General features: G+C 53.1%; 14 protein-coding genes across 43 annotated transcripts; 6 read left to right on the plus strand and 8 right to left on the minus strand.

Annotated features, from left to right (window-relative positions):
- Positions 1–12,472: 12,472 nt before the first annotated feature.
- On the minus strand, positions 12,473–13,259 carry PPY (pancreatic polypeptide). The gene is made up of 3 exons (XM_004772581.2): positions 13,069–13,259; positions 12,775–12,846; positions 12,473–12,621 (listed from the first exon to the last, which is right to left on the minus strand). The coding sequence occupies exons 1-3, from the start codon at positions 13,257–13,259 to the stop codon at positions 12,597–12,599; spliced, it is 288 nt and encodes a 95-aa protein (XP_004772638.1). The 3' UTR covers positions 12,473–12,596.
- Positions 13,260–20,907: 7,648 nt separating this feature from the next.
- Positions 20,908–26,594, minus strand: PYY (peptide YY). 2 transcript variants are annotated; one of them, XM_004772579.3, is made up of 5 exons: positions 26,459–26,594; positions 22,037–22,164; positions 21,492–21,679; positions 21,318–21,398; positions 20,908–21,152 (listed from the first exon to the last, which is right to left on the minus strand). In XM_004772579.3, the coding sequence occupies exons 1-5, from the start codon at positions 26,547–26,549 to the stop codon at positions 21,128–21,130; spliced, it is 513 nt and encodes a 170-aa protein (XP_004772636.1). In that variant the 5' UTR covers positions 26,550–26,594; the 3' UTR covers positions 20,908–21,127. The 2 variants fall into 2 exon arrangements, with proteins under 2 accessions (XP_004772636.1, XP_012901350.1); XM_013045896.2 differs by lacking the exon at positions 20,908–21,152 and having other exon boundaries at positions 21,314–21,398; positions 26,459–26,562.
- Positions 26,595–58,523: 31,929 nt separating this feature from the next.
- Positions 58,524–63,760, plus strand: NAGS (N-acetylglutamate synthase). Of its 3 annotated transcripts, none has more exons than XM_045080756.1 (7): positions 58,526–59,112; positions 59,695–59,969; positions 60,085–60,298; positions 60,551–60,731; positions 61,085–61,256; positions 61,355–61,537; positions 61,887–62,146. In XM_045080756.1, exons 1-7 carry the CDS (start codon positions 58,543–58,545, stop codon positions 61,906–61,908), a joined length of 1,617 nt encoding a protein of 538 aa, XP_044936691.1. In that variant the 5' UTR covers positions 58,526–58,542; the 3' UTR covers positions 61,909–62,146. The 3 variants fall into 3 exon arrangements, with proteins under 3 accessions (XP_044936692.1, XP_044936691.1, XP_004772634.1); XM_004772577.3 differs by lacking the exon at positions 61,887–62,146 and adding an exon at positions 62,155–63,760 and having other exon boundaries at positions 58,533–59,112; XM_045080757.1 differs by lacking the exons at positions 61,355–61,537; positions 61,887–62,146 and adding an exon at positions 62,155–63,760 and having other exon boundaries at positions 58,524–59,112.
- TMEM101 (transmembrane protein 101) lies at positions 63,734–67,202 on the minus strand. The gene is made up of 4 exons (XM_004772578.3): positions 67,017–67,202; positions 66,534–66,714; positions 65,531–65,677; positions 63,734–64,753 (listed from the first exon to the last, which is right to left on the minus strand). The coding sequence occupies exons 1-4, from the start codon at positions 67,151–67,153 to the stop codon at positions 64,445–64,447; spliced, it is 774 nt and encodes a 257-aa protein (XP_004772635.1). The 5' UTR covers positions 67,154–67,202; the 3' UTR covers positions 63,734–64,444.
- A 12,290-nt stretch (positions 67,203–79,492) lies between these two features.
- Positions 79,493–100,855, minus strand: LSM12 (LSM12 homolog). The gene is made up of 5 exons (XM_004772576.3): positions 100,642–100,855; positions 98,689–98,822; positions 83,378–83,487; positions 81,863–81,989; positions 79,493–81,069 (listed from the first exon to the last, which is right to left on the minus strand). Exons 1-5 carry the CDS (start codon positions 100,763–100,765, stop codon positions 80,977–80,979), a joined length of 588 nt encoding a protein of 195 aa, XP_004772633.1. The 5' UTR covers positions 100,766–100,855; the 3' UTR covers positions 79,493–80,976.
- Positions 100,856–103,409: 2,554 nt separating this feature from the next.
- Positions 103,410–107,943, plus strand: G6PC3 (glucose-6-phosphatase catalytic subunit 3). 3 transcript variants are annotated; one of them, XM_013045953.2, is made up of 7 exons: positions 103,410–103,529; positions 103,705–103,956; positions 105,791–105,897; positions 106,322–106,412; positions 106,596–106,714; positions 106,904–107,045; positions 107,275–107,943. In XM_013045953.2, the coding sequence occupies exons 2-7, from the start codon at positions 103,739–103,741 to the stop codon at positions 107,636–107,638; spliced, it is 1,041 nt and encodes a 346-aa protein (XP_012901407.1). In that variant the 5' UTR covers positions 103,410–103,529; positions 103,705–103,738; the 3' UTR covers positions 107,639–107,943. The 3 variants fall into 3 exon arrangements, with proteins under 3 accessions (XP_012901407.1, XP_044936703.1, XP_044936702.1); XM_045080767.1 differs by lacking the exon at positions 103,410–103,529 and adding an exon at positions 104,439–104,596 and having other exon boundaries at positions 103,821–103,956; XM_045080768.1 differs by lacking the exons at positions 103,410–103,529; positions 106,596–106,714 and having other exon boundaries at positions 103,562–103,956; positions 107,275–107,452.
- A 1,935-nt stretch (positions 107,944–109,878) lies between these two features.
- On the minus strand, positions 109,879–146,419 carry HDAC5 (histone deacetylase 5). 9 transcript variants are annotated; one of them, XM_045080763.1, is made up of 28 exons: positions 146,251–146,418; positions 140,592–140,801; positions 134,732–134,891; positions 133,438–133,509; positions 121,901–122,157; positions 121,641–121,785; positions 121,443–121,557; positions 121,029–121,159; positions 120,781–120,927; positions 120,568–120,680; positions 120,122–120,253; positions 119,687–119,909; positions 117,467–117,678; positions 116,896–117,192; positions 115,994–116,162; positions 115,260–115,393; positions 114,776–114,896; positions 114,303–114,352; positions 114,032–114,139; positions 113,584–113,639; positions 113,346–113,433; positions 112,065–112,184; positions 111,709–111,806; positions 111,414–111,532; positions 110,751–110,884; positions 110,383–110,467; positions 110,093–110,258; positions 109,879–110,000 (listed from the first exon to the last, which is right to left on the minus strand). In XM_045080763.1, exons 4-28 carry the CDS (start codon positions 133,502–133,504, stop codon positions 109,961–109,963), a joined length of 3,327 nt encoding a protein of 1,108 aa, XP_044936698.1. In that variant the 5' UTR covers positions 133,505–133,509; positions 134,732–134,891; positions 140,592–140,801; positions 146,251–146,418; the 3' UTR covers positions 109,879–109,960. The 9 variants fall into 9 exon arrangements, with proteins under 9 accessions (XP_044936698.1, XP_044936697.1, XP_044936696.1 ...); XM_045080762.1 differs by lacking the exon at positions 134,732–134,891 and having other exon boundaries at positions 115,994–116,159; positions 146,251–146,419; XM_045080761.1 differs by lacking the exon at positions 134,732–134,891 and having other exon boundaries at positions 121,641–121,782; positions 133,438–133,512; positions 146,251–146,419.
- A 17,881-nt stretch (positions 146,420–164,300) lies between these two features.
- On the plus strand, positions 164,301–179,877 carry HROB (homologous recombination factor with OB-fold). Of its 2 annotated transcripts, XM_045080766.1 has the most exons (11): positions 164,301–164,550; positions 165,703–165,753; positions 167,179–167,243; positions 168,991–170,127; positions 171,274–171,357; positions 172,439–172,579; positions 173,374–173,482; positions 173,670–173,755; positions 174,047–174,172; positions 176,375–176,492; positions 179,248–179,877. In XM_045080766.1, exons 4-11 carry the CDS (start codon positions 169,192–169,194, stop codon positions 179,337–179,339), a joined length of 1,692 nt encoding a protein of 563 aa, XP_044936701.1. In that variant the 5' UTR covers positions 164,301–164,550; positions 165,703–165,753; positions 167,179–167,243; positions 168,991–169,191; the 3' UTR covers positions 179,340–179,877. The 2 variants fall into 2 exon arrangements, with proteins under 2 accessions (XP_044936701.1, XP_012901478.1); XM_013046024.2 differs by lacking the exon at positions 167,179–167,243.
- A 3,840-nt stretch (positions 179,878–183,717) lies between these two features.
- ASB16 (ankyrin repeat and SOCS box containing 16) lies at positions 183,718–191,873 on the plus strand. The gene is made up of 5 exons (XM_004772559.3): positions 183,718–184,144; positions 185,944–186,211; positions 189,123–189,615; positions 190,002–190,115; positions 190,579–191,873. The coding sequence occupies exons 1-5, from the start codon at positions 183,844–183,846 to the stop codon at positions 190,762–190,764; spliced, it is 1,362 nt and encodes a 453-aa protein (XP_004772616.1). The 5' UTR covers positions 183,718–183,843; the 3' UTR covers positions 190,765–191,873.
- Positions 191,874–197,959: 6,086 nt separating this feature from the next.
- On the plus strand, positions 197,960–202,169 carry TMUB2 (transmembrane and ubiquitin like domain containing 2). 7 transcript variants are annotated; one of them, XM_013045969.2, is made up of 5 exons: positions 197,996–198,127; positions 198,685–198,743; positions 199,382–199,548; positions 200,063–200,629; positions 200,881–202,169. In XM_013045969.2, the coding sequence occupies exons 3-5, from the start codon at positions 199,544–199,546 to the stop codon at positions 201,245–201,247; spliced, it is 939 nt and encodes a 312-aa protein (XP_012901423.1). In that variant the 5' UTR covers positions 197,996–198,127; positions 198,685–198,743; positions 199,382–199,543; the 3' UTR covers positions 201,248–202,169. The 7 variants fall into 7 exon arrangements, with proteins under 7 accessions (XP_004772610.1, XP_004772608.1, XP_044936708.1 ...); XM_004772551.3 differs by lacking the exon at positions 198,685–198,743 and having other exon boundaries at positions 197,978–198,073; XM_045080773.1 differs by having other exon boundaries at positions 197,995–198,743.
- Positions 202,170–202,242: 73 nt separating this feature from the next.
- Positions 202,243–210,334, minus strand: ATXN7L3 (ataxin 7 like 3). 5 transcript variants are annotated; one of them, XM_045080769.1, is made up of 13 exons: positions 209,688–210,334; positions 208,225–208,335; positions 207,795–207,927; positions 207,408–207,579; positions 207,141–207,238; positions 206,921–206,943; positions 206,547–206,613; positions 206,310–206,395; positions 205,912–205,980; positions 205,597–205,640; positions 205,251–205,322; positions 205,000–205,157; positions 202,243–204,888 (listed from the first exon to the last, which is right to left on the minus strand). In XM_045080769.1, the coding sequence occupies exons 2-13, from the start codon at positions 208,273–208,275 to the stop codon at positions 204,740–204,742; spliced, it is 1,122 nt and encodes a 373-aa protein (XP_044936704.1). In that variant the 5' UTR covers positions 208,276–208,335; positions 209,688–210,334; the 3' UTR covers positions 202,243–204,739. The 5 variants fall into 5 exon arrangements, with proteins under 5 accessions (XP_044936704.1, XP_044936705.1, XP_044936706.1 ...); XM_045080770.1 differs by having other exon boundaries at positions 206,547–206,592; positions 209,688–210,085; XM_045080771.1 differs by having other exon boundaries at positions 206,310–206,338; positions 209,688–210,081.
- A 7,160-nt stretch (positions 210,335–217,494) lies between these two features.
- On the minus strand, positions 217,495–231,942 carry UBTF (upstream binding transcription factor). 5 transcript variants are annotated; one of them, XM_045080778.1, is made up of 21 exons: positions 231,638–231,942; positions 228,530–228,668; positions 226,936–227,111; positions 226,308–226,391; positions 226,055–226,210; positions 223,537–223,601; positions 223,133–223,253; positions 222,664–222,774; positions 222,186–222,319; positions 221,873–222,014; positions 221,579–221,620; positions 221,319–221,432; positions 221,066–221,221; positions 220,579–220,734; positions 220,366–220,476; positions 219,873–219,961; positions 219,581–219,770; positions 218,755–218,802; positions 218,577–218,648; positions 218,338–218,481; positions 217,495–218,261 (listed from the first exon to the last, which is right to left on the minus strand). In XM_045080778.1, the coding sequence occupies exons 2-21, from the start codon at positions 228,585–228,587 to the stop codon at positions 218,136–218,138; spliced, it is 2,295 nt and encodes a 764-aa protein (XP_044936713.1). In that variant the 5' UTR covers positions 228,588–228,668; positions 231,638–231,942; the 3' UTR covers positions 217,495–218,135. The 5 variants fall into 5 exon arrangements, with proteins under 5 accessions (XP_044936713.1, XP_044936710.1, XP_044936711.1 ...); XM_045080775.1 differs by lacking the exon at positions 231,638–231,942 and adding an exon at positions 231,174–231,360; XM_045080776.1 differs by lacking the exon at positions 231,638–231,942 and adding an exon at positions 229,820–229,955.
- On the plus strand, positions 229,001–230,236 carry LOC123392263 (basic salivary proline-rich protein 3-like). The gene has a single exon (XM_045080649.1). The coding sequence runs from the start codon at positions 229,001–229,003 to the stop codon at positions 230,234–230,236; it is 1,236 nt and encodes a 411-aa protein (XP_044936584.1).
- A 14,766-nt stretch (positions 231,943–246,708) lies between the features above and the next one.
- Positions 246,709–262,154, minus strand: SLC4A1 (solute carrier family 4 member 1 (Diego blood group)). Of its 2 annotated transcripts, XM_004772543.3 has the most exons (20): positions 262,031–262,154; positions 258,456–258,538; positions 258,244–258,334; positions 257,169–257,248; positions 256,114–256,294; positions 255,872–256,007; positions 255,286–255,409; positions 255,085–255,169; positions 254,748–254,929; positions 254,104–254,314; positions 253,665–253,877; positions 253,338–253,486; positions 253,031–253,225; positions 251,981–252,154; positions 251,424–251,513; positions 250,770–250,936; positions 249,977–250,230; positions 249,164–249,333; positions 248,894–249,070; positions 246,709–248,426 (listed from the first exon to the last, which is right to left on the minus strand). In XM_004772543.3, exons 2-20 carry the CDS (start codon positions 258,468–258,470, stop codon positions 248,346–248,348), a joined length of 2,775 nt encoding a protein of 924 aa, XP_004772600.1. In that variant the 5' UTR covers positions 258,471–258,538; positions 262,031–262,154; the 3' UTR covers positions 246,709–248,345. The 2 variants fall into 2 exon arrangements, with proteins under 2 accessions (XP_004772600.1, XP_012901469.1); XM_013046015.2 differs by lacking the exons at positions 258,244–258,334; positions 258,456–258,538; positions 262,031–262,154 and adding an exon at positions 257,592–257,694.
- Between the last annotated feature and the right edge of the window lie 195 nt (positions 262,155–262,349).

The following is a 262,349-nucleotide window of genomic DNA, read 5'->3' on the forward strand; positions in this document are numbered from 1 at the left end:
TGAGTTTGAGTCCCACTTCAGGTGTAGAGATTACTTAAAAACAAATTTGTTGTTGTTGTTGTCGTTGTTACCTGGGCTCCAACTCCATCATGAGGGCTTGAACACACGACCCTGAGACCAAGAGTAGCATGCTCTACAGCCAGGCACCCCCAAAATAAAATCTTTTTTAAAAAAGAAATAAAAGAAAGGAAGGGAGGGAGGAAGGGAGGAAGTGGACTGCGACCTGGAAACTTGCTTGGAAATCTCAGAAATGGGTTTGACTTAGGAATCCATCCTGGAAGTGGAGGACTGGTCCCCGGGACCCCAAGAGACTCAGTTCACCCCTGAGCTCTAGAGGGCATAAACTTGGGTATACAGATATAGGGAAAAGCCATGAAAAAAAAAAAAAAAAAGCCATAAAACCTTTCTGCTGAAAGGCCTGGCGCTTCCTCGCTCTTCCCGCCTTACTGAAGGAGAAGCGACCCCAGATGGTGGAAATTGGAATTGCAGGTTCTGTTTCCAACCCGAGGCTTGCGGGAGCGCACTGTTTCCAACCCTCTCCCCAGCCCTCAGACCAGAAGATCCACCTAATTCACCTCAGGAAACAAGCCCTCTTCCCATTATGAAGGCCACTCTCCAGTGTCACCTGTCCACCTCTGGGCAGAGAGAGAATCACTCAGCTAATTACGTTTGATTGGGAAGTGGGAGGATCTTGAATCCCTCTGAAATACTAATTACTTCTTCTCAATCAGGCAACTCTTTAAGCCACAGCAATCCACATCAAACCTTCAATTTCATCCAGTATCCCCAAGACAAGGTGGAATCCCAGATTCTGGACCACTAAGGAGGTGTAATCCAATTTTATTCTTACAAACTGCCTTCCCCACCCACACTCCCAGTAACTGTCAGTCAACAAGTATCAAGTATCTCTCTAAAAGAGCCTTACGGAATGCTAGCACCTCACATCTTTTCAGGACCCTTCCAGCTGATAAATTGTTTGATTCTCTCATCAGCCCAGTGAGACTCCGGTGTGAAAGAAGGATTTATTCGTGCAGAGTACCATGTTCCCTGTTTCAGACAAGGTGACAGCTTCAGTAATACTAAGTCAAGATACCAGCTTTGGTGCCAGGCTCAGTGGCTCCCGATCTCCTGGAGCTCCCCTCTAGGGTGGAGGTCCGGGCTCAGGGGCGCCGTCAAAACAAAAAGCACTTTCTGGTGGTGTAGTTGACTGTCATACTGGAAGAGCAGTAAATGAGCCCCAAGGAATGAGAGTGCTACTGGTGGGAAACAGAGTAGCTGAGAAGGGAAGCAGGTTGGAAGGGCCCAAAACGCATCCCATGGCAGTTAGTGGCAACCCAGGGGGGCGGGGGGCGGGGGTGCAGGAGAGTGGGGGAAGCGAGAGGGATAGCATCCTTTCCCTTTCCCTCTCTGGTCTGTAATTAGCTCAGTCGTCCTCCCTGCCACCAGAGATCACAAGGGTGCAGTCAGCGTCTCTGCTTCCCCTAAAATCAAGGTTTGGTGGATGTTCATCTCAGGGCTTTGAGAGTCAGGACACGAAGAGAAATAAAATTCAAAGCGGCTGTTGTGAATTTCTGGCAGATCTGGCGCTGTTGAGAATGATGGTGCACCTACGATAATGGCCAGCAGGGGCCGCCACAGCTATCCCAAGTCTACACGCTCTCGTTTGCCGTGACCCATGCAACTCTCCAGTCTTGCTCTAGAAACATTTTCTCTTGGCTGGACCTCTCAATAGGAAAAAAGGTTTGAAACTCTCACTGCATATAGATAGATAGAGATAGAGATAATCTCTTAGGTCATTTGCATTACCTCTCTGAGCCTCAATTTTCTCATCTCTACAATTGGGATAACCCCCAATGGAGAGGACCCATGTAGAGTGACTGCTACAATAGAAGGTACACAGAAGGTGTGTATAATAAATGCGGCTTCCCTTTGGGGCTGGGTTGAACAGGCTCTAGCTAGGTACCTTCTGGGCAGTGGGTGTTGAGTCTCTCTCTGGATATCTGGTGTGCCCATCACTGACCTCAGGTCTTACTCGGGCAGACAGAGGTCCACCCCAGGGCTGCTGGCTCCCCAGGTATCAGGTTGGATAGTACGTCCTCTTCCCACTGCCCACACAACCATTAGTGGCATCTTGCCCAGCCCTATCTGTGCTACCCACTGTTACCTCTTCTTCCTCCACTGCCCCCACCAAGTTGCCAAGGGCTCTGCTCTGGACACCATATAAAGGGGCCAGGAATAGGTAGCCCATCAAAAGAGTGGAGATGAGCTTGTAAAAGACAGAGCAGAACCTAAGAGTGGGAGGGAGTCTTGCTAGCACCCCCGCCCCATAACCCAATCTCCATTGCTGGAGACCCTCACAAGCCAGTGATGCCTCAGAGTGCTCTTGTGGACCAAAGGGAAGAGAGTGGAGGGAGGCTCTAGACCGTGGGAATACGTGCCCTGAGGACCGTGTGAGGCACTCGGGTTGTTGTTTGGAGACAGAAAGGAGAAGGGAGTGTCCCCACTTGGACTGGTGACCTGGAAGAGGGCTGCATGTGCGAGAATGGACGCACGTACGCCCACACACCCACAAGCGCTGTGCTGCTTCCCACCCCCAGAGCCCTGGGCCACGGGAGCTCTTGTAGAGTGGGTTGAGGCAGAGACAGAAGGGACAGGGAAAGGGGCTATGGAGAGCTTTAAGACAGCTTGCTGGGTGACTTCAGGCAAATCGTTTGGCTGGAGCTGGGTAATATCCGCCTCACAGCCTCTGCATACCCATATAAAAGTGCTCTGTGAGCCACAGCAGGGGAGCTGGGTTACCCAGGACCATGCCCCCTTCCCAGGAATGCCGGGAGGTCCCAGTCCCAGAGCCATTCTCTGCCCATGCCCTGCCGCACACAACAAAAGCTCTCCCTCCCCACTGCAGCCCTGCTTGGTGCCAGCTGCTCAGCTCCAAGCCTCCCCACCAGAATCTTCTCCCACCCTCTGCACTGAGGTTTAACCACCCTGGGCCCACCCCGAGCGCAGGGCAGAGTAGGGGGACCTCCTGCCCATCCCACAGGGAAGAGGGAGGACGGTGTGGAGGTAGGAGAAATGGGGAAGATCTTTTCTTCCCACTGTGTCTGGGGGATTTGCTCAGTCAGTTCACCCCGTTGCTTAATTTGCATTCTTTGACTTTCAAAAAGCTTATTCATAATTCAAAATCTTCTCCTGCCATGTGGGCTGCCACTCCGCTCTAACCGTCACCCACACCAGCGCTGCCACGTGTGAGCTCTGCCATGCACAGGTCCAGTCTCTTCCCCTTTATACATTGCTCTGATCCTCATAACAACTGGCAAGGCAGGGAGTACTATAGTCCCATTTTACAGATGAGGAGACTGGAGTACAGAGAGATTAAGCAGTTTGCCCACCGGCATGACGCTGTTGGTGGTGGAGCTGGGATTTGTCCCCAGGTTGTGTGGCCTTGCTCCATAGGTAGTATTTTTAGCTTTCATTTCTTCAAAGAAGAACAAAAATGAAAGGACAGAGGAGTTCAATGACTTGCCCAGGATCACACAACAAGCAAATGGCAGAGCTTGGCTTAGCAGGTTTTGTTAGTAAAGAAACTTGCTTCATTTTCCATAATTATTCTCCAATCTACAAAAATATGAGAACTCACAAAAACTGCTGAACTTAAATAACATTTAAATTTGACTTAATTTGAGACAATGCATAAAATTATCAGTACTAAAAGAAATAAACATCTAGAAACAATTTGCCATCTTTGTAGCAGATTCTTTGCTGTTATCCACCATGGCTTAATGTAATCTTGAATTTATCTAGACTTGATTAAAATACTGTTACTAATGTGTCCTGAATCTTTTATTAACTTGGTATCAGACACCAGGGTTGAGAACAGCTCAGCAGCTCTCAAGAGCAGCCGGCCTGGATGCCCTTATGGGAAAGTCTTCTGGCTTTCAGAGACTACCTTTCTCCTCCAGGGGAGAAAACCTGGCTACTTGGCCTTGACCTTCTCATCTATAAAATGGGTGGTTTGGAAGTTGGAACTAGCTTCCTGAATTCCCTTCCAAATCCATCAAAATGTGTATCCAAGGAGACAACTTCCCACTCTGCTCATGAAGGAGATAAAAACCTTCTTTTCAGGGTGCCTGGGTGGCTCAGTGGGTTAAGCCTCTGGCTTTGGCTCAGGTCATGGTCTCAGGGTCCTGGGATGGAGCCCCGCATCGGGCTCTCTGCTCAGCAGGGAGCCTGCTTCCCCCTCTCTCTGTCTGCCTCTGTGTCTACTTGTGATCTCTGTCAAATGAAAAAATAACATCTTTAAAAAAAAAAAAAAACAACCTTCTTTCCAACAGGGATTTCCAAGAAGTGGTATCCTTGGTAGGTATTTCTTGGAGTATTAATTAGTCCATTCAGTAAATACCTATTCCCACTACTGTGAAGTTCCCTGGAGATAGTGACTATATCTTTTTTTTTAAGATTTTTTTAAAAGATTTTATTTATTTGACAAACAGAGATCACAAGTATCAGAGAGGCAGGCAGAGAGAAAGGAGGAAGCAGGCTCCCTGCTGAGCAGAGAGCCCGATGCAGGGCTCGATCCCAGGACCCTGAGATCATGACCTGAGGCTTTAACCCACTGAGGCTTTAACCCACTGAGCCACCCAGACCCCCTGATAGTGACTATATCTTATTGACTTCTGGAACTCCAGCACCTGACACACTGCCTGCCACCAAGCCTCTGCACTGGCAGGCTCTTGGGGGGAGAGCCACACAACAGTGGCTGGAAAGTTCTCCAGATGATTGCAGCGCACAGTCAAGGAAGAGAATAGGTAAGTTGTCGTCATCAGATGATCGGCCTGGTGCGTAGGCAGGTGAGGACCGGCAGGCAACTGGCTGTAGAGAGGATCCAAGGAACCCAAGGCAACGTAAGGAGGGGACCTGGGAGGCTTCGCAGAAGAGAAATTGCCAGAACCGAGTCCTATGATCTTGCCAAGTGGAGGAGTACAAGACACTCATCCCCAAGAGAAGGAAGAGCCCAGGCAAAGGCTGGGGGTATGAAAGAATGGTTTGGGAAGCCGCTGGAGTCTAGCAGGTAGAGGGTCAGACAGGTACGTTGAGGGAGGAACCGATCCAGGAGCAGGAGACGTGGCTGAAGAGAGTGGGCGGCAATGCCAACATCCAGAACAGGGGCATGGTATACAGACTGTGGTCCATTCTCCTCAAGGAACAGTACTACGCACCAATAAAAAGGAACACATGGTGGATACACCTCACAATACGGAGGGATGTCCAAAGCCTTATGCTGAGTGAAAGAAGCCGGACAGAAAGAACACACTGACACCATTTGCATGAAGTCTGAGACGGGCACATATAATCTACAGAGATCTGCTCAGCTGTCTGAGGCCAGGTGAACTGGAGAGGGGCGGGAGGGCACTAACTGAGGGGATGGTAATGTTCTGGGTCTTGACTGTGGGGGCGGTGACACAGGTCAGAACTCCACTGGCGCACTTCAAATGGGCGAGTTTTATTGTGTTTAAATGCTACTTCTCCAAAGTTGTTTCTGAAGGTTTGTTTGGTTTTTAAGTGGGCTGAGGTCAAATTGTGAAGGACCTCAAATGTCACGCTAAGAAGTTTGGACTTAATCCAGGAAGTCATGGAAGGCTTATTAGTCAAAGGTTTTTCAGTTTGCCTTCGTTTGTCTTGGTAGCAAGTAAAAACCCAAATTGAAGTCAGATCAAGTAAAACAGAGAATTTCTCTGAAGGGTCTTGGGGTGAATCACAAAATTCAAGGAAGACGTGGGGCCGGAAGCCTGAAGATCCTTCTCTCAGCTTTGTCTCCCAATAGCCCCATACCTAGCTCTAGTGTTTCCCCTCGTAGCTGAGAACACCGTGCTCAGAGAAGCAAAGCGACCCGTCCAAGACACGCAACCAACAAGCAGCTATGTCCAGCTTGGAAGCCATGTCCGTCTGATGCCAATGCCTCGGTCTTAACCATCAGACCTGGAGCAAAACAGGGAAGAGTTGACTCAAAAAAGCCCCCTGGGGAAAACAGAGCCAAGCAGAGGGAGGGAGAAAGGGAGTGGGGAGGGGACTTAGAGCATGCGCGAGCAACCCCACTCGAGTGGGGAGTAGCTGACAGGCCAAGGAACTGGGAGGTGATCAAGGGGAGACTCTGGACTGCAGATGGCCTGAATCCCAAGAGACAGAAAAGTGTGTAACTGACAGGGGGTATATTTCCAAGAAGATGGGACTGCTTCTCCAGATCTGAGTCAGTCCTGAGCTTGAATCTCAGCCCCACTGGCCTTGGATTGTCTCCTAACTTCTCTGAGCCTGTTTCTTCAAATGCAAAAGAGCTAATGCCTGCAGGTGTCATTAAAACTAGAGACAGTGGGGGCACCTGGGTGGCTCAGTGGGTTAAGCCACTGCCTTCAGCTCGGGTCATGATCTCGGGGTCCTGAGATCGAGTCCCGAATGGGCTCTCTGCTCAGTGGGGAGCCTGCTTCCCCCTCCCTCTCTGCCTGCCTCTGCATCTACTTGTGATCTCTCTCTTTCAAATAAATAAATAAAATTTAAAAAAAAAAAAAACTAGAGACAGTGCAATGCTGGGAGAGTGCTTCTCCCAGCACCTGGCACTAAGCAATGGCAGTGATTATCAGTTATTGGTATATAACTCTATGCTCCACGGGGCTATTATGATTGTGATAGTCCTTTGTGATTGTCATTTTATTGTGATAATAATATTGAGTGCTTCATGCCTCCTTCCCCAACCTGCTCAACCCATCAAGTTTTTTCTCTTCTTCTAGGCCAGAAAGGTGGGTAGATGCACATCTCTCAGAACTTGACCATTCTTGGAACATGTGCGTGAATCCAGAAGGGTGAGGGACTGAGAGCCTTCAGTGCCTTGTGGGAAAGCCCCGGGGTTTATAAGGGCAGCTTGGGTCCTCACAGGCTACAAGAGGACACATCGTTGGAGCTCTTTCAGAAATGGGGTCATCAATGCTGGGCTTGTGCCTAAGTGAAATAAAAAATAGCCCATTTGTTGGGATCTGGGGTAAACTGACACCTAGTTCTCGCCTCCCAACTTCTATGATGGAATTTTAGCGTGGGAATCTCATTTCTCTTTCTTGAGAGTCTTGGCTCCTTGGGAATGCAGTACTGTCTTACAGGGCTGCTGAGCCATCCCGTAAACTTCGGTGACATTGACAATGAGCTTCTCACCCCTTCTCCTAAGGGAGAAGTGTGAATGGGGGGAAAGGGTGCATCTTGAGTGGAGGGGCTCACCTATGTCAATTACCTTGTGGCAGGAGCTGTCCAAGGGCTTCAGCAACAGCATCCCACTGGATCCTCAGGACAGTCCTAAGGCTATAGATGGGATCAGCTCCATTTCACAGATGCGGATGAGGAGGCTCAGGGAAGATAAGTTCCCTTAATCAAGGTCACACAAGGTCACACAGCCAGGAAGTGATAAAGTCAGGAATCCTATCCAGAAGCCCCTGCTCTTCCTACTGTGTCCCTTCTGGGGATGTGGGCATTGGCGTGAAAAGCATCAGTCCACATTTTACAGCGCTGCCACAGGGAAGCAGCAATGTCCAGCAGGTAGAGTGGGGCCGTAACGGCCACACAGAGCCAAGGCGCTGTAACCTGAAGCAGCCCAAGCTCTGAGTTCATCATTCAGGCACATGAGACCCACCACACTTGAGAAAGCTCTGCACGTCTCCCATCAGGGTCTCCAAAGTAGCTAGGCAGGTGGCAAAAATCTCCAGAATGAGCAGTAGGGCCTGCAGTCCTAAGGCAGAAAGCTTAGCCTCACCCATGCCCCTGTCAGCAGGCCTGGAAGCCAGGAGTAGGGGTGCTGAGCCCCCAGCTAGGAGGGAAGGGGTACCTCATCTCTCAGCCTAGCCCCCTCCCTACCCCAAAAACAGTCCCTGGGCAAACCAGAGTCCCCTCTCAACCCCAGAGACTGTTCCTCCCTGGGAATCTGTAGACTTGAGGCAAAAGGTGACCCTGACTCCCCAGGGCTTCCTGCCTCTGCCACCCACACCTCTGGGCCCCCAGCACGAACTGTGCCCAGATCAGGACAGCTGGCAGCCCGTGTGCTTCCACCCCCACTTTCTCCCTGTTCCCAACTCCCAGGTGATGACACAGGGGCAGGAGGTGGCCAAGCTGGGCGTGGACCCTTTGTGGGAAAGGGGGCATGGAGCTGAAGGTTTATAAAGGGCCTCTGCGGTCCATGTAGGATACCCTTCTGCTGTGCTGCTCTGCGCCCACCCAGCACCATGGTAATGTCTCATGGCTGAGTTTGGGACCCCTGTTAGTTCTGCTTTCCAGGAGCTTGGGAATGGAGGCTGCCACCGAGGTCCCCTTCCCCGGGGCATTAAGGGCACGAATGAGTGAGACCAGGGTCGCTCCCTCTGCCAATCTGATGGCGGACAGTGCGGGGGTTTCCTATCCCTGCTTTGGGTGGTGGGGGTGAGGGGCTTTCCTGGTCAAGAAAGAGTTGAGGGTCCCAGGAGCTCTGGAGGGTGTGGATCACATGTACAGGCATCAGAGTATGTGACTCACGGGATGCGCCTGCGTAAAATCAACATAAAATTCTCCGTGCGCAGCTGGGTGCGCATATGGGGATCCCTGGGCTGGCATGCCCCTATGCAGCTGTGTTAGTCCTTCATTTAAAATGGAATGGAGCACCTGCGAAGTGTCGGGCACTGCTCCAGATGTTTGTGCACATCAGTGAGCAAAATAGGCAGAGTCCAGCTGTGATGGTGCTCACAAATGGGGGAAGAGGAACGTGCCTCTTGGGAGAGATGACAATTTTTAACAAGCATAGAATATATTAGTTAGAAGGTGACACATAAGGGGAAGGCACCAGATCAAGGGCTGGGCTGCAATTCTAAGTAGGGGTCAGGGTAGGACCCATTTAGGAAGTGGCGTTTGAGCTGATGCCTGGAGGAGGTGAGGAAGGTGGTCCTGGAGGATATCTGGATATCTGGAGGAAGTCTTCCAGGCAAGAGAACAGCAGGAGCAACAGCGAGGAGGCGGGCGAGGCTGGAGTGGGGTGAGCAAGGAGTAGCGGAAGAGGTCGATGAGGTGAGGAAGCTGACCGGTGGCTCCACGCAGCCCGGGTGGGTCCAACCGAGAGTGTGTCTCCCGGTCCATTCCCACCACGCCTATACCCCGGGCTTCGTGCGTGGGTGCGTCACGGCGCACGGCCAGGGGCGCATCTTTCGGCCTGGGCACCGGGATGTCCCGTCCGGCCTCGCGCACCTGCGTGCGTCCCGCAGGTAGACGCTTCGCTGAGTCCATTCAGCCCCGGGTCCGCGGCGGGCCGTCACGTGACACCCGGCGGCTCCGTCTGCTTCCCCACCCCCTCCCCAGGCGCCGGCTCTGCGCTGCGCGTGCGCACTGGCCCTGGTGTGCCTAGTGCTGCTGCTGGCACCGCCCCGGGGAGCCCTGGGGGAGGAGCTGCAAGAGCCGGAGACCCCAGCGCCCCGCGCGGCCGACTGGATGGCCAACTTCGCCCACTTCAACAAGTACCTAGAGAAGCTCTTCAACAGCAGGTGGGCGGGTGGGGGGAGCGAGAGGGAGGGAGGGAGAGAGGGAGAACGCGCAGGGGGATGGGGGAGGAAGGGGACATCACCGGGCACCCCACCCACCGCCCTCCCTGCCCCATGATCTGTGCAAAGACGTGTTCCCCAGCTTGAAGTCTAAGGACACCAAGAAATCGAAAAATGTTAAAAACCCCAAGAAAGCCGCGAACGCCACAAAAACCCCACCAGCAAACACCGGGAAACCCCCCCAACAGAGCACGGGGAAACCACAACCGCCGCCCTCCTCCCAGGGCCCCAGGTAGGAGAGCCTGGGCAGGCAGTCACTGATCCAGAGCCACAGAACGGGGGGCACTTTGAGCTGGACGGAGAGGAACTAGAGGAAGCCCCCCCCCCCGGAGGGTGGGCGCTCCCAGGGACTTCCTTCTCCAGGCAGGGCCCTGACCTCAGATGCCTGACTCAAGTCTCCTGGCCCAGCGACCCCCTTTGTATTCTGAGAGGAGCCTTAACTCCTACCTACCCACCTCCTTCATCGCCCCCCCCCCCGCCCAACAATAAAGAGAAACAGCTCTACTGCTTGGTGACTTCCGTGGGCCCTAGGCAGGAGGCGTCACGTCCTTCAAGGGGAGAGAGGGCCCTGCAGTTCTTACTGCGAGAGAAGAAGACAACCCCTGCAGGTCTGTCCTACTTCCTCCCTGCAGCCCATCCACCGGCGCCCTACTTCCCCACGATCACCCCTGGGGAGGGGTGGCTCTAACTAGGGGGCCAGCAGAGGGGAGAGGAGCAGGTCCCAGCAACCTCAAAGGAGGGGCTTCAGCCAGGATGCCCTCCGGCTCAAGTGTCTCCACAGAGCAGAGCAGCTCTGAGTCTAGCCCGGATGTCCCCCGTGTGGGCCCCAGGAACGAGCAGGAGGGCCTCTGCCTGCCCCTCAGGGTAAAGAAGTCCTGCCTTGACCCGAGGACCCTCTCGGCCCATCTGGCAATGAGCCCCACTGAGGCCTGTCCCTGAGAAGCTGGGTGTGAGGGGGCCCCTCTCAGAGGGGCAGAGGGGCTGGTGACCCTCAGAAGGTGGGCAGGGGGGGCAGGGAGACAGGCACCTCTTGAGAGCCACCTCTCACACACGAGTATGTCCTGAGCAGGACCCTAACTCTTGCCCTGGGAAGTGTCTACCTCTCTCCCTACTCAGAGCCTATCCCCTTAGCGGCCAGAGAAAATTCTGGGACTTCCACCTCCATCATCCAAACTCAAACTTTGTTCTGCTGAAACAGGACCCCCCGCCCAGCCACTCCCTTGGGTTTGAGAATTGCCCTGAGCCCGTGCATTTGCCTGGTAAGGTTGCATCCTCTCTAGCCCTGTGCCTTTTAGGGCCTGGTTCCACTCTCCCTGCCTGCAGCTCCTACCCCCCAGGCCTCCAGTACCTCTCAGGAGCCGTTCTCTCTAAGTTCTTGGTTCTTCAAAGATGCTTCCTTGTAGTCCTGGAAAGTCTGCCTTCCAGAGCCCCATCCTGGAGCCCCTTGGCTGCTCTTTCTAGCAGGCGTCATGGCCACAGCTGGTTGGGGGGGGGGGGGCTCCAGTCTGCCCCTGAGAAATTCCCATTTCCTGGGCCTTCACGTGGGTCAATGGACCATGCTCAGTGTTTCTTTCCTTGTTTCTTTTTAAAAGTAATTGCATCGATTTGACTGAAATTCGGATTTCCAGCAAATCGATGCTAGAGGATATCGGCCCACACAGAGATCATAATAGGACATCCATGGGTTCACTTGTGAAAGAAGAATTGTTCAAGGGATTCTCAGAGCTTTTGCTTCCTCCAGCTGCGAACACCGGGTTGTTTGGTTTTGTTTTGTTTTTGTTTTTTAAATTTGTACAAGTTTATTGTAGAGAGAGTGTGTGTGATTGGTGGGGAGGAGCAGAGAGAGAGAATGTCAACCAGACTCTCGCCCTGAGTGTGGAGCCAGACACCCCACATGGCGCTGGGTCCCAGGACCCTGCCATCACCACCTGAGCTAAAATCAGGAGTCGGAGGCTTAACCAACCAGGCCACCAGACGCCCCACACGCTCAGTGTTTCATGCGTGTTATTTCTTGTCTCGCTCACTGCAACCCTATCATCCTTCCCTCTTTACAGATGAGGAATGTGAGTCTCGGAGAGGTGGTAGTGCACAGACAGACACACAGACAGAGCGGGGCAGACCCTGGGCTCAGAGCTGAGTTCCTCCAATTCTACAGCGGGTGCTGTGGGCCTAGACTCGCTTGCTGCCTGTGCCAGGCCTGGGACAAGCTGTGGCTCCTCCCCGAGCCTCGGCCTCTGCATACAGAAGAACACAGTATCTCCCTCACTGGGTGGTTGGGAGGGTTGCCCGCTCCTGGCACACAGTAGGCTCCTTTTCCCAACAGTCTGCACAGGACCCCGGCCCCAGGCCCAGCCCCGTCACAGTTACCCTGCGCTCGCCGTGCTTCTACTGAACGTGCGCAATGAGCCATCTCTGATCTGCCCGGAGGAAGGCAGCTGGTGATTTGGGGCCACCAGTCATTCCTCCGGGCTGCGCCGTTGCCCCTGGCTCCATGCCAAGGACACTTCAGTATACATTCTTACTTGGCCTGGTGCCTAGGTGTCGGAAAGCATTGCTGGGGGTGCCTTTGGGGCAGGGCTGTCCTCAAGCTGTTGATCAGAAAGATCTAGAAGTGCTGAAATAGGAAGAGTCAAACCTCACTGACCCGCTGAATGGCCGTGGAGGAGCCCCTACCTCCCTCTGGGCCTGCCCCTCTGTGGAGCCCGAGAGCTTGAGCTGAATGGCCCTGCTGATCCTACATACCCCGAAGGCCTTCTGGATGCCTGACAGTACCCTCCTTTCCCTCCTGTGCCTCCCTCCTCTCCCCCATCTCTCTGTCTCTCCAAAGCCTGTGGCCCACGCCTGCCCCCACCAGGGGTCCACAGAGACACGCAGAGAAGCTCTGACTTTGATTTGCTTTATTTAGTCTGTGTGGGGGCAGGGAGCAAGCTTTGGCCATTGCCAAGGTTGCCAAGAGGGGAGAGGGGCCAGCATTGCTCTTGGAGTCAAAGAAAGCAGGAGGTGGCATCACAAGTCCATCGGGCTGAGGTCCCTGTGAGGAGAGGGCAGAACATGGCAGCGGGAGGGGACAGTCCTCGCACCCTCTGGAGACCCCAGGGCAGCCCTGGGACCTCTGTTCTCCCCTCCCCACACACCCATTTCAGCCCCAGGGATCTAGGCACACAGAGCAGGGGAGCAAACCCACCTGGGGCCAGCAGCATGGGGGGGGCCCCACTCCAGGATGTCCAGGGTTTCTTCTCTGTCTCTTTTCCCATACCTGGGAGGGGAGAGGCAGCTGGGGCAAGTCCCATGCCCACACGCCAGCTCACCTGCCTCATACCCACCCTTGCACACCCCCTGCCTCTCCCCCAAGGCTCCTGGGGCTCCAGGCCTAGTCAGTAGAGGAGCTCTGCTTTCCCAGGAGCATGGAAGGGGCTGGGGTCATGGCCCACAGCTGCAGGGACTGGGATCTCTCCCTCCCACCCACCCTCACACGCACCTGGGCCTGGTCAGCATGTTGATGTATCTGCGGAGCTCAGCTGCGTACTGGGCCATCTGCTCTGGTGTGGCATTGTCCCCGGGGTACACTGGCTCCAGCGGGGCTGCCCGGGCTCCAAGCCGCGGCCGCAGCAACAGAGCCGCACAGGCAGACAGGAGCAGCAGGGAGAGGCAGCGGCGGGCAGCAGGCATCTGAGGAGTGGGGAGAGGGAAGGTAGAGGCAGAACGGAGCCCATCTGTCCAACCCCTTCGCCCATCACCCATTTCTCCAAGCCTGGGAACGAAGGGGCTGAGCAAAGGGCTACTTGATCCTCAGTGCCAAACCTCCCAGACGTGCCCTGGAGAGCGCGGACAGCCCAGGTCATGAGCCTGAGCCGCTCGGCAGCCGAGTCTGCACCCAGGCCTTCGGCAAAGTCAGAAACATAGCAGAGAAGGTGGGGATCTGGGACAGGAGAGCCAGGACTCATGATGTCCAGGGCCTGGTGGCCCTGAGGACTCGGATTCGGGGTGGGGTGAAGACGTGCTCCAGCTCACCAACGGGGTGGGAGTGCACAGGATGAACTTGTGAATCAAAGGACAGAAAACCAGGACCTGCGGGTCTGCCCCCCTGCAACTGCCGCCGGGATCCAGGGACAGGTCCTGGAGAAGACACTGTTGCCTGCATTGCCCTCAGCCGATAGGCACAGGCGCACCCTCGGACCCTGCCCCTCACAAGGCCACGGTCACATTTGTGTGAACGGCCACCACGCACTTCCCCACACACGTCTTCAGTCTTCTAGTCCACAGACTGCTCTGCCAGGGTCATCCGTCTGTCCAGACGTAGAGCCGGACCCAAGCAGGACCCCAGACCTCCCAATACCACCTCCCTGCTTTGCAAAGCTCCTTCCCCCACCCCAGACTCCTAGTCCCAAGGACTCCCCAGAGCCTGGCCTCCCAGTGCCCTCCAGACTAGGACCATTTACCTTGAGTCCTGAGGGCCAGATGGGTGTCCCTGCCTTCCCCCGTGCCCCTTTATAGTCCTCAGCCCCCCAGCCCCCAGAGTCCCCGCCTCCTGTCAGCCTCTCTCACTCCGCAGCCTCACCACCCCCCCCTCCTTCCACCCTCTCCCTGGTGTCCGCAGCACCAGCCCTGGGCCAGGGCCAGGAGGGGGACAGGGATGCAGTATAACAGGTAAAAGGACCACAGAAGGTCTCCTGTGGGCCCCCAACCACCTTTGGGCACCAAAGGAGGCTTGGTTCAAGAAGAATGGGGGTGTAGGACCTCAGGATGACTGAAAAGGCCTCAGAAAAGCCCCTCCTGCCTCCCAGGGATTAACGGGAATCATAAGATCAAGGCTGGGGCTCCAGACTCCAGGATGGAGAGTCAGGACTTCCTTTCCAGGTTGTGACTAGAACGAAGTGGGAACAGGGAAGCTGGGGGGTGGGGGGGGAGATGCCTTAGGTAACTAGGCAATGGAGGAAGGAGTGGGGACCCAGGCACAGAGACACCTGGCTAGTGTGTGGGGTGCAGAATGAGAACTCACATGCCTGGAATCAGGGGAACTGGAGTGGCGGGAGTGGGTGCGAGAGACATTTCCCAGAGCTCCTTTCCAAAGCGGTGATAAACCAGCATCATAAAGCCTTGAACTTTCCAGTGTGCCCCTCAATCATCTCACTGGGTCCCTGCAATGACCCATCTTACAGATTCAGAAACTGACTCAGAGACTTTACGGAACTAGCCCCAGGCCACATAACTAGTCAGTGGGAAATCCAGAGTTTAACACAAAGTCTAATTCCAAAATCTGGACTCTCCAAAATCTGGACTCCTCACTTCCTAAGTGAGGCTGTCAAAGTATTGCTATAATTTCCCATTTTTTGGCTGAGCAAGGTGGGGCTCACAGAGGCGAAGAGACTTGCCCAAGACCACACAGATACCTAGGACTTAAATTCTGGCTTGGAATCCCAAGCCCACCATCCCAACCGTGCTGCCTCGCCTCCACCCCCAAGAGCCTGTGAGTCTGCCCAGCTCAGCGTCCCTTCTTCAACCTCCAACCCCTCTCCAGCTCAGGCCAAGCAGCAGTAACTGGCTGTGTCTAAATGATACACTGAAGCCTGAGTAGGGAGCACAGGACCTCTTACCCCTGAGGTCCTGCTGTCCCAGATCAAGACACCAAAAGTGTGTGTGTTACAGGGGGAGTCGTAGAGGGTGTGACAGCCAGAGGTGTTACCCCAGGGATCTGGCATAGCGAGCTTAGTGTCCAAATCCTGGCTTTGCCCTTGGCTCTGTGGGACCCTGGAAAATAATTCCATTAGCCTCTCTGAGCTTTGATTTTCCTCCAAATAGTGAGGATAAAGAAAGTGTTAGTAAATGTCTATTCTTCTCAATTCTGGTTTCTGGTAACAAGAAGAACAATAATGCTCCACCAGACAACAGCTTAAAAACAAATACAGAGAAATGCCTGTGTGGCTCAGTCGGTGAAGCGTCTGCCTTGGGCTCAGATCATGATCCCAGGGTCCTGGGATGGAGTCCCACATTGGGCTCACTGCTCAGCGGGGAATCTGCTTGTCCTCTCTTTCTCTCAAATACATAAATAATTGGTCTGTCCCGGCAAACCCTGGACTTGGTGCCCACTTTGCGAAACAGAGGTGATGAGGCCGCAGCAGCTGCATTGTGCCACTAGGGGGCGCAAGGGCTCAATCCTAGTTAAGAAGGTCTGGCCGCCTACAAGATTACAGCCTGCTGGGACCTGTTCTGGCCACTACCTATGCTGGAATGGAGCCCCTGCAGACAGATGGCAGATCTGCGGACTGACTAGAGTGCTGGGGCCAGGTATAGTTTTGTCTTGTGCCTAAGAAATGACTTGTATTCCACGATGTCAACTGAACCTATAGCTTTCATTTTTCTCCTTTGCAAACAACAGATTGCCCTTCCAAGTCGTCTCAGGGATGTTAGGACAAAGGAAGAGGGAAAGATAGTGGGTGTGTTTTCTGAACTGTATGGCCAGATCCAGAAAAGGGTGATGTTTCTCACTCATCTGCATATGTTCTGAGGGCTTGCCCTGGAGCCTCGTTTAGAGAAGGCACCAAGCACTTACCTGCAGGCAGACCAAATGAAATGGAAAAGGTCCCTTCTCACCCACCCAGCCCCATGCCTTCTAAGACAAGGAAGATGGCCAATGGGCCACATTAGGGATGGAGTGAGGGCTTCAGTGAAACCAGGAGGAAACCTGGGATCACAGGGAGAGGCCGAGTGTGCTCTAGCAAGTGGAGTGGGGTCCCATATATGGAACTGCAGGGCAGGGATTTGGCCAGCATCGCATCCTCTGTACCCCCCTCTCCCAAGAGTGCCTCCAGAGCAGCCTGGCCCAGTTCTTAGGACCATGTCTTATTCCTGCAATGGGTGGCAGCAACAAAGGTGGGGACAGGTTGCTGCGCCTGGATGTCAGGAACCCAGGGGGTCCCCTATTTGCTGGAGAAACCCTTAGGCTGAGGACAGTTGTCACACACACACACACGCACACACACACACGAGTTAAGCCCCCCATCCCACTCCCTCAAAATCAATGCAGGCCTGACTGGGGACTCAGGTCACTCGTTTGGAGATTGGACTCTGTCCCTGCTTCTCCCTCTCTGGGAGACTCCCTCTGCACCCGGGAGCCCTGCAGGCATCACAGTGTTCAGTAATTTTCCCTCCCTGCCCACAGCGCCTGCAAAAGCAAATCGTATCATGATCAGCCCAGATTTTTCCTAAAAAATCTGGGTGTGGAAGGAGGAGAATTTTTCCCTAAGGATATTGGAAGGGAGAGTAGCCAGAGCAGTTTTGAGAAGGGTTACAAATGAGTAGGAGAGTAAAGGAAAAGAGGAGGTGCTAATAAGCATATGCCAAGGCCGCCTGGGCAGCTCAGTCAGTTTAAACATCTGCCCTGGGCTCAGGTCAGGATCCCAGGGTCCTGGGATTGAGTCTCACACAGGGCTCCCTGCTCAGCAAGGAGTCTGCCCCTCCGCCTACCTGTGCTCTCTCTTGCTCACTCTCTCTCTCTCAAATAAATAAATAATATTTTAAAAAAATAAGCATGGGTCAGGCTCTAGAGTCAGCTGTTTTCCTCACTAGTTCTACCACTCCCCAGCTGTGTGACCTTCATCAGAGGACATAAGCTCTCTAAGCCTAAGCAGTGAACTCTTATCATTATTATTTAAGGTATAAACTTCCATGCGTAACCAGTGATGACATACAGGCAGCAAAATGGATTGACTTGGCCAGAATCACATGGCTGACTATCGGCAGACAGGACTGGAATCCAGATCTTTCGTATCTGAGGTCACACCGCCCCCCCACCACTGCCCACCACCGGACTCCTGGGCATAGGCCTGCGTGAGAGCTCAGATTCAGGCTGTGCAACGGAGATCGTGTTTGTAATGGACACCGCGTGTTGTCCCAGTACCCTCTCTCTCCTCCCTCCATCACAAAAGAAGAGCCTGAGAATAGCCCTTGCACACTCAGCTAAAGGCAGCTCCCGGGTTGTTCTGGCCACGAGTTAGAGCCACGTGACTAAGTACTAGCCAATGAAGGGGGGCCACGTGACTAAGTTCTAGCCAAAGAGATGAGTGTTTAAGTGCCTTGGCACCTCTCTGGTTCTAGTAATGGTGGTGCGGTCCTGAGGCCGGTGGTCGCAAAGATGACCACAAAAGAGTTGCCAGAGCAACTCCTCTCCCAAGTGTAGTTCTACAACGGGGCCCGTGTCCCTTCTTCTCAAATGCAGGTGGACCTGTGACTGCTTGACCAATAGAGTGTGTTGGAAGGGGACTTGTTAGCTTGTGAGGCCAGGTCATAGAAGGGAGCCGTTAGGAGTTGAATGGTATCCGGCCCGGCCCCCCGCCCCGCCAAATTCGTGTGTTGAAATCCTAACCCCCAGTTCCTCAGGACCCAGCCTTATCTGGCAATAGGGTCATTGCAGATGTCGCTAATTAAAATGAGGTCACACTGAAGGAGAGTAGACCCCTCACACAATATGACGGCTGTGTTTAAGTGAACGTGATATTTGGACACAGAAACAGTCATGCTGAGAGGGAAGCTGTCTGCGAGTCGAGGAGACAGGCCTGGAACAGCCCCTTCCCTCATAGCCCTCAGAAGGCAGCAACCCCGAGGACCCCTGGACTTCAGGCTTTGGCCGCCAGAATTGCTGTTAAACCTCTGGGCTTGTGATGCTCTATTACAGTAGCACCAGAAAGCCAAGGGCACCCTGCTTCCTCCTGCTTCTCCCAGAACCCTCACTCTGGGGGGGATGGGGGGAAGCCAGGTACCCTGTGTGTCCAGTTACCCCAAGAATATGGCGTGGGAGGGACCCCCACATGGAGTTGTAGTGGAGCTCCCCGCAGCACCCATCAGACAACGTGAGTGAGCCTTCTTTGGCATCAACCCAGGGATGCTCTCTGACGATCCCAGCCCCAGCCAACCTGTCACTGCATGAACGACTCCAAGGGACAGGGGCCTAGTTGAGCCCTTCTCAATCCTGACCCACAAAGTCATGAGTGATATGAAGTGGTTGGTGGACGCTGCTAAGTCTTCGGGTAGATGCGAATCAGCATAGTATCCAGCGCACCTGCCCTTCTCCGGTCCCTCCCTTCCCTGGGACTGGAACACGAAGGTGGTGATGGTGGGCCATCTTCGGTCATGCAGAGGAGGACATGGAGATGCCACAAAATAGGACCTGGGCTTTTGGATGTCCTCCTGGAACAGCGCTGCTGACTCCCCCAGATGCCACTTGAATTTTAAATAAAAGGGAAATAAATTGTCTTGTTTAAGCCACCGCTAATTCTGCCTCTATTTTAAAAGCCAAATCAATATTCTAGCAATAAGGTGTGTGTAAAACAAATAGCTCGGTGTCTAGCACGTAAGTAAGTGCTTTTTTCAAAAGGTACCTGTTGTCATCATTAATATCCCATCTAAGGCTCCTGCGGGGGCAAGGCAGGTTGAGTCCTGTTGTCCGTGAATAAACCACTGGCTCAGCCCTCCTCCAAGTGAATGGGAGGTGAACCCAGGTCAGTGATGGCCAACCAGACAGGCCAAACTGAAATTGGCTGTGGTCATCCATAATTCATACCGGGGATCTCTTCCATCAGCTTCAAACTGACCAAAGTCCTCCCAGGCAGACCGCCAGACAGGGGGCCAGGGACACGAGCACTGGCACATGCAGTCCCACTCCTCTGACCATAAAATGAGCCAAAGCTCATGGCAGCCACTATAGGTTCCCACCCCTCCTCCCCTGGTGCAGAGGGAGTGGGATTGGAGGAGAGAAGGGGCAGAATGACACAGCGGGTAGATCTCAGATAACGACAATAGAGAAGGGAGAACCAGAGAAACTAACTCTACCCTGAGAAATCAGGAGAGGCTTCTGGGAAGAGGGGAACACTATCCTGGAGATGTTTTTCAGACTGCAATGGAGCGAAAGGGCTCCGCAGGCAGGGGAGTGGTCTGGACAAAGACGTCGAGTGTCAGAGTCCACATAGTTTGTGATGTGTGCCAGGCCCCGGACCTGCCTCCCTTCCACCCATTCCTGCCCTACCTTCAAAGACAGGCAGCACAGGAAAGGATAGGAGTCGGAGCCCCAGGCCCCCTAGGGCAGATGGTGTCAGAGCAGCTATGACAGAGCCGGCTTTAGGATCTTCTCTTCCTCCATAGCCATGTAACTGCAAACAGTCCTAAGAGACTCCTACTCTCTGATGTGCCACACCCGCCTCCCTGACTGGCCGACCCGCTCTGGATCTCTGCCTTTGGCTTCAGCCTGATTCTCCTTCTCATTGCCCAGCTCCCCACCGTGTGCTTGTGCCTGTCCTATGACCTAGAGGCCTGGGCAAGAGCCTACAGACTGAGGAGGCTGTGTCTGAGTGGGGAGACGTGGGCCCCTCCTTTAGGGGTTCCTCAGACTTAGAAGGGAGACCAGGCAGAGCAACCTGGACACAACAGAGCAGTGGCCATGAGAGCCGGGCTGCCACAGAGGTCAGGAAGAGTGCAGAGCAGGGACAATCAAGGCAGGCTTCCTGGAGGAAAGGGGTTGGGAAGGAAGGGTATCAGGGAAGATCAGCCTGCAGGAGGGCTCTGGGATTCCTCCGTCACAGAGTGGTAAGAAATTTGGATCAGACTCCAGTTTAAACATCCACAGCGCCATCAGCCTTCAGCGTCTAGTCAAGGAAATCATGGTAGGGGTGCACGGGGCGGGGGGGGTGTCCCTTGTCACCAGGAAGGCACAATGAGTGCCTTATCCATGGAGTCGGAATTCAGCGATGTGGGGGAGGGCAGTTGCTAAGGGAAAGGGCAGCCTCTACACTCCCATGGCACCTCCTGTCCAGGGAAGAGGGGACATTAGAAATGACCCCTCCCCCAGCACACGTACACCCACCTCACCCCCCTCCCAAAGGACTTCCTCCACAGTCCCATCTTGGATCCCATCTCTACACAACAGCCCTGGAGGCTAGGGTAACTGCTCTGAGAGACTGATGCCTAGCCCACACCTCCAGCCACCTGCACCTCTGTCTCCATCTGCTCTCCTAGGCTGCCTAGCAAGCTCCTTTCCACCCTCCCCATTCTCTCGCAATTATTTTTCCTGCTCCTCCCTGCCCCTTGTCAAGAATTTTCATCCTGCCCCACTGGCAGGTGCCACAGAAGTCCCTTGCTTGGGCTCCATCCTCCTCGCCCCTGCTGGCGGGGCAGAGAGCACGCCCCACTCTGCCCCAGCCTTGTCCTGGGGAGGCTTTTGTCTGCGGTGCCCTGTCTTCTCCTGACTGGTGTCTCTACTACCCTCGCTCCCTCCGGATGCCACCTCCAAGAGGGAGAAGGGAAAGGAAATACAAAGGCACACATTCTGTTTCAGTGAAATTTGCTCTTTATTTGGGGAGCAGGAAAAGACCACACACAGCCCTCCAGCCCAGGGGCTGAGGACACGGAGAAATGGAACGAAGACCCCCATCCCGCACCCACCCCCCAGGCGCAGCAGGCAGGGAGAGGAACCCAGGTTCCGGGATCAGGAGCAGCCATGCAGATGAGGTCGGTGTAGTTAGCATATCTCCCAGGAGCCCCTGAGGTCGTCACCACATGTACGGGTCTTCTGGCCTGTAGGAAGGAACGGAAAGGAATCGCTCAGAGACCGACCTCGGATCTGGGGAGGCTAGATTGGGGGAACGCGCTAGGTGTTTCCGTGGGGCCGCGCAGCCCAGACCAAGCACTGGGGGACGGGATGTGTGTCGGGGGGGTGGGGTGGCAGGGAGACACTTTTACCGTGTCTTGACCCGGCGGTCCTCGTCGTCGGGGAAGAGCAGTTTCGCGAGGACTGCTTCGGGGCTGTCGCGTTTCCCATACCTGGGGGCGGGTCCAGAGGGGGCGGGGTCAGACACGGGCACGCCCCTGGGCGGAGGGCTGGAGCCCCGGGGACCCCGCGCCCCGCCGACTCACCGCTGCCGAGTGACCAGGTTGAGGTAGTGGCGCAGCGACGCGTAGTAGCGGCTCAGCTCCTCGGGCGAGGCGTCTTCGCCGGGAGCCTCGGGTTTGGAGGGGTAAGCCTGGACCAGCGCCCCCAGGCAGGCGAGCAGGGCCAGCAGCACTGTAGCCACGGCGGGCCACGGCCTGCGCACCGTCACCATCTGGAGCAGGGGCAGGGATCGTGGGTCATCCCCGGCCTTGACACCCGACTGCAGGAGGCTGAGGCTGCCGTCGGGCCCACGCTCCCCAGCCTGTGCAGGGCCACTGCCGGACCAAGGCTCAGCCACGGGCTCACTGTGTGTTCTCGGGCACTGCACTGTCTCTGCCTCGATTTCCCTGTATTTCAGAGAGGCAGAAGCCCTGCCGGTCTCCCCAATTCCCATTCGCACTGCCCAGAACGGTAGCTGGAAGCGGAGGGCTATGCTGGCCTCTCAGCCCCAATGTTCACCATCCCAGCCTCAGTTTCTCCACCAAATAGCCCGGGATCCCCCGCACCAGACCATTCCCGGGCCACTCACGGCGACAGCTCCAGAAGCAGGGATGAGCAAGTGGCCGGCGAAAGGCGTCCCAAGGGCTGGACTGCTGCAGGTCGGGCTGTGGCCTCTTCCTCTGCTCAGCGCCTTCCCTGCGGGGCTTATATCTCGGCCTGGAAAAGGAGGGGGAGTTGGAGGGGGAGGGGGAGCTGGAGAGGTGGGGAGGGCCCTTCCTCTTCCTTGCCTCCACCCCCACCAGATCGCTGAGTGTACACGCAGACAGTGCGTGATGTCTCCTGGAGATCAGACTCAGACTCAGACCCTGGACAACTCCTGAACCCCATCTTCCCCCCACAGCCCCCCAACAGCAGGGTGTAGCCTCCCCAGGAAGTGGAATGTTGGCATGTAGACTCCTGGGGCAGCCCCTGGGACCAGGGATAAGACTCCATCTTCCCTAGTCTACCCATGGGTGGGAAGGACGGGCATAGGCTTGACACTGCCTCCCCCCATGAGACCGGTGACTGGTCCACGGAAAAGTCAACCTTTTCAGCCCTCCCTCTGCAATTCCTTGGAGAGGGGCTGAGGGAGGCACAACCCACGGGGAAAGCAGGGAAAGCCTCTTTCTACTGGAGGTGTGGTAGGAGCTATGGTTTGGGCTCTTGACACGCTGTTTATGATGTCCTAGGGGACAGGTCTGTCTGGACACCCCACTATGTCCCTTCTCTGATAAAGATCTGGGGAGAGGGCCAAAAGGAGGCAGAGGCCAGTCCCCTCTCCCAGAAGCACCTGAGTCGGCCACCTGCGCATCCAGCCTGACACGCACAGACCCAGGCCCACTGTCCCCAGGCCATTTCAGTCTCCACTGGGTTCTGGGGCAAAGATCCTCCCCCAGGACCTTTGAAAGAAAGAGGAAGGGACTCTGTTTATTAGGCACCTACTGTGCACGAGCCATACAGGATCGAAGCACAACCCAATGATCTGAGTTTATACCCATTTTACAGATGAGGTAATCGAAGGTCTGAGAGAGGAGGGAACCGAGGATTTGAACAAGAGGAAAGCGCTGGGGTAGACCCCAGGAAGAGGCCCTCTCCACTGAGGGGCAGAATGGCTCACTACCAGGAATCACCAGGGAGCTCAGAAGTTGGGCGTGGGAGCAGGAGAGGGGAATCTAATTTGGGGGCCTGCTACCCAATCTGAGAGGCCAACCACATCAGGCCCACTTGCTCCCACTGGGAAAAGAGGGCTGTTAGGGAGTATCCCCATAAAGCCCTTTCCATCTCCCTTTCTCCCAGCCTAGCCAGAGCCTCCAGGGCTTCCCTGTGTCCCATCAGCCCCTGAGGGCAAGAGGCGCCATCTTGTTTCTGGGCCAGCCCCTCCACCCCCCAGGACAGATGGCCGTGTTATTTTTAGAGCTCTCTCAAGGTGGAGAATCTAGGGCTCCCTCAATCACCTTTTTATAGGTTCAATCACCTGCACTCTCCGGAAAGGCGCCTTATCAACCAGTCGGGCCCATGGGCCCTGCATATCCCAGGAAAGGCCAGGGCAGCACGCTGAGCAAGGAGGCAGAAGAGGGGACATGGACTCTATACCCAGAGGGAGAAGAAAAATCATTCACCTGAGGGCAGGTGCACAGCCCTGTTCTCCAGGACCCTCAGTCTCAGAGGACAGTCATGGCCATGCCCTTGGGGATCCCCATACCCTTGGGGAGGGGCAAAGCCGTATCACCAGGGAGCCCCATCCTAAGGGAGGAGGCCCAGCACTCTCCTTGCAGAGCCCCAGTCTGGAGAGTTGCCAGGACACAGAGATAGAGAGGAAAACAGAGGGACAAGTCTGGGTCCAGTTGGGGGAGCAGACGGCAAGGCAATAGCCAGGGAGCTGGTTGGAACAGCTGTAATCCCAGGGGTCGGAGTCTAGATAAGGACCCCTGCAGGCTAACGGGGACAAGGATGTGGAGAGTGGGAGCCATTTGCTCTTCTGCAGCCCTGGCTGGGGTCATGACAGAGGTTTCTGGTGTACTGATCCCAGGCAGAGAGAGAGGACAGTGATGGCGAAGTGCCCAAAGGGAATTGGCGGCCTCTCCTTCCTCGGGGAGTTGGGGGGGGGCGGTTCTGAGGACAGACGGGAGCAGAGGAGAAACTGTAGAGAAGCCAGAAGGTATGGCAGAAGGCCTGGGTTCAAGGTACAACCCCTAAAGTAGTCGCTTCCCTCTTTGCCTTTAGAGTGACTGTGAGAGAGAGAGAGACAGCAGCCGGCCCACCACAGCCTACAGACCTCCCACGGGCCCACCCCGCCCTTCAGCTCCACTTCCCAATTACAGGGCAAGCTGATTGGTTCATTAATCACCACCTCCTCAGTGAAGACTTTATTAACATGTTCATTAGTGGGGATGACATCTCGGCCCTCGATCAATGCACTCAGTTACCCCCCACCCACGTACGCGCCACCAGCATTGACCCATGACTCAGTTGCTATTAGACGTGTTTGGGACGTGGGGGGCTGATAGCTGTGAAAGCAGAAACTTCAAATTAATTGTTGTTGTAGACTTGGGACCAGCACCTGCCTCCAACTTGTCCTCAAAGAGCAAGGGGGACAGAATCACGGGGGCGCCCTTGCCCTTGATCCCCATGCTCAGAACACCTAGTAACTGGAGGCCAGGAAAGGCCAGAGGTCAGGGAGGCCAGGAACTGGGACCCCAGCTGAGCATTCCCCTTGCCCAGGGGGGCTCCAGGGCCACTCCTCAAGATAGGATGATCCATGGCACACATCTCCAGCGGCTTAGCATTCTCTCCCCCATCCCACTGCCTGCCCACTGTCCCCACTTCCCACACACAAGGGCTCTCTTTGATCTACCATGTGCTGGGCAGGGCTAGGCCACTGCCTTCCACCCTCAACAAGGCCTCATGCCCAAGGTTCTGTGGACAGCAGGTTGCCACGTGGCAATTATTAAGCCCCTTCTCTCCTAGGCACTATGTTAAGCACAGAGCCGTGAACAAAGGGGCAAAATCCTTGCCTTCGTGAAACTTACATTCTAATGGCAAGAAATAGAAAATCAATCAAGAAAGCATGTAGCATGTCTGATTATGATAAGTACTATGGAGAAAAGTCAGGGTAAGGCAGAAAGAGTACTGCGGTGTGCGGGACTTATTTTATGTTGGGTGGTTGCGGAAGGCCTCACTTCTGAGAGGGCATTTGAAGGAAGTGAGGAAGCAAACCATGAGGCTATGTTGGGAAGAATGTTCCAGGCAGGGGAAAGAGCAAGTGCAAAGGCCCTGAGGTAGGAGTGGGCTTCACAGTTTGAGGATGGCGAGGAGGTCCATGTGGTTGGAGTGGAGTGACCAGTGGGGTCAGTGAGAAGGAGAGGATTAGGGAGGCATCAGGGGACTGGACCATGTCGGGCCTCGTAGGTTGCTATGAGGACTTTGGCTTTTGCTCAGAATGACACGAGAGCTTCGGTCCAAGGAGTGACATGATTGGATCTAGGTGGTTTTTTTTTTTATTTATTTTTAAAGATTTTATTTTTTTAAGTAATCTCAACACCCAATGTGCAGCTCAAACCCACAACCCTGAGACCAAGAGTCACCTGCTCCACCCACTGAGCCAGCCAGGGGCCCCCTGACTTGGGTTTTAAAGGCAGCATCCCAGCTGCTATGTTGAGAGCAGACTGTAGGAGGGCAAGGTCAGAACCAGAGAAGCCAGTTAGGAACCCACTGCAGTAATCCAGCCAAAACGTGATGGTGGCCCAGACACACACACACACACACACACACATACACTCTTCACGGGTGCAGATATCCCACACACGTGTCACCTAAGGACAATGCCTAGTTATATCCAGACAGTACTGAGTCTTGCATCTAGCTAGGAAAAAAATCCCCTGGAGGAGACAGTGGAAAATGGATGGATGTCAATGGTGGTTAGGCAGCAGATCGGTCTGCTCTGCTCTCCGATGGTTAAGGCTACGCATTTATTAGCCCATGTGAAATTCTCTATGCCACCTTGATTTCCCAGCCATAGCCCTGGAAAATATTGGCTACCACGACGGCACATCTCAAAATGCAAGTGGGTCCATTCTGTCATGAATACAAATGTCCTGTTGCCTAAAAACACTGGCCATTTGCACGGAGTGAAGCAGAGAATGAGGAATAACCCGTTGACACTGCGGAGCAATGGCGCCTGTCTGAAAAGATATCAGCTGCATTCAAGGAAGCTTTGTCATCTGCTTAGATTAATGGCAGGGGAACAGACAGGGGCCACCCTCTCCTTCTCGTGATCTGTCACTGTGTACAAAGCCCTGTGACGGACAACGGGGACCGTGGGTGACTAAGTGAGGTCAATAAGAAATGGTTCAAACTGTCACACCATGGATCCTGGTTTTACCAAGGGGGCGGCTTTGGGAGGCAGGAATGCCAAGAGAGAAAGGATTTTCGCTTCGGATGGCCGGAATTGCCCTAGAGAAGCTTCCCTTACCGCAAGTCCTCGGTCCTTCTGGAAATCGCGGTGACAGATACCTGTGGCCTGGTGCAATCCCAAGATTCAGGCTTCTCTCTAGAATAGGCATCAGCCAAACCTTTCTGTAAAGGACCAAACAGTAAATATTTTAGTCTCTGTTCCGCCATTCACCTTGGCTACTGTCGCACAGAAGCCTCCTAAGAACTATGCAAACAAACAAACAAAGAAGGGGCGGGGCTGCACCCCAGTGAGACTTTACTGGTGGATATCAAAGATTGAATTCCACATCCGTTTCAGGCCATAAAATATTCTCCTTTTGATTTTTTCCAACCATTTAAAGATATAAAACCATCCGTCGTAAAACCATTTGTACTCAGGATGTACAAAAACAGGTTTGGGGAACAACAGCGTTCTGACCCCAGGTCTCAAAGAGCAGGTACTTCAGGTTCCCCCCCATCCGCCCCCCCATCCAGGGTGTCAGGTGTCCGGTGTCGGGGCTGCCTGTTTACCAAGAGTCAGCTGGATCTCTCGCCTTGTTTCAGCCAGGTATACTTGTCTTTGTAATCCTATAATCCCATAATCCTATTATCACATAATTCAATTAAATAGTACACAAACTGATGAAATGTGAGTGCACAGAATCACTTCCTTGAAAACTAAGTTGGCTGCTTTGAACCGACCAGAGAATTGCAGAAATGTTGAATGAGGTGTGAAGGGTAACTAGAAATTCTTTGGAGAAATTTCTAAAAAAAAACAACAAAAAAAATCTAGGTGGCTTCTACACCAGATATTTTCACTTGTGTCCTTACCTTCTCACCCCATTTAAGGAAACTGGAAATAACAGGTGATGGGTTGTGGGAGTGATTAATGCAAGGAAGACAAGGACACCTCGAGTCAAGAGCTCAAAGACAGCCTGAGGCTTAAATGTGCATTTATAGGTTTGAAGTCAAAATGATTTAACAAAGTCATATATGTTTCTTTTTTTTTTTTAAGATTTTATTTATTTATTTGACAGAGATCACAAGTAGGCAGAGAGGCAGGCAGAGAGGGAGGAAGGGAAGCAGGCTCCCCGTTGAGCAGAGAGCCCGATATGGGGCTCGATCCCAGGACTCTGGGATCATGACCCGAGCCAAAGGCAGAGGCTTTAACCCACTGAGCCACCCAGGCGCCCCTCTGTTTCTATTTTATGATTGCCCACTTGGGCCAGCTTTTTCTGAAGACCGGCCAGTGACCCAGTCCTGCTTCTATCTAAGCAAGAACTTCTCCAGCAGTTTACCTACTTTCTGTATAGTTTGAATTTGAATGTTTTTATAGATTGTATATATCACTTAAATAGTTTAAAGAACTAATAAAGGGGCGCCTGAGTGGCTCATTTGGTTAACTATCCAACTCTTTTTTTTGTTTAAGCTTTTATTTATTTATTCGACAGAGAGAGACACTGCGAGAGAGGGAACACAAGCAGGGGGAGTGGGAGAGGGACAAGCAGGCTCCCTGCTGAGCAGGGAGAACAATGTGGGGCTCGATGCCAGGGCTCTGAGATTATGACCTGAGCTGAAGACAGACACCTAACAACTGAGCCACCCAGGAGCTCCCAGGGTCATGATCTCAGGGTCATGAGTTGAAGGCCCGCATTGCATTTCATGCCCAGCGTAGAGAAGAGAGAGAGAGAGAGAGAAAAAAAAGAGGGAGAGAGAAAGGAAGAGACCAAAGGAAAAAGAAGGAGGAAGGGAGGGAGGAAGGAAGGGAAAGAAAGAGAAAGAGAAAGAGAAGAAAGAAACAAAGAAACAAAGGAAGAAAGAAAGAGGAAATGAGGAAGGAAGGAAGGAAAAGGGAGAGGAGGGGAGGGGAGGGAGGGGAGGAGGAAGCAGGAGGTTGGCTTCTCTCTCCTACAAAGGTCCGAGCTGGCAGATGGTCCAGAGGTGGGGGCTCTGGTAGTGGCTCTGACCCCCAAGGAGCCCAGCCCCTTCTATCTTGTTACCCCGAGATAGCTGCATTCATCTGTATGGCAGAAGAGGGATCACCTCCCCACATTCACTGCCAGTTCCTGGGAATGAGTAAAGAAGAAGTAGAGGGTGAGCATTTTCCTTTTAAAAATCTAATAGGGGTGGGTGGGGGCGCCGGGGTGGCTCAGTCCTTCAGCGGCTGCCTTCGGGAACCTGGGATCAAGCCCCGCATCAGGCGCTCTGCTCGGCCCGGAGCCTGCTTCTAACCTCTCCCATTTTCGTTGCTTGAGTTCCCTCTCCCGCTGCGTCTCTCCCTGTCAAGTAAATAAATAAAATCTTTTTAAAAAAGAAAAAATCTAATATGGGGGGGAGGGCCCTGGGTGTCTCAGTTGGTTAAATGACTGCCTTCGGCTCAGGTCATGGTCCCAGTGTCCCTGAATCAAGTACCATATTGGGCTCCCAGCTCTGTTGGGAGTCTGCTTCTCCCTCTTCTTCCCTCTCATGCTCTTTCTCACTCTCTCTCTCAAATAAATAAAATCTTTTTAAAATTGAAAATCTAATGGGGGAAGCTGCACACATGACTTCTCCTACCCCAGTGTCCAGAACTTGGTCACGTGGACACTCCTTACTAGGAGGGAGCCTAGGAAACATGGTCCCCACCACGAGGATCCCACCTTCCCCCACAGTTTTAGCCAACTCAGTGGTGTTTTCCTGCCTCAACCACCGTCTCTGATTCTCCCGACACCGAGCAGGCCCTCAGCAGTTTGATCCAATTCCGACACTACCTACCTAAGGTGAGCACAGCTGGCGCCACTCATGGGCCCAGTCCCACAGTCCTGCCCCCCACTCCAGATGCTGTCGAAACCCCTGGACCTCCTGTGCTTCTGGCCAAGAGGCTATAAATCCGGGACTTCTGTAACCCCGTCCTTGGGTTGGATAGTCTGCTAGAACATTTCCAAGAACTCAGGAATACACTTTATTTACACTTACTGGTTTACTATAAAACACGTTAGAAGGGATACAGATGAGCAGCCAGATAGAGAGGCATACGGGGCAAGGCGCGGAAGGGTCCCGAGGGCAGGAGCTCCTGTCCTGCAGGGCTGTGGTTCACCGCCCTCCTTGGAGATGGGGGACCAGAGCTGAAAGTTCCAGGCTTCCCATCAAGGCTTGGTCTTTCTGATGACCAGTCCCCCTCCTGAAGGTATCTAGGGGCCCACTCACCAAGAGTCCCCTCGTTAAAACTAAAAGATGCTCCTCTTACCCAGAAAATGCCAAGGGCTTTTAGGAGCTCTGCGTCGGGAACTGGGGACAAAGACCAAATGTATATTCTTCTTATGCCACAGCCCCCTCTGCGAATAGCCCCAGATCCCGGTCACTTGCTCCTCTGCTGAGCTCCTGACCTATATCATCTCTGGTCCCAGACATACCCATTTGGATGTCTGCCAGTCAACCAAAACTCCGTGCCACCCACAGAACCAAAATAATGAATCAATATTTCTCTAGTGCTGTCAAGACACCAGGCCTTTTCACATATTCGCTTAGTCTTCACTGCAAACACGACTCGCCCCATTCGTGCAGAAGATGGAATGGAAGCACCGGGAGGGCAAGTCAGTATCTGACCCTTGTCTTGATCCCCAAATCTCCAGGGATCTCCGGCTCCTTGAAGAGAATTTCCAACTCACAGGCAGCTGAGTGGGAAATCTTGGCTTCCTAGCACAAGTGACTTGCATCGCTCTCTGGAAGTCTGGAGACAGAGCAGTGCAGATCTACGAACGGGCAGCAGGTCTCGGAATTGGGGAGTAACCACAGAGGAATCCGTCAGAGAGGGCTTGACTTTACTGTGTGCTCCCGGGAATAGAGGGGACCACATGGAAGGTACAGGTGAGGGGGCATCCTCCTCCTATAGGCTTGTAGAACACATTTTGATCCGTAAATTTTAAAAATGGGATATGCAGTATAGAAGGCATTTTGGCTTTTATCTGTCATTCGAGGATACATCGCAGGGGTCCTTCTTTGTCAATAAACAGACACCCAACCCTCTGCCCCAGCGCTCCTGATGCTCCTTTCCTGTCCTGTTTTCTCCCACAGCACTTCCCACTTTCTATCACACCACACAATAACTTATTTATTATGTGTATTGTCTGCCTACTTGCGACAGACCGACTGTGGCATGTGGAAATCCTAACACACACACACACACACACACACACACACACACACACCCAGGTGGTGCTCTCAGCAGGTGGGGTCTTTGGTACATGATGAGGTGATGAGGGCCGGCGAATGGGGTACCAGCGAGCTCCCTTAGCCCTTCCGCCAGGGTGAGGACGTAGCAGGAACCGTCTCCATGAATCAGGAAGGGGTTCTCCCCAGACCCTGAATCTACTGGTGCCTTAATCTTGGATTTCCCAGTTTCCAGAATTGTGGGAAATAAATTTTGCTTTTTAAGCGCTACCAAGTTTATGGTAATTGGTTGTAGTGCCTGAAGAGATGGAGACACTCCTAGAATACAGGGGTCTTTGCTTTCTTCATGATGTATCCCCAGGGGTGGGGGATGCTATGGGGCGGGTTTGGGGGTGGGGATCAATACTTCTACTAAGCGAATGAATCCACCCCCTCACAGGCATGGGCTGCACGATTTAGCAAGCACATATACAAGCGTGCATACACACGAACGTGTACAATTCCTCAGTGCATTCTTGTCCCATTGCACTTTGCGCCCTCCCTTTGCCCGCCCTGCAGGCTGGGCGGTGGCGGATATGGGGCCCCGCCCACCATTAGGGGGACCAGACCTCGCTCTGCTCCACAGGGACAGCGTGCACCTGCCTCTGAGGCTGCAGAACTCGGGACTGAAGACACGCACTCCCAGGGCCAGGAGGATGGGGTTGGCCACTTACAAGCTGTGTGACCTTGGACAAATTACTCACCCTCCGTGAACCTCAGTCTCATCATCTATCAGATGTAGATGACAACAGTATCTACTTCGTACAGTTGTGACCGTTTTAATTCTTTAAAAATTTTTTATTTAAGATAGAGAGCAAGCAAGGTAGGGGAGAGAGCAGAAGTGGGGGAAGGGGCAGAGGCAGAGGGAGAAGCAGACTCCCCGCTGAGCAGGGAGCCTGAGAGACACACACATGGGGCTGGATCCCAGGACCCTGGGATCATGACCCAAGCCAAAGGCATGACCCAAAGCCAAAGATGCCCAACTGACGGAGCCAACCCAGCGCCCCCAGTTGTGACAATTTTTTTTTAAGATTTTATTTTATTTATTTAACAGACAGAGATCACAAGTAGGCAGAGAGGCAGGCAGAGAGAGAGGGGGAAGCAGGCTCCCTGCTGAGCAGAGAGCCCAATGCGGGGCTCGATCCTAGGACCCTGAGATCACGACCTGAGCCGAAGGCAGAGGCTTAACCCACTGAGTCACCCAGGGGCCCTCAGTTGTGACAATTTTTTAAAAGCGATTATGTTCCAGATGAGACGGAGTAAGGCCAGGCTGCCCCGTCTCTCCCACTGAGTGGAGATATAAAACTTGAACGTCGAGGCATGGAGCAGCCATGTGGGGAGTCAGAGAAGCCAAGCACACTGGGCACACTGAGGAAGAAAGCCAGAGTTCGGAGCACTGCTGAACAGGTGGTGACATCCCCATTTCCTCTGGTGGCCCCCAGCCGGGACATAAGACCACCCAGAAGCCAGAACGAGGACGGCAATGAAAAGAGAGGTCGCCAGCAGAACTGCCCTGGTTCTGCCTGGAGACCGGGAGAAGGGGGGCCTAACACTCAGAAAGAGTAGTGCAGCCCTTGGGTTTCTCTTCTGCACTCGCTCCTGCCCTGGCCCCCAGAATTTTACGGCAGTGGTAGTGGTAAAAGTAAGTCCCCCCCCCATGCATACCTTAAACTCTAAGGGAAGGGAACATCCCCCTCTGATCAAAGAGCTGTGTTCACGAGAGGCTGGGGTGAGCCTGAACACGGTCACGGTCACAGGGAGTGTGCAGCAGGGCAGGGTAAATCAAGCCCTAGTTTTCTTGCTGGAGAACAAAGCAGGGAAGCCCCAGGGCATGAGGGACATGAAGGAAATCATGGCCAGGGAAGAGCAAGTTCACCAAATTCACAAGTTCCTGAGTTTACCCCTCAGTAACTTAATTTATTTCCCACAATTCTGGAAACTGGGAAATCCAAGATTAAGGCACCAGTAGATTCAGGGTCTGGGGAGAACCCCTTCCTGATTCATGGAGACGGTTCCTGCACTCAAATGGATCCGGTCTCCAGCAGTGAGCCTAAGGTTTTGAGACTGGACTCAAGGACAAACCACCGCCCAGGTCCCAGACTAGCCACTGGACACTTCACACAAGACACCGAGCTGAACCCCAGTGCAAAAGCTTTGACGTTGAAATGACCTTGAAACTATCACTCATGGGGGCGCCTGAGTGGCTCAGTGGGTTAAGCCGCTGCCTTCGGCTCAGGTCATGATCTCAGGGTCCTGAGATCGAGTCCCACATCGGGCTCTCTGCTCAGCGGGGAGCCTGCTTCCTCCTCTCTCTCTGCCTGCCTCTCTGCCTACTTGTGATTTCTCTCTGTCAAATAAATAAATAAAATCTTTAAAAAATAAAATAAAATAAAATCTTAAAGGGCACCTGGGTGACTCAGTTGGTTAAGCGACTGCCTTCAACTCAGGTCATGATCCCAGAGTCCTAGGATCAAGTCCTGCATCGGGCTCCCAGCTCCACGGGGAGTCTGCTTCTCCGTCTGACCTTCTCCCCTCTCATGCTGTCTCTCTCTCTCTCTCAAATAAATAAATAAAATTTAAAATAAAATAATAAAGTCTTTTAAAAAAAGCAAAAAGAAGAGAAATTCTCAGTGAAAGGAAGAACTAAGGGAATTTGCTACCAGCAGATCTGCACTAAAAGAATTGTGAAGGAAGAGTCAGACGGATGTCTAAAGACATTGTCATTTTCTTCTTCAGTTCAACCAGAAACCCTTTAGACCCTATATGACCCAGAAATCCCACTCCAAGGCAGCTATCCTAAAGAAATGAACACATATGTCCACACAAAAACCTGTCCATGGGGCGCCTGGCTGGCTCAGTGGGTTAAAATCTCTGCCTTCGGCTCAGGTCATGATCTCAGGGACCTGGGTTCGACCCCTGCATGGAGCTCTCTGCTTGGCAAGGAGCCTGCTTCCTTCTCTCTCTCTGCCTGCTGTTCTGCCTACTTGTGACCTCTGTCTGTCAAATAAATAAATAAAATCTTAAAAAAAAAAAAAACCTGTCCATGAGTGTTTATAGCAGCTCTATTCATAACTGCCCTAAGTTGAAAACAATCTGAGTATCCCTCAGTGAGGGACTGGGTGAAAAGCTATGGTGCATTCATATATTGGGATATTTACTACTTAGCAGTGAAGAGAAATGAACCATTGAGATGCAGAATAAATTAGATTAATGTCAAAGGCGTCGGGCTGAATGCAGAAAGCATGTCTCAAAAGGTCACACACTGTAGAATTCTATTTACGGACATTCTCAAAAAGATAAAACTATGGTGATAAAGAGCACATTAGTAGTTGCTGAAGATAGGGGTAGGAGGAGGAATGATCACACGGGGATAGTGCCTGGGAGTCCTGCAGAGTGACGTAACTCTTGCAAACCCTGACCTGTGGTGGTGACCACAGGAATCTACACACATGTTAAAAGTCAGAACTGTTGGGGCACCTGGGTGGCTCAGTGGGTTAAAGCCTCTGCCTTAGGCTCGGGTCATGATCCCAGAGTCCTGGCATCGAGCCCCACATGGGGCTCTTGGCTCAGTGGGGAGCCTGCTTCCTCCTCTCTCTGCCTGCCTTTCTGCCTACTTGTGATCTCTGTCAAATTAAAAAGAAGAAAAGGTCAGAATTGTTCCCCAACCAAAAAAGTCAATTTTAGTGTATGTTACTTTTCAGAATCATTTTTTAAAGTTATTATCTCTAAAGAGCTTGACACAGTTCCTGATAAAATAGTAAGATTTCAAAAAGGGTTAAAAATTGGGGTGTCTGGGTGACTCAGTCAGTTAAGCTTCTGCCTTCAGCTCAGGTCATGATTCTAGGGTCCTGGGATCGAGCCCTGCATCAACAGAGAGCTTGCTTCTCTCTCTCTCTTTCTGCCTGCTCCTCTTCTTACTTGTGCTCTCTCTCTGTCAAATAAATAAATAAAATCTTTTTGTTCAAGTGTTAAAAATAAAATAAATTCCTCGCTTTTTGAACTGAGACATCTGTCTGTATAAGGAACATATGAGAAATGCCCACTGGAGATGTCTGCATAAAGGCCGTGAGAATATCCTGTTCCACTGGGGTCTGCTCCTTCTGGGAGGTCCACCTCGAGGACGTACAGGCAGAAGGGAAGCAGCATGAAGATTCATGACCACCGGGCACAAGCAGCCCCCTGGAGGAGGTGAGGTGGGAAGGGGAGAACTGTCGGGGAGCAGGTCCAGGTGCTTTTAGAGAGCATAGGGTCTCCTAGAAGCTCAGAATTCCACTCCAAAGCCAGAAAAATCCTGGTACAAACTCGCTTCATCTTCCCCAGCCTCTGTGGCCAAGCTACGTCATCTCTGAGCCTCGGCGTTGTCATCTGTGGAAAGTAGATCATAAAAGTGCCCATAAAGGGAGATGTGGATATTTAATGACACGGTGCCCATAAGATGCTCAGCACCATGGCCAGCTCTTGTAAATGCCCAATAAAATGCTAGAGTTTATGGCCATTATTTGCAATAAAGCGATTGGCAGGATACACCCTAAATGTGAACAGTGGGTTACCTGCGCCCGAACTCACAACCCTGAGATCGAGAGTCCCACGCTCTACAGACCAAGCCAGCCCAGCGTCCCTTGTGGAGGGCTTGTTGTTGTTGTTGAAGGTTTTTTTTTATCTCCAACATTTCATTCCAAAAATGTTGAAACTTACAGCAAGTTGAAAAGACTATTTGGCGAACGTTCTTAGTAAGATCCAGGATGCTTTTTCTTTTTTTTTTCTTATTTCTTTTTTTTAGATTTTATTTATTTATTTGACAGACAGAGATCACAAGTAGGCAGAGAGGCAGGCAGAGAGAGGGGGGGAAGCAGACTCCCAGCTGAGCAGAGAGCCCGATGCGGGGTTCGATCCCAGGACCTTGGGATCATGACCTGAGCCTAAGGCAGAGGCTTAACCCACTGAGCCACCCAGGTGCCCCTCAGGATGCCTTTTCTTCCTTTTTGCTTATCCATAGTTTACATTTGTCTACAATAGACATTTGCTACTTGGATAATGGAATATAGTTACAAGGGAAGGAAAAAGGAAAAAAAAAAGGTGAAGGAGAACAGGACCAAGAACAGAGTCACTGCCTCGGCTCTGCCATCAACTGCCTTTAGAATCGGCCCCACATCCAATTAGAAATTCTTCCAGCCATTGAGCCCTTTGCCCATATGTCACCCCTGTGTCCACAGGATGTCAGGAGAGATTTTGCCAAGCGCCTTGCTAAAGTCCAGACGCAAGGAGCCTGTGGCACCTCCACCCCCGATCCAGTAATTCCATTAATGAGGCAAATTAGATCAACCCAGAGTAATCTGTTCTTAGCGGTTTCCCATCATGTCTTCTCTTCCACATACCTGCAAAACCGAGGGAAGTGGGAAAGGCATGGATTCCAGAATCAGACAGCTCTGGGTTTGAAGCTCACTAGCATTTCTCAGCTGTGTGACTTTGGGCAAGTTGCCTGACCTCTCTGAGCCTCTCTGCAAAAAGGGAACAAAAAAGCCCAGGTCACAGGTTTCTTTTGATAAATAAAGTCATGGATATATTTGTCTCCCTCCCCATCCAAGCTGTGGTCTCCTCTCCTCAAGGCCAAAGCCTGGCCTTCCTATCTTTGCCTCCCTGAGGGAGGCACCTGGGCGGACCCTCACCTCACCCCCGACCCCACCCCAATACCCCTCGCGCTCCCCTCTCTACTTCTCTGCCCTCTGCATCTCCCATCCCTCTCCACAGCTCTCACTAACTCCCTTTCCACACGTTGCCCTCTCCTCCCCTACCCAGAACCTCTTGCTTCTCCCTCTCCCCACCCCCTGCCTTCCCTCCCTCGCCCAAGCAACAGGCTTCACCCCTACTCCATTCCATGCCCCCTGTGCAGCCCCGGCCTGCTCCGTAGGCCCCCGTGGAGGGATAAGTAGTACGACTCATTTGCTCCCTCACTTGTTAACAGCTTCATTGGTTCCGAGGGCTCCACGGAAAGCCATTAGTGTGACTCAGTCTGTGCCATCCATGCAGGCAGCAGGGAGGTGACAGCAGAGAGAGGAGAAAACAGAACACAACCCACCATCCGTCCTGCTGGCGCCTCCCGGAGAGACGGAGACCCAGGCCAGCTGCATGGAAACTAGGGTTTGGCAAGGGGGTGGGGGGGTGTGCCTCTCCTTGACACCACCTTGCACCTAACAGGACGCGGGTGCGGGGGTAGTACTGCCTCCGCCAGAGGATGCTGGCCTGAGGCCCATTCTAGGCCTACCTACCCCCAACACAGGCACCACAGACCTGCCCGTTCTTTGGCATGACATTCATGGCCCTCCCCGCCTCCCTCCTCCTTCGCCCCTCTGGCCACTTTCTCTCGCCTCACCTCCCCCTGCTCTCCACTCTCCTCTGCCCAGCTCTGAGGTCCCCAGAAACCACAGTCCAGTCTCTGAGCCATTCCCGCCCCTGCCACAGGGATTTTCCTGCTGGTGGTCCCCGCTCCAGAATGTTCAGGAAAACCTCTTGAAACTGCTGTCCCAGAACCTCAGGCTCTTAAAAACCACCACTAGCTGAGATTTTCTCTACAATAAGAGTTTTGGGGATTTCTTTGGTTTTTTGTTTGTTTGTTTGCTTGTTTTTCGGGGGTTTTGTTGTTGTTGTTATTTTTTACTTATTTGAGAGAGAGAGAGAGCACGCACATGAGTGGGGGGAGAAGCAGAGGGAAAGAGAGAATCTCAAGCGATTTCCCACTGAATGGGGAGCCTGCCATGGGGCTCGATCTCATGACCCTGATCATGACCTGAGCCAAAACTAAGAATCAGACGCTTAACTGATGGCACCACCCAGCTGTCCCCTACAGTAAGTTCTTAACCAGGGTCCTTTGATGGGATTCAGGAATCTGTGAACCCCTTGAAGTTGTGTGACAAAATCTGTGTGAAGAATGGTCTTTCTGAGGAATACTGTCCATGGCCTCCACGAATATTTGAAGCCCCCACCACGCTCTCCCCCAGGTTACCCCCCTCTGCTCCTGGTGAGCCGTGGCAGCATTGAGAGTTACTGCCCAGACACTCTGTTTAGGTCTGTCCCTCAGAAAGAAAAGCCACACATTCTCCAAAGTACTTAGCTATTTGTAAGTCACACACTCACGATGTTTATCTGTTCCTGCAACAGTAAAGGTAGGAGGAAACGTTATTCATAGAGGTCACCCACTCCCACTCTGTGGCTGGGCTCCCCAAAGCATATCCCCCAACACCCTGCTTCAGAAGGGCAGAGCTGTTTATCCATTGGCCCTCTGGACTGTGGGCACCTCGCAGACAGTGCCCTTGACTTATCTCTCTCCGTTGTGGCCCCCATCCCGGTGGCGGGGGCGGGGCGGGAAGAGCCTCAGTAAATGTGAGTTGCAATGTAGATATGAGTAAGTCTCTATTTCATAGACATGAGATATGAGACACAAAGAGGTAAAGTGACTTGCCTTATGTGAGGTCATCTAATCTTAACCAGCTGGGCCTGGGCCTCTGGCCCTGGCCCTGGGCGGATAGGGTGGCTTGGGATATGTTCTCTGACTCTTGCTGGTTGTCCCCAAATCTATTCTTCTCTCTTCATTAGTCAGAGAACCTCAGACTTAGCTGAAACCTGATTTGAAAGAAAGAAAGAAAGAAAGAAAGACATAGTCCCAACCTCTCTCGCAATTAGTTATGTAGATATGACTAAGTTCTGGCCAATGGATTGCCAATGAAAGCTATGCTTATAATTTCTAGAAAGTGTCATTCGAGGCATTTTAAGGCACCATAATGGTGTGTGTTTTGTTCTTGTTTTTATTTTCTGCTTCATCCTCCCTTCTATTTGCTGGAGGAAGACCTAATGGCTGGAGCTCAGGCAGCCACGTTGGACCATAAGGCAAAGGACACATCTCAGACAGCCAGAGGGAAAGCCTGACAAGCCCTGGCTCCCTGACAACTCACCACCACATCAACCCGGGGTTGCCAACTTCTGGGCTTTTTATAGAAGAGAATACGACCTTGTATGTTTCTGGCAACCACTCTCAAAGTGTGGTTTCACATTAGGAGCAACAACATCACCTCACAACTTGTTAGAAAGACACAGTCTCCAGCTCCATCCTGACAACTACTGAATCAGAATCTGGGGGTGGGGACTGGGCTTTAATAAGGCTGCTGCTGTTCTGACACCACTCAAGTTTGAGAGCCACCAGGTTGAGACTTTATAAATTCGAGTCTTTCTTCATGCACAGCTGGACTTAATAATCCCCAACGACAACACACTGAAGGGGAAACAAGATGTCTGGACAAGGACTGCACTTACCTATACAGCATGTTTGTGAAAAAAATAAAACCTTTTAAAGCACTCCCTTCTCTAATAACAGTAACAAGAAAAACTGTAGGTGTATCTGCGTACAATCCCACAATTTGAGCAACTAGCCAACCAAAGGGAAAATGAAGACCTGGCCATCCAGACGAGACCCAGGGATGGAAGGGGGGAGACAGGAAGGAGAGGAAGAAACAGGCCAGAGAGAGCTTAGTCCGTGGCAGAGAGTTTACTTTTATCCAAATGGTGGTTCTATAAATGCTTTTTTCTAAAGATTATTTATTTGAGGGTGAGAGAGCACATGATGGTGGAGAGGGGCGGAGGGTGAGGGAGAGAGAGAATCTTAAGCAGGCTCCATGCCCAACCCAGAGTCTGACTCCGAGCCTGACCCCCGGGTCAGATCATGACCCTGAGATCTCAGGCCCTGGGATCTTGACCCGATCCGAAACCAAGAGTCAGACACTTAACCTACTGCGCCATCCAGGCGCCCCATCTATAAATGTTTTAAACTTTTCAACATTTTTTTAAATAGGAGAATAGCCCCCATTTGTTATTGCACACAAACTGTAAATGTTCAGCTCAGTGGGTTTCCACAAACTAAACACACCCGTGTAACTAGCACCCGGTATAAGAGACAGAGCATGTTACCATCCCCCAGAAGTCCTTCTCTTGCCCCCCCTTCCCGTCACTGCCCTGCTGAGGGTAATCACGTACCCTTATCTCAAACATATCAATGGAATCACGTGGCAAGTGTTCGTGTCCAGCTCCTCACCCTCCACAGTAGGTTTGTGAAGTTCATCCTGTTGTTATACGTGTTTGGATCTTGTTCATTCGCATCTTCCATAATATTCCATTGTGTGAATGTCATTTTTTTTTAAAGATTTTATTTTTAAGTGGTCTCCACGCCCAACGTGGAGCTTGAACTCACAACTCTGAGAGATCAAAAGTCACAGGCTCCATGGACTGAGCCAACCGGGTGTACTGCCTGCTTAATTCTCCTATCATAAGGCCCCGGGTGCCTGTGTGGTATTTCAAAGAAGGGGGATCCCTTACTGACCAAACATTTGATGGCAAGATCACTGCATGCTCATATACACTACTCCGTGTCTACAAATTGAACGGTGCCCCTGAGATTCAATACTCTATTGCAGTGTACAACCTGTATGCTAGTACTTGGTCTGACTTTGGGGCAGGAGTCAGGCAAAAAAAAAAAAAAAAAAACAAACAAAGAAAAGAAAAGAAAAAGAAGAAGAAGAAGAAGATGATGATGATGATGATGATGATTTAACCAAGCTTCTGGCAAAAGCAGGAAATAAAGCAGATTTGGGCACGTGGCAGAAACAGGCATGGCAGAACTGGACAGTCTTCCAAGCTAATGAGATGTCAGTAAGACATGCTTGAAGCTGGATGCTGGGCTCAACTTGGATGCCTCTAACCAGTGGGTTGAGTAGGCTTCCCTGCACTGAGGGCAGCTGTTCATTTTGTCCTAGATAAGATGGTCTGTCCCTCAGACAACCTTGGCATGGGGTAACCTTAGAAGGAAAAGAGTGGTGAAGGCACCAAGCCCGTGGCGCCATGTTGAACAGCATGTTGAGGTCCTCAAAGCAGCTGGGAGTGGAAAACAGGGATCTAAGGAGAGTTCGGGGGCAGAGCTGACAGCCCTGGGATGAAGGAGGCAGCCAGAGGGTGTGGTCACTTTCCAGGGCCTCTCCCAGGGAAGCCCCTGCAAGCTTAGCTCCCAGCTCCGGAATCTGATCAGTGGCCCCGCAGACCTAGCCCTGCCAGGACACAGGTGGCCTGAGCGCGTCCCCCCCCCCCCCCGATTCTGGGACCCTCGGGGTCTCCGTGCCTGTCCCCATGGGCAGGAGGGCAACACCTGGTAGGGAGTACTGCATAGATCCCTGAGGCCCGGCTGGAGGCGACACCGCTGGGTGTGAGGGCCGTTAACCCAGGGGCTCACGCATCACAAGAAGACCCCTTCGGATACACACCTGCACCCACCGCCCACCGTGCCTCGCGGACACGCACGCAGCTCTCACCCTCAGGGACCCAGAGGCTGCAGGGGAATCCCGGCGCGCAGGTCTGCCCACTCCACACCCTTTCCCACCGCTCACCCCACACGCTGGCGGCTGGCAGGTGACCGCCACCGTCGCACGCGGCCCCACCCTCCCGGGGGTCCTGCGCCGGCTGCCAGCCCGAGGCGAGCGGCAGGTGTTTGCACAGCTAAGTGGCGTCTGTGTACAGAGCCTGCCGCGCTTATCTCCCGCAAACACATTATCTCCCGCAACGCCAGCGGCGAGCAGTGCCGGAACCCCTCGCCCCGCCGCGCTCATCCGGCCGGCGCTGATAAGAGCCGGAGGCAGCGGAGAGCACCGCCACTTCCCGGCATCCTGCCCGCCTCCGATGGCCCCGCGGATCCGGAGATATGATGGGGTCGCGGTTAGGAGGGCCCCAACCGGGGGAGGCCGGAGACTCCCCAGCACACTGCATCAGCGTGCTACCTGCCCCCGCCCCCGCCCATCGCCCCCTGTCCCTCCTCTCCAGGGCCCGGCCTCAGCCACCAGCCCTGGCTGCTCCGAGCTCATCTGTCTGCCCCGGCCTCCTTCCCCTGGTGGCGGCGACACAGGCAGGGACCCACGTTTTGACCTCGATTCCCAATGGGTGGGAGCAGGAGACTGGTCAGGAATTCCTTAACACTACCAGTACTGGTACTACTCGTATCTCATTCGACCGAGGCTTAGCTGGGGCTCAGGGCTGCCTGAGAATCATCTGATTCCATTTTCGTCACAATTTTCCAACCACTGGGTGGGGGAGGCACCGTGACTACCCCATTTCGCAGAGGTGGAAACGGCTTACTTAGGTGGAAACCTCAGCATGTGAATTTGAACCTGGCGCCGGTCCGAACCCAGAGCCTGCAGGGACCTCCTCCTGAGAAGCCAGCAGATTAGTCCAGCCTCCTCAGGTTCCAGAAGAGGACACTGAGCACAGCGGAGGAAACAGCTGGCATCTGGCTGTCAGGCACCGAGTCCGCGCTGAGGTCACTGAAATCGATTACTGAAGTCTAGACCCGGACTTGGTCAGATCATTAAATCTCGATTTTGCTCTTAATTAAATCCACTCTGGTTGCATGAGGTCCCGTGATGCTGGGCATGACTTTGTTCCTCCTCCAAACTTGTAGGAAAGTGGTGATAGAACATTTTTTTTTTTTAAGATTTTATTTATCTGTTTTTCAGAAAGAGAGAGCACAAGCAGGCAAAGTGGCAGGCAGAGGCAGAGAAAGAAGCGGGCTCCCCACCGAGCAAGGAGCTCAATGTGGAACTCGATCCCAGGACCCCAGGATCATGACCGGAGCGGAAGGCCCAACCGACTTGAGCCACCCAGACATCCCGGTGATAGGACTTTTACGATGAAAAAAGAAAAGGCCCTTCTAAGTACAAAAACAAACAAAATGAATATATTAAAAATTGTATAAGTTGGTCGACATTAAAACATAACATTTCTCTATATAATTAAAAAAAACTAAAGTAAGGGGTGCCTGGGTGGCTCAGTGGGTTAAGCCGCTGCCTTCGGCTCGGGTCATGATCTCAGGGTCCTGGGATCGAGTCCCGCATCGGGCTCTCTGCTCAGCAGGGAGCCTGCTTCTCTCTCTCTCTCTGCCTGCCTCTCCATCTACTTGTGATCTCTGTCTGTCAAATAAATAAAATCTTTAAAAAAAAAAAAAAAACTAAAGTAAAAGGCAGGACTCAAACTCAAGAAAACATATTTATCACACATAGGACCAAAGAAGCATTAAGGTCTGGAATATGTGAGGAGTACCTACAAATCAATTAAAAAAAAAAAAATGACCCAGACCCCCATTTCAAAAAGCGAGCAAGGATAATACACAAGTAACTAATCAATGTGAAAAATATGTATTCTATCTCACTATTAATCAAAGAAATACAAATTAATTAAAAGAAAGAGATACTTTTTTTTTCCAATTAAAAAATTGGGGAATGGGACGAAGTTTTTTGTTTTTTGCTTTTTTCAGTGCTAACACCCACAGCTGTCCAGGCTGTGATCAGCGCCATGTTGAACACTAGAGAGGAGACTGTAGGAGAATTTTCAGAAGGCTGGCTTAGAGTGAGAGGGAGGGGTGTCTACCTTTTTTTTTTAAAAAAAGGATTTTATTTACTTATTCGACAGAGAGAGAGAGAGAGATCACAAGCAGGCAGAAAGGCAGGCAGAGAGAGACAGAGAAGGAAGCAGGCTCCCCACCGAGCAGAGAGCCCAACACAGGGCTCAATTCCAGGACTCCAGGATCATGACCTGAGCCGAAGGCAGAGGCTTTAACCCACTGAGCCACCCAGGCGCCCCAGGTGTCTACCTTTTATCCAGGTTCCCATTTCTGTGCAGGTAATTTAGGGTGTCTGCAGGGGAGGCTAGGTGGCCCCATTGCTCCACATGGTTCCCCTCAAGACTGGGTTTCTTGCAGCCTAAAGGAAACGATCCTTTGAGGACTGTGGCCCCAGATAGGCTTAAACTGGAATCCCAGTTCTACAGCCCATTGATTTTGTCTTTCTGAGCCTCAGTTTCCCTCATCTGTGAATGGGACTAATACCATTCCCATGGCAAGGCCATAGCAAGGACCACAGAAACTGGAGAAAAACCACTGAGAAGGGGTCCGTTAAACCATACCTGGGGCTGATATGCCTGCCCCGGGACTCAGAGCCATGGGCCGCTGTCAGGGGAGCCTACACATCCCTGCCCCTCCACCAAATTGTGGATGGATTCTTGTGCCCAACTGCCACCAACTCTTTCTGGAATCCCAGCTCCACATGTGTCCATGCATGCCAGGCCTCCCATTGAGCATGTGCTCAACTGGTGCCCCATCGCAATCCTGTAAGGTCCGTGTTATTAGCTCCATTTTACTGATAAACTGAGGCTCAGAGAGGTTAAGCAACTTGCCCCAGGTCCCACAGCGGTTAAATGGACACTGGGGCAAAAGCACGGGCCAATGGGACCCTGATCCGCACTCTTTCCTTTATCTCAGGCTGCTCTCGTGGACCCGGACAGCGACACTTGCCTCGGGCCTCTGTGTCCACTCCTTTGGTGTTCAGCACATACGTGGGTGACTCCAGCCCTGAAGCCACGGCTCTATCACCAATATTCCCAGACTGGGCAGAGTCCTTCCTTCCTCTGCCCTTATTAATTTTACCAGGAGCCTCCTGAGAAAACCAGGCCTCCCTCTCCCCCACCCCTCTGCTCTCTGGCTTAATTACTTCTCCTCCTGGCAGTAATGAATGTCTCTGAGCCCCTGAGACAGGAAACTTCATCAGGAACCGCTGCTTTCATGACTCAGCCTTGCCTCCCCCAGCCCTGTCCCTCTGGACCCAGACGGAGGCCCAGTCTCTGCCTCATCTCCAGCCCAGCCCCAGCTTCAGCTAAGAGGGCATCCGTGGGTTGAAGACTCCCCGGCCCCGCAGTCTCCCTGCCCCCCATAGAATGCAGGAACGCAGACCCCAAAAACCAGACCATAAGGGATCTGCCCCAGATTGGGAGGATCCCGATCCTCCCTCGTCCAGCAATCCGCACGCAGGCATTGGACCAGACGGCTCAGAACGCAGCTCTTCCTGGCTTCCTGCGCGCCCACAGCCCCCGGGGGTCAGCACAAAGAGGCCATTCTTTCCTCTTATTCACTCACCCATACTCCAGGAGCACCTGCTCCAGGCACAGGCAGCGAGATCTGCCTTCCAGGGATCTATGGTCCAGCAAGAACACACCCCGAAACAAGTAGATAAATAAAAAGCAGATAAATAAAATGACCCATGACTCTTGAAGAACACGGGTTTGAACTACGGGGATTCACCTACACGCAAGTTTTTTCGGTAAATACAATACAGTGCTGTAAATATATTTGCTCTCCTTTATGATTTTCTTTTATCTTTTTTTTAAATATGTTTATTTTATATATTTTTATTTTATTTTATTTAAGATTTATTTATTTGACAGACAAAGATCACAAGTAGGCAGCAAGGCAGGCAGAGAAAGAGAGAGAGGAAGGGAAGCAGGCTCCTTGCTGAGCAGAGAGCCTGATGTGGGGCTGGATCCCAGGACCCTGGGACCATGACCCGAACTGAGGGTAGAGGCTTTAACCCACTGAGCCGCCCAGGTGCCCCATCCTTTATGATTTTCTTAATAACATGTTCTCTCTAGCTTACTTTATCGTAAGAACACAGCATCCAGGACATCTAACAGAAAATACGTTTATTTTTATCGGCTGTTCGTGTTCTCTATAAGGCTTCTGGTCAACAGTAGGGTATTGGAAGTTAAGTTGTGGGAGAGTCAAAAGCTCCACACAGATTTTTGACATCCTTAACCCCTATATGGTACAAGGGTCGACTGTATTTATAAGGAAGGCGAAAGCGGGAGCTGAGAGTGATAGCTTGAGGAGCAGCCATGGCATATACAATTCCATCCTGTCCTAGTCAGTCTCTATATTGGAAGTCCTTACAGCAGTCTGCCCTGCATCCTCATGCGTCAAGTTCAGCAGGGTCTTACTGGATCATCGCCTCCCATCACCCAGGGCTTCTGCTATATACCTCCTCACCCATCACCTCAAACAACCAGGGAGGAAAGAGGGTCCACAACCAGCACGCAGGAGGGAGAACAGCAGAATGAATACAGTATCCGCGGCAGCCGCCCGACATCCCCTTCCTGCCTCTCCGCCCTCCCATTGGGGTCCCCTCCAGTGTCCTCCTCCCCTCCAACCCCAGAACCCCGCACCCATCCCCGAAGTCATGTCTTTTTTTTTTTTATTTTATTTATTTATTTGACAGATCACAAGTAGGCAGAGAGGCTGGCAGAGAGAGAGGAAGGGAAGCATGCTCCCTGCTGAGCAGAGAGCCCGATGTGGGGCTTGATTCCAGGACCCTGGATCACGACCTGAGCCAAAGGCAGAGGCTTTAACCCACTGAGCCACCCAGCCCCCCCCCTTCCACCGGAGTTACATGTAAAAATACATTGAACTGGGGCGCCTGGGTGGCTCAGTGGGTTAAGCCTCTGCCTTCAGCTCAGGTCATGGTCTCAGGGTCCTGGGATCGAGCCCTGACGTCCCCGAGTCCCCGATCCCCACATCGGGCTCTCTGCTCAGCAGGGAGCCTGCTTCCCTCTCTCTCTCTCTGCCTGCCTCTTTGCCTTCTTGTGATCTCTGTCTGTCAAATAAATAAATAAATCTTTAAAAAATATACATTGAACCATAGAAAATCTGGAAGGCGGCACAACCAGACCTGTTGAGGGAAGAGGCCTTTGTGAGTAGAAAGGACTGGACGAGAACACAGGAGAAAGGTCAACAGCTTTGCCCACAGAAGCGTTAAACACAGGTACGTGTCATAAAAGCAGAACTGAAATGACGCATGAACCCCTCTTTTTTGCCTGGCTCGAGCCTAATCTGTCCTAGACGGAGCCCGCCAGGAACCTTCCTTCCCTTCACCCCCCACCCCACCTTCCCTGGTTGGGGTTGGCTGTCACCCCTAAATGCTCCCTGGCCCCCCGCTGCTCCATCCTACAGCAAAACACAGATGAGACTGTGTGTGAATGTCACTTTGGATCCTCGTGGTGCATGGGCACCTTGACATCTTATTGTTTTTATAATCTCCGTGCCCAGCACACAGACATACTTTACACAGGATAAAACCCATTACGTTTTTTAGTGGCTATCTGTTCTATTTTCTCCTTCCCTCCCTGGTTTTTTTTTTTTTAATTGCAGTAAAATATACATAACATAAAACCCCCCAAAAAATACATGTAACATAAAATCTACCCTCCTAACTTTTTAAAAAAGATTTTATTTATTTGACAGAGAGAAAGAGAGAGCGCAGGCAGGCAGAGAAAGAGGGGGAAGCAGGCTCCCCGCTGAGCAGAGAGCCCGATGTGGGGCTCGATTCCAGGACCCTGAGATCATGACCCAAGCCAAAGGCAGAGGCTTATCCCACTGAGCCACCCAGGCACCCCATACCCTCCTAACTTTTTGAGGAAATGCCATACTGTTTCCATAGCAGCTACACCATTTGGCATTCCTGCCAACAGCTCACAGGGATTCCAATTTCTCTGCCTCCTCGCGAGTCCTTGTTACTTTCTGGTGTTTTTGACAGTGTGTGAGGTGGCATCTTACTGTTGTGGGGATTTGTTTGTTTGTTTGTTTGTTTTTAATAATCTCTACATCCAACGTGGGGCTCGAACTCACGACCCCAGGATCAAGAGTCGCTCACTCCACCAACTGAGCCAGTGAGGTGCCCCCTACTGTTGTTTTAGCTTGCATTTCCCAATAACTAGTTTTATTTTTTTATTATTTTTTAAAAGATTTTTATTTATTTATTTGTCAGAGAGAGAGAAAGGGGGGAGGGAGAACACAAGCAGACAGAGCAGCAGGCAGAGGCAGAGAGAGAAGCAGGCTCCCGCTGAGCAAGGAGCCCGATGTGGAACTTGATCCCAGGACCCTGGGATCATGACCTGAGCCGAGGGCAGCAGCTTAACCAACTGAGGCACCCAGGCATCCCTCCCAATAACTAGTTTTAAATGAGTCAATAGACTAAAAAAAAAAAAAAAAATCCATACGACAGATATGACAAAAGGTAATATTTTTTTAAAGATTTTATTTATGTATTTGACAGACAGACAGAGATCACAAGTAGGCAGAGAGGCAAGCATAGAGAAGGGGAAGCAGGCTCCCCGCTGAGCAGAGAGGCGCCCCCAAAGGTAATATCTTTTATATGTAAAATGAAATTACAGATCTCTATGTCTCTATGTAAAACATTAGGTTCCAAAAAGACAAAGGGACATGAAGAGACAACTTCTGAAAGAGGGAAGGTAACATAAGAACAAGATGGGATTGGGAGGGAGACAAACCATAAGTGACTCTTAATCTCACAAAACAAACTGAGGGTTGCTGGGGGGAGGGGGGGTTGGGAGAAGGGGGGTGGGGTTATGGACATTGGGGAGGGTAAGTGCTTTGGTGCGTGCTGTGAACTGTGTAAACCTGGCGATTCACAGACCTATACCCCGGGGGATAAAAATATATGTTTATAAAAAATTAAAAATTAAAAAAAAAAACCATAAGAACAAATGGCATCACTGGTCACCAAAAAAGACAAAACAGAACACCCTGTTTTGCCTGGGAAGATTTCAAAACTTAAAAAATATATAAATAAAATGATAACACTACTGCTGGCAAGAGTGCTGGCAAATAGACATACGCGTCCATTCTCGGCTAATGAGTGGGCATTGGTACAGCCCTTTTGAAAAGCAACTTCCAAAGACTCGGGAGCATTTATGCACTTTAATCTAGGAGTTCAGTTTCTGGGTACCCACTGAAATAAAGTCATTTCAGCAATATATGCATAAAATGTGTACCAAGACTTATTTATAATAGTGAAAACTTCGAAGTAGCATAAATATCTGATAATAGCATATTCAGTAATAAATTTTAAAGTATCCCCATATGTAACATTATGAAGTCACCCCAAAGTTGATCATGAGGTTGCTGCGATAAGAAGCTGTTTGGAACTTTAAGTGGGAAAAGCAGAATACAAAATGTTACCTGCCCTAACATCTCAACCCAGAAAAAACAAGGGTAAGAAGTATATATAAAAATATACAGCAGGGGGCGCCTGTCTGGTTCAGTTGGTGGAGCCCTCCCAGTCTTGATCTCCCGCTTTTGAGTTTCAGCTCCACCTTGGGTATGGAGATTACTTAAAAATAAAATCTTAAGGGGCACCTGGGTGGCTCAGTGGGTTAAAGCCTCTACCTTTGGCTCAGATCATGATCCCAGGGTCCTGGGATGGAGCCCCAAGAGCCTGCTTCCCTCTCTCTCTGCCTGCCTCTCTGCCTACTTGTGATCTCTGCTTATCAAATAAATAAACAAAACCTTTAAAAACAAAGAAATAAATAAAATCTTTAAAAAAAAAAAACAGCAGGCTCATAGAAGCTTCCTCTGGCGGATGAGCCTGTGGGTAATTCTTTTCTGCCTTGTGCTTCGTCTCCTCACATCCTGTACTCTCCCCAAACTGAAAATATAATCATAACCTCCCGTAAACCTTAATCAGATATTCCCTCTTCTGAATATTTATCCTTAAAAAAAGTCATTTGACAGTATGAAGGAACATGCTATGCATGAAATGCTAAATATATTTATAATCATATATAAGTTGGATGCAAATCGAATGTTTAATAATAGAAATTAATTAAGTAAATGAGGGAATTTTACGCTTGTTGAAATCTTAGTCAATAAAAGCCACAGTTAGGAAGTGTGACGGGTTGAATTGTGTCCCCCAAAATGATATGCTGAAGTCCTAACCCCCAGTACCTCAGGATAGGACTTTATTTGGAAGGAAGATGTTGTGGTCTTAATTCATGAAGATGAGGTCATACCGGAGTAGGCGACACTTAATCCAATATGTCTTGTGTGTCCTTCTAAGAAGAGGAGACACGCACAGGGAGAAGGTAGCCATGTGACCCCAAAGACAGAGATTGGAGTGGGGCATCTTCAAGGCAAAGAAAGCCAAGGACTGCCAGCAAACACCAGAAGCTACAAGAGCCAAGGAAGGATTCTCCCCTACAGGTTTCTGGTGGCCCTGCTGGTGCCTTGATACTGGCTAATCTCCCCACCTGTGAGACCATATATTCCTGCTATTTTCAGCCACCCAGTCTGTGGTCTTTTGTTAGGGCAACCCTAGGAAACGAATATAGGGACCTAATATGAAAAATGTTCCTGACATCCTAAGTGAAGCTCAGGGAAATATTTACAGGCACACCATAATACAGCCATCCTTGTTTGTTTCATGTATAAGAAAGAGCTTGGGGGCGCCTGGGTGGCTCAGTGGGTTAAGCCGCTGCCTTCAGCTCAGGTCATGATCTCAGGGTCCTGAGATCGAGTCCCGCATCGGGCTCTCTGCTCAGCAGGGAGCCTGCTTCCTCCTCTCTCTCTCTCTGCCTGCCTCTCTGCCTACTTGTGATCTCTGTCAAAAAAAAAAAAAAAAAAAAAAAAAAGAAAAAGAAAGAGCTTGGAAAGAAAGACCAAATGCAACTGTCTTAGTAGGCTAGACAGGTTTATTTATCTAGTTTTCAGTAATTCTCCTGAATTACTTTTATAATGAAGAGAAAAAAAAAAGGTGTTTGGTGTTTTGAGGTTTGTGCTGTTGTTCTTTTATTAACTACGCCCTAAAGGGAACCACCAGCTGCTCCTTCCACTCCCACTGTCAGACCCCTGGTCTCTGCCTGGGCTCCACCACCTCCCCCCCACCCCCACCACCAACCCTTAACTTCTAGGAGCCCAGCAGACACTGGGCCACTCCTCAAAATCTTACAGGGGCTCCCCGGTCTCCTTTAGCTGCACCCACACCACTGGCCTCACTACGCTGGGCTTTGCCCTTCCCCGCCCCTGCCCTTGCCCTGGCACACTAACACTGGTACCTTCCCCGGGGTTTCTCAACGACCTGCAACGACCAGTGAGTCGGTAAATCGGGAGGGAAGCCAGCTTCCTCCCCACCGAGAAGACGAAAAGGAAAGTTCCCGCAGTCGGAGGGAAAGTCCTGCTCAAAGCCATTCCGAGGCCACTCTGTGAGGCTGGGACTCGAAACCACGACTCCAGATCAAGGCAAGGGCTGAGCCCTGTGTCCCCGGATCCACTCGTCCAGCACCCTTGTCGGGCCACCGTGGGCGCTCCCTTCATGCGCACCGACTGAGGACGCCTGAGCCCCACCTTCCCAACTTTGGGAACCTTTCACTCCCCTCAACGCCTTTGGTCCTGACTCCCCCTTGGCTCACTCTCTCCCCACCCCAGGGCTGGTCGACTTGCAGGAAGGTTGGGGGTGTCAGGATGGAAGAGCGGCGTCCGAAGATGGGGTGACTCTGGAAGAGCATTGGCTGGGGTGAAGGTTAGTCAGAGCCCGGGGGAGGGGCGGCAAGCCTGGGCCCCAAGGCCAAGAGTCGGCCCCCAGACTCGCTGCCGGGGACCGGTTCTCACTCGGCTCCTGGAGCGAACCGCTATAACTTCGCTGGGAGCTCACCCGGTCTTCGAATCGCCGGGCCGAGCCGACACCGCCCTCTCGTGGCAATAGTATGTAATTACAGTCTGCAGGGTTTCTTCTCCCTGGAGGACAGGTCGGGTGGGGCCGTGAGTTCCCTAAGTCCAGCAGGCGGACTGTTCAACCTTAGGACAGTTTCCTAAGCCCTGAACTCCACAATTCTCTGCCTACACATCACCTTCTCCTTGGGACACGCACGTATTAGGATGGACCCTATGAAACTTCCATTTGTTGGCTTCTAACTTATAAAAGCACAAAAACACACAAAAGATATATATGAGCTCTGCTCCCCAACTCACCCTTCATACATGCCAGAACCCTCAAACACACACACACACACTCACTCACCTCTGCACATTCTTCTTTCCTCTCTGGAACACACAGATGAGTAACCCCCTCAGCCATGGGTCAGAGAAGTACCACCCAGCGCTGCGCCCCCTAACCTTACCCATGAGTCCCACACAACACCCCGCGAAACCATAAACACAACAGCCCCAAGTTCAGCTCCACGCCAGGGCCTTCACCTCTCCCTCCATCTCCTCCTTGACCTCAAACTCTCGAGGGACACCCCCATATTGAATGCCACCTCTCTTGACTTCCTGAGACCCGCCCACACCTCTGCCCCAGTTTATTTATTCCAGTTTATTATTCCAGATTTTGACACCCCCAAAGAATCCCCTAGGGGCCTCATTAAAGTGCAGATGTTAATTCGGTAGGCCTAGAGCAGGGCCCTCAGATTCCACATTTTCAACTAGCCCCCAGTTGATGTAAAGAACCATGTTTTGAATAAGGAGGCTCTGCTTCTGGGGCTGCCTGGGTGGCTCAGTTGGTTAAGCGAGTGCCTTGGGCTCGGGTCATGGTCCTGGGATCGAGTCCCACATCAGACTCAGATCCATGGGGAGTCTGCTTCTCCCTCTGACCTTCTCCCCTCTCATTCTCTCTCCCACTTTCTCTCTCTCAAATAAATAAATAAATAAAATCTTTAAAAAAAAAAAAAAAAAAGGAGGCTCTGCTTCTTTCTCTGGCCAGGAGTTCCCAGAGTTCCAGTGGGCTCATCCCAGTCACCTCCCCAACTGTCTACTACCTGGCTTTCCTACCCTACAGCCCCCTACCCCCCGCCCCAACATACACACACTGAAATGGGAAAGTCACTGATAAGTGAAACCAGCAGCCTGTTCTCAGGCTTTGAGGCATCTATGGTGCGGGCTGCCCCTTTCTTCTTGAACCATCTCCACCTGTGGATTCCGGGTGACTCCTGGTGGAACCCCTTCTACCTCTCCACTGTGCTCTCCGCTTTCTCCAGAATCTTATCTCAAGAATCTTTCTTCTTTTTTTAAGATTTTTTTTTATTTTTATTTATTTGATGGACAGAGATCCCAAGTAGACAGAGAGGCAGGCAGAGAAAGAGAAAGAGGGAGAGAAGCAGGCTCCCTGCTGAGCAGAGAGCCTGCTTGATCCCAGGACCCTGGAATCATGACCTGAGCCGAAGAAAGAGGCCTTAACCCACTGAGCCACCCAGGTGCCCTTGCCTCAAGAATTTTATCTCTACTTGTCTATCATCTGTCTCCGAGCATCTCTGTAATAATCATCACACCGACTTCGTGTGCTTAGAACCTATCGGACCAAGAGTCTGCCATCATGATCTTCAAGACAGTAGCCTTTTGGGTGCCTGGGTGGCTCAGTGGGTTAAAGCCTCTGCTTTCAGCTCAGGTCGTGATTTCAGGGTCTTGGGATCAAGCTTTGCAACACGCTCTGTGCTCAGCAGGGAGCCTGCTTCCCACTCTCTCTCTGCCTACTTGTGATCTCTCTCTCTGTGTCAAATAAATTAATTTAATTAAATAAAAAAGACAGTAGCCTTTTCCTAAATACCCCCAGTCCCCAGAGATTGTAGACTGTAGGAAGACTCTAACCATCATAGGGTTATGGACGGATTCTTCCGTGTGTGTGTGTGTGTGTTTTCTTCTCTCATCTCCAAGAGAAGTTCTCTGGCCAACGCTAACAGGCCTCCAACATCTCCCTTACACCGGGGATAGCTTCCTCCTTTTCACACACCCCCAGGACAGCAGCCAGAAGAGGCGGAGAGTAGGGAGCCCCCTGCTGGACAAGAGGCTCATGGCACACTTGGAACCGAAATTCTTCAATCCATAAATTATATATTTGTGGAGTTATATAATATTTCACATTTTTGTGCCTTGAAGGAAAAGTACTCATGGAAGAAGAAAGCTTGCTTTTATGGGGAGTTTACGTGTCAGGCTGCTAACTTGCACCTATGGGGATTCCCTGAATTTTCTCTTTTGTCCAATCATACACAGCGGAGGGTAGTGTAATGAATCCTCTGCCCACTGTCCAGCTTCGACACATACCACCTCCCGACTTGGAGTGAGCCTTACTGTCTCTGTTCTCCCACCCCGCCCTGTCCCTTCCAGGGTTTTGGTTTTTGTTTCTTGTCTTCACTTTTTTCCTCTCTTACCTTTTGATCCTCTGCCTTGTGTCTTTTTCCTCCCCACTCCAGGGCTATTTTGAAGCAAATGCCAGACATCTTATCCTTTCATCTATAAATATTCAGGATGTACACTAAAGCATATGGAGTAGTTTTAAAAACATAACACACGGGGTGCCTGAGTGGCTGAGTGGGTTAAGCCTCTGCCTTTGGCTCAGGCCATGATCCCAGGGTCCTGGGATTGAGCCCCACATCCGGCTCCCTGCTCAGTAGGGAGCCTGCTTCCTCTTCTCTTTCTGCCTGCCGCTCTGCCTATTTCTGATCTCTCTCTCTCTCAAATAAATAAATAAAATCTTTTAAAATAAATTAAAAAGGGCACCTGGGTGGCTCAGTGGGTTAAAGCCTCTGCCTTCAGCTCAGGTCATGATCCCAGGGTCCTGGGATCGAGCCCCGCATTGGGCTCTCTGTTTGGCAGGGAGCCTGCTTCCCTTCCTCTCTCTCTCTACCTATCTCTCTCTCTCTCTGTCAAATAAATAAATAAAAATATTTAAATAAATTAATTAATTTAAAAAATAAAAAAAATAAATCTTTTGGGGGGGCACCTGGCTGGTTCAGTCAGTTAAGCTGTCAACTCTTTTTTTTTTTTTTTTTTTTTTTTGAGAGAGAGAGAGAAAGAGAGAGATCATGAGCAGTAGGGAGGAATAAAAGGAGAAGCAGAATCTCTGCTGAGTAGGGAGCTCAATGCTGGAGTCAATCCCAGGAGCCTAGAATCATAACCTGAGCCTCAGGCAGATGCTTAACCAACTGAGCCACCCAGGCACCCAAACCACCAACTCTTGATTTCGGCTCAGGTCATGATCAGGGTTGTGGGATTGAGCCCCATAACAGGCTCCAAGTCTGCTTGAGATTCTCTCTCTCCCTCTCCCCCTCCCCCAGCTTGCACTCACTCTTTCTAAAATCAATCAATCAATCAATCAATCAGTCTTTTCTAGGGAGAGCCCTGGCTGTCTCAGGCAGTAGAGCATATGATTCTTGATCTCAGAGTTGTGTAGAAATTACTTAAAATAGAATCCATAAAACACACACACACACACACACACACACACACACACCCCTTTTCATCTACTCCGCCCTCCTCTCTCTTATTCTTTTCCTTGTAATTTACCTGTTGAGGAAACCAGGTTGTCTGTCCTATGGTTTCCCACAGTGTGGATTTGGCTGACTGCGCGCCCATGGAGAGCTTTCCGTCTTCACTACTGCGCATGAGATTAAGTTTTATTCTCTTTCCCCCCCTTTTACAGGGGAGACAACGGGGGCCCAGAGAAGTTAAGTGCCTTGGCCAAACCCTGGCAACCAAGGAAGTGGCAGCACCAGGCCTGCTGGTCTCCAGCCAGGGAAACAGGACTGCGTCCTCAGAGCACCCCGTTCACGACCAGGCACATAATACGTGCTCACAAAACTGTGGTTGACCAAGGCCTCTGTTCTCTCCCGCTGGGCTCTCCCTCCTCACGGACGGAGAGGGCCACCTTGGGGCTGTCGGGTGGTCCTCGAGCCAGTCCCACAGCACAGGGTCCACAGAGCCAGGCTTCCCTTTCCAACTCTTTCCTTCCTTCCTTCAATGTTTCCTGGCCACTTCACCCATGCCAGACCCCATCACGGTGTGTGAATGAGTACAGCTCTGTGCCTCTGTCTGCACATCTAGTGTGTGAACTCGGGCCGGGGGGGGGTGTCCGCCTCTAACTCTGTATGTAGTGTGTGTGTGAGTGTGCGCGTGCCCACACACACACAAAAGTCCACATACATTCATGTCTCCAGATCTAAGTGTCCCCATAGTTGTCACTGATAACAGCTGGTATGTCTTTGTGTGTTCTCAGCCCCTGCCCACATGTACATGTCTGTGTTCCTATAAATGACCCAGTGGCCGCGCGTGTAAATTGGCATAATTCTGCACATGAATGCGTGTCTGGGTGGACCCATGTCTCTCTGTTCACCTGTTGTGCCTGTACATGTGCATCTCGCCATGTGTACACCTGTGTGACAACGAGTGGTGTGGGTCTCCACTGTTCTGTGGATCTCCGTACACTTGTGTGTCTAGACATCTGTGTTTCTGCGTGCAGCCTAGTGGATGGTGTGGGATGTTACATTTGTGTACTCTGTGTGTGTGTGTGTATCTCCCCTCAGGTGCTTTGATTGGAACCGTCAGCTGTCATCCCCGCCCCTAGACTGGCTGAATTCCTGTCACTTCCACGCCTACCTGTCCTGAGGGGCAGCCAAGGAAGGCTCTAGTAGGAGGGACAGCCTGGCCCTTCAAACCCGCTCCCGTGCTCAAGGCTGCAGCCTGTGCTGAGGGAAGTGTCTGGAGGAGTTGGCGGATTGTGTCTGTTCCCAGCATCTCCATGACCCAGGGCCTGGTGAGAAGACAGGAGCCTGATTCTGGGCACAATGACAACAAGCTTTGCTCTGAAAAACAAAATGACGGCCTGCTTTAGGGGGAATGAGGAAAATTCTCTCTGGAACCCAGACCCCCAGGGATCCTGGCAGCCTTCAATTCGGAGGGGTGGGGTCGGGTAGGGGTGTTGACCTCTTACACCCACACTCATCTCCTCCACAAAGCAGGGCCAGTTCTCCAACCAGAGGCTGGCCTTCCCCCAGAGAGAGGCAGTGAGGACACAGTGGCCCCAGGGTCACTGGGCCTAGAGTTAATCATCTACTCAGGGTATCCCTGGGCCCATTGGCTGCCTGGGGACACGGCCCTCTGGGCTAAAGCCCAAGGCAGTGGGGCAGTAGGAAGCAGTTCCCCAGCCCCTGTCTGCCCCACCAGCCTATGGGAAATGGGGCTGAAATGGGTGGGCCCCTGGTCGGAGGGAGACATCCACTCTGCCCCCAGGGAGCTCCCGTCTGAAGTGAGAAGTCAGCCTTGCTCTCATGGAGGCCCTGAGTTGGGAGGAGGGGGAAAGGGCCTGGAAGAGGCATACGTTTGGGAGAGGCGTGAAGAGAGGACAGAGCTGGGGCAGAGAGACAGGAAAGGAGGAATCCTGAGTGGGGCAGGGCCAGGGAGGGTGGGAGCACCGATGAGAGGCTTGGAAAGTGATTAGTGCCCCCAGGAGCTAGGACCACCTCCCCTGGGGGATTCTGGGAAGTATAGGGAAGTAGGGGGTGGGCAGGAGTAAATTGCAAAGAGACAGAAGGCCCTAGAGGTGCCCCCACAGAGTAGGGGGTACAGACCTTCCATGCTCTAAGGGAACCCAGGATTTCTAAGTAGGAAAATGGAAAAGTCATTGGACAAGGTCACAAAGGTCAGCTCCACCCTCCCCCTGCCAGGAGTCTCCTGCCCAGGATAGCACCTGTGTGTGTTGTGTGTGCGCACGTGTGGGTGCAGGCATGAGTGTGTTGGCGGGGGATCCTGGGACAGGGTGGGCGTGTTCCCCCAGCATCCTCTGAGATACTCAGGAGAGAAGCAGCTCAAGCCACCACTGGCGGTTCAGGCAGAGCCCCCAGAGTCCTGACCCCCAGCCCAGGGAACACAGAACTGCATAGAAGGAAGAAGTGAGCAGTAGCGAGAACTTAGGTTGCCCAACATCTGGCAGTGACGCTAACAGCAGTGTGACCTTGGCCAAGTCACTGCTCCTTCACACTTGCTTTCCTCCTCTACAAGGACAGCGTGTGGGGTATCCAGCACCCAGTACAGTACGGAAGTGCAGGATGTGTACAACGGATAGTGTGGGGGGTGCTTCTGGCAGCAGGCGGATACAGTATCAAGTCACAGTGAATCACATCCTGTGAAAGTTTTCAGGTCCTTTTCAAATCTTGTTTAGGAGCATGCAGCTGGAGCAGAATTGCTTTGCTTCAAAGAACAGCCCCACTGTTGATGAGAGGAACAACCTTGGCCTTCCCATTGTTCTGTGCCTTGATTTCCTCACCTGTAAAGTGGGCGTCATCGTGAGGACGAAATGAATTATTATATGTGAAATGCTTTGCACAGTGCCTGGCATTCCACATGTCAGCAGAAAGCCTCCCAGGCTGCAGGGTGCTTCTGACACTGGGCACTCGCCGGCCTTCTGTGTTACCAAGAGAGCTGGCAACACTAGCTGGCTGGAACTGATTAAGATTTCGTTCTGGCTTTATTCTTAAGGCTTTCTTCTGATGATAGCAAGGGGATACTGGTTTTCTAGTTACAATCTTGACAGGGATAAATTTTGATAAATTTTAAATTTAAAAAGTTTCCTAAGGGGCACCTGGGTGGCTCAGTGGGTGAAGGCCTCTGGCTCAAGTCATGATCCCCAGGGTCCTGGAATTGAGCACCGCATGGGGCTCTCTGCTCAGCAGGGAGCCTGCTTCCTATCACCACCCCCTCCGCCTGCCTCTCTGCCTACTTGTGATCTCTGGTCTCTGTCAAATAAATAAATAAAATCTTTAAAAAAATAATAAAATTAAATTTAAAATTTCATACTAATAAGGGGTGACTCCCCTTTCGGTTCCCTTTCCCATCAGATCTGGACGCTTGTCTTGGTGGAAAAGGGCTTATGTTTGGGAAAAGGAGGGAAAAGAACACTGAAGCTGGCTTCCCAGTGCTTACAGTCTCGAGCATATAGCTGATGGCCTGGTTTCAAACAAGGTAATGAAATAAAATAAAAATAAAAAGTAAACTAAAATAAATAAGAAGGGGTGATTTAAGAATATGACAAAATTCTTCCAAGTGGTACCCACTGTCTGGAGCCTGCAAACCCTGGTAACCTCATGACTCCAATCTTCTTTGATCTCCGATGATAGGACAGAGGCATCCCCGCCCTCAGCAGAGCTGGCACACCTGCACCTTCCTTCCACTCCTCCCTGCCTCTCCTTGCGGTCTCCTCCCTCAGTCCCGTGGCAACAGCGGCAGCGGCCACTTGCTCTCCCCTCCTGCCCTCCTCACACTCCCGTTTAAGCATCCAGAACCCGCAAACCGCCAAAGCCACCCTGGGTCTCCTAAGCCCTTCCTGGAACCGGCCTTGGCAGCAGATGAAAGACACCTCGCCACCCCTTATCTCTGCCGCGTGACCGGCGCTAGTGGGTTCCGCTCCCCCCCCCAGGGGCGGGGGATACTGGTGGCCCCGCCCTCTGACCCATGCCCTGCCTGACCCTCCTCAAATGCACCCAGAGAAGACTCTGCGCCCCCAGTCCGCGCCCCGCCCGGGCTGGTCCAGCCCCGCCTTGCAGCAGGTTAAGAGCCCCCCAGAGCCGGGAGCTGTGGACAGAAGCGCACTCGTGGGGGGACCAGCCAGTCTGGTTGTCATGGCGACGGCGCGGTTGGCCTGGGCCCTACGGACCACCTCCGTGGGAGGAAGGCTGCGCGGTCCCCGAGGCCCTGGGGGTGCCCGGAGACTGAGCGGCAGCGCACGACGGCGGACGGCCAGGAGCGCCAGCCCAGGTCGCCGGCTCAGCACCGCCTGGGCGCCGGCCCAGCCCGCACGGGAAGGGCCCGAGGGCGCCGAGGACGACCTCCGCTCGCCTGCCCCGGAAGAGCAGGAGTGGACACCGCCCCCGGCGCCCCCGGGCCCTCCCGACCCCCCGGGGCCCCCGGCCGGCCGCTCGCTGGTGCAACGAGACATCCAGGCCTTTCTGAACCAGTGCGGAGCCAGCCCCGGGGAGGCGCGCCACTGGCTCACGCAGTTCCAGACCTGCTACCACTCCGCAGACAAGCCCTTCGCAGTCATCGAGGTGAGCGGAGGCCGGCGCCGGCCGTGCCACAGCGACGGGATGTATGGGGGCTGTCCGGCGACGTGTCGCCAGGCATGGCGGGACCCGCTGCGACTCTGCACAGCGGAAGCTGAAAGGGTGAGACGGTGCCGGGACGAGTGCCCGGCGCCGGGTGAAGCTGCGCGCTGCTCCCATAGTCTCACGCCCAGCCCAGGCGAGGAGACTGGGGGACCGTAATCCCCCAAGTGTGATGCGCTGGAGAAGTCTCCCCACCACGCACACACACCGTGGGCGCGATTATGGGTTCAGATGGGAACCCAAGTAGGGAACTTGGACAGGAGCTGCCTGGGTTACCCCTCCCCCCAAGAACTCATAGAGTCCAAGGTCGCAGGGAGGCACAGAGGGAGGAACACCAATGCGAGATAAGGGGATGGCAAGACCCAACGGGGCAAAGGGCGGAGCAGGTGGGCGCCGGTAGCCAGGAATGGGGCCTGACTGCTCCTGGGCAGGGCAGGGGACACCGACAGGGCTGGGGGTGGGGGGTGGTCAGGCTGCGGGAGTCAGGGCCAGTGTTGCCCCTTCTGAACGCTCCCTCCCCCACAGGTGGACGAGGAGGTACTCAAGTGCAGTAGCGCCGTATCCAGCTTGGCCTTCGCTCTGGCATTCCTGCAGCGCATGGACATGAAGCCCCTGGTTGTCCTAGGGCTGCCCGCTCCCACGGCGCCCTCCGGCTGCCTTTCCTTCTGGGAGGCTAAGGCACAGCTGGCCCAGAACTGCAAGGTGCTGGTGGATGAGCTGCGGCACAACGCTGCCCCTGCCGTGCCTTTTTTCGGCGGCGGCTCGGTGCTGAGCGCGGCTGAGCCCGCCCCTCACGCCAGGTTAGTGCGGGTCCCGCGTGCGCCCGGCGTCCTTAGACCTCGCCCGGCCGCCCGCCCCGCCCCAGCCCCGCAGGCCTGGAGGGGGCCCTCTTGAGCACAGCGTCTGGCCCCACAGCTACGGCGGCATCGTCTCCGTGGAGACCGACCTGCTACAGTGGTGCCTGGAGTCTGGCAGCATCCCCATACTGTGCCCCATCGGGGAGACGACGGCGCGCCGCTCCGTCCTCCTCGACTCGCTGGAGGTGACCGCGGCTCTGGCCAAGGCGCTACAGCCCACCAAAATCATCTTCCTCAATAACACAGGAGGCCTGCGCGACAGCAGTCAGAAGGTGTATCCCCTCCGTTCGGGCGCCGCTCGCGGGACCCCGGTCCCGGCTGAGTCCTTCTTGGGCTCCCTGCTCGCCTCCCTGACGGGCCCCAGAGTCAAGCCGGGTGGCTAGGGAATGGCTTGGTGCCCAGTTCCGAACCCTCCTCAGCCGAGGACTCCGGGAGGGTGCGAGGGTAAAGGGGTCCGTGGGGGTTAGGGGCGCCGTCCGCGGCCGGCTGCGGGCCAGAGGCTCACCCCCTGGGCCTGGACGCAGGTCCTGAGTAACGTGAACCTGCCGGCCGACCTGGACGTGGTGAGCAACGCCGAGTGGGTGAGCACCAAGGAACGGCAGCAGATGCGGCTCATCGTGGACGTGCTCAGCCGCCTGCCGCACCACTCCTCGGCCGTCATCGCCGCCGCCGCCACGCTGCTCACCGAGCTCTTCAGCAACAAGGGTGCGGGCCGCGCCGGGGGGCGGGGCGGGGGCGGAGACCAGGCAAGACAGGGTTTTGGGGGAGGCAGGCGGGTCTAGGGGAAGTAGGTGGGACTCCGCACGATGGACCGAAGTTGAGGGACAAACTGCCAGGAGAGAGCTTCTCCCCGTATGAAAATCCTGCACGTATCTCTGCTGACCGCAGAGATCACTTCATCGTGGAGATCTTCCCAAGAGGGCCACTGTCCCACTGGCCCCTGTCATATCCGGACACCCCTCCCCCCTCCGACGACCAGGCAGAGCACAGGCAGGAGCTGATGGGCCCTGGCTCTCGGGCTAAACTAACCAACCCCTCGCGCTCTGCGCCACCCCCAGGGTCTGGGACCCTGTTCAAGAACGCAGAGCGGATGCTGCGGGTGCGCAGCCTGGACAGCCTGGACCAGCGCCGCCTGGTGAACCTGGTCAACGCCAGCTTCGGCAAGAAGCTCCGGGACGACTACTTGGCCTCGCTGCGCCCACGGCTGCACTCTGTCTACGTTTCTGAGGGGTGAGCCTGCGGGACCCAGGGGACAGGGACCGAGGGACAGAGCTGGGCAGCTTGTGGCCTAAGAGAGGTCCCAGCCTGCCTCTCCCCTGCTGCGCCAGGTACAACGCGGCCGCCATTCTAACCACGGAGCCAGTACTGGGAGGCACCCCATATCTAGACAAGTTTGTGGTGAGCTCCAGCCGCCAGGGACAAGGCTCGGGCCAGATGCTCTGGGAGTGCCTGCGGCGGGACTTGCAGACGCTTTTCTGGCGCTCCCGCGTCACCAACCCCATCAATCCCTGGTAGGTCCCGCCCCCCGCCCCCGCCCCAGCTCTCCACAGCCACGCCCCCCGAAGGCTGGGCCTCCCCCAAGGAAAAGGCTCCACTCCATGTGATCCCACATTCCCCAAGGAGCAGACCACACACGGAATCTGAGATTTCCCCAGAAGCAGAGCACACTTAAACACGCTCTGTCCCACTGCAGTGGATTCCTTGAAGACACTCCCTGACTCTCCCAGCGTCCTTAGAAGAGTCCTGATCCTCCAGTCTCTATTCCCGGCCTAATGGCCAAGCGCTGACCCCAGGCCTACTGCAGCTCCAGCATAATGGTCTCTCCTTTCTCTTTCCTTCTACAACTATGCCCTCATCCAGCTGTGTGGGGACCAAGAGGTGAACAAGAACCCCTCCCCTGGAGGCACAGAGCAAAGGACGTCCTCAGTCTAAGCTTCCTAGCTTTGGGACTCTGGCAGGTCAACTAGTTTCTCCGGGCCTTAGCTGCTTCTCTGTGCAAAGAGCATACCACACCACCAGGCTCTTGGCGGCTGCTGTAAGGATGAAACCGGATAACAGCAGGGTGCCTAGCATGTAGATGGCATGCCTAAAAGCTTGCCCTAAAAGCTGCCTCCTTCCCCCCAACCAGGTACTTCAAACACAGTGATGGCAGCTTCTCCAACAAGCAGTGGATCTTCTTCTGGTTTGGCCTGGCCGATATCCGGGACTCTTATGAGCTGGTCAACCATGCCAAGGGGCTGCCGGACTCCTTCTGCAAGCCAGCTTCTGACCCAGGCAGCTGACCCTCACTGCCTGCCCTTCAGGCCCTGGGACAACCAGGGTGAACCAAAGTCATGCCTGCTGGAGGTGATGATCCCAGGCAGCCACAGGCTGGACCAGGCTTGATGGCTAAGTGATCTGCAGAGAAGGAAGCGGCTCCTACTCTACTCTGTCCAGAGGGGGGCGCCCAAGAGGGCACAAGCCCAGGAAGAAGGGTGTGTCCAAGACAACCCCGGACCCTCACCACTGGCTCCATAACTATAACCAGATGGCCTCCCTTTTTCAGTCTAGAGATTTGGGAAGCCAGGGTCGAGGGCTTGCCGGTTTGCCTTCAGGGCGAACCTTAAAGGTGGGCCAGTCTCTGTGGCCTCCGTTCTGTTTCGAGACCCCCTTATCCAAAATATCACCCCCATTTGCTTGATAGTCCACCACTTACTTTAATCCCTTTGGGTCTTACAACTTTTCAGGAGGCCTTGATTAAAACACAAATACTTGTCTGAGAGTCAGCTCACACTTGAAAGGAAATGAGCAGTGACCTTCTGGGAGCAAGATCTTGAGGGCTGGAGAACCAGGGGGCTCCCAGAGGGAAGAGAGGAGCTAAATGAGATGGAGTGCCTCCAAGATGAATGCTGTCACCGTCTCCCTCACCTGGATGTCAGCAGCCCCCAGTGGGGCTCCCCTCCACCCCACAGACCAGACCAACAGCAGCCCCAGCTCTCTTTCCAAGCAAGGCCCAGACTTGGATGTTTTCCCCTAGACCCACTGGAGGCTGTGTCCATCTGCTGAGAACACCTCAGCCAGCAGGAGCCCAAAGCCAGAGGTCTCATTCCACATTTTTGACCCCCGCGATGTGACAGGCCCCATGCTGGTCGCCAGGCTACTTTCAATCAGGAGGTGCATGGACAAGCAGGGAGAGGACCATCATGGCACAGCAGGGCCATGACAGAACCAAACCCCAGGAGCAGCTTCTGCCTTCCCTCAGAAGAGGGGTGACAGAGCGCACAGCTGTGTGTGGGCATTAAGACAGGCCCGACCTGGAATCCAGCTGTGGCTGCATTTGCTCTGTGGCTTGAGGGAAGCTGCTCACCTTCTCTGAGCTTCCATTTGCCCCATCTGTAAGATGTAAAATCCTCAGAGTGGACACTCAATGCTAGCCCCCCTGCCCCCTGCCAGCTGCCCTCACCAAAGATTTCTTCAAAAGAAACCAGGAGGAAAAAAGGGTAGGCAGAGACAAGCTACGACACAGGGACCGAGGCGATGGATCAAAGGCAGAATACAGGGAGGATCTTGACTAGACGGCCAAAGGCCTGTGGGAACCCTCAGAACAGGGCAGAGATCACGGGGGAACCAAAGTGGGGCTTAACCAGATGCGGTCTCTCAAAAAACCCAAGATCAATCCCAGCCAATGGCAATGTGCCCTGCGGGGAGAACAGAGAAGCAAAGCCAAATGTCTATATAAAATGTTTATTTTTGGAGGACTGTGTGGTCTGGTCTTTGGGAGGGTACTCACCCCAACCAGGCCAACCATAGAGCTGGAAACAGCAGGCAGGAGGCAGGAAGCTAGCCACCGCCTGCCCTACCCCCCACACACCCCGGGCAGCGGCCTGCTCTGCTTTCAAGGTGGGGCAACAGCAAGTGCTGTTTCTGCCTCCAGCACACCCTGAGAACGCACTCCGCGGCACCTGGCCCCTGGCTCCTCCCAGCCCCGAACACGTGTCAACACACACAGTCTCAGTCTCAGTCTCAGTCTCCAGAAAGCACTGTAGAGCCTAGCTGCGCTTGGCCAGGTTCAAAAAGGAATTTTTCACATCTGCTCACTTCTGGTTCATGGTCTTCCTCTGTCTTCCATTCTCAGTAGCCCCCCCCAAGCCCTGCCTTACTCCCTTCTCTGAGACAGGAGACCCAGGGAGCAGCTGGCCTCAGGTCTCCCACCACCGAACAGGAAAAAGCCCTGTAAGGCATCGTGAGCGGGGCTCCCACCCACCCAGGGCCGAGCCCAGGTACCAGGGAAGAGACTTGCCTCTTACCAACACATACACACACAGCAAAGAACCAAACCAACAGAGTGGAAAGCAGAAGGAAACAACGGGGCCAGCAAGCAGGAAGGCGGGTGGCCCTGGGTGGCTTGCTGCGCCCATCTCGGCCTCTCCCCGTGCCACTCAGCCATCGGTGGCCAGGATGACGGCAGCCCCAAAGATGCCCACACTCTCTCCAAGGAGCTTCATCTGGTTCCAGAACTCAACGCGCCGTGTGTTGTGCCAGTAGGCGACATTGCCATCAATGAGCAGCATGACGGGGGGCAGCAGAATGGCCAGGATCTGGGCAGCCAGGGTCACGTAGTAGCCCGAAAGGAAGGCCAGGGCCAGGACGCCGTACAGCACGAAGAAGAGCTGGATCATCAGCTCCCCTCCCGGGAGATGGTTCAGATAGGCCAGCCGGTCCTCCTTGCTGTGCTGCAGCGAGTAGGCCTAAAGACACACCATCCTATAAGTCTCTCCTGCAGGCTGAGGAGCCTGTCTGGGGACAGCTGGCCCTGAGATGCCAACTGCAAGTCAGCCTCTGCCAGCGGGGCCCCTGACTCCTGGCTCAGACCTGGGGCTCTCTAAAAGGAGGGCCTGCATCTCCCCCCACACAGGCTAGGGAACTCCAGAGGTTAGGGCCTGTCTCTCCTCACCTTTGGGGCTCAGGAGGGCAGAAGCGTGTCTCCGCTGCCAGACTGGGGCTCTCACCTCTGAGTACAGAGCTCTGCACATGGGATATGGTGCCCAGGAACCAAGATGAAGCCAAGTGACCTGGAGCCTGTCCAGGTCCCCAGCCACACTGGCTCCCCCTAGGTCGTCTACTAGGGAGTACCATAACTCACTACTCCAACCAACTCTAAGCAACAGAGCCCCATCTGGTGTCTGAATCCCACCAAACCTCTCCTTTGCTCCCTCTCCCAGTCCTCTGCAGGCTGAAGCCACGAGAGGACCAGTCCACCCTGTTCTGCTGACTCTCAGGCTTGGGACTGGACAGTCAATCCAACCTCTTCTCTCCCTGGTGGCAATAATGCTGGAAGAAGGGACCCTCAGCCAGGTCTCAGGCACTTGAATGGTTCCTGAGCCCAATAGCTGGCTGGGGCAGTGTCCAGGAGGCAGACCATCAGGAACTATATATGCAGGGCCTTATTCTGCCCACCTCCCTGGGTTCTGCCTCACTCCCAGGCAAGCACTTCCAGCCAACCTACCAGCAACCCCCCAACCTACCACGCAGATGAGGTAGATGCCCAGGAACACCTGGCCGGTGGACTGGAGGGAGCGGCTGCGGGGTTTCCGGCGGTACAGCTCCCCAGCGCCGCTGGCCAACACAAGAAAGCCGCCGATGATAGCAACTGTGCGCGAGTACATCCGGACCTGGACCGAGGCGAGGGGACCCCAGTCAGGAACTGCAGCCACCACCTTTCTCCTGGCTGTCTAGAGCACAGCACTGCCCATCTCTATACATCCCATTCCATCCGATGAACCCTCTTACCGTTTCCAAGTGTGGTGGGCAGGTGCAGCAGAGATAGAACTCTTTTTATCAGAAGTGGAAACTGAGGCCCAGGGGATTACTAAAATTGTCCAAGGTCCTACAGAAAGTGTCCAGATACCAAGAGTTGCCCCCTCTACACCTCCAGGTGTACAGACTCGAATCCCAATGTTCTTTCTGCTATAGAGTATAGTCTATCCCATAAAAAAAAAAAATCAGGGATCCCACTGTCCGGTAGTTGTTCGCACATCTGCCACCCCCACTGGACTGACAGTCCCTGCCTCTGTCCAGGATTATCTACACACCTGCAGCACCTGGTACAGGTTCTGGCACTTCAGATTTACATGCCGCCCTAAATTAATTAAATTTCATGAAATCAGATGGCTGGAACCAGTACTCTCCAAGGTCCCTTTTGCCCTATATTCTGACATTACTAACTAATGGCATAAAGGGTTCTGGCCTCACCTGCAATGCTAACTGTCGTGTAACTTTGGGGAAGTCTGTTTCTCATCTTTGCACCTCAGTTTTCACGCCCTGAAAGACAGTCTTATGTGGTCTCTGAGGGCCTTTCATCTTTGCAGTCTGTAACAATCTCCACAAGCCTAGGGGTTCTGCCTTCCCAGGCTTCACACTATGCAACTGGCTAGCACCATGCATTACCCGCTGCCCCGGGGTCACTGGGCACTGGCCTCCGGCTCCCCAGCCCCCTAGCGAAGTCCCGCCTTGGGCCGAGGTGCTCACCTTCAGCCAGTCCCCGTAGTGGACGTAGCCCCCGATGTAGGCGGCGTAGGTGCTAATGGCCAGCTGGAGGGCGGCCCCCAGCGCGAACCAGCGCCGCTTCACTCCAAAGGACATGAAGCTGGCGCACAGCACGGCCGCCCCCAAGTCGAAGTACAAGTAGGGCACTGGGATGTCGGGCTTCCTGCGAGCCGGAGAGGGGAAGAAGCAACGAGGACAGAATGAAGCGGGAGAAGAGCCTTACGACCCCCTAAGTTCCCACAAGCTCCCCTGCGCCCCTGAACCGGAGGCCCTTCTCACGGCCAGGACCCCTGCGCTACGCTCAATGCCCACCTTGCCCCAGACCAGGGCCCCTACCAAGCCCGAGATCCCAATTCTTCCCCAGCCCAAGGGTCCCAACTTCTTCCCCACCTCACTGCACCCCCGTTCTTCGGACGGGCCGTACCGCCACCCCACCGCGCTCGGCGGCCGCGTGGGCCCGCTCACCGGCGCGCCTCGGCCCTCTCAGCGTACAGCATGAGCTGGCTGAAGCACCCCCAGAATGGGCAGCGTGTGAGCAACACCGAACCCAGCTGCATGATCAGCTGCAGCATCCACCGTCGCGAACCCATCTTCGACGCCATCTTGGGAAAGGGCAGTCCGCTGCGGCGTCACCCCCGACGGGGAGGCTGGCGCCGGGATGCGACACGCAACTTCCGGATCTCGCGAGGCGGCGGGGGCGGGGCTGAGGGCAGCATTTTTCCCCTTCCGACGGGAAATAGTGCTCTCGCTCTCTAGTTCCGGACAGAAGGATGTGTTCCAGCTGCGGAGTTCATCCTTTCTCCCTGCTCTGGGGCTTAAGGACCCCTCCTCGTGGATGCAAAATTGAAAACTAGACCAGAGGAAGGAACAGTGGGTGCAGGATATCAGCGCCGTGGACGAACTGGTGTTTGCTGCTAAATCTGGGCTCCAATCCTAACTCCAACCCTAACGGACTTGGGGCATATCCCCTGCACTTTCTAAGACCCATCTGTAAAATGAGGAGGCCAGGGGCACCTGGGTGGCTCAGTGGGTTAAAGCCCCGCCTTCAGCTCAGGTCATGATCCTAGAGTCCTGGGATGGAGCCCCGCATCAGGCTCTCTGCTCTGCGGGGAGCCTGCTTCCCCCTCTCTCTCTTCCTGCCTCTCTGCAAACTTGTGATCTCTGTCAAATAAATAAATAAAATCTTTAAAAAAAAAAAAATGAGGAGGACATCCACTTCCCAGCGTAGTTCAGTGCTTTCAGTGTGGCAGTGATGGTACCAGCTCATAGCAGGGGGTAGGTAGATGGTGTAAACATACACAAAATCTCTCTTCTTCTATTTAATTTTAGAGTAAGGTGTTCCCTTGGCTAAGTCACTCGTGGAGAAGTTTGGTCTCTGTCTGTCTTCCCTCTATCCCCTGAGAGAAAAAGCAAGATCCGATGTGGACACAGGGGACATCTCAGATCAGTCTGTTCTCTCCAGCTCCAGTGCTCCTGCTAACTTTTATTGGTTTAACAGCAGCAGGCTTCCAGCTGGCCTCCCCAGCTTCTCCTTTGGCCTCCTTGTTAATTCTTAGTCCCCTATTTTAAGTTTTCCTGACATCAGATACCCTTCCTTTGAATCCCTCAGCACAATGGCAATTATATATTTTAGATTCTTTGTTAATGACCAGATTAACCCTAGATTGTGAGCTTCGTGGGGCCAAGGACAGTCTTGGATTCCTGCTTACTATGTCCTCGCAGCCTAGTAGATGAGCTGCATTCAGGAAATACATGTTAAATAGATAAATGAACAGAAGATGTGGCCAGTAGGTCTCATTCATGGTAGGTAGTCAGTAAGTAATTCCTTCAGTAAGTGGGCGAAAGTTCTGGGCACTCCAGGATTGCCACCACAAAGCCACCCCCACCTATCTTCCTGCACCCCCTACCACCACCCTGCCACACACAAATTCATCTTCCAGTATTGAAGTTAAGACTACAAGCACTCCCACCAGGCTGTTTAATTCGGGTCTGTTTGCTTCCAATTGCCTGAGATGGGGAGAGGAGCCTCATGTGAATTAAAAATTCCCACTCAGCCAGTAAAGCTACATACAACACCTCTCATATCTTATTTTTTAGTCCCTGGAATAAAGCCTGGGCATAACAGAAACATGAGGGAGAGACAGATATATCCATCTAGGATATAACATCTAGGAAATGGGATTATTGTGTACCTATATGCTGGGGTGGGGGTGGGAAAGAGGAATGTCCAGACGAAGGGAATGAGAAAAAACTTGGATTAAAGGCCATTTTGTTTACCTCCCCCCATGCACCAGTGACAACCACGTGAGGTGAGTTTTCCACAAGTACATAGTACAGAATCAAATTTTCCCTTGGCTTTATTTTTCCATCTCTTCACCCATTCCCAATTCAAATGTGACAAGAATGCAGAGCCCTCAAGAGGAAGCTAAGGTGTTGAAGACTGGAACTGGGACACTGTACGCCCACAAAATAGTTGTAGGAGCCTGACTGGGTTGTCCCCACGGGAACAATACCCCTACCCCATCCCACCACCTTCATGACTTTATCAACAGCAGTGGCCAGGGACATGTGTGGGGAGGGGCAGGAGACGGATTCATGAAGCTTCCCTGGGTACCCCTCCCACCTTAATTCCCTCTGGTCTCCAGTCTCTGCCTTCTACTGCCCTAGTCCCTAGAAGGTTGCTGAGAAGTACTAAGGGTCAAATCCCTTTCTAGGCTTGGGAAAGATGCTAGCATTGTGCTAAGGCAGAGACCAGGTGAGTGGGAGGAATGCCTGCGAGAGGAACACAGCCATTTGTTGCCCCCTGCCGCCCACCCCCTCATTCTTCCCACTCCTGTCCAGGACGACAATTCAGCTGGAAAGACTTCTGAAGAACAGCCTTTTTTGTCGTCTACATCTCTACCTGATGTCCACCTCTCTATCTGCTTTCCCTCCTCCTGCTGCCTTCACTTCCCTTTGCAGCAGCCCCTCCCTCTCCAGAAGGCTCTCCCACTCCCCAGCTCCCCTGGAGCCCCACCTGGGCTTGTGCACTGCCATGCCCAGAGCCACAGTGACCAGCATGGTGCCCAGGGTATCCAGCACAATAGCTGTCTCAGGCAGGCAGAGCCGGGCCTCCGCACCGCTCAGCACCACCCCCAACTGGTGAGGGCCAGGAGAAGTCAGGTTGCCCAGGTTGACCACCCACAAGTGCCACAGGTGGTCCAGGTTTCCCAAAGGCCTACTGCAGGTCAGTCTTGCACCCAGGGGTTACTAGCCAGCAGCAGCCACATGCCTGCCATCTAGGTGTTTGCAGTCACCTTGAAACTAAGGTGTGGCAAGCAGTCGTCTACTGGAGAGAGGCTGCCTGGCGCAAATGAGGCTGCAGAGACCTCAGCTTCCAGCACACTGATGTTACTCCTAGCCACAGGGGACCTCCAGGCCTGCATGGTGGCCAGGCCACTCATAGCAGTTTCCAGCCAGCAAGAGCTAGTGTAGACAGAAGAGGCCCCCAAGCCTGGCTCTGCCCAGCTCGGTCAGCCATTTGGGACTTAGCTTGAACTGCTCAGGTTCCCCAGGCCCCACAGGCTGCAGGGGTCCAGGATGATAAACAGGTTGTGAGAGAGAGCCAGGAGGAGCAGAGAGTCTGGGGTGGTGAAGACGTCCAGGGGCAGGCAGGCCAGCTGGTTGTGGCTGAGGTGCAACCACTCCGGGAGACCCAGGCACCCCAGGGCTCCACAGCCAGATCCCACAGCAACACCCAAAGTCCCCACTCAGATTATCGTGGCTCAGCTCCAAGAGTCACTCTGCCAGAGAGCCTGAGAGGGAGGCTGAGTCGGGGGAGAACTCTCATACCCCGCACTTCCTGTGACTGGACAGGTGCACGGTGCTGGGCTCACTGCCACCAGATTCCTGAGTAAGGCCATAGCCACCATATGGAAGGAGTAGCCACACCTCCCCCATCCTTGCCCCATGAGGGGCTGGGAGGATGATAGCCTCAGGCCTGCATCAGGCTCATGGATATATAGACCTTGGTGCCTCACTCCTCCAGCCAGGACTCTGGGGAGTGTGGGTATGCTAGGGAGAGGAAAAGCAGATACTACTCAGGGGTCTCACCGTTTGCCATGTCCCCCAACATGGTCTTATGGACACCTCCCTCCATCTCCCATAATTTAACCTGCTACCAAGGCTCTGGCAAGTGCCATTGCAGCCTGAGACACCAGCATTCTGATCCCCTACCCCCGCCACCTGTCATTCCCTTATGCCTACTAGGATGAAAAACAATCAGGGAAGATGGCCTTTTTAAAGTCTGGCACCCCTTCTTTCCTCTCACTCCATACCCACCCCCACTTATTTCCCACAGCCCAGGAGCACCTCTGCCTTTTCCTGGCCCTAAACACTCCCTGCGTCACTCAACCAGCCAACATTTGCAGAGTCCCTGTTCTGCAAGAAGACACAGCCTTGACTGGACCCTGGCTTAATCTGGCCGCTGAGGTCAGAAGTGCAAGGCACTCCCTTGTATTCCTGGCACCACCTGCCAAGTGCAGCCCCAGCCCAGGAATAGCAGTGAAAAGAATCTCAGCTCTGGTTACCTGCCCTCCTGGCCTCCTGCCAGAACCCCAGCCCGAAGCAGCAGAGACCCGATCTTAAGGAAGCCACAGCGCTGAGGGTGGGGATGGGGCAGGGGGCAGGTTGAGGACATCTCCAAGGCCTTGTGGCCTTATAACCAGGGGAGTAGGATCCTGCCCTGCCTAAGACCACCACTCCTTTTGAGCCCCACATCTTTTGAGCCCCACATCCTGGCCTATCACTTGTCAGGATGGCAGCCTAAGGCCCCTAGGAGGCCTCCACTCAGCACATCTCACATCCACAAGTCAAAAAGGGCCAGGCATCTTCTTTTCATTCTATACTGCCTGCCTAAGAAATATGCCATCATCTATAATCTGCATATATATATATATGCACATATATATATACATATATATATGTATATATATATATGCACATATATATTCACCCATCTATAATCCATCTTCTCTGGACACAAAGGAAAGAAATACTCTCTCCTCACTGGGCCAAAGGTCAAAATACTCTGTTCTGGCCTTTGAAGAGTGTCCAGCATTGTCTCCTGAAAACAGACTGGTCTGGGGACAGGGTGTCTGTACCCACCACTTCTGCCTTCCCCTAGGAGGCCAACCAAACAAGTTTCTTTCTGGGTTCCCTAGTGTGCTCACCAGCCTCACGCAGCAGGTCTTAAGAGAATCCTAATGGCCATATGGAAGACATGGTTACCAAGCGCCAGGCATCTCATTAAAGGCTTGATTTAATCCTCAACTGAGACACTCATTTTACAGAGGAAACTAACACTCGGCAAAGATACATAGGCTGCCAAGTCACACTGTTGATCAGCGGCTGCGGTGAAATCTGACTTGACCTAGACCTGTCTGAATCCGGCCATGCGCCTAACCACCAAACCACAGTGACCAAGACTGGGCCACTGTCTCACTTGCCAAACACCCCTCAAAAAATTAAGGTCTACGGGTGAATAACACAGATTATCACCAGAATGGGAAAAGCAGCTGAGCCACCATCAACTTAGAATATGAATCTGACCCTCTGACCCTTTGATTGATCAGATCTGGGCCCCTTTGAATTAGTTCAAGGGATCTGGTTCAAGGAAATTAAAATGAAAAATTTGAAAAATCACTGTCAATAATCTTTAAGGGGTACCTGGCAAGCTGTCGCTGGAGTGTGTGACTCATGATTGTGGGGTTGTTGAGTTCAAGCCCCACCTTGGGTATTGAGATTACTTAAAAAAATAGAACCTTATTTAAAAATTATAATAATCTTTTTTTAAAAAGATTTTATTTATTTATTTCACAGACAGAGAGTAGGTAGAGAGGCAGGCAGAGAGAGAGGGGGAAGCAGGCTCCCTGTTGAGCAGAGCCCGATGCAGGCCTCGATCCCAGGACCCTGAGATTATGACCTGAGCCAAAGGCAGAGGCTTTAATCCACTGAGTCACCCAGGTGCCCCCCAAATTATAATAATCTTCATTGGATGCCTGGGTGGCTCAGTGGGCTAAGCGTCTGCCTTCAGCTCAGGTCATGATCCCAGGGTCCTGGGATTGAGTCCTACATGGGGCTCCTTGCTCAGCAGGGAGTCTGCTTCTCCCTCTCCCCCTGCCCCCTGCTCATGAGCTAGCTCTCTTTCAAATAATAAATAATAATAAGATCTTTTATTTAAAAATTTTTCAAAATTAAAAATTATAATATCTGAGAAAATATTACAAACTGAAGGTTACCAGAGACGAGCTCGCTCATCAAAAGTTCCAACTTTCATTAAGTCAGACAAGTGTAACAACAGTTAACAAAATTCAAAAAGGTTCATTGAGCATGATGTGTGAGCAGTTACCTAGGACACAGCGACTACCAGGTGCCCGCATGAGGGCACCAAAAGTAAGTTATACTCAAACAACTTCGATTCCTTTTTTGATAGGCTAACTAGATGACTATCTCAGACAAACATCTGGATCTTATTAAAGTCTCTCATCACATTCCTTGCGATAATGAAAACACAGAAGACAGTTTATACAAACTGGAATTAATACAACACTGGGATGGATAACCGCTATATTATAGAATCAAGATTTTTTAAAAGCTCTTAACAGGCTGGAATAGTTGGCTGAAAAAAGCCATTTCACGCTCCCAGTCACATCTGTGTGCCCCTCGGCCGGGGCCTATGAGGAAAGGAAATATCCTGAAGAGCAGGGCCAGCTTGCTGGACACCTGAGCTCTAGCCATGGCTCTAGAAAGGAGTTGCTGCTTACAGGACAAAAGGACACAGTTTCACAAAGCAGTGAGCTCCCCATCAATGAAAGAGGTCAAGTAGAGACAGACAGTCTATTGAGGATGCTGGAGAGAGGATATTTAAACTGGAAGATGCGGCGCCTGGGTGGCTCAGTCGGAATCACCCTTGGGTGATTCCGGGGTCCTGGGATTGGAGCCCTGGGTTGGGCCCCCTGCTCAGCAGGGAGTCTGCTTCCTCCTCTGCTCTTCCCCCTCCCATGCTCTCTCTGTCCCACTCATTCTCTCTCTCAAATAGATAAATCTTTTTTTTCTCTTTTTTTCCCAAAGATTTTATTTATTTATTTGACAGACAGAGATTACAAGTAGACAGGCAGAAAGAGAGAGAGGGAGAAGCAGGCTCCCTGCGGAGCAGAGAACCCGATGTGGGGCTCGATCCCAGGACCCTGGGATCATGACCTGAGTCGAAGGCAGAGGATTTAACCCACTGAGCCACCCAGGTGCCTCAAAATCTTTTTTTTTTTTTTTAAGATTTTATTTATTTGACAGAGAGAGAGCAAGAGAGAGCACAAGCGTGGGAGCGGCGGGCAAGAGGGAGGGAGAAGCAGGCTCCCCATTGAGCAGAGAGCCTGATGTGGGACTTGATCCCAGGACCCTGGGATCATGACCTGAGCTGAAGGCAGACGCTCAACCGAGCAACCCAGGTGCCCCTCAGATAAAATCTTAAAAAAAAAAAAATTATAGGGGCGCCTGTGTGGCTCAGTCATTAAGTGTCTACCTTCAGCTCAGGTCGTGATCCTGGGGTCCTGGGATTGAGCCCCACATCAGGCTCCCTGCTTAGCGGGAAGCCTGCTTCTCCCTCTCCCACTTTCCCTGCTTGTGTTCCCTCTCTCACTGTCTCTCCCTGTCAAATAAATAAATAAAATCTTTAAAAAAAATTATAAACTGGAAGGCTGGACTATTCCCTATGAGCTGCAAAACCCGTGACATTTCTAAGTCAGGGTATCTGTGCTGAGCTTCTTATACCGCCTGGGCCATCCCGGCCCCAGAAGCCTCCTCTTTCTGCACACTGTTCACATACTGACTTCTGGCTTCTCCTTCCCATAGCCAGGACACAAGGAGGACAGTGGGACACTTTCAGAAAGAGTAATCTGAACAAAAGCCAAAATGTATCTGAGAACAGCTTCCATCTGCAGGGGTGAAGAGTCCATTACTGGATCCCAGCCAAACTGCCCCTCCCCCTACAGTGCCCACCTGATGAACACCCTTGGTTGTGCCCAGCTCTCCACCTTCTGTGTCCGCACCTCGGCCACTTGGCGGGACAACCTCAAGGTCACACAATGGGCATCTGGTTACACGCTAAATGCATGAGTTTGGACCTCAGCAACCATGCCATTTCTCCCGTGTCTACTGAACCAGTGGACATGCCCTCCTTTGCCCTCACCTCCCCGTTAAATCTACAAACACCAGCAACTGTACAGTCTTCTCCTTCCTTCCTCTTTATAGTGGAAGGAGAGCCTCTTCCCATCAGAAGCCAAAACATCTGTGGCCATGGATCTTGTCTACGACCTTCTGGAGTTCACGATGAGGTAATGACTCTGAAACACCCCAGCTGCAGCCCAGTCCCTGCTGAATGCCAGGCTTGTCACCCACCTGTCCGGCTGCCATCTGCTCTTCAGGGTTTTATGGGTAAGACAAATATGGCAGAACAAGACTCTTGATTTTTCCACAAAACTCTTCCTCTCTCATTGTTTGCCATCTACCCGGTAGCTGCTCTCATTCCTTTCCGCCCACCACCTCAGCCTCAAACCTTCTTCATCAGCAAGCCCTGTTCCTCTGTCACCACCATGTCGTGCCTGGATGACCGGAATGCAGCGATGTGATTCCACCTTTGCCCCTTGACAGACTAAAGCCCTCGACAGCTTCCAACCCTCGAACAGCTCCCCACTGTGCCAAGAACAGATTCCAGTCCCTACGATGGCAACGAGGCCCTGCCTGATCCGGCTCTTGCTCACGGGGCTTCAGCCACCTGTCTTCTAGTCATTCCTAAACACCCCAAGTTCCTAGCACCCTCACTTAGCACCTGCTGCTGCCCCTATCCAAGCACTCTTGGCTGGCACCTCGTTCAGATTTCAGCTTATATGACATCTCAAGGGGCCATTCCAGAATGTTGTCTTCAGAGCAGTACCTGTACCTCCCCACAATGACCAGGAGCAGCTACCTGAAACCAGGACAGAGACCAGAACAAAGGGGGCCGGATCCAAAAAGAAGCCACCACTTACGAATTCCTCCACTAAAACTAACTGCAGAGTCAGCATCAAAAGGGTTGATGGGACAGGTTATTTGAGAAGTCACTAGAAATATGCCTCACCCTCGCTTCACTTAACCAGTCAGGAAGCGAGTTAGTTCCCTGTTAAACTTTTCAACAAAATTGAAAATGACAGGAAAATGGGACGGGGAGGCCACAGCCCGCCCAGGGTTGGTCCCAGCCGCCGAAGCATGCACTCAAGAAACCTGAGGGAGAGCCCCGCTGCTCCCACCTTGCCCTTCATCTCCCATGTCCTTTGCTGATCCCTTGTCCTCTTTTCAAGCTGGACCTCCAGCCTTCCTCAAATCCCACTGCATCCTGGATGGCTTTACGTCTCCTCCACTCAGGCAACTCATCTAGTTATTAAACTGGTAACTTTCGAACTTCTACCTTCAATTATATTCAACAGCCGGGTGCTAGGGAATACTACAAAAATGAGGAAGTCATTATCCTTGCCTTGGAGCCTCAAAATTCCCCCATCAGACCACGCAAGGCAAACCTAAACAAATAACGTATAATGCACATCATACATGCCCCATGACGTGAGTAATACAAAAAAATTCTAGGAATCGCCTTCTACCTTAATTGTCGAGGATGGCTTCCGAGGTGGCTCTGAAGCAAGGCATGGTAGGATAAGACAGACAAGATAAAATAAGACAGGCTGGGAGTAATCGGAGAGATCATCTATCCCCGTGTTTCTTCGATTGTAACAAGTCTAAGATGCTAAGATTAGCATGCCCTTCGTGAGCTGGGGATGAGGCAACCACAGCCGGCAAGTTTCATCCGACATGAAGCACACTGCAGTGTAGAAGTGCAAGGGGTAGGGATAAAGAAATGTTTTAGAATCTGGAAGTTTCGAAAGATGTTAGCCATCAGGGGTGGGAGTGGGAAAACGTTCGCCTTATTTTCCAGCTTTCTCTAGTGAGCCATGTAAGTCTTTTAAAATAAAAAAGAACAAACTTGTTTTGAAACTCTAGCCCCAGTAGTCTATGACCAGTGGACGGCAGCCAAACAGCATCCTTTTCTCCCCTTAAGGTCCCCTGTGCTCTTAAGCCGAACCCCTTAAGTTTAGGCTGTACATGCTGATGATTCCTTTTTTTTTTTTTTTTTTAAGATTTTATTTATTTGACAGACAGAGATCACAAGTAGGCAGAGGGGCAGACAGAGAGAGAGAGGAGGAAGCAGGCTCCCTGGATCATGACCTGAGCCGAGGGCAGAGGCTTTAATCCTCTGAGCCACCCAGGCGACGCCATGCTGATGATTCTTAAAGGAGAAATCTCTGGCATGAGCAGCCTCTTCCAGCAGTGATAAGAAAGCAAACGCACCATGTAAACAATGACCATCCTCCAATCCCAATTCCCAGACCTGCCCCGGCCTCTCTCCCCACCGCTGCTCACCCTGCACGTTGCAGGTCCTAGCCTCATTCGTTCTCACCACCGTGTCCCTCGTGTCAAGAAGACAGGCAGTTCTATCCCTGCGTAGGACTAAAAGATCTCAGTATCTTCCTTTACTCACTAGTAGGTCTTGTGGAAGAACAGATTGCAACACACACACATTCTTAACTTCAAAAATGTAAAGGGGCCTTTATCCTTCATCACGAGTTCCAGGCTGGAGCTCCTGACCTAAGACCACAGTGCCTGAGCAATTTTCAAAGCAGCAAGAAACTGCTCGGCCTCTTCACAGGACAGACTCAGCATCGGCTCCCTGTGCGCATGCTACCTAGAACGTCCTGACTACAGCTTTGCCACAGTAGTAAACCCGAAGGCATGCAGCCACGGGGAGGGGAAGTCATTGAGCGCTGGGGTAGGGAGGTCGGTGTGTCCTGCGGAGCTACCTGCACACGGGTCATCAGAGACGTGAGCCCTCCACACCATACTCTTCAACAGTTCAGTGCTCGTCCAATCTAGCCGGCCTTTTCTGCCACTCTGCCCTGTCTGTGCCCCATCCTACACCTGGCAAGCAAGTGAGCAGGGGACATGCCATCAGTTTGGAAAGTCAGAGCGCGGCAGTAGGAGCCCACATGTGGATGTAAGCCTGAGGTTTTGTTTCAGCTCTGTCAGCACAGGTAGCAGTGGTTCTCAGGACAAGTCACTTAGCCCTTGGAACCCACTCTCCTTCTGTAAAAGGAGTGGTTTTCATATTATAATCAAAGGAATTCCCCTCGACTGCAGGGCAGAGGTAGAGGTGAAATCGGTTTGAAAAAAGGCAGGACTGAGACAACCCCCTCCCTTGCCCAACTGCTTTACCTTATCAACCTCATTTAAAATGCCATATAAGGGGCCCCTGGGAGGCTCAGTTGGTTAAGCCACTGCCTTTGGCTCAGGTCATGATCCCAGAGTCCTAGGATTAAGTCCCACATCGGGCTTCCCCTGCTCTGCAAGGAACCTGCTTCTCCCTCTCCCTCTGCCTACCACTTCCCCTGCTTGTGCTGTGAAATAAATAAAATCATTTAAAATAAATAAAATGCCACATAAAGGGGCGCCTGGGTGGCTCAGTCGTTAAGTGTCTGTCTGCCTTCAGCTCAGATCATGATTCTAGGGTTCTGGGATTCACCCCCACATTGGGCACCCTACTCAGCAGGAAGCCTGCTTCTCCCTCTCTCACTCCCCCTGCCTATGTTCCCTCTCTTGCTGTGTCTCTGTCAAATATATAAATAAAATCTTAAATAAAATAAAAAATAAAAATAAATAAAATGCCATGTAAAGCCAGGCTTCCAAAACAAAGCCAGAGCCTCTGATCTCCGTCTATCAAATAAATAAATAAAATCTTAAAAAAAAAAAAAAAGGAATCATCAGCATGTACAGTCTAAACTTAAGGGGTTCGACATAAGAGCACGAGGGACCTTAAGGGGAGAAAAGGCTGCAGTTTGGCCTCTGACCAGCTAACATTTACAGAGCACCTTCCGGTAGCAAGCATTTTAAAGATCTTTAGCCTTCCACACCAACAGTAGGGAACAGGTATGAGTTCCACGTTGACAGTGGGGAACCAAAGGCTCAGACTGGTGAAATGATTTACCCACAATCTCAAAGTGAGGAAAGGGAGGGTGGGGATTCCAGCCCAATTAGTTATGCTTCCAAAGTCCTTGTTCTTTCTTCTTTACCTCACTGCCTTTTACAGTCTTAACTCCACATTTGAAGTGCTTCAGGTTCCCCATCATTTCATAAACTAAAACTGAAGAGTCAAAAAAGTACTGTCTACCAGAAACAGTTGGTACCCACAGTCTTCCATTCACACCTACAGACTAATGGGGAGGAAGTGATGGTGTGGATACATGACACAGACCTTCCTCCCAGGCTTCTATTTTCCATTAATCACATTCAATCCTTTAATGGCATCTCTTACGGTTTCTAGAGCTTACAAGGCCTCCCTTCTGCCTCCCTCTTTCACCTTTTCCAGAAGCTTACACTTCCATGCAGACTAAATTGAAGGCCTGGTACTTTAAATCTACAAGTACCAGGCAGATGAAAGTACCCTTCTCAGGCTTCTCGTTTTTCTTCCAAACAGCCCATAACAAATGGCCTCATGTATGTGTCCAGCTCTGTGTGCCCCTACCCCACTCACACACACCTCCCAACCCTGGATCCCCTTCTCAAATTATACACTTTGCACTGTATCTCTGGGTGAGCTCCATGGAGTGGAAAGAGACAAGGTAAAGAGCAGAAAGCAGAGAATCTAAAGGGAAAGATTACCAAACACCCCCCCTTATGCCCCCACCCTCTGGGGTCTCTAAAGCACGTACAAACCTGAGACATGAGTGATGGTTAAAAAAATTTGGGTTTTATTGTTTTTGCTAAACAATACTAAAAAAAAAATTTCATTTTGAAGGCAGGGCTTGAATTATTTAATTTTGATCCATTTATTTAATTAAAAAAAAAAAGGAAGGGGAAAGAGATCATGGCCAAAAAGATAGTAGTTAACCCCCACCCCACCCCCAAAGCTCTAGCCAGTCACATGAGCATCACCCACTTCCCACTAGGTGCCTGATATTCAGCTGGTGGCACACTCGGCCCCACTGGACTGCCCTGAAGGCACAGGGGCACCGCGTGCCAGTTTTTGCGCTCAGCAGGTTAGTCAAACCAGACAAACTGGTGGGCTAAAGTCCAGAAGTTCTCTCCAGGTTTTCTGCCCATCGGCTGAGCACATACAAACTATCATAAGCTTGTAAAATTTAAGGGGGTGGGGAAGGGCATAAAAGCAGGAGGTTGGTGGGAGAAGAGAAACTACAGGTCACCCAAGCTTTCTCCTGGGCTAGTGGCTCTGGATACAGACTTCGAGAGACCGGGAGAGGTGGGCTCCAGGTTTCTTATGGAAGAAAATCATCCTTCGAGGAGGAGCTGAGACGTGCCATGCAAAAGTTTTCTTCCTGCAGAGGGCACAGGAGACAGGGCAGCGGACTCTCCCATCTAGGAGACAGGAGAGTGGTGAGGAAGTTCTTCTAGTACCATGAAGTAAGACAAAAGGCAGAGGGAGAATCCTGAGGTTCTGGCCCAATGTGAGACTGGTACACACACACGGTTAAAGACTAAAAAGCCATCAGGAACCCTCACAGCCGAATCCCACCTGCAAACACTGGCTCTAGAAAGTGCTGCAGAAGATTCTTGCTGTGAACCAAGTCAAGTTAGTTGCCTGGCTATAAGTGGTGGGGAGGGTAATACATTTTTATTTTCGAAGGGATGAGGTGGGAAGAGCGGCCATGATCTAGTAAAAAGAGACCTGCAAGAAGCAGAAAATATTTAGAGAACATTTTAATATATATTTTCATATATATATTTAAAGTTAAGAAAAATAAAACTAATTCAAGCCATGCCCTGTGCAAAAAAAGGAAAAAAAAAAAAAGAAAGAAAAAAAAAGACAAATTTAAAGTGAGACCTCTGTCTGCTGCTCTAGTCTCAACTTAAGTATCACAGTCAGCTTGTTACTTTTATTTTGGAAGAGAAGATGTAAAAGTTTCTTTCAATCACTCAGAAGGCAAGTGTAGCCACTTATAAAAACAGAATGGCAGGGACAGACTAGGAAAGTCAGAGGTGAAAGGGCAGAGCAGGAAAGGAATTTTCAAAAATAAAATTAACAAGGTGACTGTTCCAGAAGGGGGCTGTGAAAAGGACATGGTGGACCGAAGTCTGTTAGTCAAGTAATGATTCAACTTTTAAATTATTCTCTTGTTCTTTTTTGTTGGGTGTTTTGTTTGTTCAAGTCTAAGATTTGGAAATGCCGACCCTTTGTTAACAAGAGCCAACGGAAATATAGGATCCCTTCCCTCCCCCGGCCTGCCTCCGCCGAAGCCACCACCATCGCCTTGTCGGCTGGATGCTGGAAGAGTCCTCCGTGTGTGCGGACTCAGGATGACAGGGCAGCCTCCTTCTGTGGTTGCTGGGCTTGTGAACGCTGCAGTATCTTTTGGCTTTCCACGTCTCTAAAATGTTTTTCAACCTGAAAGAGACCAGTTCAGCCTAGGTCAGAACAGGAGATGGGCACCAAGGCCTCCCAAACAGTTCATGCCAGGCCTCCACAGCCTGTCCTGGCTGTCCAGCTCAGGGACCATTCAGGCCCCTCTGCCCTCGCTATCTGCGGGCCTTCTTGGCCAGGGAGAGGTGGCGGCCTCTTTGTTTCAGCCGCATGTGCTGCACCTTCAGCTCAGACTGTCTAAAAGAAAGTGAACCGGTAAGCTCAAACGCAGTATGAAAAGAGATTATTTTGACCCCAACTCCCTCTCCCCTCTTCATGTAAGTGCAGAAAAGCTGACAGGGAATTCACAGTATTAGACTTTTTACACCCACAATGTTGGTCTCTTGATGCTCAGAGTGTTTTTACAAATGCTGCAACTCAGTCGAGACAGTCACATGACATATGCAGGGTCACAGACGCCAAAAGCAACTGATTGATACCAACCAGCCCATCCTGAGAAGAACCCAGCCTGGGATGAGAGGAACTGCTCAGGCGCAGTCCCATGGAATGGTCTGGCTAATTCTGAAAAGCCACACTGCCGAGGACATGGGGCTGAGCGCTCACTTTATCACACTGCCCAGTGGGTTCCCTCCCCACACAAGTGGCCCAGGCACAGCAGTGGAGCACTGCAGCACAGGGGACAGGGGACTAGGCAGGGCTGCTCTCGGGCTGGCATGTCAGAGCAGGCAGAGACTGCAGCACAAGGGCCTGCCCTGAGGCCGGAGGGGTGAAGGCCAAGGAATCCCTCTCTCTAAAGGTTCCCGGCTCCTTTACTTACTATTTTGCGTACATGGCTCAGTGCACTCCCCTCTTTGCCTTTACAGTTTTCCACTTGATATGGGGGTGTAATAACAACTTCTTCCATGACTACGATGTTTTTTTCTTGCCATTTACAGTCTTTAATGCTGGAAGGAGAAGAAAGCAGGTGAAAGTTGCCTCTTGGAGGCATCCCACACCTCCTGCCTGATGAATAAGTAACTCGGGAAAACTGACCCCAACTTCTCAGCTCACAGCTCACACAGTAACCAGAGGCCAGCAGCCCGTAGGGTGCCGTAGCCAAGAAAGCCCCTGGGCATCACTGGCTAGGAAAAGCAATGACATGATGCACATTCATTCCAAGGAGAGCCCAGAAGAATTACTCAGAAGCAATGGGGACCTAGAAAACCAGAGAAACCTTGGTGGCAGCCTCAGAAGTCTAATCCAAATTGAATTCAAATGAACAGCGAGGCTCAGGCCACTAGATTCAACTAAAGTAGCAGCCTAGGGCAGGGGCTGGCAACCTTTTTCTACAGAGTCAGACAGTAAGTATTTGAGGCTGTGAGCGCCATCCAATTTCTGTCATAACCACTGAATTCTGCTGCTGTGCCTACTACAAAAGCAGCCACAGATGATACATAAAGAAAGGAGTTGATCTGCCTGCAGTTTGCCAACCTTTGACCTAGGGGGAAATAGCACCTTTAGAAAGATGGGAAAAGAAATTCCCCCAACTTGCTATGATCTGCACACTGTCCCCTACCTCCCGAAACGGAAACCGCTCCTCAAACCAGCCCCTCTCAATTATCAGACAGCTGGGCACTTGCCAGACTGGGAAAACCCATTCCAGTTCACACTTGGGGAAACGCAGGGCAGCTGATATTCCTCAGAGTTCCCTCACATACCTGTAAATGTTCAGACACTCATACCACGGCCTCAGACAGCTCTGATGCCAGCTGCCATCTGTGCACCAGACCCAGGTGGTTAAATAGGGTAACAGAAGGCAGCAGGGGGGAGGGGGGAGTGTCAAATGTTTCAGTTTTTCAGCAGCTAGGGAAGCTAGTGGAGAGTCAAATGACTTCTGCTGTGACAAAATGTCTTTTAGGAGGTGGTAATAAGGTGGCCTTCTGCTTTCCCTAAACCCTATATACACCCCGATGTACAATTAATTAGAAAGAAACAGACACGTAACTCTCCCTTAGTAAAACTGCATCAGCTTCTGGAGAAAGTTACAAGATCAAAATAATAAAGAGAAAGAAGCCACGAGTTCTAAATTATTGAATATCAGTTCTGAAAGGGATCTTCAGGAAAATCCAATCCCAAACGAAGTTTTGCACTTGAAGGCACGAAGGCCAGGGAAGACAACCTGCCCGCGATTCCACCGTTCTCCTGGATGGGAAAACCCACGTCCCTGGACACCGAGGTGCTGCCGACACACTACCCAGCACCTCTGCTGACCTTCAGGAACACGACTACCACACAGCGCGGCCAGGCAGCATCGCCCCCGGGGACAAGGGACCCCTATGCTCCCCCGACTCACGTCTTGTGTATGGTCTGGAAGAGCTGCTGGCCCTCTAGGGAAACACCAGCGCTGATTGCATAGGCCTGGCTCAGCTTCTCCTCCTTCTCTGTCCGTGCTTTGCTGGCAAGCTAGGGTGGGGGAGAGGAAAGAGACTCAGAAAAGCATTCACCTTCATTCTTCCCAACAGTCAGGACCTGTTGAGGAAAGGAGGCTAGGAAAGACTGGTTTGGTAGCTTCAGTTTTCTCAGAGTCCAAAAGTGAAACAAAGTGCACCCCAAGATGCCTGAATAGTTACCGCTACAGTGGCAAACATTCCTTCCATCCACTTACTGAGCGCCCACCAGGTACCCATGCGCTGTGCTAGGCTAGAGATACAGCACGGAGGCGGGGAATGGACAGAGACCACGAACAAAAACAGAGTAACTTCAGACGGTGCTAAAAGGAGCTAGGCAGAAAATAAAGCACAGCAATGTTACACAGTGGGACTGGGAAGTGACAGTCGGAAAAAAAGGTAACGCACACATATCTATGAAAGGAGAAAATTAAGAATTTTTATCAGTCACTGCTAGAGTCTCAGGTTTAGAAATTAATGCCTATGACACCTTCAGAGACGAGAATTTTAGATTCTAAAGACGACCTTTCTGGTACCACTATCTGTGCTCACATGGGGAGCCAAAACTCAAGTAAACCTAACCCATGGATACTGTCGACCTTCAACTTAAAAGACCGATATCCTACTCTTTAGAATATGGAATGGTTTGCATTCTACTTTATGTTCATTCCTTATCTGCCCTCTAGTGGAATGCTCACAAACTGATCAAAAGAAATTCTAACAAACTCTAGTACAGTAGTTCCCCGCGCCTCCCCTCCTCTTATCCAGGGTCAACCTTGGTCTGGAAACAGCTGACGCTCCTCCTGGACTTATCATCAGGTCAGGTCAACAATAACCTAATGCTACATCACAGTGCCTACATCATTCACCTCATTTCATCACATCACAGAGGCATCTTATCACCTCCCATCAGCACAAGGGTGAGTAAAAACAATACAATGAGGTATTTTGAGACAGAGAGAGAGACCATATTCACGTAACTGTTATTACAGCATATTGTTATACTTTTTCTGTTATTAATAATTATTGTTGTTAGTCTTTACTGTGACTAATTATAAGTTAAACTTTATCATAGTTATGTGTGTACAGGAAGGAAAAAAAACAACTAATACATATAGGGCTCAGTACTATTTCCGGTTTCAGGCATCCTCCAGGGTCTTGGGACTACAAACCCTGCAGATAAGGGGAGACTACTGTAGTCTACTAAAATCTAGTAAATCCCTTCCAACAGGGGTGGGTTGCCCTGTCAACCCCTACTGTCCCTCTAATACACTTCTAGTCCCCACTCTACTGTACTCGTTGCTAGAGACTCCAGAAGTACAAATTCGTTTCAGTGTAGAGCAAAACAAATGTGCTGGACAAGATGGTTAAAATGAAAGGCAGAAAATACATCTGAAAGTCAAACAAATGATTTGGAGATTTTTCAGGCCCACAAACATGAGCACGATGCTGCAGCTAGTACACTAAAGACATACAGACACACACATGAGAACAAACAGTTTGTCCCCAAATACCAGCTCCTTATAATAGAGAGTCACACCTCATACACATCCCCAAGTACCTGGATATTTGGAATTCCTAAACATTTCTATTCCATTTTAACAGTGACCCCTCAAACCATAGACCAAATACAGTTTGTTTATTTAGGCAAAGTATCTAATTGTTAGCAAAATGAAGCACTTTATTAAGGTGTGGGTTTGACCATGAAGAAGAGAAAAGGAGACCTTTGGGTTATGGGGAGCACTGCCTCTGAGTTTCAAAAATCATCTGAGGGGTGAGGGGTATGAACACAGAAGAGAGAGGTCATGCATGCTGTCATTTCAGTGTCCCCAGGGAAAAGAGGAAAGAAAGGCCAGAACTCTGCAGTGATCTGAAGCCTGAGCTCCCTTTTCACATAGTCCCCAGCACGTGGAGAGAGGCAAGTACAGCAGCACTAAATAAATAATCTTTCAAGCCTGGTCCTGCCATTCTGGCCCTACCAGGCTAGAACTCCACAGAGAAAGAAATGCACAGGGCTGACAGTATTCCCCAGAGCCTCAGCAATCCCAACTGCAGCAAGAAAGCTCCCGGTCTCTATAGAAAAAGAACCACTGATGGCCTATTTTAAGCAGCAAAAAGCAAAACTTAGTCACCCAGAAAACCCTGATAATAAGGAGTTTCCCTGAGTCTCACTTGCCAAACAACCCTGTACAAAACCTGAAGTCTTCAAGGAAAGAAGGGAAAACCAGGGGGCAACAGTGCTCCCCTGGATTAACCACACTCTCCCAGGGCTCCTATGGAGCGCAAGTGACCAGGCAGCTATTTACCTTACCCTGTGAACAGGCAGGAAGGTCTCACTTGCAGGTCTTTTTAAAAATGTTTATCCCGGGGCGCCTGGGTGGCTCGGTGGGTTAAGCCGCTGCCTTCGGCTCAGGTCATGATCTCAGGGTCCTGGGATCGAGTCCCGCATCGGGCTCTCTGCTCAGCAGGGAGCCTGCTTCCCTCTCTCTCTCTCTCTGCCTGCCTCTCCATCTACTTGTGATTTCTCTCTGTCAAATGAATGAATAAAATCTTTAAAAAAAAAAAAAAAAAAAAAATGTTTATCCCACGCGCTTGGGTGGCTCAGTGGGTTAAGCCTCTGCCTTCGGCTCAGGTCATGGTCTCAGGGTCCTGGGATGGAGCCCACATCAGGCTCTCTGCTCAGCAGGGAGCCTGTTTCCCTTCCTCTCTCTCTCTGCCTGCCTCTCTGCCTACTTTTGATCTCTGTCAAATAAATAAATATAATCTTTAAAAAAAAAAACGTTTATCCCTGGGGCGCCTGGGTGGCTCAGTGAGTTAAAGCCTCTGACTTCAGCTCAGGTCATGATCCCAGGGACCTGGGATCAAGCCCCACATTGGGCTCTCTGCTCAGCAGGGAGCCTGCTTTCTCCTCTCTCTGCCTGCCTCTCTGCTTACTTGTGATCTCTGTCAAATAAATAAATAAAATCTTTTTAAAAAATAAATAAATAAATAAAATCTTAAAAAAATAAAGTTTATCCCTGGGGCACTGGGTGGCTCAGTGGGTTAAAGCCTCTGCCTTCAGCTCAGGTCATGATCCCAGGGTCCTGGGATAGAGCTCTACATTGGGCTCTCTGCTCAGCGGGGAGTCTGCTTCCCTTCCTCTCTCTCTGCCTACTTGTGATCTCTGTCAAATAAATAAATAAACTTTTAAAAAAATAAAAAAAAAAGTGTTTATCCCTGGAACGCCTGGGTGGCTCAGCATCTGTCTTCAACTCAGGTCAGGATCTCAGGATCCTGGGATCAAGTCCCACATAAGGCTCCCTGTTCTGCAGGGAGCCTGCTTCCCTCCACCACCCAACGTAGGCCTCTCTGCCTACTTGTGATCTTTCTCTTTCTGTCAAATAAATAAATAAAATCTTTTAAAAAAACGTGGGTGCCTGGGTGGCTCTGCTGGATAAGCAACTGCCTTTGGCTCGGGTCATGATCCTGGAGTCCCAGGATCTGAGTCTCGCGTTCCCTGCTTAGCGGGGAGTCTGCTTCTCCCTCTGACCCTTCCCCCTCTCATGCTCTCTCTCTCTCTCTCCCTCTCTCTCTCTCTCAAATAAATAAAATCTTTAAAAAAAAAAAAAACAAAGTTTATCCCTGAAAACCAAAATCATCTCCCTGTGTTGGATCAGACAAAGCTGCTTCTATAAAGCTTGTGTTGACTAGACAAGAGAGGATACCCCCAGCAAAATATCCTTGTCACCTACATAGCAAATTAAAAACTAACCTCACCCATTCAGTAAGAGAGGAAATGGCTCAGGAAACCAGGCACCTATGCTGAATGTTTAAGAACAGAACTGACAAATTTAGGCTAGAAGAAGAAGGAAAAAGGCTAGGAAAGGAGTCACTTTCGAATTCTTGCCAGAGGCAGAATAAAACGTATATAAATCTCAGCCAGAAGTGATTCCTTTGGACAGCCTGAGTAACAGCAACAGTTAGAAAACAAGGATTTCAAAATACGCTTCCAGCCCCCCAAAATACCAGGTGTATAATCTCCTCTAAAGGCTCTGAGAGCAAAGGAGAATAGACTAGATGATTCTCTATTTCAACTCATAGTGCAAACAGGTCCCAAATGCTAAATGATAAAGTGCCTTAGAGGGGTACCTGTGTGGCTCAACTGGTTAAGTGTCCAACTCCTGTTTCAGCTCTTGGTTTCAGCTCAGGTCGTGATCTCAGAATCGTGAGATCAATCCCTGCAGCAGGCTCCGCACTCAGTGCGAAGTCAGGTTGTCCCTCTCCCTGCCCTTCATCGCCCTTTCTTGCTTTCCAATAAATAAAATCTTTACCAAAAAAAAAAAAAAAAGAGCCTTAGAAAAATCAACAGAGGGGCGCCTGGGTGGCTCAGTGAGTTAAGCCTCTGCCTTCGGCTCAGTTCATGGTCTCAGTATCCTGGGATCAAGCCGCGATTTGGTCTCTGCTCAGCAGGAAGCCTGCTTCCCCCTCTCTCTGCCTGCCTCTCTGCCTCTCTCTCTCTCTAATAAATAAATAAATCTTTTTAAAAAAAAAGAAAGAAAAGTCAACAGAAATCAGAGTAAACTGACTGTATTTCAATTTGCCCCAATATTCTCAATTACTCTACTTGTACCTGCAATTGTGCTCTGGGGGATCTGGATGCAATGCAACCTTTGAAACCTCCTGCTGTCTGTTTATGAATTGTATTTTCATGGCAATCTGAAAAATGTTTTTATCTGATTCAGCTACATAGATCTTCTTTCACCTGGAACTTATACAAAGGGGTAAATTTCTCCCTCAGAGGAGCCTAACAAACAGGAATAAGGATGGTTACCCTCACAAAAGGAATCCAGAAGTCTCTCAAAACTGGGGGTGAGATTACCTTGCTCTTTTTAGGCATGTTCCTGAAAATTCATGAAAACCGTAGATAAGACTCCTTTTGTAAAGCAAATGACTATCACTCTACCCTCAAGTTAGCAGTTACTTAGGTTTGAATCCCCTCACATCACTCATGCATATGTATAAATGGTCCAGTTACTCCTAGATAGTAAGTTTACATTTACTGTCAAACCACTAGAAGGAACCAATAAAAGCTGCCCTCAGTAGAGGTGTAGGGTGTATAGGGTGTACCTTTTAAACCTGGGAAGACTGCACCTGGGTGGCTCAGTGGGTTTAAGCCTTTGCCTTTGGCGCAGGTCATGATCTCAAGTTCCTGGGATGGAGCCTCACATCCGGCTCCATGCTCATCAGGGAGCCTGTTTGCCCCCACCGCCCGACTGTCTGTCTGCCTACTTGTGATCTCTCTCTGTCAAATAAGTAAATAAAATCTTAATAAATAAACAAACTTGGGAAGATAACCAGGATGGCAATTTTTAAAAATTCAATGACTACCACCATACTACATCTATTTTCAGTGAAGCATGCTAGCTGCTGGCCTCTCTTCCAATCAAAACTGAAGTACTGGGGCACCTGGGTGGCTCAGTGGGTTAAGCCGCTGCCTTCGGCTCGGGTCATGATCTCAGGGTCCTGGGATCAAATCCCACAGTGGGCTCTCTGCTCAGCAGTGAGCCTGCTTCCCTCTCTCTCTCTCTCTGCCTGCCTCTCTGCTACTCGTGATCTCTCTCTGTCAAATAAACAAAAATCTTAAAAAAAAAAAAATGAAGTACTAACTGTTGAGAATCTCCAAGACTATTAAAGGTAGCACTTTACAAACTGAGTTCAGGCAAAGTGAGAAGCACAAACCTATGAGTACTTATTACTAATGTGCATGTGGCTTCATTGAAATGACTGCACAAGACAACCTGTGCTTACCTGCCTCTCCTTTTATTTTGTATGAAACTCAGTGGAAACAACTATTCCTGGTCTACTAACCAGTGCTTCCTCCCGTGGCCGTTCTGGATATAGCAACTTGATGTGGGCAACAGAGAAAAGTATGTGAACTTGATACCAAAGCACATCAATATTAAAAGGCATCTAGTCATGCCTGCTGTGGGGTAACCCTTGAATGAGTGAACTAATGCACAAACCTCTCCTCCTACACTTAGTGACATGGAGAAAAGGAAGCAGCCACAATGACAAAATCTAAGCGATACGCACTTCATCTTGTTACTGAGTCACCAGCTGGGCCAGCTTAGCCCCACACACCCAGACTGGGGAAGCACAGGCGCTGTGGGGAACCCAGACAGGTTCCTACCGCAAGTATTTAACAGGCTGCGACAGCTGAGACAACAAGGGAAGCAGAGTCCAAAGAGGAACACACTGGATGTGACCTACTGACTCCAATGAGCCACTCTGAGTTTGTCTCATGTGTGCACGCAGGCCGTCCAGCCAGCTGCCCTCACACGGAGGCAAGGAAGCACTGCAGCTGCCACCCGGGACCTGCCGGCACTGGCTATCATGCCTGTGGAGGCGGACGGATGACAGCCCATGGCGGCTGAGAACCGTGGCGGCCAAGAACCACCAGCATCCTAGGGCCTGCGCTTGCCTCTGCGGTCCCCATCCTGGGGTGCGCCCTCAGAAAGCCCTCCTTCCTAGCTAGCAACAAGCAGGCTCTCAAAAATATTTGTTCCAGCCTCCAATCAGTTTCCCCAAGTCTTCCTGTTCCCTCGCTGAAAGCTCCTATCTGACAGTTTCAGTAAAATACTGTTCTTTACAACTTTGGATAGTTGGGAACTCCAAAAATAGAGTACCCCACTTGTCTTAATATCTTAGAATATATAATAATGTATAAAAACACTGAATCAAATAGGAACTATAGAGCCTAAGAGGCTTGATAGTTAATATTAAAATTCTAAGAGCCAACCTGCTGAGTGAAAGCCTACTCCATCCTAGGCACCAAGCTACACACCTCACGTGTATTAAAACATTTAATCTGCACAATGGGGTGCTGAGTGGCTCAGTAGGTTAAGCATCTGCCTTCGGCTCAGGTCATGATCTCGGGGTCCTGGGGTCAAGTCCCATGTTGGGCTTCCTGTGGGGAGTCTGCTTGTCTCTCTCCCCCTCCCCCTTCCCCCCACCCCACTTGTGCTCACTCTCTAACAAAATCGTAAAAAAAAAAAAAAAATCTGTACAAGCCTACAGAATAGGGACTAAAATTCCTCCTACTTAATAGATGGAGAAACTTAGTGACTTGGCCAAGTTTACCAAGCCACAAGTGGGAATCTGAATTTCAACCCAGTCTGACTCCAGAGCTTACATTCTTTTTTTTTTTTTAAAGATTTTATTTATTTATTTGACAGGCAGAGATCACAAGTAGGCAGAAAGGCAGGCAGAGAGAGAGGGAGGAGGAAGCAGGCTCCCCGCTGAGCAGAGAGTGCGATGCGCGGTCTCGATCCCACGCGATGCGCGGCTCGATCCCAGGACCCTGGGATCATGACCCGAGCTGAAGGCAGAGGCTTTAACCCACTGAGCCACCCAGACACCCCCAGAGCTTACTTACATTCTTAATCCTTTGCTACAAACAGCTTCACCTAAGTAAGTCTAAATTATTGTTGAAAATATAAATTTGAATGCAAAAGAAAATACTTTCAGAAAGGAAAAACATTTTTTTTTTCCAGAAAGGAAAAACTTTTAAAATTCAGCTGCCACCTTCTCTTTTTGTCAACGTATTCTGGCATTTCCACCAATGTCTCCAGTTCAGAACAAAGCTATCTGCCTTCTAGAGAAGGACTGCTCTTACCTGAAAAGGGCCCCAGTCTCACCCTAAACGTCAAGAACATTATTTTTGTTTTGTTTTAAAGATTCATTTATTTGACAGACAGAGATCACTAGTAGGCTGAGAGCCAGGCCAGGGGGGTGGGGGAGAGCAGGCTCCCCGTCGAGCAGAGAGCCCTATGCGATGCATGGCTTGATCCCAGGACCCTGGGATCATGACCTGAGCCGAAGGCAGAGGCTTTAACCTACTGAGACACCTAGGCACCCCTTTATTTCTTTTGTTAAAGGTAAATCATAAAACTGTTTTTCAGAAAACACATCTTGTGTGACAAAGAATTTCAGGCCAATAATTGTAAGTACTCCCTGGACCCTCATTTTCTATTTTTTTTTTTAAATATTTATCTAGGGGCACCTGGGTGGGGGGAGTGGGGTTGAGTATTCTCTCCATCTGCCCCTCCCCTGGCTCATGCTACCACTTTGAAATAAATAAATCTTAAAAAAAAAAAAAAGAAAGAAAGAAAGTGGAGTACCTGGGTAGCTCAGGGGGTTGAGCCTCTGCCTTCGGCTCTGGTCATGATCTCAGGGTCCTGGGATCACGCCCCACATCGGGCTCTCTGCTCAGCAGGGAGCCAGCTTCACCCCCTCTCTGCCTGCCTCTCTGCCTACTTGTGATCTTTATGTCAAATAAATAAATAAACAATCCCAGCACGTAACAAGTCTATTCCCTCCCTCTGAGAACTAATAACCTCCAGGTTAGCTTCCCGACAGAAGAGCAAAAGCTTCTAAACTGTAGACGGACAAACTGAGCACCTTCCAAATTAGCTTGATTCCATTTAAGTTCCTTCCTTTTATTATTTGCTCTTCAAGACCCTACTCCACTATTACAACAGAAAAGCCTTCCCTAAAATGTTTACCACTCTGCGCCAAGGGTTGGCAAACCAGAGCCTCTGGGCCAAATTCAGCCAACCACCTGTTTTAGTTATGCCATATTGGAAAGACCACACCCACCTGTTTCTGTATCATCTATGGCTGCTTTTGCTACAAAGACAAAGTGGAGTAGTTGTGACAGAGAATGGATATCCCACAAACCTAAAATATTTACTATCTGGCCCTTCACAGAGAAAGTTCGCTGGCCCCTGTTCTATGCGCCTACAACACCTTGCTCACACCTCTCGTAACACGGACCCCACCGTACTGTCAGCAGCAGCTAAATGCTGCTCTCCCTCGCCACCACCAACACACATGGGATTCTTGAGGGCAAAAGGCGGTCTTAATCATCTTAACATTCCCAGTGCCTGGAAGGGAAGGGGAATGAGAGGAAAAGAGGATAAAAGGAAAAGAAACCTCAACTATCAGAATTTCACAGAACAGTTCGCAGTTTTAATAAGTGACTAACACATGGTCACACAATTTAGCTGCTGGAAGAACTCCGCTCTTCAAACTCCCCACATTCGACCACACACACAGTTGGCTTTTGACACAGTGTGCAGATCCTTTCATTTTCCACTTCAGGTACAATTTGCTGAACTCTCCAGGGTAGTTTCTGATATTTACCTAAGTTAGTCTCAAAATTCCAGGGCTAGAACTTGACTGCATCACCCTTTTCTCCACAAGCCTGTTCTGCAGCTGTAAGACCAAAGAGTTAGGATGCCCTTAACAGCAGAAGCGATACCCCCACTGACCCAGCAGTACAGCCCTCAGTTTAAACCACCTCCATGTCAGAGTGCAGAGGTGGCTTCAGTCACACACAGGTGGCGCACTCTGCCAGTAACTTGGGCCTAGCAACTGTCTCCACACCCCGCGATGTCAAGAAAGCCCCCTTTGCAACTAAACCCTTAACAACCTAATGAAGGCTCACAGGACTGGCTGCCATGCGCTATAGCTAACTGAGCCACAAGCCCCAGCCCAGAGCACTGCATCCCCCGCTATGGCTCTGTCATTTGGACGCTAAAGTTTGAATGCCACTAAATGTGACACACTTCAGAAGGCCAGTGATTGTTTAGACAGGCTTCCTGCTGAACCACGGACCCCAAGGCAGAGTTTGAACTCAAGACACTGAGATCAAGACCTAAGCCAAGGGGCACCTGGGTGGCTCAGTTGCTTAAGCGTCTGCCTTTGGCTCAGGTCATGAACCCAGGGTGCTGGGATCAAGCCCTTTGTCAGGCTTCCCACTCAGCGGGAGTCTGCTTGAGATTCTCTCTCCCTCTCCTTCTGCCCACCCCATGTGCTCTCCCTCTTTCTAAAATAAATAAATAAATCTAAATTAAAATAAACTTGCTAACTTCATCTGATACCACTCACTATTTAACACGTCCTGTCACACAGCAGTAATGGGCTCTTCCTTTTCACCCCCAACCTAAACCATGACACTTTCATAAGGAAACAGCTGTGTCTGCTCACAGCCATGGGCAAAACACTGGTGGACTCTAACCTGGTACTGGGGCCTTGACATTACACTTAATCAAGTGAGCCAATAGGTTATATACAGCTTCTAAAAGCTAGAAAAATTTTTATCTGACAAAAAAGACTTGCTTTCTCTAGAAACATAATTGTTTCCATCGGTGCTAACTCCGTATCTCCACACATTAGGGTCACGATATGGTCAAGGGCCCACCTGACAAGACAGATCCACGAACAAAGGCCGTAAGGCAGCAGCTATTAACCACTCCAGAAGTGTACTTGTACTTGGGAATTAACCCTCAAATCACTGGAAAGTCTATGGCTATGCTAAACCTTACCTTATTTTTTTTTTTATTTTATTTATTTATTTGACAGAGAGAGACAGAGCAAGAGAAGGAACACAAGAAGGGGGAGTGGGAGAGGGAGAAGCAGGCTTCCTGACAAGCAGGGAGCCCGATGCGGGGCACGACCAGGGATCATGACCTGAACTAAAGGCAGATAGATGCTTAACGACTGAGTCACCCAGGTGCCCCTAACCTAAACCTTAGCTTTGAAATCGGGAGAACTCAAAACAAAGAGTAAGCCAGCTCTTCCCTGAATACGACAACTACCTAAAGGTAAACAATTTTTTTTTTAAAGTGAACTCTGTGACTCTTTTGTTTTCTCAGCCGTTCCAGAACTACCTCCCTGCTACCGCACCCAATCTCCAAATACCCTTTTTTATCCAAAGGCACCCAACTCCTTCTTCATTACCAGGGGCTAATGATAAGCTTTTGAATCTCTTCTTCCTGGGTGCATCTGGTAACTCAATGCTTGTTAGCAAGATCTAAAGAGGTAATAAATGGATAAAAGAGGCTGACAAATTAGTCAGTGGTTTGGTAAGGGAGGTGGATACCTTATCTGCGGATTTCAATTTCTATGCTTTGTCAGTTTTCCTGCCTCCCCCCACAACTCACAAATATCTCTTCAAGAAAGTCTTCTCCGACTCAGCAAAGTGAGAAGATGACTTACATCTCATTCAATGCACTGGATGCATTTATCTTAATACATACATACACTTGCCTTGGCTATGTCCATGAGTTCTTTCCTAAGGGTCTCAGAGGTTGAAAGCACAGCCTCCTAGGTTCTGTGACTACTCACTCTAAACTCCAGTACCCAGTCAAGTGTTAACTACACCACCTGGTAACACTGCTCTCGAAGTTCAAGTTAATTCTGGTCACCAAGAAGAGATCTCTTAAAAATATTTAACTCTGTTACATATTAATGGCATTCAATACAATTTTGATTTTCCCCAATCTTGGGTTGGCAAGTTCGGATAACTGAACAAATGTCGATCCAAAGCCAGGAAAGACTGACAGAGTAATAGCATTCATGTTCTTGGCTGCCTTCCCTTAGTCACAATGCCCCCCCATCCTCCCATCGTGCCCCTATGCCTATTCAAGGAACATCAGTTGGCTACAAATAGCTAAGCAGAAGAACAGAACTAACACCTGCCAATTCTAATCAATTGATCTAATCCCCGCAGCAACTCTGTGAGATAGGTTCTAACATTATCCCATTTTTACAGTCAGGAAATTCATGCTTAGTACAGTTAAGAGGCAGAGAAGTAACTTTAAAGACTTACCTGCTTGGTTCCTGCTTTTTCTACTAGACCACAATGCTCCTGACCACACACACAGGTTTCTCTACGTAGAAACATTACTAACATGGGACTTGGCAGTCAAAACATCAGACCTGAGTTCAAATTCCAGCTCTGTTACTTAGTAGGTAGATGATCTTGAGCTAGTGACTCGTTCTCTCTGAGCCTCAGTTTACTCTCTTATGAGATGCTGATGGTACCCATACCATAAGAACTGTTAGAATTAAATGAGATGTCTACCAGTTGCTAGCTTAGAGTGGCACATAAAAACATTAGTTTCCATGCTACCAGCCACGTAACCCAGAACAAGTCACTTAAACTAATAAGCCTGTCTTCTCATCTGTTAAATGAAAAGAATACACTCTAAAGATCACACGGTGTGACTGAGATAATGGAATGAGAGGTGTCCAAGTTCTTTGCAAGTTGTGGTCCCCAGCAGAGCTTACCACAGCGCCTTGCACAAAATAGATTTCAGGAAATGTTTTATAATGCTACACAAGAGCAACCTTGTTAATGTTGACATGTCCCAAATCGTCTCCTGAGAACACTACTAACCCACGGGTAATCTCCATCCCCAGAGAGCAAGAAGCAGAGTCAGTTCAAAGGAACTTGTTCAGAAACATCATACTTCATCCTGCCACGTGGACACTACAGTTCTTCTTGTCCTAAAGAAACATTAAACCTTCCCCATGACAGAATAAACTAATAAGCCACAGGGTGAGTAATCTAAACCTCACTTATGACTGGCTTTGATGTGCTTTTGTACTTCTATTGAAATGCTTCTGTCTTAGAGTCAGGAAATTCAGAACACTTTAACAGGGTACCACAGTACTATGGAGAAGATCAAATGATACCTGTAACTTCCACCTTCAGCAACCCTACTGTCTCTCACATCCCACATCTGTGGACAGACACAGGACTTCTTAGCCAGCAGTGAACTGTCAATGGAAAGCAAAACAGACTCATCTCTTAAAAACTGCTAGTTCGTACCTTCTCTAGTTGGACTGGAATTAAGTATTTTCTTTAAAAGTCCTTTCTCCCCCCCCCCCCAAAAGTCCTTCTCTTCCATTTCCTGCTGGGTCAGAGTAAACAAATATCCAATTTATATCAACGGGATTGATTAAACGGAGCTCTTACTAGATCAGCAACATGAGCCAACATGTGATGGTATCTTCCTACTGGAAGTGGAGCACATAAGTGGTGTTCCCTAAGACTGTGAAAGCAACAGCTTCCTTCCAGGGATCTCTGAACACTTTAGTTCCCTCCTAACATGCTTAAACAACTCTCCATCTTAAAAAATCCCCAAGTCCATGTTCTTCAATGGGATGAACTTCTCAGGCCATTCAAGCAATACGCAAACAACTGCCCAGATTTAAGTTTTCAGTAATAGTACAGCAGGCTCTTCTAAGTCTAATTGAATCCAGGGAATCACAAAGCCTCCTCAAACGATAGTTTCAAGGGAAAGCCAATATAGCTGACTCCTCAACACGTCTGGGAAGGGAAGAGTGAATAAATGAAGTCCAAAGATAGCCCTCCAACCTAATTTTAGTTTTTAGTTTCTGACTCCTCTTCCCAGCAAACCTTTTTCAAGACCTGGCAAGCATGCCACAAAATAAGAAAAGTAAGAACTTCTGTCTTCCCTAACCTATTGATTCATGCTGCTTTCTTGAAAGAGTGGGTAAACAACTAGTTTACAACAATACTAATAATCTAAAACTGACCAGCACAAAGCAAAACCCTAAAGACAAACTCCATAACCGAGAACTATTTATATTTGAGGTCAAGCATAAGAAAATTACCTCTTAACAGTCCCCCCCATAATACTCCAAGCCCTCTAAATGGGGGCACATACTGGTCCCAAGAACAGAAACTTAGTCCTTTACATTTGAGAAAATCATCCCCCTTCCAGATAATCTTTCCTCTAATACTCACTAAACATCCAGTTATTTAGTAACAAACTTCTCATACCTTATAGACACCAAAAGTAACTACTTTCTCTTCAATATACTAGGAATAAACAACTTCACCTGAATCTTTCTAATCTCTTCAGTCAAAAAAAAAGACAACCACTCAAGGAGCTCCTACATTCTAGTAGAAGGTACCTAAGGCAGGATTTAAAAAAATCTATAGATTTCTAAGAATGGGACATTCTATATGCAACAGCCTTTAACATGAAACCCAAGACCCTCCCAAATCTGTCTTCAGCCATAACTAAAAAAACAAGTGGCATTTCCCTGGAATCTGAAAAAAAGGGAGCTCCAGATCACAGGTAACTATATTCCACCAGCCTCAGTTACCCTCTATTGTTTCAGCTGCCTGAGTGTTTCCTTGCTTTGCTGAATTGTAGCCAACATACCACATTCCCGAGAGAGAAGCAAGAGAATATACGTTATTACAAGACTCCTCCAGAGGGAAAAACTTCCACCACACTAACTCAAGAGACTTAAGGAAAAGCAGCTGCTACTAAAATCGAATGTCTAATAAGGTTTAATATTCATTCAAAAATATTAAGCACTTATTCTGTGCAAGGCTCTGTATATTCAGCCATATACAAAACAGGGATGGTTCCCAACCTCTGAACAAAGTTTGGTGAGATAGAAAAGCAAAGAAACAATACACAATTATACTTATAAAAAGGCTACAAATAGGGTTATCTTAAATTTCAATTTGCCCAGGACACACTGGTCTATACTTGCCCCACTGTCCCAGCGTAAAACAAAAGCACTAATGCTTTACTCTCAAAAATGTCCCAAGTTGGACTATAAATGCTGCCACCTTAACTCTAAACGATAAAGTACTGTAAGAGAGAATAATGGGAGCAAATTACTTTAGCCTGGGTGATCAGAGAAGACTTCTTGGAAGAGGTGCTGAAGGATGCGGCTCCAAATTCCGGAAGAAAGAGTGTTCCAAGTACAGGACAGCAAAGACTACAGGGCATGGGGGTTGTATTATTACTAATGTTATTATACATGAACTTTCACTCATAGAACTGGAGAGTCAAAGTGATTTGGGGGTTCCCACATTATCAACATATCCATCCAAGATTAAAATATCCTAAGCCTCTAATTCTGTCAGACCTCAAAATACAAACATAAAGACAAAAATGAAGCTCTAACGCAGTAGTTTTCAAATTTTTGTAGGTCATGAATCAGAGATCTGCAAAGTACTCCCTATGTTCACCAAAATCACATATATTCATGTGTGCACAATTTCAGGAGGTTCACAGGCCACACCCCTACCCAACCCCACCAACACCAGAAGTTCACACATGGACTCCAGGTTTAAAAAAAAAAAAAGTCCTCTTTCACAAAGGACAAAAGCAAACTCTCAACTTTCTCTATTTGGGCATTGAAAGGTTTCTTAAGTCTTCTGAGGATACCCAGGAATAAAGAGAACACCTAAACTGACAGGTCTTTCAAAAAGGTATCGGAACAATTTTAAGTCAATGAAAAAATGAAAAACAATGGACAATGTATGTATGACCAAAAGTCAATGAATCTCAAATCTCCCCACCATTCTGGAGAGCCAGAACTGCCCTCAAGTCCTTACCTTACTAACATTGAGTGAAGCTAGGGGAGGAGGGGTTTCTGTTCGGTCATTAATTATTTCCACTTCTGAAACATACTGTAAGTTTATGAGCAAGATGTCTGCATGGTTGGGCTTTCCACTGGAAGAGGGACATTCTGGTGAGAAAATAAAGTTAAGGAAAACAGGGGCAAACCGAGCACTGACACATCCCAAAAGGGGCATGGAAAACACAATTCACACAAGGCTGGTGTAACAGGTGTGCCATGAGCAAGAGGGGGGAGCCTTGCAAGAATCACAGCTCTCCTCAGGGAATCTCTGCCGGCCACCTTCTGCCCACTCAAAACCCAGAACCCAAAGATCTCAAGCTTTTCAAAGCCAAATACCATCCAAAATTGGAAACCTCAGAAAAGGTTTCTGTCACCTCTCTGGTTGGAGGGAGGGATAATGCAGTGTTAATGCCGTATATATAGTTTGTCTAGGACCTAAGGAACCACACAGGAGAGGCAGTACTTTCTGTTCTTGGTATAATACTCCTTTCATCTATATACTGCTCTTTTCACTTTTTTAGATTTCAGATTTCCCATTCTGCAGAGGAGAAAACTACAGCACTTGGAAAGGAGGCTCACTCAAGGTGAACCCAGCTAAATAAATCATTCATTTATACATATATATTCATTCATTCATTCATTCATTCACTCACCTGCCCTCCAACTATTTATCAAGAGCATATTATATGCCAATTAAAAGTAAAGGAATTCCTCATGCCAAAACCCTTCCAATTAAACCACTATCATAAAAGGTCTGTTTGGTCCAGATCTGAGTTCTTATATAAAAAAAAAAGGCATGGCTGTTGCTGTCGTTTCAGAGGATGTCCTCCTAGGCTACAAATCTACAACTAAGTGATTAAATAATTTAAAATACTTGCCACTCAAATGCAGCACTCGGTAGGGAAACTTCCTTTTGAAAGATGCCATAAAAGATTACTCTTCCAAAAAAAAAAAAAAATCCAAATAAACCCACCTGTGGCTCAGAAAGGGGAAGGGGTGGCATATTTATTACAATCAGGAAGTACTATAATTCCAAGATTGAGTTTCCTGGAGTAATTCAGAAATCATTTCCACCCCAAAGAAGCAGGCCTTCTTTTCCATTCTGTTTAACACCGCCACTTCCAAAACAGGAGGCAACTACTATGGAAAAGTCAGGACTCCATGTGCTGGGCTGAGGAGGAGAAGATAACTTACTCTTTCACCTGTAGCCCACACAACCCTACGGGAGCCCCTAAAAAACGTGGTCTTCTGTCTGGACCAGGTTTCCTATGCAAACATTCTCAAAACAGCAATTTTCAAATGACTGAGAAAGCTAATTCAATACTCCCCGCCCCCAATAGCACCATGCACACTCACCAGCAAAACAAGCCCCTATCCCCATTTCAGATACAAACTCTGTCCTGCACTTACTCTCCCCCAAAGCAAGCAAGGCCCATTTGGTCACCACCCCACCGCCCTTCCTTGGACCAAATCCCACCAGAAGACACCCCTTCTTAAACTATACCCTTGAGCTACTAGCAGTTCCTTAATCTGCACACCCCCTCCCCACATGATTCTACCCGCCCCCCTTCCATCCGGGCTCCAATCCACCAGCCCCCTCCCACGACCACCCTCTCTCCGGATCACCGTGTCCCCTCTCACAGCGTTCCCCCGAAAAGGCATCCTCGTGTCAAGCCCCCTTCCACCCACTGACCCTCGCTCGGGGCCCAGCTCCCACAAGAGGTGGGAGACAGGGTCCCCAAAGCGGACCGAGGGACACGCGAAGAGGGGGAGGGGAGCTCAGGCCCGTGCGCATGCGCTCCGGGCGCCGCGGTAGCCGGTCGCCCCTAGGCCCGGAGAGGGCCCCAGCCGCCGCCGTCGTCCCCCACCCCCCCACCACCGCACATACACGCCGGCCCGGCCTCGGGCTCCGCGCAGCGAAGGATACTTAAAGCCAGCATTTTGGACTGGTAGTCGAAGGCTACCACCTCGCCCTGCAGCCGCTGCTCCTGGCACGTCCGGCACGACACCTGGCTCCCAACGCTGAAGTACTCGCCCGGAGGAGCCGCCATCTTGGGAGAGCAGCCGCGGCCGGCGGCGGCGGCGGCAGCAGCGGGCGAAAGCCGGGCCCCCAGTGAGCGCCGCGACGCGACGCGACGCACGAGGCGCACTGACGTCACACGCTAGGGCGTGGCCTCGCGCTGGGTGGGGCGGGAGCCTAGGTGGAAAAGGGAAGAAGAGGAAATAAAGGGGAATCTGAGTTAGTGTGTTAGTGCAACTGGGGGCCCACTTGGTAAAGTCTTTGCAGAGTCATTTTCAGAAGTTAAAGATAAATGACCTACGTGGGATGAAAAAGGGAAGGAGGAGGGAGCTGCTGTTTACGTATGTGCGCACCTTGACACAAGGGTTTAATGAATGAACTCTATATTTTATATATGAGGAATGTGAGGCCCAGAGGACTTAAGGAAACTTGCCCAAAATTATTATACCCAGTTATAAAGTGGTAGTGGAAAGAACATTGCTTATAGGATTAGCTAAACTGGGATCGGAATCCCAGGTCTGCCACTCGCTAAGTTCTATGAATTTGAGCAAATTACTAAACCTGATCCTGAATCTTTATTTCTTCCCTCTTACTACTTACTGAAAATCCAATAATCTTTTGGGATAAGAAACACCACCTTCATTTTACAGAGGAAGAAACCAAAGTCTTAGACTGAACTTGGCTGGGGTCACACAGTCAGAAAGGATTTGGTCTGCCTGACAAATGCAAATTTACAAAGATGGTGCTATTTACTGCTCTGCTATACTAAATAATACTGTCTAGAGTATTTTTTAGTGAGATGATGTGTACAAATGAATGGTATGTAGTAGGTCTTTAATAAATTGTTGTTCCTCCATGATCACCCATCACCCTTGGAACTTGAGATGTTTCCCCATTTCCCATCTTGCCCTCTCTAGAAAGCCAGGCAAAGGGCAGGAATGAGAAGCAGTAGTGGCAAAGGTGGCCTTGGGGCAGGAGTTTTGGCCCTCCCCCATTAGTGTCCATCTGACGTATGAAAGTTTAAACATGCAAGATGCAATTTTCAAGCCCTGTCATCACCAGTTTCTATCCCTAATCCACCTACTGCCCCTCCCTCCATGGAAATTCTGGAGTCTCATATCTGACCAACAATAGGCTGACCTTTCTCTAGTCCAGACAGAGGCAAAGGGCCAGCCCTGGTCCTACTTAACCTGAACACAGTTCAAAAGTGTTTCCTTGCCCTGCAAGAGACATCAACTTCTCAATATTGGGTATATAGTAGTACAATCATTGTAATAGGAATAAATATACTGCTCCTTCTTAGTTGTGTTTTTTCAGAGAACTTTCAAGCCTGACCCTCTCAAGTCACATGTAACTGCTGCTCCACTTTTTATATGGTAGCATGATTATAGGTTTTCATATATATGACTGTCAGGTACTGTTAGGAAAAGCTTCCTAGAGGAAGTGAAAAAATCTGAGACCTAAAAGACTAGCATGATCTCTAAAAGGAGAGAGAGACTGGTGATTTCAAGGAACATAAAGTAGTTCAGAGATATGATGAAATGGAGTTGTGGGGGTAGGCTGTAACCAGGTTGTCTTGGTAGAGCCTGAGCAAACTTTTAAAGACCTAGAAAATGTAGGCTTTCTCCTTGGGGCAATTGAAAAACATTTAGCAAGGAAGTGAAATGACATTTGTATCCAGCTTCCCTTCCCCACACCTTTTTAATTAGTGAAATTAATCTTTTATTTATTTATTTATTTGACAGAGAGAGCGATCACAAGTAGGCAGAGAGGCAGTCAGAGAGAGAGGAGGAAATAGGCTCCCTGCTGAGCAGAGAGCCCAATGTGGGCCTCGATCCCAGGACCCTGGGACCATGACCTGAGCTGAAGGCAGAGGCTTTAACCCACTGAGCCACCCAGGCGCCCCTGAAATTAATCTCTTTCCAAGAACCATATTTACATTCTCAATTTCATCCACCCATCAGAAAACTCTCCAAGAAAAAAGTTGCTTGAGGTAGGAAGAACTGGGGAGCCACTCAACATTCTCCCACCCCAGCTCTGCCTCTAGGCAGAACCTCGCCTAGAATAGCTGAGGTTTCTATTTTGTGTGTGTGTTCCTGGAGAAGATTATTCCAAATTTTGTCGTGGGTGTGTGCCCCTCCTCTTCCCATACCAACCCAGCTACTACCTCACGGTTTTACCTGCCCATCGGGGTTTTGGAAGGCAAAGAAATGAAAGGAGGAAGGTAAAGCCAGCTTAGAAGTGGGAGGAAGTGTGACTTAGACTGCTACGTGTAAGAATTCGCAAGTGTTTACAGAAGACTCCTCAAAATTAAGAGGCTTATCTGTCAGCTTCCAAATCAATAACGGATGAATTTGGGCGGAAGATTCTTGGGCTGGGGGGGAAGAGCATGGTCTGATTAGAGGTGTACGTAAATTTAAGGTCCCGCTTCAGCGCTGACCGGCAATGCCTGGCAATGCCGATGAAGCAGTGCCCGTAGCCTTCTCTTCATGAAATCTCAGAATATCTCTGGAGGGTAGCGGTACCGGAGAAAAGAGGTCTGGTACGGAAGGAATCCACTTGTCGGTGATAACACATCCACCTCGCAGCGGCAAAGCAAGAACACCGGGCGCGTTGCCGACCCGCAAGTCAGTCCTTCCTTTGACCCGGAACAGCAGCGAGAGCCGCCTCTGCGCCCAATGCCCACGTGCCGGCAACAGCGGCCACGTGGGGCTCTGCGGAAACGCCTTCGCAAAGATTTGTCCCCTGCGCTGCCCAGTAGAAAGGAAGGCCCGGGAAGAGCACTGGAGGAAACGGTACCGGCTAAAAGCCCCGCTCGCGCGAGTCTGGGACTGCTGAGGGGCGGGGCAGGAGGCGGGGCTCTGCGCCGGCCGCGGGCAGGGGGCGGAGCCGGGGGCTCAGAGAGGTGGGCTTTGGGCCGCAGTGGGGAGCCGCTTCCTTGTTTCCGACACTCCTCGGCTTCCGCCTTAGAGCGTAAACCCGCCCGGCCGGCCCCTGGGTCGTCATGGAGTCCACGCTGGGCGCGGGCATCGCGATGGCCGAGGCACTGCAAAACCAACTGCCTTGGTTGGAGAACGTGTGGCTCTGGGTCACCTTTCTGGGCGATCCCAAGAGCCTCTTTCTGTTCTACTTCCCCGCGGCCTACTACGCTTCCCGCCGCGTGGGCATCGCAGTGCTCTGGATCAGCCTCATCACCGAGTGGCTCAACCTCGTCTTCAAGTGGTGAGACAGCGAAGCCCTCGGCGCCCTGGCCCCCCAACCCCTAGGGCCCTGAGTCCTGGGCAAGCCCTGATCTCTCTAAGCAGGTGCCTTAAAGTCTCGGACATCCCCCGCCAACCCGCCCCACTGAACCCATAGCCTTAAGACCTCCTGTCCCCTACCCCGTGTCCCCTGACTTTTTTCCTTTGAGCATCACTGTGCATCTTGGCCTCAGACCTCACAGTCCCCATGTTACTCATTAAACCCGTATTTCTCAAACAGGCCTGACCAGAGAAATCACCTAAGAGGCGCCTTTAGAATGCAGTACCTCATCCCACTTCAGACATACAGACTTAGAAATTTCAGGGAAAGGGTTGGGAATCTGTATTTTAAGAAGAGGCTAGGGCAGCTTAAGTAGCAAAAAGTCCTGCTTCTCAGCTCACGCTTTCATTCATCTAGTCATTCATTTATTTGACATAGTTGCTAAGAAGCATGCTTTGTGCCAGGCTTCACAATAGCTGCTAAGGTGCTGGAGAATTAAGGTGCATTTCCTGGACCGGGACCAGCAGCTTGGGAAGCCCTGGCAAACTTGCTAGAAGTGCAAGATCTCAAGCCCCAGGCCAGAGCTACTGAATCAGAATCTGCATTTTATCAAACACCTCAGGTAATTGGAGTGCCTAGTAATACTTGAAAAGCACTGCCTCCCAGGGAACACTTGCTCCTTCCTTTTCTCCTCCGTTTACTAGTGGGCTCCTCACACAGACTTAGAAGCTGGGAATTCCAGGCCAAGTGTGTGGGGCCCCCAGGGCTTATCTCTTGGTGCCACCTGTTCTCTCAGGGGTGAAGAGGGGAGCTATGCCTCCCTCTGGGTGTGAGCTGCTCCTCCCCATTCACCTCATCCCCTGTTGCCTGATGCCTTGCCTGGGGGAGGGGAGTTCAGAGGAGACATTTGAACAGGCTGAAATGACTTGCTGAAAAACAATATAGGAGTTACCCTCCCCTCCACTCTTCTCTGCAAGAGTTTCATCCCTCCTGAAAAGGAAAAAGCAACGGTCTCACCATTTCCTTTTTGCCTAATTGCCTTTGCTTTGTGTTCTCTCTCTGCTCAGAGTCTCTGTGAGCTCTGTTGGGTAGACACATTCAGTGCTCCTCCCCCACGTGACAAAGCCCTTGTTCATTTCCTAAGTGTGTTTGGAGCACCTGGTGTGTGAACCTGGTGGCAAGGAGAGGCAGCTCCCTTTCTCGTGTCCCTCCCCAGCAGCATCTTTTCTGGTCTGCCATCTTTTCTCTTTCTGGTCCCAGCAGCATAGCCTCTTCTGTGTGCTGTTTCCCAGGGTCCAGCGAAGCACCTGCCAGGCCAGGGGAACTTGAGCTTTTGGTCCTCCTTGTTCTTTCTCAGTTTCCTCTGTCCATTTCCCTTTCCCGGTTTCAAACACCGGAGACCCACCTAAAGAGTTCACATGTAGGTAATTGAGGCTGGAATTTGGGGAATAGGAAGAGGGAGAAATAGGAGCATGAGTAGGGGTCTGGGAGCAAAAGAGGCAGGTCCCAGGCTCACTAGGAGTGAGAAGAGTAGGGCTGGCCTTGCAGTGGGGTAAGAATGAAACTAATGAACATTTCTGAGTGTGCACTTGCACACATGTGCACACACATGGTCTCTTGTCTCCTCGTCACTTCTTTAAAAATAGCGTGCATTCTCTTCCAAAGTTAAAAAAAAAAATCACTGCAAGGTAATGCACAGAATTGGACTCCCCTGCAGACTCCACCATGCAGGCCTTCCAAAAACATCTTTTTGCTCCCTGCCTGTTCCCCTGGCTGCATGTGCGTGTAATGTCATCTTGCATCTGTTCTCTTCTAGGTTTCTGTTTGGAGACAGGCCCTTTTGGTGGGTCCATGAGTCTGGGTACTACAGCCAGGCCCCAGCCCAGGTTCACCAGTTCCCCTCTTCTTGTGAAACTGGTCCAGGTGGGAAGCCCCAAACCTCCCTGTCCTGGTGTGGTTAGGGTTTGGTGAGTGTTTCAGAGTGCTTTTTAGCCATGGTGGCCTACCCAGACACCCAGCCCCTCTGTTACTGATCCAGAGAACAAAGAGAGCCCGGGAAGACTGAGTTGAATTCTGGGAGGAGAGCGCCCAGGCCAGAGTGCAGCTAACCACCCTGTTTTGAGTAGAGCCAAGAGATACAGGGCAAAGCAGAAACCTGAGTGCAGTGGGCTCAGGCAGCGGTGAAGTAGGCTGCAGGGCCGAGGGAGCCTGGACCAAGGTGGGGCGGGGTAGGGGCAGCGGTGGGGGTGAGGGGGACGTGTGCAATGGCAACTGCATTCAGCTATCACCAGGGGCTCCTGAGTTCCACGCTCATGCTCTCACCTCAAGCTTCTGGATCCCCTGGCAGGCAGCCCTTCTGGACACTGCATGATCACAGGAGCCGCCCTCTGGCCCATCATGACGGCCATCTCTTCCCAGCTGGCCACGAGGACCCACAGGTACGCCTCGGCATTGCCTACCATCCCCCCAATCTCTGGATCCAAAAAACCCAGCAGCAGGGCAGCCTGGGAGCTGGAGTTCTGGGGGCCTTGGGGTATTTGGTCAAACCATGAAGTGCTTGAGTGCTGGGGGAAGCCGAGCTGTGTATGGACACCCCCTGAACTGTTTGCTTTTCTTTGTAGCCACTGGGTAAGGATGATACCCAGCCTGGCTTACTGCACCTTCCTATTGGCGGTCGGCCTGTCCCGGATCTTCCTCTTAGCACATTTCCCTCACCAGGTGTTGGGTGGCTTAATAACTGGTGAGCACCTGGGGCCCCAGGGTGGGCCTGGGGGTGCCTCGGCAGTGGGAGGACCGGTATAGGATCTTCCCTTCGTACAGTGGACCCCAAGGTGCCCTTACAGCTCAGACTATTTTGCCAAGCTGCCCTACAGCTCAGGGGGTTCATATCCCCAAACCCCTTGAAGCTGCTGTTACCCCACTTCTCTAGGTGCTGTCCTGGGCTGGCTCATGACTCCCCGCGTGCCCACGGAGCGGGAGCTAAGCTTCTATGGATTGACCTCACTGGCCCTTTTGCTGGGTGCCAGCCTCATCTATTGGACCCTCTTTACACTGGGCCTGGATCTTTCTTGGTAAGTCCTGCTTTGAAGCTTGGGCAGGCTGGGGCCTGTCCTGCTTCGCCTTTACCTAGCCTTGGTAGGTCCCTGGTTTGCTGTAGCTAAAAGGGGACACGTTCCTTTTCACAAATAGACTCTCCCGGGGTCACAGCAGAACATGGGGGTAGACTCCAAAGGAGCTAAAAGCCATTGGTCCTCATGCTTCGAGGGGAATCTTTCCTGGCAAAGACCCTCCTCCCCATAGGTCCATCAGCCTGGCCTCCAAGTGGTGTGAGCGGCCTGAGTGGGTGCACGTGGATAGCCGGCCCTTTGCCTCCCTGAGCCGCGACTCAGGGGCCGCCCTGGGTCTGGGCATCGCCCTGCATTCTCCCTGCTATGCCCAGGTACGGCGGGCATACTTGGGATATGGCCAGAAGATAGCCTGCCTTGTGCTGGCCATGGGGCTGCTGGGCCCCCTGGACTGGCTGGGCCACCCCCCTCAGATCAGCCTTTTCTACATCTTCAATTTCCTCAAGTACACCCTGTGGCCATGCCTGGTCCTGGCCCTCGTGCCCTGGGTGGTGTACACGTTCAGTGCCCACGAAACACCACCTGTCCGCTCTTCTTGACTTCAAGTGCCTCCTGTTCCCATTTGCATCCCCCACCCCAAAAAGGCAATACTCCGTGATCTCCACACTCCGGAAGGCAGCCCCATTCCCTTTCCAGCTCCCAGCAGGCCTTGCTCATCCTCAGTCTCCCACTGCTCCGTCATCTGGTCTTAGCCCCAGAGAAGGGCCTTCTCTCCTCCCAGAAAGGCTGGTCATCCTGCCTTCCCCCTCTGAGCTCCCAGGGAGCTAAGGCAACATCAAGACCAATGGGCTCCTGTAACACTGTGAGGGGCTCAGAACAGCCCCAATAAAGCCCTTGAACACTTCCGGATTCTTTTCTTGCCTATGCGCACATTTCCACTGATCTTGCCTGCGTGTGTCCCAAGTGAGACCCTTGCCAGGCCACCTGTTCTGCACCCCCGACACCCGTTTCCACGGAAACCTTCCGCCTGGGCCCTCTCCCCAGCATCACCACCTAGGCCACAAGAGAGGTCCCATGAAATGCTATGGCTAGGTTTGGTGAAACCTCGTCTCTAACCTCTGAGGACAGAGACACTGCTCCCTCCCACCCCAGCCTCTTGTTTCCTAAATTGGCTACTCCGGGGACTGGAGAAAAGCAGAGCAGTTTTTTGGGCCAGGATGGGGAATAAGAACCTCTATTCCATTTGGAAGCCCAGAGAAGAGAGACAACAGCCCCAGAAGGCACTGCCAGAAACAAGTTTATTTACATAAGGACACACAGTGTTAACAGATTACAAAATACTTAACTGAAATCCATATCCAGGGAGACAAAGCAAGGAGTGGGTTTACATGAGAACCAGACCAGCCATGGGGAGAGGGAGGGTTAAGGGCCCGGAGCTGGGGCTCAGCAAGGGGAGGCTTGCTACACTGGGCCTAGCCCCAAATGCATCCCCCAGGAGGATCTAGAACACACTAACAATACACAAGACACAGCACACAATGAGCCAATGGTGGTGGGACTCCTGGCCCTCTCCTAGCTCCCTCAATCCTACTCAGGCCCCCATTAGGATAATAAATATGTAAACAGGTGAGGCCCTCAGGATGGGGTGGAAAGAAATTATGTGTGGTGTTGGGAGGAAGAGGGAGGAAGACTCAGCCCCCTGGGAACCGCTTCTCATCTTTGGTTTCCTACAGGCTAGACTGTATTCCCTAGAAGACTTATGAGCTCCCCAACCTCTTAAACAGAGGGCTAGGCTGGGCTCCTGGGAAAGAGAAAGGGTGCTATTCAGTCCCTCCTGGTCTTAGCTCCCTTGGGCTAGTGACCAGCAGAGGAAGCCCAGGAGGAAGGGAAGCTATAGCTGAGGGCAGATTCCTGGGTTCCTGGGTTCTGGCCTTGCCCCTTCTAGAACCCCTACCCTCACCATCCCTGGGCTTCAGGGTCAAAGGCCCCAGGAGGGAGGTGGGCCACTGACCCTTCTCATGGCCTGCTGGATGGCTGGGGTAATGTGGTCCTGAACAGCAGTGGGTCCCCCTGCAGGGATCACCTCCCCCTCCCCAGGCTGTGCCAGCAGAGGGCCAGGGAAGCCAAAAGAGTAAGGCAGAGAGCAGGCCTGGTTCTGCAGCTCCCCCGGTCCCGCAGAACCTAGGAGTCCCGCCCCATCCCATCTCCACTCTGACCCTCTCCAGCCCCTGGGAACGGAAAACAGGCCAGGAGAAGCATGAAGTAAGATTGCCTGGCCCACAGACCACAGGCCCACCTCTTGGGGCAGAAGCCCGCCCCTCAGTGCTAAGGCCAGGAGAAAGGAGGGGAAAGGGGTCTATGCGGAGATGGTGAGGACGACAAAGAGGGAAAAGGGTGGGGAACTGCAGGGTGGGAGACCACCTCCCTTCCGCTCTGTCTCACACTGTACAGCAACCTTCCTGATCTTCCCCTGAGGTTGGGAGAGGGAAGGAGGGTGAAATTAAGGCATTTCCCCCCAAGTCAACTGAAGCCAAGGCACCAAACTTACTGTTCCCTGTTCCGTCAGGGAGACCCCAAAACCAGACGGTACTATCTGGGCCCCCATGCCCACCTTAAACTGGCCCAGGCCCCAAGGAGGAAAAGGATAGCCTGCGGGAAAGTGGGCATGGGACACAACACGGATGAGGGGCTGGAAAGGGCACCCCCCACACACGCCTTACAGGGGAAGCAGACTTCTAGAATGGAGACGTGGGCCACGCTGTGGGAAGTTGGGGGCGAGGCCCAAGACAGCTTGGAGGAGCAGGGGGGCAAGGCTGAGAGACCCACACGGCACACGTTGTTGAATGTGTGACTTTTTGTTTTTAATAGAAAAAATAAACAAAATCACAATGATGAAGCCCAGAGGATTGGGGGCCAGGGTGTCACAGGGCAGGCTCCTGTTCCATGGGCTCCTCTGGCGGCCTGGAGGAACAAGCACAGGGTGATTGAGGCGGGTGGGCACTGAGGTAGGGGCACCAGCTTGGGCAAGGGCAGAAGTCAGAAAGGAAGCTTACCTGGGGCTGTGCTCCCGGGCTGCAGCAGCCTGGGCCTGCTCGGCCCCCACTGACAGCAAGGCCATGGCGCTCACAGTCTCTGCCTCCTCTGTCTCACCTGCCTGAGCCTCCCGCAGGGAACGGCCTAGACCAGCGGCGAACCTCTGGACGCAGCTCCAGTGTTTGCCTGTGGACAAGGGGCAAGCAGGGGTCAGGGAGGACAGAGAGCCCCATACTACATCCCCAGCCCTGGTAGTCCTGTAAGCTTCTGCCCCCTTGGCTGGCTGAGGTCTGAGCCTCATCTCACGCACTCTGGATCTCGATGACTTTCTCTAGCGTGGCCACTGCGTTGATGTTGGGCTTTTGTTGCAAGATTGCCTCATCCAAGGGCTGCAGCTGGAAGGGGAAAGAAGAGAAGGCTCATGGTGGGGAGTGAGCCAGGGTGGAGCCTAGTCCCCTAAACACCCCACATTCGGCCCCAGAGATCTCCCATGATTGGGGCAAACCTAGCTTTCTGGAGGAACCCTGGGTCAGAAAGCCCTCCCTGGCCAGCAGCTGTCTTCAGGACCCAGGAAAACCTTCCCACCTTCTTGATCAGTGTTGCTGGATCAAGAAAGGGGCCCTCCCTTACTAGCCTCTCCCTGGCCCCTCACCCCCACTGCCTCCCTGTACCCCTTACCTCTACACTGAGCAGAGCTGAGACACAGGCCTCAGAGGCATCACAGATGGCGGTCAAGTCGTGGCCTCCCTCCAGGGCCAGCACCACCCGGCCCCCTGCCAGAGTCATCAGCTGCCTGGTCAAGTGGCCAAAGCCTTTAGGGATGGGTGAAGGGAGGAAGAAGAAAGAAAGAAAACAAAACAAACAACAACAACAAAAAAAAAACAGGAGAAGGTAAGGAAGAAGAGAAAATAAACACAAGAGGTGGAACAAATAGCAGAAAATAAGATGGCAGATTTAAGCCCCAATACATCTCCATAATGAAATTTAATGTCAATGGACTAAATGCTCCATTAAAGATAAAACAACAGATGAGATTTTTTAAAATTCCAATTATACGTCCCAAGGAGCACCACTGAAACACAAGGGATCAACAAGCTCTATCCCTATGATCTGGGAGGAGACGTACCCTCTGCTACCCCACACCCACCTGCTTGTCCCCAAGTCCAAGACAGGCAGAGGGAGAGCGGGAGGCTCCTGCCAAGATGATTCCAAGTCTCGGACCTGCCCCCCAACCCTGCGTCCATCATCCCAGCCTCTGCAGTACCAGTTCCTTCCTGCTCTGTGTCCCCACTCAACCCCCTCCTCACTGCTCCGCAACCTCCCTCCACCCCCAGCACTCACATCTGGCGGTGACAGAGTAGCCACCCAGTGGAGACAGGTGTCCCTCAACAGCATCAAACCCGGCAGAGACCAGGACCACATCAGGTGAGAACTCGTGGGCAATGGGCATCACCACTGTCCTGCAAAAGGAGAGGGCCCAAGCTGACCCGGGCGGGTGGCTAGGCCAGGCCTCACCTAGCTCTCTAACCCACCCAGAGACAACCCCCTCCACCCGCACCAAACTGAGTGCCTTCTGCCCCCCCATGGCAGGGCCCAGGGGGCTCCCACCCCACCCTTGGCCCTTCTCAGTCCCCACCTGAAGGCCGTTAGGTACTCCACGTCTCCGATGGGGGGGTCCACACCTCCCGTCCATGCCACGTTCACATTGTACCCCACGCCCGGCCCTCCGCCAACCTGGCAGCACGGTGGGGGAGGGGTTATTCTTACTGCCTGGGGATCCCAGACATCGCCGCCCCCACCCTCAGCCCTGATTCCAGCCCTTGCTCCACTCACCGCTGCTCTGCATGGAGGGGCAATTGGCCTGTGTGGTCCTCCCACTAGGAGCCCAGACTCCCTGGGGACCCAGCACCACCACAGGCCTCCGGGGCTCCCTGCCGGGTCCTGTTCTGCCACCTCCCCAAGGGGCCCCACGTTTGAGCCCAGGAACCTTACCTCTTCAGGGGCCCCCGAGCCTGGAAAGAAGTTCCCGTTGTCGTAGCGATGCAGGGAGATGTAGAGCACAGAGGGATCATTGTAAAACGCTTGCTGGGTGCCATTGCCGTGGTGAATGTCCTAGTGGGGAGGGATGGAAGCATCAGAAAAAAAAATCCCAGGCTCTGGCCCCAAAGGTCAAAATTCCACTTGCCCCCCACCTCCACTCTACGGTGAACACTCGGGGGGTGCAGCCCATCACTGGCTACAGGGCATCGTGTTCCGTTCACCACGGTATCATCCCATGCTTCTCTACCCGGGGTCCATGGGTCACTGTGCAGACACACAAAGCTGCGGGATACGTATGGTGGACCTGCCTGCAAGCCCATTCCACTCAACAATTGGGAGGAAACATAAGAGCTGGTAAGGAATTGAAAGCAGATACATTCTGATGAACCCAACGTTTCCATGAATTTCTAAGCCAGATCTGGGCTTCAAAGAGATGTCGTCTTTGCTGATGACTGCTCCTGGGTACTTTCCAGTCATCAGGAGTGGTGGGTGCCTTTCCCGCTGCCCTGAGAGGTGGGGTTTGAGAAGCGGTGCCCAGCAGCAGGAACACAAGCGTCAGGCCCAACACCCCAAACTATGTGACTTTGTGGCTATGTCACCCAACAGCTCAGGGTCTCCACTTATAGAAATGCACATCCATACTTGTTTGTACTACTCGACGCAGCCAGGAGCAGTACTGTGTGTCCCAGCAGAGTCCACCTCCCCCCCCTGCATCAAGAGTGACTCCGGGACGCCTGGGTGGTGCAGCCTGTTAAGTGTCCAAACTCTTAGTTTCAGCTCAGGTCATGATCTCAGGGTCGTGAGATAAAGCCCCGCATGGAGTTTCGTGCTCAGCACAGAGTCGACTTGGGTTTCTCTCTCCCTCTCCCTCCACCTGCCCTTCCCAGCAGGCATACACACTCACTCTCTTTAAAACAAATAAATAAATCTTAAAAAAAGAAGAAGAGTGATTCTAGCAATGCTGGTAATGGTCTATACTATTTAAGGTAGAAAACCTCGGTTGCTTGAGGCTACAAGGTGGGGGCCAAGACGGACCGGGGCTAAAACCACTTTTGAGTCTCTTCGTGAGGAGGGAGCCCCATGGGAATGGGAGGGCTGGGCGAATGCTCCAGCAGGAAGAGCTGTGGTAAGGCCTCAGGCCCAGCAGTGGTGCGGGCTCCTGAGGAAAAAGGGGCAATGTCGGGGTGAGGCCCTCCTGAAGGCAGACCCCGACCCCAGCAGCCCACTGCCTACCCAGTCCACGATGAGAACCTTGCTCACGTTCAGCTTCTGCTGCAGGAGTTTGGTTGTGATGGCTACAGAGTTGAAGAAGCAGAAACCCCTGGTGGCCGGGTCGGGGGAGAAAACGGTTGGGGAGGTCAGCTGTAGCAGATGTTTGCTCCCGGAGCAAAACAGACACATCAGCTCAGCTGGGAGGGAAAAGGGAAGGGGGGAGGGCAGTGGGTCTGGCGGGGGCAGAGGGGGTACTCACATGGCTGTTGACTCCTCCGCGTGGTGTCCCGGGGGCCGGATGATGGCAAATCCATTCTGAAGAGGTGCAGACGGAGGGTCAGAGACAACAGACAGACAGGCAGGCAAGGTGGCCACAGAGAGGGTGGATACAGGAGGAAAAATAAACCAGGCAGGGAAGAGAACCCTCATGCGAGGAACACAGCTGCAGGCCACATGCACCAGCAGGCACCATCTCTGACCTCGAGATACCCCTGAGAGCATCAGATGCCCGTGCCTCCTTCCCAGTCCCCACTGGATGCCTCCCTAGCTGGTCCAGGAGCTAGCACCTCCCCCGCCCCCGACTCCGGCATCCGATAGTTAAGGCACCCAGGGACAGTGCCTTGCTCTAGGGAAAGGCAAAGTTGTCCCTGTCCTCCACCCCTGAGGACCAAGCCAAGGCGGGGCCGTGGCCTTGGGTACACACTCACCTTGAGCTCTCCTGAGGCCACCTTGAAAGCCAGCTCCACCAGGCAGCCCACTGCCATGCGCACAGCACTGGAGGAGTGCATTTCATTCCACACAGTGTCACTGTCCACCTGCGGGGGCAGGAGAGCAGGCTTCAGCGTGCCCCCTGCAGGGGGAGGGCAAGAATGGGGGTGGGCACCTGGACAGTGGGCCCAGCAGCCATGGTGGGCAGGAAAGGCGGGGCAAGAGCTGGGAGAGCCACCCACCCACCCTATTAGCAGGTACCCTACTCACCCCAATGCCCCCGCAAGGCAGCACGGCGTACATCTTCTGGCTGATGGGGCCTGCATAGAAGAGGGACAGAGCTACTTGGGAAGCTGGGGCCCGCAGAGGGTGGCGAGCGCCATGCCTGAAAAAGGCGGCCAGACCCAAGCAAAAGATAGGCCTCTGTGGCCTGCACCGGCTGGAAGAGGTCTGTGCTCTATTCTGGGGAGGGGACACCTTACTTCTGGGGCAGATGGCAAGAAGAAAAAGGGGACGATCAGGGAGAAAAGCAGAGCCCTCCCCTATCACTGACCTGCTCCTTTCTACCAGCTGTAGTGCACCCCACCCGTGTAATAGTCTATGTGGACTGGAGACGCGCACCCTAGAGATGGGCAGTGCAGCAAGGGGATGGCCTGTGCCCTAGGGGGCCCACCTCCCTACCCTGACAGTTCCCTATCTCCACAGGGCGGTGGACATAGCCCGGACCCCGCCTGCCGGCTCACCGAGCAGCTTCTTGCTGTCCAGCTTCTGTCGGTTGAGGGGACTGGTCCCATAGAGCAGGGTGTGGTACTCGGAGTGCACCGTCTGGATCTCGTCCAGTGTGGCTTTGCGACCCCGGATCCGCTGTGCGGGGAGAGCAGAAGAGCCCGGTGAGGGGACACGCCGAAGGCCCAGCTCTCCCTGAGGCCCACACCCTCTCTCTGCCCCACAGCCTGGGACGCATGGAGCCACTTTCTGGCCTTCAGAGAATCCAATGGTTTTTGTGAATGTGCGCCCTGACCCCCAGGCGCCCCGGTCCAGGACCGCCCCCAGTTAGCAAAGCGGGCTACAAGGGAAGGGACAGAAAGGTGGCTGAGGGGACAGACCCTGAGATCAGGGGTTGAACGAAGGATGAAGATGACACAGAGAGAGGCTTCGCGGACGGGGAGACACAAGGGTTTTGGCTGGGTCTGGGCTGGGGGGTGGAAGAAGGAAAGGCTCCCTTACCTCACACTTGCTAAGCAGGCCCGTCTCCTGCAGCCGTGACCAGATGCTCTGGATCCGGCCGGCGTGCTCAGGGTGCACGTGTGTGTTCCCACACATGCACTGGTGCTTCAGCATGAACGTGTCGTAGACCACACCTGGGCCGCACACACACCTGTCAGCCCAGCCAGCCGCGGCCACCCTCGGCAGGGCTCCCTGGGCTCCCGCCAGCCCGCCCTGTCCCGGGGACCTCCTCACACCCTGCCCCCCAGCCACCCTGCCCCTCTTATCTCTGCCTGTGGTCCCCTTCACCTGTTACTGCCCCTCAAAAGCCTCCCCGCTCCTCAAGCCGCAGCCAAAACCCCCACTGGTTTTGATTTCTGCCCACCATGCTCTCAGCACTGTGCCCCCTCTGGGGCACGGCCTCCTTTTCCCCCTTCTGTCACAGCCTGTGTGTGCCATGCCCCCAACTCCCGACACCCCACTGGTGGGGTCAGACCATCACCGGGCATCTGTGCCCCCTGAGCCCAGTCCATTCGGGGACGGACTGAGGCCTCACTTTTGACCTCACAGAGAGGACAGGGCCCAGAGAAGGCCAGAGCCCAACTGAGACAGTAGGTTCTCGGCACCCAGGGACCCAGGGCTTATGGGATGATGGCACAAAAATCCCGTGGTCCCTCAGCCGGTCGTACAAGGCTGGGTAGCCCACAGAGGCTCCTGGTACATGCGGGGAGGACCACTGGCGTGGCGGGGCTCACCTGTGGTGAAGAGGTGCTTGGCGGGCTGGTCTGGGGGGCTTTTTAGGCCGCCAGGAGCAGCAGGTGAGGACTGGGTGCGGCCCAGGGCCTGGTGGGGCACAGTGGCCAGGCTGAGGGGCGCCTGGAACACCTGAAGTGGTTGCAGCTGCTGGGCATCGGAGAACACCTGCTGCACAGGAGGAGAGCGGACAGGAGATGAAAGTGAGGACAAGTGTCCTGGGGCCTCTGGGGGGGCCCCCCTGTTCCAGCCCTTCTCTTCCAAACCTGCTCCCCATCTCCTCCCACCAGAGACAGGAGGCACTGCAGCCTTCACCATCGCCACCTCCCAGGAGATGGTAGGGGGGCGGGGGGGACGTGATGAGTCAGCCAGAGTAGCACTGAGGTAAGAGGCAGGAGGGACGGGGGCGTGGGAGGGGGCAGGATGACTCAGGCCTGGAGGGCTCAGCGCTGTCCGCAATGAATGGAGTGCTGCTAGGTGCGGGGCAGACGGGAGTAACAGCGGGGGTGTGTGTGTACACACACACACACACACACACACACACGTGTGCACATAGAGACCGATGCACAACTGGCCCAAAGCAGGCGGAAACACATGGGCACGTGCAAGTACACACACGTGCACGCGCACACACACACACACACACACACACACAGCTCAGCAGGGGGGCAGTCACAGTGGCAGCCAGGACTGGCTGGTGGACTGGGCGGAGGAGGCTCTCCTGAGACCAGCACAAGCAGCGCCCCCTTCTACCACCCCCTGCCCCCTCCTCCTCCGTGTTTGCCCTCTACACAAAGCCACCGTCCCCCCACCCCCTCCCCCGCATCCTGGGCCACACAGAGCGGGGAGATGGGGATGTGGGGGACAGAGGGGCAGTGATCAAGGGCTGGGGTGGAGGGGTCACCTTTTTGTAACCAGCACTGGACTCATCCAAGTCGGGCCCCTCCTCAGGGCCACTCTCGCCCTCCTCATCCTTGACCTGGATGCAGTCCTCCTCCCCCTCTTCCTCCTCCTCTTCCTCCTCTTCCTCCTCCTCCTCCTCCAGGTCTTCCTGCGTGCTCTCGCTCTCCGTGGAGCCTTCCCGGGGGATGGTCAGGGCTCCCTCCCCAAGCAAGGCCTCCTGCTGCTCGGTCAGCTCCTCCTCCGTCTCCTCGGGGTGGGTGGTGGGCTGCCGTGACAGCTCCCCAGTCTTGGTGAGGATCTGGAGGAGCAGAGCGAGGGGGGACATCCGCTGGAAGGGGGCGCAGCCATGCAGCCGTGGCCCAGGATGGTCTGCCCTTCCCTGGCCTCCCCTGGCAGCTGGCCAGCCGTACGGAGCCTCTCCAGGAGGCCAGGTGATATGTTGGAGCAGATGGAGCCTGGGGGATGGCCCAGGGCATTAGCCCCCCGCTCCCCTCACTCCTTAGCTGCCAGACCAGTGCCCTACTCTGCCTGGCCCCCAGCACCGCCCTGGCCCTTGGCCGCCCCCAGCTCACCTTGCCCAGCTGCAGCTGCTGTTGCTTCTGCTTCTCCAGGAACTGCTGGTGCTGCTGCTGCATGACGAGCTGCTGCAGGGCCTGGGGGCTCTGGGGCAGCGGGGACGACTGCGTGCGGCTCAAGGGCCGGTGCCGCGGAAGCTTGCCCACTGTCCGCATGCTGGGGGCCACACGTTCACCTGTCACCAGCGGGGACTGCCCGTGGAGTGGCACTGTGCAGCGGGAGGAGGGGAGGAACCATCACTGCCAAGGTGCCAGGCACCCCCGTCCTACCCCAGCTCTCTCCCCCTCCTAGAACGCCACCACCTACATAATCAGGAAAAACCCTGGAGGGGCCTGGGGGCACCTGGCTCCCCAACCTGAGCCCCATTCTTCCTCCTCCCCACAATGGAACGGTCCTGTAAGCTCAGAGTCACTGCCTCCAGCAAGCCTTCCTGGATTCACCACTCTCTCCCTTGGATTCCCTTATGATTGCACATATAGTCTTACGCCCTCAGTGTAGGTAAATAATAACTTGTTTCCTCCAACTGCAACAAGACTGCCCTGATAGTAGACATGGATACCATTGGGTGGGGAAGCCTGGGGCCAGGATTGTATGTCTTTTAGGCAGAACCTCTTCTAATGCCACTAGCTGCTGAAGGTCTGAATGTCCAAAACTATGCTGTCCAGTTGTAGGATGCCAGCCACTTGTAACTACTGAGCACTTGAAATGCAACCCCTCTAAATTGAGATGGGGACGTCTGAGAGGCTCAGTCGGTTGAACATCTGATTTTGGTTCAGGTCAGGATCTCGGGGTCATGAGATCAAGCCCCACGTTGGGCTCTCTGCTCAGCACAGAGTGTGTGTGTCCCTCTCCCTCTCCCACATACATTCTCTCTCCCTCTCTAAAATAAATAAATAAGGAACCCTGGGGAGCTCAGTCAGTTAAGCATATGCCTTGGGCTCAGGTCATGATCCCAGGGTCCTGGGATCGATCCCCCAACAGGCTCCTCGCTCAGCAGGAGCTGAGCCATTCCCCCTGCTTGTGCACGTGCTCTCTCTGACAAATAAATAAAATCTTTAAAAATAAATAAACAGGGGCGCCTCGGTGGCTCAGTGGGTTAAAGTCTCTGCCTTAGGCTCGGGTCATGGTCCTGGGATCAAGCCCTGCATTGGGCTCTCTGTTCAGCAGGAAGCCTGCTTCCCTTCCTCTCTCTCTGCCTGCTTCTCTGCCTACTTGTGATCTCTGTCAAATAAATAAATAAAATCCTTTTTAAAAAATAAATAAATAATTTTAAAAAATAAAAATAAATAAACAAAATACAATCTAAAAATACATACATAAATAAGGGGCACCTGGTGGCTCAGTCAGTTAAGCTTCTGCCTTTGGCTCAGGTCAGGATCCTGGGGTCCCAGGATCGAGTCCCACCATCGGGTTCCCTGCTTGGTGGGGAGTCTGCTTCTCCCTGTGACCCTCCACCCATCTCATGCTTGTCCTCTCACAAATAAATAAAATCCTTTAAAAAATGACAATATTCCAGATTTACTGAGTTAAGTGTGTTATTAAAGTTAATTTTAACAGTTTCTTTTCACTTTTTTTTTTCTTAAGATTTTAATTTTAAGTAACTGCTACACCCAACATGGGGCTCGAACTCACAACCGTGACTGAGATCAAGAGTCATGTGCTTTCCCAGCAGAGCCAGCCAGGTTCCCCATTTTACATATTACTACATGGCTCTAGAAAACTTGAAGTTGGGGTGCCTGGGTGGCTCAGTGGGTTAAGCCTCTGCCTTCAGCTCAGGTCATGATCTCAGGGTCCTGGGATCAAGCCCCACATTGGGCTCTCCGCTTGGCGGGGAGCCTGCTTCCTTCCTCTCTCTCTGCCTGCCTCTCTGCCTACTTGTGATCTCTGTCAAATAAATAAAGTCTTAAAAAAAAAAAAGAAAACTTGAAGTTTCAAGCGTGGCTCATGCTGTAGGTCTACTGGATAGCGCAGCTCGAGGACGTGAGCACGTGGCGGCTGTGGATGACCTCGAGAACAGTGCCTGGTGGGCTGTATGTACTCAGTCATGTCTGGAGGACACAGGAGAAGTCACCGATGCCCTGGAGGGCAGCTGGGACAGAGCTGGAGAGCGACCCTAGCTACTCCCTTAGGGCGGCCCTGCGGGGCCTCTGCAGCAGCCTGACACCCAGGTGCCCCCCCATCCCCCCCGCATAGCCACCCACCCCCCACCCACTCACCAGCGATGAGGGTGCTCTGCTGCCGAGCCTGCTCCAGCAGCAGCACGTGCTGCAGTAGGGAGGCGTGACCGTGGGGGCTGCTGTCGCTCTCCAGCGCCACGCCCAGCAGGCAGCCAGGGATGGAGGATGTGCTCATGAACTTGCCCGTCAGTGCGCCACCCTGCCGCAGGGACTGGAGGGCCTGCCTCTCGGCCTCCTGCTGCGTTGACAGCTTCGGGGAGGCCTGTGGTGGGGAAGGGAGGTGGAGATGAGGGTGGGGCTTATATGGCCCCGAGTCCTGCCAACCAGGATCAGCATCCCTCACCCACCCTCTGCCCACCAGAAGGCCATCTGCTCTCACTCGGGGCCTTGTGTGGACCAAAGCCCCAGCTGGAAGCATCCAGGACAGCAGACCTCAACACCAGAGGGAGGAGGAGGCACACGCCCCATACTTACGGTGAGGTGTGAGTTGGTGACAGTGACTGTGGCCTGCAGCCCTAGGGAGATGTTGGGCAGAGAGGGAGACGTGTAGAGGCTGAACTGGTTGGGGGAGCTGTCCAGAGGGAGGGCCCGGTGCTGGGGGAGCATCTAGGGAGCAGTTGGGAGAGACAGGCATGAGAGCCAGCAAAGGAGGGCTTTCTGGGGCCAAGGGCTCTGAATGGTGCCTCGCTCTCCCTGCTCCCCACACCAAGTCCCACCTGGGGGTACTGAGAGATCACAGTCCTCCAGAGGCCCATGGGACAAGCCCACCTAAAAGCAACAGGTCCCTCTAGCCTGTCCACATGGGCAGGGAGGTCCCTGCTGGATACTCTCAGCGAGACAGACAGGAAGGAGCTGCCTTTCTTCTTCCAAGGGAAATGGAGCAGGTTGGCCCACCCGCCCAGCCCTCAGCAGGCCTGTACCTCGGTGGGGATGTTGGGGACTGAGCCAGTAAAGCCATTCTCAGCAATGGTGCTGTGAGAGCTGTTGGGAGAGCTGGGGCCGGAGCCTGGCGCACTGTTACACACGGACGACACTACGGGAGAACTGGCTGTCACTGGGACATGCTCAGAGTCACCTTCCCCGCCGCCCCCACTCCCAGGACCTCAGAACAGGAATGAGACAGAAGTCCTTACCCCCAGGCCCAGTGCCAGTGATCTCAACAGCTCTCTTCTTAAAGGTGCTAATGACTGTTCCGTCCTTGCGTCGCAAGAGGGGACTACTTCTCCGCTCAGCCACCTTCTGCTTTAGCCTCGAACGCACTTTCAAGTTGGGTTCAGAGGCTGGGGAGAAGGGAGCCAGGGCTCAGATGCACCCACACGAATAGGTACACACCCACCTCCAAGGAGCCATATTCTAGAAAGCCAGGCTGGCCACCACACACCTGTTTTGCGGAGGGGGAAGTCATCGCGGCTGTCATAGGGCCCAAGCAAAGGCAGTTTGTAGGAGGGAGGCGTCCCAGGGGGACCACTCTGGGGAGGGGAACTCTGGTCCAAAGAAGCATGGTGGGCTCCCCTGGGGGATGTGGGGTGGGATAGAAACAGACCTAGGTTACTACCCAGCCAATGGGGCCTCCCACCCAGCAAGCACCGTTAGGAAATGCCCAGCACATCAAGGGATAAGAAATGGATCCTGGGGAGGGAAGAAAGGAAAAAAGCCAGGGGTGGGAGTTTCATCCCCTAAGAAAGACTGCAGGGCCCGACTGTGGGTTCCGGCCAGGAGACCCCCTGCCATCCTGCAGCCAGGCAAGCTCCTGAGCAGAGCAGCTCTGTGTCCCACGCCTGCCAAGGGCCATTACCAGCATTTAGGATGCTGTGGGAGGGAATGGTTGAGGCCGCCTGGCGTGGGCTCCTTTGACTTCGACAGGAGGAATTCCTGGAGCCTCAGCTTCACCTCAGTGCTGGCGATGGCACCTGCAGGACAGGGCACGGCTGACCCGGGTGCTCGGCGCCCAGACCCCTGGGCTGGGGGACGGTGCGGGAGGCCCAGGCCTTACTCTCTTTGCTCTTCTCCTTGTTCCGCAGGATGAGCAGCTGCTGCTCCAGCCGCTGCTTCTCCAGCTCTTCCTGCCGCTGTTGCTCCCGCTGCCGCTGCTGCTCCAGCTCCTGTTGCCTCTTGGCCGCCAGCATCTCCTGCTGCTGCTGCAGGGGTGCGGTGGGGGGGGAGGGGAGAGGGACGACGGGACGGACCCAGGGTGAGCCAGGTCCGGGCAGGGGTCGGAGGTCTGGGCAGCCCCCCCGCGCCCCCCTCGCTCACCTTGAGGTGCTTCTGCAGCTGGACCTCATGCTGCCGTGTCAGGTGGTCATGCTGTTTCTGGAACTCGGCGAACAGGAGCTGCTTCTGCAGCTGCTGCTGCTGCTTGAGCGCCAGAAGCTCCTGCTGCAGCTGCTGCTCCCTCAGTGCGGGGTCAACAGGGCCTGCCAGAGCCCCCCGCAGCTCCGCGGGGCTGGGGCTGCCTCCCCCACCCCCCATGGAGCTGGGCATGGCTCCTGGCAGCACCGGCTTCACCTCCACTGTGGGGACAAGAGATGGGCGTCAGGGAGCCCAATGGCAACACCGTGACACCTAGGCAGCCATGTTGGGGCCCCAGAAAGCCACCAGCCAGGACTGCCAGATCCAGGAGGGTAAGTTCTGGGAGGGGGACAGGAAAACCCCTCTGCTCTGCAGAACCACGTTCTGTCTTAGCTGAAGTCAAAGACATGAACTTCAATAAGAAAACATGCACAAGGGGCACCTGGGTGGCTCAGTGGGTTAAGCCTCTGCCGTCAGCTCAGCTCATGATCTCAAGGTCCTGGGATCGAGCCCTACATCGGGCTCTCTGCTCAGCAGGGAGCCTGCTTCCCCCCCCCCTCTCTGCCTGCCTCTCTGCCTACTTGTGATCTCTGTCTGTCAAATAAATAAATAATATCTTATAAAAAAAGAAAAGAAAAGAAAACATGACAAGCCGGGACACCAGGGTGGCTCCATCGGTTAAGCCTCCACCTCTTGGTTTTGGCTCAAATCAGGATCTCAGGATCCTGAAATTGAGCCCCACAATGGGCTCTGCACTTGGGGGGGGGGGGATTCTGCTTCTCCCTCTCTCCCTCTCCCACTTTAAGCTCACTCTCTCTCTAAAATAAACCATTCAATCTTTGAAACAAAAAGAAAAGAAAAAAAAATATGCTTAAGCATGAAGCACAGTCTCTGGGAGACTGAGTCCTCAACCTGTGATACTGTCATTGACGGTTAACGCCAGTGGGCATTTTATAGGAACTCCTTTACGGAAGAGGAAACTGAGCTTTAGGAAAGTTGAAGTACATGACCAAAGACACACGGCCAGGTGACCGACGAACTGAATGTGAATCCAAACCCTACGCTTGCACCCACTGTCCTTCCCAGGCCTCCTCCCCACCTTTCAACATCACACATTCCCTGCCAAGAAGCCTATATTGGAAGAGAAACTGAAGCCGAGGATGGTTCTAGAACTCAGGGGGCTGGGAGCCAGGGCTCTTAGTAAACCCAGGAGAGACCTGTGGGGACCCTCTGGACACCCCTACTCTTGCCTCCCCCCTTCTCTCTGTCCCACACCCAGATGGGGCAGATGGGGCCCAAAGGAGAGGCTATGAGACTGGGGGTGGGGGGTTGGAGCAGGAGGCCTCAGGGAAAGGGGGTGCAGGGCTGCACGAAACCGGGGACAGGAGGGGGCTGGGAGTCAGACTCTGCTTCCTTTGCTGGATTATCTCCTTTCAACAGTTTTATTGTAATTACCCTGAAAATGCCGCTATATATAGAGTGAGCCAAACAGCAGCTGTGCCTGGGGGGAGGGGGGATGAGAGAATGGGCGGGCGGTGCAGGGAGGAGGTAGGAGGAGGAGACAGGAAAGGAAAGGGAATCAGACAGGAAGAAGGGTAACAGCATGGGGTGGGGTGGGGTGGGGGGACGGAGGCTGGAGCTCAGGCAGAGATCTCAGAACTCCAGTCTCAGGGAGAACCAGCAGGGAAGGGAAAGGGGTAGAGGGGCCAGCTAGGTCCCAAGACCTTAGGTCCAGGCCCCCATGTGGACAATGGATCCCTGGGCAAATGTTCCAAGGGGCTCATGGAAGCATGGGTCTCGACTTCATCCTCGCGCACTGTCCTCTGGTCACTCAATGTCACTCCCCACCCCTGCCCTGCGGTTGCCAGGGCAACTGGGCAAACACCACACCAGCAGGGAGCCCTAAGCCCAGCCCGAACTCCACAGAGCCTCTGGCAGGAAGGGGAAGACAGGCTACCCACTGCCTGGAAAGGAGGAAGTTGAGAAAGGCAGGGCCAACCCACCTTGTTTCTCTTCCATTTCTTTCTCCAAAGAAAGCCCTCACTTTTCTCACTCCAGCCCAGGGAGGCCACAGGGAGCTGGGAAGACCTTCCTGTGGCAAGGCAGCCCACTCCAGCCTGGGCCTGGAGAAGGAAGGACCCCAACATGCTGGCGGCTACCAGTGTGCCTCCTGCCCTCGTGAGCAGACCTCTCTGCCCAGGCTCCCATCCCTTATCTTCACTGGGAGTGGACAGGGAGTTGGAAGGGGACAGAGGGCTGAGCTAAGAGAGGCTTCCATACCCTGCACAGTCTGTGGGTTTGGATCTCTCCAGTGACACTGAATGAGTTATCACCCAGGCAGGGACCAGGCCTGCTGAAAGTTCGGGCCCTGCTACGACCCTCATGCCTGAACACGGCCTCTGGGACAGGCTAGGGGAAGGTAAAGCCTGAGCAGAATAGCTTGGTCCCCGCCCGCCTGTTCTCCGCCCAGCACTGCTAGGCACGTTCCTCTGTGGTTTGCCCGCCAGCCACACTGACGACTCTGTGGCCACGAGGCCTGAGCCACATCTGCAGGAGTGGCCAGATGTGGCCAGGAGGGCAGGGCTACATACAAAGACACACACTCACTCACTCCCTTTCCCTCCCAGCCCCCGTCCTCCCCCAGCACCAGGAGGAAGGGCCCTTGGAAAGGCCCTGCAACGGGGCTTTCCTGGAGGTGGCCGACCCCATCCAGTGTGCAAAGCAGGGTGAAAGCAAGGACCCAGCAGACAGCCTCTGGTCTCCCCAGCCCTGGAAATGCTCAGTAAAGCCCCAAGCTGGCTGGAGAGTTATCTATTCCTCGGCATGGCTTGGCCCGTGGCACTCGGACCGCTCAGCCAAGAGAAGGACAGGCTTCAACCTGCTGCTCCCAGCAGGCCTGGGGCTGTAGGAGCTGGACGCTTGCCAGCCTGCTGCCTGCCTAGGGAAGGGCAGGGGTCCAAGCGCTCCTGGCTCCCAGCAGATAACCCGGCTCGGGATGCAACTGCCGCCAACAGGGCTGGCTTCCCTTGCAGGAGCCCCACGGAGAGGGCACGGGCTCAGGCTCGGGGACCCTCCCCCCGGGGTGGCAGGGAGAGTAGGCCCCAGCTGTAGTGGGAGCCACAGCCCCATGGCTCTGCAGATAGCAGGACAGGCCGTGGGCTCTACCACACCAGCCTCGTTCCCATGCAAGTAGGAAGCACAGCCGATGAGGGAATATGAGTCCACAGGTGCTGTGGTGGCCCGGACAGAACACAGCAGCCCAAGGCCTACCCGCTCAGCCCAGCTCTAACGGATGACGGCTGAGCGGCTGGAGTCCAGGAAAAGGTGCGGGGGAAGCACAGAGCCTCTTGAATGAAGGCTGCTGGATACAAAACCTGCAGCCTGGCTGGCCTTGCACGCCCTAGAGGATCTGTGCCCTCTGCCAGCGGGGCGTGAGCCGAGCATATGGCCATGGTTACCATTAGAACCAAGCACCTGGAAGGTGAAATGGGTGTGTGAAGACAGGAGGAGGCTCTCGACCGCCTCCTGGTGGACCAAGACAGTGGGAGGACTTCCGACGACAGAAGGAAGCAGGCTGAGGGGCACTGCTCCCTAAGAGGAAAGGCCAGGAATTCCAGCTAGCAAAGAGATCCCTGAAAGGCCAGGAGAGGGGTCAGTAAGAGGGTAAGGCCCCGGGGCCCCCATGCCTCCCTCAGACAGAGAGCTGTAGAGAATACAGAGGAAGTCAGATGGCCAACACAGTCACCTCCTAGAGAGGGAAAATGCAACAAGGGTCCAGGTCTACCCTCCTCCAGACTCTGCTCCTGCGGGACTCTGACCCTTCCTCTTGGGAGCAGCGGCCTTAGGAGAACGTTATCATCTTATCCTTCGGCCTTCTGCAAGACTGACTCACGCTGCCTCCACGGAGAAGCCCCAGCCAAGGTAGATGAGTGGGCAGGGCGGTGTATTTCTGGAGTGGCCTCACGCAAACCAGGCTCTGCCCGAGAGGGGCTGCCCTGCCCAGTCTTGTGGGCCCACCTGGGCGGTGCCAAAACCTTAGTGAGGATGCTTGCCCCACCCCCACTTCTCCGGGAGCCCCACCAGCCAAAGGCGGGCTCCCACTGCAGAGTCTTTAGGCAGCATGCCCAGGGATAGATAGGCTGGCTCCTAGGTAGAGACAAGGCAGGTGCTGGCGGGACAACCTCTGGGACGCGCACCAGCACAGCCTTAGACTAAAAAGAGTGTCCAGACAAAGGGACGCAGCCCCCAAGCAGGCAGGAGCTCTGGGATGTAAGCAGCAGGTTTTAGCAACAGCTTTAGGAATAAATAAATAAATAACAAATCTGGCTGCTGGAGGGCAAAGCCAAGCCTTCCCCCTGCTCGGAACATACCTATAAGCCATGCCCCAGCTCTGAGCCCTCAAGTGGAGAAATCACCAGTTCCAGAATCCCTGTGACCCAAACCCTGGCAACAGGGAAACCGGTGCCTTCTGACCCACCCCTGGAGAAGCCAGAGATGAAAGGGCAAGCCCAGTGTGTAGACCTGCCCCACAGGCCAAAACAGCTTACCGCTTAGCTCTTTAAAGACCCTGCTCCCTGGAGCCCACCACAAAGGGCTAGGGCAGAAGGAAGGGACCCAGGGTACGCGGAGTAAGAGCCAGGGGTGCACTGAGCTATTTGGAAAGTCTACACAGGACAAAAAAAAAAAAAAAAAAAAAACGAGGCCTCTGCAGGTAAGACCTGGGTCAAAGGAACTACCCTGCTGAAAAGGGGAGAGGATGAAAAAGGCCTTTGCAATCACCTGCCTCGGGCCCCTCTGTGCACAGATGAAGAAACCAAACCTCTTGGGCCACTGTGCAGAAGATCCCGGCTATGCAGTGGGGACTCACACCCTCTGAACACTTATCTAAGAGCCTGACTCCACCACAGGGCAACTCAGGCCCTCTGCACCAGCCCGCCTATGGAACCAGGCCCTCTGGAGAGCAGCACGCTGCCAGCCCACCCGGAAGGCAGCGCCTTCCCCTGGCACCTGAGCCTCGAGGAGCTCCCTCCACAGGCTGGGCGGTCCCCAGCTTCCTTCAATGTCCAACGCCCTCGTTCTGTCCCTCTGGAGAATGGGAAAAGGAACTCGTCCCTTCCTTGGCCTTGAGGGATCTTGGAAGGAGGCAGGGAACAGCATCTCTCACTCCTCCCCGTGACGCTGATGACCCCTCCCCACCAAGGACGGTTTCCCATGATCTATTTCTGGGCTCTTACGTGACTAGGGAGCCCAATTTAGGCTCAACAGGTTCTACCACAATTCAGACAGTATTTCCCCATGCGCAAGCTGGGGAGGACTCTCACCTAGCAATTTTCGCAGTTCCTCACGTAACGCAAGCTCACACACACCACGTGATAGTTAAGAGCCACGGCCCTGGAGTAAGAAAACGCCCAGGTACAGGTCAGGCTGCGCCACTTCCTAGCGCAAGGCCCTGAGCCCCTCTCTGTGCTCCAGGCAGGCATCTGTGAAACAGGAGTAAGACCAGCACCTTCCTCCCAGAGCTCTTAGGCTCAGGAAAGGACTCCCAGGGGAGCCTAGCCCCAGGCCCAGGAAGATCTCAGGGGTAGCTGGTCAGGGCAATTACTAATGGTTCCTGCTATCTGTGTGTGTCCCAGACCCCTCTGGCAGTCTGGACCACTTCTCAGAATGTTTCTCAAGTTTAGGAAAGAAAATATGTAGAACTCAGGGCACCTGGGGGGCTCAGTTGGTTGGGCATCTGCCTTCAGCTAGGGTCATGAACTCCGGCTCCTGGGATCAAGCCCCCACATCAGGCTCCCTGCTCAGCGGTAAGTTTGCTTGACCCTTTCCCGCTCCCTCTGCCCCTCCTCCCACTTGTATGCCCCCCCAAAATAAATAAAATCTTAAAAAAAAAAAAATACTTAGAACTACTCCAAGCCAGAGGGAGGCCTTAGCTCTCTGGTTTCAGACCACTCCAAGGTCGCTCTGTGGTCCTGATCAAAGCCCGGCCTGCGCGCCCCACACAACACACCCTGGGGTGGCCAGCAGCTAGATCCCTGCGCTCTAGCAGGGATCTCTGGGAACAGCCTCCTGCTGACCACAGCATATCCAGGCTGTCTGTCCTGCCTCGCTACATCCCAGAAGGGCTGCCCCGTCCTCTGTAGCACAGCCCACAGGCCTCGGCCTCCCTCGGGTTCCTCATAAGCATTACTTAGCACAGATGCGCACAAGTGTGGCTCCCTGCTCTCAGGGCCCCAACCCCAAGCAGTCAGAAAGTCTTCTCTGGTCTCCTGCCTCCCTGTGCCAGCTCGCTCTCCAGTACCATCCCACATCTTCCTGGGCCCCTCTTCCTGAAAGGCAGAAGCAAAGTGCAATCGACTTCAGAGGCTCTTAGAACGTCTGAGCGGGAAGGGCCTGCTGATGAGCAACTCAGCTTCCCAAACCAACAGAGGCCAGGGGGCCACAATGAAAGGGTTTGTCCCTGGGGCGCCTGGGTGGCTCAGTGGGTTAAAGCCTCTGCCCTTGGTTCAGGTCATGATCCCAGGGTCCTGGGATGGAGCCCCACATCGGGCTCTCTGCTCAGCAGGGAGCCTGCTTCCGATTCTCTCTCTGCCTGCCTCTCTGCCTACTTGTGAACTCTCTCAGTCATATAAGTAAATAAAATCTTAAAAAAAAAAAAAAAAGAAAGAAAGAAAGAAAGAAAGAAAGAGGTTTGTCCACATCATCTGGAAAGGAGGCAGAGTAAGATTTAGGGCTTCCACAGGGTCTTCTCTCTAATAGCTTCCCAATAAAAAACAACAACAACAAAAACAAACAAACAAACAGAAAAACCACCAGGAGAAACCATGATGGCTGCTCCGGCATTTAATGAGAGATGAAGAGAGGAGCCAAACTCTGCATTAAGGATGCAGGGATCTAGAGAGAGCATCCATTAGGCCCCCAGCACACCAGGGCCCAGGAGCGCAGGGGAGAAGGGGACTGGGTGGTTTGAACCCCCAGAAACCTTGAGGCAGACGATGTGTCTGAAGGACCTCAAGCCAGCAGGTATGTGGACGCCTGCTGGAAGGCGCGAAGTGTCTCGCTGAGGAAGAGAGAGTCACTCACTGACCTCGGCTGCTATCTGGAGGAGAAATGGACTCATTTCTCCCAGCCCAGACATTTCCAGGGAACATTGGGGTGCCCAGTTAGAGGCAGCTAAAAGGCACGCTACCCATTCAAAGGCTGCAGCTGTTGGTGGGACTGTCCACTCCACACTTGGGGTGGACAGCAGGGGCCCCAGGCCAGGGGATCTGCTTCCATTCCCCAAGTGCAACTCAGCCTCCAGCAGGGCACCCTGTCCACCTGGTCACCTGGCCACTTGCCATAATCCACACCCCCAGCTGGGGTTGAGACATGGGCTGCCCAGCGTCTCAAGACATTCTCCCTCTGCAGGCCGCCAGGCTGCTGGGGGCTGGGTGTGCCTCTCAATGGGGCGATAGCCTTCTTCCCTCTGCTCCAAGGAGTCCCAGAGCCTGTCCAGGCCTTCCAGGGCTGCTGGTGACATGCACTGGCAGGCTGCGAGGCCCCATGACCGTGTCCACTCGACTTCTGTCCACACAGCCCTTACCCCCAGCACGGTCTAAGTCCATTCGCATCAGAGTCACTGGACATATGTCCAAAATGCTGGCTCCTGGGCTGCCCTACAGAATCCGAACCCTTCAGGGGATGGGGGGGCCAGGCTTGGAGGTCTGCACTTTAATATATAAATTCAGTATATGTAAAATCAGTAATTCTGATGCAACTGAAAGTTTGAGAACTTTCTTTCTCATGGTGTCCCCGGGCGGGCGGGCTGCACGCACTTCTGCTGCTAACCTGACAGCTGTTACAGCTGTGTGTGTGGACACAGTTAATCTGATTTCCTGTCTGGCAGCTGTACAGCAAGGAAGGGACAGCTGAGGGTCTCAAACACAAGAAGAGTGGATGGGGGCAGGGGAGCTGGTCTGATCAGGATGGAGTGTTCAACTTCACGTCCAAGGTCCCTTCTCCCTTGAAATACCTGCAGGAGGGACAGCGTTGACCAAGGAGTCCCCAATGTTCACAGAAAACAAAGTCTCCTCTCTGAGAGCTCAGGAGCACCCCCCCCCCACACACACACACAGAGCCACACTGGTTTCTATTCCTGAGATGCTTACATTCAGGAGGCACTAAGACAGGTCGTGTAGACTGTATACTACACAAGGACACCCAACCCAAGGGGCCAGTCAGGACTGAAATTGAGCCCACGCCTCAAGGGCAAAGCCACCTGCTCCGGCATGAAGATGTACACCCTCCCCAGAAGAAGGGCCACCTCTCAAAAGCGTACACAAAGGAACAATTGTGTGGACCTGAATCCGAATCCCAGCTGTCACTTACCCTCTGACCTTGGGCAAGTTCCTTAACCTCTCTGATCCTTCTCAGTTGTACAACATGGCTAATAAAACCTTCCTAAAAGAGACAAGGTAAGGAAAGCCTGATATGCTCGTGGCTTAGGACTTAATTAGTTCCCTTCCCACCTGAGCCTCGCCCTTCCTACTTTCCCCACACCCCTCCACCTACACGCCCACACACCCCGCCAAGCTTGGAATGGCCCCAAGAACATGAGCAAGAGTATCCAAGGGAAAACCCAATACCGAACCCAAACGCCATGGCACTTCCCAGCATTCACAGCCTCCTTTCCTGGCACAAGCAGGACTCACACCCTCCCTCACTGGGGAAAGGAAACTCCTCTTCCACGTCTGCTCCTAAAATCTTGCACGATGCCCGTATCAGCGCTGCCCAGTCCGGGCCACAGGGGCATTCAGGGCCCACAGGAAACACGGGCTCCCCCAGCACTGTGTCCTGGGGAATCCCACACAGGAGCTCGAGCCCCGAGGCTCCCCAAGCCGCAACGAGGCCTGAATGATGGGGGTGCCCTCTGTGTGGTGGGCTGTTGCAGAAAAGTCCGGCAGAGATCCCATCCGTCAAGTAAGATCCCTATAGGGCTAGAAGAAAGCGATGCCTGGTTCCCCTCTTTGAGCAGACACAGCACAGAGCGCCCTGCAGCCCCCGTGGGCTCCCCACTGCCAAGGCTCTGGCTCACCCACTGGGGCAACTCAGCATATCTGTCTGCTCACCCAGATGGCCAAGCCCCAGAGTAGAACCCAGGAGTCCTGACCTCAGCCCTGGACACCGGCCCCTTCAAAGCAACCTTCATTTATCCATGCGCCAGGCTCTGTGCTACACAACGGCCATGCACAGACAGCAACAGACAGCTCCGGGAGCAAAGGATGGCCCAAAAACAGAGTTCCAAAGACCTGCTGGTGAAGCAGCCAGCCACCCTGGAAAGCCCTGTTCCCCAGCCTCTCCGGCCAGGGAGACCGGGAGACACATACTGCCCAAGAAGCGTTCCTGGACACCTGTTTTTTTAGCCATAGGCTTCGGCCTCCTGTTTGGATACTGATCAAGAGATAGGGAGAGGAGGCGGGCAGGGACGGGGGGAGTGGGGGGAACACCGGGCTGCCTGGGCCCTCATGGCCGTGTTTATCCGGGGTGGATTTTTTTTTAACCCAAAGGTTAAAGCGTTTCTATTTGAAACATCTATTTACATTCCAGAGTCCAAAAAAAAAAAAAAAAAAACACAAGGCAGCCGAGCTCCAGGCCTATATCTGTCCCCAGCCGCGTCACAAACACAGCATCAGAGCTGCGCAGGGGGAACATTCTTAGCCCTCTCCCGGAGCCGCTGAGGTGACTCACACCTCCCTCCTGCCAGCATGGACCACACCGCCGATCAGAAAGCTAGGCAATGCATGCGTGAGCGTGTGTGTGTGTGTGTGTGTGTGTGTGGTAGGGGGACACAGGGATCTGGAGAGAGGGCTGGCCCAGAGGAGGTCTATGCAGGGACAGGCAGCCTTAGGGAAGGGACAAGAGCAGCAGGGCTCCAGCCTGTGAGGGTTTTGGGGTCTAACTTGAAAGAAGATAAGAGAACATGCTGAGGAGGCAACTTCAGACCAACTGCCAGCCGCTGCTGGGAAGCAAGAGACAGCAGGGTAAAAGGGCAGGATGCGGACCGAAATGTGCATGATGGGGGAGAGCTGCCCGTCAAGTCCTCTGCCCTCCAGGGGACCAGCTCTCTGAGGCTTCCAGGCAGGGGTCCGCAGGCACTTAGAGCTTACAACTGAGAGCTGCCGACTCCACCAGACCAGGGCTAGAGCTCTGGGTTTACATTTCCTCCCAGGGGATGGTGTCGGTCCCCCGCATGGCCGGCCCCCAAGGTTAGGCCCCCATCCCAGGGGCCTGTGTGGGCACACTGCAGGGCTGGCTCCTAAGGTTAGGCCCCTACCCTAGGAGACTCTGTGGTCATCACTGCCCAGGCAGAGGGCAGGCCTTATTCCAAGGATTTTCCAAAATTTCCCAAAACATCTGTCCTCTGACGCATCTTAGTCAAGCTGCAACATTATCCCTGGACAGCTTAGAGCCAATCACAGGCACCTGCAGAGACACACAGCTCCCACCTCCCAATTCAAAGCTTGGGACCCCCACCCACGTATCCAGAGGCCAAGACTCCCAGTACACAGGCACACAGACACCCACACCTAAGTGCCAAGCCACTGCCAGGAGGGGCCAAGCGGGCAAGGGTCCAGCAGGCCCCTCCCTAAAAGAAGCATCTCGCGGTGCCGGCCCAGTGGGAAGGCTGTGCCAGAACAGCCTGATGATGCCAACAGGTTCCTGGGAGGGAGGGAGGGAGTGGCCCAGCTCTGGGGGACCCCACCCCCAGCCAAGAACCAAAAATGTCCCTGCTGAGAAGGTGGCAGGACCAGGGGGTCCTCAAGCCCAAATGAACTGTGGTAACACTCCTTTGCCATCACGAGATGGGATGAAACCAAGGCCTGAGGGACAGAGAGATGAGGAAGCTAAGAGAGCCAGGACCCCCGACATGCCAGCTGCTAGCCTCTACATAACCCTACCACACAGCCTCTACCTAACCCTACCACATAGCCTCTATCTAACCCTACCTAACCCTGCATCACATCTGATTCCCTGGGAACTCCTGACTGGGAGACTTGCAGAAGCCACATGCTCCCCAAGAACCCAGCCAGAGGAGCTGGGGTCGCCTTTAGTCTTGTGGATCCTCAGCTAGCTTATTCCTTTGCCCGGACCTGGGAAGCAGGCCCCTGGGAGGCAGGTCACTGACCCACTTCCTCCCCTCCGACCACAGTGCCAACTAGGCCAGGATCCTCCAGCGATCCATGGCCCCCAGCAGCTTAAGCTGACCCTGCCGGAAACCAGAGAGACTCTCGAATGCAGCACAGTGTGGCTGGAGGGTACGGCGGGGAAGGCAGGGTCGGGCCGGGGAGAGCCACAGAGCCCACCTCAGGAAGCCCAGCTCCCCCGACCGCCCATCTTCTCAGCAAAGCCCTCCACAGAGATCCAGGCAGGACCCCAGCTGGGCGATGCTTAGAGCCAGAAGCTTGGCCCAGGGACAAGGATGTGTGATGGCAGAGGGCAGGCGGGGACACCGAGGCACTCACCTGCCACAGGGATGCCGTGTAGAGGGGTCCGAGGCAGGATTTCCAAGGCTGGTTCCCGGCCTGACATCCCATCTGCTGAGAAACAGGATTCCGTCTCATAGATGGTCTGCAGCATCTCCACAAGCCCCTGAGCCTTGGGCACCAGCAGCATGCCAGGGAAGGGGCCGCCGGAGGCGGGAGGGGGCTGCTGGAGGCGTGAGTCGGCCAAAGGGAAAGGTGGTCGGGCGGGGCCCTCGCTGCTCAGGGGCTCCCCCAGGCCACTGCCGCTGGGACCCGGGCAATGGGGAGGCGCCTCATCCGGCCTGGGCGCTCCAGGCAGCAGGAGGAGCCAGGAGGCCCCAGAGCTACAGGCCCGGCTCTCCGCTAGAGGGGCATCAGACCGCGGGCCTTGCCCAGCTCCCAGGAGCTGGGCTATATGGCTGAGCACTCAGGGGACAGGAAGGGGAGCTCAGCAGGCAGGCGGGCTCTCTGTGTTCCCTCCCAGCCCTGGGTGACAGCTCTGGGCCTGGCTCCCTGCTCCTCCTTCCCGAATGAGCCGCCGGCAGCTGGCAGGAGACTGAAATAGCAGTTGGGGGAGGGCCCTGTCTATAAATAGGTGGAGCATGCTCAGGGAGCCGCCGGCCGGCTGCCAGGAGCCCAGGAGCCCGGGCTGGCGGAGGCCCCAGGGGGGGGGAGGCGCGTTCCACCCCAGGAGGAAGCGCCAGGCAGGGGGATGGGGGCCAGGGGAGGGCCCGCACTCGGGGCCAAGGCCACAGAGCGGGGTGGCCGGAGGCTGGGCCGGGGAAGGGCACAGGCCAGAGTACCCATGTGTCTGGGACCGGCTCGGGTGCTATCCGAGGGGCCGGAGACCCAAACACCAGATTCAATCTCCACATTCCCTCTCGCCATCAGAGCAGGTAAAGAAACCAGAAGGGTCTGGGAGAGGGTGGCAGACAGGGCCACTTGCCCTACCCTCACATCTTCCCTGGAGCCCTCCTACCATACCAGCCAGATGGGAATTGATTTGATTTCTGTCCTCCCTCAAGAGCTGGAGGGTGCCTCCCCACCCCCTCAGTCAGAAGGGAGACCCCTGGGCAGCAGCTGAATGGCAGCTCCCTCCTACCCCTAACCCCTGGAAGGGAGTCACCTCCAGGGGCTGCTCAGCTGCCATCCAGGGAGCAGAGGCGGTCTTCCCGGATAGGCCTTGGCCCTCACCACGGAAGGGGACCAGGGAGCACCTGCCCATTGTGGGAGCACACACAGCTCCTCCCTGGCAACATACCAGGGGCGACGCTAGCAACAGCACATACATCACCTCGTTTACTCTGCACGATGACCTCAGGAGATAGGTGCAGGTGGGGAAACTGAGGCAGAGAGATGCAGTCACTCACTCTAGGTCATACGGCTGCTTAAATGGTAAGGCCGGGATGTCTGAGGCTCCAGTCTGAGTGCTAACCACCACAGCCCACTGCCTCCTACACAAAGGAACACATGAAGCTGCCCCAGGGTTTCCATGAACAGGTACGATGACCCCCAGCACCCCAGGAGACACAGGCATGAGGCTGGGGCCCCTCTAAGAACTTAGGAAGCTGATAAAAGCCAGCCCTTCCCTCCCAGCTCCAGGCCTAGCACAGCAGCCCATGCTCCTGGGGCCCTGACGGGACCTCGGGCTAGGGCCCCACAAGGACCGGTGATGCCCGCCTACCCTGCCCACTGCTGGCTCGTCCCTCCTCCTCAGGTTGTGCCTCCCACTGGTACAGAGATCCCACTTGGCCCCCTGACCTCACTGGAGCCTTTTAATAGCCTGGTTATTCCTGGGTCTGGATCCCCCTCCCCCCTTCCTGATGTCACAGTTGCTATTTTAGAGCCCCCTCCTGGCCCCTCCTTGCCCCCGACTCCTGGCATGGAGCCAGGGACACCTGTCCTCTCCCTGGACTGGATGACCTCACCCTCCTGTCGGGAGCCCTGGAGGAGCTGGCCAACCAAGGACACAGTAGCCATGGCGCCCGTGGCCCATCTTCCCAGCCGGCTCTCCGGCCAGGCAGAGAGGATGGCAAAGGGGCAGGTGAGGGGAGCACGGGGACAGGGGAGGTGGCGGAAGTGGACTTTCCCAGGCCCTGGACTAGCTGATATTCTATGATAAGATGTACTTTGAGGTGGGGGATGGGAAACAGGACCTGAACAAAGATCCAGAGCCTCAGCTTCTCTGCCATGGTTGACTCTAGAAAAATGGTGATGGAGCAGTGCTCCCCATGGGGGTTTGGAGTTGAGAGAAACCCCAGGGGTAGGCCTGGGGACCTCATTCACGACCTCCCGCTCCAACCTCATCCTGGCTGACCAGACTCTCTGAAGAGGAAGAGAAGGGAAGACCAAGGCCCCCCCAGCGGGGTGATGGGCAGCAGACTCAAGACAGCCCCAGAAAGCCAGAGGCAGCAGCCCCTCCCAGCTCAGGACTCCACCCACCCACGCTGGGAGCAACCAGAAGGGCTGGCTAGCCCTGTCCCGGCTCTCTCTGCCCCAGGCACATGAGAGTATGGTAGGGGAGCCCTGTTCTAGAGGAGGAGAAGTCATCAGTTACAGTGACTCAAAAGCAGGGCCCCCCAAACCCAGAGCAGCAAAAAACCCAAGGAAAAAGAACTCCTTGGTAAGGGAAGACAGGAGCACCCAGGGGTTTGGGCACCCAGAGGTGGTCAGAGCCTGGGGCTCAGGGCAGGTGCCAGCACCGTCAGGACTTCCGGTAACAGCACGAGGTGGGAAGCAAAGTGCCAGACAGCCAGATAATCCTCCATGCACTTCCCAGAATCCTCCAGGGGAATTAGAGACAAGACCTGGGGTGGGGACAAGTGTCTTCTTTTCCTCTGAGATTCAAGTGATACAAGGTCCTCTTAATGTCTAACCTCAATCCTTCCTGCTTTATAGCCTCTCTCTCTGCGGTTCATTCATCTTCTCCGTCCCAAGCCATCCAGCTCTCCCAAGGGTCATCCCACAAATCTTCCAGAGCACCCACCAAGCACAGGGTGCGTGGGCTCCACTGGGAGCAAGCACCACCCTCTCCAGGCCACAGTGACCTCATTCCCTTCCTAGAGGCTGGCTTCGGGCCTCCCAACCCTCTAAAGGTTAGGAGGGGAAGAGCCCAAAGCTGGCTTCTTGAGCTCTTCTAGGCTACCATTTCCTGGGTACAAAAGGTTGGGGGAAGGCCCTGACCTAAAAGAAGAAAGCAAGTCTTCTTCGTGCCCATTACAAATCCAAGGGCTGGCTCAGGAGCGCCCTGGGTAGAGCAGAGCGTGCCGGCTGTCCCAGGGCCCCGGAGCCATCAGGCCTGCCTGCCCTCCAGTTTTCTCCTGCCCTTGGAGGCCCATCATGCTGGAGCCCGTTGGCACTGCCCGGGAGCTGCCAGGTGCCAGGTTCCGTACCAGGTGCTGGCTGAACCCTATCGTCTGAAACCCAGTCCCGGAAAAACGTGAACACCTACTTTGGCCTCTTTCACATCCCCTTAGGGCTGACCCTGCCTCTGACTATCCCATCTGAGCCTTCGATGGGACTTTCGACTGATGAAGCGGGAAGAGGAGGGCGGAGCAGATCCCAATCTGCAGGGAGCACAGGTGCACCAGGGGGCACCTAAGCGGAGACCGGACGCCAAGAGTCCACTTCCCAGACCCCCCGGGCCAAGCCCGCACTGACCCACTTTCTCCTCTTCGGGGCTGGCTGCCTGCCGTCCCCGGGGGCTCCGAGGCAGAGCCTGAGCCCGAGGCTGGGAGGCAGGACGCCGAGGTTCCTGGCTCCACCCCACAGCCATGCCCCAGTTTCTCTGGTCACCCAGAGGGGGCAGCCACTTTCTCTCCCTCCTTCCTGGGAAAGGGAAGGAGAGAAAGTGTGGAGCGTGCTGGGAGGTGCTGGGCAGGCCGGTGTTGTCATGAAGCTTGTCTCCCCTCCCACGCTGGGGCTAAGGAACCTGGCTGCCGCCTCCTGGGGCCCTGTCGCCGGCCGAACTGGCTCCCACAGCAGCCCTGGTTCTTGCCCTCCTTCCTAGGCAATGGCACAGAGCACAGGGCAGAGATCAGAGCAGGCCCAGCTCCCAGGGCCCAGGGCCCACGCCAGCTCCTCCAGTCTGAGCCCCGACAGGGGGCAGGTTCTGTCTGTCCTTCAATCCCACGGAGGAGAGCAGAAATGACCAGTTCCAGAAAAAGAAAGCAAGCCTCCCTCCTTGAGCCCCCTTCGGCCTGAGGAGAAGCCAGACACCGGGGAGCAGCCTCCTCAGGGAAGCAGAGGCAGCCCCATCAATGGCCTCCTCCTGTACTCCCAAGACTGCAAAAGAGGCAAATCAGGTCAAATGCTGGCGTGCAGCCCAGCCCAGAGGTAAGTCAGTCAGCTCCCACTCCCTGGGGAGGAGGGGGGAGCCCAGAAGTACACTTCTCTCCCCGCCTGCCGCCCCTCACCCGGGACCTGCTCTCTCACTGACTCGTCTGCTAGGGGGGCAGGGATGGACCATCTTCTATTTTTCTTCTGTTTCCCCGCAGGCTGAGCTCCGGGTTGGGCGTGTTGGGGATACTCAGGCACTTGCCAGCCGGAAAGCTCCCACACTGAGAGAACTGGAGGGAGGCAGGAAAGGACGCTGTTCTGTGGCCTGAGGATAGGCGAGCGAGTCTCAGGGATGCAGGAGAGGGTGCGTGCGAGGTGCTCCGGGCCAGGGCAGCCAGGTCCCAGGGACGACCCATTCTCATCACTCCCACCTCTCCCCCCCCCCCCCGCCGGCCCCAGGGCCCCGTGCTCTTCCTAGCGCTCCCGTCAGCGTATCCATAGCGAAGTCAAAACCCATCTGCCCAGCTATGGTTTCATCTTCCCTCTGTGGTGTCCAAAGGCACGTGGACCGCAGGCTGGTGCTAGACGCCGGGCACCGGCAGCCCCAGCCCCGATGCCACTCTGAGCTCTGGTAATAGCAGGTGCAGGGCCCCTCAAAAAGGAGAGCTATGTGGAAGCTGGCCGCCTCCCTGGCCCAGAGCAGCTCTCCTTCCACAAGGAGAGGCAGCCCCAGAGCCCCAGGGAAACTGGACGGGAAGAGCCTCTGGAGTTTGCCCCCAGGCCTCTCTGCAGGCCTAAAATGCAGTTCCGGGTATCTGGCCCCCTCCTCCTCTCCCTCCTTCCCAAACACGAGAAGACAGCATCTCCCCCTGCTGGGGGGAGCTGGAAAGCCAGCCAGAAGGTGAGACCAGCTCTACCTATAAGCCCCACTGCAGGGGCGGGGGTGGGGGGAGGCGGGGGTTCCTGAGCCACATGCGGACCCCCACCTTCCATCTACCACCATACTCTCACTAGCCCTGGCCAAAGTGGCTGCAAGAGGACCTTGGAGCACCGGCATCTGGCAAGGCAACCCAGTGGCCGCATCTAGCCAAGGTGGATTGTCGTAGCCTTTCCCTGTTCAGGGAATAAAATCCCAAAGCTGGGAAATGTCCTTCCCAAGCCATCATCAGATACCTCTGGGCAGTTTCTGTTCCCTTGGCCCACGGTCTGACCCAGGCTCAGTGTGACTGTAGGTGGCCCTAGATAGGTCAGCACAGTAGCTCAGAGGAAACAAGCCATTGGCATGGCGGCCGGTGTCCAGGAGGGGGGCGAGGGACTGGGGAGAACCCACCAGGCCTCTCCCTTCCCTTGGCCAGACCAGCCTCAGAGGAGGAAGAAGGAGGTCAGAGCTTGACCGCCTGTTCCCCCCCAGCCCCGGTGTCCCTCAGCACCTCTCCGTGTCTAACTCCTAGCCACAGCCCCTCCAAGTTGAATGAAGGCAAGGACAGAGGCAGGGGGAACTGCACACACTGCAGGAAGGGGTTCCCTGGGCAAAGCTGACCGGGGGAGTCTTGAGGGCCCAGCCCTCAACCGCTGACACCCTATGCTGCCTGCAGCCATGCCCTGAGGATGTCATTACCATGCCCCGCAGGACAAAGAGGAGGGGGCATAACCTTGACCAAAACAAAGGGCAAGAAGCCAAACAATCCCACCAACTCCCAGCTTCCCTGAGTCTACTGGAACTTCCAGGAGCCTTGTCAGGACCTCGGCCACATTGGGTCCCCCCAAGAGAGAGCATCAGGTCCAGCAAACTGCTGAGAAGCAATGAGATGGGAGGCAGCCTGGATTCGCACCCCCCACCCCCACCGATGCCACTTCCATCCTGCAAATCAGTTTCCATCCCCAGGTCCTAGTTCTCTTATCCCTAAAAGAAAGGGAAATATCCCTCTATCCCTCCGGAAAGAGACGTGGAGGTTCAGGCTGGGCCGTGGGGGGTTGAAGCAGAACAAGATAGATTCTGGCCCTCTAAGACTGTGCAAAAGGAGACAGCCAGGGAGAGAAGGCAGTTATTACCCTGACCACACTGACCCATGACCCTCCTGGGAAACTCCTGAGGGTCCAGCTCAGGCTACTTGGACACATCCTCACGGGCATACACCCAGACCCACCCATACATAAAGCCGCCTGGAGTCCCACCCATGGACTATTTCTGGCAGCACAAGGCAGCCTCCTAGGAACAGAGGGGAAAAGGACATCACAAAGTCAAAATCCCCAGATCCAAGTCTGGGGACCCCAGTCCAGTGCCCAAGAAGAGAAGGAGTGGTCCACCCAGATTCAAAGGAGAAAGCCAAGACTCCTCCATCAACATGACATTGCATCCCCCATCCCAGTACCACACACCCCAGCAAAGGCCGAGGCCAAAGACCCTCCCCTAAGAAAAAAGCATGGAACAGAGAGAAACTCCACCGGGATAAGAAGCACCACAAAAACGAAGCTCCATTCAGCTATTGTGGAAACCTTCCAACATCATCCTCGGCTGGCCCAGAGATATCCAGGGACACATATCCCCTCTCAGGCCTGCCTGTAGTGGCAAACGGGACCGCGCAGAACCGGAACAGCAGGTCCCCGCGATGAGACAGCAGGCATGGGGACTGAGTTGGACCCTGGGTCCTCCCAGGGCCAGGCTGGACTGTCAGCCCATGTTTCCAGGTCTATCCCTCAGGTCAGTCACTTCAGGTTTGCCTCGTTCCTTTTCTGGAAATGCTTCTCCAGTCCTGACCCCCTCGTTCCCTTACAGCTCAGACCCCGATGGTCAGCTGGCCTGGGCTAGAAACTCACCCAGCCCCCTGAAGCCAAAACCACCCCAGGGTGCCCTTCTCTGGCCTTCCAGCTCTTACCCGACTCGGTGGGAGAGTTCATGCCGGCTCTGGGCCCACAGGAAGCTGGCGTTGGGGGCTGGGATGGGAAGGGGTGGAGCTGCGGTGATGTCAAGAGAGACAGACGATAACAGACAGACGGACGGGACAGGAGCCCGGGGCTGCTGGCCTCTACTGCCCATCAGAGGCCATCCTTCGGGGTGAGGCAGTCAGGCACTCAGAACGGCATCCCTAGGGAGAGATGGAGCAGGGTTAGAGGCCCCCAGCTCGGGAATCTGAGAGAGTTGAAGGAGACCTCGGGGCTTGTTGGGTTACACTTGGGGAAGAGAGGAGGGACACCTGTCCCAGGCTTGGGGGGGGGCATGGGGGGCAGCGGAAAGCAGCAGCACTGGCCAGACCCTGGCTGCTTCTCTTAACTGTGAGGCTGCCAGCACTCAAGGAAAGGGAAATGGCTACAGGAGCCACACCCAAAATCCTTTTCAGGTGACAGTGTCCATGGCCAGGTGGGAAGACCTTACAGACCCGCTTGGGTGCCTGACATGGGACTGGGTGTCCACAAAAGGAGAAAAGCACAGGCAGATTTGAACTCTTGTCTGTGGCAGTGGGAAGATGCGGGGCTGGAGTCCCGGGAAGAAGGTCAGGGAGACACTGCTCTCCCAGCCCCAGCTGCCTGGGTGGGGACCCTCAGGCGGAGTGCCACTTTCTCCTTCTTCCCTAAGTCCCGTGCCACCCAGCTCGGGAACTGTGATAGGCTTCTGTCTTGGTTTCCGCCATTCAACATCGAGTCCAGGGAAGAAGGTAACCACCTCTCTTCTACCCATAACCCATGCTGTTTCCAGGAATTTAGAAAGGCAGAGACACGTACTCCACATCCAGCACTCCCCGGACTGGGGTCCAGGACCCAAGCCCAGGGCTTTGTGTGTGTTGGACAGACAGTGCCCTGTGCAAGGAGTTCTGAACACCAGCCTTGGCTTTGCCTGCCAAGCCATGGGTCATCCAGGCTGAGACCACCCAAAATAAAGGACACCTTTTCCCAGTTTGTACAAAGGTGTCAACAGTGTATCTGCCCAGACCAGTACAGTAGTGGGGGATATCCCAGTATTACAGGACCGTGAGTTTGCCAACCTGTCCCACTCCTCCAGCTCCTCGCCTCCCCCTGGCCCCATGGTTAGCCTTCCAGCCTCAGACGCTACGCCTGAACCCACCTGGGCCCATCCCTGAATGGCCCGTGAACCACCCCAGACATGACCTCATTCATTCTCTTCCAGATGAAGGCAGGCCCTCCAAAACCCAGTGATAAAGTGAGGTAGCAGGAGTGATCCAGTGAGGCTGAAAGGAGTGAGATGTATAAGCCCAGACTCTGCTTCCCCAGCTGGGGAGGGGCAATCAGCTCTCCACTCCCCACCCCCAAAACCCCACCTCCTGGCAGGATTCACTATTGTTAAGCCTTACATTCTCATCAAAGATTCCCAGGAGTGCGGTCCATTTGGAGCCAGTAGCTAGGGAGTCAGGCATGGCTGGGACACAGGAACACGAACACACACGAACACACACACACACACACACACACACACACACGTACGCATGCGCAGAAGACCTCAAGCCTTCCTAGGCCTGCTGCCCCCTGCTTTCACCCACAAGGCTGGGCCTCAGTAGCAGAGAAAGGTGCACTCAGATAGGGAGTTAGGAGGAGGCAGAGAGAAGGGGCTGAATTGCTCCTGGCAGGCACAGGTATGGGGCAAGGATAAAAGAGGCTGCGCAGGGCTCAGGCCAAGCTCAGGAATGTGGCAGGTGGGGCTGTTGGTGCCCTGGCAGGGCCCGCGTGGGCAGGCGGCTCAGCCCGTGCCCACCCCAAGGCTGGCGCCCAGTCCTGCTCACACCCTTTCCCGTGGGCTGGGGAACACAGGTTCAGAAATTCCCACGATTCCCAGCAGCCTGAGTGGCCCAGCCCATCTCCTTAGTGAAAGGCGCCTCCACAGCAGGGCGCTGAGAAGGGGCAGAGTCTCAATGGTACAAAAATGGAAGTTAAGATCAACTCTGACGCCCCCTCCATCATCTTCACCACCCTCCACAGAGAAGAGGAAGGGAGGGGCTCCTAGAACTCCATTTGGCTCGGGATTCAATTAGGCCACGCTCCTCCAGGCTCTGTAGGACACAGCAGGACCCCTGGGCCCCCCGTTCGCCCCACAGCATGGGGTGTCTGCCAACACCTCTATCAGGCCTCCTGAATGAACAGGGGCCTCTCTGGGAGACAAAGTAGAGTTCACTGCCTGATCAGGACAGGTACAGATTCTTGTCTGGGTGGGGCATGAAGGGGGAAAAAGGACAGGGGGATGGTTAAATCTGGTTTTCTGGTGCCTACTCTGCTGCCAAAATTTCGCTGTTGCCTACAGTCATAGGAGGGTCTCTGTGGGCACTCAGGGCCATGTCACTGCTGGATGACAGCACAGGTAGATGCCAAACCAGTGAGCAGCCTGGCTTCCATGACTCCTAAGCAGGCAGACCCCCCAGAGCCCAGTCCCCATCCCATCGGCTCTTGTGGTCAGACCTCCAGCCACAATGGCACGGAATGAAGGAAACAGGGTACATCTCCTCCTACAAGCTCCAGGCTAGACATGGGGTGGGGGTAGGGCAATCCCCCACGCCCACCCCATTCATGAGTAATAAAAACTCTGGCAGAAAGTGGGAGGAGAAGGGCAGACAAGTAAGGGAGACATGCAGCAGCGTAAGGACCCAAAGGCCACAAGTTCACGGAGCTGCCCCACAGGTACCTGTCCCTGAAAAACTCCCTCAGCATTCCTGGGGAATCAGGTGTCCCTCTGAGGGCCTCTCTGGAACCTGGACTCCAGCACCACCAGGCAGCTTTCTCCCCAGCCCTGAGCACTGCAGCCTGGGGTCCCCTCCCCAGGTCACAGATGGCCTGGGGAGCCATCTGAACCAAACCCTGGGAACTGAGATTGCCCAGAATCGGAGATCTGTGACAAAGACCTCATCAGAGAGGTGCAAACCCACACATCCCATCCCAAGGCACAAAAGACCTCTCATCTCAACCCCTCCTGCCTGGGACCAGAACAGATCACTTTCCCAGCCAGAGTTTCCACCACCTGGTACCTCCCTCGGGCAGGGCCACCAGTAGCCCAGGATTATCAGAGCCAGGAGGGGGTGCTGACTTGGATGTCCAGGCTTCAAACTAAGGGAATGGGGAGAGAACAGGAAAGGAAAAAAGGCACCAGGCTGACAAATTCATTTTTGCAATCGGCCCATTTCTGTTTGTCTGCTCAGACGCAGCTCCAGGCATCTGCACAAGCCAGATGGAGGAGGCTGCTATTTCTAGAAAAAAAAGGGGAGGGGGGAATGAGAGGGGAGGGAGGGAGGAGGTGGAGGCAGAGGGCAGAGACCGGGTCTGTTTGCCCTAAAACCTCAGGCAGACCCATACCCCCTCCCCAGCACTACCAGACAGGGTCCCCATTCAAAAAAGGGCTGGGGCGGGGGCTGGGGTGAGGTGGGGTAGGGGAGAAGAAAGGCAGAGAAAGTTTAATTAGCCAAAGTCGACTACAATAGGCCCCCTCATGGGCTGCATCAGGTTTTCATTCATGAGCAAGCGACAGTGCTCCCAAAATGCCAAGAACCGCCCCCCCTCGCAGTCTCTCCACCCCCCCCCACCCAGGAGTGCGTCCTCTAGCAGGCTGGCTGAGCCTGATGCTGTGTTCCAGACATCCCTCCTCAAAGGGATGTGAGTAGGAAGAATTAATTATTAAAGAGCAGCTGGTACTTAGGCACCGACTGCACTCCCCCCAAGCTCCGAAAGCTGATTCCCCCTCCCCCTTATGGAGAAACACAAACTATACCCCCCACCCCCATCCCCAGGCCCCACTTCCAAACACTGGGCTAGGATGCCACCCCTAGGGAAGGAAAAGCAAACCTTTGTTTCTGCAGCTACTTGGAGTGGGTGGGGCATGTGATACCCCCCCACCCCCATTACTCGGCCCAGCTACTCCCCGAGGATATACTGGGGAGGAAGGGAAGGCTGGCACAGGGAAAACATGTCCTCCAGCCTTGCCCCCAAGTAACTTGCACCTGGTACGTGTCTCTCTGATCCCAGGCACCCATACCGGACAGAGTGGGGATACTGGGGGCCCACCCCTCAGAAAGACCCCTACCTGCCCTGTCAAAATAGGTCAGATTTAACTCCAAGGGGAAACACAGCAAAGAGAGGATTCAAAAGGGGCAGGAGCAAACTACGATTGTCCAAGCTTTGTGTTTAGGAGGGAGAGGAAGGAAAGAAGACTGGAAGAAGGGAGCAGCCCCCAACATGGCTCACTCACCAGCCCAGCCCAGCCCAGCCTCTCAACTTACCCCCCTCATCTCAGGGACCCTGGTGCCTGGAACTCGGATCAAGGACCCTCTCTACCTCTGTCCTCTGACCCCAAACCGGCCCAGGGCAGGACCCAGCCCCCACCCCCCCACCCCGCGCTCCAGTCCTGCAGGGCAGTACAGTCAGGAGCACCTCTGGCCAAGACTCCTGGATCTCCCAACCTCTGCCTTCTTTTGTTCCTCCCATCTGGCACCTTCCTCCCCTCCCAGGTGACCCCATCATCACCATCATCGACCCCAATCACCAAAACGAATTCCAGGTCCCAGAAGCACAGTGGTCACCTTAAGGAGTGGTGGGTCTCTTGAGCACCCCCTCAAAAGTAACTGCAGCTGCTACCCTTCCTCTTGGGGACACAGGTCGTTTCAGAAGGCCAACAGTGGGGGCATCAGGTGGTCACCTCTTACCCCAAATGGGGCACCCCCACCTTCCCCACTTCTCCCTGCCCCACAACAACCAGACTCCCAAATTAATTACTTATCGCCAAGCCAGCGTTCATCACCCCCTCTCCCCCCCACCCCCACCCCCTACCCCCCACCACAGAGAAGGGCGGGGTAGGGAAGCAGCCTCCCTCAAGTTGAAAGGCACAAGCAGTGTCCCTGCCTTTATGAGACACGGACCCAGGATTAAAAATTGGGGGCATCCACCCCAGACAGGAAGGAGGGGAGATTTCACCTCTCCCTGGCTCCAGGGTGTCAGACGGAGAAGAGGGCGGGAGCAAACGCAATAACGCCTCACCGGGGAAGGGGTGAGAATAATGGGAAAGAGAAGTAAGGTGGGCCCGCAGGCCCCCTCCTCACGCACAGAAGTCAAGGACACAAAATCAAGGATGCGTTCTTAGGTCTGGGTGGAAGCGCTGTGGGGTGGGCAGCGCCCCTCACCTCAGAGTACCAAGAAAGGAGTGTCCAGCGAAGAGGGGTCTGCACAGAATCCGGGTGCAGGGCTCAGATCGCTCTGCAACGCAACACGCGCGGCCCGGGAAGGGGCAAATCAGGCAGCCCCCGCCGGGCTCCGGGCCGTTTGAGGGTGCGGGTCGCGGGAAGGCGGGCCCCTCCCTCACCTGCAGGGAACGCGCCCCTGCACGGGAGGGGCGTGGAGGGGCGCGGGCAATACCCCGAGTCCCGGCTCCCGGGCTGGCGATGCTCTCGGGGGGCGCCGACTGGCACCGGGCGCCGGGAGGAAGCAAGGGGGGCGCGGGCGCGCGCGCGCGCGGGGAGCCCGCGGGCAGCGACGGCAGGAGGAGGGGGCGCCGCCTCGCGTCGCGGGGACCCGGGGGAGATGGGATCTGGGCTGGTGCGGCGCGCTCACCCCCTGCGGCTCGAGCTCCGGCTTCGCGGGCGGCGGCGGCAGCAGCGGCGGCGGCAGCAGCGGCAGCGCCTCCTCGACGGCTCCTCCATCTTTGCGGCGGCTCCTCCGGCTCCGCTCGCCGCCGCCACCAACAACAACATTCGGAGACGTCACTCCCGTCACGTGACCCGACCCGGAGCTAAAAATAGACCCAGACCCCCCCCCCCCCCGCGCTCCTTCCCCGCCCGCCCCAGCTTCAGCCACCACCAACTCCTCCCCTCCCTCTCGGCCCTCCCCGCCGGGCGGGGCCAGCAGCGCCACCGTGACAGCTTCTTAAAGGGCCGGCACTCATCGAAGGGCAGGGCTGGGGAGGGGGTGGAAGGCCAGAGGTCCGAGCCCCGCGAGGAGTGGTGGAAGGAGCGTTGCTGGGGACCTGGTCCGGCTGCTGGGTCCTGGCCTTTGGGACGCTCGACTTTCCTCCCTGCGCTTCCTCTACTTCCTTTCTAACCGTGGATGGTGCAATCGTTGCCTGCCTAAGCTTCTCCCTAACACATCCTCCCGCGATGGGGGAGGGCAACTAGGGATGGATTCCTAGGGACTGGGAGGGCCGCGGAAGGCCCCACCTAGGGGGCTGGGCTGGGGTCGGATGGCTGGGGCCGGTCTTGAAGACACCAGATGCCACCGCACACACTGCGTCCTTGCCAGGGAAAGAAAAGACTGGAAAGGCCAGAGAATGGCTGTAACAGCTCAGGGCCTTCAAAAGGAAGACTTCCGGTTCCTGACTGATGCCATCCTCCTCTACAACTCCCCTTAGGACCCAGTATGAACATATGTGATTAAACCTAGACAGTTTGTCAATGACCCAGTCATTTCACTAACAAAAATTGATCCTAAGGAAATAAGCATTGTGTTCAAAAATAAGTGGAGACGGAAAGAGGTTGTTTATAATGGTGTTGGAAAAGTTGGAAACAACACGAATAGTCACCGGCAGGGGATTGGCAAATAAACTAGTGTACGCACACTCAGCAGAATATCATCCAGATCGTATATATATATACGTCTGTATGGACCTGAAAGATGTTCATGATACATTGTTTTCTTGAAAATCGGGTATTAGAGAATTCTTCCATTATTGTAAAAAACAACAAATTAGATCCAAATGTCTGAATACATATTGTATATTTAAAAGCTTAAAAGAATATATACCAAAATATTTACCTTTTGCTTTCTTCATCTTTGTATATATCTGAAATTTTGCAACGATCATGTATTACTTAATCAGAAAAAGTAAATGAAATAAATATTTCTGTAATGAATTTTAAAGGTTGTTCCTACAAAATATCTCATGACTCAGGCCACTCCACGATCCCCCCCCCCACGACCACCCCTCCCCCGGCTTGGTCTAAACCAAATCATCCCTGGCCTGAGACACTTCTGTGTCCATTCCTGCCTCCAACCCAGGGCCCTTCCAAAGCCAGAGTGACCCTTTTGGAACACAAATCTAATAGAAGGGCTTAAAACCTTTCCAGTTTGTCACTGAAATCTGTATCTGACCCGGAAAAGTGGCTTCCCAACTTTAGGATACTTACAAAGACCTTTTTCAGTGGGGATGGGGTCCACAAATACTCAATTTTAATAAGTACCCCAGGGGATTTGCTGCAGCTGGTCCTTCCTTCATACATGGGGGGAAAAGCAAATAAACCACCTAGAAGCTTCTATGTACATGATCTGGTCCCTGACCACCTCACTCTCTTCCTCTAGCTGCCTTTCCCTTATGGCCTTGAACTGTGTGCCCTTTGCACCTCAGGGCCTTTGCACAGGCTGGGCTTTGGTTTGGTTTGGTTTGGTTTTTTTGTTTTGTTTTGTTTTTCTGGAATGCCCCCCTCCCTCCTTCTCTTTGTCTAGCTAGCTCTTAGTCATCCATAGAACTCAATTAAATATCACTTCCTGAAAGTGCCCTTCCTTGGTTCTTTAGCTAAATTGATTCCCCTTGTTATATATGTTTTAACTGACCCTAATAATGACTTGGAAATATGCACCTATTTGTGGCATTATAGGGTCAGTGTCCGTTTCTTCCTCTAAACTGCAAGCTTCTTGATGCAGAAACCGCACATCTCCTCCCAGCAGAGTGCCTGGAACAACAACGAATAGACTTAATGAGTATTTGTTGGGTGAAATGAATGAGTATTAAAAGATTAGGTCAGAGCCAGCACTTTGTGATTAGACAATGGACTCTGAGCAGAAGGACCACCTCCACAGTCACCCCAAGACAGAGATCCTCTTGCCTTCACCCCCATTGCTGTCACTCTTGATCAACCTTATGTTGTCTCTAGGGCAGTTGGGTTGGGCTGGGATTTGGCTTTCTCAAGGCTTTCATTTCGCCTCCCCAGAGCATGGGCCACTTGAGAAAAGAGGTATGATCATATTTCTTTTTGCCTTTCCAGCACTTAGCACATCACCTGCGCAGCAGGTACTAAGTCAAGGCCTCGGGATCCTGAAGAGCTGGAATTTCTCCTCTCAAGATCTCAGAACATGGGGAACATCCCCCATGGGATGATAGAGGTCAGTAACCATCATGGAGCACCCTGGCTAAGCACTTCCTATTCTATAAAGGAGGGGACTGAGGCTCAGAGAAGCTAAATAACTTGCCCAAAGTCACAGAGTTCATGCAAGCAGGAACTGGGATTCAGACTCAGGTCTTGGGGTGCCTGAGTGGCTCAGTCAGTTAGGCCTCTGCCTTCCACTCTGGTCATGATCCCCGGATCCTAGGAACCTGCTTCTCCCTCTGCCAAATCCCAGCCCAACCCTTGCTTGTGTGCTCGCTCTCGCTCTCTCTACCTCTCTCTCTGTCAAATAAATGGTCTTTTTTTTTTTTTTTAAGATTTTATTTAATTATTTGACAGACAGAGATCACAACTAGGCAGAGAGGCAGGCAGAGACAGAGGGGAGAAGCAGGCTCCCTGCTGAGCAGAGAGCCAGATGCTGGGCTGGATCCCAGAACCCTGGGATCATGATCTGAGCCAAAGGCAAAGGCTTAACCCACTGAGCCACTCAGGCACCCCAACAAATAAAGTCTTAAAAAAAATAAATAAAAACAACAACCTTCAGGTATCTCGGTCTCCCAAACACAAAGGATAGGACTTGAAGGAGTTGGCTTCCAGTGCTCTAGCCCTCTCTTCTGGAGGTCCCTGAGATGATCACCTCCGTTCTCCAAGAGCCAAATGCCCCAGAAGTTATAAGAATTCACCATACAGGACCCTGATGAGCCTTCAGATTTTCCCTTCTCAGCTACATGGGGGTTAAATAATCCTGTACTTCCTGTGTTTTTGAGTACCAGTGGTAGGTATTAGAGATCTAGAAATGAATCTGCCTTTGAGGAACTTAGAGCTCCTCACAGAGAATAAAACTGCCTTTTGCTATGACTTATGAGTCTTTGCTTGGACCATTCACCATGGAAACGAGGGTCATGGGGCTGTCTCATTAAATGCTACCTCAGTTTCCCAATGTCGAGTGAGACTGCAGATAGAATCCAGTAGCCAATTAGGGAACTTCCGCCCCAGGGATCCAATAGTGAATTTGGCCTCTCGGTAGAAAGAAAGGAAATCACTTTTGGAGGAAAGCTGAGCCTTTAACCTATAGCCTGACAGGTTGTTAGCACTAATAGACTTTAAGAAGAATGCATCAGGGGAGAAAACTGGGGATGCTGAACAACACTGCTAGGGCCTTTGGGAGTAGCAAGCCCTATCCGAAATCATGAGAAATGCCCCAGTCAGTACCTGGAGCAAGAGAGAGAATGAGCTTTCACCGTGCTCAGCGGATGCTGTTGAACTGATAACACCCATCTCCAGCACACCCACTCTTGCTCACCCAGGCCTAGGCCCTCTAAAGTTAGCCTTGCCTGGGGGAGCCTGGTTGGCTCAGTGGGTAAAGCATGTGACTCGTGATCTTGGGGTTGTGAGTTCAAGCCCCACGTTGGGTATAGGGATTACTTAAAAATAAAGGCTTTTGGGGCGCCTGGGTGTCTCAGTGGGTTAAGCCTCTGCCTTTGGCTCTGGTCATAATCTCAGGGTCCTGGGATCTCTGCTCAGTGGGGAGCCTGCTTCCCACGCACCTGCCTGCCTCTCTGCCTACTTGTGATCTCTGTCTGTCAAATAAATAAGTCTTTTTTAAAAAAAAGTCTTGTAAAAAATTAAAAATGAAAAAGATAAAGTTAGCATTGCCTGCGGCTCAAACAGGGCACCCGGTTCAAATGTGCCCCCACTTCCACACTCTGACCTAGAATTTTGTATGCAGTGGAGATCCTCAGATCCATGCCCAGGATTGCAAAGGCTCTGGCCAGAGTGGTCTAGCCCACTGTTCCAGCCTTGGGTGGGGCAACACTTATGTGGTCCTGCGGGCCTCCAAAGAGTGCCTCGGGTGGAAATAGTCCAGTTGTGCCTAAATATAGCCTTAGGCAGAAAATAATATGGAACAAGGGAAAACTGAGCTAATAAGCCCAAGCAATAGGCATTTATTATCAAAGGAAATATGCATTCTTTAAATCTATCCGTTACTAAGGCTCAGTTACTATAGGCATTTTGTTTTTAGTTCATCAGCAAGAAATTACTGAGCATGTTGAAAAGTTATGAGACCAGCACAGTGTAAGGTACTGTGGGGACTGCAAAAATAATAATAATAATAATAATAATAATAAAATAAGAAAACAGGACAGGAAGTGAGACAATCTGGGTCCTCAGATCAGCTCTATCCCGGTGTGTTTTTGTATGAGTCATTTTCCCTCTGGACCTTAGTGTCCTTATCTGGGAAACAGGACTTAGACTTCTGTTCTCTGAGGTCTCTTTCAGTTCTGACATTCTGTGAATTCCAAATTAGATGTGATGGCAGATGTGACCACATCCAGCATAGCTCCGGAGTTCAAAGTTTGGGCTGGACCTTCATTCCTTGCGATGCTTTAAGGTCCCGTCCTGCCCTTGGGCTGTTTACAATATGTTCAAGAAGCCAGAAGAGAATTTATTTCAGGACAGACACTTCATATGTCCCGAGGCACAAAGCAAAGGCAGTCACTGAGGACTGAATCATGCAGAGTATAATGCAATGTCCTCCCCACTCCAGGATGCCTGAGTTAGGCTCAGGTCTCCCTGTGTGACCTGAACAAAGGCCCTTCTTCTCTCTGGGTCTCTGTTTCTTTATCTGTAGGAGGAGAGGGTTGGACTGGATTTCCTCCCTTCCAGCTAGAGACTTTTCTGGATGGCCCAACAAGGTAAAGTTGAGAAGGAAAGACAGAAGAGGAGTTCCTCCTTCCCTCCCTTCCTCCCGTCTCTCCAGGGTCTTCTTCTCTGAACTTAGGGCTGAAAGGAACTGGTTCCAGGCCAGCATCCAACAAGAGACCTCTTGACTGAGATGGTTGGGAACAAGGGACAGATAGGTACCTGGAAAGCTGCCATTCATTCCTCTGCTGGTTTCCTCATCTGTAAAATCATATGTTTGGATGGATAACTTCTTTTTTTTTTTAAGCTTTATTATTATCATTTTTAGATTTTTATTTATTTATTATTTTAGAGAGACCACATGAGCCAGAGGAGGAGAGAGAGAGAGGGAGAAAGAGAATCCCAAGCGGACTCCTCGCTGAGTGCAGAACCCGACACCAGGCTCAGTCCCAGGATCCCCAGATCGTGACCTGAGCTGAAACCAAGAATCAGACACCCAACCGAATGAGCCATCCAGGTGCCCCCGGATGGATAGCTTCTGAGGTTTTTTCACTAGTCCTGCGAGCCAACAATTCTAGAGTTACAGCTCGAAAAACCAAAACCAAAGCCAAGAAGGCCTAGCTGGAGGCAAGAGCTTCAGTCATTCACTTGAAAGTGTTACCTGGCCCTCAACACCTCTGTCACTTCCTAAGCTTCCCAGCTCCTGCCTTCCTGGACTAGAGATTGGAAGTAGGTCCCTGTCTCTACACTCAGCAATAACCAAGCCTGGAGAAAGCCAGAATCATGGCTCATAGACTAAGCTATGAATTTGTATAAAAGTGGACTGTTTGGGGGGCACCTGGGTGGCTCAGGTCATGACCTCCCGGACCTGATCTCCAGGTTCTAGGATCAAGCCCCAGACCCTGCATCTGGCTCCCTGCTCAGCAGGAGCGACTTCTCCCTCTCCCTCTGCCTCTTCCCCTGCCTGTGTTCTCTCTGTCTCAAATGAATAAATAAAATCTTAAAAAATAAAATAAAATAAAAATAGACTGTCCTGGGTGTAGCTACCATCATTTGTCACAGTGCATTAAACACACACATACACACACACACACACACACACACACACACATTTAAAGAGAAAGAGCGGGGACGCCTGGGTGGCTCAGTTGGTTGAGCAGCTGCCTTCGGCTCAGGTCATGATCCCAGCGTCCTGGGATCGAGTCCCACATCGGGCTCCTTGCTCCGCAGGGAGCCTGCTTCTCCCTCTGACTCTGCCTGCCACTCTGCCTGTGCTCGCTCTTGCTCTCTCTCTCTCTCTGACAAATAAATAAATAAAATCTTTAAAAAAAATAAAAATAAAGAGAAAGAGTGGAGAAAAGCTGCCAGTCCTGTGGTGTGTAGGTCCCAGGTTCCTCATCCAGCCTCCCATAGCAGCAAGGTACTTGCTAAAGGACAGCAGGTGACCAAAAGGTCTAGAATGGACTCCAATACTTCTTAGCCCAGAACCCCACAGGAGCCTGGAGTGGTTCACATAGGACCCTCAGACCCCTTCAGCAACAAGGAGAGCAGGAGGTCCAGACTAATGACTGATAAGGAAGCTTATCCGCTCCCCCACATCATGCAAGGATGCTAGGACCTGGAAGTGAGGCCCACAATTTCCAGGATGGCACAGGGTTCCTCCCTGACTGCTTAAGGGTCAAGGCCATGTGGACACAAGAGCACAAGGAACAGCCATGGCCAGTCCCATCCCACGTGTCTGCAGATTCCTCCAGAGTGTCTTCTCTGGGCAGAGCAAGCATGTTGGGGAGGAACAGAAGATGCAAGTATGCCTGCCCTCTCAGAATTTATGATCCTTTGGAAACCACAGAACCCCCGAGAGCAAGATGGGACAGTGGGGACGGAGGGAGCCTGGGACACACAGACCTAGAGAAGTTCAGGCAAATCATCTGCCCTCTCTGAGCCTCAGCTTCCCCTCTATGACTGGAGGGTTGGGTACTCGATTTCTGGAAGCCCCCTTGGCCCTGAAGTCGTGAAACAATAGAGAACAAGACACAGCGGACCTACACGCTACATGGAGGGGCATGGACCATGGCCACTGAAAAACCGGCCTAACTGCTCTCCCTCCAGCAAGCAAGCAGTCTTCAGGTGACATATGCTTTGTCCCCTTTCTTGTTTTGTGAGTTTTTTTGATATTTTATTTACTTATTTGATAGAGAGAGATCACAAGCAGGCAGGCAGAGAGAGAGAGAAGCAGACTCCCTGCCAACCAGAGAGCCCAATGCAGGGCTTGATCCTAGCACCCTGAGATCATGACCCAAGCCGATAGCAGATGCTTAACCCACTGAGCCACCCAGGTGCCCATGTCCCCTTTCTTGTACACATTTATTGAGCAACTTCCTTTCAAAAGGCCTTGTTGCCTATATTATCATTCTCACAACTCTATAAGGTAGATGTGATGCCTTCCCCCTTCTGGATAAGGAGAGTGAGCCCAGGGAAGGTAAGTAAGTGGCTGGGCCAGGCCATGACCCAGGCTCTCTGGGTACAGCACCAGGGGAGGTCTCCCTGGCTTTGAGGGGTTCTTCCCCCAATAGGCAGAAACAGCTATGTCCTCTTTCTCCAGGAAACTCCTTGAGGACCCAGGACCTCCATGGGAAGTCCCTTTTTTTTTTTTTAAGATTTTATTTATTTATTTGAAAGAGAGAGATCACAAGTAGCAGAGAGGCAGGCAGGGTCGGCAATGGGGGGGGGGGGGAGGCAGGCTCTCTGCTGAGCAGAGAGCCCGATGTGGGGCTTGATCCCTGGACCCTGGGATCATGACCCAAGACGAAGGCAGAGGCTTAACCCACTGAGCCACCCAGGCGCCCTTCCACAGGAAGGCCTTGATTCATGTGTCGGGAAGGCACATTCCATCATTCTTGAGCAGCAGGGTCTTTGGCATATCTGTCCTGCCCAGTAGACAGCTCAGATGACAAACTTGACCTGTACCGTTTCATTTCATCCTCCAGCCCACAAGGTGGACATTATTATTATCTCACTTTCAAGACGAAGTTCAGGAGACTTAACAAACCTGCCCAAAGCCACAAACCCAGTAAGCAAGGATGTCTTCCTGACCCAGACATCAGGAGCAGGCCCCTGTCTCTATACTCAGCAAGGGCAGGGCCTAGGGGAAGCCGACATCATGGCTCCTACAATAAGCTATGAATTTGTTTAAAAACAAAGACTAGGGGGGGCGCCTGGGTGGCTCAGTGGGTTAAGCCGCTGCCTTCGGCTCAGGTCATGATCTCAGGGTCCTGGGATCGAGTCCCGCATCAGGCTCTCTGCTCAGCAGGGAGCCTGCTTCCTCCTCTGTCTCTCTGCCTGCCTCTCTGCCTACTTGTGATCTCTCTCTGTCAAATAAATAAACAAAACCTTTAAAAACAAAAAAAAGAAAGAAAAAGAAAAAGAAAAAACAAAGAGTAGGGGTGCCTGGGTGGCTCAAGTTGCTTCTGGCTGCGGCTATAGCCCAGGTGAGCAGGGGACAGAGCCTGCTTGGTTTAACCACTGGATTCTGCCCTCCATGAGATGGTAAAAACCCAATCAGGATTGAAGCTCTGCCATTTCCTAGCTGTGAACTTGACATTTTGCATAAGAGGCACTTGGGTGGCTCAGTTGGTTAAGTGGACTGCCTTTGGCTCAGGTCATGATCCTGGAATTCATGGATGGAACCAGCACTGGGCTCCTTGCTCAGCAGGGAGTCTGCTTCTCCCTCTGACCCTCCCAGCTCTCACACGTGCTCTATCTCTCAAATAAGTATATAAAATCTTAAAAAAATCTAAAAAAAAAAAAAAAAACTTAAAAAAAAAAGAAGAAGAAATTCTACTTAAACTCTTCAAATCGATTTCCTCACCTTTAAAACATCCTCTTCCGTGGGTAGCTAGCTAGGGCATGACAAGAGCACTTGTGTGAAAGCCCAAGGGGTGGGGGCAGTCAGCCACAGGGTAAACCCCACCCTCTCCCCTCCCCAGCCTGTGTTACCCCTCCGGGGTTCTGTGGTGGTTGACAGGCTACTTACTGGCCACACCCACTCCTTGTGCAAGGTACTCACCTTCCACACCTGAAATGACTCCTGCCCCCACCTGCTCTCACCTTGCTGTTTCCACCTGAGCTCCCCATCCCACTCTCCCAGGCTTTGTAGAATTGCCCTAGGGATGGGTGGGGATACAAGCTCATACAGCCACCCCCAAGTTTGTTTCCCTGCTCCAGGAATCCTGCAGAACCAAGGACTCCAGGCTGGGTGCAGCGAGAATTAGCAAATAAAAATACATACAGGAGGGGCACTTGGGTGACTCAGTTGGTTAAGCGACTGCCTTCGGCTCAGGTCATGATCCTGAAGTCCTGGAATCCGGAGTTCCGCAGCGGGCTCCCTGCTCGGCAGGGAGTCTGCTTTTCCCGCTGACCTCTCTCCTCTCCTGCTTTCTCTCTCTCTCTAATAAATAAATAAAATCTTAAAAAAAAATACGTAAAGGATGCACAGTTAAATCTGAATTTCAGATACACGAGGATTAATTTTGTATACTTATATTAAGAGTTCATGACTTTTTTTTTAAAGATTTTATTTATTTATTTGACAGACAGAGAGATCACAAGTAGGCAGAGAGGCAGGCAGAGAGAGAAAGAGGGGAAAGCAGGCTCCCTGCTGAGCAGAGAGCCCGATACGGGACTCGATCCCAGGTGCCCCAAGAGTTCATGACTTTTTAAAACTTGTTTATTTTTATACTTATATTAAAAGATTATTCCTGGGCACCTGGGTGGCTCAGTGGGTTAAGCCGCTGCCTTCGGCTCAGGTCATGATCTCAGGGTCCTGGGATCGAGTCCCGCATCGGGCTCTCTGCTCAGCAGGGAGCCTGCTTCCCTTCCTCTCTCTCTGCCTGCTTCTCTGCCTACTTGTAATCTCTGTCTGTCAAATAAATAAATAAAATCTAAAAAAAAAAAAAAAAGATTATTCCTTATCTGAAACTCAAATTTAAGTGGGTGTCCTGTATTTTATCTGCCATCCATTCCCCGACCTGTTGGAAGACTAACCTTCATGGCAGACAGCCCTGCAAATGATTTTTATTAAGAGTTTTTGAACAATTTTAAGTATCTTTTTACATAATATAAAATGTACCCATTTTAAGTATACAAGTCAATTTTTTTTAGATTTACCAAATTGCACAACCATTACAATATCCAGGGGTTTTTTGCGTGTTTGTTTCTTTTTTTAAGATTTTATTTATTTGACAGACAGAGATCACAAGTAAGGCAGAGAGGCAGGCAGAGAGAGAGGGGCAAGCAGGCTCCCCGCTGAGCAGAGAGCCAGATGCGGGGTTCTATCCCCGGACCCTGGGATCACGACCTGAGCCAAAGGCAGAGGCTTTAGACCACTGACCCCCCAGGCGCCCCACAAAAATCCAGTTTTAAAACATTTTCATCACCTCAATAGATATCCACTTACAGTTAATTCCCATTACTGCCTCCCACAAATTGTTTTTTTAAACATTTAATAAATTAATTGTTACTTCTGCTATAAAAAGTCACAGACTCTTATGGAAGAAATTCTGGGGGAAATAAATCAGAGAAAGAGAAGAAAGTAAAATTACTTCTAAGTCTCTGGTCTCATGAGGACAATTGTTAATAAATGTTTCTAATCTTTTTTTCCATGTTCCTATTTTCTTTTTTTAAAATATTTTATTTATTTATTTGACAGACAGAGATCACAAGTAGGTGGAGAGGCAGGCAGAGAGAGAGAGAGAGGAGGAAGCAGGCTCCCCACTGAGCAGAGAGCCCAATGCGGGGCTCCATCCCAGGACCCGGGATCATGACCCAAGCCAAAGGCAGAGGTTTTAGCCCACTGAGCCACCCAGGCGCCCCTCCATGTTCATATTTTCTTAAGAAAAATGGCATCAGGAACACTTGGGTGGCTCAGTTGATTAACCCACTGCCTTCAGCTCAGGTCCTGATCCCAGCGTCCTAGGATCGAGTCCCACATCAGGTTCCTTGCTCAGCAGGGAGCTTGCTTCTCTCTCTGCCTCTGCCTGTCACTCTGTGTGCTTGTGCTCTCTCTCTACCTCTCTCTCTATCTGACAAATAAATAAATAAATAAAATCTTTAAAAAAAAAAAAAGAAAAAAGATATCACACTGTATACAATATCTTACAATCTAATTTTTTAGGTAATACATCATGAAAATACTCCCATGCAATCAAATCTTCTTCCACAATATCATTTTCAGTGGTTACATAGTATTCTGTTGTGATTTTACCACTCTCTTTATTTGCTCCCCTTTTGGGTTTTTTTGTTTTTGTTTTAAGATTTTATTTATTTATTTGACAGACAGAGATCACAAGTAGGTGGAGAGGCAGGCAGAGGGAGAAAGAGAGAGGAGGAAGCAGGCTCCCCACTGAGCAGAGAGCCCGATGCGGGGCTCCATCCTAGGACCCTGAGATCACGACCGGAGCCGAAGGCAGAGGCTTTAGCCCACTGAGCCCCCTAGGCGCCCCCAACCCCCTTTTGATGAACATCTAGTTTGTGTCCCATCTTTTCACCATTTTATTTATTTATTTTTTTTTTTAAAGATTTTATTTATTTATTTGACAGAGAGAAATCACAAGTAGACAGAGAGGCAGGCAGAGAGAGAGAGAGAGGGAAGCAGGCTCCCTGCTGAGCAGAGAGCCCGATGCAGGACTCGATCCCAGGACCCCGAGATCATGACCTGAGCCGAAGGCAGAGGCTTAATCCACTGAGCCACCCAGGCGCCCCATATTTTCACCATTTTAAATAACGCTGTGGTGCATGTTCTTATAGCTAAATCTTTGTATACATCAATTACTACTTAAGATAAATTCTCAGAAGTGGAATTGTTTTGTCAAAGTGTCCACACATTTTTAAGGCTTTCGATGATATTTTCTGACTCAGTAAGGGGTACTGCCATGGGACCAGCTGTCCAAGTCAGAAGCCTCAGAAAAGTTTCAGTCCAAGAGAAGGCGGCTGACTGACGGGAAGAGTGGTACTGGGGAGACCACTATGGGGGACTTCTCTGGAAAACAGAGGAATACTCCTATCCCCTCCAGGTCCCCTCTTCACCAGCAGCCACAGCTGCTCCTGGCAGCACCCTTCAGGAACTCCTTCCCTGCCACCCCCTTTTCTTCTTGGTGTTCCTCCAAGAAGGCTGGATGTCACCTCCCTGAGGTTCAGCCAGCCACAGCCTGCCCTGAGCCCGCCCCACCCCCCAGCCTTGAGTGGGTCAGCCTGGCTGCCAAAGGCAGACCCTGGCACCTCACCAAGGGTCCAGTCTCCCTGCCGATCCCCTCCCCCATCACCACCCCAGCTTTGGAGGAAGACCAACTGGGAGAGGTCAGAGCAGGTGGGGGTTGGATTGGGGGCGTAGATCTTGAGATGACTCAAACGCCAGCCACCCGAGGGGAGAAAGGGGCTGGGGGATGAATGGATTGCAAACCAGAAGGAGGGGCTGAGGAGATGAGCTTTGGTGCCTTGATTCGCCCGCGTCAGTTTCTTCAACATCTGCAGTGCGTGGGGTTGAGCGATCCCACTGGGGGGTTGTAGGGGGTAGGGCTGGGAGGCTGGCTGACGTTTGCTTCCCGCCTGCTGGGTCGGCCAAGCAGTTCATGAATGACTCACCTCATTGTCAGGCTGATTCACTGCTCTCCTGGGGACTGGGGGGAGGGGGGGTAGGCTGCAGCAGCCCCCTCAGTTCGACTCATACTGTAGCACACAGGCGCGCACACGCGCGCAACGCGCGCACACACGCGCGCGGGCCGGGACCCGGCGGGTCCACTCACCTGCTGGGGTCAGGACCCCATAAAAGGGTTTCCGGGGTGAGAAGGAGGGGGATGCACACCACTTGGTCTGTGGAGAACAAGTTTGAGGTTTCTATCTAGTCTACCCATGGCTATTTACATTTAAATTAATTAAAATTAAATACAATTAAAACTTCAGTTCCTTAGTCTGATCAGCCACATTTCAAGGGCTCAGTAGGCACATGTGGCTAGTGACTACTCTGGGGGGCAGAGTGGATAGAAAATACTTCTATCCGGTGGGTGGGTGGGTGGCTCAGTCCATTAAGCTTCTGTTTTCTAAGCCTGTTTTTTAAGCATCTGTCTTGGGCTCGTGTCATGATCCCAGAGTTCTGGGATGGAGCCCCACTTTGGGCTCCCCTCTCAACTGGGAATCTTCTTCTCCCTCTCCCTCGGCCACTCCCCCTGCTTCTGCTCTCTCTCTCTCTCATAGAAATAAATTAAATCTAATTTTAAAAAAAAGAAAAGAGAAGACGTCCATCAACACAGAATGGTCTATGAATAGTGCTAGTCTACACAACCTTCAGCATACACAAAGCTGAACAAGCAGATCAGCCCTCCCCCAGTCCCAGACACTCAGCACCCCCACCTTCTATGCAGCACACAACAGACATTTAACTGCACTCACTCACCCAGCACACACCCACCAGCACAGCCCAGCAAGATTCTCAATGTGTATACACATCTGCGGTGTATGCCACTGTCCGTACCAAGGCAAATGTAAATACAAACACATAAACACACATCATCATCACTGATTCACATACAAGGGCTCATACAATAAAAACACAAATTAGGGCAAAATGCACTTGCAAATATGTTGAAATAGATACAAACTCAAACCATGCGGCTCTCATAACGAATCTCAGCTCGTGTTCACAAACTCAAGTTGGAGTCGAGGGAACCCACATTGCTGAGCCCCTGCCAACGTGCCAGGCATGGAGTTAGCCATGTCGATGCATTAATTCATTTAATCTCACAGCAGCCTTGCAAAGGGCGATGTATTATCCCATTTTTATAGATGAGACAGCTAAGCTTCAGAGAGGCAACGGAACGTCGTCAAGTGACAGCACCTGGTCTGTGGAGCCTACTCCCCCCTCCCCCCAGTGTCCCCACAAATATAAACCAAGATTCGTCTGACTTCATAGCCAATGCAGCACGCTATCTCCAAACACATGTGCATAGGTATGCATATGCATGCATACACACACACTCAAGGTGTGCCCTCCTTTGTATCTAAGAAAGTGAGTCTTGTTGTCCAGCAACTGCAGGGATTTGGGGAAATAAGCATGGAGTTGCCCGGGTTCATTAACATTCCCTCCTGTGAAATGGCATTAAGTCATTCAACAAACCCTTGGCTGAGTGTCTTCCGTGTGTCAAGTCCTATGCTAAATACTGGTCACAAAGGAAATGCCACAGCTGTTGCCCTGAAGGAGTTCAAAGTCCAGTGGAAGGTGTGAGGGAAACCTATAGACAATACAGGGCACACAAGAGACCCAAGCTATAGTGAAAGTAGGCCCCAAATGTAGGGAACCAAAGAGAGGGTAAAGCTGGGCCTCCTGGGGTCGTAAGGAAGGCTTCTTTGAAGAGGCATCCTTGGAGGGGAGGGTGAAGAAGGAGTGCGAAGGAGATGGATTGGTATTGATTGAGAGATTGGTTTGAGAGATTGAGAGATTAGCTAGGGCAGGGGGGAAAATGCCAGGGCAATGCAGGCCCTGGGGATTTTATATGTCATTCCCCAGTAACTGGGGGAATTAAAAAATTTTTGCGGTGGGAAATAGTATCCCATTTGCGTGTTAGAAAGAATGGACAGAAGGAAGGACAGCTTGGACTAGGGAGAACATTCAGGAAGCTACCACCATAGCTCAGGCAGGAGCTGGTAAGGCCTGGTGTATAATGGAAGGTCTCTGGACAAGGTGAGGGATAGACAGGGATGGGGAAGTTGGGGTCTATCCTGGTCCTGAGAAAATGTAACGAAAGCCTGGATTCTCTCTCAGAACAAGGCATTTATGCATAGGCAAACTATCTTTTGCACATAATTATAGGGGACTTACAGTCCCTGAAGCCCCAGATTAAGAACCCAGTTCCTTGGAATTCTCGCAGGCCAAACAACATGGTGGTTAAGCCTGTGGAGGCTAGAATCAGACAGCTGGCTTCATCATCTCAGCGCCCCCACCTATTACCTATATGAACTGGGAAAGGACCTTGACCCTTTCCTCTTCTGTGAAGCAGAAGTGATCCTAACACCTATATTGAGGCTTGTTACAATGATTAAGTGAGCCAATATGTGGAAAGTTCCAGAACCTTGTCTGGAACAGAAAGTGCTCAGGAAGTACTGGCTGCTATTATTATGAGTTAAATCAGAGTGCTTTTGAGACCCCACACCCCCGCCATGGGGCACCTGGGTGGCTGAGTTGCATTAAGCATCTGACTTTGGCTCAGGTCGTGATCTTGGGCTCCTGGGACTGAGGCCTGTTTTGGGCTCCCTGCTCAGTGGGGAGTCTGCTTCTCCCTCTCCCTCTGCCCCTCCCTCCCACTTGTGCATGCTCTCTCTCTGTCTCAAAAAAATAAAGAAAATCTTTTTTTTAAAAAAGGCCCCCTCACTACACTTATTCTCCTTGTATCCCACTTCATAGCTGGGGATCTGGTGTCGTCTAGTGCCAGCCTGAGACCTGGCACCCATTTTGCCCTTTTCCAGAACCCACCTCTTCCTTTTTGGCTTGAGTTTCCATTATCCTCAAGCCTGGTTCTTAGAGTTTAACATTAACCTCTCTTCTAAGAGGAGGAAGGGGAGCCTGGGTGATTCAGTTAGTTAAGTGTGGGCTCAGGTCATGATCAGGCTCAGGTCATGTTCTCAGGGTCCTGGGATCAAAACCCCTGGCAGTCTCCTTGCTCATCAGGGAGTCTGCTTCTCCCTCTGCTCCTCCCCTCTGCTTGCCTGTGCTCTCTCTCTCTCTTTCTCTCTCACTCCCAAATAAATGAATAAAATCTTTAAAAAAAAAAAAAAAAGAGGAGAGAGAAGAGGACATAGGCACCATCACCATGGAGACCCAGTTCTTGCCTTGACCATAAGATGACAGCGCTGGGGAGAAGACGTTTGATTTGGGGGAAAGGGGACCCTTCAGCATGGGGGTCCTTCCCAGCTCTAAAATCACAGACCACCTCTTCACTGTGTCCTGCCAGCTCCTCTCTAAAATGTCTCAGGTCCACATTTTCCATTAGCTCTGACCACCTCCCCCACCCCCCATCCAAGCTCTAACAGGAGGTGGGGGCCATAGATGTCAAATTCATTGAACTTAGAAAAGTGATGGAGGAGAAAACAGGATTTCCCATTAGAAGATCTACCACTGAGGGACTGTGTGGCCCTGATGGGCTCTCTTACCTCCTGGGCCTCAGTTTCCTAATCTGTAAAATAATACCATGCCCCCCCCCCATTCTTCCTGGGACCTTTGTGAAGACAAAATCAGGTAGTGGTTAAAATTGGAAGCTGCAGACTTCAGGGTGGGTAGGAGTTGCTCTTAGCCCTCTTGGTCTTTTGGGCTCTGTGATCTCCCTTCAGCTGGAGCTGGCAGAGCCCAGATGCCCCAGGACCCCAAATGGGTCTCCAGGGCTATCCATAGCTGAGCAGAATGAGCTGCACTTAGGAAGAGGAGGTCTGTAAGTGGGATACTTGGGATTTTGTACCCAGCTCAGAAGAAGCACAGAGGCTGTGAGGGAATTTCTAACTTGGGTGAGAGTTGCAGGGGTCCAGCTTCCATCTCCCATCACAATTCTGGCTTCCATTCTGATGTGGGACAGGTAAACTGGTCCCCAAGAAGCTATGATGCTTGCCCAGAGGAGAGGCCAGGCCAGGCCACCCTGGGGACAATCCAAGGTTGGCTCAGATCAGATCATTAAGAACTTGAGTCAGCTACCTTCCTCCTGTCTTTTGAGTCCTCAAAATTATGCAGCCCTAAGCTCTCTCCAACTAGCTTTATAGTGACAAGCAAGAAGAAGAACAGAGGAAGGACTGAGGGCTGGCTCATGAAGGCTAGCTTTGCCAGCTCACAGCATCCCTGCCCATCTCTCTGCACAACTAGCCTAGACTACCTTTTGACCTGTCTCCCTAAGTTGTAAAGCTGAGGGCACAAGGAGTCTTAAGTTTCTCTATCCTCAGTGTTATGTACTATGCCAGATACACGGCAGTCATTGTAGAATTCCTCCAATAATTCTTTTTTTTTAAATATTTTTATTTTTATTTATTTATTTGACAGAGATAGATCACAAGTAGACAGAGAGGCAGGCAGAGAGAGAGAGAGAGAGAGAGGGAAGCAGGCTCCCCGCCCAGCAGAGAGCAGAGAGCAGAGAGCCCGATGCGGGACTCGATCCTAGAACCCCGAGATCATGACCAGAGCTGAAGGCAGCGGCTTAACCCACTGAGCCACCCAGGCGCCCCTCCTCCAATAATTCTGTTGAGCCTTGTGCTAAGTGCTGGGGACACAAAGTTGAACAAGCCAGACAAAGTCCCTGCCTTCATGAAGCTCATTTTTGTTTGTTTGTTTGCTTTTTGTGCTGAACTCCAGGAGCTCGTATTTTAGGGAGGAGGACACGCAATAAAAATGTATATCATGACAGTTATAAATTATGGAAAGCGCTGAGAAGGGAACAGAGTGTTGGATGGGGGAGGGATGTTACTTGAGAAGTGACAGGGAAGATCTGAGATCTAAGTTGAAATATTAAGGGTTAAAAAGAACAAGACCAAGAACATCTTTGCTTAATATACGTGTTGCAAGTATGGGTGGATAGATGAACAAACAGCCAGTGGGGCGGATTCTAATGTGAATGAGAGTTATGCTCCAGGACCCCGTCCCTCTGTAGAGGAGGATGGGCGGAACTGGGGACCCAACCTGCGGTCCCAGAACTCCTGTTGAACCAACCAACCTGGCCCGAGGGGCCGCTGGGGGGCGACCGAGAGCCCACTCATTTCCCTTTAAGGCCGAGGCGGAAGACAGAGGAAGAAGAGTCTTTGCGTCGGCGGGATAGAAATAGGCCCGCCCCTTTAAGAGGCGGAGACGCCGGAGTGGCGGCCACTTCGAAAGCAGCCACGGGCTTCAGCCCCCGGCTTTCCGGCGACCCCCTCTCGGCCCCCGCCCGAGTCTCAGAGTCGTGACTTTCCGACCTCGCTCCAGAGACCCCGCAAGTCCGGACTCCGACTGTCCCGCCCGGGACAAGTCCGAGGCCCCGGCGACTCCTCGAGTGGGGGGCCTGCCCGACAAAACACTCTCCCCGCCCGGGGTCAGAGGCCGCCCGCCGTCGCCATGGTAATGCCGCGCCCCAGGCGGTGGAACTGCCGCACAACCGGGTTAGGTTTGGGTCAGAGCTTGGTGGCCTCGGAACACCTGGGCTCTAGTCAGGGCTTGCCTGGAGAAGGTTCTCTCCACGCACCTCCCTCTGGGCCTGCTTCCCTCCTGCTGCTCTTACCTCTCTTCTTGGAGAACTGCTCGTGGTTCTCGGTGTGCCCGAACGTCACGGCCCCAGAACCGACCCCCTTCCCCCCCAACCCCGTACCTCCTGATCCTTGGGCACTGGGTTGCGGGGGTGTGTGTCACTATAGCTCTTGCTGCTCTGGCAACGGGGGGCGGGGGTAGGCACAGCCCGCCGCGCTGGGCTTGACACGTCTAAGAACTGCCCACAGCAGCCCTGCTGCCTAGAAAGAAGGAGCTCTGGGCCGGGGCATCCAACCCTCTTGGGACGCTGGCTTTGGTGCGTGGGATTAGATAGAAGGAAACCACTTGCTTCAGAAACAAGGCCACTGTACTGGGCATGCTTGGATTTATGGTAGCCTCTCTGACGTTTCACATAGGTTCCCCAGGCCAACTTTTTGGGATGTTGCAAAATCCTTCAGCCCATGTGCCCAGTGCTGAGGCTAAAGAATGACCCATGCACCCTTTTAAGCCTTCCCCTTGCCTCTTCCTCCCTCTTCCAAGGTGAATACAGATGGACCCGAGTGGATTATTTTGCAAGAAAGGATTCCAAATCCTCTAAATCTTTTTTTTTTTTTTTAACATTTTATTTATTTGACAGGCAGAGAGGCAGGCAGAGAGAAGGGGAAGCAGGCTCCCTGCTGAGCAGAGAGCCCGCTGTGGGGCTTGATCCCAGGACCCCAAGATCATGACCTGAGCCCAAAGCCCAAAAGCAGAGGCTTAACCCACTGAGCCACCCAGGCGACCCTGAATCCTCTAAATCTTTTTTGTTTGTTTGTTTGTTTATTTTTGAATCCTCTAAATCTTTAAGTAAATCCCATCTCTTCCTTCCTCATCCCTTATTCCTCCCTCAACACTAGGGAAAAAAACAAAAACAAAAAACAGTACACCCGATGGTCTTGTTAGAATTGGAAAGAAGCGTAGTGAGGACAGAATGTACTTGTAAGCAGTATCTCTCCTCCAACCTCAATTGCTTTGTTTTCCTTTCAGGCATGCAGTTTGCAGAAGCTGTTTACTGTGGAAGAGGAGTTTGAAGATGAGGTAAGGAAGTGTTGGTGATCAGAGATAGCAGAGGACGTCTTGAGTTGTCAACACCCAGACCCAGAACATTTTGAAGCAGTCTGCCCCAGCCTCCTTTTACTTGACATGTATAGCTTTTTTGTCTGTGAGAGGCTGAGAGAAGATGAGACATGTAAACAACCTACTTAACTGTTTTAGAGACAGAAAAACAGAGATGTGAGCTGCCTAATTGACATACCTTTAAATTACTAGGGCCCTTGCCTGGAAGCTGTGTCATGTGGATGATTCAGTTCACCTTTATGATGGCATACTTGAGGTGGGAAGAAAGTTTATGGAGAGCCACAGACAACACAGTTAGTGGATAGCAGGAGGCTTGGGGTCACCAAGTCGCTACATGAGCCAGGGCAAATTACTTCATTCTCTGGCCTTCTGTTTTCTCTTCTATAATAGGAGGGATGTTCTTCTGCCTCAAATACTCTTCCCTCTTGCTCAGAAGATGAGGGATTAGACTGTATCAGAAGCTGGCACGTCAGAATCACCCCTGCTGAGGCCTTTCCACACACCAATTAAATCGGAATTTCTGGGGATAGGCCCAAGCAGGGCTGTTTCTAATCTCGGGGTATAGTCAGAGATCACTGAACTAGCTAGCACTCCCCGCAGCTCTCTTCCCGCTCAGATCCAAAGGATATAGTTTGGTCTGGGAGGCCCTAAATCGCTACCTGAAACCCTTTTCAGAAAGAGGCAAGATTTAAGCAGGCAAAATGCAAAAGAGGTAAAATAACCTGTTTAAGAACACACCACCAACAACCAGGGTGAGGTCTTGGCCTCCTGATTCTAGGCTGACATACATAGATATAGATACTAAACTATATTTATAGAGTAGAATTGCTTTCTTTTATCAATGACAAACCTTTCAAACTTACTTTTTGTCTCCCAGCACTGTGCTTTAAAAATCGAATTTAGGATTTGTCAAGATGCCCCATTTGTACCTAGCCGGGTGATGAATGCTGCACCGGGGACCCTTCTGGCAGCCCAAGCCCCGCACTCCTCTTCCTTTGAGGCTTTTGGAACCTAAGGTTTGAAAGCGAAGACAGACCTTTCTTAGACCTCTTAAAAACCGGTCTCTGGCTTGTCTCATTCATTGAGGCCCTAAGACATAGTGACAGGGACACATATGGCTTCTAGTCCTAGTTCTGTGAAGTTATTTAACTTCTGAGTCTCCATTTCTGCATCCATAAAATGGGAATAATAATAACACTTATTAGGACCATCGTGAAAATTCATTGAGAGAATTCTGGTAAAATGTGTATGGGGTCCCCGGCACCCAGTGCCATTTCAAATTGTAAGATGTTTTTGTCATCACTTGGGGATTTGAATTTTGCTTTTACAAAAAATTCAAAATTGCCAGCTTTGTTGAGGAGATGTGTCCCTGTCTTTGTCTTTCAGCTTTGGAGATGTGTAATTACAGGCTGAAAAAGTGACTGCTAAGTGTCCCTTTCGGGTCTTACCAGGTGATGAGAGGACTGTGGGGCTGGCAATGGGATTAAGAGTGAAGGTCTCTGTGGTACCTGGCTGGCTCAGTGGAGCATGTTGGCTCTTGATCCCGGGGTCTTGAGTTCGAGTCCCATGTTAGGCATAGAGATTACTTTAAAAAAAAAAAAAAAGAGTGAAGGACTCTGACAGTTCAAGTTTCTGTTCTAAGAACAGCCCCTTTCCTCCTTCCTCAGGCAGATGACATCATGTCTAAGCTCTTTAGGAGAAAAGGATTGTCAGGATTTCACTGCTGCTGTAATTCTAATATTGTTATTGCTAAACCCCATGGCAGTCCCGCTGGGGTATGCCATTCTCCTGACAATACACAAAGCAGGGAAAAACCCTTCTCTGGCCCAGACAATCCAATGCAGCACCAAAGGATGGGGGTGGAGGGGACCTTCCTGTCAGTTAAATCAGCAGTTCTGACTCAAAAACACCCTCAGAACAGGTCTGTTGCTCTCGAAGGTGTCAATCTCACCTTGCTTCCCAACTGGAATCCATACTTAATTTAACCTGCCTGAAAAGCTATATTTAACGTCTGCCTATTTTGCTGGATCCAAGGCCTCTTCGGCTTACTGAAGGTTGTGTGTGTGTGTGTGTGTGTGTGTGTGTGTGTCTTGGGGCAGGGGGAGAGGAGTGGGCTGAGGACAGGCAGCATGACCAGCTGGAGAGACCCCTGTTGCACAGGCTGGACACCAGAAAACTTATTTCCTTGAGATGGGTGTGTAATCTTGGGTGATTCGATTCCTTGGTGCCTGGTATGTTTGCTTCTGCCTACTCCCCTGAATACCACTGCTCCCCCACCCCCCAAGAGAAGCTACCTGTAAACTTAGCCTTAGAATTTTTTTTAAGACTTTTTTCTTCAAAATTTTAATTAATTAATTAGTTTATTTATTTTTAGAGAGGGGAGGGGCAGAGGGAGAGAGAAGGAATCTCAAGCAGACTCCATGCTGAGCGTGGAGCCCAATGCAGGGCTCGATCTCACAACCCTGAGATCATGACATGAGCCAAAATCAAGAGTCAGACGCTTAACTGACTGAGCCACCCAGGCGCCCCTCTTCATATAGTTATTTAAGTTCTAGTTAGTGGGGAACCTGGGTGGCTCAGTTGGTTAGGCATCTGCCCTCAGCTCGGGTTGTGATCCTGGAGTCACATTGGTCTCCTGGCTCAGCAGGGAGTCTACATCTCTCTCTACCCACCCTTGCTCCAGCTCATGCTCTCTATCTCTCAAATAAATGAATGGAATCTTTAAAAAATAAATAAAATAACTTCCAGTTAGTTAACATACAGTGCTAAAGGTTTTATTTTTAAGTAATCTCTACATGCAACGTGGGACTTGAACTCACGACCCCAAGATCAGGAGTCACATGCTCCATCCACTGAGCCAGCCAGGCGCCCCTGGATGGTTCTGGTAGAAGTCTGGGGGTGGTGGGGCGCCTGGCTGGCTCATTCCATGGAGCATGCGACTCTCGATCTTGGGATCACAAGTTTGAGTCCCATAATGCATGTAGACATTACTTTAATAGTAAAATCTTTTTAAAAAGTCTGGAAGTGGGCTCATGGGCAAGGTCAAAGGTGGTAAAAGACCCCACCACGGCCTTTCATGCCTTGGTTTCCTACTTCCATGTATCTGCTTCCATGTACCTACTGCATACCTGGAACAGTAAAAGCAGAGTGTTTCTTGATGTCCGGATGCCAAGACCCACCATCTTTGCTTCTTTGTAGGACTTCTTGTCTGCCGTGGAGGATGCAGAGAATCGGCTTGCTGGCTCTCGGTCTGTGAAGGCTGGGTGCCTGAGACCCTCCTCTTCCAGCCCACGGGACTCCGGGCAGGCACAGTCTCCCGGGCAGCTGCCATCCGGCCCCACTGCTCCTTCAGAGGCTTTGGGCCCATCAGCCCTAGGACTCCGCCTTTCTACCTCCAGCATGCCCACGGCCATCAGGGGTCCACCTTCTGTAGGAACAGCCTCCCTAAGGCCTATCCCAACTTCCAGCAGCTGGACTGGCCATCAGAGACGCGTGGCACTGGCAGAAGTGCTCAAAGTGCCACCTAGACACCAGACCTCTGCCTCCCACTCCCTGCTCAGGTTTGAGAGCCAGCAGCCGGTAACTGGAGGCTTCGAGGGGCCTGAACAAGATGAATTTGATAAGGTCCTCGCAAGCATGGACCTGGACCTTGGAGGCAGCAGTGAGGCCCCAGGAATCTTGGCCACATGGCATCAGGAGGACTCAGCAGTGGCTAAAAAGGCCCGGGTCACTGAGCTGAGTGGGTCTTGCCTGAAGGGGCCTGTGCCTGCCCCCAATATGACTAGTGTCCTGTCAGCCCATGGTGAGCCTCCAGAGCCTGTTGTCCACTGCAGGACTCCAGAGCCCCATGCGAGATCGGCTGCCACCAGTGACTTTCCCATTCCTGTTCAGCAGCCCCGCTTGGAAGCCTGTCGGAGGGGCCCCCTTCTTCAGGCACCACAGCCTCTCCAAGCAGCTGGCGGGCCTGTTCAGAGCTGCCCTCAAAACCGTTTTCCTGGTCACTCATTCCAGTGTCCAGACGCCTCCATACCTGGCAAATCTCATTTTCCCGGGCCACGGGCTCCCAACTCCATGTGCTCTGCTCCCTCAAAGACTATCTCCGGATCGTTTCCTCAGAGCCCCTTACGACCCAGAGCACCAGTGTCTTCTGTCAGGTGTCCTCTCAGCACCCCAGAGAGCTCCCATTCCTTCCCGGTTCCCCAGGCAGCTCTGCAGACACCCATCGTCACCAACCACCTGGTGCGGCTGGTCACTGCTGCCCACCGGACACCCCAGCAGCCCACCAGCCCCAAAACACGGCGCTTCCCTGGCCCGGCTGGGGTCCTGCCTCACCAGGTGAGGGACAGTTGTCCCAGACATGGGGGGTGGGGAGTGGGGGAGGAGGGAATGAAGTGTGGAGAGAGGGTTTCCAGAGCTTCAGAAGAAGTTAAAAGAAGTGGGAAGGAAGAACTGAATACCGCAGGTGAGAGAGGCGCTCCGGGCTCTGAGAACCTCACGCCTTTCCTTTGTTGAGCACCTACTGTTTGCTAGCACTGGGGCAGTAAGAGCCACTCACTTATATTTGCTAATTTGGAGCTGAGAACACAGAGGTTAAGATGGGCATGGCTCCCATCCCAAGTTGTCCACAGCACAGCAGAAGCAGCAGATGCAAACGAGCGGTGATACGTAAAATGCAGAGTGTCCCTGGGTGCTGCGGAGACTCTGGGCTCCTTGGGGTGATTGAGTGGGCTTTGGAGGGTCAGGTAGGAGGTGGATGGACAGGTGCGTGTAGGAAAGCTGTGCTCTGGGAGACATCTCAGCAGTGGGAAGACAGGGAAGAGAATGTGCAAAGGCCCAGAGGCAGGAGGGCAGGATGCTGTCAGAGGTACACGGAACGGGCCACTGTGGCGGACGTGTGGAGTCAGCAGGGGGAAGCTGTGCTATGCCGACCATTTGGAGTCAGTGGTGGTGGAGGGACAGTTTCCGTCAAACCATCTTGGATCAGATCCTAGATAAAGGGACCCTGAGCGTCTGGTCTGGTTGTGATTGGTGCACTCTTTCCTCTCATTTTAAGGCTGGTTCAAATCATTTCTGCCCATTCCTTGCCCTTCGCTGGCACTTTAAGGGAAATCCAAGGAGGCCATCCACATTCCTCCTGGGCTGGATCCCTGCGGGGAAGGGTTAGGTCCCTGAGAAGGGACTTGGGGAAAGCTGCCTCTGTGCCTATCCCAGGCCTCCCTATCCGGGTCATTGGCTCCTTCAGGAAGCCCTGGGTTTTGCTCCTGGGCCAGCTCCAGCTTCCTCACATTCCCCAAACAATCCCCAAAGCATCTTTTTTGAGCTGCCAGCAAGGCTCCTGAGACTTCGTTAGGAGAGCTGTGATATGTGTTAATTGTCCCTGATAGTTTCCTGAACTCATTATGTAACCCAGACAAGAAGCTGTACTTGTAAGTAACAGCTGCCGCGCGTGCTCTCGCCTTCCCCTTCTCTCTCCCCTTGTAGCTCAGCGGGAAGCATCTGGAGGAGATCATGGTTTCCACACCCCAGACTCCAACTCATGGTGCTCTGGCTAAATTCCGGACAGAGGTAACTAGTTCCACGCATATGCTGACTTTCTGGGCGTTGTTTAAGGGTGAGGGACACCCCTGTGGGTTTCAGGAGTTGAGAAGCAGAGTCTGGGGTACTAGGCCTGTTCCGGGGCTCCCACACCAGAGGCACATGGGGAAGGCCGTTTGGGGATGTGGTGGTTTTACTAGCCGAAGATGAAGCCTGTCCTGATGCCGACCCATGTCACGCGTCCAGTCTTCTCTCTCACCTAAGAAAGAAAGGCCCAGCTAACTCCCATCTTCCCTCAGAGGAGGGCAGTGTCACAAGTATTAGGAAATTGTGTCTCGGGAACCCTCCTCGCAGGTTTCTGGGAATTGAGCTGGGAAGGATCTGCCTTCGTCTGGCCTCCAGTGGGTTCCTTTTGCGGGGGTGAGACCCATCTTCCCTCCTCACCGGGGTTCTGGTTGACCTGCTCTACCCGCACACCCACTTTTGCTTTTAATTCTCTTTGCTGCCCATCCACCGATCCGTCTGGTTACAAAACATTTTCTTTTTTAAAGACTTTTTATTTATTTATTTGGGGGAGGGCAGAGGGAGAGGGACTAGCAGACTCTTCACTGAGTGCAGAGCCCAGCACTGGGCTCAGTCCCACAACCCGAGCAGAAGCCAAGAGTCAGACGCTCAATCGACTGAGCCACCCAGGCGCCCCAAAGCATTTTTTAATGTAAGAAGATTAATAGTTAAGCCAGAGGCAGCCCAAATAAAAATGTGACTGGTTTCAAAATGGCTAAGGCACTCTGGAAACCTGGCAATGTGGGGGCGGGGGCTCGCCGGCCCCAATACTTCTCGAGTCTGTTACACAAGTGACATAGCCTTTTGCTTCAGTGCAACCAAAGTTAGGACCTGATATAAAATAAAATAAACCTTTGGTATTGCTGCTTAGTGAAAGATATGCTATGCAGCAAAATCTCTCATACCATTTTGTGACGTGGGAGAGGAAGAGACTGGTTACCATGCTGCAGGGAATTCGACCTTCCCTCCCAGCCCCCCATCCTGTCTCAGTCAAGGTCAGAAGGGAGTGGATCCACTCACATAGGCCCCCTTTGCTCTGTGGTACCAGATTGTTACCAGTTCCCAGGCATCAGCAGAGGAGGACTTTGGGCGAGGGCCGTGGCTGGCCATGAAGTCTTCTCTGGGCTTAGACGAGAGAGACCCCACCTGCTTCCTCTGTGCCTATAGCATTGTCATGGTGCTGCGGAAGGTAAGGATACTGGGTGCTGAGCTGTGCAAGAAAGACCATTTCTTTTCCTTTCTTTTTTTTAAAGATTTTATTTATTTATTTGACAGCGAGAGTGACAGCAAGAGCAGGGGGAGCAGAGAGGGAAAAAAACAGGCTTCCCGCTGAGCAGGGAGCCCAGTGCAGGGCCTAATTCCAGGACCCTGGGATCATGACCTGAGCCCAAGGCAGACGCTTAACAAATGAGCCACCCAGGCACCCCAAGAAAGACCATTTCTACCCTTTCTACCAACCTGCTGTCCTCCTCCACCTTAGGAAAGGGGGCTGTCCTTTTGCTCCCTCTCACCCCAGGCCTATCTCCAAGCAGCTACATGGAGTCCCTTTGGTTGTATCTTCTCCTCACCCAGCATTTCACTACTACTGGGCATAGGTGGAAGGTGAAAGTGGGGTATGGGTATGTCTCTGCGTGTCCAGGTCCTGGATGAGATGGGGTGAGCACACTGCTACTCTTCAAGCTGCCTCATGTGAGGACACATGCCCACGGCAACGGAGGTAGAGCTCTGTATAAAGAGACATGCTGGAGAAAGGAAGCAGGGGGTAGTGATAGATGAAGGCCCTGCCAGCCTCAGTTCTGCTAGAGAGACAGGATGAGGCCTTCAGACCACCCTTTTGCCCTCCACAAAAGGAAGATCATCACCATGTCTGTCCTCGGAACCCACTCCCCGCTCCCTCCCCCCCCACTCCAGTTGCCCTGGCCCACTTGGGAACATCACTGGTGGGATGCTGCTTGCTCAGCAAATGCCTCTCCTCGTAACCAGGCAGCCCTGAAACAGCTTCCTAGGAACAAGGTCCCCCACATGGCTGTGATGATCAAGTCCCTGAGGCGGAGCGTGATGGACGCCAGCGTGGTTTTCAAGGACCCCACAGGTGAGCAGTCAGGCCCTGAGCGGGTCTGATGAGTGGCCTTCGCTGAGTTCAGGGGATGAGGAAGAGTCGTCCTCTCTATCTGCAGACGGGAAAATTGAGGCAGTGAGCGGTCCACTTCCCAGCCAGGGCCCAAAGCAGTCCCTGTGCTGCCCTTGACCCAGCCTGATGGGCCACGTGGTATTTGCAGGAGAGATGCAGGGCACGGTGCACAGGCTGCTGCTCGAGACCCGCCAGAGTGAGCTGAAACCTGGCTCGGTGCTGCTGCTAAAGCAGGTGAGGGGCACCCCAAACGGGGACCTGCTCTCCAGCCTTCCCGCCCTGGAGAAGGTCCCTGAGGGCTTGGCCTGGCTCCCATCCTTCGGAGGTGGGTGGGGATGAGGGGTGGTGCTGTGAGGGCCGGAGGGTGCAGTACTTGGTTCTGCTCTGGTCCCAGGGCTGGGGTGAAACCATCTGTGTGACCCCGGTGCCGAGGCCAGCGAGAGAGACGCAGGCGGGGACCGGGTAGCATCTGACCATGTCTAGGGCTCCATGAGGACACTGACCTTCCCCCATCCCCGGCTCAAGGTTGGAGTGTTCTCTCCGTCACTCCGGAATCACTACCTCAACGTGACGCCCAACAACCTGGTCCGTGTTTACAGCCCAGATTCCGGGGATGGGAGCTTCCTCAAGCTGTCTCAGCCCTTCCCCAAGGTAAGAGGAGCAGGATGGAATGGGGGCTGACAGGGCCTCTCTCTGGCTGGATCTTCTGGTACCTTCCGTTCCTTCACCCTGGGGAGCAGAGGCGTGAAGGGGCCAGTTACCCCGAGGTGAAGAGATGCCTCTGAAGACAGTACAGCATCCTCCTGTTCCCAGGGCCCCCGCCTGCCAGACGGCACAGTAACAGGACCTAGAGCAGCTGGCTACTTGGTGATCTGATGGCAGGCTTGAGCACCAGGGAGGATGGAGTCACCTGAGAACTAACGAGGCTGTGGTTTCCTGGGTGAGGGGTGGTGTGGCCCTCAGTAAGTGACTCAGGGTCAGATCTGCTACAGGCGGCGGGGCAGAGAGTAGGGAGCTGCTTATGGCCTGTCATGTGAGCCAGCCCTTGCTCTGCATCTGCCCTCCTGGCCTCCACCTCTACTGGGTGTGGGGGGCACCCGCACAGAACTCAGGAGGGGACACCCCCCTTTGGGAACTAAGGGAGACTAGGGTTCCAGGCAGCTCCACTCCAGGTTAAGAGTGCAGAGCTGGCCCTTGACTGGCGCATGGTGTCCCCTCTGTGGCCACCTCCCCCCTTCCTGGGGTCCTGGGTTGTTGGGCCTGGCCTGGGGGTGGGGAGACCTCCTGTCTCCGCTCTGCTGGTAATTTGTAACTTGACCTTGGCAGGTACTGTCCCCACCCCTGCTGTTGCTTCATCTAAAAAGCGAATGCTCTAGACTTGATGACTTCTTCTCAAGTTACACCTTTCACTCGGTGGGGTACTTCCCATTTCCCTCATCTTTCCCCTTAACCTTCCACATTTTCTCAAAAATCACCCACTCCCAAAACCTCATCCTTCTTTTCCTTTTAAATGTCAAGTTATCCATACACATTGACAAAAATTGCAATGGTACAGAATAAAGCAAAACATAAAACTTACTCTTCTTCTTTCCCATTCCCTACGGCAAATGATGGTCAATGGCTTAATTACTGGGGCGCCTGGGTGGCTCAGTGGGTTAAGCCTCTGCCTTCAGCTCAGGTCATGATCTCAGGGTCCTGGGATCCAGACCCACATCCCTGCATCAGGCTCTCTGCTCAGCGGGGAGCCTGCTTTCCCCTCTCTCTCTGCCTGCTTCTCTGCGTACTTGTGATCTCTCGCTCTCTCTGTCAAATAAAAATTAATTAATTAATTAAATTAAAAAATAATAAAAAGCTTATATTCTTTTAAAAAACAGCTTAATTACTAATTTCCATTACCTGACTGTATATTAGCTAGTGTGCAGATTCTTTTTTTTTTTAAAGGAAAGGTTGTTTGTTTGTTTTTTGTTTTTATTTATTATTTTGTTAAGATTTTATTTATTTGGCAAAGAAAGATCACAACCAGGCAGAGAGGCAGGCAGAGAGAGAGAAGAGGGAAGCAGGCTCCCCACTGAGCAGAGAGCAAGATGTGGGGTTCTATCCCCAGACCCTGGGATCATGACCTGAGCCAAAGGCAGAGGCTTTAGCCCACTGAGCCACCCAGGTGCCCCTAGTGTGCAGATTCTTAAAAGGTTTTTTTGGTGTTTGTTGTTGTTGTTGTTTTAGTGAGGGAAAGAGAGAAAGAGAGAATCTTAAGCAGGTTCCACACCCAGTGCATGAGCGTGACATGGGGCTGAATCTCCGAACCCATAAAAGCTCATCTTTTTTTTTTTTTTTTTTAACATTTTATTTATTTATTTGACAGAGAGACAGTGAGGGCAGGAACACAAGCTTGGGAGTGGGAAAGGGAAAGCAGGCTTCCTGCTGAGCAAGAAGCCCGATGTGGGGTTTGATCCCAGGACCCTGAGATCATGACCCAAGCCAAAGGCAGATGCTTTAATGACTGAGCCACCCAGGCGCCCCCTAAAATCTCATTTTTAACCCCAGGCCAAATCCTCAACATATTTCTGAATGGCCTCTTCACTCTGTTCCTGGTATATACAGATTTCCTAAAACACCAGATACCAACAGAATTAGGAAAGAAAATCGCCCAAAAAAGTTTGTGTTTTTAATTACCTGCTCTTTGGGGTGTTTGGTATTTCAGCTCCCTCCCCTCGGTGACTGGCCCCTTCCACACTCCTCTGTCGTGTCTTTCCTAAGCCCCTACCTATTCTTTTGAGGTTGTCCGGGTGGCATGGGACTGTCCAGAGGGATGTCAGGGGCACGGACATTAGTAACCAGGCCCTCTGTCCCCAGAACCCGGGAAGCTTCCCTGGCAGCCCCCATCATGAGACTGCAAAGTCTGGAAAAGGCTTGAGAACAGCACCGAACACAGAGACAGGGGCATCCCTCGAGGAAGAGCTCCCAGAAGCAGGTAAGGCAGTCAGCCTACCCAGGAGCAAAAGCGGTTCTTCTTCTATTTCCTCTTGGATAGCGCAGCCAGGAGAATCTGGCTACATCTCTTCCCTCCTTCTGTGAATCCTTGGGTCTTACAGAATCTTCCAGAAATCAGATGTGGTATCTTTTTTGGCAAGGCTGTAGGCCACAAACTAACTATAGTAGTGTGATTAGGGCTACATAAACAAATACAGTGGGATCCACGGGTCTCCCCTTTTCCAGGCCATGTGGTTACCCACAAGGAGGGGATGGATGGACACCACCCCTGTGCCACACCTTGAGTCTTCTGGGAGCTGATTTCCCCATTCTGACTAAGCTCAGAGATCCTGCAGGCAGGGCTGAGGAGTCAGACATCCATGGGGTTAGGGTGGCACCAAGAAACAGACCTGAGAAGCCCAAACACAGACCTGTAAGGGTATGACCAGCTTGTTCCTCGGGAGGGAGCATCACCCACGTGGAGCGTACACAGTCCAAGTGTGAGCCTTAGCTTTTGGATTCCATAAATTCAACCCTGTCCAGCCCCAAAATTCATGGGATTGTGGGTAAGTGTCTCACATTAATCAGATTCACATTGGACTAATGGATAAACCACATAAGCCAATTTACTTATAGCCTATAGCCTACGAAAGGGTATCTACCCCTCATGCTAGAATCTTCCCTGAGATGTTGCACTCGTTCCTTATAAGTAAGCTGGTTGACAAGCCAAACCATCATCAGGAGGTTACTGGAGCTCATGAAATAAGTGAGGAGAGTCATCTGTAGAATATTGTGGCTGGTGTCACATCTCCATTGTAGGGACAGACTTGCCAAGCAGGCAGCTACTAGCCGTGGCTGGACAGAGTTGGGAGACACCAACACTAGTTCTTTTTTTTTTTTTTTTAAGATTTTATTTATTTATTTGACAGACAGAGCTCACAAGTAGGCAGAGAGGCAGGAAGAGAGAGAGGAGGAAGCAGGCTCTCCACGGAACAGAGAGCCTGATGTGGGACTCTATCCCAGGTCTCTGGAATCATGACCCGAGCCAAAGGCAGAGGCTTAACCCACTGAGCCACCCAGGCACCCCACCAACACTAGTTCTTACTCTGATTCCCAGTTTCATAGGCCCACATAGTCTGCTCATTGCCCTTCATTTAACATCGAGTTTCCCTGAACAGTCATAGTGTAATGAGTGAGGGACACCTTTTGTTTTTCTTATTTTTTAAGATGTATTTATTCATTTGAGGCGGGGGAGGAGCAAAGGGAATGGAAGAGAGAGACTCACAAGCAGAGTCCTGGCTGAGGGCAGGGCCAAATGTGTGGCTCGACCCCAGGACCCCAAGATCATGACCGGAGCGACAATCAAGAATCGGCCGCCCAACCGACCAAGCCCCCCCCAGGCGCCCCATCACCTTTTGTTGGTACAATCAAATTCCAGTCTCACTTCCCTAAGTACAGTGCCAGGCACCTTAATTAAATTTTGAATGCTAGGGGCGCCTGGGTGGCTCAGTGGGTTAAAGCCTCTGCCCCCCACCCCCCGGCCTGCCTCGCTGCCTGCTTATGATCTCTGTCTGTCAAATAAGTAAATAAAATCTTGGGGTACCTGGGTGGCTCAGTGGGTTAAAGCCTCTGCTTTCGGCTCAGGTTATGATCCCAGGGTCCTGGGATTGAGCCCCACATCGGGCTCTCTTCTCAGCAGGGAGCCTGCTTCCCCCTCTCTCTCTGCCTGCCTCTCTGTCTACTTGTGATACCAGTCAAATAAATAAATAAAATCTTTTAAAAAAATAAGTAAATAAAATCTTAAAAAAAAAGAAAAAGTCCTACCAAAAAAATTTTTTTGAATGCCAGCAAGTGGACTTCTTTGAGCAGCGTCATGGTTGTCAGGAGCTCTGTGCCAGGCCAGAAGCTAGCCTCTGCAGGCGTGGTGTCCAATTCTGACCCCATGGGCTGCCTGAGCCCATCCATTACACTGGAGCTCCCTGGTTGGGAGCCGTGTGCTTCTGGCCTCAGATGGAGCTTGAGGACGCTCACCACCAGTTACCTGACCGTTTTAAACTCCATTCTGTCAAAGCAGGGATGGTAAAGAGGAACCACGCCCTCCAAAGGGCTTTGTGAGTTCGGAAAGGGATGAGTACAGCAGGTATGGCCAGGAGCATTGGGTCAGCGAGCGGTAGCTGCTGTTGTTAACTGGGATAGTCCCAGCAGGGATGACTGAGCTAGGTGGCTTCCAAGCTCTCAGACACAAGCTTGCCGCTGCGAACTGCAGTCAGGGAGAGGTGCTTTCATTCCACACGCCCAGGAAGGTCCACAGGGGAAGGGGCCCATGTCTCATGCTCTTCAGGTAAGAAAGGGATTCCCGAATGCCGTGATTCTGAATGTGTCTGATGACTTTTTCTGGCCTTTTGCCTTCATCCAATGAGCGGGTTGCATTGGCGGATCCCTGCAGCCTCTCTGGTCAAGCACTGTGCCTCTGGATGGATAGAGGGTCATGCCCAAGGCCAAGGGGAGCGTCTTTCTTGACAGAAAGGCCCAGGCATTTTGTCCTTGTCTCTTGTGATGTGTGCATGTGTGGGAAGCAGAAGGAAGCCGGGAGTCCAGTCAGCCTCAGGCCCAGTCACCACTGCCCAGGGGGAGGGAACTCCCCAACTGTGCAGCCAGGTCCAGAACCCCCTGAGAGTCAGGAGCTTGGGACCCGAGTCCCTTGGAACCCTAACGTCGTCACTAAGTCCGTCTACCCTCTCCATGTCCCCCTGCAGATGACCTGGATGGACTCCTCAGTGAGCTCCCTGAGGACTTCTTCTGTGGGACCAGCAGTTGGGACTGCCCCAAGGCAGCGCCCCCGCCTTGAGCAGGCGGCCTCTCGGCACCCAGGAGAGCCTCTGCTTGTGTCTGATTGGGTCCCAGAGAGAGAGGAAGCCCAGCATGATGGGACAGCCAACAAAGCCCAGGACTGTGGTTACCCCCCTGGACGCCTTCCCAGGAACACCCTCGTCCCTCAGATTCTGCACTGCTGTCACTTTGGGTCTTCCTTTGGCATTCTAGAACCCAGCCCCAAGGATGGCCCTTCTGCTCTACTGTCCTCCAAGCCCTTGGATGCCACCATCCCTTCTCCTCCTGCCAACAGGGGAGGTGTGTCCCCCTCCTGCTTCACCTTGACTTTCGAGGACCCTGATCCCTTTATTCCCTATTCCCTGGACCGCTGAGGAGTCACACCACAGTCGTGGTGACCCATTCCTCTGGCTAGAGGAGGAACACACTCAGACCTCCCTCTGCTTTGTCTCTCCAGGCCTGCAGCTGCCCAGCTCACCTGTGCTCAGGGTTCCCAGGTGCGGGGGTGGGACAGGGCTGTGACGTCTTGTTCGGAATTAAAGCAGCTGTCTGCTCCACTCGCCTCCCCCGCTCCTTTCCACCCGCACTGCTCCTTGTCCCGGCTGGCCTACGGCAGCGCCTGGCCGGGACAGAGCCAAGCTCCTCGTTTTCCTTCCCTCTTTCACTCTCTTTTCATGAACTTTCCTTGAGACAGTTTTAGATTGACAGAATTATTGCAAAGATAATCCAGGGAGTTCCTATATACCCCCCACGCAGTGCCCTCTGTCATTAGCCTCTCATACTAGGATGCACACAGCTTACAACTGACCAGCCGCTGTTGGGACACTACTACGAACCGACCTCCATGCCTTTTTCAGACGTATGCGGCTCCCCTGTCGTCCTTTTTCTGCTCCAGGATCCCACATTCCCTTTAGTCTCCGGGCCTCTTTAGGTTCCTCCTGCTTCTGGCAGCTCCTCAGGCTTTCCTGGTTTCTCCTGGCTCTGACAGCTGCGGGATTTTGTGTTTTGCAAGGGAGGCCACAGAGGAAGGCATAGTCTCATCACACATCAAGGATGGATGTTGACCTTGATGACCTGGCTGAAGTATCGTTTGTCAGGTTTCTCCACTGTAAACTTGCTTCTCCCTCTTCATACTGTCCTCTTTGGAAGGAAGTCACTGGGTGCAGCCCACACTTAAGGAACAAGGAGTTATGTCCCACCCTCTCTAAGGACAGATTATAGATAGATTCTATTATTAGCTAATAACCTCTATAGATTATTTGGAATTCTCCCGCATTTCTTAGTCCTACATTCCTATCAGTCTGGACCCGTGGGTATTGTTTTATGCGCTGGTTATAATCCAATGCTGCTTTCCTGTGTGGCCCAGCAACTCCTTGTCACCGTAGCTTTGCCCTGCCACCTTTCAGATGGGAGCTGGACAAGGGGCACCTGTGCACTGTAAAAGGCCTAATTACACCAAGTCACCAACCTTGTTTTTCCTTTCTGGGATAAAGGGAAGAAAGGACTCATCCCCCAGCCCGTGGTGGAGGGAGTGTGGGTTAAAGACCCTATTCTGACCGCCAGCCTCCCCTGCCTTAGCGCCTGCCTTCCCTAAGGGGCTGTGAGTCTGAGGCTCCCTACTACTTCGTACTACTCTCCCAAAGAAAGGCTGATCCCCTTGATCCCAGTCTCAAAGCTGAAGTGAGCGAGTGCTGGAAGAATTCCACATTCAGCTGGCTGCTGGTTGCAGTGGGGCCCTGTTCTAGAAGGCTTTTGTGTTCCAAGCCCAGGAGCAAGAAGGGGCTAATTCACCAGCAGCCCTCCTACCTGAACAGATGTGCACTTCTAACTCTCCTGCCCACTGCTAATCCCCCAGCTCTGCTGATGCTGCTCAGACCTGGGCCAGAGGCCACCTATACTATATGGTCTTCCCACACCTAAACCACCCCATACCCCTGGCACGCACAACCATGCCCCAGTCAATTCCCTTGAGCCCTGATCTTTAGGGCTCATGGTCCTGACCAGGGTCATGGCTTCTGGGTGCTTCATCACCCTACAGACTCAGCTCCCAGAAGGCTGGGTGGCGATACAATCCCCTAGCACTGAACTGGGCTCCCTATGGGTTCGTGTGTGGGTTGGAGTCAAAGCCGCCTTTTTCTGCCCTCAGGAAGCGAAGGACAAGAGACAGAACACAGGACATCTCGGGCTGGGCTGCTGTGAGAGTAGCCTTAGGCTTGTATGACAAGAAGGCTGCAGAGAGGCCGAGGAGGTCAACAGCCTTGCACCCCGCACGTCATGGCTACTGTATGCCTCAGAAGGAAGGGGACGCCTACCCTACCTTGGCCCCTCTTGGCCCCACCCGGCCCTGTCAGCTCCCAGCCCTGGGAACCCAGCTGTGGGTGCTCAGCCAGGCCGTTGGCGGGGCAATTAAAACACTGAATGGGTTCCAACAGGGTTAATCACAGTGGCCTTTATAGAGGCGCCTTTCTCTGAGGATCTCCAAGACCTCGAGGGGCATGATCTCATTCCTCCCTCTGGGATCTGGGAACCCCCCACCCTGGAACACCACCAAGAAGCTGGGCCCGGAGTGGGTGAAGAGCAGGGTAAGGGCAGTGCCGAAAGCAGCCCAGGCTGCTGCCACCCACTAGGGCAGGGAGATGAGTGTTTGCTCTGGCCGAGAACAAGGGCTCTCAGTCAATTCCCTGCACGTTAGGGACCGGCCTGTAATGAGCCAAGCGCTCCCGAATCCCACATTGAGACCTACTGTGTGCCAGGCCCAGGTGGGTTGCAGAGACCCTGCTGAATAAATTCGGGTCCTGCTCTGGAGCCCCCAACCAGCATGGCAGACTTTTGCCCACAGCAGGTCGGGACAGAGCCTTGACGAAGTCCGTGTGTGGTCCTCCCGGAGCAGGGGTCAGGGAATGGCCAGGAAGGCTGAAGGGCCACCAGGAGGCTCTGAGCCCAGACACTGGGCTTGCCTGGAGAGGGCTGGGGTTGCAAGCCCGCAAAAGTTTTCAAACTAGGAAATGAACCATTTTAGACAGATCCTTCCCCTTGGGCGGCAGAGCAGAGAGGCTTGGCCAAAGAGGAACACCAGAAGGCTGGGCAGGTCCCAGTGAGGGGCACTGAGACGGTGACTGACAGCTGAGAATGGGAGCTGGAGCTTGTTTGCGTGCGGGACAGGGAGAGGAAGAAGTCTGAGGTCTCTGAGCAGGGGTGGCTGCTGAGCCAGGGAGGGGAGGAAGTGCGGTGGGCAGGGGGGGCGGTGTCCACTGCGCTGGGGAAGACAGGCCAGGGCGCCCCGGACCAGGGCAACCCCGCGGGGCTGAGGGGCTCCCCGCCAGCACACTGAATGAGGTGGGGGTAGGTTAGCAGAGTTCCAGGGGGGAGGCTGGGGCTAGCACCCTTTCTGCCCCTCCCCTCTCCTTCCCTTCCCGGGCTCTTGGTAGAGCATCATCGAGCGCTATTTCACGGCCTCATTCCTCCCCCTAGAGGCTTCTAGAAGCAAAGCTGCTTTTTCCTGAGGGTGAATGGATTTGTGGCTTGAAGGTTTCTTTGGTCAGAGTCCCCAGAGTTGCCTGGGTCAACCCCTTGGCCTTCCTCAGGCAGGCAGGTGAGCCGTTTTAGGAGCTGGGGGCTGGAGGGACACAAGATTTGTGGCGGGTGGTTTCTAGAGATCGTGCTGTCGTGCTAGGAGGGTGGGGGAGAGGCTCCCATCAATGTCCATCCTCAGGTGGCCACAGCAGCAGGAGCCGAAGTGCTCCATCTACGCCATCTGGCCAGCTGGGTCCTAGTCCTCCACCGCTCACCAACTGTGACCCTGAGCGAGAAATTTTACCTTGTTAAGCCTTCAGTTCCTCATGGTTTAAATTGACATAAAAGCACCCATTTCATAGGTGATCCACTGTGGTCCTTAGCCGGATTGTATAACTCATTGTCAAAAACAAGCTTTTTACCTCCCATGAGCCAGGAAGTATGGCCCCTGGAGTAAAAATGGATGTGAAAGTGATGTCATTACCGTAAACCCCGTGCGCAAGCGCACAGTTACTGGGACCACTGCAGGCCCTGGAAGGCTGTTTGGACTCCTCTCCACCGCCCTTACTTCCCGGGCTGGGGTCTGTCCTCCAGCCAACATCTGAGAAGCTAGGGGCTCGGGCTCCCCCTCCCTGTCCTGACCATCTCCCAGAGAGACTGTTTCACTCCCCTGGGACCTTGCCAACCCAAGACCTCCTCACTCCAGAGGATTGGGATGATGCTGACCCTGGGGCTCCCGCTGCCCCCTCCAGAGGGTATCAACAGGGGCAGGGTTTGGCCCTGCCCCTGGGCTGAGGGTTGGCCCAGTACCTTCTCTGCACTAGGATCATGACTCCCGGCAAGCAGTGTTTACCAGCCCGGGAAAGGACCTATTTATAGCCTCAGCTGCTCCTCTGGCCGGGTCACGAGTGAGGGGCAGGGTGGCTCCTCTGAACGAGGGTGGTAGTCGGGCTGAGGGGAACACGGCTGTGCCCAGCTGCCGCCGCCCAGACCCCCCGGGCCCCTCCCCAATGGCCGAGGAGACCTTCCCCTTCACCTCGTCCACGCTCCGGGCTCTCCGCCTGCAGCGGGAGTGGCTAGAGTGGGAGGACCGGCGGCGGGCTGCCGCCCAGCAGTGCCGGAGCCACAGGTGCCCCCCCAGTGCCCGGGCCCGACTCACCAGGCCGCGCCGCTGCTGCCGAGACCCAGCCGTGCACAACGCTCTGTTCTCCGGTGACCTGCAACAGGTCCAAGCCCTGTTCCAAGAGGAAGATGCTGCCAACATGATTGTGGAGACTGTGAGCAACCAGCTGGCCTGGTCAGCTGAACAGGGTAGGGAGCACCCAGCGGGGCCGAAGAGCACGGAGGGAGAAGAGGGAGGGGACGGGGACGGGGAAAGGCTTGGCCCCATCCTCCTTCCGGAACACAGACTAGAACTTGCTTTTCACTTAGCAGAGATGAGGCATCGTTAGTGGTTTGTATGTCTTTTCAGGATTAAAATTACATTACCATGTGAATTACATAGGAACACAGTTATATTCTAATGCAATCTTTTCTCTGAATATGTGTGTATGTATATTATAATTTGTATATATATAAAACATATATAATTACATATATATATATATATATATAATTTAAATATTTTATTTTTAAGGGGCACCTGGCTGGCTCATTTGGGAGAGCAGGAGACTCTTAATCTCAGGGTCGAGAGTTCAAGCCCCGCAGTGGGTGTGGAGCCAACTTAAAGAAAATTTTTAAAAAAGATTTTATTTATTTGACAAAGATCACAAGCAGGCAGAGAGGCAGACACAGAGAGAGGAGGAAGCAGGCTCCCCACTGAGCAGAGAGCCTGATGCGGGACTTGATCCCAGCACCCCAAGATAATGACTCGAGCTGAAGGCAGAGGTCCAACCCACTGAGCCACCCAGGCGGCGCTCCTACTTAAAATTTTCAAAAAATTTTTAAAAATAAGTAAGATTTTATTTTATTTTTATTTTTAAAAGATTTTATTTATTTATTTGACAGAGAGAGATGACAAGTAGGCAGAGAGGCAGGCAGAGAGAGAGAAGCAGGCTCCCTGCCGAGCAGAGAGCCCGCTGCCCCGATCCCAGGACTCTGGAATCATGACCTGAGCCGAAGGCAGAGGCTTTAACCCACTAAGCCACCCAGGCGCCTCTGTAAGATTTTATCTTTAAGTAATCTCTGCACCCACCGTGGGACTTGAACTCACAAACCTGAGATCAAGGGCCACATGCTCCACCAACAGAGCCAGCCAGGCCTCCCCACATAATATATAGTTGTTTTTTTTTAATTTGAAAGAGAGAGATTGCACATGTGGTGGAGAGGGGGAGAGCGGGGAGGAGAGAGAAAATCTCCAGAAGACTCCTCACTGAGTGTGGAGCCCACTGTGGGACTCATCTCAGGACCCCAAGATCATGACCTGAGCCAAAATCCAGAGTAGGATACCTAACCGACCGAGCCATCCAGGCTCCCTGTCCCCACATAATATTTTAAATAGTCGCATAATTCATATTGTATGAGGGTCCCATGATTTATATAACTAGCGCCCAAATAGACTGGCTAGATTTGGGGTCCCAAGATGAGCCTCTCCGCCCCTCTTCTTTCCCCGCCCCCATCTCTTATTCCCCCCTCTACTCTTCCCCCACTTCCACCCTTTTCTTCCCCATCTGCCCCAGGAATATCCTAGAACTCCTAACTAGGCTCTTTGGTCACTCCCAAGCTCAGCTCCAGGCCCTTCTATGTATAGCTCAGACCCACCCCCAACCCCACAGCCGGAACACCCTAATGAACAACCAGGAACCAAGGAATCCATCAGGAGCTCAAAGATCCACAAGGTTTCCTTAACAGGATTAACTCTCCTTCCGTCCCCCTTGTGATTTTAAAGAGCAATTGCCTTTTTTTTTTTTTTCCTATGACACACATACTATACAGATTGACAAAGGCAGTTCCAATACACACTCCCAGTTGAGGGTTTGAATGAGCCCCTCTCCATAGCTACAGCCTGGGGCATGATACATGCTGGGCCAAGGGTACAAAGGAACAGCCATAGTCAGGGCCTGCCCTGTGAGTCTCATGCACCTCTCCCCAACACTGCCTGCTCTTCCCAGGGTTCTGGGTGCTGACCCCCAAGACAAAGCAGACAGCGCCCCTCACCATCGCTGCCAGCCGAGGCTACACTGACTGTGCCCGCCACCTGATCCGGCAGGGAGCCGAGCTGGATGCCCGGGTTGGGGGGCGGGCAGCCTTGCATGAGGCCTGCGCCCGGGCCCAGTCTGACTGTGTGCAGCTGCTGCTGACCTTCGGTGCCAAGGCCAACATGTTGTCCGAGGAGGGCATGACCCCCTTGCACCTCTGTACAGCGCCTGAGTCCTTGCAGTAGGTACCTGGGGGGGGGTGTGTGTGTGTGTGTGTGTGCGCACGCGCGCGTGTGCGTGCACCTCTCATACCCACATCCTCACAACAGTCTGGGAGACAGATCTCATTCCACTGGTGAGAAAACTGAGGCTCAGAAAGGTTTAGGGACTTGTTCAAGGTCACATATGCTAAGCCCAGGAGGCAAAAGCCTTGTTGCCTTTTTGGAAAACCCTGTTCCAACTATAGTCCTCTATCCCCTTTGAGTCCTCTGTAGCCGAATTCCTACCTGTTTTAAGGTGAGCATCAAGAAAGATGTTTCCCAACCTTAGTGCGAGGTCTCCCCCAAATTCCCTCCTCCCACATTTTTAAGATCAACAGGTTTTTTGGAGAGGAGCCATGGAAGGTTGGGCAAAATGGGTGAAGGGGAGTGGGAGATCAGGTTTCCGATTATGGAATGAGTAAGGCTTGGGAATAAAAGGCTCAGTGTAAGTCAGTGATATTGTAATAGCACTCTTACAGGACAGATGGTAGTTACACTTGCGAACAGAGCATAATGCATAAACTTGTCAAGTCACTAAGTTATACACTTGAAACTAATGTAACATTGAGTGTCAACTATACTTTAAAAAACAAAAACAAACAAACAAAAGAAAACGGGCTTTTTGACCTCCTGTGTGATGGTATTTGTACTTTCAAAAATCAGGTCCATAGCCAGGGCTGGACAACCGTGGTGGACAACCCCACAGCCCACATGCTCCGGACTTCTCCCTAGCCAGATCCAAATCAATGGTGGACCCAGAAGTGATTTCAATTTTCCAGCCCTTTCTTGAAAAGCTTTTTTTTTTTTTTTTTTAATGAAAATGCTTTAAAAAAAAAAGGTTTTATTTATTTATTTGACAGAGAAATTACAAATAGGCAGAGAGAGAGGAGGAAGCAGGCTCCCACTGAGAAGAGAGCCCAATGCGGGGCTCGATTCCAGGACCCTGAGATCATGACCCGAGCTGAAGGCAGCAGCCCAACCCACTGAGCCACCCAGGTGCCCCGGCATCATTTTTTTTAAAGATTTTATTTATTATTTGACAGAGAGAGACACACACACACAGCGAGATAGGGAACATAAGCAGGGGGAGTGGGAGAGGGAGAAGCCGGCTTCCTGATGAAAAGAGAGCCTGATGTGGGGCTTGACCCTAGGACCCTGGGATCATGACCTGAGCCAAAGGCAGACACTCAACCGACTGAGCCACTCACGTGCCCAGTTTAATGGCATCATTGAGTTTGTTTCATGTTTGGTTTACCCCCTGGTGATTAATGATACGTATTTGCCTCAACAGTATTCTGGCCTTTTCTAGAGACAGAGCATGTGCTCCCGTGAGATGAAGGAAGGATGGGGTGGGGAAGAAGGTGAGAGGAAGAGAGAGAATCTTTTTTTTTTTTTTTTTTAAATTTTATTTATTTATTTGACAGAGAGAGAGATCACAAGTAGGCAGAGAGGCAGGCAGAGGGGGGGGGGGAAACAGGCTCCCTGCTGAGCAGAGAGCTGGATGTGGGGCTCGATCCCAAGAACCTGAGATCATGACCTGAGCCGAAAGCAGAGACTTTAACCCACTGAGCCACCCAGGTGCCTCGGAAGAGAGAGAGTCTTAAGCAGTCTCCACACCCAGTGTTGAGCCCCAGTGGTGCTCTAACTCACAACACTGAGACCATGACCTGAGCAGAAATCAAGGGTCAGACACTTAGCCCACTGAGCCACCCAGGTGCCCCATGCTCCGGCCTATAGTTTTTCCAGGAACTGGGAGACCGTGAAACATGTGCTCCCTAAAACCTGATTGTTGTTGTTTGGTTCCGTTTGTTTTCTCTAAGGGAAAGTGGAGCAGGTCGATCCCCAAATGCCTTCCTTTGCTTGAGCGGGTGTCACTGGTCTGGAAGGGTACTCTTCAAGTTTGGCGGCAGAAGAAAATATTAGGACTTCTATTCCTTTTTCTTTCCAGCCCATACACTTTAATTTAATTTAATTTTTAAAGATTATTTATTTATTTGACAGAGAGAGAGAGAAAGATCACAAGAAAGCAGAGAGGCAGGCGGTGGGGGCCGGGGGGAAGCAGGCTCCCCGCTGAGCACAGAGCCTGATGTGGGGCTCGATCCCAGAACCCCGGGATGAAGACCTGAGCTGAAGGCTCAGGCTTAACCCACTGAGCCACCCAGGCTCCCCATCCCTTTAATTTTCTTTCTTTCTTTTTTTTTTTTTTTAAGATTTTATTTATTATTTATTTGACAGAGAGAGATCACAAGTAGGCAGAGAGGCAGGCAAAGAGAGAGGAGGAAGCAGGCTCCCTGCTGAGGAGAGAGCCCGATGCGGGACTCGATCCCAGGACCCTGAGATCATGACCTGAGCCGAAGGCAGTGGCTTAACCCACTGAGCCACCCAGGCGCCCACCCTTTAATTTTCTATATGTAACATTCATAGTGGACATGGTCATGGGTTTTCAAAACTTTTTGTGCTATCAAAATGTTAGGAGACCACTGGCATGTGATTCAGAACCAGGTCTTGGGGTCCCAATCTACTCAAGGAGTCAGGTTTTGGAACTAAAGATTAGCCCATGATTGGAATTTACCGAGGAAATAAACAGATTCTGGAAGGGACCATCTGAGGCAGAGACTAGCATTCTGGCACAGCCTCTACCCTGCTGTGTGTCCTTGGCTGTACCGCTGTCTTTCTCGGCTGAGTTTTCCATCAGAAGACTGAAGATGCTCCTGGTGACATCGTGGACCTCGCAGCTCTGCTGTCGGTCATGGGGCTTCCGTGAGTCTGATGGTGGACACCAAGGCTCGCCTTGCGGGCATGCAGGGTGGGAAGGAAGGGGGGAAAGGGATGACAGCAGACCAGGTCTTGGTCCCTCAGGATTTGTCTCTGGGTCTTGTGCCTTGTCCCCAGGTGTGCCAAGCTGCTGCTGGAGGCGGGAGCGACTGTGAACGTGGCGGCACAGGACAGCGAGGTGACCCCCCTGCACGTGGCAGCGGCTCGTGGCCTGGAGGAGCACGTGGCTCTCTACCTGGAGCACGGAGCCAACGTGCACCTGCGCACCAGCCAGGGCGAGACCGCCCTGAACGCCGCGTGCGCGGGGGCCGAGGGCCCGGGCAGCGGCCGACAGCACCATGCGGCCGCGCGCCGACTCCTAGCGGCCGGGGCTGATCCCCGCGCTGCCGGCCGCAAGCGCCACACGCCGCTGCACAACGCCTGTGCCAATGGTTGCGGGGCCCTGGCCGAGCTGCTGCTGCGCCACGGCGCCTGCGCTGGAGTGCCCAATGCAGCGGGCCACACGCCCATGGACTGTGCCCTGCAGGCCGTGCAGGACGCCCCCAACTGGGAGCCCGAGGTCCTCTTCGCTGCGCTGTTGGACTACGGGGCCCAGCCTGTGCGCCCGGAGGTGCGCGGGGAGAACCTGTGAAAGGAGGAGGCCGCAGTTGGGCGGGATGCCTGTGACTGCAATTCCCCTACCACCAGGGAAGGGGGGGTGACAAGAGGCTGAGAGCCAGGTCCTGTAGGCAAAGGTCTGTCCTCACCTTGAGAAGGACCACTGAGAACTATAGGGGTGCGTGTGGAAGGAGAACAGCTCCCCAGGAAACTGGTGGGGGCAAAGAGGTTGCAGCCCCCTGAAGGTGGGGTAAACTGGGGCAGAGGAAAGCCTGAGGAGAGACTCAGACCTTAGCCTCCCAAATTTGCACGTGAGGGAGGCTTTGGTTTAGGCTGACCTTGGTTCTGCCCTAGGCTGGGAGAGCCATGGTGATCCTAAGACCCTCTTTTGATTCCTAGATGCTGAAACACTGTGCTAACTTCCCTCGGGCCCTGGAAGTCCTGCTCAATGCCTACCCTTGTGTCCCCTCCTGTGATACCTGGATGGACGCAGTCCTCCCAGAGCTGTGGCAGGTATGTCCACCCCAGGGGCACAGCTCCTTCCTGAGTACTGGGGAGATGGAGAGGAAGGACGAGCCCTAGGCCTCATCCCTCCAGGATGGGCTTCCCAGGGTCTCCTGTGTCCCCCCACCCCCCGCCAAGCAGCTCAGAACAAGCTCTAATCCCACACATCTCCCCAGCCTCTCTCACTGTACCATCGTGGGCATTAATCAGGTAGCTCTGACTCAGAGGGCACTGTGCCAGCATCTGTGGAGTGGTGAGTGCAGACATGGCCGAGCCTCCACCCTACAGAGTGGTCCCGTCTTCCATGACCCCTGCAGGGCTTCTGGGTTCTGAACCCAAGTCTTTCAAGATGCACCAAACCCCAGGGTGGGTATTGCAAATTCCCCGGGGCCCCTGGTGCTAGGTCATCCCCAGATGGAAGGGCAGGGTCAAGGGTGCTGGGCCATCTGATCTTGTTCCACTCCTGGCTTAGGAGCACGAAGCCTTCTACATCTCAGCCCTGAGCATGGCGAACCAGCCGAGGCGGCTGCAGCACCTGGCCCGGCTGGCTGTGCGTGCTCAGCTGGGCAGCCGCTGCCGACAGGCCGCCGCCCACCTCCCCCTGCCCCCTGTCCTCAGGGACTATCTGCTGCTGCGTATTGAGGGGCGTATCCAGTGAGCCCTCGGTGAGGGTGCTCCCGGAGCTCATACTGCCCCCTCCATCCGTCATCTCCCTACAATCCCGGAGGACCAACCCCTGGCTCCCTTGTCTACACGCCCCGTGCTCTCCCCGGCCAGCTCCCCCATTCACTGGCTTCTAGAGCTACTTGCTGACCTCCCTCCTGACCTGAGCTTCAGCTTCCAACGGGATGATCTGCATACTCAGCCTTCGTCCGCCATCTCTTTTGCTTAAGCGGATGGCCCTTCCAGCCCAAGCCAGTTGGGGGTGATCCTTATCGCCCCCTGACCCGTGTACCTGTTTGGCCTCCTAAAGTGTGCGCTACTCTGCTTGTGCCCAAACTGCCTTTGTTGCTTGAAGGGAGGCCCTCCCTGCTTGGTCTTGAAATCCACGCCACGCAAGGATGCCGGAGTTTCTTTTGGGAATCACAACTCTGATTCCTGGTGGCTCCTTGCCACGGTCAGGCTAAAATCTAAATTCAGTAAGGGAGACCCATCTTCCTCCCCTGCCTCCGCCAAGTTTTCTGGCCTTCTGATCGCCCTTCCGCCTCTGAGGTTCTTGTAATCTAGCCTCACCAAACCAGGCAGACTTACGGGTTCCTGGATATGACCTGCTCTGATTGGCCTCTGGGCATTCTGCATGTGCTGTTCCCTCTGCCTGGTACACACCCTTCCTACATTTTTTGACTGGGTCAAAGCTAATTTGACTCAACCCACTAGCACGGTCTCCTCAGAGCCTTCCTTGGACTGCACTTACTTAATTAAGGGCCTGTGCCTGCCTCAGCTTGACTGGGACTGGGACTGTATTCCTTGAAAAGGCATGTGAGCAAATGGTTGTTGAGGAAGGAAGAAATGCATGATCCCTGGGACCCTTTTATGGTCGAGTCTCCCGCCCCACCCTGCCCCAACCAGGGATGCACGATGTCTTAAACAATGATCCCTACACGTGTGGTCTCGAAGGGCCTGTGACAGACAAGCCACTAGCTGCCCCTTCACTCTCTCATTCCCTCCTCTGGTCCCAGAGTCAAAAGTACCATCCTTCATCTTTAAGAGGAATCTTTTAAGCCAAGCCAGTGTTTGTGAATGCAAATAAACAATGTGTGCCCAGAACTCAAGCGTGGATGTGTTAGGTCACATGTGCCTGAGCTACCTCTCACTCCACGTTTATCGCCTCACCACGGAGCAACTGTTGCTCTTGTGATAGGATAAAGGGTATAGGAACAACAGAAGGCCGTTGCCAGACCCCAAGCCTGTAGTACCCACCACAGGAGGGTCCTTTGGCTGAGGGACCTTGGGCTGTCCACTCCATTACCATTTGGAGTCCCACAGTAGAGACGGGACAGGAGTCCACCAGGGTCGGCCTCCTGCAGCTGTCGCCAGCCTCCTCGCCTCTGTGGAGAGTTGTATCTGCAGAGATTCCTTCCCTTTCTCCAACGCAAAGGCAATTTTGTACCATCTTATGTAGAGCCACAAACTCTCCTTTCTAGAAGAAATGTTGGCTTTCATTTCGCAGAGCCAAAAGGCCCGACGGAAGAGAAAGAAATGCTTTGTGGTCCTGGGCCTAAGCTGGTAGCCTGGCTCTCAGGTTGTGGGGACGGTGGGGGGAGGAAGATGCTGAGCTGTCTGCCCTCTTCCAGGAGGTAGACCCCAGCGAGCTCAGCCTTTTCTGTTGTATTTACAACTATGACAAAAGACCCACTTAAAAAAACAACTGAGAGGGGCGCCTGGGTGGCTCAGTGGGTTAAAGCCGCTGCCTTCGGTTCGGCTCAGGTCATGATCTCAGGGTCCTGGGATCAAGCCCTGCATCAGGCTCTCTGCCTGCTTCCTCTCTCTCTCTCTCTCTGCCTGCCTCTCTGACTACTTGTGATCTCTATCAAGTAAATAAATAAAAATCTTAAAAAAAAAAAAACCTGAGAGATACATGAGATTATGAGTATTATTTGGGGTAGGAGATTTTCCTGGGTGAAAGCATAAAAGAAAAGATTAAAGGATCTGGATGCAGAAACAATTTAAATTTGATTATAGGGGCGCCTGGGTGGCTCAGTGGTTTGGGCTGCTGCCTTCGGCTCAGGTCATGATCTCAGGGTCCTGGGATCGAGCCCCGTATCGGGCTCTCTGCTCCGCAGGAAGCCTGCTTCCCTCTTTCTCTCTCTCTCTCTCTGCCTGCCTCTCTGCCTACTTGTGATCTCTGTCTGTCAAATAAATAAATAAAATCTTTAAAAAATAAATAAATAAATAAATTTGATTATAAAAGCACCGAATCATAAACATAAGTGAAAGACAAAATATTGGGGGAAGAAATCCGCAACTAAAAGATTTCATTTCCTGGGGCGCCTGGGTGGCTCAGTGGGTTAAAGCCTCTGCCTTCGGCTCAGGTCGTGCCCTGAGATCGAGCCCCTCATCAGGCTCTCTGCTCAGCAGGGAGCCTGCTTCCCTTCCTCTCTCTCTCTGCCTACTTGTGATCTCTCTCTCTGTGTGTCAAATAAATAAGTAAAATCTTTTAAAAAAAAAAAAAAAAGGACTTCATTTCCTTCACCTGGGAGGATGGGAACGGCATCTGTTTTATTTGCCTCTGGTGACTTGATGGCTGTGCAGGGCTTTGCAGAGACTGGACACTCCACTCTTTGCCCAATCAACGAGTCAACCTTACCAGCCATGAGGGAAATGCAAATTAAAGCAATCAGAAGATACTGCTACCCCGCTAGATAGAGGGAAATGGTGAAGGTCAATAACAGGGAGAGCGCATGAAGACCTAAAGATGGAAATTCTTGCTCATCCTGTTGGTGGGAAAGGAAATTGCTTTCTTTGGTGGGCAATCTAGCAGCACCCTTACCCTTAAACACCGCTCCCCATTACTCAGAAGGCTGGTACGCACGGAACATTCACCCCAGCACTGCCAGCAACAAAGCGACATGTGGGAGGTGGTGCACAAATCCTTCCTCTGGAATACAATGCAGCCCTTACAAAGGGTAGTCCCCGCCACAGGAAGGAACCAGGGAGGGATGCCAAGTGACTGTCATAGGCGTGGCCTTGAAAAGATCGCCTAGACTGCTGTTCAAGAGAAGAAACAAGTCGGAAAACGACATGTACAGCCAACAAGGCCAAACCTCATGATTGTAGATGGAAGAGAAAAAGGTCCAGAAGCAGGTGCCCAAGAATGCTCCTCTGGGGAGGGAAGAAGACTGTGCCAGTGGGGCATTTTATGGTCCGGGTTTAAAATTTTTTAAAAATTTCAATCCCACTATTTTAAAAAGATTTTATTTATTTATTTATTTGACAGAGAGAGAGAGAGAGAGAGAGCGAGCACACAAGCAAGGGGGCAGCAGACAGTGGGAAAGAGAGAAGCAGGCTCCCTGGAGCCGATGTGGGGCTTGATTCCAGCACCCTGAGATCATGACCTGAGCCGAAGGCAGAGGCTTAACCCACTGAGCCACCCAGGCACCGCTTATTTATTTTTTAAAAGATTTTATTTGGGTGCCTGGGTGGCTCAGTGGGTTAAGCCGCTGCTTTTGGCTCAGGTCATGATCTCAGGGTCCTGGGATCGAGTCCCGCATCGGGCTCTCTGCTCAGCAGGGAGCCTGCTTCCCTCTCTCTCTCTCTCTCTGGCTGCCTCTCTGTCTACTTGTGATTTCTCTCTGTCAAATTAATAAATAAAATCTTTAAAAAAAAAGATTTTATTTATTTATTTGATAGAGAGAGAGAGAGAGCACAGTGAGAGAGGGAACACAAACAAGAGGAGTGGGAGAGGGACAAGTGGCTTCCTGCTGAGCAGGGAGCCCAATGCAGCGCTCGATCCCAGGACCCTGGGATCATGACCTGACCCGAAGGCAGACGCTCAATGACTGAGCCACCCAGGCGCCCCCCTGAAGTAAGTTTAATCACCACCCTCGGATAGGTTCAATAGGAGTCTAAATAGGGGGGTACTCCTGGGAGCAGCCTGGGTAAAATTTTTTTAAAGGAAGAAAACACAAAAGACCTAACAATTAATTTACAAAGTGGCTGATGAAACATGAAAAACTGAAAACCTCACTAGTGACCCAATGAATGAAATCAAAGGAACAGACACGCTTTTGTCTGTGAGATTGGCAAACATGGCATGAATGACAGAGAGTGGCTAGGGAAAGAGCAGTTTTAGTAAAACAGATTTCTTATACACACATTGGCCTAAGGCAGCATTCCAGGACTCACAGATTTATTCACTATTCAATAGCTATCTTAACTGCACACACAAGTGTAAAAATGCCTAAATTCCATAGGATAAGAAAAGCAAACATCCCAAGAACTCTATCATGAAAAATGTCCAAGGAGCTCAGATCCATTAAAATACACTGTTATGGGGCACCTGGGTGGCTCAGTCAAGGGTCCGACTGGGTTTCGGCTCAGGTGGTGCTCTCCCATCATAAGATCAAGCCCCATGTTGGATTCTGCACTCAGTAGGGAGTCTGCTTTGGATTCTCTCTCTCTCTGCCCTTCCCCATGCCCCTTTAAATAAATAAATCTTTAAAAACAAAGCAAAACAAACAACACAACGCAGTTTGCTAAGTGTTCTGGCAGAAGTCAGTCCATGCAGCTTGGGAAACGAGACTATAGGTACCAAACCCCAAACAGATACCTGGTACCTGGAGCCATGAAAAAGCCAGATGTGCTGGCCCCTAGACAGGGCAGGCCTGGCCATGGGCTCTGCCTTCTTGGGCTTCAGAGGTCACTGGTCAGTCATTTATTCCCTAATCAGATTTCACTTCCCTTCTTTTCCTCCATTCTTTCCTCCTTATAACGTCTTATAAACATCTTCAGGGTTGTCACGTCTCTCAGAACCTCCACCCATTTATTCCCTGCCCTCTCTCACTTCCATCCTGTTTTAGGGGAAGAGAAACAGTCGTAGGCACGACTCACACTGCCGTGGAAATGGAAATAGGTGCACCAGGTGTATCAAAACCTGAACAATGTGAGCACCCTTTGATCCAGCGATCCCATCTTCAGAAATTTATCCTAGGGAAAGACATCATGGGTGTGAACAAAAATCTGTCATCAAAGACGCATAAAGAGGTTTATGAAAACATTGTTTAAAAGCAAAGTACTGAAAACCATCTAAATGTCCATCCAAATGAGATAATTAGCTAAAAAGCTAGGGAGCAATATGGAAAATGGTACTGTTGAACAGCTACTTAAAGCTATGCTATGATGCTATAAAAATATTCAATGACACAGGAAAAATTTTATGGTATATAGTTGAGTGAAAAAAAGGAGGGGGCCAAATATTGGCAATTAAGATCGTATATATAGAGAGAGGAAATGAAAGAGTGAGCTCGAGCACTAGATGACTTTAGCTATAGCACTAATGGCAAATTTGGATATTATGTGAGCCTCAGTTTCCAAACCTATAAAATGGGTACAATAAGAGCTACTTGACAGGGCTCCATAAGATAAGGTATATGAAGTACTTAGCACAGTACCTGGCACATAATAAACTCTCAAAAGCATTAATGGTGGTTCAGCTCATTAGTTTATTCATTCCCTCAAGCATTTATTGAGAGCCCTTGAACTTGCTACTCTGTCTGGAAATTTGCTTGGTAACCTTATTCACTCTTCAGAATTCTGTTTAACTGTACCCTACCCCTCCTGCATTCTTCAAAATAAAAACATGCTTTGGCTCAGGTCATGATCCGGGGGTCCTGGGATCGAGCCCCGCATCTGGCTCCCTGCTTGGCGGGAAGCCTGCTGTCCCTCTCACACTATGTCTCTCTCTGTCAAATAAATAAATAAAATGTTATAAAAATAAAAGGGTTTAAATGGTAAATTTATGTGTATTTCACAATAAGGCTTGGAAAAAAGAATAAGAAGCCAGACAGCTTGATTCCATTTATACAAGGTATGAAAACAGAGGAAACTAATCTATGGTAAGGAAAGTCGTAATACTCTTTGTAAGGTGGTGGCTGGAAGAGGACATGAAGGGGGACTTTGGGGTCATTTTTTATTTCTTTATCTCAGTGCTGGTTCCACTGAGTTCAGTTCCAATCAGTTCAGTTGGTGAAAACTACCGAACTCTTCACTTGTCTGTTTGCCCTCTCTGCCTTTTTTATACCTGAACCAAAAGTTCACCAGAAAACAACAAAAATCCTGACATGTCTTTGGGAAAAAAGTGTTTTTAAACATTTGTTTACGTATTTTAGTGAGAGGAAGGGAGAGCGTGAAGGGGGTAGAGGCAGAGGGAGAGGGAGAGTACCAAGCATGGAGCCCCTAGGGAGGGGGAACTCAATCTCGTGACCCTGAGATCACGACCTGAACTGAAATCAAGCGACTGACGCTTGGGGCTCCTGGGTGGCTCAGGTCAATGATCCCAGGGTCCTGGGATGGAGCCCCGCATCAGGGTCTCTGCTTAGCCAGGAGTCTGCTTCCTCCTCCTCTCTCTCTGCCTACTTGTGATCCCTGTCTGTCAAATAAATAAATAAAATCTTAAAAAGGAGAGAGAGAGAGAGTCTGATGCTTAACAGACTGAGCCACACAGGTTCCCTCAAATTTTTAAGTAATCCCTAGGACAAGCGTGGGGTTCGAACTCACAACCCGTCTGTGCTAGCCAGGGCTCCCTAAAGAATTTTAATTGCAAAAATCTAAGTTCTTGGGAGCTGAATCTTTTTCTCCTGTTTTCTTCTGGGCTCCTTTTCTTGTGCCTTAAGCCTGCGCTGAATCTGTGCATTCTTTGAAAGGCTTTCTGGCCTTTTTTACCAAGATCCCTCAATACCTGGAGCCAACCGAGACGGTAACTAAACTGCCTCCGGCCTTAGAATTGAACTTTTGGAGGTCAGAGAGACCAGTCCCTACTGATCCCGCTAACCAGGAGCTCATTGTGCGTTACAGAGCAGTAATAAATCCAATCAACCCTGGAGGCTGGGAGCAAGGCCAAAAGAACATGCCCGGACCGAGAAAGAGCCGCTCACGATCTGCAGGACTATGCCAGCACGCTGGTCCCCCAGAAACGAAGCCACGCCTTCTCCCAAGCACCACCCACAACTCTATGTGGTCCTGCCCCTCACCCGTGGGCTCTTTAGGCTCCGCCCAGTAAGCTTGGCCCCGCCCTGGGAGGGCGACGATCCCGCCAACAGTAACTCCGCCCCTCCTTCCGCTAAGAAACCAGTCCTTTTTAAAGAATACGTTTACGTCAGCCCGCCTTACGTAAACTTACGTCATCAGTGCAGAGCGCGGAGGCGGGATTTCCTGTCTCTGATTAAAACAGCTTCCGGGAGAAGCCGGAAGAGACGGGACCCCGGACAGAATCGGGGATAGCCAGCCCCTCCCCCGGCCCCTACGGAAAGGTGAGTCCATGGGCGGTCCTGGCGAAGTCAAAACGCTTAGTCTGGCCGTTTCAGGTGAGGACCTCTTTCCCTATCCAGGCACAGTACCGGCTCAATCCCCCTTTAATTTCCCATGACTCCCCGCGTACTCAAGCCCCGCCTCCAGGCCCCCAGCCCCGCCCCAAAGTTTGAGGGGTGTGAATGGTTTGTGACCCCCTCACCGGACTCTACCCCTTATGGGCTGGGATAATTGAGCTTGGCGGCCAGGAACTAGGTAGACCTTCGCCTCGGGTGGGCCCACCGACTCCTCTCCAGCGCCGCGGGAATAGGGCCGCCCCACGCGGAGTCTTCGCCTCAGAAAAGGCAGGGTCGGGACCCCTCCTCACCGCGCGGTCAGGCTCGCCTACAGACTGAGGAGACCCCCCAAAGGCCTCTGAGGCGGGAGACGTGGGGTCCTCCCCAACCCAAGAAAGTGCCCTGTGTCTGTGCCAGTCGTTTTCGCCTCTGTTCGCCGCAGTTTCCTTTTCTGTAAATCAGGATTGGTGACATTAACCATCTTACCGTTAGGGGCTAGTTGTGGGAGCGATAAGTAATTGCTGCCATTTATCTATTGAACCATTGCAATGTGCCAGACTCTGTGCTAAGTGTTTTGCTTCGTTGATTTCCCGTCACCGTCAAAACACCTTATGAGGTAGGTACTATTTTTAACCCCATTTTACCGATGAGCAAGCTGAGGCTCTGAGAAAGTTGTCGGAGATTAGAGAGCTAGTAAGAGGCAAGGCCAGGATTATAGTTAGGTTTTTTGTTTTTTGTTTTTTTTACTCCAGGGCCCATGTTCTAAATAAGATGTGGAAGCTATTCAGATGTTGCTATGTCCTACAGATATTCTTTGAGCGGCGACTGTGGCATTATGCTGGGCACTAGGGTACATAGAAAAATACATGTGATCCTGTCTTTCAGAAGTCTAGTAGAGAAAGATGGACCGGTAGAGGAGTATAATGAAGTTTTATAGGTATTGTGAGAATACTCTGTTGATGCTAATCATCAGATTGGATTTGCCTGGGGACAGTTGTGAAAGCCACACATTCTGGTTCACATCCAGCCCTCCATTCTGTGAGGGAAAGAGTAGGTACTCTAAAGGAGCAAGCCACCATCCTTCTGCCTTTCTAAGAAATCGCCAGGGGAGAAACTACACCGTGCACAAAGAGAGATAGGGATATGGATTGTGAGAGCTATTTTGGAATATTTTCCAAATCCTTTCCAGTTAGTGGTTTTGCAGTTTTGAGCCTCTGTTGGTGTTTCTGGTGTCTGTCCTCCTTCGCTTCCTAGGACTTGTCAGAAGAATTTCAGAGGTGGTAGACACGGTGCCTGCTGCATGATGTCTGCTGATGGCTCCTGCAGATGTGTCCCCTTTGGGGTGGTCTGACCATGCTTCTGATGAAAAATTAATTTTTTGGTTCTTGACATCTGAACCTGAATACGTGACCACGAATGAGGTAGGGTTCAAATGGAAAAATCTGGCAAGAGTGGCTGCACTATGCCTCCAGAAGACCCTAAAATAAAATATTTCAGCCTCTTTGGTCTCTCAGAAGCCACCTTGGAGGCTTCTGAGGGGGGCATAGTTGCTAGACCAAGTGATAGAAATCCTAGAGAAACTCAGGGCATAAGGAAGCAAACGTTTATTCCCCACCTACCAAAAAAGCAACAGCCAGTGACAGCAGCAGTCACCACAACAAAGCCATGAAATGTTCCTGATGATCCATGCTCTTTGAGAGCTCGAAATGAGAGAGGAAGGATGTGGAACCTGAAAGCTAGTGTTTAACAATAGAGGCAGAGGGTAAGTCCTTAGCTTTAGGTTGGGGGTCCAAGGGTAGGAAGGTTTGTTCCCCCTTCTGTAGGACACTGAACTCCATTTTCTTTCAGGGCTGAGTCAGTTAGGACCTGAAGAAACTAGGAACCTGGTTGCAACCCCACATGCCTTGCTGATGCTGTCCTCCTTTGTTCCTGCAGTGTCGACCCAGTCAGCGGCCAGGCCATGGAGTTCTCTGATGTCACCCTCATTGAGGGTGTGGGTAATGAGGTGACTGTGGTGGCAGGTGTGGTGGTGCTGATTCTAGCCTTGGTCCTAGCTTGGCTCTCTACCTACGTAGCAGACAGCGGTAGCAACCAGCTCCTGGGCACCATTGTGTCAGCTGGAGACACATCCGTTCTCCACCTGGGGCATGTGGACCATCTAGTGGCAGGCCAAGGCACCCCAGAGCCAACCGAACTCCCCCATCCATCAGAGGGTAATGATGAGAAGGCTGAAGAGGCTGGCGAAAGTGGGGGAGACTCCACAGGGGAGCCTGGAGCTGGGGGCGGTGTTGAGCCAAGCCTCGAGCATCTGCTTGACATCCAAGGCCTTCCCAAAAGACACGCAGGCCCGGAAAGCAGCAGTCCAGAGGCCCCTCTGAGATCTGAGGATAGCGGCTGCCTCCCTCCCAGCCCCGGCCTCATCAGTGTGCGGCTCAAATTCCTCAATGACACCGAGGAGCTGGCTGTGGCCAGGCCGGAGGATACTGTGGGTGCCCTGAAGAGGTGAGTGGACCGGAAAGTGGGCAGCTGCTCATATCCCACGCCCACAGCCTTTGGTCGCCTAAGAGGAGCCTGGGATCCACCTGGGAGTGGCGGGGAGGTATCGGGTCCGGCCCCCACCAAGGCTGGGTGGGATACCTCTTAGAAACTTACCCTTCACTTCTTCCCTCACTGCCCTGTTTGTCTGACCCAGGCATGTCAGCCTTCTCATTCGTTGCCTTCTGTCTTGCCTTCTATCTCGTTCATCCTCGCAGTAAATACTTCCCTGGACAGGAGAGCCAGATGAAACTCATCTACCAGGGCCGTCTGCTGCAGGACCCAGCCCGCACACTGCGTTCCCTGAACATTACCGACAACTGTGTGATTCACTGCCACCGCTCACCCCCAGGGTCAGCTGTTCCAGGCCCTTCAGCCTCCCTGGCCCCCTCCTCGGCCACTGAACCCCCCAGCCTCGGCGTCAGTGTGGGCAGCCTCATGGTGCCTGTGTTTGTGGTGCTGTTGGGTGTGGTCTGGTACTTCCGTATCAATTACCGCCAGTTCTTCACAGCACCTGCCACTGTCTCCCTGGTGGGGGTCACTGTCTTCTTCAGCTTCCTAGTATTTGGGATGTATGGACGATAAGGACATAGGGAGAAAATGAAAGGCATGGTCTTCCTTCTTTATGGCCTCCCCCCTTTCCTGGCCAGAGCTGGGCCCAAGGGCTTGGGAGGGAGGGGTGGAAAGGATGTGGCAGGTCCTCCTCCATAGGACATAGGAGGCAGGTAAAGGGCCTCCCCTTCACATCCACAAGGGTACAGACAGCCCATCTCTGTGCAAGCACAACTCAGGTAGAAACAAGGATGTCATCTTCCTTCACTTGTAGGGTCCTAAAGTTCAGAGCTGAGCTGATGGCCCAGCTCAGTGGGGAGCCTGGGCTCCGAGGATTCCCTCCCAGCTGTGGCCCTAGCTCTTCCCATTGTCCTGCATGTCTGCTCCTCAGTACCCAGGGCTGCCTGCCAGGGCAGCTCAGCATGGCCCCAGCATACTTCTGTAGGGAGCCTGGAGTATTTTTCTGTTTCTTAAGGGAGTATCTGTCTTTTGAGACTGAAGTCACACAGCAGGAATGAAGGTCGTGTCTGCTTCCCTTACAGGCACCTAGCCGCCTCTTACCTTCTCTCTCCGTCCCTGTAGCAGGAATAGGGTGTTCTCTGTGTTCTGGATAGTTTCCAGTGTTCTCCCCTTTTTTTCAAAGCACTTTGCTTGTTTTTTTTTTTTTGTTTTTTTTTTTTTTTTAAATAGTCCTTTATAGAGCTCAGTCAGAAAGGGGATTGGGGCACAAAGCCAAGCCCCCAGCATTGGGAGAGGCCAAGCCACAGCTGCTGCTACCCTAGGCCTAAGGCTGTAAGCAAGAGACAGCTCTGGCCCTCAGCCAGTGTCCTACCCTGCCCAGCTCCAAGGACGAGCTCTGGGTATGGAGCCTTGGGCCCCAGGCCCTTGCTTCTGGGCTTCTCAGATGGAGGGTCAGTGTCTGTGACTAAATAAAGTTCCGTTTTGTGGCTCTGGAGCCTCCTGTGACATTAAGAGAATGGCTTTGCTCTGCCCCCATTGACATGGTAAGGAGGGTGGATAGGCCGGGCTACCAACGGGAGATGCAGTTTATTTACACCAGCAGCCATGGGGGCAGGGGAAATACACAGCGTTTACAAAGTTAGCTACCTGTACAGGATGGATTACATATGCAAAAATAAAAATCTCAAGACCACAGGACAGCGTGAGCCCCACCCCCCTCCCCCAATGACCCCAGCATGCGGTAATGCCAGGCGGGTGGCCCCTGGGCATGCGGGGGGGAGTGATGCATGGAAGGAAAAGCCACCGGCCATGGAAATTAGTACAGAACCCCCCCACACACACTCAGACACATGATAGGATACAGGTGGACGACACCTAGCCGGGGTGGGAAGGATGGGAATTGAGACCCACACAGCCTGCTGTTAGAGGGAGGGGAGTGGAGAGCTCCTAGCCCCTGTTCAACTACATGGTAGGGGGGCACACTCTCCCCAGAAGGAAAGGGGTTTGCTCCCTCAGGGTCCCTGCTGGACCAAGCCCATCTCTAACCCAGCTTGGGCAGGGGGCTGTGCCCTGAGGGCGGGCCAAGGAACAATGGGGAAGTGGATGTGGACAAACCAGTTCCCAAACTACTTCCCACTTCTCCCTCCTCCAACCAGAGGGGGGAAAGGGAGAGGCCAGAGGGGAAAGGGTATGGTAGGGCCTGAGCTGCAGCTGCCTCTCAGAAGGGAGAATGGCCTGAGCGGTCCTCCCTTCACCTTCAGCCCACTCCCAAGACTTCCTTTGGAAGCAGGCTGGAGGCTGGCTGAAATCCTCCTTCCCCTCTGGCTTCCCCTTCGAGGGAGAAGGCTATGGAGGGTCAAGAACAGAGGAGCCCAGGCCCCAGGATTTATTCTAACTCCTGCCAAAATGTGTTTGGCTTTTTAAAAAATAATCACAATTCTTGGGTTAAAAACCAATTTGTAACCAGGCATCAGCCACAATCAGAACCACCCCAGGGTGGAGAGGGGGGGCTGGGGTTCCAGACAGGGTACTGCAGCCCTATCTCTTGTTGTTCCCTTAACCCTCTAGGGTCCCTAACCCAAAATCAGTCCAACCAGTCCTGGGTACTAGCTACCCAAATGTGGGATGGCTCCTCCTGGGAAGAGGGCAGGGTTCACATCCAGCAAATGCCAGAGAACATGGCTCAGGGTCAACTCCATCCCTGTGTCAGTCAGCTCTGCTCCCAGCCCAGACCGTAGTCCTCCAGCTCGGCTCCTGGGAGCGATGGTGCCCACGTGGAGGTGGGACGGTACATCTTTTCAGGATGTAGACCAGGCAGGTGGGCACACTGGCATGACAGTCCCACAGAGGGGCAATGCCGAGGCACGACAGCCCTCCACTGACAACCCAGAGCACGGAGACTAGCCTCTGCCCACCCCAACTCCTAGCAAAGGGGGAGAGGTAAAAGATCAGGATTTTCCTCAGAGCCCCAAACCACGAGTACAGAATAAATAACTTAAAAGCGGCTAAGGAAGGGGAAACAGGGCAGGCTTCGGAGGCAGGAGCATCGAGAGAGGAACTGAAGCTGGTCAAGGTGAAGGAGGGGGTAGCAAGCAGCAGTTGGGAACTTGGACTGCCCTGCTAGGGCAGTGGGGCAGGGGAGGCGGGAGGAACATGGGGCCACCCCAGGAGGGTGAGGCTGGGCCCCTTCCTGGGGCAGGGAATGAGGTAAGAAAACATTTCAAATAAAGCAGCACCGTTCCCTCTCACCTTGGGGCCCCACTCCTCACCAGCCCTGGGTCAGGGAGGAAAGGTAGGGGGGGGGAGTCATTCTGATACATAGCTCCCTCTTCCTACCCTCCCCTTGCCTCTTCCGTGAAGCTGTAGAGGCTGGAGGCCCTTTCCTGGCACCCAACAACAAAAGGACAGCTCCTGCTGCCAAGGAGGCCCATGGGGACTGAGGGGAAAGGGCTGCCCCTGTGAGGGGCAGGGAAGGCGGTGGCAGTTCTGGACACCCACCTCAGCAGACAGCTTGCTGGGCCTGCCTACCCCTCGGATTGGGGGCATCTGATAGGATTCTGCACACAGACAGGACACACCCAGCCCTGCCCCTCAGCTCCAAGCACCGGACCCATTCACATTGCTGAGGGCGGCTGGGGGAGGCCCCCTCCAGGCTCAGCTTCCAACCCACAGCCTCCCCGGTAGCCACAATGCTTCTCGGCAGGGCTTAGTCCAGTTCCTGGGGTGGGGGGCAGGCAGTGCCCTGGCACAGTGCCCAGGTCAGGCCCCTGGCCTAGCTGGACATCCAGTAACTCACAGAATAAATAGGAAAACCGCCTCCCCACCGAACTTATGTCCAAGGCATAATATGTCCAGGTCTGAGTCCTGCATGCCAAGGGGTCGTGCTCCGTCGCAGAGGACCCTGACACCCCCCAGGGGCGCATAACTGGATCCTCTGCCTGCCTGGCCCCACCAAGCTTCCCAAGCCCAAACCCCCAGCAGCCGTCCATTCGCCAGGCTTTGCCACCTGGGTGGGGGTTGGGAGAGAGGGCTCTGCTCAGCCAAAGGCTAACCCTTGCACCCAAGTCAGTTGATGTCATCGTAGATGCTGGGCGTCGGGGGTGCCGGTGGCTTTGGCTTCTTCTTCTTGTTGGAGCCCAGGCTGGAGGCAGTCCCTACCAGGCTCAGATGGGATTTCTTTTTCTTGGTTTTCCGTGACTCAGAGCTGTTGGTACCTGAAGAGAGAGAGGCACCATGGATGCAGGCCGGGCTGTCAGGAGAACACGGGCGTGCCCACAACCCTGGCTTTGGGCGGAGAGCCCATGGGGCCCAGATGCATCACCTACCTAGACCCCATCCCTGATTCTCACTCGTCTTGGAGGAGCCTGAATCGGAGGGCGAGAGATCAGAGGAGCCGTCCCATTGAAGTCGGCTGATCAGGGCCTGGCTGTCAGTCATGTCAAAGCTGTCATTATCCAGGGAACTCTCGACCTCTGGAAGGACGCTGGAAAGAAGAGGGGTCAAAGAAGGGCTTCAGGGATACCAATCATCATCCTAATCTTCCGCAACCCACCACCCTCCCCGGAGGCTCCCTTACGCTGAGGGTCCGAGGAAATAAATGCGCACGGCTCGCCGCTGCTCATCTGTGTGCTGGGGGCAGCGCACGGACCTGGTGGGGAGAGAACTCGTCAGACCCTGACAAGGCAGGAACAGTCTGAGAACCTCAGGTGAAGCCCCTTTCCCCTAGCAGAGGTGGGAGGAACGGACACAGACAGGGAGGGGATAAACAGAGTGCCCCCAGATTGTGGCCTAAGGCCTGACCATTAGAGGAGGGAGGGAAAGGGTGGGGGCCCCATTGCTCAAGTCCAAGGGTACTCTCGACCCATGCCCAGGATGAGTGTGCGGAAGGGACCCCGGCCCCCTTTTCTAGGTTCTAAGCTCACCTTGTGCACATCTTCTTGGTGTGTTCAGAAATCACCCCACATTGCTGGAAGAGGAATATAAGCTGAAAGGAGGGACGGAGGGGAACCCACTCTAGACACTAGGTATTCTCCTCTGTGCAGATGCTAGAAATCGGCAGGCAGAAATCGGCCCCAAGGTATCCAGAACAGACAGTCCCAGACTACCACAGGCCGGGAAACCTAATTCCAGAGTGAGCTAGGTGGCCCTGACTGCTGTCACCAGCCTCTTCCAGGGACGGGACCACTGCCTATGGCTCCAGCCCACTCCCAAGGGCCTCCCCCTCGCCGGTCTCTCACCGTGGTGAGCAGGTTACGCAGCTCGTCCGGCCCCAGGGTTTCGTAGCTGATCCCAGTTGAGTTGTTATACTAGGGGAGAATCAAAGGTACAGGTCAGAGAAAAGGCGGCTCGGGGGGCTGGGGGGGGGGGACAGATGGGGTTGGGGAACCAGTCCCTCTGGTCCTTCTCTGTGGGGGGAGGGCCCTGAGCCAACCCGGCACTTTTCCGGGGACACTCTTCCCATCCCACCTGCTTTGTCGGGAAGGGGCTGGAGCCCAGCGAGAACAGAAATACGCAAGACCAAAATACCCCGTCTAGTGCTTCTGGCCTCAGCATTCTGATCCCCACCCGTCCAAATCCCACCCAACTCACAACTGGGGAAATGAGAGAGAACCTTAGAGGGGCGGCACCCACTCACCTTAAAAGGATCCGAATTGCTAAGTTCCCCTGAAGAAGAAAAAAGAAGGGGAAGGGTGTTTGATGCAGAGGTACAGACAGAGAACCCTGAAAATAACCAGAGAGGAAGTGGGGGTGACAGAAGGATCACAGGCCCTCCCTCGATACCCCGGCTCCCCTAAGACCCCACCTCCACCCTCCAGCAGTGAGTCCCAGCAGACGTACCTAGAATCACCCCCATCGTTCAAGCCCCACTTACCATTTTTGTGTTTTAAAGACTTGGATCTTCGAGGGGAATTGGGGTTCTGGAATGGGAGATACCACAGCTTTGGGGAAAGGGTAACGATAAGGGGGAGCCGAGAACCCAGGGAAGGAAAAAAGATTTGACAAAGAAACATCCTCAAATTCCTACTCCTCCTCCCCAGTAAGAGGCCCACCTACCCATATTCCGTCCTCCCCTTTCTCCCCCAAGGCCTCCACTGCCCTCCTGCCCACCACAGACACCCTCATCCCGAAACCCAGTGAGGAACCCCATGACCTCACACTTGAGTCAAGACACCCGAGGACTCCCTGCCCAAAGGGGAGGGTTCTGTCCTTCGCCCAAATTTCCCTCATGCTTGCCCCGGCTCTCACCTTGTCTGATTTTCTCTTCTTGGCTGTATCAGACAAAAACAAAAGGTCAGGGTCACTCAACCTAAGTTCTCAATCTAGAACCCCACGGAAACACACCAAGCCACATTCTCCCCTCCTCACTCAACCTAACAACTTGTGACCATTACCTACCCAACTCCCACTTGCCCACCTCACCCCGATGCCCGCCCCCCATCCCAGCTTCCCCGGAGTCCCCAAACACCTTTCTTCTCTGAGCCATAGGACCAGTCGTTGTCATTGATGTCATCATTATCCTCTTGGTCACTCTCCGACTTGTTCATATTGTTGCTATTGGCAATCCTGCCAATGGAACAGAAGAGAAAGGGTCAAGGCAGCCACCTCTCCCTGCCACTGGCCGCAAAGGCCAAGCATGTGCCACCCCTGAGCCCTACCAAGGCCCCAGGGGGAGGGGGACTATGCCTCAGAACATGGCACGAGAGAGAGGAGCCTCGCAGTTTTGGGTCCTCACCGGCGATTGGCGATGCGGCTGCTGTTCCGGCCCATCCCCAGGCACTTCTCCAGATGGGGAGCGAAGCGGGAGGCAGCGATACTGCGACTGCAGTTGGGGCAGACACACTCCTTGCTCTTCCACTGGTTGAAAACCTGTCCAAAGATGTCCAACCCCGGCTGGTCCACGATCTCTGGGGACAGGAGAGGCGTGGCGATCAGGGCAGGCGGGGGACCTCTTGTTTCCTGCCCATGGCCCCGTGGCCTCTTGAACCCACCCCCACCCCCTCTACCACGAAGGCTTGCAGCAGCTTTGGGGGCTACATCTGGTCCAGCTGCCAGAGAGGGGACTTCCAAGGATCCCAGGGGGGCAGGGGCTGGACAGCTCTCCTTCAACCCTGAAGCTCACCAAAATCCTTCATGCTATCAGGGTCCGTGTCGTCCAGGAAGAAGTAGCCACACTTGACAGCCCGGTGCACCTCGAAGCAGAATCCCAAACAAGAATCCTCAACCAGGTCCGCGTATATCTCCTGAGCGATGGCCTGGGCCCAGGGGAGAACGTCCGCGGTCAGGAAGAGTCACAGTCCCCTGGACTGAGAGCAACTCTCACCAACCACATCTGCCCATTCGCCCTGGCCCCAAATCATGCTTTCTTCTGCCATTTTCCCCATCTTGACTTCGCGTCCTTTCTTCTTCCGGATCCTTGGGCCTTCTCGGCTGGCTATTCCCTTTAAGGAACCAGGCTGACTACCCCAATTCCTCTTTGGTGTGAATGCCAGATACAGCGGCGTAGAAACGCCCAGAGAAAGAACTAGAGGCACGCGTGGGGCAGCCCTCACCTCTAGTTTGCTGTTATCCAGGCCAGACAAAGACATTTCCTCCATTTTCATTTGTAAACTCTTGTGGAGACGGCGCTCTGACTGCTCATAGCACAGCGGGCGGCAACACGGCTGCACACACGGGGGTGGGGGGTTCTGGTGTGAGGCCAAGGCACCTCTGAAGACCGCCACCTCCCCTCTGCACCTCGCTGCCCAGAGCCTAATCCTGGCATCAGGATCTACCCCTCCCCAAGGCCCAGGCTCACTGAGTCTGGATGGTCCTTCAGGGCCTGAAACCCCAAGGCGGCCTAGTCAGATCTGAACTCGGGCCCTGGACTCTGCTACCAGACAAAGTCTGGGTTTATGGGAGGCAGCAGCTCACCCCAGGTCCCCCAAACTCAAACCCCTCTTCCATACCCATGGTGCAATGCAGCAGGGGGAGGAGAAGGAACTCTAAGGCCTCAAAGCAAACCCACAGGGTGTGGCAAAGAACTGCACAGACTCCTAAATGCACCCCCCCCTTCCCTAGGCTCTCCTCAGAGTCACCTCTGCTTTCAGCCAGGATGTCCACTTGGGGGGGTACTGCTACCAGAAGTAGGAATGGCCCTAGAACCCTACAACCTTCACCCCACTCTGTCTTCCCTTGAAATAAGCCTGTGACTACAGCAGGGGAACAGAGCCCACAGAAACCGAGAGCTGAAGGAGCCTTTCCAGCCACCATGATCAAGAAGAGGGGTAGAGCCCGCCTGGGATGGCATGCCGGGAGTGGGCACTCCCCTTACCTGTTCTTCTTTTAGATAACCACCCTCCCTCCCTCAGGACCAGCCCGGAAGTCTCTCCAAGAGCCCCAAAGTCCAGGAATCCCCACCAAAGGAATCAGAAACAGCGCCCACAGTCCGGGGCCCCTCTGTACGGTGGGTACGAGTTTAAGGAGCTGCCGGCCTAGAGTGGGGTGGGGACTGACAAATGAGCCAGGGGCACTGGGGAGGGTAGGAGGCCGGGCCTCGGCTCTTCCCCCGTCCCTGCGGCACTGCTGCTGCATCATACCGACTGGGGGGAGGAGAGCCGAGCCGCCCGAGGCCGGCGCCGGTCCGGGACAGTCCGACCCCTAGAGAGTGGGCAGAGTGGGACGCGTCCCGGCCCCTCTCCTTCCCCGCCCGCCGACAGCCCCAGCCGGCCGGGGAGAGGAGTCCGGGAGGGTGTCTCTATTGTCCCGGGGGCTGGGGCCTGGCTCCCTAACAAAGGCCCCGCGCCCCCTCCCCGGCCGGCCCTGCCCCGCCCAGGGGGGACCCAGACAGGGGGAGAGCTGGGGGCCCCGGCCGGGCCGGGAAGCCGGGGGAAGCCGGGCGTTTCCGCGTCGGCCCGGGGGGAGGGGAAGGGGCGCTGACCCAGACCTGGGGGGAGGGGGCCCAAGCCCCGCCTCGGGCCCCGCCCCCCGCCCCCCGCAGGCCCCTCCCCCGTCCCCGTCTCCGTCCCGTACTCACCCCGCCCGGGGGGCCGCGCCGGGGCCCGGCGGCCTCTCAGGGCCGCGTCCTCCGGCGGCGGCGGCGGCGGCGGCTGCTCCGGAGCCCCATGTCCGTCGGTCCGTCCTCGCCTCTCCCCGGGGCCCAGGGCCCGGGGCCGGGGGGTCGGGCCGCCCCCCCGCCTCGCCGCCTCACCGGGCGGCCATGGCCCCTTCCCCTCCCTTCTCGTCCCGTCGCCGCCTCCTCCTCCTCACCTCACCCCGCCCGCGCGCAGTCCGCGCGCCGTCCGCGCGCCCCTCCCCCCGCCCCCCACTCCAGCCCGCCTCTCCCGGGCGGGGGGTGCGGCGCGAGCCCGGAGCGCGCGCGCGTGCCGCGACCGGAGGATGGATGGATGGAGCGAGCGAGAACGCGAGCGTGCGCGCGCGCGCCCCTCTCCCCCTCCCTCCGCGCGGGCGCGAGGCCAAGCGCGAGCGCGCTCCAACCTCCTCCTCTTCCTCCTCCCGCCCCTCTTCAACACCCCGCCCCCGCCCTCCCTTCCTCTTCCTTCTTTCGCTTTCGCGCGCCCAGCGACTGCTCGCGCCTGCTAGAAGGGCCCGAGCGCGTGCATCTGCCCCGCGGCCGCAGCTCGGCAGCATTTGCTCCAGGGGGCGGGGACCGGGCGGGGAGGAGGGGCGCCACGCCGCCGTCCAAAGTACCGGCGGACGGGGACGGGGGCGGGGAGATGGGCGGGGCTTTCGGGAGCCATCTCGGCCAATCACCATCTCGCCTCGGTCCGGCCGGCCCAATAGGATAGCGGTGGGTGGAGCGACGTTCAAGGTGAGGTGCGCGGTGCGCTGGGGGCGGAGACGTTGTGCCGTCCCGGCCGGCTCCGGGGCGGGGGCAGCGGGTGGCGTCGAAAGAGAGCGCCGGCTCCCAGCCGAGCCTGGGACGCCTTCCGGCCCAGGATCCCCCGCCCTTCCCTCGGGGCTCCCGGCTCTTCTCCCCCACCCCCCAACTCCGCCCCCGCCCCCGGCGCCCCCACTCCGGCATTTACCCCGTAGCGTGCAGCCACTTCTCTGAAGAGGCCGGAGTTGAAGTGGGGATCTGTTAGCACCTCAGGGCAGAAAACCTATGGAGCCAAAGGGGCTCGTCCGAGCCTCCGTTCCCCTGTTTCTGGGCGGGTCTCAGCCCACTCCAGGCCTGCGAGCCAACGAACGCCCGAGATGAGGGTCCTCTGCTGAGGGCGGAGGCCGAGCTGTGCCCTTCTGAGCCGAGCGCCCTCCCGGCGCTCAGACTAATTTAGATCCCACACCTGCTCGGCTTTCCTGCTTCCGGAACCCACGCTGGACCCCCCACCTCTCGGACAGTCTGCCTGGCACTGGCCAGACCCTTCCCCCGACCCTGCGCCACCCCCCTGGGTGTGCCCATATCCGCGCGCTCTCACGGTCCCCCTTTACCTTCTGGAGGAAAAGGCCTTTCCTAGCCGCAACCGATGCCCAGACTGGCGCTTCGGTTATTCTCTGGGTCTGGAGTGTTGGAACGGGGGTCTGACAGCCCTCTTGCCCTAGAAGAGGGGGTTAAAGGAGGGAAGTCTTAAATATTACACTTGGGGATCATTCTTGGCTTTTGGTCTTAAGCAAACATATATTGTGGCAATGGTCCTAAGTGGTTAAGACCAGGAATCAAATTTGAATTTAAATATGCAGACCTGGCAAATAAACTTGGGCAAGTGAGCTCTCTGTTGCCTCAGTTTACTCTGTTGTCACCGGGTATAATGATAGTACCTATCTCATTAGGTTGTTGTGAGGACTGACAAGTCAGTGCATGTGAAACTCTTAGCTCAGTGTAAGTGGTTTATAAATTTTAGCTGTTATTCGTAAGTGCTCTAAGAATTCTTAACAGTGCCCTGTGCTGGGATGGAAAGATGAAATAAGACAGTTGTGCTTCCTCAAGAAGTTCACAAATTTGTGAGGTAGACAGAACTGTAGGAAAATAATTGCCAAACACTGTGATAAAAATGAGAGAGAGGGCACCTGAGTGGCTCAGTTAAGTGTCTGACTTAGGCTTAGGTCATGATCCTGGGGTCCTGGGATTGAGACCTGTCCGCCTCCCTGCTCAGTGGGAAGTCTGCTTCTCCCTCTGCCCTTCCCCCCCTCCTGCTTGCTCACACTCTCAAATAAGCAAAATCTTTAAAAAACAGAAACAAAAACCACAAGAGAGATGCACAGGGGATGGGGTGGCCAGGACAACAGATAAAATGATGTAAGAGAGTTGGTCAGTAACAGCTTCTTGTAGTGGGAGATGAACCAGTTCAAGGCAGACCGGGAAGGTGCTACAATCCCAGACAGCAAGCTTCAGGAGTATGCTTCAGTTTGGGGCCCTGGCTGGAACATAGGAGTGGGTGGGGAAGCAGCAGGTCAGCAGGTCAGACCATGCAGGACTAAAGATGTGCTGAGTAATAAGGGCTTTAGACCTAAAGGCCATGAGGAGTCCTCAAGAGGAACCATTTGATCAGACTTGAATTTTAAGTAGATCATTCTAGCATGCTGAGTCTGTAGATTTCATTCATTCATTTGAGGTCCGGGTTGGGGGTGGGGAGAGTACAAGCAGGGGGAGTGACAGAAGGAGAGGAAGAAGCAAGTTCCTGCTGAGCAGGGAGCCGGATGTGGGGCTCGATCCCAGGACCCTGGCATCATGACCTGAGCCGAAGGTAGGCACTTAACCAACTGAGCCACCCAGGCACCCTGAGTCTGTAGATTTTTGTTACCAATCAAGGCTTGTGGGGTAAAGGACAAAGAAATCCTGAAAATACCTTTAACCAAGATGGGGACCTCGGAGGAGGAGATATGAGGATATAAGAAGGACAAGTTCAGTTTGGTGTATGTTGTAGGTACTGTGGGACCAGCTAGTGGAGACTCTGAAGGTCACTGAAGTGAGAGGCCAGGCCTTCAGGAAACTCCAGTATGTGAATCAGGAATTCTCAACTCTGATGATGCTGCTCTGTTTCTCAGTCTTTAAATACACCCAGTATATCTGCCCTGAGGGATTGACACATGTGCAGGAAGTCTTCCTGTCTCCTCTCTGTTTACCTAAATTCTTCCTACCCATGGCCATCCTCACACCAAACTCCTTTACAAGTGGATTGTTCTATTCATCCGGCCTTCGGCCTGGGCTGCTTCTGCGGTGATGGCCTCTTTGGGAACCTGCCCAGTGTCCACAGTTAGCATCAGTCAGTCAATAAACACTAAGGACTGTGCTGGTCTGGGCTCTGGGTGAGGCCCTGGGGTTTCAGCAACGAGCCAGAGAGACACCCAGTCCTTGTCCTACTGGAGTTTACACCCCAGCAAAGCCTGATGTGGATGAAACAAGACCAACTGTGAAGGTATCCAGACTGCTGAAGAAACAAATAGCATGATCTTTTTGTCAAGAGGTCAGAGAAGACCAGCCCCCAACCCACCCCAGAAGAAGTGATCTTTTTTTTTTTTTTAAGATTTTATTTATTTATTTGACAGAGAGAAATTACAAGTACACTGAGAGGCAGGCAGAGAGAGAGAGAGCGAAGGAAGCAGGCTCCCTGCTGAGCAGAGAGCCCGATGCGGGACTCGATCCCAGGACCCTGAGATCATGACCTGAGCCGAAGGCAGCGGCTTAACCCACTGAGCCACCCAGGTGCCCCAGAAGTGATCTTTTCAAGGGAGCCCTGAATTAACTAGGCAATGAGGTGAAAAGGAACATTCAAGGCAGAGGGAATGGTTATGTGTATAGGCAGAAGGAGGCCCTGGAAGAGACTGCGGTGTGTTTTGAGACATGGAGAGTTAGTAGAGCTGGGTTCATGCAGAGGCCAGCAGGGGCAACGGATGCCCCAGGACCTTGTAAGCCATATTTACTCACTCATTCAGCAAACGTTTCTTGAGTGTCAAATGTATACCAGGCAATTTAGGTGCTGGGATTACTGTAGTAGACAGATAAGGTGTCTTCTACTTGAGGAGGTAGACAGCAAACAAGTAAAAAAAAATACAGAAACAAAGATGTAGGAGGAGGCCTCATTAGAAAGAGTTGTTAGGGAAGGCCTGTCTGTGAGGTGACATTTGAGCTGAAACCTGAAGGAGGAGAAAACCAGCTGTGTGTAGGCTTGAAGGATTAGCATTTGGAGCAAGAAGAACAAGTACAAAGGCCCTGTGGTAGGCATGTTTGAAGACCAAAAGAGATCCCTCGGCTGGATTGCTGTGAGTGATTAGAAAGAGCAAGATGAGAGAAGGTGGGAGAAGGAAAGCAGGGGCCAGGCCTCATAGAGTCATGAAAGTTATTAGTACATAAGTAATCAGATTTCTTTTCATTTTGATTATTTTTTTAAAAATTTTAATTCATTCACTAAGCTGTACACTCAATTTGGGGCTCAAACTCATGACCCCGAGATCCAGAGTCACACACTCTTCCAACTGAGCCAGGTGGGGGGCGCCTGGGTGGCTCAGTGGGTTAAAGCCTCTGCTTTCGGCTCAGGTCACGATCTCAGGGTCCTGGGATCGAGCCCCACATCGGGCTCCCTGCTCACTCACTAGGAAGCCTGCTTCCCCTTCTCTCTCTCTCGAGTCTCTCTCTCTCTCTGATGGCAGCTCCGCCTCCTTGTGATCTCTGTCTCTCTGTCAAATAAATAAATAAAATCTTTAAAAAAAAAAAAAGTTCAACAACTGAGCCAGGTGGGTGCCCCCAGATTTCTTTTTAAAAGATAACTTTGGTTGCTGTGTTGCTGTGTGCAGAATGGACTGTAGGGGGCAAGAGTGCAAGCAGGAAGACCAGTTTTTGGAAGTCTTTGCAAAAGTTGAGCAATGATGGTGGCCTTGAATGGGATGCAGATGCCAGCAACGGGGAAGGGTACACAGATTTGGGGGGAGATACAGGAAGTGGAATGGACACGTCTAGGTGAGCAAATACATGTGGAGGTTTAAGAGGGAGAGAGGTAGGGCGCCTGGGTGGCTCAGTGGGTTAAGCCGCTCGCTGCCTTCGACTCAGGTCATGATCTCAGAGTCCTGAGATCGAGTCCCACATCGGGCTCCATGCTAAGCAGGGAGCCTGCTTCTCTCTCTCTCTCTCTCTCTGCCTGCCTCTCCATCTACTTGTGATTTCTCTCTGTCAAATAAATAAATAAAATCTTTAAAAAAAAAAAAAAAGAGGGAGAGAGGTCAAGGCCAATACCTTAGTTTCAAGTTTGAATAGCCAGAGGCTGATGATCGCTTTGGGCCTTGAGGGATGAGGTACCTGCAACATATCCCAGAGGGATACACAGAAATTTACACAGGTTTGCGGTTTAGAAGAGCAGCCTCTGTAGAGAACCCCTTTTGGATTGGTTACCTATGGGTGATAACTGGAGGTTCCTACGGCGACGAACACCTCGGATAGAATGAGGAGGAGCCAATGCCAGCGGAATAGACCAAAGATGTCAAGAGATGGACAGGTGTTCACTGGATGGAATGATGCATGTGCTGGTGAATTTAGAGTCACCCCAGGAGAGTGGTGAGTAGGAGGTGAGGAAATGGGAGACCATGAAGGGCAGTGAGCTTTCTAGCAATTTGGCCAAGAACACCAGGGTGTGGGGCCAAGGGAGAGCTCTTGTATGGGGCCTAGGTCTCCGGCCCCGGTGGTTCCAGGAACCAGGCCAAAACTTGTGCAGGGAAGGCTATCTTCCTTTACCTTGGAGGGCGAGTCATCTTGGCCCAGCCCACTTCCCATAAGGGCCCTGGGTGGAGTTGGGAAAGTCACCTCTAACCCGGGGAGAGGCTGAGGGCTCAAGATGGGAGGGCCCAGTGATAAGTCCTTATACGACCAGGGCGAGCCCCTGACCCTAATAGTTCATTGCCCCCGATTTCCCAAAGCAGTGCACTCAGGAAGAAAATAAGTTATCAGTTCCCCAAATTCTGTCTTTGGTGGTCTGACAACTGAAGGTGAACGAACGGAACCGGAACAGCGGCAAGAGCACAGAGTGATGTGCAGGTGGGCTGCCTGTGGAATCTTTAGGAAGAGAAGGTTCTAGAGAGAAGGAGCAGACAAGCTGGTATCAAGTCTTTCCCCACAGGTGCCTGGGTGGCTCTGTGGGTTAAGCATCTGCCTTCGGCTCAGGCCATGAGCCCAGGATTCTGGGATCCAGGAGCCCCACATCCCACATGGGGCTCCCTGCTCAGCTGGAAGCCTGCTTCTCCCTCTCCCTCTGTTCCCTCTCTCGCTGTGTCTGTCAAATAAAGTCTTTCCCTGTTGAACCTGGTGCATCCCTCCTGCACCCCGCCCTTCATTGATTCCAGTGACCAGACAGCAGTCAAACCTTTGTTTTTCACTTTATTGTACAAAAAGAGGGGAAACAAAACTTCTACAGTTGGCCTTAAGCTTAGGCAGACACCTCTAAGACACTCCCTCCCACCTCCCATGATACAAATTCAAGTTGTGGTTGTTGTTGAAACCTACAAAAACACTCCTTAAATATTAGAAAAAAAGGGGAGAGAGTGGGGCGGGGTCCTCCCACTCCAACCATCTCATCCCAGTGCCAAAATGCACTCAGAGTGACCTCTTACAGCACCAACATCCCCATCCCCACAGCCCTGTTCGTACTGTAAGAATTTTCAATTTTTAAAACCGGGGGGGGGGGGGAAGGGCCCCATTCAAAGTTGTTTTTAAATGAAAACACATTCCACTAAAACACAACAGTGTAGGGGCATTCAAACAGGAAAATGGGGTTCTTTGCAGGGGCTCTTGGGAAGAAATAGAACCTAGGAACCCCTGTATGAGGGACAAAGGAAGGGGAGCAGGAGTGGGGAGTATTTTCCCCCAATGCCCCCACCCCCAGCACCACGTCCAAGGCAAAGCAGACGGCTTTCCTTTGGGAGTGGGACTCATCTTTCTCATCCCACCTCCCCGGTGGAATGCCCACTCTTCCCCCACACCTTGGCTTTCATTCAGAGGGGAAGGTGGAAAAGCACAAAGCCCCAACTAAATAGGTCATTGACATGATTGTAAGGAAAAAAAAAAAAAAGCCAAAACTTAATCAAAAATTAAAAATCTCAATCCACAGAGATAAGGTGGCTTGGCTTATTAAGGGTCTAAGGAATCAGGGTACCAGAAATTTTGAGATGGCCAGGAAGGGTTAGAGGGACTACTGCAAAAGCAGCCTTTGCAGACCCCTTCTCCAGCTGGGGGTTTGGAGGGGCAGAGAGGGGAGCAGACCTGAGAAATCAAAGGGAATGGGGGGCGGTGGGGAGCTGGAGGATATAGGGAAAGGCAGGAGGGGTATATGTTAAGAGCTTTCAATATACTTCTTGAAGCCCAGTTTCTGAGCCTAAGGGGGCCAGGCAACCTCTCAAATGAACTGGTAAGGCCTTTTCCCACTAAATAAAAGGCTCTGAGGATCACCTAGTCTGTCCCCCTCCCAATGCCCCGCCCGAGCCCAGTGGCGGCTCAGTCATGCGGCCCTGGCAGAGGGAAGCAGCTATAGGAAGCAGGAGAGTGGCTTCGGTACCCGCCGCCACCCCCCCCATCGAATCAGAGATTAGGCAAAGCAGAGAATGTGGAGAGAGGGGCTGCCCTAGCCTGTTCCCACCAGGATCAGTGTCTTCCTGGCCTTTACCAACCCACTCACCAGATTCACAGACTGAGGTGGACTCCCCCTTCTCTTACACACATGCATACACACGCACGCGCACACACACGCCTTTGCACACATCCACAGGTGCACCCATGCTATGTACAGGCGACACACACGCGCACACGCTTTTCCATTCGTGTCAAGACCGTTTTAAAAAAAGTCCCAAACCTACCCCCTAAGCCCTCCCTCTCCCAGAAATGACAACAGAGACTGCAGCCGAGATCGGTAGGAAACGTCTCGTTGACAGCTCAGAGCTTAAAAAAAAAAATATATACACATATATAAAAAACACTTCTGCCCCCTCCCCCCATGAGTGGGTATGGGCAGCTCCTTCCTGCAGAGGGCAGGGGAGAGGGCTAGGGGGCGGCGCCTATTTTCTGAGGCTCCTGCCCTCCTCTCCCCGCGTTCCCTGCCTCCAGTTCCAATGCAGGGGTCCAGTCGGCAAGCCCCTCTGGGAAGGGAGGGGTCTTCCCCGAGCTTCTACCCTCCCATGGGTTGGGCTGCAGGTATGGAGGGCCTCACCGGACTCTTTGGGACCCCCCACCCCACTCCCAGGTCCATTGTCCATGACGGAACCGCAAGTGCAGAAGAGGCGTGGGCCGGGCCGGTCCAGTGGTGGCTCAGTCTGATGGTTGCGCTCCCTGGAGGGCCCCCCCACCAGGGCCGATGTCTCTGAGGCTGCAGAGTCCTGGCCTGGGCTCCTCCAGCCCCTCCCCCACCAAATTTAAAAAAAAAAAAAAAAAAGGAAAGAAAGAAAAAGAAAAAGAAAAAGAAAGTGGGGGAGGCCACGGGGCAGGGGACAGAACATGGGGGAGAAACAAAGGTGGTCAGTTGGGGAGGGGAGCCCTGGGTGGGACCGGGCCTCAGTTGGAGTCAGAGTCTGAGGAGTCCCCCGAGGAGGAAGAGCTGGAGCTGCTGCCCTCAGACTCATTGTCCTCGTCCTCATCGTCATCCTCGTCGTCGTCCTCGTCCTCGTCATCCTCCTCATTCTGGGGGGCAAGGAATGCGGTGACCACGGGCCAAGCCTGGCAAGCCCCCCTCCCCCACCGCGCCCCGCCGCCTGACCTCATCTCCGTCCTCGCTCTCATCCTCACTGCTCGACTCAGAGGAGTCCCCCCCGTCCTCTGAGGAGTCCCCGTTCTCGTCGTCCTCCTCCTCTTCATCCTCGTCCTCGTCCTCCTCATCCTCTTCATCATCCTCCTCGGACTCCTGGGAGGGGCGGAGGCACGTCAGGGGTCGTCCCTGTCGCACCCCCCTCTGGGTACCAGGGACACCCCCAGCCCCGCCCGGGAGGAGCTCCTTACCGACTTGGACTGCAAGGCAGTCCGGCTGGACTTGGGGTTCGGGCCTCGCAGCTTGGTCATGCTCTTACGTTTCTGCAGGCAAGGACAGCGATGCAGACAAAGGAACAGCCGTGAGTGCCAGACAACGGCCTGCTCCAAACCCTCCCTGTCCCCGGCACGGCCCTGCTCCCAGACTCACATTGGAGATGTACTCTTTATAGGCCGCACGGTCCTGGGGAGACAGACTCTGCGGGAGACAGAGAAGAAGGTCAAGGTTGGAACGCCACCTGCACTGACCGAGTATGTGGCTGAGTGCCAGGCAGGGGGCTAAGCCCTTATGTACCATTACCCTGCTCTACCCCTGCTGCTCTCCCCATACACACAGACCCCCCACCCAGATCCAAGCACACAGCTTCAGTGCTACTGCTGGAGATGCCCCAAGTCCTTCTCAAAGCCACCCCGTCCCAGGACTATCGGTTTTCATGTCCCTCCTGTTGTTGTACCCAAGTGGAGCTTCCAGAGTTAGTCCTTCCTCAGCTCAGAGCAGCCCCCCACAACGACCACCATAACCTCGCATCATCACTCCTGCTCCCGAGAGGGCTCCATAGCCTGGAGCCCCAGAGAAGGGGCTCCAGGGCTCCCCAAATCTCTGGGCACTTAAACCCCACGCTCTCTCAGGGTCCCCGGCTGGATAGCTGGGGGCAGACACAGGTGACTCTCCCCATGTTACAGATCTGACTGCTCAATCAAAGTGCAGAAGGGGAGCAGCGCAGAGCCTTGCGGCCAAACTAGAGCCTGGGAGAGGTCCTCTGGCTCCAGCTGGAGGGAGGAAAAGGCAGTATGATTTGGATTATTCTACTTAGTAGCAGTGTGACCTTGGATAAATTACTTAACCTCTCTGAAACTTGGTTTCTTCCCCCGATAGTAGTCGCTGCCCTACAGGACTGCTGGGATGCTGAACGAAATCATGAATGCAGACCAGCCAGACACCGCGGCCTTCTTCCAAGGGTCCCCAGCCCTCTCACCTTGACCCAGAGGTCCAGGTGTACTTTGTACTGCTTCTGCTGCTCCTCTGCCAACTTCTTGTAGTGCTCCTTCTGGCTCTGGGAGATGCGCTGCCAGCGGCTGCCGATCTCCACCATACGTTCTTTCAGCGGCAGGTGGTTCAGCTCCCCGTTGGACAGCAGCTCCTGGGAGAACTTCTGGTAACCGTTCCTAGGAGGTACCGCGGTGCAGGGAGGGTTAGGACGCCAAGACGGCCACCTGCGAGCCGTGACCCTCCCCTCGGCCAGCGTGGGTTGCGGCCCTCTGACTCACATGGGAGGCTTCTTCGGTTCTCCTTGGAACTTCATCTTCTTGGAGGAGTTTGCAGCGGCGGGGGGTGCCCGCATCTCACTCAGCTCTCTCTGCGGGGACACCGGGAAGGGTCACGCGCACCCCACCCCACACCCGAAGTATTTCTACCTCCCGCCCCATGCCATCAGTGCCTGGGAAACAGAGGCACGGCTAGGGAGCGATGTCCTCACAGCTCACACCTGGGTCAGGCGCCGCTGCTCGAAAGTGTTTGTCACAACCACGCTCGTGTGACCGGTATCACCGCCCCCTCTACTGATGCGTGACTGAGGTTCAGAGAAGGAAGGTGGGAGGTTTGCTTAGGATCACACAACCAAGGCTGGGGCTCCTGGCTCCACGGCCCACCCGCTGAGGCAAGGGTACTCTGACCCCCAAAGCAGTGGCCCAGGGTCCACTGAGCCTACCATGCCCGCCCTTTCCCCTGCCCTGCGCTGACCAGCTGAGCCCTTCTTCCCACCTCGTATCGCTTTTGGTCTTCGGCTGCCTTCTTAATCCACATCAATTTCTCCTTCTTCTCCATGTTGTTCCAGGTCATCTCCATGGCTTTCAAGGCCTTCACCCGGTCATTCTGGAGACAAACAGGGGTGTCAGCTATGGGAGGGCTCACCTGGGGCTGGGGGCAGCAGCGGTAGGCAGACAGCGGAACCACCCCTTTCAGGCTCCCTGCCACCTTGAAGCGGGCCAGGTAGTCCCCGATGACGCTCTGTTGCCAGATCTCCTCGGCTCTCTTGGGCGACTCTGGCAGTTTGCCCCGTTCCTCACGGTCCCCACCCGGCTTCCTCTCAGACTGGGCCTTCAGCGCCGCCTCCCGGGCCTTGTACTTGGCCTGCGGAGGGAGAGCAGGGACGTCAGCCTTCCCGCCGCCCCCAGGGGGCGCGCGTTCCCCGTCCAGCTCTGGAAGGCTCTTGACCCTGGGCCAGGGCCGGGCCCGCAGCTCCTTGGAGGAGGCGTGGGCTGGTGCAGAGGTCTCCAGCCTGGCCGGCCAACCAGCTCTGTTCCCCGGAGGAGCCCAGGCCCTCCTCAGAGAGCTTCCCGCCTTCCGGCCTGCTGAGCTCCCAGCCCTGGCGTCCTAGCCCAGGTACAACTGGGGCCCACACAGGCCAAGGCTGAGGCAGAGCAGCCAGACCCTGGGGGACAAAAGCAAGCAGGACCCCGACCTTCTTCTTCTCTGACAAGTCGTTCCACATGCGGGCCAGAAGGCGGGTCAGCTCGCTCTCCGAGAGCTCAGGCCGCTCCTCTTGAAGCTGCCGCCGTTTCTCTTCAGAGAAGATGAACATGGCTGACACCGGCCGCTTAGGCTTCTCCGAGCCGCCCTGGAGGTGGACAAAGGAGGTCGGGGGCCGTGGGGGTGATGGCGGGTAGCCCCACTTTCCCCCGCCTACCCCCCAGTCAGTCATGCCCCCTGCGTACCTTGCCCCCTTCCTGCGAGGGCTTCTTGGAGGCTGGGCTGGTGGCCTGCTTCTTGTTGATGCTCAGCATCTTCTCCTCCCCCAGGACCCGCTGCTGTTCCTCCTCAGGCAGGCTCTGGTCCAGAGACAAGGTGTGGCATGGGGCTGTGCACCTGGCTGCCAGCTGGCTCCCGGGGGGGGGGGGGGATGGGGGGGGTGGTCCAAAGGGCCTTAACCCCAAGGCCTCTGTCTGACTGATGCCCCGCCTACAGGAACACTCACCTCTAGGAAACGGAGCAGTTCCACCTCGTAATCTTTCTTTTTCTGGGAACACAAGGGGAGTCGGGGTCAGTCTGGGAACGAACCCGCTGATTCTCAAGGCACCATAACCCTCTACAAAACATCCAGGGCCTGGATGGTCCAGAGCCAAACCTCGCCCAGCACCGAGTCTGGAGCGGGGGCCCAAGATCCACCTGCCCGACTACTGATGGACCCCTCGCCGGGGCCAGATTTCAGGCTTCAAAGTCCCAAGGCCAGGCCTAAGCATCTCCAGGAGTGACCCTCCACACGGCTCACCTGGTCACACTTCTTGTGGTAGGCGTCCTTCTCCTTCTGGGACAGCAGCTTCCACTGCTGGCTGCAGAGCACCATGCGTTCTGTGCTGGGCACGTCCTTCATGTTGGCCATCAGCTCGGCGCAGTACAGGGAGTAGCTGTTCCTGTCAGAACCGGTGGGAAAGGAGACGAGATCCCCCCTGAGCCTCCTCCCTGAGGGACCAGGGCTTCCTCAACTCCGGAGCCTGGCCGAGGTCTTCTGCTGTCTGGACTCCCTGGATGCCCACTGGCCCACTCATCACCCCCCCACCCCCACCCGAGGGGGTGGCGCTTACGGAGGTGGCTTGGTGGGTCGCCCATCAAACTTGTCCTTGAGCTGGCGTTCGGCCTTGGTGAGGGTGGACTTGGTGATGCCCTCCTCACTGATGTTCAGCTCAGGGTGCTTCTGGATATAGTCACGCATAATCTCCTGCAGAGTGAGGTGGGGGGATGGAGGGCAACGGGGGGGTGGGGTTAGCAGGGGGGGTTGGGGCGGGGAGAGCCGCTGGGGAGGGGAGGCAGGGAGCAAAAGCTGGGGGGTGGCCGTGTGTCTGCTCCGTCACACGAGACATGGCGCCCTGCCCTGCCCTAGCCTGAGATCTCATGGTGGGGAGGGGGGCAGGGAAGGTAGGGGCAGAGGCAAGGGGCCCAGAAGGCCCCTCCCTCAACGGAGGGACAGGGAACGACTGCCTCCTGCAGAGTGCGGAGGCCGCAGAGTCAGAGGGCAGAGGCTCTTGAAGAGCCGGACGGGGAGGAGCGCAGCGGAAGCCTAACCTCGTACTCCTTCCGCTGCTCCAGGGCCTTATGAATCCATTTCAGCCTCTTTTTGTCCGAGAGCTGAGACCACTGCTTCCCCAGGGAGTCCTTCACCTCCTTCGTAGTGGCCTGCAAACCAAAAGCCGTCAGACACACACAGGCAGCCAGGGGAAGGGGAAGGGGAGGGGGGAGGGGGGCACAGAGGCCCCCGCCCCCTCAGGCCACAGGAGGTCACATGAGTGACCCCCACAGGCCAGGAGGGGAAAGTGGAGAGGCGGGGGTCCCGCCTAGGTGCAAGGGGACAGGCTCACGCACGCACGCACACACACACTCGCACGCCAGCTGGCCCAGGCCCTGTCCATGCAGCCCACCCCTGGGGAGGGGCCTCCTCTCCTGCTCCCCTGCACCATGCCCGGCCGACCTGGCGCGGCTCCCCCCTTGCCACCACCGTGAGCCCTCCATCCCTGCCCCCGGGCCGGACACTCACATCTGGCCGCACTTTGAGATACACCTTCTTCTCGTGGGTGTACCACAGCTGCTGGGGGGTTTTGGGCTTCTCAGGGATGTCCGACTTCTTGGCATTCTGGATTAGGTCAGGGTGATCCTCCCTAGCCAGGGCGTGGGGAGCAACAGTCAGTGGGTGCGGGAGACCCTGCCAGGGAGACCCCGGCTAGCTGCCCCACCCACCAAGGCTCCACGGCCTATCCATTGGGGCCTAGTAGGACAGTGGCTACCTGCTTATCCCTGCCCTTGAATATGACCCCGCTAGGGTCAACATGTGACCCGTCCATCTTCCACGCCTCAGAGAGCAAGCTCAAGGCTCTGGTCGGGGTTACCCTATCCTGCCACACCCAGTGCCCTGTGGCCCTCCTCTGGGCTCCACTGCCTTACCTGAACCGGGCCAGGTTTCGCTCGAACTCCTGTTTCTCTCTCTGGAAGTCCTGAATATACTTCATCTGGGGGAGGAGGGGACAGGGTCATCCACGACCCAAAGCCTGAGCTATAAAAGCCACTGAGCGCTCCTTGCTAGCTATTTTGCCTCCCAGTGGTGACGTAGACAGACACAGGGTGGCGTGAGCTGGCAGGGGATGGTGGCCTGCCTTCCAGTGGGTTGGGGAGACTCAACCGTAGCCCAGACTGTCAGCTTAGAACTAGACAGTGGGAGCTACAGGGGTCTCTCAGGACACATCCTATGTCCTGGTCTCTCCTGCTAAGAGAGGGAGAGTCCCAGAAGCAGGACCAGGCCTCGCCCAGTCACGCTGAGCAGGGACAGGGCTGGGACTCCCCCTGACCCTACCTCCCCCTCCCCCAACACCGCAAACTCCCCACAATGAGTCAGGAGGAGGTGTGGGCCTTGCCCCTACTTTTCCCTCCTCCCGTGTCTGTGGCAGCCGGTACTGGTCTGCTGCCTCCAAGGCGGCCCACGAGGCCAGGGGCAAGCCGAGTCCTGCTTCCAAGGCCTGAGGGGAGACGGGTGTTGAAGGCACCCAGAGCGAACCCTTACAACATTAATGATATTCTAACAAATCGGTCCCTTGCATTTGGATTTCCTTCCAGATCCACTGAGTGGTATCTTGTAGTACCTCAGGTGCCCCAGCTACTAACCTTCACATGCCTTCCCCATTCTGAACCCCCTCCCATCACCTTCTCCCTGGCTCCTGGCTGGCAGACTCCCCCAGCCCTCCCCCTTCCCCTCTGGCTCTCCTCTGCCTTCTCCTCCACCGCTTTCCGTAAGGCTGGCCTCCTTTCCCGCCATCAAGCAACTACCTCCCTGTCTTGTTCCTGCCTCTCCATTCCTCACTCTTCTTTCCTTTCCTTACCTACTTCCTGTCCTGGCTACCAATGTCCAGGTCTCCTTTCTCCCTTTTTCCCTGAATCACAAGAATCAGCCTTGGAAGAGTCCAGGGGCTCACAGCAACTGAGCCCCAACCCCCGCCTCTCCCAGAAGAGGCACCAGGCACAGGGATAGCCTCACTTTCCTCTGTGGCTCCTGCTGAACACAGGGAGCAGAGCCCAGCCCACTCTGCCCCAGTCTCAGCCCTCCTCACACAGAACAGTGGCTCTTGGAACAAGAAGTCATTCACACACAGGGCTGGGCTTACCCTCCGCACCTGAGACAAAGACCAGGTCCAGAGAAAAGGAACTTACCTTAGGTCACGCACAGAACAACTCAGGGGTAGTCAGATCATCAGGCCCAAGCCTTGGGTCCCCCAGGCCAGTACCCTGTCCACTCTACCACACAGAGTCTTAGCCCTCCCCGGTCCTGCGACCCTGGGCCTCTGCCTCCCACACCCTGAGTGTCTGGGTGTCATGTACACAGTCTGCTCCACGACCTCCCCATCAGAGGGGCCAAGGAGAACTCTGCCACTTCCTAACTCCGCTGGGCCTGGGCAGCAGCAGTAGACAGCTGGTTGCACCCCGCCAAGCTGGCTTTTTGGGTACAGAATTAAGGGGGGAGGTGAGCGTACAGGCACAGGGCCCAAACAAGGAAGGTGGGAGGCTACACGCTGGCTATATGTATCCTGATCTCTTCTTCCCAAAGATGTGCCTGCGTCTCCCTCCCCCTGCCCCTCCCCGACACCGCTCCCTGGCTTGCCTTGCGGCCCAGCACCCTTGCTGTTCATCCCCCCCACCCCACCCCGGCCTCATCTCGCTCAGGGCTCAGCAGCAGGCCCCTCCATGGCCTGGCCGCCAGCCGCGGGGAGGGTCCACTTGACTTCCAAAGTGTGGGACGGGGTCCAACCCTGCCAGGGAAACCGGGGCAACCTCTGCTTAAGGTCAACAATCTCCAACAGCCTGGGACAGTGGGAGGCCACGAGGGATGCTAGTGCATCCTTGGGCAAACACGCGCATAGAGGAAGGAAGCCCACTTCACATGTGTGTGGGACAGTGAGAAGTGCGCCTGATTCCTGCTCTGCTGTCACTGGCTGCGGGACCGGGGACACGAGTCCCTCCGGAGCCTCAGCTCCGTGCCCACACAATTGGCAGAACCCCCTCTCCAGAGGTCCCCGAATGGGGATACTGACTGCATGCATCAGATGAGACCAAGGTTGGGTGGCGAGGGTGGGGGTGGTGTCGTCAGAGGGTGAACTGCTGGGCCGGCCGGACCGTGAGAATGTGAGCCCAGAAGCTGTGCTGTATGAGAACACTGTGGACAGTCTAGGGCGGGGAAGGGTGGTCTGAGTGCCTGCTACAGTCCCAGTTACTATGCCTTCCACAGTGCCAGTGCCTGTGCCTGACTGTGCAGAGGAGGTCGAGTGTGGCCGCCCGAGGCCCTACGCTCTGCTCTGTGACCCACCCCACCCAAAATTGAGGCCCTCTGTCTAAGCCTCCCCGTCATGGCTGACCCACAATGCACCAGCTGTTCCCTGCCTCTTCCCTCCTCCCTGCCTCGCCCCCCTCCCCCCACCTTCTTCTTCTCTGGCAGCTCCTTGTACTTCTTGGACAGAATCTTGGTCAGGTCCAGGTTGCTCATCTCGGGGTGGAGCTTCGCATACTTGGCCCGCTTCTCCATGAAGAAGCGGAAATAAGGGGTCAGGGGCTTCTTTGGGAAGTCCGGGTGTTTCTGGAAGGAGGGTCAAGGACACGGTGAAGGTCAGACAGGATCCCTTCTCTGGCCCATTCCTCTCCTGCAGGTCACACTCTGCCTCCTGGAAACTCACCTTGAGTTTTTTGCCTTTGTAAGGATTTTTTACGTGTTCCTGAGCATCAAGGATCAATTCTGTCAACGTTCGGAACTTCCTCACCTGGAGGAAGAAGGGCGGTGAGTGCAAGGGGAAGTTCAGAAAGGGAAACACCACCCTAGAGTGTACCCCCCCTTTGCCAGTGGGTCTCCTCTAATTTCCACTAGACTGAATTTATCGAAGGGGGAGGGGCAGAGGGCAAAAGCCACAGCTCAGCCCCTGACACCCAGACGCTGGTCCATGCCTCCAGCAGAAGACCAGGCAGTCCGTACACACCAAAGGACAGCAACAAGGTGACCACCTGACCTCGATGTGTTGTCCATGCCAGCACCTCATTCATTCCCCAGAACAGCTCAGGCGACAGAAGCTCCAAGACGGTAAGTATTCAAGGCCACACAGCTAGAAAGTGGCAGAACTGAGAACTCTAGGCCAGTGCTGTCAACCGTGCCACCTCCCAAATGCACAAGGGCGACCACATGAGCACCTCGCCTGGTCTCTTTCCTTCCTGTTTATAAACTTCTGTTTCCTCTCCCCCACCAGGAAGGTTGAGGCAGGGGTTCACACAGATGTTGTCAGGAAAGCGGTGGTGGGGGGGGGTGTCAGTTACCTCATTAGAAATCTCCACCCATTTGAGCTTGCACATGTCTCCAGAAAAGTCTTTAAAGGCTACTTTTTCCCAGTCCATATGTGACTCGGTGGTTTTGAACTTGGAGCTATCATTGGATGGAAGGTTGTTCTTCATGCATTCCAGCAAAGTCAGCATGTCTTCCTGAGACCAGCGGTCTGGGGAGGGGTGAGAAAGGCAATCACGCCCAGCTCATGCTTTCCCCTCAACTGTTCCCCAGGTCTTAAGTGCTCAACCCTTCTTTCCCAGAGCATCCCAAATCCTGGTTTACCTCTGATCTGAAGGTAAAGACAAGACCTTATGACCTACTCATAAAGGAAAACTGTGACCATAGGGATTAAAACAGGAAGTCCAGTCCAGACAGTATCATACCTAGAAAGCCAGACCTAAAGTCAAGTCTGGCTTCCTTCAAAACTATGATCACACGCCAGGTTGCCACATGCTACCGTTTATTGTAGAAGAGAGAAAAGAATGAAGTTACAGCGATTTGGGACTTGGTGGGCAAACAGCTAACTTACTGGGAGAAGGGAGAGAAGCAGGGAGGCACAACACATCTAAATGTGATGCCAAGTTTAAGTTCTAGGGGGATCCCACAGATGTGCAAGGACTGAGGATGGAGTGTGGGCACTGAAGAGAACCCATGCAGACATTCCTCTCCAGCACAGCTGGATGCTAACATTAGAGACATGAATAATTTGGGGCAAGTAAGGAAAATGGAATGGAAATGGAAAAACCATACAGGGCTGGCAGGTGGGCAAGGCTCTCAGGGCCCGGGTTCCAGGGAGAAGAGAACGCCCAGAATTCTGGGCTGTCTTCTGGGTCCAACTCCCCATGGAGGCAAAAAAAAAAAAAAAAAAGAAAGAAAAAAAAAAGGCGGGGGTGGGGGGGTCCTGAACCAGCTATTTCCAGCCATTGAAAACACACCTCTAGTAGGCCTCTCTGGAAGGTAAGCTGGGAGAATAGATAGCCAAGGGCTAGGAGTCAAAAGGGCTCTTCATTTGCATTCGCATCTGGTAACCTGGGTCAGGGTTTCCACAGGGTGGGTCACATGGGACAATAATCCTCTCTCCTCTCAGTGTCCCACAGTCAGGGCCAGTTGATCAGCTTCATCCTACCCCCTGCCCCCATGCACAGGGAGTCCCCACTGGAGGGGTAGGGTCTAGTTATGGACATCCTATGGCTGGGAGCCTCAGACCACCAAAATATCCTCTCCCTCCACCTGCCTCACCAAAAACCTTGTCCTCTGAATAACAATAAAACACCTGGAAAGCCTTTCTCCCCCTTCTCCCACATTCCTCATCCTTCCTCCCATTCCAGGACACCTGGTGAGAAAAGGGCACACTTTGGCCTGCACAGGCCTTCTTCTCCCTCTCTAAGCAGAAGAACGGAGTGTGAAAAATACAGTTTATAGCCTCGATGCCAAATAATTGGGGTTTGGCCAAACTTGACTCCTGAAACTGAATATACCTCCCTCATCTCAATTCAGAGAATGCAGACTGTCTAACCCCTTTCCAAGGGGAGTGGGCCCTGCAGACAACCATGTGGGAGAAGAGGACGTAAGTTAAAGAGCTCCTACCTTGGCCTTTGGGGGCGGCCATTTCCAGGTCTGTGGGGCAGTCAGCTTCTCCGTTCATTCTTTAGCCGTCAAGCCACCTCCTCCAGCCACCTCGTTGGGTCGTGCTGGCCGGGCAACCCGCGGTCAAAACCACCTCACCCTTTAGGAGAGACACCAGTCCCCACTCAGGCGGGGATGCGAGGTGAGAGACTTTCTATTCCTCCCTCCCCCAAAGGGGAGGGGGGCACAAGTCCACACTCTCGCGGAGACCCTGCCAAGACCCTAGCAGACCTAATGGGTCGGTGGGTGTGGGAGTGCGCCCCCCACCCCGCGCGCCCCTGCAGTCTGGCTCCACCGCGTGCGCCCTCCCCTGCCCACGCGAGAGACTGCTCCCAGCTCCCGCGTGCAGCTAGCGCCCGCCCTCCGCCCTCCTTCCCCCACCCCGGCCAAAAAAAAAAAAAAAAAAAAAAAAAAAAAATCTCCTCCTCCTCTATGCGCCCGCCCCGGGGAGGCCCCAGGCTGGAGGGCGGGGGAGGAGGAAGGGCGGGTAAAGGGCGCGCGCGGCCGAGGAAGCGGGCACGCGCCGCAGTCTCCTCCTCCCGCCTCCCCCCGGCCGGTTCCCCCCGCCTCCGCAACCCGGCGGGGACCCGGACGCAGCGCAGCCGCCGCCGGGCCCGGAGCGCAGCGGCCGCACCGCCCCCGGGGACCGGATCCGGATTCCCGTCGCCCCCCCTTGCCGGGCTCCCGACGCCGTCCCCGCCCGCCCAGGCAGGCGAGCAGCCGGAGAGAAGCGGCCCAGCCTGCCCCCCGCCCCCGAGCCACCCACCCCGGCCAGAGGCGCCGCCACCGCCCAGCCACCCCGACGCGCACGGAGGAGCCCGGCGCAGAGGCGCGACCACGGCGGGAACCGCCGCCTCCTCCCCCGAGCTTGCGGCCCAGCCCCGCCGGCGCCCCCGCCCCGGCCTCCGGGGAGCGGAGCCAAGGAGAGGGCGGGAGGACGGCGGCCGGGAGGCGGGGGCGCAGCGCTCACCGGCCCCGCCGCCCCCTCCGGCGGCCGGCGAGAACTGCGCCTGCCGGCTCGGAGAAGCGCGGGCTCCTCTGCCCGCGGCCAGGGCTCGGCTCGGGCCTCGCTTCCTGCCCTCCCCTCCCCCGGTTCTCGGCGTCCTCTCCAGTGCCCTGATACTCTTTCGTCCAGCCCCCTGCCTGGAGGGCGCCCCGGGTGCCCCCCGGTGTCTACAGCACCCGCGGTTCGCTCCCCGCCGCCCGGCCCCGGCCCCGACCCCGGCGCGCGTCCTCAGCCGCCTCGGTTACCCGGCGCAGCGCGGCCTCCGGGCTTCCCGCTCCGGCGGCTCCCTCCCCGGCTCTGAGCGGCGGCGCCCTCCCCCGCTCGGCCGGGCACAGCCGCAGCTCCCTCCCGCGGCGGCAGCGGCTCCTCCTCCGGGCGCGGCGGCGGCGGCGGCGGCGCTGGGGCGGCGGCTGCTGCTGTGGCGGCGGCGGCTGTGGCTGCTGCTGCCTGCTGCTCCTCGCGGCGAAAAGCACAAAGCACAGCGCCCTCCGCCTGCAGGCAGCCCGCCCGCCGCCCGCCCGCCGGCCCCGGCCTCAGCTCGCACACCCCCCGCCGCCGCCGCAGCCTCCGCCGCCGGAGCGGGGAGGAGGAGGGAGAAGGGAGGAGGAGGAGCGGGAGGGGGGGCGGGAGAAGCGGGGCAGCGAGCGCGTCCTTCCCCGTAGAGCGCACACCGACCCCCGGGGAGCGAGCGCCAGCCCGCCCGCCTCGCCGGCTCCGCTCCCTCCCACAGCCTGCCCGGGCGGGCTCCGCGGGGGGCAGCTGGGAGGAGGGGCGGGAGCTGGGGGGACCCGGGCGGCCGAGGCGGAGGGAAGGAAGGAGGGGAGGGGGGTGGTGGTGGTAGTGGTGGTGTTGGTGGCGGCGGCGGCTGCTGCTGCTGCTGCTGCCGCCGCCGCCGGGGAAGGGGGGGGCCGGGGCAGGGAGACACGCAGCCGCCCGGATGGCGGCGGGGCTCGGAGCCCAGGCGGGCGGGCGGGCGGGCGCCGAGAGCGACCTCGCCAGACCCGCGAGGGAACTAGCAAGTTCGGCCCGCGCTGGAGGGAGGGCGCGACGCGCGGCCGCAGAGAGGGTGCCCGGAGGGCCCCCCGGCGGCCGGGGAGGCTGAGGGGTGCCGCAGCAATGCTTCGGAGCTCTCCCCCAAGTCCTCCCAGCTCAGATTCGGACTTCCACGGCAGTCCTCACTCGCTCCCCTCTCCCGCCTCCTGGAGCGGGCGCTCCGCGCCCACCCTCTTCCCCGGAGCGTGGCCACCGGCTTGGGGCGCACGCACGCCCATCGCGGCGCCAAGCTTCGGCGCCTACCTCGCGGTCCCCTGCTACCGAACAGCACACACACGAAACTTAAAAAAAAAAAAAAATGTTTTTTACCCGTACAAAATGCCCTCCCTGCAAATTTAGGGAAAAAAAAAAAAATCAATCCGCTTTGCTTCTTACACCCCGGAAACAGCAAGGGGGCGATGGGCTTCGGCAGAGGAGCCGCGCTGGGAGCCGGTTCAATCCAGCCCGGCATGGCTCCCCAGGCCTGCCCCGGCGCATGGAGATCGGCGGCGCCGCCACTCGCGCAACCCCTCTCCCCCGAAATCCGCGGAACCCGGGCTCACTTACCGAGCGTGTGAATGGGAGCGCAGGCCAGGAGCACCTAGGGGTGCGGCGGGCCGAAGAGCGGAGCCGTAGCTCCGCCGCAGCCGACGCCGGGGCCGCGAGTCGCCAGACAAAGCCCGAGATGGCGAAGCGGAGCGACGGCTAATGGCGAGCCCCACGCGCCGCGCTCCGCCCGCCCCGCTCCGCCCGCCCGCCCGCCTCGGCGCAGCGCAGCGCCGCTCCGAGCGCTCGCCCGTCAGAGCCGCCTCGGCGCCGCCGCCTCCCGGGCCACCCCGGCCTCGCCTGGCCCCTCCGCCTCCTCCCGGCCACTCAGCCTCACCCCCTTCCCTCCCACCAGCGATGGGGGCTGCACGAAAATAAAAAAAGAAAAAGAAAAAAATGCTTTTCTTTCTTTTTTTGGGGGGGTGTGGGGGGCAGGGCGGGCGTGTTGAGACTTTTGGGGTTTTTTGCCCCCAGCTCGCACTCACCTGCGGAGCCGCCGGGAGGGCTGGGGGTGGGGGCGCGCGGGGCTGGAGCCGGCGAGCGCGGGTTGAAAGCTAGCCAAGCTCTGCAGCGCCCGACCCGGGCGTATACGCCGCCGCCAGTCCCCGCAGAGAAATCGTCCTCCTACCCCCGCCTCCATCGCTCTGCGTTTCTCTTCCAATCAGCCGGTCGCTTGGCGGCTCCTCCATTCTCCGGCCAAGCCCGCTGCCTAGAGCGAGCTCCACTCCTCCATCTGCTAGCCCGGCTCCTTGCTCCCCTGCCGGGGCCGGCGAAGCGACGTGGGGCCGGAGGGGGATTTGCGAGGGAACCTGCCTGCTTCCCGCTCCCATTGCTCCCTCCCCGCTGCCTCCTGCCTCCTGCTTCTCTCCTGCGTCTTTCCAACTCTCCCCTGTCGCCACTGGTGTGTGTCTGAGTGTGTGCGCGGGTTTTTTTTTTTTTTTTTTTTTTATTGCTCTTTGCTTTTGCAACCCTGAAGCCAAAGCGAGGGGGTGGGGGGATAAAGGGGGGGTGTTACAAAAAAAAAAAAAAAAAAAGGCAAGAAAGAAGCTCTTAGATTTGCAACACATTGAAAAACCCGGGGAGCACCCCGCCTCGCCGGATATCGGCTCCCCGCGAGGGCCTTCCGGGTTTTAGAGCGAGCCTCTCGTCGTTCTCAAAGCCCCTCACCTCCGCCGGGTTTAGGATCCGAGGTGTCCGAGCAAAAAGTTCTCCCCCTGGGCCGCAGCAAGGGGTGTCAGGGTGGGAATTAGGGGGATTTCTCTAGGAGCAGCAGCCTTCCCCACCCCCCACTCCCACCCTGGTTTCGGTAGTTCGGCCGGGGCTGGGTTGGAGAGCCTGATGCCGGTGGGTCTGCGCGAAGGGGCTTCTGGGGCGAAGTGGAGCCGGGAGACCGCGCTTCGCGCATCTCCCCCTCGGTCTCTGCCTCCTGTCCCCAGCCAGCTCCCCCTTTAATTCCCCCCCCCTCCTTTAATCTAATTTCTTCCAACTCCACCTTTGTTGTTACCGGCGTCACGCCCGGACCAGCCAATCCCCGCCATGCAATCAGCTTGTCAAAAAGGCTTGGCCAGCCCTGGGAAAGCAGGCCGCGGGCGCTGCTCCCCCCACCCCCGCTTCTCCCCCCTGTGGCGGCGGGGAGCCGCGAGGGGAGCCTGGCACCCGGTCTCGCCGCCCGAGCCGCCGCGGGGCAGCCTTCGCGTAGGCCTCCGGCGCTCCACCGTCCTGCGGGCCGGGGATCGAAAAGGCCTGCGCGGGGACCACCATCCACTCTTCCACTGCCATCGGCCGTGGTCGTCCGCCTCTGCCTCCGCTCCTCGGAGGAAGGGCTGTCAGGAACGCAGGGAGCCAGGAGACTGAAAAGCGGCGGCTTCCCACAGGCTCGCCCGCAGTCTGGGCCGTCGATCCTCCGGTAGCCCCACTGCTCCAGGCTCCGGGGGCTCCCCGGCGGCCAGTCTCCCACGCCGACGCTGCTGACTGCCCACGTCGCGGCCAGCTGGGTCACCAGCCCCTCTGGACTCTCCCCTGGCACGCAGCCTTTTCCATCCTCACTCAGCGGCCTCCCTGCCGCTGTAATTCCTCCTGTCTCCTGGGAGGAATGAGATTCCTTTCCCAGGGCTTCCACAGCCCACATCTGCCACGTTTTACAAACAGAGAGGAAACCCCTGTTAAGATCTGGTGTGACCGGATTTTTGAGTGGGCAGGGCGCCTAGGAGAGGCCGATTTACCTTGTTGCTAATGAACCTGGAGCTAATGGCCCCTCATCTGTGGGACCTGTGCAATGCCCCATCCTTAATTTTATTTCATCCTTTGGTATGATTTTTGTTAAAGACCCCCGTTCACTGTACAAGTTAAGTCTCCACAAATCCAGGTCTGCCCTTGGAACACAGCCAGGGCGTTTTGTGTAGGCTCAATTCCTTCTCAGACTGTACTTGGAGAAGGCAGGAACTGCCTTTCTTGTTTTGACTGGTAAAGAGTAAAAGGTTTGGAGTCGGAAGTCACAGCTCCCACCTGAGCTTCCCCACCTTAAACAGTACGTGTTTGATCAAGTCTTTTTTTTTTTTAAAGATTTTATTTATTTATTTGACAGAGATCACAAGTAGGCAGAGAGGCAGGCAGAGAGAGAGAGAGGGAGAGAGGGAAGCAGGCTTCCTGCGGAGCAGGGAGCCCAATGCGGGGCTCGATCCCAAGACCCTGAGATCATGACGCGAGCCGAAGGCAGCAGCCCAAACCACTGAGCCACCCAGGCGCCCCTGATCAAGTCTTTTAACCTCATCTGATCCTGTTTCCTTGTCTATAAAAGGAGAATAGCAATCCTGCGTTCTCTGTTTTCCTTCCCAGGGTTGGAGGGTAAACTGAGAGGACAGATACGTAAACTGTAGAAATCTCCACAATGTCACTTGCCACAGTTGAGAATCTTAGATCCCAAGAAAGGCCCAAGTCTTCCACATAGAGATCTGGAGTCCAGGTGTCCTGGCTCCTGGCCCTAAGCTTCTTGGCTGGGCCAAGGGGCCTTTCGGTAAAGTGTTCTGGAATGAAACAGGATGAACATGAATCATAAAAATGATTATTATTGATTTTTCATTCCTTGGGCTGCAAAAATCATGGCTGGCACTCTTCCCACTTGGAAACCAACTGCCTTGTTTTACATCTATTGCGTCTCTGGTGAGGTCAGGAGTCTAGGACTTGGGCTATGGGCCAGAGCATGAGGGAATCTGCCCTTGGTCCTTTTTCTTTGCCCCTCTCCCAATTTACCCTCCCTCCCTTCCAGTTTTCTGCCCTGTACCTTGAAGCAGAGCCTAGACATCCCACAAGCCCAGCCCAGGCTGGTAACAAGACATAATCCTAGCTACACCCGCTCCACTTGGCCCCAGCCCTTCCCCAGGTTGCCAATATCCCAGCACCTGCTCGCATCAAACCCCTAGTGTGCCTGGAATGCGTTAACCAAAGTGTGGTGCTTGAATTCCTGGGGAACATGGAGTGATTTTATTTATTTATTTATTTATTTGGTGATACACAGATGAACATTATTTTTTTTTAAAGATTTTATTTATTTATTTGACAGAGATTACAAGTAGGCTGAGAAGCAGGCAGAGAGAGAGGAAGGGAAGCAGGCCCCCTGCTGAGCAGAGAGCCCGATGTGGGACTCAATCCCAGGACCCTGGGATCATGACCTGAGCCAAAGGCAGCGGCTTAACCCACTGAGCCACCCAGGCACCCCACAGATGAACATTATTTTCTAAGTAATGTATTTTAATATATATTGGAAATGTTTTGTTTTTTAATGTTTATTCAAGATGATGACATAAAGACTTCCGCTTTTTTTTTCTAAGCTGCTGCCCCTTATTACTTTTTTCTTTTTCTCTTTAAGATTTTATTTATTTGCCAGAAGCAAGAGAGAGGGGGTGGGGCTCCTGCACTAGCAAGGGGGCGGGGCATAAGGAGGGGGAGAAGCAGACTCCCCACTGAGCAGGGACCCTGACCAGGGGCTCGATCGGAGGACCTCAGGACCTGAGCCAAAGGCAGATGCTTAACCAACTGACCCACCCAGGTGCCCCTGTTTTTCTTTTTTCTTTCTTTCTTTCTTTCTTTCTTTCTTTCTTTTTTTTTAGTCTTTGGGTGTTCCTTTTATTTATTGCTTTTAAAGATTTTATTTATTTATTTGACAGACACAGCTAGAGAGGGAACACAAGTAGGGGGAGGGGGAGTGGAAGTGGGAGAAGCTGGCCTCCTGCTCAGCAAGAAGCCGGATGTGGGCTCATTGTGACCTGAGGGAAGGCAGAAGCCTAATGACTGAGCCACCCAGATGCTCCTGTTTTTTTCTTTTTTTATGGATAAAAAAATTAAAATTGTTAAGTTTTTTCCTTTTTTTTTTTTTTTACAGATAACAAAGTACCCATATTTTAAGTTTACTGTTTGCTTTTTATACATGTGTACCTATACATAATGTAACTGCCACCCAGATCAAGGTATGGAGTGTTTCTACTATCTAGGAAGCTTCCTCAGAGTCAATATTCCCCTCCAGATGTTACCAGTTCTGAGCTCCATTGCCGTAGAGTCTGTTTCTGGAGTTCATATATGAAGAATCATACCTATGTAACTCCTTTACATGCAACCTGTTTCACTCAATGTTATGTCTGAGATTAATTTGTGATGTTGAATGTAGCCATGCTTCCTTAGTTTTCGTTGCTATGCAGTATTCCATCGTAGGAATACATCATGCTTTATCCTTTCTGCCTTCAGTTGTCATTTGGGTTGTATCTACTTTTTGATTATTAAGAATAAAGTTGGTTCCGGGCACCTGGGTGGCTCAGTGCGTTAAGCATCTGCCTTCAGCTCAGGTCATGATCTCAGGGTCCTGGGATCTAGCCCTGCATTGGGCTCTCTGCTCAGCAGGGAGCCTGCTTCACCCTGCCTCTCTGCCTACTTGTGATCTCTCTCTGTCAAATAAATAAATTAAATCTTAAAAAAAAAAAAAAAGAACAAAGCAGCTTCAAACATTCTTGTGCATATCTTTTTGTGGATATATGGATTCATTCCTCCTGGGTATATTTCCAGGAGTGGAATTCCTGTATCATAGAATATAAATATATTGGACATATAATATTGCCAAACAGTGTTGTCAATGTTTTTGGATTTTAGCCATTCTAATAGATGCGTAGTGCTATCTCATTATTTTAATTTGCAATTCCTTAATGGCATATGATATCAAATATCTTCATATGCTTAGTTGTCCTCTGCAGATCTTTTTTGGTGAGATCTCTTTTCAGATCTTTTGCCTATTTTTTCATCAGGTTGTTCATTTTCTTCTTGTCGACTTTTAAGTCTTCTTTGTGTATTTTCAATAATAGTCTGGTATCAGACATATCTTTTGCAAGTATTTTCTCCCAGTCTGTGGCTTGTCTTCTTATTCTCTCAACACTGTCTTTTGTAGAGCAGAACTTTTTTCTTATTTTAATAAAATCCAGTTTATCGATTTTGTCTTTCATGCCTTTGGTGTTGTGTCTAAAAAGTGATCACCACATCCAAAGTCATCTAGGTTTTCTCCTATGTTATCTTGGAGTTTTATAGGTTTGTAATTTTTTTTAACATTTTATTTATTTGACAGACAGAAATCACAAGTAGGCAGAGAGGCAGGCAGGGGTAGGGGGAGCTGAGGTGCGGAGGCAAGCTCCCTGCCAGGCAGAGAGCCCAATGTGGGGCTTGATCCCAGGACCCTGGGATCATGACCTGAGCAGAAGGCAGAGGCTTTAACCCACTGAACCACCCAGGCGCCCCTATAGGTTTGTAATTTATATTTAAGGCTATGATCCATTTTGCGTTAATTTTTTTGGTGACAGATATAATGTCTGCTTAGATTAAATTTTTTTGCATGTGGATGTCTAGCACCATTTGTTGAAAAGACTACTTTCCTCTGTTGTATTGCTTTTGCTCTTTTGTCAGACGGTTGACTATATTTATGTGAGTCTATTTTTGGGCTCTCTATTATGTTCCATTGATCTGTCTATTCTTTTTTTTTTTTTTAAAGATTTTATTTATTTATTTATTTGACAGAGAGAGATCACAAGCAGGCAGAGAAGCAGGCAGAGAGAGGAGGAAGCAGGCTCCCTGCTGAGCAGAGAGCCAGATGCGGGGCTTGATCCCAGGACTCTGAGTTCATGACCTGAGCTGAAGGCAACAGCTTAACCCACTGAGCCACCCAGGCACCCCTGATCACCCTCTATTCTTTGGCCAATACCACACTGTCTTGATTACTGTAGCTTTATGGTACGTCTTGAAATCGAGTAGTATCAGTTCTCCAATTGTGTTCTTCTCCTTCAATATTGTATTGACTATTCTAGATCATTTTCGTCTCCATGTGAACCTTAGAAGTTTGTCAATAGCCACAAAATAACTCGATGGGAGTTTGGTTGGGACTGCTTTGAAACTATAGATCAAAATGGCAAGAATGACATCATTTAAAAAAAAATTATTTATTCATTCGTGAGAGACAGAGAGAGAGAGGCAGAGGGAGAAGCAGGCTCCCCACCAAACAGGGAGCCCCATGTAGGACTTGATACCAAGACCCAGGGATCATGACCTGAGCCGAAGGCAGATGCCCAAACATCTGAGCCACCCAGGCGCCTGGCAAGAATGCCATCTTAACTATATTGAGCTTTCTGGGGTGCTTGCATGGCTCTGTGAGTTAAATATTTGACTTGAGCTCAAGCTGTGATGTTGGGGTCCTGGGATTGGACTCTGTGTTGTGTTCCTCAGTCAGTGGGGAGTCTGCTTGTCTGTCCCTCTTCTTCTGCCCCTTCCCTGACTCATGCTTGGTCTCTCTGCTTCTCTCTCAAATAAATAATTAAATAAAATATCTTTTTTAAAACCCCAAAGCAATATTGAGGTTTCCTATCCATGCACATGGAAATCTCTCCATTTAGGTAGTTCTTTGATATCTTTTCTCAGTGTTTTGTAGTTTTCCTCATATAGTTCTTATACATATTTTGTTAGATTTATATTTCACTTTGAGTGTTAATATAAATGATAATACATTTTTAATTTCTTTTTTTTTTAAGATTTTATTTATTTGGCAGAAATAGATGCAGCGAGAGAGGGGAACACAAGCAGGGGGAGTAGGAGAGGGAGAAGCAGGCTTTTCACCCAGCAGGGAGCCCAATGCGGGGCTCAATCCCAGGATCCTGGGATCATGACCTGAACTGAAGGCAGAGGCTTAACGACTGAGCCACCCAGGTACCCTCATTTTTCATTTCTAATTCCTCTTGTTTATTGCTGGTATATAGGAAAGTGACTTTTGTACATATTTTTTAAAGATTTTATTTATTTGACAGAGATTACAAGTAGGCAGAGAGGCAGGCAGAGAGAGAGGAAAGGAAGCAGGCTCCCTGCTGAGCAGAGAGCCAGCCCAATGAGGGGCTCCATCCCAGGACCCTGGGATCATGACCTAAGCTGAAGGCAGAGGCTTTAACCCACCTAGCCACCCAGGTGCCCCTGACTTGTGTATATTAACCTTGGTACTACAACCTTGTTAGAATCATTTATTAGTTACAGGAAGTTTTTTATTATTGTTATTGTTAGTTCTTTCAGATTTTCTATATGGATGATCCTGTCATCTGTAAATAAAGATGTTTATTTCTTCCTTCCCAATTTGTGTACCTTTTCCTTTGTTTCTCTTCTCCTCTTACTGTTTTAGCTAGGATTTCCAGTCTGACGTTGAAAAGCAGTGGCAGGGGGCGCCTGGGTGGCTCAGTGGGTTAAAGCCTCTGCCTTTGGCTCAGGTCATGATCTCAGGGTCCTGGGATCCAGCCCCACATTGGGCTCTCAGCTCAGCAGGGAGTCTGCTTCCTCCGCTCTCTCTGCCTGCCTCTCTGCCTACTTGTAATCTCTGTCTGTCAAATAAATAAATAAAATCTTTAAAAAAAAAAAGAAAGAAAAGCAGTGGCAGGGCACCTGGGTGGCCCAGTCAGTTGAGCATCTGACTCTTGGTTCCAGCTCAGGTTGTGATCTCAGAGTCCTGAGATGGAGCTCTGTGTCAGTGCCAGGCTCAGCGGGGAATCTGCTTGAGAGTCTCCACTTCTGCCCCTCCCTTTGCTTGCTCTCCCTCTCAAATAAATAAATGAAGCAGAAAGGAAGAGAGAAAGAAAGGAAGGAAGGAAGAGGGTGGGAGGGAAGAAAGAAGGAAAGAAAAAAAAACAGTGACAAGAGGGTACATCCTGCCTTATTCTGGATCTTGGTGAGAAAGTGAGTTTCTCATCATTTTTTAAAAAGATTTTATTTGTTTGTTTGTTTATTTATTTAAAGAGAGTGTGTGTATGGGGGCGGGGCGGGCAGAGGGAGAAGGGCAGAAAGAATCCCAAACAGGCTCCCCACTGAGCACGGAGCCTGGTGACAAGGGCTCAGTCTCACAACGCTGAGATCACAACCTGAGCCTAAACCATGAGTTGGTCGCTGAACCAACTGAGCCACCGCATCCCCAAGTTTCTTACCATGAAGTATGACATTGGCTGTATATTTGTTGTAGACGGTCTTTCTCAAACAGAGGGAATTCTTCTCTATTCCTAATATGCTGAGAGTTTTTATCATGAATGGGTATTAAATTTTTTCAAGTGATCCATCCCATTAATATGATCGTATAACTTTTCTTCTTTGGCTTATTGATGTGATGGATTATAGAAATTGATTTTTTAATGTTGAACCAACCTTAGATGGCTAAAATAAATCCTACTTGGTTGTGGTTCCTGTTATACATTGTGGAATTCAATTAGCTAGAAGTTTGTTGAGGATTTTTGCACTTATATTTATGAGAGATATTGATCAATGGTTTTCTTATAAATTTTGATTTGGTTATTAGGGTGAGGCTGACTTCACAGAATGTTTTAGGAAGTATCCCCTCTATCTTCTGGAAGAAATTGTAGAGAACTGGTTTAATTTCTTCCTTAAATGTGTGGTAGAACACAAGCCCAGTGAAAACATCTGGGCCTGGTACTTCTCGTTTTGAAAGGTTATTAATTATTATTATTATTATTATTTTTAAAGATTTTATTTATTTATTTGACAGACAGAGATCACAAGTAGGCAGAGAGTCAGGCAGAGAGAGAGAGGAGGAAGCAGCAGGCTCTCTGCTGAGCAGAGAGCCCGATGTAGGGCTCGATCCCAGGACTCTGGGATCATGACCTGAGCCGAAGGCAGAGGCTTTAACCCACTGAGCCACCCAGGTGCCCCTGAAAGGTTATTAATTATTGATTCCGTTTTTTTAGTGGAGATAGGCTTATTCAGGTTGTCCATTTCTTCTTCTTCTTCTTTTTTTTTTTTTTAAAGATTTTATTTATTTATTTGACAGAGAGAAATCACAAGTACACTGAGAGGCAGGCAGAGAGAGAGAGAAGGAAGCAGGCTCCCTGCCGAGCAGAGAGCCCGATGCGGGACTCGATCCCAGGACTCTGAGATCATGACCTGAACCGAAGGCAGCGGCTTAAACCACTGAGCCACCCAGGCGCCCTCAGCTCTGATTTTTATAATTTATTTTCTTCTGCTTAATTTGGATACAAATGGCTCTTCTCTTTCTTGTTTCCTAAGGGAAGCTCAGATTATGATTTTAGAGCTTTCTTCTTCTTCTTCTTTTTTTAAGTAGGCTCCATGCCCAGCATGGGGCTTGCACTCACCACCCTGAGGTCAAAAGTCCGATGTTTAACCGATGGAGATACCCAGCTGCTGCAGACATTTCTTCTTTACAAATATTTGAATTTGATACTATAAATTTTTCTCTAAGCAATGCTTTTGCTCCATTCTACAAATTTTGATAAGTTGTATTTTCATTTTGTTCAAAATATTTAAAAATCTCTTTTGAGGGGCGCCTGGGTGGCTCAGTGGGTTAAGCCGCTGCCTTCGGCTCAGGTCATGATCTCAGAGTCCTGGGATCGAGTCCCGCATCGGGCTCTCTGCTCAGCAGAGAGCCTGCTTCCCTCTCTCTCTCTGCCTGCCTCTCCATCTACTTGTGATTTCTCTCTGTCCAATAAATAAATAAAATCTTTAAAAAAAAAAAAATCTCTTTTGAGGGTGCCTGGGTGGCTCAGTGGGTTAAAGCCTCTGCCTTCGGCTCAGGTCATGATCTCAGGGTCCTGGGATCAAGCCCCACATCGGGCTCTCTGCTTGGTGGGGAGCCTGCTTCCCCCTCTCTTTCTGCCTGCCTCTCTGCTTATTTGTGATGTCTGTCTGTCAAATAAATAAATAAAATCTTAAAAAAAAATCTCTCTTGAGATTTCTTCTTTGACCCATGTGTTATTTAAAAGTACGCTGTTGGGGGCACCTGGGTGGCTCAGTGGGTTAAAGCCTCTGCCTTCGGCTCAGGTCATGGTCCCGGGGTCCTGGGACACATCTTCTCTTCCTCTCTCTCTCTGCCTGCTTGTGATCTCTGTCTGTCAAATAAATAAATAAAATCTTAAAAAATAAAAAAAAAGTACGCTGTTGGGGCGCCTGGTGCTGTTGGGGCGCCTGGTGGCTCTGCCTTCAGCTCAGGTCATGGTCTCAGGGTCCTGGGATCAAGTCCCACATCGGGCTCACTGCTCAGTGGGGAGCCTGCTCCCCACACCCCCCACCTCTCTGACTACTTGTGATCTCTCTCACTCTCTGTCAAATAAATAAATAAAATTCTAAAAAAAATTAAAATAAAAGTATGTTGCTTCATCTTGATAAGTTCCCCCCACCCCCAGCTATTTTTCTGTTGATTTTCTAATTCAGTTTCATCATGGTCTGAGGGCAGACACTGCAATGATTTCTATTCTTTTATATTTGCTAAAGTGTAGTTTATGGCCCAGAATATGATACACCTTGGTGAATATTCTACATGAATTTGATAAGACTGTGTTATCTGCTGTTGTTGGATGAGTAACGTATGGATGTCAATTACATACAGTTTATTCTTTGTGTTGTTGAGTTCAATTATGTCCTTACCCATGTTCTGCCTGATGGACCTATTTCAGATAGAAGGATGTTAAAGTCTCCAAATATCATTCTAGACTCCTTCTCTTTGCAGATCTATTTGTTTTTGCCTCATGTATTTTGATGCTCTGCTGTCAGGCTCGTATTGTTCTGTTTTCTTGTCTTTCTCCATCCTTGACAGCTTTCCTTGTTTCTGAAGTCAGCTCTGTCTGAAGTGCATTTCTCATAGATAACGTAGCGTTGGATCTTGTTTTTTGATCCACTCTGACAATCTCTGGTGTTCAGTTGGTATATTTAGACCATTCACATTTAAGGTGATCATTGATATACTTGGATTAATATCTACCATATTTTTACCATTTTCTATCTGTTCCTAATTTGTCTTCCACACTTTTTCTGCCTTTTGTGATTTTAACTGAGTATTTTATATGATTCCATTTTCGCTCCTTTTTTTATCATGTCATTTTCCCCCCACTTTTTTTTTTAGTGGTTGCTCTGGAGTTTGCAATACCTATTTACAACTAATCCAAGTCTACTTTCAAATAACACTCTACCACTTCATGGGTACTGCAAATACCTTATTTTTCTTAAAAGATTTTATTTATTTACTTGACAGGGAGAGACACAGTGAGAAAGGGAACACAGCAGAGTGAGAAGCTGGCTCCCCAGGGAGCCTAATGTGGGGCTCAATCCCAGGACCCTGGGATCATGACCTGAGCTGAAGGCAGATGCTTAACTTCTAAGCCATCCAGGCATCCCTGCAAATATGTGGTGTCCCTGAAAATATAATAATAAAATATTCCCAATTTCTCCCTCCTATCCCTTGTATTATTGCTGCTGTCCATTTCACTTATACATAGACATATGTAAGGGAACTTCACCGTGCTTCTTGCTTTTTTCCTCCCTTTAGGTGGAACAGGATGGCTACAAGGGACTGGAGTTGGATATTACCCTTCCCGGTTAGGTCACGCTCTGATAAAACCCCAACAGGTTAGGCTCTGGTAAAATGGTTTCTCCTGAGGGCAGACCTAGTAAAGAAGAACAAAATGCTCTGCCATATTTCAAAAGGGCTCCTTTTCCTCTCTCCCTGCAGAAGGGGATTTTTCTCTGAGATTCACTGTGAGGACTGGTAGAGTCCTTGGAGATAACTCACAGAGTCTTGGGGTCCCCATATGACTGGGTCCCCTGGAGTTTTTACCTCTCTGATATGTCTACCTGAAGTCTCCAGAAATTTGTCGATTATAGTCCAGGTTTTCCTACCTGCTTCCTGTGGAAGCTTCTGGTCAGGTAAATTGTGATTCTCTGCATCTGTCTGTTTGTATTTCCAATTTGGGCAGGGACAGGGACAGTTTGCCCTGTAACCTCACTTCTCTGACAGATCTAAGAAGAATTGTTGATCTTTCAGTTTGTTTACCTTGTTATTTGCTGTTAGGGTAGAGTGAAGATTTCCAGGCTTCTTATATGCTGGGTCAGAAATCAGAAGTCTATATCGCTATTTTGTTGTTGTTCCTTTTGTTTTGTTTCTGTTTTTTTCCCTTTTACTATACTACTTAATTTAATGTATTATTTTTCTTGTTTTTAAAAATTGTGGTAAAATAAAAGTGCCTGTGTGGCTCAGTTGTTAAGCCTTGGCCTTTGGCTCAGGTCATGATCTCAGGGTCCTGGGATCAAGTCCCAAGTCTGGCAGCCTGCTCAGCAGAGCTTCTCCATCAGCTCATGCTCTCTCTCTCATACTCTCTATCTTAAATAAATAAATAAATAAATAAAATCTTTGAAAAATTGTGGTAAAATACATTTAACATAAAACTTACCATCTTTAGTATTTTTAAGTCTACAGTGCAATGGTATGGACGAAGTACCTTCATAACATTGTCAACCATCATTCACCAACCATCTCCAGAACTCTTTTATCATGTAAAACTGAAATTCTGTCCGCATTAAACAATAACTTCCCATGCCCCTTACCCAGCCCCTAGCAATCACTGTTCCATTTTCTGTCTTTACGATTTTTGACTACTTTAAGTAACTCCTAGAAGTGGAATCATGTATCGTCTTTTTGTGCGCAGTTGGTTTCACCTAGTATAATACCCTTAAGGTTCATTCACATTGTAGCATGTGTTGCAATTTCCTTTCTTTTTAAAGCTAAATAATATTCTATTCTATGTATAGACGACATTTTGCTTATCCATTTGTTCATCAAATGGATAAGTTTTAGATAAGCTTCCAAGTTTTAGCTATTATGAATGATGCTGCAATGAACATAGGTACATAAATATCCCTTTGAGACCCTGCTCTCAATTCTTTGGGGTATATACCCAGAAGTGGAATTGCTGGATTATATGATAATCCTGTTTTTAATTTTTTGTGGAAGCACCAAACTGTTTTCCACAGGAGCAATACCCTATTTTCCATTCTTACCAACAGTGCACAGGGGGTTCAATTTCTCTACATCCTTGCCAACACTTGTCACTTTGTTTCATCTTCTTTTCTTCCTTTTTTTCTTCCTCCCTCCCTTCTTCCTCCTTCCTTCCTTCCTTCCTTCCTTCCTTCCTTCCTTCCTTCCTTCTGCCATCCTAATGGGTATGAGGTGGTATCTCATTGTAGTTTTGATGTGTATTTCCCTAATGAATAGTGCTGTTGACCATGTTTTCACATGTTTATTGGCCATTTGTAGATCTTTTCTGGAGAAATATCTATTCAAGTTCTTTACTTATTTTTGCATGGGGTTATTTTGTTGTTATTGTTGTCTCTATTTCTTTTTGAATGAGCTTTGGCAGTGCATTTTTTCAAAGATTTTGTTAATTTCATCTAAGTTGTGAAAGTTATGGATATTTATGTTTGTAGTATTTTTTTGCTATTTTTTTAATGTCTTGGGGTCTGTAGTGATGTCCTCTAATTTCTGTTATTTAAAATTTACAGTTCTCCTTTTTTCTTGATCAGTATGGCTAGAAGTTTATCAGTTTTGTTGATTTTTTTCCCCCAAAAGAACTAATTTTGGTTTCACTGATTTTCTCTATTGTTTGTTCTCAATTTCATTGATTTCTGGTCAGTCTTGATTATTTTTCTCTTTCTGCTTATCTTGGTTCTAATTTGCTCTTCTTTTCTAGTTTTTTGTTTTTGTTTTAAGTAAGCTTTGTGCCTAACATGGGGCTCGAACTCACAACCCTGAGGTCAAGAGTCACATGCTCTACTGACTGAGCCAGCGGGACACCCTTCTCCAGTTTTTAAAGGTAGAAGCTTAAATTACTGAGTTGAATCTTTCTTATCTTCTGACTTAAGCATTTAATACCGTTTCCCTCTAGACACTGCTTAATTGCATCCCACAAATTTTTATCTGTTTTCATCTGCATTCACTTTAAAATATTTTCTAATTTCCCTTAAGACTTCATCTTTGACCCACGGGTTATTTACAAGTGACTTGCTGGGTTTTCAAATATTTAGAGGCTTGTTGTTGTTTTCCCCAGGTATCTTTCTGTTATTGATTTCTAATTTAATTCTGTTATGGGCATTAATCATACTTCCCATGATTTCAGTTCTTTTACATTTGTTAAGGTTTTTTTTTTTTTTTTTTTTTAAATGGGGTTGAATGGGTGAGCAGCATTTAAAACTGCTGAGATTTTGAGAGAGTGTGTATGTATTGGGGAGTTGGAGTGGGGCAGAAGGACAGCTCTTAGAGGAAATGCGGGGGAGGGGTGGAGAGAGTGGGTCCCTGCATCTGTTGAGGTGGGGGCAGGAAATGCAAGGGAAGGAAGGCCATTTGGATTGATTTCTGCAGCCTTCACACTTCCCTAATGCCTTCCTGGCTCAAGATGGCCAGTGGGGTTCTGGCAAGCCCCAAGGACAGACCAACTGCTGTGGGGACAGGAAGTTGCTGTGCATAGGAGTGGACAGCGGGGACTGCTCTCCTTGGGGCCGAGGTGGCTCTCTGGCCCTTGGGCAGCTGCCCTGGGCAGCCCAGGAGGGGTCAGCTGGGGATAGGCAGCAAGTAAATATAGATGCAGGGAAGGAAGCCAGACAGGCCAGCGTGGCACTGACCTCTTGCTGGAAGGCTTAGAAAGGTGGGGAGGGGTTCTGTTTTGGCAGCCTCCCCTTCAGGGGAGAGTGACTCCTGGCTCAGCAGCCCCCTAGGATGGCTGGAAGCAGCTGGTCCTCCATGGGGACGTGAATGAGGGCTAGTGGAAAGGCTGGTCAAGAGACACCGTTCTTGTGTAACTGAAGGCAAACCGCATTCCCTCCCTGGGAGTCCCCCTCAGAGGTGTTGCCCAGTGTGGTGAGGTGATTGAGTGTAGGCCAAGGCTCTGCCTGGCCCAAAGGGATGTGGGGCCCACAGGACAGGGCTCTTGCTTGTCCTGAAGAAGGATGTCCAAAGGGTCAGTGTGCCTTCCCTCAGCTCTCCCACACTCTCACTGGCCGCTGGCCCTCTCTACCACAGGACTTCCGGCCATCAGTTCTGTCCCGGCCCCAGCACCATTGCCAACCTCTCTGGCCTGGCTCTCCCTGCCCCCACCCAAGGTTACAACCCTGGCACCAGCTCCCCACCAAGCATGCCCTGCCCACCTGGTCCAACCAAGAGAAGACCCCTTGGCCCCCCGAGTCTGGGAGGGAAAGCCCGCAAGACAGTCACTCCACCACAGACGCATTTATTGGCAAAACCTATAACCAAGCATCAAGGGGAAGGGTGCTAGCCGAGTGGGTGACTTTCTTTCTGTTTTCCTTAGGGGTGTTCAAGGAGCAGGAAGGAGGGGGCAGGGCCGTCACCACACCAGCAGCTAAAGTCTATGCGCTTCCTCTGAGGCCTGAGATCAGGCTATGCTAAGCATATGCACTTTACTGTCTCATTTAATCCTTAGGACAATCCTACAAGGTAGGTACCATTATCATCCCCATTTTCCTGATGAGGAATCTGAGGCATAGCACAGGGAAGTGGTGAGAGGCGGCTGTCAGCCTTCAGGGCTGCCCCCACCCCCCAAAAGCCTCCCAGCAGTGGCCCCCAGCTCCTGACTCTCCGTTTCAACCATTTCTCACCACTTCCAGCTCTTTTTATATTTTTGTTTTGTAAAAAAAAATAGATTATGCCCATATTCTGCAGAGCCCACTGGCCCTTCCCCCAGTTGATTAAATCTGGGTTCTCCCCCCAAGATTCAGCTGGAGTAAGATTGTGGACACTGAGTCTCAAACTAGAGGCCTGGGTGTTTGGGGGAAACCAGAGTACAAGGAGAGTTCTTAGAAAATACAATCAATAAATTACAAACCTCCCTCCCTTCCCCCCATTTCCTCCCACCCCACATCCAAATCTAGAACAGATTTGTGCATCGCCCCCCCCACTCCCTCCCACCCCACTGCAGGGTCTCGTCTCAGTTGCCTCTGTGTCTGTGGGGGTCCGGGCCCTCCATAAATGTTTGTGGAATGAATGGATGTGTGAATGAGTGTGAGAATGGGAGGAGGGAGTGAGCCTTTGGAGTCCTGAGTCCCAGACCTGACTGTATCCTTACCGCCACCTTGCCCTCACCGGGACACCTCCCTCTGCCCCAGAGAAGAGGGTCCCCAGGATCAGGCTGGGAACAGAGTAGGAGAAGTGGGGAGTCAGCTGGGGCATCTTTAAGCATGGGAAGGTAGGTGACTGAGGTACAACATAGGGCTCTGGCCTCAGGGTCGGGAGACCTGGTTCAAATCCCAGCTATACGACTCAGGAGCTGTGTGACCTTGGGCCAGCCTAGAGAAGAATGATAACTACTACATGTTGGCCCTTTCAGAGCTGACAAGAACCCTTTTCCACATTTGTCTTTCGTCCTCAGTAATCATCCTGTAATGTGGGTATTATTCTAAATATACCCATTTTACAGAAGAAGAAGCAAAGGCTGGAGAAGTCAAGGGACTTGCCCAAGGTCGCACAGCATGCAGGAACCTGAACCCCACCCCCTCTACTTCCCTTGCTACTGCCCCTGTCTGTGCTATGAAGAGGCTGGCTCAGATCTAAGCCCTCCAGCTTAGGAGCCCCACATGACAACGTGGCAGCAGGAGAGACCTCACAGCAAAATCCCTAGTGTGGACCCTACTGACCATCTCTAGACATAGAAGCTGGTTTACCCCTCATGGAAGGGTTTCTAGACACCCCTCCCATCCCCCACCCACAATCCTGGGGCTCCAGTAGCTACCCCAGGAAGGATACGAGTGTCCGTGAGATACCCATGAACTTCTGCTTTTCCTGGGAGTGTGGGGAAGTGGGAGGGTGGAGGGAGCTTGGAAGCCCATGTCTTCCCTTCACACGGGCATGGTCACCTCGTTGTACTCATCCCGACCTTCCTCTTCATCAAAGGTCGGCTTGGCATCATCAGCATCCAGCTGGAGGGGAGAGTAGGAAGGACCGAGGGTGAGCTTCCGGGAGCGGCTGGGGCAGAGGAGCCCTCCCTCCAGCACTAAGGGCACTTCTAGAGCACGGAGAGGGACTGGCTCTCTCTGGACCGTGGACAAGTCATGTCCTACCCTCTCAGCCCCTAGCTTTGGTCTGGATGAGTTTTTTCCAAGGGGTGAGGGACCCCTGGGGATGGGGTACCCCAGCAGGGGAGGGCCTACAGAGGGCCTTCATCAGGGCAGCCCCATGGCGACTGTCATGTTGTGGGAGAATTCTATCGGAGGAGCAACTCTGTCCAAAATGACTGGGAGGACCCTAGGACAAGGGCTCCAGGGTAAGACAGCTCACGTGGAGCACACCCACTCCCTGCCCCCCCAGCTCTGGTGTCCTGGCCTCCAGCCTCTGCCCTCTATTCACCCTCCCCCACCGTCCCTAGGGGCGGGGAGCAGCCACGCACACACTGGAGCTCCAGCTTCCTGAAGATGAGCGGCAGCAGGAGGCGGCGCAGAGGCACCGTGAGGATGAGGACGAAGGGCAAGGCCAGCGAGGTGGCGGGGAAGGTTTTCACTGTCCACAGCCCTGCCAGGCAGATGATCTGGATGACCGTGAACAGGTGCATGCGCCAGGTCTTCACCTGCAGGGGGAGGCGGTGGTTACTTCCTGCCCCTCCCTGGCGCCCAGCAACCCCCACCCCACTGTGGGCTGGGGAGCCACGAGGGCCCTGTACCCGCTTGACGTAGGGCACATCCGGGTGGTACTTGGACGGCTTCAACAGGAGCAAGACGCGGTCGAAGAGCTGGATGCCGCTGAGGGACGTGACCCCCATGTAGAGGAAGATGCCAAACAGCACAGCCAGGGGGATGCGGGACAGGATGGGCCCCATGAGGATGGACACACCTGCCGGGAGAACCAGGCACTCCTAGCCCCGGGGGGCCCCAGAGGGCTGACAGCATTGGGGGCTGGAGAATGAAGCCATAGGGACCATATGAAGCCCTTTCTGTGGATCCTCTTAAGAGGGAGTACCCAATTTTACAGATGAGGAAACAGAGAGGGGAAGCAATTTGCCTAAGGCCACACAGCTACAAGTGGCAGATCAGGGAGTCAAACTCCTGCCTGCAGGACATCAAAGCCTATTCCTTTGGCCTCGGGGGTTCACAGAGGCCAGAGAAGCCCAACTTTTCCATCACCCCAGCAGAGAATGCCTCCATTGTCTGCCACCTACCCAAACCCTAACCCTCCTCCAGCTAATACTAACTTCGCCTCCTTTAAGAAACTACCCTGCGACTCCATCAGTAACGGTGGTGCTGCTCACACTGACCCCAGGTGTACTCTCACCTGCTCCAGAACTTAGATAAACCCCAGTGATCTTCTGTCTTCTCCTCTCCCACCCCAGATGATGCTCCGAGCCCTGACTTGCCATCAGTCATAGAGCAGCCAAGCTAGAGAGAGGGCTGCAGAAGGCTCTGGATCCGAAGAGGCAGAGGCTGGGGGCTGGAAGCAAGGCCAAGGGTGGCAGAGAGTGTGGCCAGCCCTTACTCACCCACGAGTACAGCGACCAGGAGCCCACTGATCCGCTGCTCCTTGACCTCCTGAATCTGGGCTGCAGCCCCTGGGGCGCTGGCCTTGCCCATGACCGTGAGTGCGTTGGCGTGGGTAACAGAACGAACAGTGGTGGCACTGAGCCAGGGCATCCCAAAGAGGGCAGCCACACCGCCCATGCCTATGACCAGCAGCAGGTCCAGGTGGAAGCCAGAGCCCTTGATCATCTTGCGCTCTGGTTTGCTGATAATCAGCCTGGGGAGTGTGGAAGGTCCAGGGGTAAGCAGCATTCTCCCCCATCCCCACCCTCTTTGCCCCTTCTCTCCTTCTCCATGCTTGGGTCCCTCTGTGCCTTAGTTTATCCTGTTGTGCTCCTCTCCCGTGGAGTTCCTTGCTCCCCTCCCTCCCACCCCCTCTTGATAATCCAGACTCTAAGAGTGGAAGGATCTCAAGACAGCCCCTAGAACGTCCACAGGCAGATTTACATTGAAGCTGATGAGGCTGATCTGGTAAAGGTCCATTCTGAAGTGTGTCACTTCCTTTTGTAGTTCTCATTTTGTTTTCTTTTTCTTAAAAAGGTCTCCCCAAATGATACCACGTCAGGTCCCACAGAACCTGCCCCTGTCCCTGTCCATCCATCACTCCTCTTCATCGGGGGTGGGGGTGGGGGGGCGCTGGGATTGACTAAGACTAGCTCTCAGTCCTTGCTGTCACACCTGCTTGGAGCCTGTCCCTTTCCCTGCCTCAGACACCACCCCCCCCCCCACAGGCCCAGCCCTGCCCCTGGCTCTTACGTGGTGATCTGGGACTCAAGGAAGATGAGGATGAAGACCAGCAGGGCCGGCAGGGCGGAGGCGAACATCATCCAGATGGGGAAATTCGCATACAAGCCCAATGGGTGGATGACCCAGCCCCGGGCTGAGGGGTTGGATACGGAGAGGCCTTCAGGCACACTGAGTTTCTGTGGGAGGGGGATGCTGGTGAGAACACCAGGCAGGGGAGTAGGAGAAAGGAAGCAAGGAGAGCCAGCATCCTGGGCACTTGGGAACTTATACTGGGTACTTGCTTTGTACCCAGTCACTGCTCTAAGGTCTTTATATACATCTTCTCATTCCCCAATTTATAGATGAGGAAACAGGATCAGAGAGGTTGTGTGGTTTGCCTTGCATCACACAGCTCTTTGGTGGCAGACCTGAGATACATACTCAGATCGGCCTGGCTGCAGAACAGATTCTATCCTATTGTCCTGGGTTAAGGAGTAAAAAGGCAATTTGACCCCAACCTTTGCTTCAATCCGAGGGGTCCTATAGGGCTGTGGGACGAACCTGGGGCTCTTGGGGGAGGCTGGGATGAGTCGAGGCTGTTCTAGCTGGCTTCAGGCTTGGGAAAGTTGTTCTTGGGAGGGGGCATACTGGGAGAAGAAGCTGACAATAGGAAGAGAGTGTCACCTGAGTGTAAGTGTCCTCAATGAAGAAATCCACAATGACCATGATCAGAATGGAGATGGGGACTCCGAAGTCCCCAATGATCCGTCGCAGCTGAGGGAAGGTGGAAAAATCCAGTCAGTGCTCAGTTGTTTCCCCACCTCCTGCCTCCCTCTTGCCCCCACTCCTGCCCCTTCTTCATGCAGGGTCCTTGCTCTTTCCGGGGGATCCATCGACATCTAACGCCCTGTCCTGCACCTCAATGTACCGGCCTTCTTTCTTCTTTCCCTGGCTCAGCCCCACCGCTGGCCCCACAGCTTCTCTACCCCTCTCTAAGATCTGTCCCTGGCTCCCCGCTGGGTTTCCAGCCTCCACAGGCTAAGAAAGGGAGATGGGCTTGCCTGAAGAGTGAAAGCCTAAATGAGGTGGGGGCCAGGGGGCCCGGAAGGCTTGGAATAGGGAATGGAAATCTAGGGTAAGAAGGAGAGTTAATGGCATTGAGGAACTTGGAGGAGTGCTTTGGACTGGGACAGGGCAGCGTAGGGAAGAGCGGGGCCGGGGGGAAGGTGGGGGGTACTGACCACGCCAGGGAAGTAGGAGCTGTTCTTGAACTTGCGCAGCATCATGGCGAGAAAGAAGGTACCAGCCATGAGTACAAGGGAGAGGAGGGCTGTGTTGGGCAGGGGAGCCTGCGGTTTGGGCACCATTGTCACATTGTGGTCATAATGCTTCTGCAGCGGGTGGTCCTGGAAGATCTGGAGCAGAAAACCAAGGCATCCTATTTTCCTCATCCATCTATCCATCATCCATCTATCAATCTGCCCATCATCTATCCATCTATCTGTCCATCTGCCCGTCATCTGTCTATCCATCCATCCATCCTGCATCCATCCATCCACTTCTCTTCTTCCTCAACTGACAGGGTAACAGAGGGACAATGGGATTCTACAGCTTGGTTTTCAGGAGTGAAGACCAGTCTCAGCTTGGGTGGGGCAGGTCATGGCGGCAATGAGTGTAGGTGTGCATGGGAGCACGCTGGGTCTCGGAGATATAAAGCTGGTGGGCAGGAAAGAAGTGCCAAGGGGGCTCCTAAAAAGGGCTTCTGAGACTTGGAAACAGAAAGCCCCACCAAGCAACAGAATCAGAGGCGGATACGCAGTGTCCATCCTGTCTCCGTAGACAATGCAGATGTACAGGTAACACAGTCGAAGGTGCGAGAGCTGAGGAGACAGGCTGCTCCACCCTCAGGCCCCGTGGTTCTTGACGGTGAGCGCCAGAGGGGGCGTGGGGGACAGCAGAGCGCCTGGGACCCCTGCAACCCCTCCATTAACACAGTTTCCCCCTTCCAGGCTCACATACACACTGGCCTGTTTGTCCCTCTGGGCGTGGTTACGAGCCGCACATGCGCACACGGGCAGCCACCTCAGGCGCAGGCGCTCTGGGTCACCGCAGGACCACCGGCCCATAGGCAGCAGGTGTCAACCTGACTGTGGTCACAGCCAGGCACGATGAAGGCACAGCGACACACGGGCCACAAGGACACGTAGACAATGACACACATGGCCACATAGTTTGTGCCCAGAGTCGCACACGCACACACACACGTGTGTCCACACTGCCACTTCCCCCACCTTGATCAGCTTGACGAAGGTCTCGTAGATGAAGATGAGGGAGATCAGGAAGGAGAAGATCTCTTGGGTGTAGCGGGAGATGAAGCGGACCAGGAAACTGCCCTCGAAGGCCACTATGAGCACCACGAACAGGACAAGCCAGAAGCCGATCCACACGCGGCCCACGATGTACTCCAGGTCGTTGTTTGTGCAGAACTGCAAAGGGGTCGGGAAGGACTGGGTCAGGCAGGTGGGCCCAGGCACCCCGTGGTCAGGCAGGCTGGGGCCAGGCGGCTACAGGGTCCGGGTGGGGCCAGAACAGAGCTACCGAGAAAAAGGCTTCTTCAAACACAAGCAGGGGTCCCGAGAAGCCAACCACAAGAAGGGGTTGAGCCCCGAGCAGGGAGAACAGAATGCCTTGCACCGCCGTGGAGATGAGCAGCTCCGACACCCCCATCATGTTCTGGGTCTTCTCTCCTGTGGGTAGAAGTTACAGTGTGGTCAAGGTCAAGAGGTCGTTTCTAGGGTCCAGTAGAGCATTTCACAGGCAGGCTGTAATAGGGGTCCAGATTGTCTGATTGGGTCAAAAGGCAGGGCCAACACAGAGGCCAAAGAGTGAGAGGTGAAGGTTAGAGGATCATGCAGAGACACTGACCCAGGAGGCCACCGAAAGTGATGGCAGGTGACAAGGCAGCAAAGTAGATGAAGATGACAGCAGCCAGGACCTGGGGGCTGAACGCGTCTGTGATGTCACTCAGGTAGTAGGGGTAGCGGCGCCGGATGTCACGCACCAGGCCCCCAAAAAGCAGGCCTGTCCTCTGCAGAGGGTCATCTGGCCCACCAGGGGCCCCTGGAGCCCCATACAAATCTGTAGTCAAGGACAGGGCCATGGTCACAGGGGGTCATGGCAGGAGGCGTTGGGGGGAGAGGAATCGTGGGGAGAATCTTCCGATGGGAACAGGTGACCAAGGGGGCAGGGAGGCATGAGGACAGAGAGAGGGGACACCAGGGTATTGGATGGGAGGAGGGGAGGCAGGGGCTTGCAGGGTTGCACTGGGGACCCTGAGGGTATGTGGGGGTCGCAGGGCAGGTACCTAGGCCCTTGTAGAAGCGGGGCTCGGGCTTGGCGGGGCTTTGTGAGTAGCGTCTCCGCAGCAGCTCCTTCTGCACCGGCACCAGACTGAGCAGTGCCTGCTCAGAGGGAGCCTCGCAGGGAGGCAGCACCAGGCTGCAGTCCAGGAAGCCCTCCAGGTTGCGGACCAGCTCCGCTTTGCTCTGGGCCATGTAGGCATCCACGCGGAAGACCTGGGGGCCGGAGAGAGGGTCAGGACTGCGGGGACTCGCTAGATGAAAGGACCCAAGAGTCCACATCCATGGCCTCCAGGAACCAGAACCCTCTCTCCCAGCTCCTTCTTGTCCTGCCCCCCCACTCCGCCTTCCTTTCCCACCACAAAAAGGTTTGGGGGAGCCAGACAGGGCCTTGCGTGGGGAAAAGAGAATCCACTAAAGCAAATGGGGTAGCTTAGCGCAGACCAGCCGGAACTACAGTAAGCTGAGGCCAGGCCAGATCTAACTGGGTGGAACCAGGTCTGGTCGGGCAGGGCTAGGCCAGACCACTTGCCCCTGGCTAGACAGGTTAGAAGCAGCAGGGGGAGACCGACTAGCAAAACTCAAGTGACCCAGGCCCGTCCAGTGAGTGACCTCAGCTGCCCCCCAGCCCTCCCCAAGCCTGCCTTACCCTCTCAGACATGAGGGTGGCCGCAGCCCGACCAAGTTGGGTATAATCAGTGTTGGGGGCCTCAGGTCCCAGCAACACGAAGAGGAAGCGCACAGGCACCGGGAGCTGCACAGCCTCCAGCTCCGTGGCCACCTCCAGTCGCACGAAGCCCAGCACCGGCCGCTCCAGGAATTCCGCTCTGCCTGCCGGGGAGGGAGCGATGGGAGGTGGTCAGGTCAGGGAGGCCTGAGAGGGGCGGCGGCTGGGTCCATACTTCGGAAGAGGGAGGCTGGGCAGGGATAGGAAGCATCGTCTCGGGGGTGTGGGGGCATCGGGGGTGCAGACCCTAGCTGCTTACCCACGAGCACCAGGGTGGCCTCCGAATCTGGGGGAATCTTCTCCAGAATTCCAGATGGCGAATGCCCTTCTGTGCCCTCCTGTCCCTGTTGGGTGGAGGGTGGTGAGGGGAGTCCTCTGGCCACATTGATCGTCCAGCCCCCTCCTCCCCTAAACACTCTCATTTCTAACCCTGTTCAGGTGGGTCTCCCCACAGCCTCACCTGTTGGCAGAAGAGCTGTGTCTCTAAAGAGGGGTGCTGCGGGAGCAGGGGCTCGGAGGGGTCCCCAGAACGCGTCAGAACCGCGGGCTTCACACCGCCCAGGGCCTCCAGGTCTCCGGCGTGACTGTGGGACGCACAGACAGGGGACATGGGCTGAGTAAGCTATTTGGGCTGGGTCATTAGTAACACCTAGACTGAGATGGAGACCGGTGGTCAGAGGAATTAAGCAACGCTTCCCAGTGACCAGATGAGAGGGACCCTGGGGCAAAAGGACAGTCAGCCTCCTTTGGGAGGATATTGTGGATGCAAGTGGCCGGTCTCCGTCTGGAATGACCAGGTGGGGCCAGAATGGAGGGAGGAAGGGGCCGTGAGAGCCTGCCCTCCTGAGGACCAGTAGCCCCCACATCTGAACACAGAGATACGGCTGCCCCTCAAGAAGTCAGAGGTAGGAGCTGTCATGGAAGAAATGGGGGCCCTGGTCTGGTGGGGGAGGGGTCCCCTGGGCTGCCAGGGAGAGCTCTGGGCTGGTGGGCCGGGGAGGTAGGCCCTTGGGCTGCGGAGTCTGCGTCCTGGTGGGCAGGGGCACCTGTGTTGGAGCAGCAGGACCCGGAGCAGCTGGTCTCGGGCCTCAGGCCGGATCTGCTCCTCGTAGATAAACCCATCCAGCAGCTGGTTGGCCACTCCTGCCAGGGAGGTCTCCGGCAGATCCAGGAGGACGGTACCTACAAGGGATGGAGGGGTGAGCCGGATGGCGGGACGGTGGCCCTCCGGCCCGCCACCACGCCGCACACACATGCAGGTCTCGGGGAGGGGCCCGGCGGGGCTCACCCTTGGCAAAGGCTTTCTGCAGCTCCAGGAGGCTCCAGAAAGTGAGGTAGGACAGGTGCGGGCGGCCCCAGACCCCGTCCTCCCCGAGGTTCTCCTCCAGCCGCACCCAGTGTGCTGCCTCCATCCACCGCAACTCCTGGTTCTTCTCATCCATCACCAGTTCCTGAAGCTCCACGTACACCTGTGGCCCCACAAACCTGAATCAGTGCCCGGGGCCTGGGACAGCACCCTGGGGAGACTGGCAGTCTAGGGCATGGTGGGCGCTCAGCAGGCTCTGAGAGGTGTTTGGAGGATGCCCAGAGTCCTGAAGCACTCAGGGCAGACCCTGAGCTCAGAATGGATGGGTGGGAGCAGCAGCCTGGATGCGTTGAGTGAGATAAGAAGCATGTGTGTGTGTGTGTGTGTGTGTGTGTGTGTGGTGGCGGGGTGGGGGTGGGGGGTATAACCCTCCACTTCGGCCCTATTCCCCAACTCCCTGATCAAGCCCTTACCCCATTGCAGAGGCATTTGGAGAATCTCTGGACCAAAAGGGTGCTAGAGCAGACCCTTGGGAGGAAAACAAAAAAGGAAGCCTTTGGGGTCATCGGGTGGGTCTCCTGTCTCCAAGACTGTTGAGTGTGCTCAGCATGCCCTTGGGTTTCCTTGGGGCCAGCTGGTCACTCCCAGGGGCCTGGCTGAGGGCAGATGTAGTTTCCTAACCAGCTAGACAGTCTGATATCCAGCAGGGGTCCAGCAGGCCTGGGCACAGGGGCACGTATTCAATTCTGTGCTTCCCCAAGGAGCACCTGCCGGCCCAGCCCAGGAGCACAGACCTTTGGCAGTCCCTTTATCTCTGCCCAGGGAGCTCCCTGCTCAGTGGGAGAGGGACCTATGTCTCCCTGCACCCCCGTTCCAGCAGGGGTGCTCTCATCCCTTCTATTTCCTGCAGTGCTCACTCCTTTTCTGCCTGTGTGTGGGGCTCCCCCCTGCTGAAGCTGTGCCCATCCCTCTTCACCTCCCTTCTCCTAGTGGAAGGGTCAGTGTCCCAGCGATCAGGTGATGCCGGGTGTCCTCACCTCGTGGGTGCCTGCGTGCGATGTGGCGTCTGGGTCTGTGGTTGTTTCGTAGTCTGTGGCTGTCGGCTCAGCGTGGTCAGCTGAAAACCGGAGGTGGGTTAGTGTTGCCCCCCGATATTCCCACCCTTAGGGTCCTCCTGCACTCCCCACAGTGAGCCTCTGAGAGAGTCACGCCTTCCTTACTCCCTCCTGTGGCTGCTGGCTAGGACCCAGTGCCCCCCACCCCCCCTGCTCAAGGGTCTCTGGCGCCCTGTGCCCATTCTTGGCCCAGCCTGGCTCTTTCACGCCTCATCCGAGCCTTGTGGAAGACCCCTGGGAGTCATCTTCAGTGGTGACAGAGAGGGTCACCTAGGGATTCTCCTAGGATCTCCTTCCTCTCTGCCACTTTCTGGAATCAGCTTCCCTTCCTTCTTCCCCGCCTACCTCAGCAATCCCACCAGCCCAGCACTTCTCCCTGTCTCCGAGTGGAGCTCTGGGAACCTCGGGTGGGGTCTGCTTTATATTGTCCCCCACTCCACACCCCACTCGGCTCTCATTTCCCAGAGGGGCCTCTTATCTTTAATACCAATGGCCAGCACTTAAGGCCTATTGACAGTAAACAGGTCCCCACCTGGGGCTCCCCAACTGAGACCTTGGCAGGGCCAGGAAGGTTTCCTGTTGTCTCTCTGCCCTGGGGGTCCCTGTGGCCCCTGACTCCTCAGGACCTCTAGACCTCCCCAAACAGAATGATGTTCCCAGAACAGGCCTGGTGCCTGACCTAGAAGTCAGCATGGGATGGACACAGATGGCGTGTGGGCTCATGCCCTTGTCCCCGAGGGGCCTGGCTGCCCTGTCCCAAATGGAGGGCCTGGCCATGGGTGACTAGTCCTGCCCCCCCAACCCCCCCAGTTCCCTCCTGTGATCATTTCAAACAAAACTCTGTTTATCCTTCAATCAGCCAGGATTGTGAGGAGAACTGGCCCTGGGGCTGGTGGCGGACGGGAGGGGGTGTGGAGAAGGGACAGGGCAAGTTCCTTAACTGTCTCTGTTCAGGTCTCAGCAGCTCATCCCAGCAAGAGAGAGAGTTGGGGCTCACCGATTGGCTCCTCCACTTGAACCACAGGGACATCTGGGTCTTCATACTCCTCCTGTTCTAGAACGTCCTCCAGCCCCTCTTCATGATCCTCCTATAGGAAGTGGCCGTCAGGGCTGGGCTGGGAAGGGCTTCTTAAGCCACCGTGAAGGTAAGAGTCTGGGGAGTCCCAGAGGCCCCAGATTGGAGCCCCGCAGACACCACGAAAGACTTACCTGCCAGTCCCCCATGGCGTTGTCTTACTTGTCCACTTATCCACAGCGATCCAAGTCCCCAGCATAACCCGCACTGCGGGTCCCTGCAGGGGGGAGCACAGGCTGAGTGAGGCGCAGGCATCCTCCCCCAGAGGTGGCTACATTAGAGTCAAGGGGGACCCCAGGTGTTGAGAGGCAGCAGTGGGGTCAGGGGCAGGAAGCTGGGGGGGAGGAGCTAGATTTGTAGGTGTGAGGACAGGTGTACAGGAGGAGCTGGGAGAGCTGGGGCAGGAAGAGGTAGCTTGGCTGGCATCAATCAAAGGCAGTTTGAGAGAATGGGCTGTCCTTCAAATTCAACTCCCTCTTCCATCCACCAGTCCTCATCCTGGCTTCTTTTCCTGTCCATTCCCTAGATTTAGCCAACTCCAGGGGCATCATGACCTGTTCCTTCTTCAAGGAAATTCGTTCCCCTGGGAGTCTTCACAACGTACCCTCTTCTCCCAGAAACAGTTACTTTCTGCTAGGCATGGGGCTGTAGCATCCTTGGGAGCAGCTCACAGGTGTTGAATGAAGTGTCACTATTTCTCTCCTTCACCCCCTCGTGAGCTCCCTTTCTCTTGTTCTCTCCCCATCTGTCTCATTGGCCTTACCAAGCCCTTTCCTGCCCCAGGGCCTTTGCATACACAGTTGATACATCCTCAGTGCCCCTTTGCCCCTCATCCCATATCTCAGCTCTTCAGATTCCCTTCCCACCACCCTGTCATTCACTAGCCCACTCTGTCATGTTCTGGTTTCTTGAGTCATTTGTGTATCTGCTGTTCAAGGATGCCGCTAGAAGGGATGCCATCTGAGTGCTAAGATCCGTGTCTCAGTCCCCACTGAATCCCTTACTCCTCGCAGAATGGGTGCCGCAGAGTAGGTGCTCAGTAAGTACATGCTGGGTGAAGGGAAGTGTGGCTGTCCCTTGCAGGCTTGGTTCTCTGGGACTGAAGAGTCAGCATGACTGGGACCCAGCCAAGAGGAGACCGGACCCTGTGTCTCAGGTTTGCTCAGTGTGCCTCTGGCAGAGAGGAAGGTATGCTCACCCCCAGGAAGGTGAGGCGCAGCCCGAGGGGAGCACAGAAGTTCCCTGGGGACTGGATGTGGAGGGGCTCTCTTCACTCTCACCCAGCAACAGGGATTGGGGTCGGGTGACGAACATGCTCGCCCTGTGCCCACGTGGCACTGAGCAGTGGGAGCTGAGATGAACAAGACACGGTCCCTTCTCGCGAGAAGCCCCCACCCGGACTGGGGAGGCAGCTGGGAAGGCAGGAGAGGCCAAGGGCTTCGGGAGACAATACATGCCTCAGACCAACGAGAAATGAGCCGAAGGAGTTGGGTGCCAAGGACCATGTGGCAGGTTCAAAGGTAGGGCGGACTGCTGGGGTTGGGGGTCGGGTGTCTCTGAGGGGGAGGATCCCAGGGCTGGGCCGAGAAGCTCTGGTGGGATCTGAAGGACTGGCAGGTAGGGAAGTGCGGCGCAGGTGTGGGCACGAGCGGGCAGAGGGAGGCGCGAGCCAGGCGGGGCTGGCTGCTGCGTGAGGGAACAGGGCAGGGAGGACATACAGACAGAATGGTCCAGAGACATTTCTTTCTGAGGGCTGAGGGGGTGGGTGTTGCCGTCCCAAGAGATAGAGAGAAGGAGAGGGCATGGCAGAGCCCCACCGAACTGACAAGGGCAGGGGTTCCTGTCTTGGTAGGGGAAGTGATGACTAGGGGACAGTCCCAAGGACCGAGGACAGGGCTGTCCTGCATGGGCCTTTGCCCATGAAGACCCTAGTCAGGCACCCTTCTCTCTCCCTCTTTTGCCCCGCTCTTTCCTCTTCTCCCACTTCTATTTTCTTTCTTCCTTCTCTGACCTTGCCCTCTGCTCTGCCGGGGCCTCAAATCCTGAGCAGTCTCAAGCCTTAGATGCTAAGGGGCTGGGCTGGAACTTTCCATTTCCTGTCTGAGAGGTGGACTGGGCAGAGGGGCCCTCCAGCCAGAGAACGCTGCCTGTCCGCCACTGTCTGGTTGAATAGCCTCCGATGGCCCCCAGTTTCTCTCTAGGCCTCAGTCATCCCGTCTGTACAATGGGAGGGCCTTCCTGCCAGGGTTCTGAGACCTCAGTGAGAGACAGAAGAAGGGAGACTGGAGGTGCCTGGAGCTCAGCTGGGGCCTTAAAGGGTGCCCCCCGTGACCCAGATTGCAGCCCCCACCGGGCCCGGCCCCCCACCGCCCAGTGCTCCGGCACTGATAAGAGCTTGGACTTGGAACAGGATCGACGCCCCGAGTCTGGAAGCTCATCAAACACCTGGCCACCCAGCCAGCCAGGCTAGGCCAGATAAGGGTGAGCAGGGCATCTGGAGCCCTGGAGGTGGAGCACAGCTGGCAGAGGCGGGGCGGGGGGGCTACCAGATGATGGGGAGGGCTCCCTGGTGGCAGAGCACCGCCTTTGTGCGATCACCGCCCCCACCTCACAGAGCCTTATCTCTTAGAACCCTCGAGGCACTGTGCAAAATGGATAATGTCACTAGCCCCGTTTTACAGATGAGAAAGCTGAGGTTCGGAGAGCTTAACTTGGCAGGTAGGTGTCAGAGGCAGGACGAAAGAGGCCAGCCTCCCTGACTCCCACTACCTCTCTCGCCATTGCGCTGATTTGCCTCCCAGAAGAGAAGACAGCTCTAAGCTGGTTGAGTGCTAGTGGGTTGAAAGCATGGGCTCTCCAGTCGGCCTGCCTGGGTTCAGATCCCAGACCTGTGACTTACTGTGTGACTGCGGGCAAGTGACTCAACCTTACTGTGTCTCAGTTTTCTCATCTGCAAAGTGGGGTAACAAGAATGAACCCTAAGTAGCCCTAAGTGCTACCCTGTTGTAGCTAAGTTGGTCGATGTAGAGGCCTTAGAACACTGACTGACACAGAAGGAGCTCTGGGTCATGTTGGTCATCATTATCACTGTGACTGGGGACCAAGGTCAGACTTGCTATCTTCCTCTCTCTCTGATCTTGTTACTTTGTTCCCATGGAATTAGCCTAAGTGCTTTGAAATCCTTGGGTGATGGGGGACTCCTCCTTTCTCTTCAAACACCCCCTAGGCTGGGGACAGGGCCGGGTCTGCCCCGATGAGTCCCTGAAAGTGTCCCAAATGGGAAAGAGGGTCAGTGAACAACTGTCCTCACAGAGGGGGATAGGATGCCCTGTGGGTCCCCATGCATGGCTGGGGGCAAGACTTGGGTCTGTGGGATCCAAGGGGCTTGTAAATAGGAGCCTGATTGGGACCCACACCTGGAGGGGGATCCGACTTGCCCCCTCCAACACCAGCCACACAGACCTCTGCTGCCACGTGCCCGTGTCTTTCTCCCAACACTGCACCCTCGCGCTCCCCAGCTGGAGGTGCCAACGGGCCCGTGCCCTTAGGGGTAACAACATACATCCTACCATTCTCATCCCACCCACCAGCACCCCCTTGGAGGTCTGGTGCCTTGGTCCCCTGGGCACGGATTCAGGCTGGGCACTGCAGAAACCCTCAAGACAAGTGCTGCAGGACCACCCCCCCACCCCCCCCCAGCCCTGCTCACCTGCTCACGAGCCTTGGGGTCCCTCGGCGAGCTCCTGCAGCTACAGGTGTCCTCTGCCACCAGCTGAGCTCACACCCGCTCTGACAGCACCCAAGTCCTGGCTCCCAAACCCCGGGGGCAGCTCCCAAACCCCTGACTCATGCCCCCGCCTCCTAATCTGCCCGCCCCACCGTCCCGGGGAGCCCCTTCCCACCCCCCGCCCTGCTCCTTCTGGGTGCCCAGTAAACAGACTTATCTCTCACACACATCTGGACAGCTGTGCGTCTGGCCCACCCCACCCCAGCCGGCCAGCCCCCAAGGCCTCCTGCTGCCCTCCTGG

This window comes from Mustela putorius, unplaced genomic scaffold, assembly GCF_011764305.1.
Source record: "Mustela putorius furo isolate JIRA1106 unplaced genomic scaffold, ASM1176430v1.1 tig00000487_pilon_pilon_pilon, whole genome shotgun sequence".
Lineage (NCBI taxonomy): Eukaryota > Metazoa > Chordata > Mammalia > Carnivora > Mustelidae > Mustela > Mustela putorius.

What these genes read in the sequence shown, in the direction of transcription:
- G6PC3 (XM_013045953.2), top strand. Translation starts at nt 103,739, where the DNA reads ATGGAGTCCACGCTGGGCGCGGGCATCGCGATGGCCGAGGCACTGCAA. An exon ending in CTGGCCACGAGGACCCACAG is followed by an intron (nt 106,413 to 106,595) that starts GTACGCCTCGGC and finishes TTTTCTTTGTAG; the next exon opens with CCACTGGGTAAGGATGATAC. An exon ending in GTTGGGTGGCTTAATAACTG is followed by an intron (nt 106,715 to 106,903) that starts GTGAGCACCTGG and finishes CCACTTCTCTAG; the next exon opens with GTGCTGTCCTGGGCTGGCTC.
- ATXN7L3 (XM_045080769.1), bottom strand. Translation starts at nt 208,275, where the DNA reads ATGAAAATGGAGGAAATGTCTTTGTCTGGCCTGGATAACAGCAAACTA. An exon ending in TGATAGCATGAAGGATTTTG is followed by an intron (nt 207,580 to 207,794) that starts GTGAGCTTCAGG and finishes TCCTGTCCCCAG; the next exon opens with AGATCGTGGACCAGCCGGGG. An exon ending in AGAAGAGAAAATCAGACAAG is followed by an intron (nt 206,614 to 206,920) that starts GTGAGAGCCGGG and finishes CTTTCCCCAAAG; the next exon opens with CTGTGGTATCTCCCATTCCA.
- NAGS (XM_004772577.3), top strand. Translation starts at nt 58,543, where the DNA reads ATGCACCCAGAGAAGACTCTGCGCCCCCAGTCCGCGCCCCGCCCGGGC. An exon ending in AGCCCTTCGCAGTCATCGAG is followed by an intron (nt 59,113 to 59,694) that starts GTGAGCGGAGGC and finishes CCTCCCCCACAG; the next exon opens with GTGGACGAGGAGGTACTCAA. An exon ending in TGCGCGACAGCAGTCAGAAG is followed by an intron (nt 60,299 to 60,550) that starts GTGTATCCCCTC and finishes GCCTGGACGCAG; the next exon opens with GTCCTGAGTAACGTGAACCT.
- TMUB2 (XM_004772551.3), top strand. An exon ending in ACTGTGGGTGCCCTGAAGAG is followed by an intron (nt 200,630 to 200,880) that starts GTGAGTGGACCG and finishes TCATCCTCGCAG; the next exon opens with TAAATACTTCCCTGGACAGG.
- ASB16 (XM_004772559.3), top strand. Translation starts at nt 183,844, where the DNA reads ATGGCCGAGGAGACCTTCCCCTTCACCTCGTCCACGCTCCGGGCTCTC. An exon ending in GGCCTGGTCAGCTGAACAGG is followed by an intron (nt 184,145 to 185,943) that starts GTAGGGAGCACC and finishes TGCTCTTCCCAG; the next exon opens with GGTTCTGGGTGCTGACCCCC. An exon ending in ACAGCGCCTGAGTCCTTGCA is followed by an intron (nt 186,212 to 189,122) that starts GTAGGTACCTGG and finishes CCTTGTCCCCAG; the next exon opens with GTGTGCCAAGCTGCTGCTGG.
- UBTF (XM_045080778.1), bottom strand. Translation starts at nt 228,587, where the DNA reads ATGAACGGAGAAGCTGACTGCCCCACAGACCTGGAAATGGCCGCCCCC. An exon ending in CGAAACCTGGCCCGGTTCAG is followed by an intron (nt 223,254 to 223,536) that starts GTAAGGCAGTGG and finishes CGCCCTGGCTAG; the next exon opens with GGAGGATCACCCTGACCTAA. An exon ending in AGAGCGAGGACGGAGATGAG is followed by an intron (nt 218,262 to 218,337) that starts GTCAGGCGGCGG and finishes CTTGCCCCCCAG; the next exon opens with AATGAGGAGGATGACGAGGA.
- LOC123392263 (XM_045080649.1), top strand. Translation starts at nt 229,001, where the DNA reads ATGCGCCCGCCCCGGGGAGGCCCCAGGCTGGAGGGCGGGGGAGGAGGA.
- SLC4A1 (XM_004772543.3), bottom strand. An exon ending in GCTCCTACTTCCCTGGCGTG is followed by an intron (nt 251,514 to 251,980) that starts GTCAGTACCCCC and finishes ACCTTCCCTCAG; the next exon opens with CTGCGACGGATCATTGGGGA. An exon ending in GGAAGCTGGAGCTCCAGTGT is followed by an intron (nt 248,427 to 248,893) that starts GTGCGTGGCTGC and finishes TCTCCCCTCCAG; the next exon opens with CTGGATGCTGATGATGCCAA.
- PYY (XM_004772579.3), bottom strand. Translation starts at nt 26,549, where the DNA reads ATGCCTATTCTAGAGAGAAGCCTGAATCTTGGGATTGCACCAGGCCAC. An exon ending in AGAAGGACCGAGGACTTGCG is followed by an intron (nt 22,165 to 26,458) that starts GTAAGGGAAGCT and finishes CTCCTTTTCCAG; the next exon opens with GCCGAGATATAAGCCCCGCA. An exon ending in CTGCTTCTGGAGCTGTCGCC is followed by an intron (nt 21,680 to 22,036) that starts GTGAGTGGCCCG and finishes CCCCTGCTCCAG; the next exon opens with ATGGTGACGGTGCGCAGGCC.
- LSM12 (XM_004772576.3), bottom strand. Translation starts at nt 100,765, where the DNA reads ATGGCGGCTCCTCCGGGCGAGTACTTCAGCGTTGGGAGCCAGGTGTCG. An exon ending in CTTCACTCAATGTTAGTAAG is followed by an intron (nt 83,488 to 98,688) that starts GTAAGGACTTGA and finishes CCCCCACCCTAG; the next exon opens with CTTGCCAGCAAAGCACGGAC. An exon ending in TTCCAGACCATACACAAGAC is followed by an intron (nt 81,990 to 83,377) that starts GTGAGTCGGGGG and finishes TTCTCCTTCCAG; the next exon opens with CATTAAAGACTGTAAATGGC.
- PPY (XM_004772581.2), bottom strand. Translation starts at nt 13,259, where the DNA reads ATGCCTGCTGCCCGCCGCTGCCTCTCCCTGCTGCTCCTGTCTGCCTGT. An exon ending in AACATGCTGACCAGGCCCAG is followed by an intron (nt 12,847 to 13,068) that starts GTGCGTGTGAGG and finishes CTCCCCTCCCAG; the next exon opens with GTATGGGAAAAGAGACAGAG. An exon ending in CCCCATGCTGCTGGCCCCAG is followed by an intron (nt 12,622 to 12,774) that starts GTGGGTTTGCTC and finishes CTCTCCTCACAG; the next exon opens with GGACCTCAGCCCGATGGACT.
- HROB (XM_013046024.2), top strand. An exon ending in GGTTTTCAAGGACCCCACAG is followed by an intron (nt 173,483 to 173,669) that starts GTGAGCAGTCAG and finishes TGGTATTTGCAG; the next exon opens with GAGAGATGCAGGGCACGGTG. An exon ending in CGGTGCTGCTGCTAAAGCAG is followed by an intron (nt 173,756 to 174,046) that starts GTGAGGGGCACC and finishes CCCCGGCTCAAG; the next exon opens with GTTGGAGTGTTCTCTCCGTC.
- HDAC5 (XM_045080758.1), bottom strand. Translation starts at nt 140,613, where the DNA reads ATGAACTCTCCCACCGAGTCGG. An exon ending in GAACTCTCCCACCGAGTCGG is followed by an intron (nt 133,513 to 140,591) that starts GTAAGAGCTGGA and finishes CCTGTTTCTCAG; the next exon opens with CAGATGGGATGTCAGGCCGG. An exon ending in CAAGCACCTCTTCACCACAG is followed by an intron (nt 115,394 to 115,993) that starts GTGAGCCCCGCC and finishes TGTGCGGCCCAG; the next exon opens with GTGTGGTCTACGACACGTTC.
- TMEM101 (XM_004772578.3), bottom strand. Translation starts at nt 67,153, where the DNA reads ATGGCGTCGAAGATGGGTTCGCGACGGTGGATGCTGCAGCTGATCATG. An exon ending in ACTACGGGGACTGGCTGAAG is followed by an intron (nt 65,678 to 66,533) that starts GTGAGCACCTCG and finishes GCCTCGGTCCAG; the next exon opens with GTCCGGATGTACTCGCGCAC. An exon ending in GCATCTACCTCATCTGCGTG is followed by an intron (nt 64,754 to 65,530) that starts GTAGGTTGGGGG and finishes GTGTGTCTTTAG; the next exon opens with GCCTACTCGCTGCAGCACAG.